We start from the raw sequence: 280,289 nt of genomic DNA, 5'->3' as shown, positions 1-280,289 counted from the left end.
CAGAGGAGCAGAGAGACCTGGAAGGAATCCCTGGGCTTGTCCTGGCGAGGCCGGCAGGAGGTACAGGGATGGAGAAGGTGCCCCGCCACCCGGGGGGCCCAGCAATGCTATTGCCAACCCCAACGGGCTGTCGGTCAGGGCAGCGGGCGGCGGGGCTGCCCAACAGGCTGATGGAGACGGATCGGCGCTGGAGAGACACGTGCGCCCGCGTGCATGTGCACGGGGGGGCCCGGCTGCGCGTATTAGCAGGCCCTTAAATCAACACAGCACTTCAGACAGGAAGGAAATAGGCTTTGCCGACGGCAGGAGCGGCACTTGCTTTGTGCACATTACAGAACATCAGGAAAATGTCAAATTTACATAAAAATGATACAAACTCATTGGAAGAAACATGCATCCAATTATCGGCCCCAGCGTTGGCACGGCTCTGCAGCCAGAGGCTGGCCGGCCGGCTGGCTGCGAGGGACCCAGCCCCGGGGCACACATTTCATCTCTGGGTGTTTAACATCAAAGCAGCAAACAGCCGCGGCTCTGCGGGTTCCTGGCTGAGCGGGGCTGGCCTTTGGTCCTGCTGCTCTCAGGGCGCGTTGGGGCTGGGAGGTGGCCGACACGCAGGGCTGTCCCCAGCGGTGCCCCCAGCCCTGCCCGCTCCGTGCCGGTGCCAGCGTGCCACCCCGCCACCCAGGACTGATGGCCCGTCCCGATGCTACGTTTTTATCCGAGCCGCCCGGCAGGATTGATGTCTCACTGCACGCAGGCAGAGGCCATAACTCACACCCGGGAGCCGGGCTCCCAGCTCGTTACTCACCGGGCACCGACACCCCGTGAGTTACGGCGGGCGCTGGCGGGGACACGTCACCCGCAGGGGGTCAGGGCGAGGGGACGCGGCGCTGGGACGGGGACAAACCCATCCCTGCGGGCATCACAGGCAACCCCAGTGGCCCGACACCTCCGTCCCTGGCAGCGCGGTGGGCACAGGTGGCACCCAAGGGTGACGCTGCCCCCGGGGGTGTCACCGCAGCCGGGATTCCCCACGCTGCGCCCGCCGGAGGGTGCCCGGGCTGCGTGCGCGGGGGAGGCTGACGAGCTGTTAATTACAGGTGTTGCTTGGCTGCTGCAGCGCGTCTCTGCTGCTCGGCTGGCAGAGCCGTACGGCGGGTGACACACTCCATGATAAATTGATATCCCGTTTAGCATCAATTTTCCCTTCTCTGGTGGCAGACAGCTGTGCTAATGGGATGGGACAAGTGAAAATGAAATAACAGGCCCTGAGCACACCGGCACGCGCCGCAGCAGCAGCCATGCTGCACGGCTCTCACTCCCGCAGAGACAGGCAGGGCCGCGAGCACCCATGGGTGGGGGAGCCATGGGGCTGCCCCCCGAGCCCCGGCTGCAGCTCGGGTCACTGTTGGACGCCTGTGGTGTGTTTGCTGCACGCAGCGTGCCCAGCGCCCGGGGTTTGAGGTTTGCAGAGCACGCGGTGCCTGCAGCGGGCATCGAGGTGGGTGTCAGAAGAGGGCTGGTATTGCAGCGTGCACAGCTCTGGGTGGTCAGCGTGGGGGCTCTGCGCCTCTTTGGTGTCTGCGACACACTCGGAGGTCGGTGCCCTGCTGTGGGTCCTGTTCACAGCATAGCACATAGCGAGGAGCGAGGGTTTGTTTGGTATTCACAGCGCCCGTGCCGCACTGGGGCTTTGGAGCACACACATACACACAGTGCCTGAGCTGGGTTTGATGTATGCAGCATCCCCAGAGCCCACGCCACGTTTGGTGTTTGCAGTAGCCCATGGCACTCGGTACCCACACCCGTACGGCTATTTTCAGTGCGCTCGGCGCTCAGCACCAGCAGCACACTTGTTATCGGGCGTGTATTTGTCAAATTGGTGCCTGCAGCGTGTTTGCACTCATGGTGTGCGCAGTGCTTGATGCCCAGGGTTTGCTTGGTAATTGCAGAGTGCTCAGCACTTAATACCTGTGGCATGTTTGTTATTTGCACAGCGCTCACCCTGTGTCTAAAGTGCTCGGCGCATGCAGTGTGCTCAGAGAGCGGGACCCGCGGTGTCTGATGCTTCAGCGCCTTCAGCGCTCGGTGTCAGCTGTGGTTTCCTATTTGCCAAGCGCTCGGTGATCTCCGCAGGCAGGGTTTTGTATTCCAGGTGTGCCCAGCGCCTGTTATATTTGGCATTTGCAGCGCAGCCGGTGCTCGCACTGGCCTGCTGTCTGTGCCGTGCTCGGTGCCTGGTGTTTTGCTCCCCGTGGTGTGATCAGTGCTCGCAGCAGGCTGCTGGCGCCGTGTCCGGCTCTCAGTGCCAAGGCCACCGCTGATGTTTGCAGCGGGCCCAGCCTGTGGAGCCCTCGGTGTGATCCCGCTGACCGTGCACTCCCCGCTCGCTCCCCGGGGCGTGCTGGCTGCTTGCTGTGCCCTCAGCCCTCAGGACCTGTGGTGCATGCTCCTCTCGCTGTGTGCTTCGCGACTGCTGCCCACAGTGAGGTTTTTCCCAGCTTCCTGATGTTTTGCGATTTACAAAGCTTGCCGCACACCATTTCTGGTGCATCCTGCACTCACAGCTCAGTTCTCAGTGCCCGCGGCACGGACAGCGCCCTCAGTGCTCAGCATCAGCCGTGTGCTTGCAGGGAGCTGGTGCTCGGTGCCTGAAGCTATATATTTGTGATATCCCAGTGCACATTTGTGGTTCCCCTTCCAGGATGCTGGACACCCAGACACTTTCTGCACCCACAGCATGATCAGGACAAAGCCCAGCAAGGTGTCTGCACTGTGCTCGGCGCTCGGAGCCAAAGCTCAGGCTTTGCAGCACGGGGTCCCCAAGGGTGCCCGTCTCCGCAGCACCCAGCCTGGCACGCGCGGTGTTTGCTGCGTGCCACGTGCTCAGCAGCAGGCAGGATCCGTGCCGGCAGCGCTCGCAGCCCATGCTGGGGCTGATTGATGCCGCGTGCTCAGTGCCCAGCTGGGCGCCGTGCCGGCAGCGTGCGCAGCCCCGGGACGTGCTGGGGGCTCCTCCGAATTCCCACCCCCACCCCTGCACACCCTGCCCAGGCACCGGCAGCCTCCGTGGGGACGTGCAGCCCTACAGCTTCCCCACAGCACGTGGCCCCAGCCCTGGGACCCTGCCGTGGGGGTGGGACAGAGGGACAGGGAGAGGGCTGTGCATCCCCAGGGCGCTGCTCCCGCGGGCACTGCTCCGGGCGAGGAGAGATAAGGGCACTCTGCTCCCGGCCGCTTTGCCCAGCAGCCCAGAGGGCAGACGGGGTGCTCTTGCCGTTGGTGGGGACGTGGCATGAAGGTTGAGGTTTTAATCACACAGATGTCAGGAAATCGGGAGCGATGGTTCCCATGGCAACGCTAACTCTGCCCCTTGCCCGTGGCGCGGCGGCTGTGCGCGCGCGGGGCCGTAATGGGCACCATGTGGCTGAGCTACGGCTGCTCGGGGACCCATAACTTTGAATTTCCTGACTTGGGTGCATTTAAAACCTCAGCCTTAATGCCGCGCCGAGGCAGCTCCGCTGGCAGTTTACAGCTCTGTTGTTTTAGGGAAGGCAAACGGGAGGCAGGAGCCGCCCGGGCTGAGCCCTGCTGATGAGGCAGGAGGAGCGGTCCGGGCAGGAGGGCTTGGGGTCAGCATCCCGGGACCGAGGGCAGGAGGAGCAGGCAGGCACTGCCCCGTGCGCCATCCCAACGGCAATGGCACGGTCCTGGTGGCTGCGGGGGACAGGACGGGGCCCGCGGGTGCAGCCGAGCGCGAGGGAGCAACTGAGCAACGTCTCGCGGAGCATGAAGAGCCGATCCTCACGCTCTGCTGGCTGGGCACGCTCCCTCCCAGCTCCTCACGTCCCCAGGGCAGGGGGTCAGTCCGAGGAGACGCATCCTGCGGGTACCTGCCCTGCTGGGGAGCACCCAGTGCTGCGGGTGCCTCCCAGTGCTGGGAGCGTGCTGGTCCCCCTGCAGAGCACCCCCTGCCCGTGGGTCAGAGCCCCAGCAGGCTGCGTTAGGGGCTCACGCTCCCCCCAGCTCCTTTTGCCCCGGGGGCCTCCTGCCCTGGCTCACCATCAGGCAGGGCTTTGGGCCAAGTGGGCTGCCCGCTGGTTGCCTTTGCTCGCTTGTCACCCGCGAGGGAGCCAAGCGAGGGGACATCCTGCTGGGGGAAGGATGGCATCGCTGTGCTGCGTGGCAGAGCAGCGTGGCTGGAGCATCTCCCGGCCCCGGTGCTGCCCTCCCCGCGCAACCGCTGCAGCTCCCGTAATGTATTCATCCCAGGGTGCCCCGGTGCAGCTGCAATATCATTATTGGCATTTATTACACCATTAGCTTTAAAGTTTTATAAACCACCAGGCAGGTGACAAGTGGCGAGGGGGGGGCCCAAGCTGCGGGCAGGGGGCTGCGCGGGGATGGTGCTGGGGGCTGCCCCAGCGGGGTGCAGGGCCTGGTTTGCCCCTGTGCTGGTGCTTTCACGGGCACTACAAACCAGTGGCACCCCGGAGCAGGCACGCACATCGCCACGGAGCCGCTTGGCACAGCGTGGCCACGTGCCCGGCCGCCCTCCTCAAGATGGCAGAGACCACGGAGGATCAGCCAGCTGCAGCAATGAAAGGCTATAAAAGCAAACGAGCCTCTCTGCAGGCTGCAGCGATGCTTCCCCAGATGCCCTCCCCTTCCTAAGAGCACCGGGACAGGAGGGACCCCGCACTCACCCCGTGCAGGGGGCCGGGGCTCCTGCTGCTACGCAGCCACCAGGCAGTCACCAGCCCGCCCCGTGGTGGGAGTCAGGGCAGCCAGCAAGGTCCCAGCTGCGATCTGGGATCAAGTACTGGGGAATCAGTCTGGCCCAGCACAGACCCTTCTCTCCCAAGAACAGGGCTGGGATTTGATCTGTTATCCCATTCAGAGCCCATAGGATCTGACCTGGCTGCGATGAGGGCTGACATCTTCCTCCCAGCCATGACGGGCGGCCTGACACCCGGACCCTACTGAAAGCCACCCCCTAAATTCCTGCAGGAACAGCCCCAAAGCCACAGAAACCCAGCGATATTTTTCAGGCAACAGCAAAAGGTGTCCAGGGCACCTTGCGAGAGCTCGTGCACATAGCTCACAATAGGGACTTCGTAATTGAGGTTTTGCGCTTAATGAAGGAATAAATTGAATGGGAGTGTTGTCCTTAATTGGGGTGTTGCATTAATTAAGGTATTGCACTCCATTGGGGTAAAGCATTTAATAAGGTACTACATTTAATCGGGTGTTTTATGTGGGCGGGGTCCGTGCTTTAATGGGGGTGTTGCATCGCAGGTGCGTCTGCTGGCCCTGGCAGATCTCACCTGTGGCCGTGGTGCCAACCAGGGAACGGGTCCCCACACACCTGGGGGGTCTGGCACAGCCCCGCCACCTCCCAAGGGAGAAGAATGGGGCAGGTCTGCGGAGGAAGAGCTGCTGCCCTCCCCATCCTAGCATCCGTGGCTGCTAATGCTGCTTGTAACCACCGCTGTGCTCCCGCCCGTGGTGCCGCACGGCTCCCCAGCCACCTTCCCCAGCCCTGCCAGCACCACTGCTCCCCTGGGTGCCCCCCCGGGTGCTCCCCCGGGTGCCCCCTGTTGCGAGCAGGATGCGCGCAGCACCGCTGCCCCCGTGCCCGCCCCTCGGCTGGCTCCTGTGGTGCAGCCAGCAGCCGTGCCTGGCACGCTCCCCGCACCAGCCCCGCTCTCCCGTAATGGGAGCGGACACCTTGTCATCCCGCATCTCCCCGAAGCCGAGGCGCGTGCACGACCCGCGAGACGGGCACAGGGGCACGCCGCCCAGCTCGTCAAAGCCGCCGCCTTCGCAGGGGTCTGGGAGCTTCCGAGGCAAAGACGAGCGCTGCAGCCAGCTGGGCTCCGCAGCCACGTTTCCTCCAATTAGATCAAAATTAATGATCGCCCCAGATCCGCTCCCCTGCGGGCACGGGGCTGCATCCGGCGCCGGCTCCGGAGCACGTGGAGCTGGTGAAGGAGGTGCAGCGGCCGGGTCCCTCTGCACAGCCCAGCTCTGTGGGCTTGGGATGGTGACGCCGACACCGAGCGGGCAGGTCGGGGCCCAGGCCAGCTGGGACCAGCGGGGTGATGGGGGCTGCTGCTGGGGCTCGTCCCTCCGACAGGTCCCCCTGTCCCCCCAGCCTGCTGCCTCCTGCGCCCAGAGCTGGTGCTGGTGGCTGGGGAGGGGACAGCGGGACCCTCACTGGGGTCTTCGTGTGCGTGGCCCCTCCAGGGGAGGGCGCACAGCAAATAATCGATCTCTCGTCTCGGTGGCAAGGCAAGAAAACCACAAACAAATCCTCTTCCAGACTGGCCTGAGAATAGACGAGGGCAGTGGCTGTGTCTCGGAGGGGATGAATCATCGCGAGCGTGCTGCAGGGCACCAGGGCAGGATGAGTCCCACGTAAACACCCCTCCAGACGGGGGGCAGCTTCCCCTGTGTGGGGACTCCACCTAACCCCTTCTGCCTCTTACAGTGTAGAGGGGCCACGAAACTCCAGAACTCCCCCCTTCTTCTGTGCTCACAGCATTTATTTTGTCTAAGGTTGCAGCCTCTGCTCTCGCCCAAACCCCCAGTGCCTCCAGCCGGTCTCTGTCACTGCTATCTGTTATTGCCATCCTCTGCACTCTTTCCAATTAGTCTGGATTTTTCTTGACGTCTGGTCCTGGACCAGGCACAGGGCGCCTGCCGAGGCCTCGCCAGCAGCGAGAGCTTCAGCTGCCTCGCGAATGCTGCCCCTCCTCACGCAGCCCTCGGCACCGTCCTCCTTTCCACAGCGCTCGGCGCAGCTGCAGGGCAGCCACTCATCCCCTGTGACAGGGGCACATCCCCCCAAAAAAGCAAGGCTTCTTCTCTTCTCCCCTAGCTCCTGGCTGCTTCTCCAAACAGCTGGGCATCTGGGAACCTGGCTTCTGCGTGCACAGACACCCGCACCTGCACGGTGCCTCCTGCCTGGGGGTTCAGCCCCCCGCACGCGATGCGCACCCGGCTGGAGCCACCCTGGGTGTTAAATTCGGAGAAGCTGACACCACTGCTGCCCACCGCCGGGGCTCTTTTCTACTCCCCGACCCAGCCCAGATCTTTGCGCTTGTCCTTTCGAATCGGATCTGATTGTTTTCAGGCCATTTCTCCGATTTGTCAACATCATTTCAGATTCCAGTCCTGTTTTCTCCAGCCCTCGCAGCTCCCCCCCTGCCATCCAAGCACGGCACGCCAGGACCTCGCTGCTCACCCACCCAAGCCTGGGGGTGGGGGGCAAGCCAGGGGGACCCCAATTCCCCAACCTGCCAGCGAGCCCTCGACCGTCTCTCCCCCGCTGCCTGCTCACTTGCACGGTGGCAGCGCTGCAGCGTCCCCCCGCCTCGCCGCCTCTCGCCCCCCGTGCACGCGTGCCGCGCTCGGCCGCAGGTGGGAGGCTCCGGTGCAGAACGGCGAGACGCGAGACACGCTGCCAAGTCGCAGCGAGGGCTGTTCCCAGCTGGTGCTTTTCTCGCTGCCTTGTCTGGTCCCAAGGAAAAGCAGCCCCTGAGCCTTGCTGCCACCCCTCTCCCTGGCCCTCCCACCCCAGTGTTAGCTGCCTGTGCCGCACTGGGAGTTGGGTTCCCCAGCTGGGTTCGGCCCCATTCGGGCAGCAGGCATCTCCACCAGCTCTCAGCCTCCTTGCCAGTTCCATCCATGGTGCACAGCCCATGGTCCTGCTCATTGCTTTGCCCTGCAGGGCGCTGCCCACAGCCACGGGATGGGGCTTGTGTCCTGGGTGCTGCTCATTTGGACACAGCTCGATCCCAATCCCAGCCCGGCCACGCTTCAGCCCGTTCCCAGGGTCCAGAGGGCCTGGTGGCCAGGCAGGAGCAGGGCACAGCAGGGTAGGAGACAGAGGAGAGGAGGGAGGAGGGGACACGTCTCTTTGAGCACGGTGGAGGGGGCCATGCAGACGTCCTGTGGTCACACAGTGTGGTCTGCCCTAAGGATCTGGGGCACGGATCCTGCCCCTACACCACGGACACAGCAGGGACCGGCTGACGGCATGGACCTGCCCGGCAGACCCTCGGTGTCCTCACACCCCTTCCACCATGGCCCCGGGAGACACAGGCAGGGGTCTCCACACCAGACTCAGCAGATCAAAGACCCAACCCCAGTGCCGCACCACAGCGCCTCCTCCCCGCAGGATCAGGCCCTTGCTGCCTGTGATCCTTGCAGGACCAAGCCTCCCCCCAGCCCTGCGGAAGCAGCCTGGGGCTTGTCACTGCGTGGCCGGGGCCGCTCATGGTGGCGGTGCTCCCTGCCACGCTTCGGTGGGCCGGGGGCACGGGGTTGGCACGTGCACGCCGCATCCCATGGGCAGGGGGAAGCAGGCGGCCGGGGCCGTGCGTGCTCCCCGCCGGAGGCAGCCTATCATGCTGTATTGACCCGCACTGGAGGCAGGAACATGTGTGCCATGCACGGATCGATGGGAAGATTGAAGATGCGTGTGCGCTTGCCGGACGACTGGGGAAAGCTTTGCCGTTGGCACCGGCAGCGCAGTGAAGGTCACGCTGACCTGCGGCGCAGTCCCCGGGGAGAGGCGAGGCCGCTGCCGAGCTGCTGGGGGGGGGTCTCACTGCCCGTGCTCCCGGACCCCGGCCTCCCCATCGGGCACGCGCCTCCCCGGCAAGAGCCGCATCTCCTGGGGGGCTGCCTGGTGGAGACAGGGAACCGGTGGGGAAACTGAGGCAGGGCCACCACGGTGCCGCGCGGGGGAGCGGCCGGACCCAGGTGCCGGTGCCCCCCAACCTCACCCCGGCCCCCAGCCCACCGAGAAGCACAGGCAGAGCCCCTCCAGCTGCGGGCAGGACGGGGCAGGAGGAGGGGGTGCCGGGGGTGCTGCGGGGGAGCCCCGCGGCTCCCCGTCCCGGGGCTCGGCGCCTGCCGAGTCGGGGCGCAGCGGGCCGTGGCAGGGAGGCGGTTAACGGCCAGGGAGCCGCCGAGGCAGGAGGAGTCCGCGGGCGGGCGAGCAGGAGGGGGCCGCCGGGCGAGCTGCCCGCAGGCTGCCCGCCCCCGCCGAGCCGCGCCGAGCCGAGCCGAGCCGCGCCGAGCCGCGCTGCCCCGGGGCGCACGGGCCGGGGCGAGGCGCACAGCGCGGCGGCGGCGGCGGCGGCGGCTGCGGCGGCGGGGGGCAGGCACCGTGCCCCGCCCGCCTCGGCACGGCACGGCGCGGCACGGCGCGGCACGGCGCGGCACGGCCACGGCATCGCACGGCGCGGCACGGAGCGGCACGGCGCGGCATCGCACGGCTTGGCTTGGCGCGGCACGGCTCGGCACCGCTCGGCGCGGCTCGGTTCCGCTCGGCTCGGCGCGGCTCGGCACGGCACGGCTCGGCTCCGGCAGGTCCCGAGCCATTCAAACAAGTGGCTCCGGCAGCACTTGGGAGCCGGGGCTGGAGAGAGGGCGCAGAGCGGCTCCCCCTGCCCCGGAGGCGCCGGGCCCTTCACACTGCCTCTTTCTCTGGCGCTCGCTCTTTATTTGACGATGAAATAATGTTGACATGTCTTGAATTATTAAGTATTCCCTGGATTTTATTAGCACATGATGCCTAAATGCTGCCTGTATCTGCCGGGGTCTTAACCAGAGAGGAGCGAAGGAGAGAGGCAGAGACACAGAGCGAGGGAGAGGAGAGAGAGGGGTTTTTGACAGCTGTATTTGTGCTGATAAGCGAAGGCACAAGGAGACGATCGACTAGTGAGACAAGAGGGAAGCGGCGGCTCGGAGCTGCTGAGAGGGGCTGCGCTTCCCTCCCGAGACGGCTCGGCCCTCCCGGCGCCGTGCTGGGGCTTGGGGGGGACCCGAGCCCCCTCCCAGCACCTGGCCGGGCTCTCGGCCGGTGCCCGTGCCAGGGGTCAGCCCGCTGGCTGGGCACGCCGGCCGCGCGGGGCAGATGCCGATTGAGATCGTGTGTAAAATCAAATTTGCCGAGGAGGATGAGAAGCAGAAGGAGAAAGAAGAAGGGGACAAGGAGAGCCTGATCGAGGAGCCCGCACGGCCCCGCTCCCGGGACCTGGCCGCCTTTGCCAGCGCCAGCACGCTGCACGGCCTGGGGCACATCTGCCGCTCGGGGCGGCTGGGCGTGCGCCAGACCCTCTGGGCGCTCGCCTTCCTGGCCTCGCTCGCCTTCTTCCTCTACCAGGCGGCCAAGTCGGCGCTGCTCTACCTGGAGCACCCCCACGTCATGGCCTTGGACGAGGAGGCCATCCGCGAGATGGTCTTCCCCGCCATCACCATCTGCAACATCAACCGCTACCGCCACTCGGCGCTCACCGACGCCGACATCTTCCACCTGGCCAACATGACCGGGCTGCCCCCCAAGGACCGCGACGGCCACAAGGCCACGGACCTGCTCTACCCCGACCCCGACATGGCCGACATCGTCAACCGCACCGGCCACCAGCTCGACGACATGCTCAAGAGCTGCAACTTCAGCGGCGAGAACTGCTCCTCCCGGGATTTCACTGTGGTGAGTGCGCAGCCGGCCCGGCTCCCCCGGGGACCCCGCCGGCGCGGGGGTCTCTGACCCCGCCGTGCCTCGCCGGCTCGCTCCGGCTGCTGAAGTTTTGCATCTCTCCGTGTTTGAGTTTCTCGCCAAGTTTCGCATGGAGAGAGAGAGAGGATCCTCCGTGGGAGCTCTCGGCTGCAGGACCGTGCTGCCGGCAGCTCCGGGGCTGCAGGAGGGGGTCGTGGGCAGGAGCGGGAGCGGATGGGGGAGCGGGGCGCAGCAGTCCCTGGGGTGGGCGAGCAGCGGGAAGGGGAAAAGCAGTGGCACGGAGCCCTGCTCCAGCCTCTCTTCACCGCGGGCTGAGCTGCTCCGTCGCAGGGCGTTTTGCACAGCGAGAGCGGAATGGGGGGGCCGGGACCCCTTTGCACGTAGGAGAGCCCTCCTGCCTTCGGGGGTGGGCACTGGGATGTGTGTGAATGCGGGAGGCTGTCAGCATTGCTCACTTGTGTGTGTGTGCAAATGCACGTGCCCAGCACCCCCAGAGGGTCTGCTCTGGGGCACGGCCGTGTCCAGGTGCCCTGGGGGCCACCCCCCACAGCTGGGGGTCCCCAGCCCCCCAACAGCACCGTGCCCACCCAGGCAGCGAGCTCCCAGCCGGGCAGCTCGACTGTGCGGCTCTGGCTAACGTTGAGCCTGGAATCACAAATCCCCGCTGTGGTTTGGGGAAATAAATGTGCTGAACGGGCGGAATACCTGATGGGACCCCTTTCAGCCCGTAATGACTCTGGAAATGAGCCGCCTCTCTCCTCCGGCTGCCAGGGGCTGCTGCTCTGCTTGCTCGCTGCGCTCCCCGGAGCAGCGCTGCCAGCCGGAGCCCGCTCCGTGCTGTGGAGGGGGATGCGATACGGGGGGCTGCGCAGGCTGCTGAGGGGAGAGGAGGCTCCGTGGGGCTGGAAATGGCTGATGCAGCACGTCCTGCTTCGCTTCGTGCCCATCGCTGCGAAGCCTGCTCTCGTGCAGGGTGCTGTTTCGGGGGGGTGCTGCAGGGGGGCTGCCCTGTGCGGAGGAGCCGTGGGGAGCGCTTGCCTGCGGTGGGGTGGGGAGGAGCGGGGGGCAGCAGGGGGGACCCCCCTCCTCCTGGGGTTTTTCTGGGCTCTGTGCCTGCTGTAGCCGAGCTGCCCGAGTTTGGGTGCCGGGGGGAAGTGCGATCCAGCGGGGAGAGCGCAGGGAGCCCCGGTGCTGGACAATCCCGCACGTGGCATGTGGGGCTCAGCCACGCTGGCCGGTGGGAAGGTGGTGAGCCCAGCATCGTGCCGGGTAGCAGCATGGCATGGCAGTGGGATTTGGGCTGGGTACAAGCTTGCCAGAGCATGGACATGCATGGGGACAGTCACCGGGACTGTCCGGTGTGCCGTCTCCATGTGCTGGAGCAGGCTTCAGGCAGCGGGTGTCAGGACGGGAAGCCCAGAGCTTGAGGCACCCAGAGCGGTCAGCAGGCAGGGCTGTCCCTGCCACCTCTCGCTGGCCACTTTCCTGATGCGCCTGGAGCAAAGGGGCGATCTTGGGGCAGAAGAAGGTGCAAGGCGTGGGCTTGGGAAGGGGAGGGGAAGGCAGGAGCAGAGGGGAGGGATTCGGCAGCCTCTCTGTGCCGCACAGCATGTCCTAAAGCCGTGCCAGGCAGCGGCGGGACCTGCCGAGGCAGCACACCATTTGCATCTGGAGCCTGCTGCTCCCGTTCCCCGAGCTGGATCTGTCCCCTGTGCCTCCTCCTGGGGATGACCCAAACACGGCGCGAGCAGCTTGGCAGGCACGGGTGAGTCCCAGCCGCCACGTGTGGGCTTGGGTGCGCTGTGCCTGCCAGCTGTGGCCCCGGTGCAGGAGCACCCGGTGCTGCGCCGCACCCCGCCGTCACACCGAGCTCCTGGCCCTGGGTGCCCCGCGTGCCTTTCTGCTCGCAAGGCTCCTGTAAGCCCGCCGCAGCGGGTGCCTCTGGGAGTGTCCCAGCAGGGATGGAGGGCTCGCAGGGCTCGCAGCGCCGGGAGCAGAGGTTGTGTCCCCAGGGAAGGCGAGGAAGGGAAGTTTTCCCTTGCAGCTCCCCGGAGCTGTGCTTACAGGGGTGCTGGCGTCGATCCTCTGCTCTGTGCGCACGGTGGGCTTCACCCAGAGGCCACAAGCGTGACGGCCCGTGGGTGGCCGTGGGCAGCCTGCCCGCCGGGGCCAGCAGCGCTGCCGAGCTGGAGCGTGGAGCTCGCAGCCGGTGAGCACAGGATAAATAGCTCGCGCGGGTCCTTTAAGTAAGCGCCGCGAGTGGTAAACGATCTTCCCCTATTTAACGTCACAAATCCTCATTCTTTATGGGATAGCAAATTAAGAAACTATGGGGAGAAAAATCCCCGGCGTAAGCATCTTCCGTGTAATAAAGCCCGGCTGGGCTGTAAATCTCCCCAGGCGGCAGGGACAGCACCGAGCCGCAGCGAGGCTCCCCTGCAGCCTGCTGACAAATGTGCCCCGTGCGCAGGCTGCCGGGAACCCCGGGCAGAGCCCTTTCCTACCCCTCTGCATCCCTCATTGGGGGGCAGCCCCATTCCCTGGGGGGCACAGCCCCGTGCCCACGGGCACGCTGCCCGCTGCCTGGGGCAGGGCGCTGGGGGCCGAGCCCGGCCGGGCGGGCGCAGCTGCAGCACCGAGGGTGCGAGGCGTGCGGAGATGGTGCAGGGAATCAATAGCTCGCTTTCCACGCCATTAAGCGGGAGGCGTCCCCGCGGGGCCGGGGCTCAGCTGCGGCAGGTGGCCCGTGGCCGCCCGGTAGCCCGCTGGCACCCAGCCCCGGGGCGGTGCTGGCCACCCCTGGGTGCACCGCGGCGGAGGGGACAGCGGGGAGGTGGCTTTTTGGCAGGTCAGGGCAGGTGGTGGCCAGGCCAGCCAGGCAGGCAGGGGGCTGCAGGAGGGGCTGCGGGAGGTGGTCCCCCCCCCCCCTGGACAGCATCGTCACCCCACCTCCTCGCTGGCTCTGCTGGTGGTTGTGCTGGAGCCTCTCTCAAAACCACGTTCCCCCATCAAAAGCCTTTTGTTTGGGAGCCGCTGCTGCCGAGGCTGCTCCTGCGAGGGCTGGAGCTGGGGGGAGCGCAGAGGTTGCCCAGAGCTGGCAGCAGCCTCGGAGCTGGCACCGGCCCTGGCTCTCCCGGCAGGGCCCCCCCGGGACGTGGGCTGTGCGGGGCTCTCTGCGCCCTGTGCTGACCCCCAGAAGAAAACCCTACACCGGGTGGGCAGCGTCGGCTGCGTGCTGCTGGCGGTGGGGGGCCACAAAGCACTGCATGGGGCCGAGCCCTGCAGCCCCCCGGCGGGGAGGGCACTTCCCCAGCTGCCTCCTTCCCCCCTGCAATCAGCACCGCTCCCGACGCGGGGACTCTCTCTGACCTTTCCATCAGAACCATGTTTAATAAATGTCGCATTTTCAGCCTGTTTTTACACCTGGGAAAAGCTGGGCTCGTTCCTCTCCGCCTGCCCCTGCCCCGCCTGGTGCTGCTGCTCACCCAACGAGGCGTTCGGCCGCCCCATTTTGCCTCTTTGTGGTCTGTTCACCACGGGGAGCAGGGGGCTGGGGGCACGCATTTCCCTTCCGCGCTGGCCCTGCAAGAGCCTCCTGCTCGCTGCAGCCCCCGAGCAGAGCTCAGGACCGGGCAGGATTTGTCACCGTGCCGTGCCGTGCCGTGCCGGCGCGTCCCCAGGTCCGTGTCTCTGGTGGCACAGATGGGCTCTGGTTCCTCGTGCTCCCGTCCGGAGCGGCGGCGGTGGCTGTGGCGCGGTTACACATGAGCCGCCCGGGCACGGCTCGAGGCGCTGCTTGTGCCAGAAACCGGGGGACTTTAATGCAATTCGTTGCCATTTAATTTTACACAATTCCTGCTGCTTAATCCGCTGAGAAATGCTAATTTATACAATTCACGTCTAAAAATAAATGTCAGTCCAGCAGCTCCCAGCAGTGGGTAGCTGCTCCCCCAAACCCCCGCCGGAGCCTCGTGCGGGGGACCCCAGCCCGGGGCACACCCCCGAGGTGCCCAGACCTTGGGGTGCAGCCACGGGGCTGGTGGATGTGGGGTGATCGGGGCTATGGGGTGCCACGGCAGGACAGGGAGGGGCTGGCTGGTCCCACGGGTGTCGCCACAGAGCCCCTCATCGCAGTGGGTCTCGGGGCTCCGTGGCAAGGAGATGCCGGGTGTCGCGGTGGTTTGGCTTGCTTTTGGGATGGACTGGGAGGTGGGAGGTGTCTTCGGGGCCCGATTCCCGGGGCTTTCCCCAGGGAGGGCAGCCTGGCCCGGCGTGCAGCTGCAGCTGACAGCGCTCAAGGCGAGAGCCCTAGTGCCAAAGAGGCGCCCGGTGCCAGGGGCTGGCATGGGGACAACAGAGCTGTGTGTGCTGGGTCCGGCCGCGGGTCAGGACAGCCCCCGCGTAGCTGGTAGACATTAATATGTTGTAAGGCACCTTTAATTTATGTGGGAGCATAGAGAAACTCATACTCCATCTGCCTGGGCTGCCTGGATGCATCCTTACCTCCCTAAGGACGCAGGGGATGGGGAGAGGGTGGGATGCTGCCGGGAAGCGGACCCGGGGTGGGGAAAATCCCGTTGTGATGCCCATCCACACGGGGTGGCACCAGCCCTGGTGGCAACGTGGGGACCGGGTCCCCGGGGCAGCGGGTGGGCTGCGAGGGCTGCGGGAGCCCACGGGTGGGGGAGCAGGGGCGCGGGGGCGGCGCGGCGGGGGAGCGGAGATGCTGGAGGAGCCGGCGGCTTTCCCACCGTCTCCCTGATTGAGATCGGATCACCGCGAGCATAAAAAAGCTCTCTTCATAATTATATTTAATGAATTGACTTTAAAAGCTCTTACACTCTTATCTGGGTAATTTAATATCACACACTTAATAAGCCTGTCTCCGATACGGGGGGGAGCCAGCGGCCACGACGCCCGCGCCTGGTGTGGCTCCCCGGGGACGCGGGACGTGCCGCGCGGCCGGCCCCACGTGCGGGGCTGGGCAGATCGGGGGACACCGCTGTCCCCTGGGGCCAGGGCACCCCTGGGGGCTTGGTGCAGGGGCTGCGGGGCCATGGGGCTGGGGGGCACGGGGCCATGGGGCTGCCTAGGGGCGAGGCGACTGCCTGTGGGGCTGGGGGGGCTCACGGGGTGCTGGAGGCTGGCTGTGGGGGACTCGGGGCATGGGGCAGGGCTGGCTGGGGTGCCAGCACTGGGGTTGGACACCGTGTGGCTGGCAGGGCTGTGCTGTGACCCTGTCCCCAGCGCCACTGTCACCCGTGGCAGGAGTCCCATGGCCAGGAGGCGCTGGGGGCAGCCGCAGGGCAGAGCGCACACTGTGGGCCCCCAGCACCGTGACGCTGTTGGCTCCCCGTGTCCGTCCTACTCTGGCGCACCCAGGGCTCACTGAAACAAGGCAATGGATCCCAGTGGCACAGCTGCTGTGGGGACAGTGGGGCAGGCATGGGGGCAGAGCCAGCTGGGGGGGCAGGGAGGCAGACAGAGGGCTGCCGCTGACCCCGGTGTGCATGCACTTGTGCGGCACATGGCCCCCCCCAGCACCGCGAGCAGGAGGAGCAAATCCCCCGTTTGTTCCCAGGGACGTGGCAGCCTCTGCAGCTCTGCCCCTTGGCCCTGTGCTACGGGCTGGGAACTGGGGGCTCCCCTGGGTGTGGGCATCGCTGCAGCCCCCAGCAGCCGTCCCCAGCCCCCCTGGGGCCATGGGGGCTGCAGGTGCTTGTGGTGAGCCCAAGAGGAAACCTCTGCCACGTGGAGCCGGGCGCCCCGGGGACGCGGGAGCCCCCAGCATCCCACAGCCACAGCGGGGGTGACAAAGCCACCAGCCGGGCTCGCGTCCCCGCTCATCAGCACAGAGCTGCAGGGAGGCAGCAGATCCCTCCAGCCCAGCACCCTGTCCCAATACCTGCGCCCTCCGCTCCCCAACTCCCAGGTGACAAAGAACAGGGGGGCACCTCCCAGCACCCCCCCAGCCCTGCCCCATAGGGGGTCCCCACAGCCGGGACGGGGACCGCCAGGGTGAGGAGGGCGAGGGCGCAGCGCTGGCACGCAGCTGGCCGTCCCCGTGCTGCCTGGCGGTGCCGGCTGCCGTGCCAGCGCGCGGTGCCAAGGCCCGGGCAGGCTGCGGGGAGCCGCGTGCCAAGGCGGTGACGTGGGGGGGACGCAGCTGCCACCTGGCCCTGCCTGGGGTGGCAGTCCCAAGGAGAGGGGTTCCCGGGCACCCCGCGGGCAGCCCGGGCCGCGGGGCCGGGTCTCCCCGCGCTGGAACAGGAGGTTTACAGAGCTGCACTAAGTGACGCAAATGGTTTGAAGCCCATAAAGAGAGACGGTTTTATGTAAGACGACTATATAAAGCTCTGCTGTTCTGCCATTGATGAGATATAGGCCTTTATTTATAGAAGGCAATGTTTGCGGTGCGAGGGCTGAACGCCAGCCAGGGACCCGCAGCTAGGACGTCGAGTCATTTCACATGCAGCTGCCGTCGACACTGTTCACACATTAAAGAAAAAAATTAAGTTTGCAGCCAGTCAGGTGGAAAAAACAATAATTGTCGAAAACCGTATTTCCCCCTTTTTCCAACAACAAATAGCTGAAGCGCTGCTGGGGAGGCTTGGGCTCACTCAGCGCCTGCAAAGAGCCGGCTGAGGCTGCGGCACGGCCAGGAGGGGGGCGGTGGAGAAGGGGGGCGCACGCTGGGACCGTGGGGCTCCGGCTGGGCATCGCCCCCAGGGCACCGTGTCCCCTCCCTGCCCCGTGCTCGCTGTCCCCAGGGGCACAGGCGGGCACGGCGTGGGGCTGAGGATGCTCTCTGCGCGGCGGCTGCAGACAAAGCCCTGCTCGCTGGGTTTCCCTGCCAGCATCTCCCCGCCTGCGCGCAGGGGGATGTGCTGAGCTTATTTCTTGGCCAGATGTGGCCGGGTTCTTGCTGGCGAGCAAGCAGCACGTCCCTGTGGTCAGAGCGCCCTGCCAAATTTCGTTTCATGCACGAAAGGAGGAAAAACTTCTCATGATTAATTGCGCAACAGGGGAGAACACGCAGCTCTCTAACCTGCTCCTTGCTGATCGCTGCCCTTTTCTTCCTCGCTGCAAGCGCAGCTGGGGAGAAGGGGGCGAGCTCTTCCCCAGGGCACGCTGTGCTGCACGACCCCGGGGCTGCACGGGCAGCGAGCGGCGAGCTTGGCAGTGCGCAGCGAGGGCAGGAGGACCTGAAACATCCCTCGCTGCCCTCCTAACCCCGCAAGGGGAGGGAAGCCAGGCAGGGCTTCACAGCAGGAGAGCAGTCAGGCTGGTGCTCGAGCTGCTTTCTTGCAGCTCCCTGCACATTGCTGCGGGCTGATGTCCGAGGCTGTCCCTTGCTTACGCTGCAAAACCTTCCCTCTGTGCACTGATCCGTGCCCTCGGTGTGCTGCGCCAGCGCGGCTGCGGGCAGGGCATTGCCTGCCCCCCCTGTGTGCTGCCGGCTTGCAGCAGGGAGAAGAGGAGCGGGGCCACGGGGCCAAGCTGGGGCACATCTGGGCTCTGTGCCTGCATGGCCGGTCCCCCACGGGCAGCACACACGGGTGGGGAGGGTCCTGGGCACCCCGAGCTCTCCGTTCCCTCCCTGGGAGCAGATGCTCGCTGGGTGCTGAACGGCCATTAAGCGCCGGCTGAGCTTTGATGGAGTCAACAGGTTTTCTTCCAGCAGAACAAAAGGTTACCTTCTTGACTGCAGAGCCGGGAACACAAGCAGAGGTGAAAAGCGAGGGCAGGAAAGCCAGAGGCCGGGAGAGCTGCGGGTGCCCTGTCCGCGTCGGGGAGCTCAGAGACGCCGCCGGCCGCGAGCCCATGGGGTGTGTGGGGCCGGGGCCCCAGGGTGGGAGGGTGAGCTGGCACCAGCCTCATCAGCCAGAGCCCCTGATTAATCGCTAGCTGCCAGCCCTCCAGCCAGCAGCTCATTAGCAGTTTAATTCCTGGTGCCCATCGCGCTGGAGGGCCGCACGGCTCTGGCTGAGCTGCTGGGACAGGCTGGGGATGCCCACCAGGGCCAGCAGAGCAGGCAGGGGCAGGCAGGAGCTGGGTGCCCCAGCAGAGCAGTGGGGCGTGCAGAAAGCTGGCCCGTCCTGGGCGCACAGGGGTGGGCACGGCCACGCGTCCCGGCTGCCAGGAGGGGGTTTCGATGGGAGCAGCTCGGCTGCCGGCCCCCAAACCCTGCCCTCGCTCAGGAGCTGCAATCCGTGCTATTTCTTCCCAGCCGGAGGAGGGAGGGGGCCGCGCAGAGCCAGGGTCCCGGCGGGAGCAGGGCAGCGTCTCCATCTGTCTGCAGCGCTCAGCGGCTGGAGAGGCCAAGGTGGCCCCCGAGCGGGGCTGTCCCCAGGCCACCTCCGCGCAGGAGGCAGGGCTGGCACGGCATCTGCAGCTGCCCCGGGCAGGGCAGGGAGCAGCCGCCTCCCTGGGGACCGAGGACACTATGCAAATCCGAGATGGATGCAAGCATTAATTATGTCCTGGCTGCTCGGCCACCGCTGTGGCTGCTCGTGCAGAGAAAAGGGGTTACACCAGTGGCATGTACTCTGCGCCTGGCCCCTCTGTCCCCAGCCGGCTCTGTCACCCCGCTGTGCCCCGCGCTGCGCCGTGCCGGCCAGCCCTGCTCTGCCTGGCCCCAGGGAGGTGAATAGCAGGGGGAGCAGGAGGCAGGAGCGGTGCGAGCGCTGTCGAGCAGCCCGGCTCCGAGGTCCTGCTCATCAGAGAGTGTCTGCACATATATGTGCTAATTACGGGCAGAGGTTCGCAGGCTGTTCCTGCCCTGCCAGCACAGTGCTGCTGTGCGAGGACAGGGCCGGATAAACCAAGGCTGCTTGGGCAGCTCTCCCTGCCCTGCCTCTCCACGGCCACCTGCCCATCCCCATCCCATCCCATCCCATCCCATCCCATCCCAGGCTGTCAGTGTGTGTGGTGCCATCCCTGGAGCCCCGGAATGTGCAGCAGTGACAGCCGCTCCATCCCCAGGTGCCTGCCTGATCTTATCGTGGTGGAGCTGCCTTGCAGAGGGAGTTTTTCAGGCTCTGACCCCCCCGGCGCTGCTGCTGCTCCGACATCCTCTTTCCTTATCACCTGACATGACCTTAATTTACTCCCCAGGCTGATAGCACTCCGGGCTTCTCCTCCAGGAGCTGGATCTCAGCACCGTGCCCTGCCTCACCTGCTGCAGGACCTCTGCACAGGCGGCACAGGCGGCACCGAGCAGGGCACAGAGGGCTGCGCAGGGCAGGCAGCGCGGGGACACTGCTGCCAGCCCGGGCGGATTGAAATGCTGGCACCGACGACTTCTGTAGCCACGTTATCTCCCAAGCTTGGCAAATATTGGCGGAGGGGAGATTATTCAATAGCAAAGTTTGCAGATGGGAATCACGGCGTGTGATCCCGCGGGCTCCGTGCCGCAGCCCGCCTGCTCCGGAGCAGCCTCTGCTCTGTGGTGCTGAGCCTCGCGGGGGCAAGGCGTGGGGACAGGACGGGGCTGCTCTGAGCAGCATCCTGGGGGCTTTTCCCCTGTGCTGGTACCCAGCAAGGCACTGGTCCCAGCTTCCCTGCAGCTCCTATCCCACCCTGCAGCACCGGCGTACACGTGTGCACCGTGCCGGGGACCCTGCGCAGCCCCACGCAGCCTCCAGCATGGCGGGGCTGAGCTTCCCCGGGCGTGGGCACCACCTGGAGCATCTCTTCCCATGCTGGAGCCTGCACCCAGGTCCCCTCCCCGGGCAGCTTCTCCGTGTGGGCCTTGGTTGCCACCTGGGCTCCTCAGGGGCACCCTGCAGCCCCAAGAGGGGCGTCCCCCCCCAGCACCCAGCCAGGAGGCTCCATCCATCGGCCCCCGCACCCAGGAGCACGCGGGCTGGGGAAAGCCAGCCCCTATCATGTTTGTTCCATTGATTTAGTGCCGTGGAGAGGGTTTAATCAGCCTTTAGCCTGCACGCTCCAGCATTAAGAACAAATCCATTAGCCACGAGATAACCACAAAGGGTTGCGCTGAGGCTGGATGAGGTCCCAGCGCCTTCAAGATGCAAATTGGCAATCAAAGATCAAAGCCGTGCAGCTCCCTAATCTCTACTAAAAGGGCTCAGCTATTAACGAGCCCTTTCCCGCTGGGCTGTGATCACCCCACTTCACTCCTGTCCCGATGCGCGGCGCGTTGCGCCGTGCCCCTGGCCCCCGCGCTGACCCTGGGGACGAGGGCGCAGAGGGGACCCGGGCTGTTTGTTTGCGCCTTGCTGCCTGCGGCTCTGACGTGCTGCTGTCAGATCTGTGCTGGCGCAGAGAGCGAAGCCCCGGGGAGCCGCTGGTCAGCGGGCAGAGGGGGCAAGAAGGGAAAGGGGCGGGGGCTGGGGTGGTGAGGGCTGTGCAGGGCTCGCGCAGAGACTTTGGGAGCAGGGGGGGTGCTGCCAGGTGGCTTCCTTCCCTCTGCTCATGGATTTAGCCCCGGTGTGGCTGCACCAGGTGGCTCAGGTCAATCCCTGCCGGCCCCAGGGAAATCAGGGCTGGGGACGTGGCGGGGGGGCGGGCGGCAGGGCTTGGGCAGGGCGCCCTGGGGCCACGTTCCCCTTTCTGGGGTATTCCTGCCCGTGCACGAGGCCCCGGCTCCCGCGCAGTGCCGAGGCCAGCTGCAGGGTGGGGGCTCCCATCACCGCCCCAGCACGCTGGAAGCCGTGAAGCCGTCGAGCTGTGACAGGAGCTGAGCTGCCAGCACCGTCAGCAGATCTCGGGCAGCACAGATGGGCTGCCAGCGCCGGGGCACGGCTCACCCGGGACCCTGGCGGAGAGGCACGCACCACTGCCCGGGTGCCAGCACAGCACTTCCAGCCCCGCGCAGGCCCCGATGTGCCTGGTCCGGCTCGGGGAGCAGCATCCACCCCGCAGCATCCCTCTGCACGGCGGGACGCTCGGGAGGACCAGCACAGGGAGAGGTTTGGGCTGGGGCTCGGTGCTGCCGCTGGCTCTGACAGCACCCCCGGGCGGTGGCACAGCCTTGCCGTCGCTCAGCTGGGGGAGCAGGCAGCGAGGTGCTGGCAGCCTCTCAGCCGGGGTGACAATAAATCTTATCAGCGTAAACCCATCCGCAGGCAGCAGGATAACCCCTGTGACAACCCGGCTTCATCCGCACAGAGTCGGCGCTGCGGATTTACAGATAAATAACAATAAGGCTGGAGGGACCGTGCCTGCGCCGGCACCTGCGGGGTCCCGGGGGCACCCCGCGGCCACCCCTGCTCGGAGCCTCTCTGCCACCAGAGCGTGTGTGCAGGGACAAAGACACGCGTGACGCCGGCAGCGCATCCCCCGTGCCCTCACCCCGCTTTGGCCAGGCAGGGGGACGGTGCCAGCCGCGGGTGCCGTGCCAGCAGCGCGGCGGTGCCAGCCGGCGCGGATGCTGCCGCCGGGGGGGCGGCGAGGTGTGCTGGCAGGAGCTGCTGCCCCGGGCTGGCCGCCCCAGCTCGGCTCCTGCGTTCGCTGGCGGTGCGGCCGCGCAGCCGTGGGAGCCGTAATGAGATGGAGCAGCAGAAGGACGGCGAGATAAGGCTGCCTGCGCTGCCCCAGCAGATTAAACGCTGGGATTAAGCAGGCGGTGCCAGCTCTGCTGCCTTTTTATCTCGCTGCTTCTCCCCTCTTATTCTCCCGCAGTCGATAGTGAACGGTCTCGGAGCTGTCAGCAGAGGAAATTGCTTGTTAACCCTTTGGGGACGGGCGCGGGGCTGCCTGCACGGCTGCTTTCAAAGAGGAGCGTTCCCCGGGGACGGCGCTGCCTGCAGAGCGGGGCAGGCAGAGCAGTGGGGACCGCGGTGCCTCCCCCCTGCGTCCCCAGCCCAGCGTCCCTGCTGCCCCGTGGTGGCCCCATGGTCCCCATGGGGCTGCACGCAAAGGGGCTGGCGGTATTTAGGATCTGGTGCTGCCTCTCAGCCAAAAGCCACCAGCATCCAGTGGCAGGGGGGAGCAACGTCGTGGGGCACGCGGGGTGACAGCAGCCAGAGAGCGAGGCTTGCCCGCGTCTGGCCCCGTGGACCCCAGTGCCCCACTGGGCATCCTCGATGTTCCCTCCGGGCGCCACTGGGAGCCCAGTACCCAAACCCCAGTTATTGCTCTGTGCGTGTGCATGTTTTTGTGTGGTGTGCAGCAGTGAGGCCGGGCTGCAGCCCGTCACGGCGATTTTCCACGGCACGACGTGTGCTGTGTGCCCGGGGGCTGCGTGCGGGGGTGTCTGAGGATGCAAAACGGGCTGGGGAGCGCGGGAGGGGTGGGCGGAGCGCTGCTTGGCACAGGCCAAACCCGTGCCAGGGGCTGTATGAGCAGCAAAATCTCGCTCTCACCTGCTGTCGGTGCGCCTCTCCCAGCCCCTCGGTGCCTCTGCCCCCACAGCTGCCCCCGTCATGGGGCAGAACCCCCCAGTGGCCAGCGCCCAGCCACATGCTCAGCACCCCAGGGGGCTTGCAGGCTGCTGCCAGCAGCGGTCCGGCCCCGGGTGGGATGCTGCCCCCCCCCCCCCACGGCTGCTGTGGGATGGAAAGGTGCCCTGGGCAGCCGGGGCTGAGCGCGGCACGGCGCTGGAGCAGCTGCTGCGCGGGGCAGGCGGGCTGTGCCGGCGAGCAGAGCCTGAATTAGGAGAGGGAATGGGAGCGATTGGCACGTGCGGGCTGGCAGGAGGAACGCTGCGAGAGGATGGGATTGCTGTTTATAAATACATCAAGGGAGTAAACACAACGGAGGGAAGAGAGCTATTTCAGCTCGGGGACAATGCTGGCGCGAGAACAAATGGTACAAACCGGCCGTGAATAAATTGAGGTTGGAAAGCAGGAGATCAGCGAGGTCCTGGGCCGGACTCCCCCCCAGGAGGGGAAAGCACAGCGCTGAGCTCGCCGAGCTGGCAGGGGCGGCCGTGTGCTGGCCCCGTGGGTCCACGCAGGTCCGGGTGCCCCAGCTCTGCCCCGCTGACAGCACAGCCTGCAGCACAGCTGAGCACTTGGTATTCCAGCCGCGAGCCCGCTTGGCACCGCCGGGGCTCCCACGTCTCCCTGCTGGCTCCGGGGACACGTCCGCGGGGCTCAGCTGGCACGGGCTGGCCCAGCACATCTGTGCGAGGAGGTGGCAGGAGGGGTGCAGCCCCCCCGGGGCGTGCCCGTGGGTCGGGGATATGGGAGGTGGGTTGGGATGCTGGGGGGCATGCGGAACATCCCATGGCGGAGCCCAGCTCAGTGCTGGAGGGCCCTGCTTGGGGACAAAGGTGTCCTGGGGACCCCGTGGGGGTGGCAGCCCCGGTGCAGGGCTGTGTCCTGCAGGAGCCGTCCCCGCTACAAGCAGCAGCCCTGCGTGGGGCAAGGACACGGTGCAGGGGGGCTGCGGGTATTGGGGGGCGATGGCACCGGTGCTCGAGCTGGGATGAAGCCAAACTGGCTCCAGCCCTCGCCCCTCCGGGGAGTGGGGAAGGGAAATGGTGCGACCGTGCAGGAGAGGGACGTTTGCAGAGGCGAAAACATCCCACTGGCTCAGAAAATTGCTGCAGAATCGGGCTTGAAATGAGTTGAAATTGCTGAATCCAAGCGGATCTCATATCCCGGGCAGTTGCAATGCTGGCGTCAGCGCTGCGGCTTCCCTCCGTGGGCACCCAGGCGGGGGCTGTCAGCACCGCGTGGGGGGAGCGGGGCACCGGGGACACGGCCGGGGACTGGGGGGGGCTCCAGCAGGGCCTGGCCAGGGCTGGTTGCAGCGGGGGGCAACAGCAGAGTGGGGGCAGTGTCTGTGGGCACGGCATTACCCAGCCCTGCCCGTATCACCCCAGGACAAGCAGCACCCTGTGCCTCCAGCTCCGTGTGCTCACTCAGGGAGCATCGTTTGCAATTTGGGGGCTGCAGCCCATGCCCCAGCTGCTGCTGGGTTGCTGTACCCAAGGACACCCCCGGGTCCCCCTGGATGGGCATCATACAGGGGTCTCCCCACCCCTGTCCCCATCATGCCCAGTGACATTTGGCACCGGGGGGTGCCCGCTCCTGCGTGGCGTGCCCGTGCCCTGCCGGCTGCGTGTCCCAGCGGGGACATGGGACAGGAGCGCGTGTCCCAGGCGTGCCGGAGCCCCACGCGTGCTGCAGCTCGTCTCCTTTGCATGCAAACACGCGGCTGGCAGCTTAGCGCGGCCTCTTGTCTCTGCAGAGCAATCAGGATTTGTCGCTGCTTGCAATGTTTAACGTCGTCTTCCAGAGGCTAAATACCGTGGGGAGCCGTGTAAGCCGCGGAAATACCTGCGTGAGCCGGGATCAGCCGGAGGCAGGCACAATGGTCTTGTAGCGGCAGGCATGGGGGGGCTCGGGCATGTGTGGGGCCGGCCCTGGTGCCCCCTGCCATGGGAAACCCCAGTGCTGGTGGGTGGGCTGCGGTCAGGATGCTGGGAACCAGCACCCATGGGGTGCCCACACACAGGGGGCAGAAGGGGGGGCCCCATGGGGTGGGGGCAGCGGGGTCCCAGGGCTGTATGGGGCAGGGAGGAGGATCCTTCAGCCCCCTGGCAGCGGCAATCCCCGGCTGGGATCTGCCTGCCGCGGCGCCGGCAGCTATTTCTGTCAAGGTCAAAGTGTCTCCACGGCACAGAGCAGGGAAATGAGGAATCGTGTCGAGAAATTACCTCCCTAATGGGGTCTCCCCTGCGCGGGGATGCCGGTGTGTGGCAGCTGAGCGGGGAGGCCTGGAGGCGGTGCGGGAGCCCTGCCTCCCAGCCCCAAGGCCCACAGCACCCTTGGGTGCCCCGCGAGAGGAGCAGGGTGCCCAGGGGGCCATGCCCCCAGCCGCCGTGCCCGGCAGGACACGTGTGCTCCATTCCACCCCGCGAGGCGCTTTTCTGGGTCAGCAGCGGGGAGAAAAACATCTTCCAGAGCAGGCAGCCTCTCCTCTGCCCTTCCTCCTCCTCCTCCTCCTCCTTTTCCTCCCGCGCTCCCTGTTCCCTAATTGGGTTTGTCATGCTGGAAAGCCAAAGCCCTTCAGGACTGTGCTGTGCTCTCGCCGGCGAGATTTCACAGCTGTCCTCGGCACCCCGGCAGCCGACAAGTGAGTAACTCGGCCGGGCGCCGCGGGCACCCACCCCTGCCCTCCCCGCGCACCCCTGCACTGTGCCGCCTGCCCGTGGCTGCGGGGGATGGAGATGGGGACGGGGACGAGGCCACCGCCGCCACCGCCACCACCACCACAGGGCCTCTCCCTCTCTGCCGGCCCCGGGCCCGTGTCCCCAGGCGCCCTCGCCTCTGCGTCCTGTCCCCATCCCTCGCCCCACCCCCCCCCCCCCACGGCGACCGCGATGCTGCCCGGCGACGTCTGAGCCGCCACGAGCTGGCAGCGAGCAGAGAAATGCCATTTCCTGCAGCCGGGGAAGCTCGTCCTCCCTTTGCACAAAACTAATATCGAAGCTGCCCCGGCGCGCCAGGCGCTGATGCTATCAGGCCGGCGGGCTCGGGCTCTCCCAGCCGCAATAAAACCCCGGCCAGCGGCTCCAGCAGCCCCCCCGCAGCCCTCCCGCACCCCGGGGAGCTCGGGCTGCGCACCCCCGCGAGGGGACCGGGCACCGGGAGCCCGGCGGGGGGCTCGGACGCAGCCGGGGCTGGAGGGAGCGCGGCGGGGCCGGCTGCCCAAAAGCGGGGCCCTGCTGCCCCCTGCTGGATCCCGGCCCTCCGGGGCCCCCCCCCGCTCCCCTCCCGGCGCTTTGAAGCGCCCCTGACGGGCAGCCGGGCCCCCGCCGCCAGCCCCGAGCCTTTGAGGAGCCGCTGGGGGTGCGCAGATGTCGCCGTCGTCGCCGTCCCCCCCCCCCGCCGCCACCGCTGTGATCAGAGCCGCAGCCGTCACTTCAAAGCGCCCGCCGGGCTCCCACGCAGCAGCAGCCCCGCGGGGACGGGGTGGGGGCCCCCACGCTGCGGGGTGTTGGGGTACGGCACCGGGGAGCGGGGTACGCAGGAGGCGACCGCCCCCCCCCCCCCCCCTCCAGGCCTGGCACCGTCCTGCCCGCGTGGGGCAGGGCCCCCAGCCCCACAGCCGCTTTGCACCGCGTTGGGTGGGAGGTTTTGGGGGGCAGGCAGGGCTCTGGGGGGGCTGCGTGGCCCCGCAGCAATGGGCAGGGATGCTCCAGGGTGCAGCACCCCCGGGCAAGGGGCTGACATGGCACTGCTGGGTCAGGGCATCCCTGTGCTGGGGCTGCGGGGACCCCCTGCCTGGGGTAGCACAACACCCCCCCGCCCCCCCCCCCCCACCGCCCCCGGCCTGGCTCGGGGAGGAATTTTCCACTCCCGAATCGAGGCTGGGGGAAGGCGCGCGTTTGCACCAGCCCCCTCCTCTCCCTCCCCTCGCCCGTCACAGCTCGGGAAGGCGCCTGCCACATTCAGCTCCGGGAAGGTGCGGAGCAAAAAAAGCCTCCCGGGAGGGAGACGGGGAGCGGGGAGCGGGCAGGAGCCCCCCCAGCGCAGCGATGCCACTGCCGCTCTCCTGCTGCCCCGACGGAGAAGCCCTGGCACCGGCGCAGGGCGGCTTCCTGCGCGCCACCCGCATCCCCGGGCTGCACTACATGGGCACCCGGCCCCAGTCCCGCCTGCGCCGCCTCCTCTGGAGCCTGGCCTTCCTGGCCTCCGCCGGGCTGCTGGCCACCGGGGCCACCGACCGCCTGCGCCACCTGCTCTCGCGCCCCGTGCACACGCGGGCACGCCTGGCCCGGGCCCCCCAGCTCCGCTTCCCGGCCGTCACCCTCTGCAACCCCAACCGGGCGCGCTTCCTGCAGCTCACCAAGCCCGACCTCTACTCGGTGGGGCAGTGGCTGGGGCTCTCGCGGGAGGACCGCTCGCTGGTGCCCGAGCTGCTGGCCGTGCTGGGGGACGAGCGGCGCCGCTGGCTCACGCGCCTGGCCAACTACTCGCGCTTCCTGCCGCCCCGCCGCTCCGAGCGCACCATGCAGAGCTTCTTCCACCGCCTGGGCCACCAGATCGAGGACATGCTGGTGGAGTGCCGCTTCCAGGGAGAGCGCTGCGGCCCCCAGCACTTCGTCCCCGTGAGTCCCCGCCTCGGGTGCCCGGCACCAGCCTGCGCCCCAGGAGCCCTGCGGGACTGTAAAGGGGGGCCTGGACCTTATCCTGCTTGCAGAGCGCCCTGCCTGAGCTCTTCCCCATCCCTCACCCTCCCTCTCTCCATCCCCAGGTCTATACACGCTACGGCAAATGCTACACCTTCAACGGGGACCGGAGGAACCCGCGGGTCACCCGCCAGGGCGGCATGGGCAACGGGCTGGAGATCATGCTGGACATCCAGCAGGAGGAATACCTGCCCATCTGGAGGGAGACCAGTGAGTGGGGCTGCGGGCAGGGCGGGGGGTGCCGGGGTGCAGGGGCTGAGGGCTGTCCCCTGGGACCGGCTGCCCACGCCCCCCTTCCATCCCCCGCAGACGAGACATCATTCGAAGCTGGCATCCGAGTCCAGATCCACAGCCAGGACGAGCCGCCCTACATCCATCAGCTGGGCTTCGGCGTTTCGCCTGGCTTCCAGACCTTCGTGTCCTGCCAGGAGCAGCGGGTAAGGCCAGCTCAGGGGGCTGGCCGTATGGGGCCAAGCGGGGGGGACAGCGGGGCGGTGCCATTCCTGGGGATGCCGCTTCACCCCCACGCAGCCCCAACCTCTGCCGGGCAGTGCGCGATGTCCCACAGCCCTGGGGATGCACCGGGGCACCCAGCCCCATGCGTCCCTACAGCGATGCCCTCTCGCCCCGGCAGCTCACCTACCTGCCGCAGCCGTGGGGGAACTGCCGGGCCAGCGTGCAGGGGGAGCAGACGCTGCCCGGCTACGACACCTACAGCATCGCCGCCTGCCGCCTGCAGTGCGAGAAGGAGGCCGTGGTGCGGAGCTGCCACTGCCGCATGGTCCACATGCCAGGTGAGGGTCCTACCTACCCCTGCACCTTCCGGCCTGCACCCGAGGGTCACCCCCACCCCATCGCTCAGCCCCTGCCCAATCTGCCCCCCGTGCCCTACCCCTATAGGGGAGCGAGCCCGGGATGGGGCGGCTCAGACTCCCACCCCCTGACCTGCAGCTTCCCCGCAGGCAACGAGTCCATCTGCTCTCCCAACGTGTACATCGAGTGTGCTGACCACACGCTGGGTAGGTGCGGGGCCGGGAGGGAGGTTGGGTGGCTCGGGAGGGACTTTTGCTGGGGGGGTGCAGCCGTGCCCAGCGGTGCGTGCCCCCAGACGCGGCGGTGGAGGACAGCCAGGAGCGCTGCAGCTGCCCCACGCCGTGCAACCTGACCCGCTACGGCAAGGAGATCTCCATGGTGCGCATCCCCAACAAGGGCTCGGCGCGCTACCTGGCCCGCAAGTACAACAAGAACGAGACCTACATTCGGTGAGCCCCCGGGGCTGGGGCTGGGCAGGGGGCTGGGGGGGCTCCAGGAGGTGTGCGGGGGTGGGGGACACTGGAAATCTGGGGGACCCCCACTCTGCTCCTAGTAGTTTGTGGTGCAGGTCCTGGCACACACAGTCCCTAAAGCATCCTCTCCCCCAGGGGGTTGTGGTTAGAGGGGGGACACCATCTCCTTGGTGTCCTCCCAGCCTGTACGTCCCCACCCCGCAGTCCCACCCAGACCAGGACATGTCCCTTCTGTGTCCCCTCCACACCCAGGGCCCTGCGAACCCAGCCTACGTAACTCACAAGGGCCCTGGGAGCACCCTGGGACGGGGTTGGGGGGAGGCTGGGGGAGGCTGGGGACAACGTGGGTGGTGACCGGCCCCACGGTGTCCCCACAGGGAGAACTTCCTGGTGCTGGACATCTTCTTCGAGGCGCTCAACTACGAGGCCATTGAGCAGAAGAAAGCCTACGACCTTGCCGGGCTTCTCGGTGACTCCCCAGCCTTCCCGCGGGACCCCCGCACAGCTGCCCGTCCCTTCCCCTGCGCACCCCTGCTCCCCCCGTCCTGCAGCCCCAGACCCCATCTGTCCCCCTCTGTCCTGCTGCCCTGTCACCGTGCCGTCCCCCTCTGCCCTGCTGCCCTGGCACTGCCCTCCCTCCCCAGCCCAAGCGGGCTGTGCAGCAGCTGCCGGTGACCCTCTCTCCCCCCTCCTCCCCAGGGGACATCGGGGGGCAGATGGGCCTGTTCATCGGCGCCAGCATCCTCACCATCCTGGAGATCCTGGACTACATCTACGAGGTGCGCTGAGCCCCCGGGGGCATGGCAAGGTGCCGAGCAGGGGCCAGGCTCCCCGGGGAGCCGCGTGCGGGTTCGTGCAGAGCGGGGTGCGCCCACGGGGTGCCGGGTGCGCGTGGCTCTGGGGCTGACCCCCTCTGCCCCCAGGTGATCCGTGACAGGGTGAGCCGCCTCCTGCGCCGCTCCAAGCCGCCCCTGAAGAAGCCCTCGGGCAGCATCGCCACGCTGGGGCTGGAGGAGCTCAAGGACCAGGTATGCCGCCGGGGTGGGATGGGCGGGCAGGGACCTGGGCACGGTCACCCCAGCCCCATGGGGACGGGACGTTGCTCCCTGGAGCCAGGGGGCTTGGTGGCCTCAGGCTGCCGAGCTCTGGGACGGATGGGGAGAAGGGACGGGGGGCAGGAAGGACGCCCCCCTGATGCTGCCGTCCCCGCAGAGCCCCTGCGAGACGCTGGGCCGGCACGTGGAGGGCGCCTACAACGCGGGCATCCTGCCCAACCACCACCACCGCCACCACTACCCGCACCAGGGCGTCTTCGAGGACTTCGCCTGCTAGGCCAGCTGGGGACGGGGGGCAGCCAGCCCCCACCCCCTGCCATCCCCTCCCCGCTGTCCTCACGGAGAGGGACTGCGGCACCGGGAACAGCCGCACCGCTCGCCCCCGGCCGTGCCACCGGAGCCACCTGGGCACCGGCACCGCCACGGCCCCCCAGCCCCTCCGTCCAGCCCCTCCACTTGCCCCCGGCGTGTGGGGTCAGCCCTGTCTCAAGCACACGGTATGGGGGGGCCGCCCCCCCATCCAGCAGCAAGAGCAGCCCCGGGCCCCCAGCTGCATGCCAGGGAGCAGAGGGGCCCCCGCGATGCAGAGCATGCGAGGGGGGAGCTGGGTTTCCCGCGAGCCCCTCCAGGCCCTTCCCTGCTGACCCCTCCTTGGGGGGAGGTCTCTGCCCTGCCCCGTCCCCCCAGGGGAGGGCCATGCCCGGACCACCGGTCCCCTCCCAGGGAATGCCGCAGGGTCAGGGGCTCCCACCTGCAGTCACACCTGCATGGCACCACCACCACTGTGACACCCCCACCAACATCTCCCCTCCTTCCCCAGCCCCACGCAGCCCCCCAGGGCTGCAGCCCCCCACCCCGTAGCCGCCCCCAGCCAGACCCCTGCACTGTGACCCCCCCACACACACTCCAGTGTTAGCCCCCAGCCCCGCAGACCTCTCTCCCCGCTCTCCTGCCCCAAACCCTCTCCTCCCAGTGCCCCACAGCCCCCTCCAGCCTCTCCGCACCCGTGCATCGCCCAAAGCAGACTGTCCTCAGGCACAGCCACCCGGCACGGCCCAGGCGGCACGGGGGCACCCGTCCTCGCTCCCCTGGCTGTCACAGCTCTTTTGCACCGTGCACGTACCCACCCCTGCCACGTTCCTCCCCCCCTGGGTGCTGAGCACCCGCTGTGCCTCCCCCAGCCCAGACACGGTCAGGAGGGTGCTCCGTGCCCAGCACAGCCCGGGGAGTGGCAGGACCCCGTCAGGTCCCTTCCTCCCCCCCCCCCCCCCCCCCGGTGACCCCTTCCTGTAGGACATCTCCTCCTCCCCCTCCACTGTAGCAGACACCAGCGCAGGGCAAACAGCCCCAAAATATCTCAGGAGGGGGGGGGCAGCTGGCAAAGCCCCCCTTGACACGCACACACGGCAAAGAGGGGGACCCGCGGCAGGAATTGGTGACATCGGGGGGAGATGGGGCGTAGCCAGGCTGGGTCCCATCCCTAGTGCCCCAAAACCCGAGAGGGCACAGCCGTGCCGTGGCCAAAGCCATAGATGCAGGAGGAGCCCCTCCACCACAGCGGTGTGCCCTGGAGGGCGTCCTGGTCCCCATGGGGTGGCAACACACGTGGCGTGGGACCCCCAGCCCCAGGGAACAGCCACCCCATGCCCACCACGTGCTCCTGCACCATCACCCGGGTGCAAGCGGAAGCATCCCTGCAGCAATGCCAGGCGTCAGCCAGGGCCGTGCCAGGCCCCTCACCCAGCCCCACGCGGGCAGGAGGGCGTCTGGGTGCCGGGTGCAGGATGTGGCCCCCTCCCTGCCAGCGGGAGCGAGCCCCGGGCAGGGCGGGCACGGGCACGGCGGCGGGAGGTGACCGTCGGTGATGTGCGTCACTGTTTTATAGATGTACAAAAGCTCCCTAATAAAGAGGCACAAGTAGGTCTAGAGCTGCCTGCGTGGCTGGGGTGGGGGGCACGGAGGTGTGGGGATCCTCGTGCATTCCCCAAAAGAGCTGTGCCTGCTGGCTGCACACCAGCACCAGAAGCCCTCACGTCGTCTCCGTGGGCTGAAGCACAACGGGTGTGCCGTGGCAGGGCGGGCGCCCCGGCAGCACCCGGCCGGGCTCTATCAGCCCCATGCAGGCGGTGCCGGGGTGGGGGGGAGGTCGGGCTCTGCCCACCCCAGGGGCTGCCAAAAGCTCACTGGGAGCCGGGGGGGCAGAGGGGCTGTGGTGGGTGCTCCCCATGCCGGGGCTGCAGCCCGCAGCCCTGCCCGTGGCCAGGGCTCTGCTGGAAGGTGCTGGGCATTGGGGTGCCCCCAGCAGCGGTGCTGGCAGCCCCTCGGCTCCCGGGCGTGTTATCAGCTCCAGGCACGGCCCCTATCGATGAGAGGCCGCTGCTTGCTTTCCCCGGCACTGCACTCTCACGGGGCCACCAGCCGTCTGCTCCTCCATCACCCGTTCCCCGGCCAGGGGCACAGCGCAGGTGAGGTCGGGGACACCACGGTGGGGCCCTCGGGGTGCTGGTGGAGCCCAGAGGTGGGAGGTGGAGGATGGGGTCTGGGCTGGAAGGGGGGGCAAAGCAGGAATATCCCTGGTGCTGCAGGGAACGGGGCTCTCCTGCCTCCTCCTGGCCCTGCTCTGTCCCCCTGGGCAATCCTGCGGCACAGGGAGGGGACAGGGGGAGGCCGGAGGCGGCCCTGTGGCGGAGGCTGCCAGCACCGGTAGAGGTCCCCTAGGGGTCTTTGGGTCCCCCGCCACCATGTCCTGACCCAGCTGCCCCTCCAGGATGTCCCCCCAGAAGGCCACCCTCATCCACACCAAGGCGGCGACGGGCAGCTCGTGCTGCGCCCTGCCCTGCAGCGAGGACGTGTCGGAGGAGCTGAGCGAGGAGGAGAGCGGGATCGCGCGGCGAGCCCAGCGCGCGGCGCTGGAGGTGCTGGAGGACGCGCTGAGGAAGGACCGGGTGCTGATGAAGAACCTGAAGGACGTGGTGGTGCTGGCCGGGGAGGGCCAGGGGGGCGAGGGCTGGGTGGAGCGCTACGCCATGCTCACCAAGAAGCTGCTGCGCAGCCTCGTCTCGCAGCTCCAGCAGGCGGCTTTCCGCAAAAACCCCCGCAGGGCCAGGTCCTACGCCTACGTCAAGAAGAACGGCCGGGACCGCACCATCTACCTGTGCCCCCTCTTCTGGCAGGCCCCCGGCGAGCTGGAGAAGGACTCGCAGCCCGGGACGCTCATCCACGAGGCATCGCACTTCCTGGGCTTGCACGACATCACCTACGCCACGGCCAGCTTTCGGGCCGGAGGCGGCGGCGCGGCGATATGGACCGACCGCCGCGTGCCCCTCTTCGAGTCCCTGCGGAAGGCGCTGCTCAACGCCAACAGCATCGAGTACGAGTTCGAGATCGTGCTGAGGCACCGGCAGCCCTACCGGGGCGGACGCTACGCCTGCTGCGGGGAGACGGCCAGGAACTCCGTCTGCGAGAACGCCCTGCCCCACGGGGGGCTCTCCTGCGGGACCCCCGAGAGGTGAGCGCGGCCCCGGGGTGGGCACTGCCAGCAGCGGGGTGACGTGGTGGCGGGGGACACAGGGGGGTGGCGGGCTGGGAAACGCTTCCTGGGCTCCCCCAGCCCCACATCCCACCCCAGCCAGGGGCCAGGTCCCTATATCCCGCGGGTTTTGCTCCCCAGGCACCTTACGCCCTGGGTGGGCCCGGCTGAAGCTGCCCCCAGGCTGACAGCCCCGCTGTCTCGCCCCAGCCCAGCACCCAGCCGGAGCACCATCGGGGACACGGTGCGGCTGTCCCTGCTGCCCGCCCGGGACGCCATGCGGAGCTGCCTGCGGGACATGCGGCGAGCGGCGGAGGCCACGGAGCGGTGCCACCGGGCGGCGGCGGTGGCCAACGTCACCGGCGGGGCGCTGGGGGCGGCGGGGGGGGCCACGGCCATGGCGGGGCTGCTGCTGGCCCCCACGGCGCTGGGCACCGCGCTGCTGCTGTCGGCCGTGGGCTTCGGCGTCTCGCTGGTCGGGAGCCTCGTCGGTGCCACCGCCACCGTCAGCGACAGCCTCGGGTGCCTGGCGAGGAAGGACGGGGTGGAGGCGCTGCTGGAGGAGTTCGGGGCGCAGGCGGAGGTGTTCACGGGCAGCCGGGAGCACGTGGAGAGGGCGCGGAGGCTGCTGGAGGTGCTGGGGAAGGACGAGAGCCTGGACGTCATCCTGGGGGTGTTCAGGGTGGTGACAGGGCTGGGGCGCAGCGTCCTCAACGGCAGCAGCGTGGCCAAGGCCAGCGCGGCGCTGGCTGGGGCCAGCCGTGCCGTGAGCCTCGCCGGGACGGCCACACAGCTCCTCCTCGGCCTCTCCTTGGCCCTGGACATCTTTTTTGTCACCAAGGACTCGGCTCACCTGTCCCGCGGCGCGCGGGCAGGGCTGGCGGGGAGCATCCGCGCGGCGGCAGGCGTGCTGGAGAGGGAGTTCGGCGTCATCGACGAGTTCTGCCAGAAAATAAACCTCATCTTGGAGGAGCAGGAGTGAGGCCGGGCGGAAGGAAAGGCCGAGCCTCACGCGTGGCCGCCCCTGGACGGCTGCCAGCGAGGCGATGGGATGCGCCCCGGGAGCCCTCTGACGGCTTCGTGTGTGACCCAGCACGGAGCCCAGGGCGAGCTGCTTTCCCCTGCCCCTATCCTGCTCCCACGGCCGGCCCCAAACCCGGTGCCCTGGCCCCAGGGGCCCCACCCACGGGCCAGGCTGCCAATAAACTCTTCCAGAAGTGCCACAAGAAGCGTAATCTGTTCTTGCTTTCGCTCGAGCAGGGGGTGGTTCGTTGGTTTGGGTAGTGCAAAGCTTTAAGTACGCAAACAGCTCTAACTCAGTCTGGGTAAGCAGCAAGGAGACGAGAGCAGCTCTATCTAGACCGCCTTGCCACGACGAAACGACAATCCACGATTTCTTTTCGCAGCCAACTTCATTTGACGCTAGTTTGCTTTACATTAGCATCGGATACTCTTCCAGGGCGTGATCAAACGAGGCTCCTGGGTCTGCTCTCGGGAGAATAAATGTATCTGTAACGCACCTGCACCCGCCTCGCTCCCTTCTGTCCCAGATTCGCATTTAAAGGGAATTAAGGATGTGCTCGGGGAAGATCAGAAATAGAAATATTTGGGGCGAGCTAATGGTTAGCATCCGAGCTGTAACACCCGTGCATTTAAACACATGCGTTCCTACGCCTGGTTACAAGGAAGGAGCAGGGACACGTGTATAGCCGAGGTATCTTTCTTCGGGCAAGGACTGCCATACAGCCCTGGGGATTTCCAGGGGTTTTGCTGAGCACTTGTTAACTAAAAGTAAGCACTTTTAGTTAATTTTCTGGGGGATTTCTCTCTGATATGGGAATTTCGTGACCAAGTGCTGAAAGCAGCTGCCCCATAAAGTGTGCTTGCTGCAGCGAGCGCGCCCACGCCGAGGACCATGAGCAGCCCCACTCCCCACCCCACGCGATGTTGGGAAGCAGACTGGGGAGCAAAAAGGGGCGGAGAGGGCAGGCCAAGCAGTGCTGATTCACCATGGCTCTTAGATGGGGTTTCTGGCCTGGGAGCTCCCTTGGAGCTGGTCCTGGGAGGGCAGAGCAGGGCTGGACCGCGCTGCGCACCCCCTGCACATCTCCGTGCTGTGCACGCCTGGCCGCTGCCACAAGGTGGGCTCCTGGTCCTGTGCTACTCACACAGCCCTCCTGTGGGAACAGAGCACATGGGAGCGATCGAAATCCTTTTTAACGCTGTTTCAGCGAAGGCCTGAAAGCCAGCCCCGCGGGAATTTAGGGCACCAGGGACGCCACAGCACAGCCCGAGCTCTGCACCCCTGGGTCCAACACCAGCCCCGTGCCCCCAGCGCTGCCCCCCAGGCACTGCCAGCAGCTGGTGACAGCAGGGCAGCCCCGGGGACCGCGGGCAGCACAGGGGGTGCCGGGCTCCTGCTGCTCACGTGGGTGTTTCCGAGGGGTTGCTTGGCCTCACGCAAAAGCAAAGCCAGAGCTGGCACATCCCAGCTCAGGTGCTGCATGCAGCCTCAGAACGAAATAAATAACCCCTCACCCTGCACAGCGTGCCCGAGCCCCTCACACACGCAGTAGCAGTGCCCCAGGGAAGAACCAGCCGGAGGCACGTGTTCATCTCTCCATTTTATTAGTGTAAACACCCCCCACCCCCTCTCCCCACTATTAAATACAAACCAGGAGCACAGAGCAGCTCCTCAGTCGCTTTCTCCTTAGGAGATGCGCAGCCGAACCGCCCCTGGAGCCCCTCAGCCCGGGGAGCAGAGTGGGGGCCCAGGGGGCGGCAGGGGGGCAGCACGGCCTGCGGGCACGTCCCCGAGGGCAGGGACGGCTCCTGTCGGAGGGCTGCGACCTCCGTTGTCCTATGGATACTGCGAAGGCCGAGGCGGCCCGGGTCAGGGTTCCCATGGGGAGCAGCTCACGGTACACGAACACGGCAGGAGCACTCCCTGCGCCCCCGGGGGCCACAGCTCCCCCCAGCCCCAGCAGCCAGGGGTGCTCAGGCAGCTGTCTCCCTGTCAAGTGGCATACGCTAAAACCAACCTCGTTATTGCTTTTTTTTGGGGGCCAGTCCCACCGTTCAGGGCTGCACGGGCACAGGGAGGCAGCCCTCCCCGCTGCACAGGGCCGACGCTCCAGTCCCTTCTGCTGTAGGGTGCCAGGAGAGCCAAATGAGCACCGGGAACAGCCCTGCATTCTGGGGGGGGAAAGGGGAGACGTGTGTGGGATCTGCCCCAGCCCCGGCTGGTCCCCCACGGCAGCCACAGCCCCACTGTGGGGTCTCAGTGTCCTCCAGCAGCCGGAGGTGGAGCAGTTCACAGGACAAAGCAAGGGGCAGCACAGCTCCGCTCCTCCCCGCCGGACCGGCGGCGAGCGAGGCAGCGGCCGGCACCGCTTGGGGTGAGGACGCGGGGGTCCCAGAGCTCAGCTCGGCTCACCCCATGCTGGCAGACCCCAGCCCCGCCCGGGCAGCATCGAGGCCGATCTCCACAGCCGCAGTGGAAGGAGGAAGACAGATTTTGGGCAGCAGGTCAGGCGGGGCGGGCAGGCAGGCTGGGCAGGGCCAGCCCCTCCGCGCCCCGGGCTCAGGTGCTGTTCCCCTGCTCCTGCTCGAAGAGCACCATGGCGAGCTGGGAGCGGGACCCGACGCCCTCCAGGCTGCTCTGCACGCAGCGGTGGTAGATCTCCTCGCTGAGCCGCGGGTTGCAGGCCTGGTGCCGGTAGCGCTGCAGCAGGGCAGGCTCCACGGCCCGGAAGACGTGCAGGTTGGAGTACTTGATGAACATGTCGTAGATGTCCAGGGTCTCCAGGATGTCTTCGTTCTCCTGCACGTCGCCGGCCATGCGGGTGCGCGCCGCCATGTAGTCGGCGTTGTAGAAGCAGGCCTCGTGGAAGACGTCGCGGTCGAAGCGCCCCGCGTCCCGCAGCAGGTCCAGCGTGGGGGGCGGCACCTGGTTGTGGTAGGCGATGGCGGGGTTGTAGCCCTGGAAGTGGATGGGGAAGAAGACCTGCCAGTTGTTGATGGTGTTCATCCGGCAGCGGTTCAGGAAGTCGATGGTGACCTCCGTGCCCACGCCCGCCACGAAGAACAGCGTGTCCACGGGGTGCTTCTTGGAGATGATGTCCATGACCTTGATCTGGGAGGGGGCGTCCGTCTTCACGCTGATCCAGGGGATCTTCACCTCGGCATACTTGCGCTCGTACTCGGTGATCTGCGCCTTCACGGGGGCAAAGATGTCGTTCTGGGTCACCTGCTGGGCCTCGAAGGGGTCGTAGATGAAGAGGAAGGTGAGCACGGCGTTCTCGCTGCTCTCAAAAGCGGCTGCGGCGTAAGCCTCCAGGAAGCGCGCGGCGTGGTCGCGGTCGTGGGCCGTGAGCGGCAGGATGACGTTGATGCGGCTGGCCTCCGTCACGTAGGGCATGGGGATGATCTCCACCTCGCTGAGGGGCCGCACCAGGTGCACGCGCTTGGTGACGGAGCGGCTGTGCCCCTTCTGCGTGACCACCTCCACCTGCAGGTCCAGCGTGTACTCCATGCCGCGCGTGGGGTCGAAGCGCCGGTACCCGTTCACCAGCTGCTGCTTGCGGACGTGCAGCACCGGCTGGTACTTGCGGTTCAGCTCCTCCATGGCCGTGGCCACCACGTCGGCCACGTCGGCCAGGTCCGCGCCCTGCAGCTCGCACTTGGGGGAGCCGTCCACGCAGGCGTAGACCTGATCCTCCGTGAAGTAGTCCCAGCGCAGAACCTCGAAGCGGGTTTTGGGCTGGAACGGGGGAGGGATGCCAACGGGCCACGTGGCGCCGTGGTCCCCGTCTGCGGACAGGCTGCTGGCGTTCTGGATTTCCAGCTGCAAGGAGAGACGCGGAGGAGTTAGAGCAAAGCATGCATAGAGCTAGCGCGCAGCACGCCACCTTCAGCAGCAGGATCTGCACCTTGTCCCACCCCGCGCTGCCTTTGCTGGCAGACCTCAGCACCCTGCCGGCTCTAGCACCCTGAATCGCCCCAGCCCCAGGACCCATCCGGACCCAAAGCTGCTCTCCTGACAGTCACAAAAGCTGAGGTGATCGCACCCCAGAGTGACTGCAGGTCAGAAAGCCCTCACATTAGGGCAGAAAGATGGGTGATGCCAGAAAGCGACGCCAAGAGGAGCCCAGATCCTCCCAGCCAAGCCACGTCTCACCTGGAGCTGCTCAATCTCCAGGTACGTCCTCTCCAGCTCCACCTGGGCAAAGTACTTGTGCAGCCGGTACATCTGGACAGGATCCAGCACAGGGTGGACAGTGAACGCGCTCTGGAAACGGAGGTCGGTCTCCTGCTCAGGGTCCACGTTCTTCCCCAGCTCAAAGTATTGGTAAAGCAGGCCCTGCGTCAGCGAGGGGAGAGAGGTTACGGCCGATCCAGACCCACAACCCCACCCCACCACATACAAGCACGGCAAGCTCCAAGGAAAGCAGCACACAAGGGCTGGTCCCACGGCCCTGGGAGCCCATGGGGAGCGGGCAGCACCGGCGAGACGCTGCCAGGGGGCTCTGCTCCGTGACAGCAAGGAAAGGGAGAGCAGCAGCCCGTGCCAGGCTGAGGAGGCAGGGATCAGGCTCTCGGAGCCCAGCTCCGTTGCAGGACCTACCTCGTGCTCCTCGGTGCAGCTGACAGCCGTGTGGTCGATGATGCAGCGCCCCAGCCACTCGTCGGGCCGGGAGCTGAGGATGTCGTTGCGGCAGGACTCCAGGTGCGGCTGCAGGCGCAGGAGGAGGCTGCGGGACAGCAGGTACCCGAAGCCCCCGTAGCAGTAGCGCCCGTCGGTGTCCCCGCCGATGAACTCCTCGGGGCGGCCCAGGTAGAGGAGGGTGTCGATGCTGAGGTGTGCGACCAGGCGGTTGATGCGGTGCGCCTCCGTGTAGGTGTCGTCCTGCACCAGGAAGAACCAGTCGAAGTCGTTGACGTGGTGCTCCAGCAGGTACCTGACGGTCTGGTACATGTTCCAGATGGGCCGCTCGTCGCTGTGGGTCACCACCGTCATGCCGTGGGGCACCTTGCGGCCCCGCGTGCCCGTGAAGTACACCAGGCGCTCCAGGCGGTGGGCCAGCGTGCGGTTCACGGCCACCGCCAGCGTGCTCAGCGTGCTCTTGGAGGTCAGCACGCCCACGAAGAGCCGCTGCCGCATCCCCAGCTCCGTGCTGATGTACCGGGTCCTGCGGGAGGGACACCACCCCTGAGCCGACGGCGCCGGCACCCTGCAGCGCCGGGCAGGCGGCTGCAACGTGGGAGCGGGGCCGGAGCCCAGCTGCTGGCACGGGGAGGGCGCAGCCGCCTCCAGCTGCCGCGCTCACAATGACTTCCAGGTTTAATTCTTCCAGCCGGCCCCGAGGCAGGAAGCGACCCCCCCCCCCGGCTCCCACGCTGCCTCCGCTCACACACTGGCCCCATTCAGCCCCACGGCTCCCCCCCCTCCCCGTCCGCCCACCCCCTGGCGGGGACAAGGAGGCCCTTTCACGGCCCGCTCCGTGCCATCGGCGGGGTGAGGGCTGGGGACACGCCACCGCAAGGACGCGGCCCTGCTAGGGCTGGGCGTCGTGCAGAGCGTGCTGCGCCCGGCCCCGCAACCTTTGCACCGTGGGGACGAGGTTCCCCAGCGGTGGCGGGCAGGTGGGGGCAGTGGGGGACGGTCACGGGGAAGGGTTATGGGGAGGGGGACACGGGGCAGGGTCACGGGGAAGGGGACACGGGGAGAGGTCATGGGAAGGGGTCACGGGGAAGGGGTCACGGGGAGAGGTCATGGGAAGGGGACACGGGGAAGGGGACACGGGGAAGGGTCATGGGGAAGGGGACACGGGGAGAGGTCATGGGGAAGGGTCATGGGGAAGGGATCACAGGGAAGGGGACACGGGGAAGGGGACACGGGGAAGGGGACACGGGGAAGGGGACACGGGGAAGGGGACACGGGGAAGGGTCATGGGAAGGGATCACGGGGAAGGGGTCATGGGAAGGGATCACGGGGAAGGGGACACGGGGAAAAGGCTAAGGGGTCGGGTTATGGGGAAGGGGCCACAAGGAAAGGTTATGGGGAAGGAGCTCCTGGGAAGGGTCATGGAGAAGGCTCCCAGGGAAGGTTTATGGGGAGGGGCCACGGGGAAGGGTTACGGGGGCGCCGCCGGAGCTCAGGTCCCACGAGGCAGCCCCGCAGCAGCCCACGGGGAGGTGGCCGAGGGGCAGCAGGCCCCCCGCAGGAGGCAGCTCCCCCCCCAGCACCCCCCGGCGCCGCCCCGCACCTGACGGCCTTCTTGGCGGCCCTGCCGGGGCTGGGCGGGCGGTAGGGCACGACGCGCGGCTCCCAGCTCTCGGCTCCCAGCCCGGCGGGCACGGCGTTGGGCCTGCGGGCCGCGTTGCCGTTGTGCCGCCCGCCGTCGCGCGGGCCGCCCGCGGGGCCCACGGGGGAACCGGCGGCGGCGGCGGCGGCGGCGTCGGTGCGCGGGCGGGCGTCGGTGCGCGGCGGCGTCCCGCAGGGCTCCTCCACCCAGGTGACGCTGAGCAGGCTGAGCGTGAAGCCCAGCGACACGCCGATGGCCACCGGGCCGGCGGGGCGCAGCACCGACAGCAGCAGCGACAGCCGCATGGCGGGGCCGGGACCGCGCCGCGACCGCGCCGGGACGGGACCGGAGGGGCGGGGGCGGCTCCCGCGGCCCGCTGGCGGCGCCGCCGTCCGACGTGTCACCCCCGCGCCCCGCCCCGCGCGTCACCGCCGCCCGCCGCCAATGGGAGGCGCCCGCGGGGAGCGCGTCACGGAGGGGAGGGAGGGGGGAGAGGGGCGGGGGGGGTTGCTAGGAGACCGCGCTGCCGCGGGGCACGGCCCGGGGGGGACGGGCCTGAGGGGGGCCGCGGCCGCCGCACGGGGTGGCAGAGCCGCGCAGTCACAGGGTCACCGGCACAGGGTCACCGTCACAGAGCCACACAGTCACAGGGTCACCGTCACAGGGTCACCGTCACAGGGTCACCTAGGTTGGAGGAGACCTCCAACATCCCCCGGCCCAACCTCTGACCCAACACTAACAGGTCCCCCGCTAAACCGTGTCACTAAGCTCCACATCGAAACGTCTCCTAAAGACCTCCAGGGATGGCGACTCAGCCACTTCCCTGGGCAGCCCATCCCAATGCCTAACAACCCTTTGGGTAAAGAAGTTCTTCCTAATGTCCCGCCTCAGTACCTAATGTCCCACCTCACCACCTAATGTCCCGCCTCACCACCTAATGTCCCACCTCAGTACCTAATGTCCCGCCTCAGTACCTAATGTCCCACCTCACCACCTAATGTCCCGCCTCACCACCTACTGTCCCGCCTCACCACCTAATGTCCCACCTCAGTACCTAATGTCCCGCCTCAGTACCTAATGTCCCACCTCACCACCTAATGTCCCGCCTCACCACCTAATGTCCCACCTCACCACCTAATGTCCCGCCTCACCACCTAATGTCCCGCCTCACCACCTAATGTCCCACCTCACCACCTAATGTCCCGCCTCACCACCTAATGTCCCACCTCACCACCTAATGTCCCACCTCACCACCTAATGTCCCACCTCAGTACCTAATGTCCCGCCTCACCACCTAATGTCCCGCCTCACCACCTAATGTCCCGCCTCAGTACCTAATGTCCCGCCTCACCACCTAATGTCCCGCCTCACCACCTAATGTCCCACCTCAGTACCTAATGTCCCGCCTCACCACCTAATGTCCCACCTCAGTACCTAATGTCCCACCTCAGTACCTAATGTCCCACCTCAGTACCTAATGTCCCGCCTCACCACCTAATGTCCCGCCTCAGTACCTAATGTCCCGCCTCACCACCTAATGTCCCACCTCACCACCTAATGTCCCGCCTCACCACCTAATGTCCCGCCTCAGTACCTAATGTCCCGCCTCACCACCTAATGTCCCACCTCAGTACCTAATGTCCCACCTCACCACCTAATGTCCCGCCTCACCACCTAATGTCCCACCTCAGTACCTAATGTCCCGCCTCACCACCTAATGTCCCACCTCAGTACCTAATGTCCCACCTCACCACCTAATGTCCCACCTCACCACCTAATGTCCCGCCTCACCACCTAATGTCCCGCCTCACCACCTAATGTCCCGCCTCACCACCTAATGTCCCACCTCACCACCTAATGTCCCACCTCAGTACCTAATGTCCCACCTCAGTACCTAATGTCCCGCCTCACCACCTAATGTCCTGCCTCACCACCTAATGTCCCGCCTCAGTACCTAATGTCCCGCCTCATTACCTAATGTCCCGCCTCACCACCTAATGTCCCGCCTCACCACCTAATGTCCCACCTCAGTACCTAATGTCCCACCTCAGTACCTAATGTCCCACCTCACCACCTAATGTCCCACCTCAGTACCTAATGTCCCGCCTCACCACCTAATGTCCCACCTCACCACCTAATGTCCCACCTCACCACCTAATGTCCCGCCTCAGTACCTAATGTCCCGCCTCACCACCTAATGTCCCACCTCAGTACCTAATGTCCCACCTCACCACCTAATGTCCCGCCTCACCACCTAATGTCCCACCTCACCACCTAATGTCCCGCCTCACCACCTAATGTCCCACCTCAGTACCTAATGTCCCACCTCAGTACCTAATGTCCCGCCTCACCACCTAATGTCCCGCCTCAGTACCTAATGTCCCGCCTCACCACCTAATGTCCCACCTCACCACCTAATGTCCCACCTCAGTACCTAATGTCCCGCCTCAGTACCTAATGTCCCACCTCACCACCTAATGTCCCGCCTCACCACCTAATGTCCCGCCTCACCACCTAATGTCCCACCTCAGTACCTAATGTCCCGCCTCAGTACCTAATGTCCCACCTCACCACCTAATGTCCCGCCTCACCACCTAATGTCCCACCTCACCACCTAATGTCCCGCCTCACCACCTAATGTCCCGCCTCACCACCTAATGTCCCACCTCACCACCTAATGTCCCGCCTCACCACCTAATGTCCCACCTCACCACCTAATGTCCCACCTCACCACCTAATGTCCCACCTCAGTACCTAATGTCCCACCTCAGTACCTAATGTCCCGCCTCACCACCTAATGTCCCGCCTCACCACCTAATGTCCCGCCTCACCACCTAATGTCCCGCCTCACCACCTAATGTCCCGCCTCACCACCTAATGTCCCACCTCAGTACCTAATGTCCCACCTCAGTACCTAATGTCCCACCTCAGTACCTAATGTCCCACCTCAGTACCTAATGTCCCGCCTCACCACCTAATGTCCCACCTCAGTACCTAATGTCCCGCCTCACCACCTAATGTCCCACCTCACCACCTAATGTCCCGCCTCACCACCTAATGTCCCGCCTCAGTACCTAATGTCCCGCCTCACCACCTAATGTCCCACCTCAGTACCTAATGTCCCACCTCACCACCTAATGTCCCGCCTCACCACCTAATGTCCCACCTCAGTACCTAATGTCCCGCCTCACCACCTAATGTCCCACCTCACCACCTAATGTCCCACCTCACCACCTAATGTCCCACCTCACCACCTAATGTCCCGCCTCACCACCTAATGTCCCGCCTCACCACCTAATGTCCCGCCTCAGTACCTAATGTCCCGCCTCACCACCTAATGTCCCACCTCACCACCTAATGTCCCACCTCACCACCTAATGTCCCACCTCAGTACCTAATGTCCCACCTCAGTACCTAATGTCCCGCCTCACCACCTAATGTCCTGCCTCACCACCTAATGTCCCGCCTCAGTACCTAATGTCCCGCCTCATTACCTAATGTCCCGCCTCACCACCTAATGTCCCGCCTCACCACCTAATGTCCCGCCTCACCACCTAATGTCCCACCTCAGTACCTAATGTCCCGCCTCACCACCTAATGTCCCACCTCAGTACCTAATGTCCCACCTCAGTACCTAATGTCCCACCTCAGTACCTAATGTCCCGCCTCACCACCTAATGTCCCACCTCAGTACCTAATGTCCCGCCTCACCACCTAATGTCCCACCTCACCACCTAATGTCCCACCTCACCACCTAATGTCCCGCCTCAGTACCTAATGTCCCGCCTCACCACCTAATGTCCCACCTCAGTACCTAATGTCCCACCTCACCACCTAATGTCCCGCCTCACCACCTAATGTCCCACCTCAGTACCTAATGTCCCGCCTCACCACCTAATGTCCCACCTCAGTACCTAATGTCCCACCTCAGTACCTAATGTCCCGCCTCACCACCTAATGTCCTGCCTCACCACCTAATGTCCCGCCTCACCACCTAATGTCCCACCTCAGTACCTAATGTCCCACCTCACCACCTAATGTCCCGCCTCACCACCTAATGTCCCGCCTCACCACCTAATGTCCCGCCTCAGTACCTAATGTCCCACCTCACCACCTAATGTCCCACCTCACCACCTAATGTCCCGCCTCACCACCTAATGTCCCACCTCAGTACCTAATGTCCCACCTCAGTACCTAATGTCCCGCCTCACCACCTAATGTCCCGCCTCACCACCTAATGTCCCACCTCAGTACCTAATGTCCCACCTCACCACCTAATGTCCCGCCTCACCACCTAATGTCCCACCTCAGTACCTAATGTCCCGCCTCACCACCTAATGTCCCACCTCAGTACCTAATGTCCCACCTCAGTACCTAATGTCCCGCCTCACCACCTAATGTCCTGCCTCACCACCTAATGTCCCGCCTCACCACCTAATGTCCCACCTCAGTACCTAATGTCCCACCTCACCACCTAATGTCCCGCCTCACCACCTAATGTCCCGCCTCACCACCTAATGTCCCGCCTCAGTACCTAATGTCCCACCTCACCACCTAATGTCCCACCTCACCACCTAATGTCCCGCCTCACCACCTAATGTCCCACCTCAGTACCTAATGTCCCACCTCAGTACCTAATGTCCCACCTCAGTACCTAATGTCCCGCCTCACCACCTAATGTCCCGCCTCACCACCTAATGTCCCGCCTCAGTACCTAATGTCCCACCTCACCACCTAATGTCCCGCCTCAGTACCTAATGTCCCGCCTCAGTACCTAATGTCCCACCTCACCACCTAATGTCCCGCCTCACCACCTAATGTCCCACCTCAGTACCTAATGTCCCGCCTCACCACCTAATGTCCCGCCTCACCACCTAATGTCCCACCTCAGTACCTAATGTCCCACCTCACCACCTAATGTCCCGCCTCACCACCTAATGTCCCGCCTCAGTACCTAATGTCCCGCCTCAGTACCTAATGTCCTACCTCACCACCTAATGTCCCACCTCACCACCTAATGTCCCGCCTCACCACCTAATGTCCCACCTCACCACCTAATGTCCCGCCTCACCACCTAATGTCCCGCCTCACCACCTAATGTCCCGCCTCACCACCTAATGTCCCGCCTCAGTACCTAATGTCCCACCTCAGTACCTAATGTCCCGCCTCACCACCTAATGTCCCGCCTCACCACCTAATGTCCCGCCTCACCACCTAATGTCCCGCCTCAGTACCTAATGTCCCGCCTCAGTACCTAATGTCCCGCCTCAGTACCTAATGTCCCGCCTCACCACCTAATGTCCCACCTCACCACCTAATGTCCCGCCTCACCACCTAATGTCCCGCCTCACCACCTAATGTCCCACCTCAGTACCTAATGTCCCACCTCACCACCTAATGTCCCACCTCAGTACCTAATGTCCCACCTCACCACCTAATGTCCCACCTCACCACCTAATGTCCCGCCTCACCACCTAATGTCCCGCCTCACCACCTAATGTCCCACCTCACCACCTAATGTCCCGCCTCACCACCTAATGTCCCGCCTCACCACCTAATGTCCCACCTCAGTACCTAATGTCCCACCTCAGTACCTAATGTCCCGCCTCACCACCTAATGTCCCGCCTCACCACCTAATGTCCCGCCTCACCACCTAATGTCCCGCCTCAGTACCTAATGTCCCGCCTCACCACCTAATGTCCCGCCTCAGTACCTAATGTCCCGCCTCACCACCTAATGTCCCACCTCACCACCTAATGTCCCACCTCACCACCTAATGTCCCACCTCACCACCTAATGTCCCACCTCAGTACCTAATGTCCCGCCTCACCACCTAATGTCCCGCCTCAGTACCTAATGTCCCGCCTCAGTACCTAATGTCCCGCCTCACCACCTAATGTCCCACCTCAGTACCTAATGTCCCGCCTCACCACCTAATGTCCCGCCTCACCACCTAATGTCCCGCCTCACCACCTAATGTCCCGCCTCACCACCTAATGTCCCGCCTCAGTACCTAATGTCCCACCTCACCACCTAATGTCCCGCCTCAGTACCTAATGTCCCGCCTCACCACCTAATGTCCCACCTCACCACCTAATGTCCCGCCTCACCACCTAATGTCCCACCTCAGTACCTAATGTCCCGCCTCACCACCTAATGTCCCGCCTCACCACCTAATGTCCCGCCTCACCACCTAATGTCCCGCCTCACCACCTAATGTCCCGCCTCAGTACCTAATGTCCCGCCTCTGTACCTAATGTCCCACCTCACCACCTAATGTCCCACCTCACCACCTAATGTCCCACCTCACCACCTAATGTCCCGCCTCACCACCTAATGTCCCGCCTCACCACCTAATGTCCCACCTCAGTACCTAATGTCCCACCTCACCACCTAATGTCCCGCCTCACCACCTAATGTCCCGCCTCACCACCTAATGTCCCACCTCAGTACCTAATGTCCCGCCTCACCACCTAATGTCCCACCTCACCACCTAATGTCCCACCTCAGTACCTAATGTCCCACCTCACCACCTAATGTCCCGCCTCACCACCTAATGTCCCACCTCACCACCTAATGTCCCGCCTCACCACCTAATGTCCCGCCTCACCACCTAATGTCCCGCCTCACCACCTAATGTCCCACCTCAGTACCTAATGTCCCACCTCACCACCTAATGTCCCACCTCACCACCTAATGTCCCGCCTCACCACCTAATGTCCCGCCTCACCACCTAATGTCCCACCTCACCACCTAATGTCCCGCCTCAGTACCTAATGTCCCACCTCACCACCTAATGTCCCGCCTCAGTACCTAATGTCCCACCTCACCACCTAATGTCCCACCTCACCACCTAATGTCCCACCTCACCACCTAATGTCCCGCCTCACCACCTAATGTCCCACTTCAGTACCTAATGTCCCACCTCACCACCTAATGTCCCACCTCACCACCTAATGTCCCGCCTTACCACCTAATGTCCCACCTCACCACCTAATGTCCCGCCTCACCACCTAATGTCCCGCCTCACCACCTAATGTCCCGCCTCACCACCTAATGTCCCGCCTCAGTACCTAATGTCCCACCTCACCACCTAATGTCCCGCCTCAGTACCTAATGTCCCGCCTCACCACCTAATGTCCCACCTCACCACCTAATGTCCCGCCTCACCACCTAATGTCCCGCCTCACCACCTAATGTCCCGCCTCACCACCTAATGTCCCGCCTCACCAGGCACATGGGAGAACAGACCAACCCCCACCTCGCTACAGCCTCCTTTAAGGTTACCTGTAGAGAGCGATGAGGTCGCCCCTGAGCCTCCTCTTCTCCAGGCTGAACAACCCCATCGCCCAAGTTCAGCTCGTTTTCACGGGCCTTGTTCTCGTGAATAGCTAGCACGAGGCAGAGGCAGTCACACGGAGAGCAGCTTAACAAAGAGCACATCAAAAATACAAACAGCGGGAGCACGATGGGACTGGGAGATGCCAAGAGGGAAGAGATGCAGAAATGAGCAGAGATTTTCCATGGAAAAAGGCCAGAAAGCAAGTGTGGTCGTAAGCAGCCGGAGTCGCCTTTGTCTTCTATACACAAGGAAACGCAATAGAAATAGATATATTTGATTTCCCTCCCAGATTAAAATAGTTAATATCAGTTGCCTTACACGAACCCAGATAATTTTACACTTGTGATGGGAAGACGGGGCGGGGGGGTTCATTCTGAAAGTGCTGCTGCTGATCGGGGCTTGCAGTCAGACACAGGTAGGGACCGGGAGCACGAAGCCTTCTACAAATAGGACTGAGTTAGGAAAGCTGAACGGAGACAAAGCCACGGGCAAAGCAAGGCTCGTGCCTGCTGACAAGTCTTGGGGCAGCCTCCCCTGCCCTCGCAGCCCTTCCAGCCGTGCTCTCCCTGCAGCTCCAGGCTCTGTCTCTCCCCACGCACCAGGCAGTGGCCGAGGCAAAGGCCCCAAGCATGGCCCCGAGGAGCTCCCGGGGGGAAGCAGCCCCCAGGCAGCTTTGCCGTTCCTCTGGCAGCCCCTCCGCAGCCCCCGCCAGCTGCAGCTCCGCGCTTTGTCTCGGGCTGGCGCGGGGCTGCAGGGGGCTGCCAGGGAACGGCTGTCGCTGCCAAGAGCCTGCTCCCTGCCAGGAGGGGCCGTGCCCGGGGGTCTCAGAGCCACAGCCGGGAGATGCAAGCCCAGGGGGGTTCCGTCCCTGCAGAGCCCCGTGCCCTCCCATTTATCCGCTGTGCCTGCCTCCTCCGGGCTCTTGCAGGGGTGAGCAGCCTCCGGATGTGCACCTAACCCGCTTTGTTAAACTCCCCGTGTGCCAAATTCCCCATGGCCCTGGGCCAGGCCGCCTCGTGCTGCAGGGCCATGTGTGCCCCGCACCTACCTTGCACGTCGACAGCGTGTCTTTCCCTGCATGCCTGAGGTACTGTACCCCTGTACTTTTCACACCTGACCCCAGCGCTGTGCCCCCTGTGCTCAGCACCGCTCTGTCCCCGTTGCATGGTGCCTAGGGCCCACAGCCCTTGCAGCCATCTCCCACCAGTCATAGAATCAGAGAATGGTTTGGGTTGGAAGGGACCTTAAAGACCACCCAGTTCCAACCCCCTGCCATGGGCATGGACACCACCACTGGATCGGGTTGCTCAGGGGCTCGTGTAACCTGGCCTTGAACACCTCTGGGGATGGGGCATCCACAGCTTCTCTGGGCAGCCCGTTCAGCGCCTCACCACCACCCTCTGAGCGAAGAACGTCCTCACAGCCTCTAACCTAAATCTCCTCGCTTTTAGTTTAAAACCCCAAGCGCACCCTGCACACGTCGCACAGAGCACGTCGCGCACCCAGCACGGTTCGCACTCCCCAGCACGTGTCCCGGCGCACGCCCCATCGCCCACCCCATCGCACGTCCCCATCGCTTCACACCCCGCGGGCGAAGCCCCGCCCCCTCCCCCGAAGCCCCGCCCCTCCCCCGAAGCCCCGCCCCTCCCCCGAAGCCCCGCCCCTCCCCGAGGCCCCGCCCCGCGTGACGTCAGGCGGAGCTGTCCGCTCAGCACCGCCGCCACCATGCGCGGGGCCGGGGCCCGGGGCCGGGAGCGCCGCGCGCCGCGGGGCCGCCGCCGCTGCGGGGCCGGGAGCGCAGGTGCGGGGCGGGGCGGGGCCGGCGGCGGGGAGCGGGGCCCGGCGGCAGCCCCCGGGACGGGGCCGGCCCCCGGGCAGCGGCGGGGCCGCGGGAGGGCGGCGCGGGGCCGGGGGGGGGCTCCGTGCCGGGCGTCCCCGGGCCGCCCCCGGCGGGGTGCCGCCGAGCGGGGCGGCGCCGCCCGGCCGGGGGGCTGCCGGCGGCCCCCGGGCCGAACAAAGAGCGGGGCGGAGCGGCCCTGCCGCCCGGCAGCCCTTGCGGCCGTCGCGGAGCAACGCCGCGCCCAGCCCGCCGGGGGGCCGGGGGGGCCCCGCCGGGGAACGGGGACCGGGGCCGGCAGCGGGGAGGGGGCGGCGGGTGGCCCGCCTGGGGACGGGCCCGCGGGGGCGCGGGGCGGGCAGCGCCGGGGACGCGGAGCTCAGCCCTCCCCCCCCCCCCCCCCCCGTGGCGGCCCGCTAATAGGCTTGGCTCGTTAGCGGCTTTGTGCGAGGCGCCGCCGTAATGCCGGCCCCCCCCCCCCCCCCCATGGGCACTGCCACGCGTGACCCCGCGTGGGCACCCGAGGCACCGGGGCTGGAGGGCAGCGCCCCGCCGGTGGTGCCCGCAGCAGCCGGAGCCCGGTGCCGGGCTGGAATGGGTTGGGGGCGCTTTTGGGGTGCCCACCCGCGGGGGTCCCACGCGTGGGTATTTGGGGCTGGATGTGGCTGTATGGGCCCCCAGTGGGGCGGGGGGCAGTGGCCTGTATGGCACGGCAAGGGGCACAGCGCGGTGCCAGGCGTGGGGCGCCGAGCCCTTAGCAAGGGGCTGGGGGCTGCGGGGTGCTAGGGGCTGCGCAGCGGGGTCACCGTGTTGCAGGGCCGGGGGCAGCGGGGGCAGCAGCACCGGGACCGGGGGCAGCGGCGGGGAGCCGGGGAGGGCGGCAGCAGGTGGGCGAGCGTTGCCGGCGCCAATGAGCAGGCGCTGGGCTCCCCTAGCAACACTGCCCGCGCCAATGGGCGCCCGCAGCTGCTGCAACGCTGCCTGCAACGCTGCCTGCGCCCGGACCCCCCGGGAGACCCGTCCCCGCCACGGGCAGCGTGCTCCGGCCACGCGCGGGGCGGGGGGCACAGGGCTGCCTGCCCTCCTTCTGCTCGGCCCGGCCGTCGGGGGAACCTTGCTCGCACCCCGCATGCTGCCATCGGTCGTCGCGCCCGGGCTCAGCGGTTAAAGTCCAATCCTGCTTAGCATCCTCCCCGGGGACGGACCGAGGGGCTTAGGCAGCCCCCCTGATCCCCCGGGATTAGGCGCCACGCTCAGCCCTCCCTCGCAGCCTGCTCCGGGCGGGTTTGCCCTGCCCGGCCCGGGCTGCCCGTGGTTTATCCCCAAATAAAGGGGCTGGCGGCAGGTGGGGTGCAGCGGTGCGAGGATGGGGCGAGAGGGCAGCAAGGAAAATGCGCCCGACTGCTGCCCTGGGGAGGGGGCAACGTGCACGGAGAGGAGCAAAGTGAGGCATCGGGGGGATTAAAGCCTGGCACGGTGCAGGGCGCGAGGCTGGTGGCAGCACTGGCAGCTGGGGCTGCTGGTGGAGAGCCTGAGCCCGCGCTGGCCCCGCAAAGACAGAGAGGCGTTGAAGTCACTGCAGGTCCTGCGTGGGAGGACGTCCTCGCCTTGTCATGAGCTGCCCGTGTCCAGGGCAGGGGGGAAAATGTGGCATAATTGCAGCCTGTGCCCTCTTTCCGGGCCCTCCCCAGTAACTTGGTGGGGTGTTTGCTTTTGTGGCCGGTCCCGAGCTGGCTGCTGTAAAGTGACACTCGGAAGGACGGAGCTGGCGCGGGGACAAGTGGTGACATTAAACCGATCCCAAACAAACCGAGCCTGGAAACGCGCCACGGGAACAAAGAGATGCTGGAGCGGCCTCCAGGTGGGAGCGGGCAGACAGCAGGCTTAATTGGGCTTAGGCTGGAGCTGGATCAGTCTTTGCGAGGGATTATGACCCCTCCGTCTGTGGAGGCACCGCAGGGGCCCCAGGGTCCTCCTGCTCCGCGTCCTGGCACAGCCGCGGGCAGCGTGGCCGTGGCGTGCCCATGCTGGGGGAAGCCCTGGGGCTACATGGGAGCGGTGCGTGGGGTCTTGGGGAAGGGGCAGCAGCTCCCCACCGGCCCCCGCAGGTCGGCGTGGGAGGGCTGGGTCTGGTGCGGGGACCTGCTGTTCTCTGGAGACGCTAGGAGCTGGAGCGGGGATGAGAAATAGCCAGAAATATGATTAGAGGATTGGTGAAAATGCCTTAGAGTACAAGCGTTAAGAGCTCAATCTGTTTGGCCTATAAAAATAGAAGATTGAGGGGTGACTTAATTACTGAGCATAATTACTTCACAGGCAGAAAATACCAGGTAGTAAAAGTCTCTCTAATCTAGCAGGGAAAGGACACGCGGGAGCCAGGGGCAGGAAATTGAAGCTGCAGGCAAATTACGAGGCGCAGCATCCCAGCCGCGAAGCCCCCTGGGGACGGGCACGGCCCCCTGGGGACGGAGCATCCTTGCAGCCACCTTCCTGATGGCCAGCTCCTGCTCGGCACCAGGACAGCAGCACGTCTCCGCTGCCGTTCCCCAGCTCCCTTTCTCCCCAGCCCAGCAGCAATGGGCTGGGGTGTTTTTCCGCGGCCGGGTGCCCATCGCCGGCGAGCGCTTGCCAGCGGTGCCCGCATCCCCTTTCTCCCACCCTCTCTCTCCAGCTGGAGCCGGCGCCAGGGCGCAGCTTTGCCCGCAAGCAATGGGGCAGGAGCGGAGGTTTTGACGCCGTCCCCAGGAGTTCCCAGAGCCATGACTGCAACGGTGCAGACGCTGCGCTTCAAGCTGCTGCCGCCGCACGACGCGGGCCAGGAGTGGGCGCACAGCTGCCAGCAGGAGATCGAGCGTCGCTACCAGGTGGTGCCCTCGGTGGTGTGCGCCATGTGCTGCCTCTTCGGCATCATCTACTGCTTCTTCGGTGAGCCGGTGGGGCGAGCGGAGAGCCGGGCGAGGGGCAGAAAGGCGGTATTTGCCCTCGTGGTCCCCGTGGAGGTGGTGGGGCACGGGGCTGGCCGTGCCCCCGCTGACGGCGGTGGTCTCTCCGCAGGCTACCGCTGCTTCAAGGCCGTCATGTTCCTGACGGGGCTGATGTTCGGCTCCATCATCATCTTCATGCTGTGCTACAAGGAGCGGGTGCTGGACACGCAGCTGAGCGTGGAGGCTTCGGTGGGCATCGGGCTGGGCATCGGGGTGCTGTGCGGGCTGGTCACCATGCTGGTGCGCAGCGTCGGCCTCTTCATGGTGGGGCTGCTGCTGGGGCTGCTGCTGGCGGTGGCCACGCTGGTGGTGATGGAGCAGTTCTACCACCCGCCCACGGTGTGGATCCCCATCGCGCTGCTCCTGGGCGTGGGGATGCTCTTCGCCGTGCTCACCCTGCAGTGGCAGCGCTTCTTCACCACCCTCTCCACCGCCGTCTTCGGCAGCGCCATCATGACCGTCACCGTCGACTACTTCATCGAGCTCTTCCTCCTGGTGCAGTACATCTACGAGCGCATCAAGGTGGCCCCCGCCCGCCCCGTGTGCTGGTACAGCTGGGTCATCCTGGGCGTCTGGCCGCTGCTCACCACGCTGGGCGTCCTGGTCCAGTGGAAGGTCACGGCCGAGGGTTACTCTCACACTGAAGGTGTGCAGGGGCTGGGGGGGGGGGGGGGGAAACGGGGACGGGGAGGGGGTGGACGTGGCGTTTCGGGGCGCGGCCGCGGCGCTCCCCAGCGCTGACCGCCCCCCTCGCCCCGCAGTGATCATCAGCCGGCAGCAGCGCCGCGTGCAGCTGATGCGCATCAAGCAGCGGGAGGACCGAAAGGAGAAGAAGAAGAAGCGGCGGCCCCACCACCCGCCGCCCCACCAGCACAAGGCCCACCCGCCCGAGCCCGCCTACCGCCGCAAGCCCAACCCCGTGCGCCGCTTCGATGGGGACGTGCTCTCCCCAGTGAGTCCTGCGCCCAGGGTAGAGATCTCCCCGGGCCTCGGCCGCCCCTTCCTTCTCCACGCGGGCGGGCTGGGGCGCAGGGGGAGAGGTGCTCGGGTGCCAGGTGGTGTCCGAGCTGCCGGTCATCCCCGAGGGCCAGGAGCGTGTGCTTGGCTGGAGACGCTGGGTTTGGGGGCTGGCGGAGCTCAGGGTGGGCTGGGGTGGCACGGGATGGAGTGGGCTGGGAGCAGAGCCCCCTGACTTTGACCCCCTCTCTCAAGCAGAGCTACATCCAGAGTTTCCGGGAGCGGCAGACGGGCCCGTCCCTCAACAGCCTGATGGCCAGCTCCCACGCCGTGGTGGACCTGGACTATGACTGCAGCTCCACCGTGCCCCTCACCACGGGCTCCGGCCCCGCTGTGCGGGTATAAGCCAACCCGGTGACCTCGAGCGACACCAGCACCCCAGCCTGCTCCCGCAGACCCCCTGGGACACGCGGGGCTGCTCCTTTGGCCTCGGGTGGCCATGTGCGGCCCCAGGGTTGTGGAGGCTGCGGATGGAGACCCTTCTCGGGGCAGCGTGGGACTTGGCTCGGCAAGCCCAGGATGCCCGTGGGTCCGGCGGTGCTGGGGACACCCTTGGGCAGGGACTGAGCCCGAGGACTGGGGACACGAGCACCCGCGGACTCGTGGAGCGCGGTGTGGGCGGCTCTGCTGCGCCTTTCTCCATGGCCCAGGCTCGTCCTGCATCCCCACACCTCCCTCCCCCTACTCCAGCCCCCCGTCCCCCAGAGCAGCTCCCCGTGCCCGTTCCCTCCCCGTCGTGCCCCCACAGCAACTCCCCAAGTGCCTGTGCCCCGCGTCTCTGTCTCAGAGAGCACCTCTCCGAGCCCTTGCCCCGAGTGACTCCCCGAGCATGTGTGCCCCATCCCACCCCAGCCCCAAGAGCAGCCCCCGGGGCAGCGCTCCCCAAAACCTGCCTCCTCAAGGGACCCCCCTGCCCTAGGCACCCTCCTTGCCCCCAGAGCAGCTTTGCCTGCCCCACCTCGCTTTTCCTGGGCTGGACCGGGGCAGTCCTGGGGCAGAGGCTGCCCAGGCCCGGCGGTCCCCGTGGGGATGCTGCCGTGGGGTGGAGGCACCGGGGAGCAGGCGGCACCCATCCAGCACGAGCTGCACTGGCGGGGCACCGCGTACATCTCCCTCAAAGGTTTTGACGGGAGACAGGACGAGGGATCCAGCTTTTGGGTGAGGCCGGGCTGCCTCAGGGACCCCTGCAGCACCAGAGGCCATCGCGGTGTTGCTGGCGACGGGATTTTGTAGCGGCTGGGGGGGCCTGGGGGCAGCACCTCTGCGGGGCAGGGCAGGAGCCCCTGCCCAGAGCGCTGCTGCAGACAGAGGCTCCCGCCCTGTACATACTTCTCTTGCTGTGATTTGTATTAATTTATTACGGAGTGAGCCAGGACTTCCCCGCAGCCGGGCAGGCGGGACGGCGCTGGGACCAGACCGGGGTGCCCCCCCCCCGGGGTGCCGTCTCGTCCCCGGCTGCTGCCCCAGGAACTGCATGTTTCTGCCACGCCGTGTCCGCAGCGCCGCGCCGCCGTCCCCCTTCCCAGCCTCTTTTGTAAATGTGCCAAACGCTGCTGAGGCCACGGCCGCGCAGTAAAGAGCCTTTCGGAGCCGGCGTGCCAAGGTGGGGGCTGCGCCGGGGGGGCAGGGGGGAGCGGGACCCCGAGGTCTGTGCCCCGTGGGGACCCGCTGCCCTGCCGTGCTGGGCAGGGACCCAGCGCTGGGGAGGAAGAAGCCACGTCGGAAAAAAAAGGCTGTTTAATGCAGAGCCATGAGGCCGGGGCAGGACGGAGATGGTCTCCCTCTGCCTGTGCGTCCCGGGGGAAATGCGACCCCGTCTCCCAGCACCGCCGTCTGTCCTTCCATCTGCACACAGCCCCCGTGCTGCATCCTGGCGCCTAGCTTCCTGCAGGGACAGAGCGTGTCAGCATCCTTGGGGGTAGTGGGCGCACTCGGGGTGTCCCAACAGGGCACCACCCCAGGCATCAGCCCCTCCAAGTGATGGCGGGTGAGGGCAGGGTGCCAGGGATGAGCGCAGGGGCGAGGGAGGCTGTGGGGTCACTGCTGGGGGCTCCCGGCGTGACCCCGTCCCCGTGGGGTCCCCTCCCCGCTCACCCTCCACGAGGAGCCGCGCGGTGGAGCGGTCATCGAAGGCGTCGCAGGTGTACGAGTCCTCATCCTCGGGGCCCACGCGGTGGATGATGAGCGTGCGGTAGCAGTCCAGGTTGCAGATCTCGTACTTGTCCCCGGCGAAGATCTCGGTGTCCCCGCGCAGCCAGCGCACGCGGCCCCGGGCGTGCGACACCGTGCACTCCAGCGTCGCCTTGTGCCGCGCCAGCACCGTCTTGTCCCGCAGCGGCTTCACGATCCTGATGGGCAGCGCTGGCGTGCGGGGCAGGGACATCAGCATCGGGACGCCACGGGCCGACCGTGTCACCGTCACGGCGCTAGAGCCCGGCCACCCCGCGCACGAGCTACCTTCCACCTGCAGGCTGGCCTCCGAGGCGGCTGTCCTGGCCGCAAAACGGATGCGTCCCGCGTCCTCGGGGCGCACGGCGCAGAGCAGCAAGAAGTGCCGGGTCCCTGCGGGGGGTGGAGATGGGCACCCCAGTAAGCGGGGTGCTGGGACCCTGCCCGGCCCTACAATCCACGCCAAATGGAGCTCTCCCTTTCCCAGCCCCAAAACGGGTATGCAGGCTGCCCGGTGCGCGATGCAGGCGGCACCTTCTTGCCGTATCTTCACCGTGCTGGACACCTTGATCTTCTCCCCGTCGCGGAACCACTCGCCCGCCACGTCCCCGTGGGACACCTCGCACGTGAAGACGGCGTTGTCACCCTCTCGCGCGCGGGCGTCCTGCAGCTCCTGCACCACGCGGACCTGGTGCTCTGCGGGACAGGGGCAGGGTGCTGGGACCGGGCGGGCGCCAGCACCTCCGCAGGGGGAGGGTGTCCAGGGGCCGTACCGTGGACGTGCAGCGTGGCGGAGGCCTGGCAGTCGCCCGCATCGCAGGTGTAGACCCCGGCGTCGGGCAGCTCGCAGTGGCCAAGCTGCAGGAGGCGGCGCCGACCCACGGAGTAGATGCGGCAGTGGGGCCCTGGCCGCAGCTCCCTGCCGTCCTGTGCGGGCAGCGGGGTCAGGGGGTGCCGGGGGGGCTGCGTGTCCCCCGCCTGCCCTGCCCGCAGCCCCGGCCGGGGGATGAGGGTGCTGCTGTCAGCCTGGGTGGGGTGGCTGTGAGGCCTCACCTTGAGCCACTTCACCTCGGCGGTGGGGCGAGACAGCTCGCACTCGAAGGTGGCGACCCCCGACTCCGGGACCCCCAGATCCCGCGGGAGCTTCAGCATGGTGATGGGAGGCTCTGAGGGGAGAGGACACAGGGTGGAGGGAGGTTTCAGGGGAGAAAGGCTTCGGCTCGGGGGTGCAGGGATGGGAGCGGTGCCTGGGGGAGCTCATCGCAGGGCTTCCAGGCACCGCTATGGGCAAGCTCCGCACGTGCCAGCACGTGCCCAGAGTGGCCCTGCTCAGCCCTGCCACCTCCCCGGCTGGAGGACAAGCAGCGCTGGGTCCCCATGCCCCCCCAGTGCCGTACCCCGCACGAGCAGGCGGGCGCTGCAGCGCAGGGTGTCGGTGGTGAAGGTGACGGTGCCCGAGTCCTGCAGCGTGAGCCCCTCCAGCGTCAGGCTGTGCGCGCAGCCCGTGGCGCTGATCCGGCACGTGCCGCTGGGCTTCACCCGCACGCCGCCCCGTGCCCACACCCCGGGCACGCCGGCGTGGGACAGCTCCAGGAGGAAGGTGGCTGTCTCCTTCTCGAAGGTCTCCACGTCTGCCAGCGGCCTCCGGATCGACACCTTGCGGGCTGCGAGGGACCACGTTGATGAGCGGTGCTCACCCACGCCCCAGAGCCTCCACCTACCCAGTCCTTGCTGGAGCGAGCCCCGAATTCAGCCCTGTTTACCAGGCTCCCACTGCTGCCTTCCCACTGCCCATCCCCAGCCCCGCTGCCCACCTCCCTGTCCGAGCACAGCCCTTCCCTGCAGCAGGAGGAGCCCACACCCCCATCCCCGTCCGTCCCCGCGGGGCCAGGCGGTACTCACGCTCCACGCTGAGCTTGGCCTGCGTGCGGTCATGCAGGCTCTCGCAGCGGTAGGTGCCGCGGTCGGAGGGGCTGACGCTGCGGATGGTGAGGGTGCGCCGGCGCCCCGACTCCTGCAGCTGGTGCTTGCCGCTGGGCTGGAGGAGGACGCCCTGCTTCAGCCACTGCACCTCGGCCGCCTCGTGGCTCACCTCCACCTCCAGGCACGCATCCTGCTCCTCCTCCACCACCACGTCCCGCAGCTTCTGCACGAACAGCACCTGCGCCTCTGCAGGGCCAAGGTGTGGGCACGGGGTCGACGTGCGGCCCCGGGGCTGCCCGTGCGGGTCCGTCCCTTCGTCCCCTTCACACTCACCTTGCACACTCAGCCGGGCCGTGCTCAGCAGCCCCTCGGCGTTGGCCGTCACGGTGGCCGCGTCGGCCGGCTGGCACCGCCGGACGGTGAGGCTGTGGCACAGCCCGCTCCTGGCCACCAGCAGCCGCTCGCTGGGGACCACGGGCTGCCCGTTCAGCTGCCACGCCACGGCCACATCCTCGGGGGACACCATGCACTTGAAGGTGGCGTCGTCCCCCTCCAGCACCGTCAGGCTGTGCAGCTCCGCGATGATCTCCACCACCCTGGGCACTGCAGCGGGGGCGTCAGGGCGAGTGCCCCCCGGCACGGGGCGGGTGCTGGAGTTTTGGGGGCCCCCAGCGCAGGGGGCTTGTGCTCACCCTGCACCGTCAGCGTGGCCAGCGTCCGGTCGTCGTTGGACTCGCAGCAGTACTCGCCGGCGTCCTCGGGCCCCACGCGGCTCAGCACCAGCGAGCGCTCTCGCCCCTGCACCCGGACCTCCCGGCGGGCGCTGGGCGCCAGCGGCCGCCCGTCCTTCAGCCACACCACGTCGCCCCTGGCCTTGCACAGCTCACACCACAGCACCACCGTCTCGCCCTGCCGCGCGCGCACGTCCGAGAGGCCGCGCAGGAACTTCACCTGCAGCTCTGCACAGCCGAGCCCCGTGCATCAGCAGGAGGGTCCCCCCCAGTGCGCCGCGGCGTGTCCCCCCCCAGCGATGCTCACCCCGGACGCTGACGTCGAACTGCATCTGGTCGTGGGGGGACAGGCAGGTGTAGACACCGGCGTCCTCCTTGGCCACGTTGCAGAGGACCAGGCTGTGCACGCGGCCGTCCTGCCGCAGCTGGCAGCGCTCGCCGGCCACCACGTGCCGCTGGGGACCCAGCCAGGTGATGTCGGCTCGCTCCTTGGACACGACGGCGGAGAGCACGGCGCTGCCACCCTCCAGCACCAGCAGCTTCTCCCGCTCCTCCTGCTTGTTCACGAACAGCACGGGCGCCTCTGTGATGGGGAGCGGGGGCTCAGCCCGGTGTTGGGACGAGGGACACCGGTCCTGGCCCCTCGGGGGACATCTCGGCAGGCTTACCCTTGACGTGCAGCGTGAAGTTCACCTCGTCGTCGCCGGCATCGCAGAGGAAGACGCCGGCGTCGCCCAGCTCCGCTTGCTTGATGGTGAGGCTGCGCGCGGGGCCCTCGCTGCACACCAGCAGCCGCCCGCCCGAGCGCAGCGTCTGCCCGTCCTTCTGCCACTGCGCCGCCGCCGCCTCCGGGGACAGCCGGGCCACCAGCGTGACGCTGTCCCCCTCCAGCACCTCCAGCGGGCTCTGCGCCTCCTCCTTGTTCACGATGCGCACGGGCTGCGCTGCGGTGCGCGGGGGGACATGGCACGGGTCAGGGGTGACCGCCGCAGGGACAGGGTGATGCTGCTGATGGTGGGGACTGCTGCGGTGCCACAGCACCTCGCCACAGAGCAGGGGCAGTGGGGTGACAGTGCAACCAGCTGAGGGGTGCCCGAGTCACTGGGGGTTGCTGTGGGTCACAGCGGGGCTGACTGGGGGTCTCTATGAGGCAGGCTGGTCACATCTGGCAGCTAAGCTCCCCCCGAGGACAGGGCCCCAGGCAGGAATGCTGAGAGAGCCTGCTCCTGCACCCCCCCTGCAGAAGCAGCCCAGCAGCTGGGTTGGAGCCATTAATTTCCACCCCCCTCCCCAACCCAAGCGCCTTGCTGGGATCGGGGATACCTGCCTGCACCACCCCTCTCCCACCCCGCGCGGCCCGCTATCCCCAGCTGATAAAGTCTGGGGCTGAGCTCAGCCCTTGGCAGCCAGAGCAGGAGGAGAGGCGCCTGGGAGCCGGCCAAGGATAAATTTAACCAGCCCCTGCCTGGGGAGGCAGGAGGTATGCGTCTGACGGCCCTGACATGCCCCTTCTTGGCTGACAACTCCAGCAGGACTTGGGGACAGGACTCCCCCCCTCCCCTGGTGCTGCTACCCTGTCCCCTGCCACCAGCAGGTCACAGAGCTGTCCCCTCCCCTCGCCAGCACTGGGTTAGCCTCAGGACACGCAGGAGAGGAGGACGCCACGTGGGGCTGTGGCACCAGGGGAGCGAGGGACATCCGCCCTCTCACCTGCCACCTCCACGCTCGTCACCATGCGGTCGCTGGCAGCGTCGCAGACGTAGCACCCCGAGTCCCCGGGCTGTGCCGCCCGCACGGTGAGCTCCCGCAGCGCCCCGCGGGACACCGCCTGCACCCGCTCCCCCAGCTGCACCTCGCGGCCGTCCCGCAGCCAGCGCACGGCAGCATCGGGACGGGACAGCTCGCAGGCCAGCACCAGGTCCTCCCCGGCCAGCAGGCAGCGGTGCTCCGTGGTGCCCGTGTTCCCCACGATGGTCACCGGTGGTTCTGGAGCTGGAGAGAGACACGGTGTGACACCGGGAGCCACAGCCGGTGGCTCTGGCTGCAGGGTGACGTTGTGGGGTGGGGGGAGAGGAAGGCTCCCTGCGTCCTGTCCTGAGCATTCAGCCTCTGTCAGCACCAAGTGCACCCTTGGGAGGATCCGCTGCACCCTTGGGTGGTGCCGTCCCGCGAGGGAGCTCCCCCTTACCTTCCACGGCGACGCAGAAGATGATGCTGTCGTCACGGGTGTCGCAGAGGTACTCCCCTGCATCCCCGCCCGTGGCACCCAGGACGACGAGCGAGCGGCGCGCCCCGTCCTCCTCCAGCCGCACGTGCCCCGTGTCCTGCAGCTTCTCCCCGTCCTTGTACCACTTCACCTCCCCGTGGGCGTGCGAGAGGAGCACCTCCAGCACCAGGTCCTCCATGGCCCGGCAGCGCCGGCGGGTCAGCAGCGCGTCCCTCTCCAGAATCCTGACGGGGGGGTCTGCGGCACCGCTCAGCACCACAGCTACCATTAACCACGGCCGGGAGCCCCTCGTGCGAGGTCTGGCCCGTGGGGAGCCGTGCCAGGGGGCTGCCCACAGCACGGGTGCTGAGGGGAGGACCCCCACCACCAGCTTTGACCACAGCCCCCCAAATCCATGGGTGCACAGTGCCCCGTGTCCACGCGCCCAGCACCCAGCGCCCCAGCCCCTCGCTCACCGGACACTTGGACGGTGAAGGTCACCATGTCATCGCCAGCATCGCAGGCATATTTTCCAGAGTGCTCGGCTCGAGCAGCAGGGATGAGCAGGCGCCGGTGGGCACCCTCCTCCTCCAGCACCAGGCTGCCCCCAGCCTCCAGCCTGACGCCCTCCTTGGCCCAGCGCACAGGGCGCATCCGCGCGGGACAGCTCGCAGGCCAGCGTCACCGTGTCCCCCGGGGATGCCTTCACAACCGGGGGAGGTCTCCGTGGCTGCAGGATCATCACCGGGGGCTCTGCAAGGACAGCAGTACCCACAGCTCCAAGCAGGAGCCAGTCACCCTCACCCGGGCTGGGAAAGGCTCCCCACTAACCTGACACCTTGACGTCGAAGGAGACGGCCTCGTCCTTGCTCTCGCAGATGTACTCGCCCGTGTCCTCCGCGCTGCTCCTGGGGATGAGGAGGCAGCGCCGGGCGCCCTCCACCAGCAGCCGCAGGTTGTCGGACTCGTCCACCTCCAGCCCGTCCTTGAACCAGCGCACGGGGGCGTCGGGCACGGACAGCTCGCACCGCAGCTCCACGCGCCCCGGAGCCAGCACCAGCAGCTCCAGCGAGCGCTGCGCGGGGTGCAGGATCCTGACTCGCGGCTCTGGCGGGGCACAGAGGAAGGGTGAGAGCTGCTCGCCACGCCGCTCCTCCCGCTGCTTACCCTCACCTGCGTCCCCGTCCCCGGGGCTGTGCAGGTGCCGGGTCACAGCCTCTCCCCCCAGCACACGGCGGCAGAGCTGCTGCAGGGCAGGAGCAAAGGGCGCACATCGCAGCCCAGCTTCCCTTTCCCTATGGCATCCCAGTTGTACCACCAACCTGCCACCACGACGTGGTAGGACACAGAAGTGTCCCCAGCATCGCAGACGAACTCTCCCGCGTCCTGCGGCCGGGCGCAGGGCAGCACCAGCCGGCACCGCGGCCCCTCGCGCTCCAGCACCAGGCTCTCGCCCGCCTCCACCTCCTCCCCGTCCTTGTACCAGCACACCGGGGCCTCGGCGCGGGACAGCTGGCACCACAGCTCCACGCGCTGCCCGGCCGTGTAGGCGTGGGGGGCCCCCTCGTTGGAGCTGACGATCCTCACCGGCGCCTCTGCCCGGGGACAGGGGGCTCAGCGCGGTGACAAGGCGGTGCATGAGCCCCAGGCGAGGATGTCACCCCCGGCAGCTCACCGATCACAGTCAGCCTGAAGCTGGCGGCATCGTCCCCGGCATCGCAGGTGTACGTCCCAGAGTCCGACAGTGCGGCTGCGGGGACGTGCAGCCTCCGCAAGCATCTCTCCGATTGGATGGCCAGGGTCTCGGAGGGCACCACGGCCTCGCCGTCCTTCAGCCAGCGGACGGGGGCTCCCTCCGGGGACACCTCGCACTCCAGCAGCACCGGCAGCCCCGCCAGCACCTCCTGGAGCTGCCGGACTTTGGGCACCGGGGTGATGCGGGCCGGCGGGGCTGGGAGGACCAAGAGGACCAGGGATTGGGCTGTATCCCCCGTGCCTGGCCCACACACAGGGTGGGCTGTGGGGGCCCTGGGCTGCCCCGGCAGGAGATGGAGCAGCCGGCCCTGCCGAGGAGCTGCAGCTGCTGCATCCCGCGGTGGGACAGCAGGGAGCCAGCGCAGGCAGCAAGGGGGAGGCGAGGGCAGGAGAAGGGGCAGGGGGCTGCCGCTGTGCCACACACCCACCTGCCACGGTGATGTTGTAGAAGACGGAGTCGCCGCCCACGTCGCAGACGAACTCTCCCGCGTCCTGCGGCCGGGCGCAGGGCAGCACCAGCCGGCACCGCGGCCCCTCGCGCTCCAGCACCAGGCTCTCGCCCGCCTCCACCTCCTCCCCGTCCTTGTACCAGCACACCGGGGCCTCGGCGCGGGACAGCTGGCACCACAGCTCCACGCGCTGCCCGGCCGTGTAGGCGTGGGGGGCCCCCTCGTTGGAGCTGACGATCCTCACCGGCGCCTCTGCCCAGGGACAGGGGGCTCAGCGCGGGTGGGTCGACCCGAGCTGACAGTGGGGCAATGCAAAGCCCTGTGTGGGGCAACAGGCTTCGCCTGCTCACTGGTATTTAAAGCTGGAAGCCAACACCTGATCCATGTCCTGCATGGCACAAGCGGTTGGGCTGCCCTGCTCCGGGGCTCCCTCTGCTCTCTCCCCTCCGGTGCCCCAACTTCCAGCCTGGCTGTAAATCCCCGCATGGTGCCAGTCCCCATCCTTCCTGCTCACCCCCCGGGACACCCTGTTGAGAAGCCCTCAAGAGGTCAGGATGCGGCCCCTGTGTGGCTGTGGGTGCTCCCACCACCACGTCCCGCATTGCAGCGGGCTGTAGCTGGCCGGGTCCGTGCCGCGGGTGCTCAGCCCGGCCGCGGGTGGCACGGGGCACGGCTGGCACTAAAGCACCCTGCCGGCACGCGACTGCAGTGACCTGCCCTTGTCCCGGCCCCGTGCTGGGTCTGCTCTGCCACCATCCGAGGGGTTTTCAGGCCCCGTCAGGGCTCGGTGCCGGCACTCGGCAGCGCACCGCAGGGCAGCAGTGGCAGCCGGCCAGCTCGCAGGGACTGACCTGCACCGTGCCGAGCCTGCATCCGCCCCGCGCCCTGATCAAACGCCCCGCGGCTCCCTGCCCAGAGGGGCCTGCTAAAAGCAATCACGTCGCTGGGGACACTGAACCTGAAACCCCCGACCTCCTGCTTGGGTCCGCTATTTCCCCATGCCCCCAGAGCCCCCTTCAGAGCAGCGGGCGGTGTTAATCCCTTGGGAAGCGGGCAGCGAGCCCACGGCAGGGCCAGACAGAGTGAGACGGGCCGAGAGCTCCAGCACGGAGATGCGGAGGTGGAAATGGGCCCCACAAACAGAAAACCTCTGAAGCTGAGGAAGCACAGCCACGGTGCAAATCCACCCGCAGCCACCACCTGGAGGGCTCTGCATGCAGGAAGCCCTACACGGAGGAGGGGGCGATGCTCCAGCCCCACCGATGGCCCCAGGGACCCCCAGCGCCCGGCAGCTGCCAGAAAACCCGGAGGCATCTGGGGATGTCGGGGCTGTGGGCAGCTGGGCTCATGCACTGCAGCAGCCTGGGGGATAGCTGGGATGCCTGGGGGAATCCAAGCGTGCCGCAGCGGCAGCGCCGCTGCCCCCAGCCAAACCTGCCTCCTTGCCAGAGCGGGCACAGCCCCAGGCTGCGGCACCCCCTCGCGCCCCGCTGACACCGGTACCCGTTACCCAGTGACCCAGCACTGAGCTAACCGAGCCGGGCTCCCTAAGACCCTTGAGCCTGTGGTATGCCAAGCTGCCGGGCTGAAAGGCCGAGCTCCAGCAGCTGGTGCTTCCCCTCCCTGGCGTTACAGGAGCTGAACTTCCCATGCACCAAACTGCCACGGGACAGATGATGCCTCCTGCATCCAAAGCACTCCAGCCACTGCCTGTCCTTTCCGTGGGTGATTTTGACTCCATCACGCTAAAATCCCTTCTTTCTTCCCCCTCCCAGCAGCTACCATTTTGCTGTTTCTCCCAGCCTCTCTTATCACCCATCACACCGTGCACCTGCATGCCCTGCCATTAAACTTCCCCCCTTGGCCACCTCCTGCTGCTGCGGAGAGCTTTTATCGCTGCACTCAAACTGACCTGTCACCAGGCTTTCCCTCTGCCCCCGTGGCCTTCCTGTGTTTGTGGGATTGTGTGTTTTGGGGCCAGCAACAGGAAGCCTTTCACTCCTTTTCAGGTTTCATTATCTTTTGCCATCTGAGCCGCCACCCACCCGTGCCAACAACCGCCCTGCGACCGGGGGAGCCGCTGCGCGGTGCCGGCCCCGCGTGCAGGCAGCAAACCGGGCTGGATCACCAGTATCCAAGCAACCACTAATTTTCAGGTCAGCAATTAAAGCTGTCCGTCAGCTCAGCCTCCAGCTGCGAGTCACCCCACGCCAGGTGCCGGTGCTCCTACCCACTATTTTTAGACCCTTGAGGGAGGTTTTGTTTACCGAGCAGCAAACACCCCAGTGCAGGGATGCTGGGTGCCAGCCCGCAGGGCTGCAGGGTGACCGAGGAAGCTGCCCGGTCTGCCAGCCAGTCCCGGTGGTCTTACGCACCAAAACTGCCACAGAGATCCCTGCCTGACGGGTATGCTGCTGAGCAGGCACCAAGAGCATCTCTGATGTGCCACCAACACCTTTCCCCTTTGGTTCTGGCCATGCACCGCCCCGGGACGTGTCCCCACACACCCACCTGCCACGGTGATGTTGTAGAAGACGGAGTCGCCGCCCACGTCGCAGACGAACTCTCCCGCGTCCTGCGGCCGGGCGCAGGGCAGCACCAGCCGGCACCGCGGCCCCTCGCGCTCCAGCACCAGGCTCTCGCCCGCCTCCACCTCCTCCCCGTCCTTGTACCAGCACACCGGGGCCTCGGCGCGGGACAGCTGGCACCACAGCTCCACGCGCTGCCCGGCCGTGTAGGCGTGGGGGGCCCCCTCGTTGGAGCTGACGATCCTCACCGGCGCCTCTGCCCGGGGACAGGGGGCTCAGCGCAGGCACCCACGTGGTGGCAGCTCCCAGCCCCGGGGATAAGGAGAGGGGCAAGGGCACATGAAGTCACATCCAAGCTCGTGCCCGCGGTGCCCAGCTCACCCGTCACGGTCACCACGAAGCTCACGGCGTCGTCCCCGGTGTCGCAGGTGTAGGTACCGGCGTCCGCGGGGGTGGCCTGAGCGGATGAGCAGCCTCCGCACGCAGCCCTCCGCCTGCATGGCGATAACGCCGTCCAGGGGCACGGCCTCGCCGTCCTTCAGCCAGCAGACGGGGGCTCCCTCCGGGGACACCTCGCACTCCAGCAGCACCGGCAGCCCCGACGGCAGCTCCCGGAGCCGCTGGGCTTCGGGCACCGGGGCGATGCGGGCCGGCGGGGCTGGGAACCAGCGCAGAGGATAAAAACATTAGAGGCAGCTCCCCACCTGCCGCTCTTTCACTTGCAGGACCCCAGGGCGAGCGCCCGCTCACCTTGCACGTGCAGCGTGGCCGAGTCTCGCACACCGCCAGCCATGAAGGTGACCGTGGCACCGCTCTCGGCCAGCTGCGCTCCCCGGATCAGCAGCGAGTGCTCCGTCCTGCAGTGCTGCACGCCGTACCGGCCACCCTCCTCATCCCCCAGCCTCGCACCGTTCAGGAACCAGGTGCCCTGCACCGAGGCCGACAGCTCCAGGGAGAAGCGCGCGTCCTCGCCGTCCCGCACCCACGCGTCCTGCAAGCCCCTCTCCAGGCGAGCCGCGGGGGCTGCAGCACAGCGGGAGCTCAGCTCCGGCAGCCTGCCAGCAGCCATCACCCACACGCAGCTCCCACGCTGTGCGGGGCACCCCACATCCCCAAAGGGGTCCCCAAGGGGCTTTGCACCCTCACCGAGATGCACGGATCCGGGGAACTCCACGGGGCCGCTGCGGCCGTGCTTGTTGACGGCGCAGACGCGGAAGCAGTAGTCGGCCTCGCGGGGCACGCTGTCGCCCAGCACCTGCACCCGGCCGGCCAGGTCGGTGGTGAGGCACTGCACCCACTCGCCGCCCGCCGCCTCCCGACGCTCCAGGACGTAGGTGCTGGGCGGGCGGTGGTGCACGTCGGGCGCGGGGCACCACGTCAGCAGGGCCGCGTTGCTCTGCTCCGTGCTCATCTGGGCCGCCACCGGCGCGCTGGGGGGGTCCCGCTTCACACCTGCAACACACAGCCTGCGTTGGCTGCAGCGAGGCTCCCAGCAGGGTGGCTGGGGGGGGGATAATGGGGGGCAGGCAGCCTTTTTCACTGGGATGTGCTCCAGGTGCAGCGCAGTGCCTGTGACGAGGCTCTGCAGTCTGCCAGTGAGACTGGAGCCCTGCTCAAAACCTTGTCCCCAAAGTGCCATTGCAGCCAGCCCACCTCTCCCCCGTGTCAGCGCCCGGTGAATGGGGAGGATGGAGGGTGTGGGGCAGCTCCACGCAGCCTGGCCCTTACACTTGACCCGGAGCTGGGAGGACGTCTGCGACTCCCCGATGGTGAAGGAGATGACGCCCGCGTCCTCGCGGGTGACGTGCACCAGCACCAGGAGGTGCGTCCTGCCAAAGCTCTTCAGCACGATGCGGGGCGACTCGTGCAGCTGCAGCCCGTTGTGGCTCCAGCAGATCCCCTCCACGGCCTCCCGCGTCTCCACGCAGAAAGCCGCGTTCTCCCCCTCCATCACGTCCAGCTTCCGCGGCAGCCTCTTCACAATCACCCCTAGGAGAAGAGACGTGTGAGGACGCTGGGGAGTGGGCTGGGCTGGCCGGAAAGTGAGGAGCAGGGCTGGGACAGAGGTGGTTGAAAAAGGTCACCTCGGACGGAGACCTCTGCGATGCTGCGCCCCTTGTCCTTCATCTGGCAGAGGTAGACGCCGTCGTCGTCGGTGCGGGCGTCGCGGATGGTCAGGCGCCGCACCACGCCGTGGTCCTCCATCACGTACTTGTGGCTGGGCTGCAGCTCCCGGTCCTCCAGGAACCAGGCGGTGGGGATGGTCTCCAGCGGCACGTGGCACTCCAGCACCGCGTCCTCCCGCTCCGCCACCTCCACGTCCTCCAGCTGCACCTGGAACCTCACCCGGTGCTCTGCAGCCAGGAGAGACGGGCGCTGAGGGTGCACAGCACCCTCCTGTACAGCACCCTCCTGCCCACCTCCTCGGGCACCAGGGACCACCACCACCAGCCTGCCCACCCCCGGGAGGCTGCACCCACGTCCTGCTCACCGAGCATGAGCACCCACGTGTGCAGGGCCCCCGCATTCCTCCCATGTCAGGAGCACAGCCACGGGGGTGGCAGACAGCAGACCCCTGCTCCCGACAGCTATTTTGGGTCGCAGCAGCTGGGAAGGAGGAATTTGGTATGGGGAGCACCCAGAGCCTCAGGAAGCAATGCCTCCCTGTGCTGAAGCACAGCATGGACTGGAGAAACAAAAGGATGCCACCACCAGCACCTCAGCAGCGAGTTGTTGGGGCTGCAGGAGCGGGCACCTTGCAGCAGGGGCTGTGGGGAGCAGGGCAGCACCGGGCACAAGGGAGGTGAGGCGTGGGGATGGTCCCACAGCCTTGATCCCACAGCCCCATCTGGGAGGGACCCCAAAGTGCTGCATGCACCCCAGGTGCCCCAGCATGCACAGATGCCTGCCAGGCAAAAAAACCCCTGACCCCACAAACCCATCCCCGGGCATGCACCTACCCTTCACCTGGAGCTGCACGGCGCTGAGGGTCTGCCCGGCCGTGTTGGAGGCGGTGCAGACGTACAGCCCCTGGTCCTGGGGCTTGCAGTACAGCACCTTCAGGATGAAGTAGCCCTCCCGGTCCTCGTAGATGAGGTGCCGGCGGCTCGGCGCCAGGGGCTTGCCGTCCTTCTGCCAGACGATCTCCGGCTTGGGCTTGCCGGTGACATAGCAGCGAAACTTGGCGTGCTTCCCCGCGCTCACGGCGAACGCCTTGGCCCCCGGCACCCCGTTGGGCACCGGTGCCCAGGTGTCCTGTCCCCGCGTGCCGGTGCCGCCGCGGCTGCCGCTCGGCCAGCAGCTGGGGGCCATTGGAGGGGGAGCTGCCGGGGGTCCCATCCATCGCCCGCGGCTCCACCAGGAGCACGGCCGCGGCCAGGGCCTCCCGGGAGCCGCTGCGTGCCCGGCACACATAGACCCCCGCGTCCGGGGGCCGGGCGCCGAACAGCTTGAGGAAGTGCCAGTCCTCCGGCGCCTGCCCCACCGCGAAGTGGCTGCTCTCGAAGAGGTCGCCGAGCTTGTGCCCGTCCTTCTCCCACTCCAGCAGCGGGCAGGGCTGCCCGGATACCCGGCAGGAGAAGGTCACGTCCTCCCCCCGGCACACCCGCAGGGACGAGGGCCCGACCAGGAAGGTGGGTGCCTGGCTGCCCGGGCATCCTTCCTCCTCCTCCTCCTCCTCCTGCCATGACTCCCCCGCCTCCACTTTGAGCGTGGCCGCGGCGTAGGTCTCACCAACGCTGTTCTTGGCCTTGCAGACGTAGAGGCCGCTGTCCTGGGGGGTGACCCGGGACACCAGCAGGCTGTACACGTTCCCCTCGGCCTCCACTTGGAAGCGGCCCGAGGGCTCGATGGGGGTCTTGTCCTTCTCCCAGAGGATGCTCGGACGGGGCTCGCCCGTGATCTGGCACTTCAGGACGGCGTCGGCGCCGCTTTGCACCGTGAAGGCGCGAGGGTAGGCCAGGAACCTGGGGGCTCCCCCAAGCCCCTCCATCACTGGCTCAAGGCAGGCAGGCCAGCGGGCAGCATCAGCCTGGGGGCGCAGAGAGCAGGGAGGGGGCTCAGGCTGCGGCAGAGGGACCTGTGTGGAGCATCATGCCCGGAGCAAAGCCACCGAGCCCAGGGTCAGAGAGGGGGCCCTGCCCAGATGGGCACAGGCAGCCGCTCGCTGGGCCCCAGGGTGCTGGGGATGGGGACGGCCAAGGAAGGACTGGCCCCGGCATGGGCCCGTCCCCACCCGCTGGGGCATTCCTGCAGTATCGGGTGGTGGCAGGGCTGCATTCCTGCAGCATCTGGGCTGGCTCAGCGCACAGGTGCTGATAAGGGGCTGTCATGGGGCTGGAGGCATCCGGGCGCTTCCCACCGGGCTCAGCGGGGCAGGGGAGCTGGGGTTCCCCGGGAAGAGGTGGTCCCATGGGCAGGATCCCCACCGGGGGTGGCCAAGGCCAGGACTGGACATAATCCGTCGCTCAAGCCCCTGCGGGACAGGGGGATGGCCGGAGAGACGGGTCCTACTTTCAGAGGCAGTGCCTCTGTCCGCAGCACTGCAGGTAACCACGTCCACCAGCACAGCGCAGCGTGCTCGGTACCCCCCGGGGCGAGCATGCACTTTGGCCTCTGCCTACACCACGGCCAAGCCGGGCAGAAGCCTTTGTGCCTCCCTCGGGGAGAGCAGGAGCAAAGAGAAACCCAAATATTCCCTGGCTGGGCCAAAGGTGAAGGTAGGACAGAGCCCGTCCCCGAGGGCCAGCTTCTGCCCCAAACCTTACCCCAGTCGGTGCACCCACACAGACACATCCCTGCCACCTTCCCCAGACCCACGGGCCACCCCCTGGCAGCCCCGCCAGAAAGACACAGGCAGCCCCGATGGCTCGGCTGCTCCTCTCCCCCCTCGGCCACCCCCTTCCCCAGTCACCCCGCCGTCCCCTGCCCCACACACACCTCGCTCCAACGCCTCTTCCCCGCGGCTCCCGCACCGGCACCTTGCTCCTGCCGCTTCCCCAGCTCCGCTCCCCAGCGTCAACACGCAGGGACCGAGCGTTACAAACGCCTGCAGCTGCTGTCCCCAAAAATACCCTCTGATGACACGCTGGGTTGATAAGGCCGAGCCTGCTCCATTCAGCGCCTCGGCGGGGCAGGGCTGGCCTATGTATAGCACCCGGCGGCAGGGCGCCGCAGCCCGGAGGCTCTGGGGTGCAGCAGCCCCGGTCTGGGTGCGGGCTCAGCCAGGGGCAGCAGGCAGCATGTTGGATGGGGTGCACACCGTGGGGGCGGGATGTGCCACACAGGGTGTGGGACGCACGGCTGGCGGGCTGCAGCCGGGGTGGGTGCAGGCCCGGGGCTCTCCCTGCTGTCCCCGTGCCCTGGCGACGGGCAGCCCCCAACCCTGCGGCCTCGGGGTGTCTCAGCCATCTGCAGCACCGGGTCAGCCTGCTCAGCCTGCCTCCCCCATGTGCTTCCCCGTGCTGGGACCTCACAGGGCTCTGCACACCATCACCCTGCCCAAACCGCACTCTCAGCCTCCTGCTGTCCCCCCGCTCCAAAAAAAAAAAAAAAAATCTGCATTTCCACCAGCCCCGGGACACCCAGCACCAGGAGCTGCAGAGCTGTCCCAGAGCACCCCATCCATCCCAGCAGTGCCTTCCCACCCGCAGCCTGCTCCCCCAGCCCCACGCACCCACCGCAGCATCCCCCCTGCGCCCCCCTGCCCGGGCGCCGTGCCCCCCCCCCCCCCCCGACCACACTGTCCTTGCAGTCCTCACATTCCAGACGTCTCAGCGCTCTCGCTGCCCAGAGATAATATTCAGGGCGAGCAGACGTTTGCGTCAGTGTCAGATACGTCTCAATGCCACCCTGCCCCGGGCGGAGCGCCGCGGGCAGACGGGCTGGGCTGGCAGGCAGCGCCCCACGGCAGAGCCCCCCGAGCCCCCCGGCCATGCTGCTCCTCCTGCACCTGCTGCCCGCCGTGCTGCCCCCCGCCGCCCTGGCCAGCTGCAGCGGGGCTGGTGCCGAGCGGCAGCTCGTCCTGGCCAAGGTGCGGGCACGGGTGCTGGAGCACCTGAGCCCCCCCGTCCTGCAGGAGGAGCCCCAGAAGGAGGCGAGGAGGGTGCACCGCAGAGACGTCCTGGAAAGCGCCGACGTGCAGCCCGAGGAGCCGGAGGACACGTCGCAGGTGATCCTCTTCCCTTCCACAGGTGAGAGAGCCCTGCTGGGATGGAGAGGGTGGAGGCGTGCTGGGCTGGGGCATGGGGTGCTTGGGAATGGGGCAGGATGTAGGGGGATAGGATGCTAAGGGATGGGGCGTGATGCTGAAGGATGGAGCAAGATGCTGAAGGATGGAGCAAGATGCTGAAGGATGGAGCGAGGTGCCCAGGGACGGGGCAGGACACTGGCAGAGGGGGCAGGATGCTCGGGGTTGGGGCAGGGTGCTGGGGTGTAGGACAGGATGCTATGGGAAGGGGACACATTAACAGCATCCGATGGCACAGGGGGGCTCGGTGACCTCCCTCTGCAGCACAGCCAACCCCAGCCCCGTGGAGCACTGCCTGGTGCACAGCCCCAGCTGCTCCGGAGGACTGAATCCCCCGCCCCTAGGCCATGGGGAGCTCGGTGCGAGGTGCCACAGCCGTGCCAGGCTGGCATCAGGCAGGGCTGAGCAGAGCCAGGCAGAGCCATGCCACAGAGCTGGAGCTGCAGCGGGGCTCGGGCGCAGCGCAGGGGCTGCCGGGTGGCACTAGGTGTCAGCTGCACAGTGCCAGCAGCAGGGCACCCCCCCCGCAACACCCACAGGTCCCTCCATGCCCCGTCCCCTGCTTCAGGCACGGCACCCTGAGCTGTTTTCTCTCCCCGCAGACGTGCCGTGCGAGCCCACGCAGCCGGACAAGCTGCTGGAAGAAGAAGGGATCTTCACCTACCTTTTCCAGCCCTCGGCACACGCCCTGAGCCGCACGGTGACGTCCGCCCAGCTCTGGTTTTACACCGGCCCCTCGGCCGCCCCCAACCACTCTGCCCCCGACGTGCTGACCCTCTCCCCGCAGGGCCGGGTGCCGGTGGCGGCCACGGTGTCCCGGACGCCCGAGCACTGGACGGTGTTTGACTTCGCCCCCGCCGCGCTGCCCCACCTGGTGCAGCCGCTCTTCGTGATCCTGGTGCGCTGCCCCGGCTGCCCCTGCCTGGCCGACGGGGACAAGATGCCCTTCCTGGTGGCCACCACGCGTGCCAAGGGCGGCGAGAGGGCTCGCCGCTCCGCCGTGCCCTGGTCCCCGGCCGCCCTCAGCCTGCTGCAGCGCCCGTCCGAGGACGTGGCCGCCCACACCAACTGCCGCCGGGCGTCCCTCAACATCTCCTTTGAGGAGCTGGGCTGGGACAAGTGGATCGTGCACCCCAGCAGCTTCGTTTTCCACTACTGCCACGGGAGCTGCGCCGAGGGCCACGGGCTGAGCCACCGGCTGGGCGTGCAGCTCTGCTGCGCCGCGCTGCCCGGCACCATGCGCTCGCTGCGCGTCCGCACCACCTCCGACGGCGGCTACTCCTTCAAGTACGAGACGGTGCCCAACATCCTGGCCCAGGACTGCACCTGCGTCTAGCGCCTGGCACGGCACGGCCGGACCTACGCGGGGCTCCCCCCTGACCCCCAGGGCCCCCGCAGCCCTGCCCCAGCCCCAGATGATGATCCCATCCCAGGGGATGGAAGAGTCACTTGCTTGGGAGCTGCACGGCCCGGGGCAGGGATGAGAAGGACCCGGAGGGGAGGTTTCGGTGGTGCCACCCTCCTCTGTGCCAGCCAGGTTTCGTGGCCCCAGGCTGTCCTGGGTGTGTTGGTGCTGCCAGCCCTGCCCCCGGGCTGTGCCCAGCCCGCAGCAAGCCAGGGCACGGGGCTCAGGACCGGCAGTGCCCTCCGCAGAGCTGCCGGCACGATGCGTGCCCCACAGAGGCAGCCTTGTTTCTCCCCCCACCCCAAAATAAAAGACTGGGGCTGCAGAAGCAGGTCCCTGCTCCTGCAGCAGAGCACAGCCACCTGCTGGGGCAGGGATGGGGCCAGGGCTGGGATGGGATGGGTGTGCCAGGGGCTCACACAGGTGCCAAGGCTGGCGGCACGTGGCGCTGCGAGCGAGCCCGCTGCCAGCAGCACAACCTGCTTGTGAGATTAGTGGGATGAGTGAAATAAACCTGTTTTTACAAAAACAGCCTCAAAGTGCCAGCTTCCACAAGAAACGGCCGCAGAGGCAGCGTGTGGTTATGCAGCGGGACGCAAACTCCCCGGAGGCTTTAGGCTGCAGGAGGGAGGGGACAGGCGAGCTGCACACATCCAGCATGCGGCAGCAGGGAACGGTCTGCTGAGAGGGGTCTGGCTCCAACCCTCTGTCCCGGGGAGGGAATGGGGTGTGCTGGCCAAAAACGGGGCACAGGGTGGCTGGTGGAAACCCGGGGCTGATCCAGCCGTGGGGCAGGGGAGAGCCAGAGCCAGAGGGCAGGATCCCATCCAGCTGCGGCAGACTGGGGTGTGTGCCAGGAAACCCCTGCTCCAGCTGTGCAGGAACGGGCTGCTGGAGCAATCCCGCACGCCAGCAGAGGCTGCCCCAGCCGAAGCCGCCCCTGCACAGCTGGAGCAACTGAGTCAGCCCAGGCCAAGTGGGGACGGCCGGGTCCCACCACGGCCCCCAGCGCCCCTTCCCTCCCCTCGGCAGCGTCAGCCGGCCCGCCCCAGCCCATCTGCGTAGGATCCCCTTCCCACCCCTTCCTCCCAGAGGACCGGATGCAGAAGTTCAGTACAAAACGTCTCCAGCCTTTACTGAATATAGATATTAAAAAAAAAAAAAAAGTCACAATCATCCAAGTACAAAACAACGCTACAAAATCACTGCGCGACCCGTGCTGAGATGATCAGAAATGCCCAACTGGCTCCCTGCCGACCCCGGCTCGGGCGCTGCACAGCCCCACCGTGGGACGGGGATCCAGCCCCACAGAGGGGCCCCAGCCCCATAGCAGGAGGGGATCGGCTTTGGTCCAAAGCCCGGCTGCCCCCACAGTGAGCAGGGCCGCTGGCAGGGAAGCGGAGGAGACGGGAAGGCCGGCCCCTGCCCTCTGCGCACACATTCCCGGCAGGACAGCCCCAGCCACTCGTACGTACCCATGTGTGAGGGTGTCCCACGGCTCTGCCCCCGCTGCCACAGCCCCTCGGGGACAGCGTGGGCCCCCACAGAGGGAACCCCTGCACCCAGAAACCTCTTCGTCCCCTGGAAAGAGCAGCCGGGAAGGGGAAAGGCAAGGAAGAGGCAAAGAGGGACCTGTGTGTCCCCACCACACCTTCCAGCAGCAGTGCCACCAGGACGTGTCCCTCCTATCAGGAAAGGTCCCTGCTGCCACCTCTGCTTCTAGCTCCGTGCCCTGCCCCGTGGGATGGCCCGGCCAGCCGGAGCCCGGGTGCAGCCCCCACGCCGCAGGTATCAGTACTGCTGCCGTGACCTGCACGTGCTCAGCAGCAGATGACGGCGAGCACCGGGGGCACAGGGGAGGCACAAGTGGGAGATGCTGCGGGAATGGGGTGTGGGAGAGGGAAAAGGGGGTGAAATGGGAGACAGGGAGGGGAGGTGCAGGCCTAGAGTGGGTTTCACTAAGGGAGTATAAAAATGCCAGGGTGCACGCTGCTGAGCTTATAAAAATGTACAAAAATAAGATATTCCCTTTGTTAAAAAAAATTAAGAACAGTGAAGGAAGGTTCCCCAAGCCCCAGTCCCCATAGCTGCCCACTGGGACAGGGATGCCCTGGCCAGTCCCAAGGGACAGACGCACGTCACTGTCCCGAGCTGGCAGCCGCATCCGACCGGCCGATCCCGCCGTCCTCCGCGCTCACAGCCCTGCAGGAACAAGAGGAGGGTTAGCAGCCATGCCTGGGGGTGCCCCGCCACCCCACACCGCCCAGCTGGATCCGTCCCGTCCCATCCCCTCCAGCTCACCCGTGGTCCTCTCGCAGACGCTGCCACCCTTCTCATGCGCCAGGTTGAGGCGGTTCTGCTCGGCGGCGATGCCGTTGGCCTCGGGGCTGCTGCTGCGAGAGGGGCTGGGGGGCTGCGGGGGCGGCTGGAGGTGGAAAGCCATCTCCAGGTGCTCCTGCGCCATGCGCAGGTGCTTGCGCAGCCGCTCCAGCTCGTGCTCGGGGGGAGCGCCGGCCAGGGCGAAGCGCTCCGCCGCCGAGTTGGCCAGGTTCTCCCTGTAGTCCAGCTTGCCGTTGGGCAGGGGAGCTTTCAGCGTCTCCTTCTTCAGCGAGTGGTAGGTGGGGGGCGCGCTGGGGGCTTTCTTCGCGTACTGTGGCGTGGGGCTGCCGCCGGGCGGGTGCGGGGGGCTGGTGGTCTGGCTGAGCGCGTCGCGGATGCGCCCCACGCCGAGGTGCAGGAGCTCGCAGAGGTTGAGGAAGAGGCAGAGCCCGCTGACCGCGTACATGATGAGCAGGAAGATGGTCTTCTCGGTGGGGCGGGAGACGAAGCAGTCGACGGTGTGCGGGCAGGGGCTGCGGCTGCAGACATAGGACGGGCTCACCTCGAAGCGGTACAGCAGGTACTGCCCGAAGAGGAAAGCCGTCTCCAGCAGCGAGCGGCACAGCAGGTGCAGCACGTAGGCGCGCATCAGCCCGTCCTGCTTGATGCGACGCCGGCCATCGTGCTTCTCCCCGCCCTCCGTGCTCTTCTCCTTCTCCACCTCGATCTCCTCAAAGATCATGGGGTCCTCTTCGTTATCATCCTCCGCCTCCTCGTAGTCCCGCCCGGCCCCCCGCCGCACCACCGGCATGCGTCCCCGTGAGGCCACTGGCGCCCGGCGCCGCGAGGACTCGGGCATGCGGGCGATGCGGTGCATGGCAAAGCCCAGGTAGAGCACCGAGGGGGTGGCCACCATGATGATCTGGAAGATCCAGAAGCGAACATGGGAGAGCGGGGCGAAGGCGTCGTAGCACACGTTCTCGCAGCCAGGCTGCTGCGTGTTGCAGACAAACTTGCTCTGCTCGTCGTAGTAGATGGACTCGCCCCCCACGGCCGTCAGCACGATCCGGAAGACGATGAGGACGCTGAGCCAGATCTTACCCACGAAGGTCGAGTGGTTGTTGATCTCCTCCAGGAGCCGCGTCAGGAAGCTCCAGCTCATCCTGACCAGGCAGTTGGCTCAAACCCTGCGGGGAAGGGCAGGCAATAAGGCACGGAACAAACTACAGTGCACCTCGCCTGGCTCCCCCAAAGCAGCGTCCTTCACCCCAGCGCTGACATCCCTTCCCCTACCCACCAGCAGCATCCGGGCAGCATTGAGCGGGGAGCACCCGGCAGCTCCCAGCACCTCCTCCCCATGCTGCTGCCAGCCAGGGGAGTAGGGGAAAAGCCAGGACACTTACCGTCCCTTACAAGACACATCTGGGGGAAGAGTCAGCAAGGCCTGGGTAAACAAGGGAGCATGGCAGCGCCAGGAGGGCGGGCGAGGCGACAGCTCCCTCCACCCCAGCGCCGGCACCCGCCTGCCACCTGCTCCCGGGCAGGTCCCCGAGCCATGCTGCACCCTGTGCCGCGGGCACGGCGGGGGGAGCAGAGCACGGGGAAGGAGGGCGATGGCAAAGGGCAGCATGGGGCGGCCGGGGAATTGCAAAAAGTCCCAGAGAAGCCACTGGCACTGGAGGTCGGGGAGGAAATTTGGAGGAAAGCAACCCAGCTTCTGGCCAAAGGCGCAAGAGGAGCCACGCCACCGCCACCCGGCAGCACGCGTTGGGCTGATGCAAGGGAGGCAGGTGGCGGGGCTGCCGGCGGGCCCGGGGGCAGCAGCAGAAGGGATGTGTCCCCAGCCTCGGGCAAGCCCTTCTCCCTCCAGCCAGGTCTCTCCAGGAGACCACCGGTGCCTCTATTGTTCTGCTCCCAGCCCTCCGCCAGAGCCGGGGGCTGCGTGGCTGGGCTCAGCGCCCTCCCCACAAAGACCCCAGCACAAGCACCAGGCGGGACACCACGCGTGGCACCGGGCACCCCAACCCCGCCCACCAGGGCCACCACGCTCCCTGGGGCCACCCACCCTCGATGTCCCCGCGGCACCAGTCCCCCGGGAGGCCCCCCGGAGCCCCCCCACGGGCAGGAGGATGCTTCGCGCCCGCACCACAACGCCCCGACCCCAGGGCCGGAGCGGGGGTCCCCCGGTGGCCGAGGGGAGCCCACCCGCGGCCGGCGCAGCGCGGAGCCCCCCGGGGCAGCGCGGAGCCCCGAGCCCCCCGCTCCCCGAGCCCCCCGCCCCACCTCAGCCCCCCGCCGCCCCACTCACGGCGCTCCGGGACGAGCGGCGCACAAAGCGGCGGCGCGGCGCTGCCGCCTCCCGCCGAACAAAGGGGCCCGGGGCCGCCCCGCCCCGCGCCCGCCCGCCGCCGGTACGCGGCCCCCCCCCCGCCCCCGCCCCGCCGCCACCCGGTTCTCACCTCCCGGCCCGCCGCGGCCGCGCAACTTCCCGGCGGGCAGGGCGCTCCGCCCGGCCGTGACTCAGGGCCGGGAGGGCCCCCGGGAGCCGCTGAAGCACCCCCCCGGGGGGCCAGTTCAGCCCCCCTGGGCGCACGGTGGTCGGGGCTGTTCCCGCTGGGGCACCCCGGGTTGTGGGCTTTGGGGACGTGGGGGGAGTTCCCCAGGAGCCTGGTCTGAGAGGGGAGGGAGGCGGCGCTCTGGGCGTGCGAGCCCCACGGAGTAACGTGCTGCCACGTTTGGTGCCAGGTCTCCCTCGCCGGACCTCCCCGTGAGGAGCGGGAGGACGTGGAGCAGGCAGGACCTCTCCTGTGGAGCACAACCTGCCGGGGGCTCCTGGTGGCCCCCATCTCTTCAGAGCGAGGGGTGCTTTCTCCCCCCCCCCCCCCCCCCCCAGCCAGCTCCCTGGCTTTGAGGTGCCCCCAGCTGCACCCCACACACAGCACCCCGGCCACGTGCTTTGTCTCCGCTGCTAAAATTGTCCCCGGAGGTTTTTGTCAGGCTGGGGATCCCCACGCTGGGTCAGCCAGGCCCACCACGTCCAGGGCAGAGCAGCCCACTCCTTGTGCAACCCGGAGAGCCAGGGAAAAGCCGCTTTGCCCTGCTGAAGCACGCTTTTTGGTTATTTTGGGCCCGCTGAGTAACAGTGGCCTTGTCACTTCCGTGCCCTAAGTCAGCAAGAGCCACGGCAGCGCAGCCCCAGCCATGGGGAGAAGGGTGGAGAGCAGAAGCTGGGGACGCGGGGAAACACCGCAGGTTGAGAAGGGACCCGCATGCAGGGCCCGCCCCCATGGCGGGTGGCCTCGATGGTGCCACATGCACGTGCTGACGAGGCTCCCCAAGCCGAGGTCACTGCGCCAAAGGGAGCCGCTGGCTGGGCCAGGGCAGCGCTCACCTGAGGCAGGCTGGGGAGGCCAGGCCCCAAGGCCAGCGCCAGCCACCCCTGCCTCATGACAGGCATCACGGTGCTTTGCCACCACAGAGCCATCGGCTTCGGAGCCCTCTCGTTTCCCCCTGTGGTGGTGTCACCGGGCTTCAGCCTCAGTGTGTGCTTACAGCATCGGAGCCAGCGGCATCGCCTATTCTCCCCAGGGCAGAGGGCAAAACCACAAGCACGCAGAGCCGGGAAGGCAGTGGGTGAAGGGTGCTGCCCCACCCGCATCCCTCCCCACATCAGCTGAGGCTGACAGGGCCGGGCCCCCCCTCGGGCAGGAAGGATGTACGAGAGCAGCAGCCTTGCGGGGTCCCGCTCACGAGGAAGCAGGAGCACAGTCACCGACCGCAAAACCAGGATCAGCCCCAAGCCGCCACATCCGTGGGGCAAAGCCTGCCGTTGGAGCAAGTGCACGGCGTGCAGAGCACTGCCGGTCACTGGGGTGATAGTGGCTGAGGGGGGAGTGGAGAGGAGGCTGTGAGCACAGGGATAAGGAGAGCTCCGGCCATGGGGAGAGCGCCTGCTTCTGCGAGAAGCCCCACAGCTCATGGAAATAGCTCCTGCAGGCAGTCCATGCTGAGTGTTCAGCCAGACGGAGGCATCCTCTGAGACTCTGCCACCAACAGACTGTGCCTCAGGGTGCCCAGCATCGCCAGCAGCCTCGTTTCTCCATCTTGGCTCTGCTGTGACAGCTTTTTTTTTTTTTCCGCTGGTGGGGCAGCTACCCGTGGTGTTTGCTCCAGGTGGGAGAGGAGCCTGCCTGTCTGGCGTTGGCGCAGGGTGAGCCAGCTCCGCCTGCTTGGCACAGGGCTGCAGCACGCATCCTGTCCCAGCGGCAAACACGCTCTTCCCAGATTAAACAGCCCTGGCACTGGGACAGGGAGCAGACGGCTCCATTAGGGACTGTTTGTCCTGATACGGGACAGCCCCACAACCCCTTTAATATCCTTTTGATAACGGGCGGAGGCACGCTCCATCAGAGGAGCGCAAAGGGCATTGAACAGTTTCCACGCCACAAGCTGGAGCTGAGGGAAGGCTGAGACCTTTTGAAATAAAGTCCCCTTCCCTTTCTTCTGGCTTGATTATGAAGCACGGCAGCGGGTACACGGCACCGTGCTCACCTGCCAGGCTCTCCTCCCTGGTTCCTGGGCACTGCCAGCACCCCACGGCACTCACGCCAAGCTCGAATCACAGAATATCCTGAGCTGGAAGGGACCCACAAGGATAATCAGTCCAGCTCCTGGACTTACGCTTGCTGCTGTCCCCCTCCCCTACAAGCTGTAGGGCAGCCCCACGGGAAGGGGCCTGCCAGCAGCGGGGCGCTTGTTGCCTTTTGCTGTTACATCTCCACGTCCCGCAGGGGCTGGAGCTGAGGCCGGCAGGGAGGGCCTGCTGGAAGCAAACAACCGGTCCCTCCAGTCACGCAGCTTGATAAGAAACAAGGTTACTTGAGTTAGATACAGCGTGAGGGAGCTGACAGGCAACCCACAGGCTACGTATGCTCATGGCACAGCTGCTTTAGAGGGCAGAGAGCAGGAAGTAATTCTGTGATTCTCTAAGTGCCTAAAGACTCAAACACACGTCTGAGGCATCATCCTTATCAAGGTAAGGCAGGACCAGTTTTTAACCCCAGGGAAGCAGGTTGGTAGCTTCAGGCTAGCGGTGATGGCCAGCCTAAAGCCTGAGTCTCACGATTCGCTGGGGCCTGTTTCCACAAAGCCCTGGAGTCCGGCAGCAAGGAACAAAGGCCACCCCTGGTCCTTGGCACCCCTCCAGAGCAGCCTGCTCCAGGTGGGGAAAAGCAGAGATTCAGGCAGTGCTAGCGGCTGAGTATTGGAGCCAAGTACACCCAGAAAAGGAGAGAGGAAGGAGGGGAAGAAATCTAGTGTGTCTAAGATGAGGGACTGCGTGCCCAGAGCTGTGACAAGCAGCAGATGTCTGCAACTGGTTCAACAGATGTCACACCTTTTGCAAACCTTGGCTCACCGGCACAGCCCCTCTTCTCACACACAAGGCTGGAGCACAGGAAGATGTGGGGCGAGCCCCTGCACACACCCCATGGGTGCAACGAGACCGGCTAATCCCACCACTAGTTATAGCCTGAGCAGCTCTACAGCAGTGTTCACAATCACGGAGCAAACACAAAGGGGTTAGGGTTTATGTCCTGGTGGGTCCCAGATTAAGGGAAAGCAAAGCAAGCACTCCAGGAAGCAACAGCAGAAGCAGACTGCATGTGAGCTTCTCCCGTCAGTGGTCAGGGAGCTGTTAAGGGGTCCAAAGTGTTGGTGCTGAGCCAAGGGCACAGACTTGCAGAGACAAGGCAAGGAGCAGAAGCAAAATGAATAGTTACCTCGATGGTAAAACAAAGAAATAGCTTGAGAACAGCTATGGGCAGGCGAAAACAGATGAAACCTTTGGTTCTGGCAGTCCACACTTTGTCAGGCCCCTCAACATGTACCCAGGTGCAGCTCTGAGGATGGAAAAAGCAAGCTGGGGGTGAGCTGCGTCAGGAGATCAGCTGGCACAGAGGAGACATCAACAAGCTGGTCCAGTAACTCCAATTTTGACTCTTGCCCTTTACGAAAAACACAGTTATGGAAGGGGAAGACTGTACTTACACAAGCTCCTTAAATGGCAAGATGAAGGCAGAAAAATCTTACTGGTCTTTACTGGCTCAGCTCTGAGACTCCTTGCCCCAGACAAAGCGCTAGGTGCTGGCAGTGCTTTCACTGAGCTCACTCTGCTTCCCAGCTTGAGATCACTCCAAAGGAACGGAGAGCAGCAGCCACATGCCCATTTAGGAAGCGGGGACAAAGTGGAATGCGTTGTGACATCTGCCTCAAGACAGTATAGATCTTGTCAACCCAGTCTATAGAAGGCTAGATAAAAATATTGGCGACTGTGGGCCTTCAGCAACTAAACTGCTTCTCGAAGTGACAGGAGAAGCCTAATAATAAGGAGATTCCAAGAAAGCGCCCAACAGTGCGCTGTGAGGTAGCCCTTAGGCCACGACAAAGTACAGAAACTAAACTTCCCCCTCCCCTAAGGCTCTGAGGATGGCATAGCTGGGTTGGTTGCAGCCTTGCCCCTCGCCAGCCCCAGAACTGACTCCTGGAAGTAGATGATGATGCACGACCAGAGGACTTAGAGCGCTGCAGGGGCAGGTATTCACACCTCCACAGCCACGGCAGCAACAGCTCCTGCAAGAGGCATGCCTTTGAGATTTGGTACAGCCAGTAAACAACTTGGTGGGGCTGGGAGCCCAAAGATAATAACCACCCTAAAGAGGATGGGGGAAATGGCTCACAGTCTGTGGGATCTTGGGGACTGCTTGAGGCTACTGTGAAGCTAGCATGCAAGACCTTACAAGGACATTATAGTGAGACAAGGTAGTGAGACAAGAAAAAACATGCTGATTCAATAAATATAAGCTTTTATTGCAATAGAAAAAAGTAAAACTCATGTTAAAATAGACTCTTGCTTTTGGACTGCTCAGAAAAGCCTAAGCCTCACTTTTACCTGCCAGTGCCCACGAGGGTCCTGACCCCTAAGCGATGAGCAACACGACTCTGTGCTAAGAGCTGCACGGCTCCTCCCTCCCCCGTGACAGTGAAGGACTACAGCAGCAGACTGAGCCATGCCCTGCCACGCAGGTATGGGCTCTCTGTGAGGTTATCAGTACAATATGCCTTATCCCTTTGTGCAACTAGGCTCCTGATTGAAGCAGGCAGCTTTAGGGAATCTGTGGATAAGAGGGAAGAGGGAAAGAAAAAGACAAAAATATTAGCAGCAGATAACGGCAGCTGTTCCGAGACAGCTAGGAAGGCAGCAATACACCTGCTGGAGAGACCGCAGTGTCCAACTGCCTCTGGCCTGCTGGTTGCCTGAGTACCACCGAACATGCTCTGGCTCGGCTCCCTTCTTCCTTCAGTCACATTTCGTACTATCCTGAAGGAAACTAGCAGACACCACCAAGTTAAAACCCTGTAGCTTATGCAGTGTTACAAGGAACACCCTCCACCGCCTCCTTTCACGGCCAGCCCAGTGCCAGTGAGTGACTGTACAAAGTCTGGACCATCATGTGCTCACCTCCTCCTCACCAGAAAGGGCCAGGGGCAAGAGTATGTTAGAAGGCAGAGGCCACAGGACAGCAAGGTCAGATGGGAGGGGAGACATTTGTGCACCACTGCCAGCACAGCAGCACTTCTGACTCCAAGTCCCGCCTGCCTACAGCGGGCAGGCTCACTCCAGGCCCTCATACACAGCCCTCCGTAGCTCGATAGAGAACATCTCCTCCCAGGGCCCCCGGATCCACTCCACAGCTCTACCAGGAGCTCAGGGCACTCTGTGCGGATGTGCCACGTGCTCTCCACCTTCAGCACCTGGAAAGGAGGAAAGAGACAGAGGTGGGTGAGCAGGGCCCAGACTCAAAGGCACTGATCAGCCCCAAGCTGCCACTCCCCAGTGCCACAGCCAGCTCTTCCCATTTTTTTCTGTTTCTGATATCCTCCTCTCCCTCTGCTGCCAGCCGTGAAAGCGTCCCTGCATGACCTTTGCACAGCAGCAATTCTCTGTGCTCCCCTGCCTCCGTGGTGCAAGGCCCTGGGTTAGGATGGGAGATGACGGCCCCAACATGCTCTTGGCAGGAACAGGATCTGAGCACAACCCAGCCCCCAACATCTCGTGTGCCCCACGACCTCCTTTTGGTTACCTCATCATAAAGCATCAGCTTGATGTCGCAAGGACACAGGCGATAGGTTATGACATTGCTGATACTGCTGATCGGCTGCTTCTCCTTCAAGTGGATATTGCTCCTGGAAGGCATTTCTGCCTCACGAGCTGCATCCAAAGGAGGCTGCACCTGCCACTGGTGATTCTCCTCCAGCAGAAACAACATGCTTCGGGTGCTCAGCAGGGTCACAGGGAAAGCAGATGCCCCTAAAAGGATACAAGGGAATATGAGAGGCTTTGCTCGGAGCCTGAGTCACCATAGAAACAAGCTTTTGCTTTCCATTCCTTCCCTGGGGAAACCCTTTTCAGCAAAGTAACTGGGTGAACAGCTTAACACAGCTTCTGGACTAAAGGCAGAGAGCAGGGTAGTAAATAGATGTACCTGGGCTTGATCAAGCTCATTCCTGGAGCATGCATATGAAAGACCATCACCCAGCCAGCTTTTTCTAGGCAATACCCTCATGTGAGGCAGGAAAAGGAACTCAAGTCCTTTGACCTCATAAACACCACCACTATTCCTTAGTTAAGTCAGCAGCTCCAGCTAAAAGGCCACCCTTTTTGGCCTTGATTTGCCTGGCTGCAGATCTGATGGATGGAACACAGCATAAATGAAGTTTAAGATGTGTTCCATCTCGGTGGTAAGTACAGCAGAAAGCAGAAGAGTTTTGATAAACTAGAGGGAGCATAAATATCATCCAGCTGACTTCAGTGGATGCAATTAAAATGCACTAGAATTTGAGAATAAGTCAGAAGTAGGGAACCACTAGCTGAGGTCACAGGGATCACAAGCTGCTACAGCAACATGTTGTTTTTCTTGTCACATCTCACTCTTGGGAATTAGCAGGAATATCAGAGATGGCATGTTTAATTAGTCCTGTCTACTTGGCAGCGAGGCCTCAGCTGGAACTGTGTCCGGTTCTGGGTACTGTACTCTAAAAAGGAGAAAAACGTACTTTAAGTTCTCCCTCCCACCCTCAGATACCACATTTGGACCTCAGCAAAACCTGGCACAGAACTTAGAGGACTCCAGCAGGCTCTTCTTGTCCTGCTGTCTAGGGGTTCAGACACCTGCTTCTGTTCTCCTAAAACATGGACCCTTTCAGCTCCCACACACTAACCAGCTGTGTGTGTGACCCCTCAAGCTTGTGGCAATAATACAGCCCTTGGATCACTTCCAGCTTCTCAGAAGTCGTTCTGAGTTTTCACCAAACCTGGTGTTCAAGACCAAATGCTCCCTACAGTTTGGATTTCCACGTAGAAAAGGACTGTGAGACTTTCTTGTATGTCTCAATGCTAAAAAAGCCCTTACCCATGCCCCTGCCCCATCTCGCTGATGGAGCCATGGCCCAGCCACATTCCCACACACTCTACACTGTGAACACAAGCATGTAAGCAGAGAGCACAGCGTGTGGGATATCTGCCACGGAGATCTCCTGTACCTTGGATCAGGTAGGCCAGCAGGTAGAAGAAACAAGTGCCATCTGCAGCTGCAGAACCTGTGGTCTTGGAGTCCAGCAGAGGCCTGGAGGAGATACAACAGAGGGCCACTCAAGGAAGCGTGCTGTTCCCAGTCTAGGCGTGCTGTGAGCTAGTTACTTTTTGCTGTCCACTTGAGGAATGGAGGGACCCATCTCTTACAGTTTTTTCCAAAATACTTCTCTCTCCTGCTATTTTCTCTGTCCACCACCTTGCTAATTCGGAACCAAATGTTCCCCACAAAGGGGGAGGCAGCCCTGTGGCTCCCCCTTTTCCACCTTCCGTTGTGTTCTGCTCAGGTTCCTCCATGAGAGCTGGAGTTTGCACCCCCTGTGCCGCAGGCACCTGAGCCAGCTGCCATTAACCTAACCCACAGGCCTGGCTGCCACTCAAGCGGTGCCTCCTGCTGCCCTGTTCTGAGCACTGCACTTCCCTGCTACGGCTGGACAAGCACCCTTTTCTATCCAAACCCCCACCTCATATGCTGCTCTTACCATAGCCAATGTTGTGGATTCATTTCCACAGTGGGGATTTCCTTCACCTTATTGCCGTGCTTGGCAGGCAGCTCTTGTATGAGATCTAAAGAGGGGCAGAAGGTAGATGACTTATTGCAAGCCCACAGGCAGTACATAACAGCTCAGGATAGTTCTCCAAGTCTATAAGAGAGATATTGGAAGATATGATGCCAGCGGGGTTCTCCCCCAACTATTTTCTGAGCTGGCATGAAATGAATTTGCCATACACACCCAGCTACAGATCTCCTGGTAGCTCTCCTACAGAAAAATCCTCCAAATGCTCACCCTCCCCTCTGCTACAGCTCTACTCTTACATGTCAGGGTCTGCAGAAACTGGTCACAGCAGCTTTGGTTCCGGATCAGCAGGTTGTAGGAGGCTTTGGGGTTCTCAAACTCCATTCGAAGGCTCTGGTGGCAGAGTCCCACTTCCAGATGGGAAACATCGGACAGGTAGTGAGAGTCATTCTTCTTCAGCCACTCTGCAGGTTGTCCCCTAATCGCAGAGCACAGCCCTCAGCTGCAGCAGGCTGCCCCATCTCCTCTCCCGCTTTGGATTGCGGCAGGGGGGTTTTAACCAGCAGAGCCTTTGCACGTCACCACACCTCCAGGGTAAGGCTAGCAAAGGCTGGTACTACCCAGTGCTCACAGCCTTGCTGCAGGGTCTCATTGCCACCCCTCTCCTCACCTGATAACCCCAGTGACTTCCAGCACATAGATCCTGAGGTCAGAGGCAACCAGGATCGAGAGGAACTCTCCTTGCCGGCCGAACTTCACCACGGCCACCTAGCGCACAGAGAAGGCAAGTCACAGCGCTGGCCTGCTCCTCGCCTGCCCACCCGCGGACAAGACTGACCCAGGCACACTGCAGCTCCCTTCAGACTCCAGCCTCCAGACGCCACCCCAGAGCAGAACTTGCAGGGTGGCGAGGACAGCCAAGGAGCAGGGCTGTAGGAGCGGCGCTGCAGGAGCTCACCTTGAGGAAGCACTGGAACTCCTCGTCATTCTCCTCAAAAACCTCCATGTCCAGGTAGAGCTTCAGGCGGTGATCCACGGAACGGAAGTCCCTTGTGTTCAGGGCGCCGTTTGCAGCTGAGGAGAGCAAAGGGTGGGATCAGCACTCTTCCCACTGATCAGAAGCTGCCCAAAGCATACGGACTGGCACTAGGGCGGCAGCATCACCCCCTCCTGCCTCCATCGCACACACACCTGCCTCCATCAAGCCTCTCCTCAATACAAGGGGCCAGAACTAGCGCTTCCCAGGCCACAAGTCTCAATACTGAAACACGAGGGGATCCCAACACTGACGTTTGCCCTTTCAGATGTACAAGGCTTTTCATACTAATACCCAAGCAAAAGCAGTCTCTGCCACACCAGAAATCCAAGGCCTTTCATATAAAGCGTGCACGGACCTCCTGTTAACTGCTATCTTGCAGGATAGGCCTCACACAGCCAGCACGCAGTCTCTTCTTTTGGACAAGCTTTGTCATCTGAGCTCACAAAACCCACTGGGAAGAACACAAGTGTCTGTAAAACCACTAACCATGGCCTCCTATAAACATGCTAGCCTCACACCACACTTAGGCCAGAACCTACAATCAGAAACTGACTACTGTTCTCCAAAGCTGATGCTCCAGCTGGCAGCTTACTAGTGCCACAGGAACCCAAGTGCACTGGTAACTGAGCGGTGCAGCTCCCGCAGCAAGATCCAATTACTCAAAGTCTGAGCAATACTCGGGATTAGGAGCTGACTCGGTTTTCCCTACCTTCAGGCATGAGAGTTGAACAGAGAGGGGCATGAAGCACCCTGCTCACAAGAACCAGTCACTGCTGCTCATGTTTGATGATCTCCTTCCACGTGAAGCAGGAGGCAGTGCAGCCTGCAAGCGCCAGCAATAGCACTCAACACCCCTAAACCCCACACAGCTCTGACATACTCACGGGGACTGAGGTTCCACGTTTCCTCTGACTCGGAGTTCAGAGAGAGCTGGGAAGGAGTGGGCCCGTGAGAAACGCTGTAATGATAGCTCCCCATCATGCTGCCCCCGCTGGTGTCCGTGCGGCTGAGGGACAAGTGCTGGCTCTTTGTTCCCAGCTCCTTATTCCCACAGACCCCGTCCAAACTGCGGGAACTGGAATGGAGAGCGCCGTCGTGCTCGCCACTCAGCTCCGGGGTCCTGGTGCTGTTGCTGGTATCCACCTCCGAGCTGTCCTCCCCACCGATGTAGAACTTCCCACTCTCACTGGCCCGAGCAGGTGCTTCCTCTGGGCCCTCCTGCTGGCTGCCTCCTTCCAGGAGGGAGTTTGACAGGTCCTCGCTTGTGCCATCACGGCTAGGCGGCAGGGGCGTGCAGGAGCATACCTCTGAAGGCAGGATGACCACATGGTCACTGGAACAACAGGGACAGGCGATGGGCTCACCAGCTGCTGCAGCATCTGTGGCAGATTTCATAAGGGATACAGAAAAAAACAGAATAGCTGTCACGCAACAAGATTTCACTTTCCCCTTAACGTCTGCAAACCACAAGCAATCCCTTTCAGAGCAGATGCTAGGTAGGTATAGCGTGACCTGAGAGGCTCGTTGAGCAGCTCTATTCAGAACCATATCCGACACACCTCCCCTTGGCAAATCAATGAGAAATTCTAGATCAGTGTCAACATCCACCCAAAACAGCCATGTTCGGAACTAGGGTGACCAGGACGTACTGTAGCTGCAACTGAAACTACATCAGTTCTTTGACTCATCTCTTTCTTCCACTTCACGTCCACAAATGCTCACATTGCCTTTGAAGCCCCAACTCACACTCAGTTAATCCAACCATTCTTAGTCACCTCCATCCCAAACTGGTTTATCCTCAGCCAGCCAACCTACAAGCCCACTGCGTCTGTTCTCCAGCTGTCCTTATCCCTCCTGACCCCAGTTCCTGAAGTTCACTTCACCCACACCACACACTGAGCTGGATCCTGGAACTCCCAGTAGCTCAGGGGGAAGAAGAAAGTGTCTCAGGATGAAGGAAAGTGCTGCAGCCAGGACCGCACCTCTGCCCTCATTGCAGAGTTCTCCAGTCCCAGGATACTTCCACATACCAGAAGCATCTTCCGAGCTAACACTCCCCTGACACTTCAAATAAAACCTGAGCTTTGAAAAACTCAGCCACCAGAAGATGCTTATTCAGCACTAGCAATGCCTCAGCCAAAATACCACATCTAATTTCAGACACCCAAAGAAAAATGTGGACAAGTGGGGAAGAGTACAGAGGAGACCAGCAAGAATAACTGGATTGTATGAGATATGAGTGACAAGCAAATTATCTAGGGAGTTGAGCTTATTTAGTCTAGTGGACAGAACACAGGACTAGCTGTGGGGGGAGAACAACAGCCCTCCAGTACAAAAAAGAAATAAATCACTCCCCGTAAGGGAAGCAAGAGAGAGCTCAAGATTGTAGCTAGGAAGACTTAGGTTGGGGTTGTTTTTCTGATACCTAACAGCCAAAGTTTTATCTGAAATACTGGAGCAGATTCCCCAAAAGCTTCCATTAGCAAAGGCGTTTTAGAACAAATCAGTCTCTGTGCCAGAACTGGCCACGGATTCAATAGGATGAGACATGACATGACCTTTAAGCCCTCTTCCAGACTTCTGCAGACCAATTGGCAGTTTCCAGCACCCCTAACGTTCTCCTAGGCTCAAAGCAGCCCACAACAGGGGTGGCACTTGCTTAACAGTAAAACAGTGACTTATTCCTGCTGGTGAAGAAGGCAGGCTCTTCTCTAGCCCAGTCCAAGTGGGCCGACAGAGTAGACTCCACACAGGTTGTAATTGCAGTACAACCAAAGCATCACCTTCTCCTGTACGTTCTATGCTTTGCAGCACAGCTGCCATTCTCGTAGTCTGCTCGGGCACTAGGGAGTATCCTTTCTCCAGGGACTACAACCTACCTTGATTTGAGGCAACTAGGGTCTCTAGGCTTTCGGTGTCTCCAGCTCGTGCAGGATATGGACCTTGCTCCCAGGGAGCCAGGGACTGCAAAAACTCGTGCTTGCATTTCAGGCACTGGAGCCTCATGGATCCTTTCTCCTGGTCCTGGTTTTGCCGATTCTCTTCCACGGCTGGGGACAACACTTCAAGCACACACTAGAAGTCGCAAGACAGGGAAAGAGTGTTAGCAGGCATATACAACTGTCCTTCCTTGTTGTGGACACGCAACATAACTTGACTACTAGAATTCAGCGTGCCTTTTCCCAATGGGAGAAAACTGCAAGGTTTATGCACCCTTTATGCTCCAGGAGATCTACTGCTCATGGCCATGCTCATAAGGCCCCCCACAGGTCATTTGTGGGGAAAGAAACCCTGAGCTTACAAGCAAGACAAGGGCTACCTAGATAGTTACAGGACAGTAGATGTGCACGTGCTCTAAGAACGGAGGCTCTGTGCTGGCTGGCAGAATCCAGCATCTTCCAAGAAAATTGTCCCCATGCTTCCTCCCAGCCCCTCCAACCTGCAGACACTGCTCCGGGCAGTCATCCAGCACCACGTATTTGCGCTTCTGCCGGTCCTTGCGAATGTAGCTAAAGTGCAACGTGAGGACAGGGAAAACTCGCTCCAGGTCCTGCAGGAGACAGAAAACACCCCTTCCAGAAAGATGGCGCAGCATCCAGACTATGTTTGTTTGCAAGTGTTGGAAACATGGACATACAAGTACTTAACTTAGTGAGCCTGTTCTCCCAGGAAAGCCCTGATAGCATTTGGTAAAATGCACAAAAAAAAAAAGTTCATGTGCTAGGTACAACAGTAAATTACAAGGCCCAGAATGAATGAAGCATCTCAAATCAAGCCACAAACATTCAAGAGGTACAAAGGTAGGAAGAAAAAGTTTGAGCTTTTGGGGAACAGTATTAGAGAAGCCTGTGATCAAGTTCATGCACATATTTAATATTCTTAAAACCCTACTGTGAGAAAGAGAGGTTACTACACTCCCTTTCTAAAAGGCCACAAAAGCAAAATAGGGCTGCGAGCAATAAAACACACATCTAGCATGGATAGAGAGCTGCCCACTGAGCTGCCAGTAGCTTTCCAAATGTCACATTAGACTCAGTGCTGTGCTGTCCAAGAAAAAGTGCAATCCACAAATAGCTCTGCAAGGACAGGACGATATCCCAGTAAGGAATGGACAGGAAAGAGTTCTCCTTCATTTGATTCAGGCTCCCCTTGAGAAGTCTCTTATTCCTGTCACTGGGACAAGTCTTTTAACCCCAGCTTTAGAAGAGAATTGGTGCTGACTTCTGCTGCATTATCACAGATACTCTAAGCAATACTGATGCTGTTAAATACTTATGCATAGGGTGGAATAGATGATCAATCAGGTTTTGCAGGCATTAGGAAAACACCTGCAGGGTCCTCTAACAGAAGTAAAAATCCAAAATGTTGACCCATACAGGGAATAAGAAGCCAAAGGCATGAGACATGACTCACCATCCTCTTCCAATTCATCTCAGAGGTCTCTATCTTCTGCAGACATTTCAGCTCCAGCTTGTGGAGGACTCTGGCAGCCTTCAGTTCCACCTCAATCACATGCCTAGCTGTGACCCGCAGGAAGATCCAGTCTAACTCTGGGTCCCCTTCACCTTCTATTTGGCTCACCAGCACTGGCTGGCAAAGGTCCACTGCCAAACAAGACACAGCACAAGTCAATACACACAGCAGGCTTTCAGGCCTGCTTGAACAAAACCTTTACAAGTCCCACATTGCTGGGCAGTATGATAAAGCTTCAAGAATACCACATTCAACCCACCTAGTCTACCACCACCCAAGCCCTCACACAAGGCGGTGAAGACCCATTTACCTTCTGGCTTCTCATCTTCTTCTTCCCCCAGCATTAGCTCATCTGCCTCCTCTTTTCCTCTCAGCTCTCCTCCCACATGCTCATCCACTTCAAGGTCTTCCTCCTTCTGAGTATCATCCACAGCAGGAGAGAATTCTTTTGGGGATACTTGGGGTTTTACTTGCTCTGGTTCAAAGTTCTCACTCTGCAAGTCTGTTGCTGCAGGTCTGCCTGAGATCTCATCCGCAGAGCGGCTCCGGCAGATGACAGGTAGTTGGTCATGCTCCTCCAGTCTCTTGTACTGCAGCCAGTCAACACCAAAGCGATCTCTGAAGCTGTCCATGCGTTCCATCTCCTTCTGATGCTGTAAAACCAGGCCTGCAGAGAGAAAACTTGGGAAGTGTGAAAATAATCACCATGCCAGACCACTCCTCTGACAGGAGGCAGTTCAGCTGCCTCCTCTGAACTGCAGGCAGTTCAGCTGCTGCGTTAGTGAGAAAGAAGACAAGCCTCACCAGCAGAGAGAGGTAAAGTCTGGGACTCATGTTCCGTGTCACTGGGCTCTGAAATGCTCGCTCTGCGCACTTTGACTTTTCCCTGGAACAAACAGGATAAGAACAGTTGGGAGGCAACAGAACAACCAACACAGCATCTGATCACAGCCTCCTCTGACAAGCCAAAGGATTCATGGCTGTTGGAGTGCAGAAGCACACCATGAAACATTTGTTACAGTATATCAAGACTGACTTTAAACTGAGCCCCTTCCTAACACAGAGCAGTGTAGAGACTCAGTACAAAACCACATCCCCCAGCACGGGGCTTTCACGCTGCTGCAGCCCCTTCACCCAACATGCCAGCAACATGGTTAAGAAGCTGTCTCAGTCCCAGACCTTGCACTTCTTCCGAGGGAGCCTGACAGCCACATTCTCTGCTGGGGACTGGCTGTCACTGAAGTCTGCAGCACAGGAACTGTCCAGAGCACTGCGGTCCAGCGCGGTCCTCTCTGAGGTAGATGTGTGGATGGACTGTGACACACTTTGCACAAGTTTTGGGAGGTGCTGAATCCAAAAGAAGAGAAAGCTGTCTACTGAGTGTGAAGGGGAGACAAAGTAACCAGGCCACAATTCAGGCTAACAATTTCCCTGCCCCTCACCCCAAACTTCCACCATCTCAGTAGGAGCAGTGACAACAGATCCTACCCGGTTGATTAGACTGTTTATCATGGCTGCTCCAATTTAACTCACCCTCTGTGTCCCTTAAAAACAGCAGATGGGATGTTGAAAAACATTTGTTTTGACACTTGAATTACATTTTAGCAAGTGCCAGATAGTACCTGAAAGGGAAACCGGCAAGGCTCCAAGTTCGACAAGGGTACTTAGGACAGAATAAGTTACACCGACCAGTCCCAGCAATTACTAGGAATCTGCACGGACTGAGCCAAAACGAACTGCTCCACAGGGAAGAGGCAGCCAATACAGATTTTATGGGACACATGAGGATGCAAAAACCTGTCAGACTTCCCAGTCCCAAAGGCAGTAGGATCAGTTTACAGCGATTGTACTTACCATTAGGTCCGAGGAAGAGAGCGGTTCTCCATCCAAGAGGAACTGTAATTAGAGACCCATTTGCAGTCAGATTCCACTTGACTGGCACATATTCAGGACAACACCTACTGACTCTATTTCCCTTCAGGTCATCGTAGGGTTGGCACAAAATTGCAAAGACTTCCAGAAACAGCGCTGTTCCTGCCTATCCATCAGGCCTTTACCTGTAGCTACCTAAGAGCATATAAGGCCAGAAGGGACTACTGTGGTTTTCCTGTTTACAGACCTTTTAACTCCCAGAAATGCATCCAAGAAGGTTTGCAGAAGAGATCTGATAGATTCTTCTGCAAGAACTCAAACTGTTTTGGCAGCTACTCACTTCTTCCTCAAAGTTGGTACCCTACTTCTAATTTGAGTCTACCTAGCTTCCAGTAACTGGAGCTCAGTGAAAGCTTGTTCCAATTTGCAGTTTGATGACAACGAGTCTAGCAATTTGCTGCTAACATAAATGGCAAACCAGCTCTGGAACACCTCTGACCCCTTAGCAAGACAATTTACTTTGCTAAATTGCCAGAACACTGTCTTTGCTGGCTTCATTATTTAAAATCAGATTACCAAGAATTGACTTAAGCACCAGAGCACAAAGGAAACAGTGATGACACCTAACTGAGAGCAGAGGAATGTGGGGAAAGAAAGGAGGTGGTCATTGTTGTCAACAGAGCATGTAATTAGGCAAGGTAGGTTGAGACAGTGAGTTTCTTTTTGCAAAGTCCAGCTACGTAGTTACTGTCTGGCAGAATGGAGGAATGTTTGGGGAACTTCAGTGAGCAAAACTGATGAAGTAGACAAGGAAGAAATATTAAGATCTGAGGTCTTGCAAATCTGAGATCAATATTCAACTGTGCCTGCCTTGGCCACCACACCTTACAAAAATTTAAGGTTATTAAAATTGCCCTACCTAAAAAACCAACCAACCAAACAAACAAACAAAAAAACCCCACACACCACAGAACCACTGAAATTGGTCTTCAGGTTTACAAGATTCTTTCCACTCATTTGCCCATGAACACCAGAATACCCTACACCTTCAGCAAGCATTGGCAGAAGGCGTGTGGCTGATACTCACATTGGAGGAAGCTGCTCTGGGAGACAAATGTACAAGGGTTGCAGACCGGTGGTTTTGATGGAACCATAATGGGTTTCCCTCTAGGTGCAGCTGGGTGGAGGAAATAGAGAAATAGTTATGAGAAAGAAACACTCTATACCTTGATTTAATCTCCCTGGAGGCTCCAGGATTTCTCTCTGCCTCAGGAAATATCTTAGTAGTGGAATGCTGATCAACCCAGAAGAGGACTAAATTTTCACAACGCTTCCTGAAATTAATTTCATTCTGCATTGCTGAACAAAAGTATTTTCTGCTCAAGCCCCTAAATCATCAGGAGCCTCTTCAATACTGACTCTGAGAAGTCTTGGGAGAACAATCCTTTGTAGGCTATTTTCCTTCACAGACACTACAGTGACTGTAGTTATCCTCCTTCAGACTTCTCCAAATTCTACAAATCCACAAAAGCATTAGGAGAGGATCCTTACTGAACTTGATGGTGTTAAAATTGGAAAGGGGGAAAAAAAGGATGTGGGAATAAGCATACAGAAAAATGAGCAGGTGTCAGAGAAAACAAAGACTAAAATGCACGTGTCTTTCCAAGGTTTCCCCATCAGCTTTCCTCGTTAAAATTAAATGCTCAGGAGTTGAATTTATCTTCCAAAACTCTCATCTTACCACACAGTCTCTACTTTGCACCCTTCCAGACCACAACATCTCCAATCTACCAACTCACCAGCTTTCATGCTTACTTTTTTTAAACAGTGCAGAGTGGACAATGGTGCCAACTGGGCATGTTCCAGCAGCAGGTTATAGGCCACATCCAGGTGCTGCAGATTCACCAGCTGTTCAACCCCTGCAAACAAAGCAAGAAGCCATCAGCTTAATAGAAGATACAACTTAGGAAGCTTCCCCCTGCCCCTCTCCCCCAACATTGAACCCTTGTAAAAATAGCTGTGCCCAAGATTTCAAGTTCTGCTCCTCCTTGAAGAAGAGATAAATACGTCAGACTCAAGTGTTCCTCCACTGCAGGCTCACCATTAATGCTGTCAAGTTCATTGTTGCGCAAGATCAGAGTCACCAGCTTGGATCGGCTGAAGATGCCGAGGTTTGGCACTTTGGACAGGAAGTTATAAGCCAGATTGAGGTACTCAAGTTCTGTAAGGGTCTGTTTAGAGAGAAAAGCAGCACTGGATCAATTGAGACCTTCGGTCAAAGCCTGATCCTGAACTCAAGACAGAGCACTAGTCCCTGCCATTCTCTCCATCCCACCAAGGCCACTTAAAAATTGATTTTCTTAAGACTACTTCTGCATCAAGACTTCAAAGTTCACATTTGGAGTGGTATGTCTAGAGGTGCTCAGCACAATCTAAGTGCTTTACAAAATTTGCTAGGAGCAGCTTTTCCCTTCCCCAACATTTTAATGGAGCATAGATAGGGACTGGACTCCCTGCCTCAGGCAAAGAGCTGAACTTGCTACCAAAAGAAGCCCTTTCCTACTTTCGGAAAGACAATGGTGAATGACATATCGTGAGCCTTACCAACTCTGTGAAAAGCTGTTTCACAGCTTCTCTTAAAAGAAACATATCCAGCCCAGCAGAGTCTAGATTTCAGTGCCTTTCCCCAGAGACCCACATGTCACTGTGATGGATTACCATCTCTCTAAATTAACTGACAGGAGATTTCTAAGAGCAAGAAAAAAACGCTAGTGGCTGCCTAGATAAACCAAACAACAAATCTCAACAGCCCTACGCCTGGCTACCTAATTCTCACCTGCTGCACAGACTACAACAAAGCGTCAGCCACGCTGAATTGCAGCCAAGTGATACGCACAGCGATGCACACAGCAAAGGTGCCTGTCTCAGAGCGATGAGGTACACTGCCTTCCCTGCCCCGCCGGGACAGGGGCTGCACGTACAGGGAAACGGTTTCAAGGCTGCAAGCACTGGCTCTAAACCACACGCCTGCCGGACCATGTCTCCAATCTCCTGCGTTATACTTCGCTTAGCAGGCTCACACTGACCTAGCAGGTCAATGGTTGCAGCACTTCAGTGGTGTCCTCTCCCTGCAAGGAAACTGGTGCTCAGCCCCAGATACTCACCGTTAAATAGTGCTCACAATCCTGGACCTTGTTATGACTCAAATCCAAGACTCTCAGAGCATTTAGTAATTGCTGAAGGATGAAAAGACACAAGATCAGATCCTACAAATGTCTTCACTGCAGCATGGAAACCCTGTCCTGCTGGGAGAGGCCAGCAGAATTAACATTGCTCACTCCCTCCCACCCAGACCCAGCAGCATCAGTCAAGCAGTGGCCAATTTCTGGCCGTGATCATCTGCTCACTTCCACCCAGTCACGCAGGAAGGATGCCCCACTCACCAGTGAATCATCCAAGGCAGTGATCGAGTTGTAGCTGAAGTTGACAGTATGCAACTCCAACCAGGGGAGAGCACAGCTCAGATCTCCACCACACGCTGAAATGATTTCCTAGGAAGAAGCGAGGAGCCGTTCCCTGGTTTGTACTGGCTGTTACCGTAACAGCAGATGAACAAAGGAGAACAGCTAGTCTAGAACAAGGATGGCATACTGTGCCTCACAGACCCTGGAATGGATCAGTGACTTAGAAGTCATTGCCAAGTATTTGGAGGCGGTGGAAATTCCATGACTAGATATGCAGAAAGAAGAGGAGATGCTCTTGCTTCCTACACGCAAGTGGCAGTAGTTAACCTAATGGTTACAAGTTGGAGACTCTCAAAACTAAGCACAGAGACTCATCCGCACAGAGACTCATCCTAATGAAAACTTTTCCAGACCTTCATCAGAGCACCCAGCAACAAGACACACGTGCTCTGGTCAAACAACTCATGCTCTGGCAGGCAGAAGAATCTCTCAAGGCACTCTGTGTCAGCAGCCATTGTTCCCCAGCAGGCAGCTGCTTCCATGCCAGACAGAAGCCCAGAGCCCCACTGCTAACACAACCCACACTATTAGTTCTTCATGGTTGGAGCTTTATGTCTCAGATCTGCTGGGCACAAATGCTAGTTAAGACACTGGGACACAGCATTTCTCCCTTACAATCAGCTCTGATTTACGATTGCTAAGGTGCAACCAAATAAACCTTGATCAGCTGCAGGACTTTGAATGGAGAAATGGGTAAACACAGAGAACAGTGAGACTTAGCAGATATGAATATTGGCTGGAGCCAGAAATCCTCAAGCAGCTAAAGAGGAGACTACTGAGCACATAATTAACCAGGGAATACTTCAACTTTATTTCAGTCAGGGGTAGGATCCCAGAATGGGGAAGGGAGAAAAAGCCATACAGAATGCAGACTGAGAAGGCGGTTCACATGGCCTGTCTCAGTCGTACGACCCTTCAGGTAGGGAAGATACGGGAGGCATTCTCCTGCGTAGCTCCCCACGGGCTGCAGAGACACTCACCTCCAGCGTACTGATACATTTGCAACAGGTTAAAGACTCCAGCTGAGAATAGACAAATCGCAGACCCGGAGGCAGTGTGGAGGGACAGACCTCAACTGCAGCAGTGATGAGAAAGTAAGGACAACATACATCAAAACATCACAGCGCAAGAGCGGCTGCCATCCCAGACCCATTTTTGTAAGAGATCTCCCACTTCCCTGCTGGAGCCTCCCTCCCCAGCACTCTAGCCATCGTTCATACCCAGCTTTACCCCAAGCAGGTGTTGCAGGAGTTTAAACTACGCCTTGTAGGAAGGCCACAAAAGCCTACCCAGTTTTTAGGAGCAGAGGCATTCTGCAACCGCAAAAATAAGTAAAGAACAGCCAAACGGCAAGGCTCGGAGCCCATTCAGCCTCCTGTACTTACTTCCAAATGCCGGAGGGACTTGAAAGGGAAGATCTTCACAGTAGATTGCAAAACACAGTTTGGAACATGAATGAGCTAGAAAAATCAGAAAAGAAGGCTCTTATTAATCTCAGTTTGTGAAGCAACAGCACTGCCCTGACGCGCCAACTGCAGTACCACGAACAGGCTCCTTCTCCAGCTCAGGTGTTAACTAACAGCCTGATATTTAACATTACCTAATGCTCTCCGTGCTGGCATCTGCACTCTCACAGTCCCACAGTTCAAGAAAGGTCAAACAGAAAAGCATGCTAGCTAGCACAAGACTGCCAGACCATTTATCTCCATTTCTTCTCCTTTGCTCATGTGGCATCACCACTGTCAGAGTCACAGGGAGATCTGACAGCCGGGTTCCTCATCAGCCACCACTAACTAAATAAAGACAAATCTAGCCGCTGGAGCTATGTTTATCAAGCAGCTGAGCTGAACTAGCACACTGGTGGGAGGTGTGCACGTGTGTTTCACTAGAACAAGCCAAATAAGGCAAATCACAAGCAGATACAATGGAAAATAGAGCTGGTCTCCAAGACACAGTTATCATTAGGCTGAGGTAGCTGCAAACCTCCTCTTTGCATTTTGCAGGGCAGCCACAGGCTCTTTCACCACAGGGTACGTAAGACTGTGTTCATACACCACAGAGCTTATTAAACCCAGCTCCTTATGCCTTCTGTGGACACTGCATAAGCAGGATTTCAGACAAAGCGAGTAACGAAGTAGGTAACGCTCCCACTGCAGAGTACAACCGGAGAGACCATCTCTGCCAGCTACATTCGCGCAGAAGTGACTCATCAGGTGCAGAACAGACGTCCCAAGGCCTCCTCACCGCTTCCACAGCTCCAGCCACGGCAGTGATGAATCACTGCCCCGCTTCTGCCAGCACTAATGCAGCATGTTGAGCAGGGCCATTTGCAGGGGAAGCTTGTTCTGGGAAGCTCTGATGGTCAGTTTTAACAACGTTTATGTCAGACGCCAGCCTTGCTCTGTGTCTTGACAACTTAATTGTCTCCTTCTCTCCTCTCTTTCCACTGGCTTAAGAACCTGAGCAGGCTGCTACAAATTACTAGTTTCCCCAAGCAAATCGGTTCCTGCACCGCAACGCGCAGCTTCCCCTCTGCTCTGGGCCTGTTACAGAAATAGCCCGTTATGTGGTTAACACGAGCACTCACCACAACAGTCTCCTGACTGCAACATCCTTCCCCTCCTTGTCCTGTCAGAGGGCCTGTATTTCTGCACAGCTCTGGGCCCCCACTCTGATCTCCAGCCTCCGGGTATTGCTGTAAAACTCTCCCAACAACACTCAGATAGTTGTCTCTAGCGGGAAACTCTTTTAAAGACACTGCAGGCTGTAGTACCAGACTTGAAGGCCCAGCCACAACACCTCCTGAGCACCACTGTGGGACACGGGGGCAGGTAATTCCCCTTCTCCTTTCAGGTCCATTTCACCTCTAGTGAATACCTCTAGTCTCTACTCTTCTCGCGGTGCCTCGGTGCCAAGTATAATCGCGTGCAGCCTCATGACACGCGCCACCTTTCAGAAAGCTCTCTGAAGGACCCCTCGCTCCACGCTTCTATTTCTATCACAGCCTCCCTAAAACGAGCAAGGACACCTTACGAGCAACCTACCATGCTGTGAAACAGCTCAGCCAGGACCTCTGCCCGGGCAAGAGCACGTAAAACCCAGAAACACGAAGCGTCAGTTAGCGGGAGGATAGGACGGCTAAGCCGTTCCGCTCAAATACCCCCGCCGGGAGCCTCGCGGGGATCAGTCATCGCTCGGGGAGCGCTCAGCCGCCTGACGCTGAGCTGCTCAAGCGTTTCAGGAGACACCCGGTGCCTCTTCCCAGCACCGCCTCGCCAAGGTCAGGCCGCCGCTAACCCCTGCTGCTCCCCCCGAGCCCAGGCGAGGCAGCCGGGCGTCGGGGCGCCGGGGGCGGCCGTCCCCGTCCGCACGGACCTTGAGGGAGCGGGTCTTCTGCAGGACGTCGAAGAGGAACTGCGCCTGGAGCACGGCGGCCGTCTCGGCGGGGTGCGAGGGCAGGGCCACGAAGCCGCGGTTCTGGTCGCGGGGGCCCAGGAGCTGCTCGAAGAGCCGCGTGAGGTGCTGCAGGGTGCCGGCGAGCAGCGTCAGCGTGCTGGAGCCGTCCAGGACCAGGTCCCCTGCGGGCGACAACGGGACGGGGACGGGGACGGGGACGGGGACGGGGACGGGGACGGGAAGAGAGCGGGGGGGGGGGGGGGGGGGGGGGAAGCCGGGCCGTGAGCGCCGCCGCCTGCCCAGGGGGTGCCCGCAGCCCAGCGGCAGCCGCTCACCCACCGGCGTCGCGCAGCAGCCGCGCCAGGCCGCGCACCGCCGCCTCCGCCATCAGCACCGCGGGGGGGAGCGGGGGGGGCAGGCCGCGGCCCGCTGCCGGTACAGCGCCGCGACGGCCCCGCCGCGCTTCCGCGTTACCACCGAGACGCGCCCTTCCGCCGCGCCTAGAGCGCCGCCGCTTACATCCGGTTGCCATGGAGCCCGCCCCGGCGTCCCCCTCCCGCCCGCCGCCCCGCCGCCGGCAGCGGAGGGAGGGAGGGAGGGAGGGGAGGGGGGGGCACCGCCGCCCGCAGCCGCCACCGGCCGGGGGGGGGGGGGCGGCCGCGCCGCCGCAGCCCTACCTGCGGGCGGGGGCGGCACAAAGGGGGCGGCGGGCAGCAGCGCCGCCTGCCCGGTACCGGCACGGCACGGCGCGGCGCGGGCGGAGCGCGGCTCTCCTCCTCCTCCTCCTCCGGCGGTGCGAGGTAGGGGCCCCGCGGGGCCGTCCGTCCGTCCGTCCGTGCGTGTCCGTGTGTCCGCGTGTCCGCCCTGCGGCACCCGTTACCGTTACCCCTCCGGTAAGGCAGCGGGGCGCGGGGCTGGGTGTGCCGGCTTGCCCCGGCTGCCCCCCAGGCTGGGTCCCTCAAACCCCGCTCTGTGCGGGGCGTCGGTGTGTCCAGGCGGCCAGACCCGCGGGTTCAGTCACGCCCGGAAAGTTTCCGCGCCCGCTGCCCCGCGCGCCGCCGTCTCGCCCCGCAGCGCGGTCCCGTTCGGCTTTCGTGGGCCCGTCCCGGCAGCTCCCCTCCTGCCACCCCCCGGGCGCTGCGCCCCGCGCAGCCCTGCTCCCTTCGGAGCTCCCTGTCCGTGCCCGCCAGCCCTCCCGCGTCCCGCCGCCGGCTTTACTCCCCTCCCAGCGTCGGCTCCCCGGCTAAAGGATTCCCCGCCTGGCTGCCGGCAGATTAGGGAAGAGCTGGGGTGTTCCTCCGCTCACCCGCGTTTGTGGGGTGGCCGGCTGTAGCTCTCCCGCCCGGACTCGACCTGCCAAGGGGCACCGTGGGCTGCTCGCCTCGCCCCTGCCCCTCGGAGCCGCGCTAGGTCAGCAGGATGGCAAAGCTCCATCAGCGCGCTGCTGTGAAGTGGCCTTTGGGGACCGGGGGGAGCCCTGCTGGAGGCTGTCAGCAACATGTGGCCCTCGGGAGATCCCTTCGCTGCCGGCGTCGCGGGACGTGCCTGCCCGGTTTCCTCCAGCCTTCGTTTAGCCTAGGTGGTGGGTGTGAGACACGGAGATTCGGGTGAGCGCTGTTGTGTTTACTGGTGCCGAAGGCTGCGTTCGGAGGGGAGAGCCCCTGCAGGAATTGGCGCAAGCGAGGGTAATGCACTTGTGGAGAGAGAAGGAAGGTGTGAGTGCGCACGAGTCAGCAGTCTGTGGATTTTTCTGGCCTCCCTTCGAATCTGGCCTGCTGGCGTTATGCTTCTGTTGCTGAAAATTACTTCTAGCGGGAATGCTGAATCACGTACTCCTGACACGCGTGAGATAGAGTAGGATGAAGGTATCATTCATTCAGTTTTCTTTCGGCGTATTGTTTTTTATCCCCCTTTTGTCTTGTGTTCTTCTCATGACAGCCCAGGCAGCGATCCCAGCAGGCTGGGTGGTTCAGCGTGATGCTTATTAGCAGAATTCTCCCTGATGTTCTTTTTAAATTTCTCTTTTAAATTTTAACCCATTTCTGAGTCTCTTTGTGTGGGTCTGCCTGAAAAAAAAATATCTTCGTTTGCGTTTTACACCCTTGAGATCTTTCCAGACTGCTGGCACGTCCCCTCCCCATCTTAGTCATCCCATCTTGCGCTAGACAAATTTAGCTCCTAACCTTTCCTCATAAATCAATCCCCCTGGCCTACTGGCAATTTTTGTTGCTCTTCCCTGAACTCCTTCTGTTGCAGGTAATAGAAAATGCCGGGCTGGATCCGAGGCAATGTCTCTCCAGCCTTTCTATGACAGGTTGCACCAGGCGCTGCAGAGTAAGGGGCAAGTGGCCTCTAGTGGCCAGCCACCAAGGAACGCACCGAAGCGGCGCTACGAACCGCAGCGCTCGGCTTTTGGCATCCCTCAAAATCCCCTCAGTGCTGGCAGTGATTTGTAGCGTTACCAATTGTTAAACCGATTTCCTGACAGCGCGGCGTGTGCTGCAGCTCTCGGGAGCCGTTCAGCACCTTCGGGACGCCGCGTGCCCCGTGGGCAGCACGTCCGCCCTGGGAAGGGATTGCTGCCTTTGGGGGAGCATCTGTCCAGCTTTTGCACGCAGGCTTGGTTTTTCCTTTGGGGGGGGGGGGGGGGGGGGTTAAATAGGGAACAAAAAAAGCTCGTGTAGTCTCAGTGTGCCCATTAAATGTGTTATTACGTTGTTGGGATGGAAAGAGGACAGAGGAGACCTTGTATGGTTCAGATCCCAACACATGCTGGGGGCTGCCATGCCTCACCTCCCGCTTCCACAGGGTGAGCGGGGACGGGGGGAAACCCCCGCACACCGCATAGTCCCCCTGAAATCTCAAAACGGGTCCCAGGGGCTCCCTTGCTTTACTGCTAGTACAGCTGTCTTGCTTTTAGCTGCTCAGCGGAGTCATTAGAGTGACGTATTTTCAGCATGTTTGAGAATACGCCGCTTGGTTGGGTAAAGAGAGATTAAGCGTTGAGTTTTCCAACCCTTTTAACTTCATTTAGGCAGTCAGACTGTAGTTGTAAACTCAGCTTAATGTTTCGCAAAGATCACGCCAGAAGAGCTCATCGCATCCAGCAGGTCTCCTGTCTGCAGGTTTCCTCCCACCCCGATCCTGAACACCCCCGTGAGCCTTTGCATAGCTTCAGACCAACCTGCAGCCGACCTGAAACAAAGCACATTGTTTTTCAACATTGCTGATAGTTTGCAGTTTCCTTTTGAGGTCCCATAAGATACATTAGTGGCGCAGAGGTGGAGCTGAGTATTAGCATTTTTTTTGTTAAATTACCGTTAGCATTTTGCTAGTTTTTAGGGATTCTGCCACTACCAGAACTACCTTCCAAAGCCGTGAAGTAGTAGTACTTGTAGCACGTTTTTGCCGGCAGTCCTCTCTGCTGCAGCTGTGGATGTGGATGTTATGTGCCTCACAAATACCCAGCCCTTTTTTTTTTAATGCACACGCTGCTGTGGCCCTGAGGGACTGCAGAGCCAGGGTCCACCTGCCAGCTCTTCTCGCTGTAATAAAGTGTTCCCTTCCTTCAGTTTCAAATTTGCTGCTGTTTGATTTCATGGAATGATACCCTTTTTCTGAGTTAAAAGCGAAAGGAAATAAAAGACATGTATTACCCTTCTCTCTATCTTGTCTCCTACTAAAAAAGCAGCTCAGTCTCCTCTTACAGCTCATTTCCAGACCTTTCTCCTTTTTCTGTTTTTTTCTCTCTGAACCCTTTTGCTTCATCTGTCTTGGAAAACAGAGTGGAAACCTGAAGATTACACCTTAAAGTAGGAGCCTTAACAGATCTACAGAGTGAATTGGCTATTTTCATTGTTTCATTCTGTTCCTTGTGGTTGGGACTCTCCATTTGCTTTTTAGACTTCTGTCTTGGCAGCGTATTTCTCTTGAGCTGCTCAGGTCTCACAGAAGGGTTCAGTTACTGTAGATTTCAGTGAGGTGTGTTTGAGGAATTTCATCCACTACGTTTTGCCTTTTTCACTGATAATTAAGATGGTGACATTCAAAGGGAGGAAAAGAATAACAAAAATCTCAGGTTATTCACCATAAATTTTAATTGTCCTCCTATCCCCATCCACGTAGCTGTGTTAGTGCCTCCAGTATTCCTCACGTTTAATAAAATTTGGTCCTTTCATGCTTGTTCTCCCTGTCCAGTACTGAGCAAACATTGCATGTGGAGTCCTCTTGATACCACAGGAAGGAACTGTTGTCATTCATGCCTGCAAGGCCTGGGTGTGCAGCCCCAAAATCGTGCTCTAGCTGTTTGCAGCCCTATCCTATTGCAGCATGTAACTTGTAGCTGTACCGCTTCTGGCACTGCTCAATAGTTTGTTCATTTGCATGAGTGCATCCTGAGATAGCTGCTAAATTTATAAAAATGGTTTGAGAGAAGACGGCTTGGAACAAGAGAACATGCTTCATCAGTGATGACATTAGCTCCTCAAGAAGTTGCCTTAGAGATGGCCCCAGAATTTTTTGGCTTCATAAATGTGTGCCTTTGGGTAGGCAGGATAAGCAGAGACTGTGGTAGCACCTTCTGAAGATCTTCAAAGATAGGAGGAGGGATGATGAAGTGGCCTTACTGGTGTCACCTTTAGACCACCTGTTTTAGTGTCTTGTCCTGAACAGGGCCCATGCCAGGTACTTCAGATGAGATGGTAAGAAATGCCTTAGCAGATCTCCAGGCTGTAGCCTGCACTCCTCTGCTACTTCTTCCAAAGCTTCATAGCTACAGAATAGCTTGTTCTGAAAGATGAGTTTTGTAATAAATATGACTTGTTACCCGGAGAGATGGCCAAGCTGTCCTCTAATTTTGCAGTATTTTTCCCCTAATGACATCAATGAAAAAATCTTCTCTTTTGCCAATTTTCTATTAATTTGTATTCTTCTCTTGCAGTTTTAACGAATGTCCCTTTTCTTGCTCCATGAAATGAGAACACTTTGCTTAGCCATCCCTCTGCCCAAACTACTGTGGATGTGCATGCATCTTCTGTCTGTCTTCATGAGTTCAGATGAGTTTTCAGAGGCCCAAATCTTCCCAGTGCCAGTCTCTGAACCATCTCCAGCTCTCCCTGATGTGACAGCAGACGGTGCAGCCCATGCTGAGTTCAGCCTGCCCTGCTGCTGTAGATATGACATGACTATAGCTGTTTCTGTGTTACTCTCAGTCCCATTCCTTATGACCTGTGGAACCTCGTTGCCTTCTTGCCTTGCAATTGAACATTGAGCTGAGCACTCCCTCGGGCTGCCCACAGGGTTATCGGTCCCTTAACCAAGCTGGTGCAGACAGTGCACATCTCTGCAGTCCGTGTGGGCCTCTTCCCCCATAACATGTATTGCTTTGTGTCTGTTGTATGAATGCAGAACTGTTTGTCCTTGTGCCATCCCTCTGGCCTGCATGGATTTTTCTGAGGTTCCTCGTGGCTGTTTTGGGGTCTGCCCATTTTTAAGGCTACGTGGCACAGGACCGCTCCGCTGCCTGCTGCTGGCATACCCTCTCATTTTGCCTTTCCCATTTTACCCTTGCCCGCTGCTCAGCCATGCTCCAGCTTTGCCCAGATGTGCTGGTGGAGAGGTGACTGAGCAGGAAACCTTCCCTTCCCTTGTACAGCACGGCTCGGAGCAGCAGCTCGCTTGGAGGAGGACAGGGAGGTGTCAGGGCCTCACATGGCCTTGAAATGGCAGAGCTGGCACCAAAGCAGCGTGGTCCGTGCCATTCCCACCCCCTTACCGCACCGTGCTGAGGGACAGCCCTGTCCTGGTGGTGCTGGGGAGGTTTCCCAAGGTGGCCTCTCTGGGTTAGGGGCCACAGGGGCTGAGGGCAGTGGGTGGCAGTCTCCCACGACATTCCCTTGTCCTGCCCTCTCTCCACAGGTTATGCCACTCTCCAGGTTTGCTGGGTGCCTGCCGGTGAAAGAGAAGGGTTGATATTTTGCCCAGGCCCTTAGGTCCTGAACCAAAATGGCAGCTGGAGAGTCCCCTCCCGTAGGAGAAGTCTTCATCGACCTGCATCAGGTGAGGTGGGAATCCAGCGGCAGTGGTGCCGTGTCTGCCCCGGGAACCGCGCTCCTGTCAGGCTGTGTGTGGGACCTGCGTCCTGGCAGCCTGCTGCAGCAGCACAAAGCCTCTGCTCACTGGGGCTGTGTCGGCACCAAGGGTGCCCCGAGGCTGCCCACAAGGCCAGATCTGCTCTCCTGTGGTCAGGAAGGCCAGAGGTTGCCTTCGGATGCTGTTGGGTGGAGTAGGCGAGTGGCAGGAGCCTCTGGGAGCGCATGGTGCCTGCAGCTCCAGAGATGGTCTCCATGAGGCCCTGCTTGCACAGGAGGAGCTGGGCAGCTTGCAGTTAGACTCTCCCCATTTTGACCACGCTTGGGACACCCGTGCTGAAGTGGACAGAGAAGCAGCCTCATCCCCACGTACACAGATATGTCTGAGGTACAGACCTGAGAGCGCTGTAGCTGGCACCACTCACCCATGGGCCCTGCCTCCATCCCACTCCCCAGCTCTTTTTTATTCTTGCCTCTCCCCCTCACACCTCCTTCATTACCCAGGCCCCACCACAGCCACTGCGGAGTGCCTGGTGCTCCCTTCCCACCCGCCAGCCTGCAGAGATGCTCGGTGCCCCCGCAGCACCCAGCCTGGCCGCGGTGGGGTGGGAGCCGAGGGGGCTGGTGGTGCTGGGGCACAGCTGGGGACAGCTGGGGGGTGTGGGGGGAGGCAGAACGTGGCCCAGGCCGCTTTGCTCCCTCTTTCCGCCCAGCACAGACAGATTTGTCACAGTTGGGCCTCCTCCTGTTTCCATGGAAACACGGGAGTCCACAACAGCTCAGCACTGGCATTTCGGCTCTATTGACGGAAAATTTTACCAGCTGCAGCTGCTCAGGAGGCAGAAAGGACAGGAGTCACCTGGCGGTGCTCTTCTCAGAGCATCTCTACCAGCAAAAGGCAGAGGAGTGCCCACAGCTTGAAATGTGAGGCTTTTCAGGCAGAAAAGCCTGAAGAAGGCATGCTAAAGGAAACACGGGAGCCCTGGGATTGCAGGAGGGGTGGGGGATGTACAGGGTGGTCAGTGCCCCAAGGGCAGCTCACCAGAACAGTAAGAGCAGCTTTAAAAGCTGCCTCACCAGAGCAGGGATGCTGTTTCCCAGAGAGAAATCTCAAGAGGGAGGGCTGTCAGACTGAGCAAAGGGAAGGCCGGAGGGTAGCAGTAAGGTGCGAGGAAAGAGAAATTCCAGCTGAAAGAAAGCTACGCATCTCGGCTGGTAGCTCAGAGGCTTGCTGATCTGTTCTGACTCTTGACTCTCAGTGGAGCTGTGCCCATAAATGAGTAACTGTACCCCAGCCCTGTGGTGTGACGCCCACTGCTCTTCAGCAAGCTCAACCCCATTTGCAGGACATGAGGACCCAGAGGACTGTAGAAGTCTGCAGTGTTTGATTGTTATCTGGTGATTTCTGTGCAGGGCAGAGATCACGCAGAGAAAGCCTCTCCTGGTGCCGAGGACGATGAGGACTTGGATAAGACTTTGTCAGTCGAGAGATTTGGGGACCTGATAAGCAAGTCAGCATCAAGCGATCTGGAGAAGCAGAGACGCAGCTACAGTGAGAGAGATTTTGAATGTACGTAGGTCTGAACCGTTGTACCCACTTCCACCCTCACTGCTAACCCTTGCTCAGCCCCACATGCTCTGCAGCCTTGTGCTGGGGTCCCTGCAGACCCTTCCTCCCTTCAGAGCAATCCCTGAGTGCTACACCCAGTGCCCACTGCCTCATCCCAGTCTGCTCCCGACCAGTGTCCCCTGTCCCTGGAGGCATAGCTACTGCCCAGCCCAGGTGACAGCATAGCCCAGGCCTGGGTGCTCGCTCACCTCCCCACCCAGTCTCAGGGACCTCTGCAGCCACTTCCGCCAAACTCAAGTTTCCAGTCTGAAACTATTTTTCTTCCATATGGCTGCAAAGAAACATCCAAACATGGCTAGAAGCCAGGCTGTCCTGCCCAATCTGAAAGCAGATGGCTCCAGTCAGACATGCCTGTGTATTTCTAAATAGCAACCATGAAACCATCAGGTTTATCTGCTCAAAGAAAGGACTGAAAAATAAAAACGGAGTGTTTAAAATGTTGTAGCCGTCTCCCCTGAAATCCTCTGATCAGCACATTTATTCCACTAATCACCCTTCCATGAAGATGGCAACAGTCAAAGTCACTTTGGCTGTAAAATGAGAGTGTGCCCACAAGAGCAGCCATAAGCTATTGCCTGGCGTAGACTGGTTGCATTAGCTAGTAGTAACAGTAATGGGCAGGAAGAGGAGTACCCCAGTCAGCAGGCTGTTTGTGTGGAAGATGAGTAGCAATGGTTGGGTCATTTTCCCAGACTCTGGCTCTCCACAATCAGATGCTGCTTATTTTACAACTCAGCTGTGATAGGATGCAACCTCAGGAACATTTTGTCCTTGGTACATCACCAGGCTGGTTTCTGCTTGGCCGCTCCTTTCCAATTGGTGCTGTAGAAGTTTGCTAGTGGAAGTCTACTACTATAATGCACCCCAGCTGCTACTTTCTGCTTGTGCCATTTCTCTACAGAGGCTCCATTAAAACAGCACTTTCCACCTAAGCACACAGTCACTCGCACACATGGCTGCAAGGTGCTGATAGCTTTGCTGCGGGTTGAATACCTGTACTGTGCTGGTGGGACTTACCTGCCTGGAGCTCTGCCTGTGTGCACAGCTGTGCGAATTGGCTCGGAGTACACAGATGATCTGCTTGAGCATGCATGGCAGAAGCTTCTTGGAAAATTTGCCTACAGGCTTGTACTGTTTTGCTTTGGTTTTGTTTTTTTCTCAACAGAAGTATCCTCTCTTTGTCAGAATCAAGCTTGTTTTCCTTTGAGATCCTGATGTATCCCGGTTATTTAGAACTTTGTCAAACCTGGCTATTGGAAATTTTATGCAATTTGTATTCATGAAATGGGAAGATCTGGTTAGGTCATTAGACATCGGAAGGTGTTCTGTGAGCCCATAGAAGTGGTTCTCTGGGTTTAGAAATGTTTCCTGCCACATTCAAAGCCCGAAATTACTAACATGATCCAAAACGCAGGCATTTCTGTCTTGGGCTTATACAATCAATCCAGGAGTGAATGGGCTGTGTATTCAGCAGCAGCTTCGTGCTGTAGGAGCAACACATGCACAGTTGGGGCCTTCCTTGCTTCTTGTTACATTAGAAATTAATGCCTGCCCTACCCGTGGCAGGCAGAGCAGTGCTAAGGGAGGGCAGTAGCAGGACAGGAGCGCCTTTATGCCAAAACCTACCAGTGAAAAGGGTACATCTAAAGGGTACATTTAAGTCAAAGAACTAAAGAACACTTTGGAAGAAAAAGAGTTTGTAAAGAGACCAAACTCTTCCCATTTTGCATGTATGGCCATTCCCAATCTCTTCTAATCTTGCCACGAGGCTCTCCTGCTGAACCAAGGGGGTGTGTGAAATATTCCGTCTGTTCCCAAGGGGGGAAACAAGGGAGAAAAGACTTGAGAAACCAAAGGAAAGGAAACATGACACCAGAACAATGAACCTGCCTGGCTCTCCCAGGGAGAAGGTTACAGCTTCCATTGAAAACGTCCTTTGAAGGTAGTTTTCACTATAAACAGATTTTGCTGCCATGTCACAGGAAAGCTGGGAAGGAACCAAATCAAAACAGACTGGAAACAATTCCTCAGGAAGAGCTGCTGAGCAAAGCCCCCTTGCAAAGCGACTGGTGCCCCCGTGATTTCAGCTGCTCCGGGTGCAGCCCCAGGGTCTGTGCATCCTGCAGGCTGTCTATGGGAGGCTTTGTGCCTGCAGATAGACCAGGCAGAAATGGCTTTCTATCTCTTGCAGGGAGGTGCTGAGCTTACCCTGCTCCCTGCATGGTGCATTATCATTGTTTTTGAGTGATGGCTCAGAAATGCCATTAATTTCTTCTCGCTGTGTAATTCCCACGACACCCAGGTCAACCCTGTATGAATTTCTCTTTGTAGATTAGTTTGACGAAAAGTCCTTCTGCCCTGTTTTTTACCCTGGTTTATAAAGAGAACCTCCTAACTGAACCTGCATTTCAGGGGCTGGTAGGCACAAGGCCCCCCCGAACCTGGGACACGGATTTATGTTGCATCTGCACTAAAAGACTTGGTCTGTAATTCCTGTCAAACCCTGCGAGTAAAATAAGGCACATCTATTTAAACTGAACTAAAGAACACTATGCAGGAAAGAAATGTTTGTAAATGGCCCAAACTCTGCTTATTTGATAACGTGAGAAGTGTTTCCCCATGTTTAGGAAGGGGGTAGTGTCTCTGGCAGGTCACTGCAGCTCTGCCTAGCCATGCAAATGGCTTTCAGCAGCCCTGGGGGAGTCCTGCCTTGTCCAGGGTGGTGAAGCTGGGTTGGGGTGGTTTGGCACTGCATGAGGGCTGCCTCTGTGGCCACCCCGGGCTGGATGCATCAGCCTGCCACATCACTGAAAGAGCTTTGCTATGTCCCTGCGGGCTGGTGGCTCTCCTTGCCCTTCCTGGCCCTTGATCTCCAGACCATGCTGTTTCCTGGAGGGGCGTCTGGCAGGTTCCTCCCAGCCTCTTCCTGCCCCTGACTCTCTTTTTCTCTCTCAGTCCACCGCCAAACCTCGCACCACATCCATCATCTCCTTTCCACTCACCTCCCTTCTGCCCTCAAGTACCAAAAGAGGCCCCCCCGTGCCAGCAGGAGGAAGAAAAGGAGAAAGAAAAAGAAGAAAACCTCAGTACCCCCCTCAGAGGTCACCCCCACCATCCAGGAAGTGGACGAGGAAGGGGGAGAAGAGGAGGAAGAAGAGGAGGAAGAAGAGGAAGAAGGAGAGTCTGAGGCAGAGGAGGCCCAAGAGAAAGAGGTCTCTGCAGAGTCTGAGGGCGAAGCTCGTGGGAAGGACACGTCCCCTAAGCTGGAGCCCCCAAGCAAACCAAAGGCAAGGCTAGGGCATCCCTGCCTGGGTGGGTGTGGGAGGCTGGGGGATGTGGAGGGCAGGTCAATAAAGGGTGTGTGGTCAAGGGAGTGAGCTGTTTGAGTGGAAGAGTTTGTAGAGGAGAGCCTCAAAGCTGTGGAATATTGTGGGAAGAGTGGTGCTGTCCCTGCCTAGCAGAGATGGGCACCAGGGGACAATGACAGGTAAGCCGTTGCCCAGGGTGGGTGATGGGGAGGGTGTGCATGACCATTTTGGGGGTGTAAGACGTGGGGGAAGATCAGTGTGTCTGTTCCCGGGGTGTATCAGATGGGGGGGCTTCATATGGCCAGTCCCAGGGTGTGTGGGGCACATGGGGGACGTTGGAGTGGCCTTTACTAGTCTGTGGGGACACGGGGAGGATCTGTGTGCCAAGGACTGTGCCAAGGGCTGCCTGGCCTGGCTCGTGCTCTCAGGGCTGTCGTCTCTGCAGTTCACCATCGGCAGCGATGAGGATGAGTCTGGCAGCGCTCTGGCCCCAGCGCAGTTCCACGTGGAGGAGGAGTGTGGCGTCCTGTCCCCCGTGCCATGCTTCACTGACCTGCAGCCGGACAAGAGCTCTGCTTCCCTCCCCAGGTAGGAGAGCGGGTGCTGAGCTGCTGCCACCCTCCAGTCTGGGGGGTCACTGCCCTGCCCTGCCCCTGGGGTAGCACGGGGAGGTGTGTGGCTGTGCCCAGCCTCCGCTCTCCTGCTGAACCAGAGGGGCCCCATGGCTCAGTGGCTGCAGCAACAGTGCTGCTCCCCAGCAGGATGGTCGCTTTCTGGGACCCCCTTGGGCCCGTGGGATCCCCAGGATGTGGGTTTAGGGGCACTGGGCTGTGCACGTGGAGTATTCTTCCTCCCAGTTAGCTCATGCTGACCTGCAAGCTGGGAAACTGAGCTGAGGACTATGAGGTCCTCATCCCCTGCGAAGGGGCAGAGCCTGTCGCCACCCCCCTATTTGCTACCATCAGTCTCTGTGCTCCCTACAGCCTCCCTGGGCCTCGGGAACGTCTGTCCCGAGGGTGGGAGAAGCGCAAGCCCTGGGGCCAGGTGGCGAGTGGACAACGAGTTACCTACGACTTGAAGGAGAGAATGTGCATCGGCAGCATGACCACGCTGGAGAGCGCAGCGTACCAGCGTGTCCCCACAGATGAGGCTGAGGCCCAGATGCTGGCATCTGCTGACTTGGACGGCATGAAAAGTGAGGCTCTGTAGTACTATAGTGCACGTGTTCCTTGCATCTCTCTGCTTTGCCCTCTTCCCTAACAGCTCCAGGCATGGTCATCAGCCTTCCCCGAGGACCTGGTCCTCATCTCCCTGTTCCTCGGCCCCTGCTTTTCTGGCTCTGACTCCTCTCTATCAGTTTCGGGAGCACCCTGAGCACCAGTCCCCATGTTTCCATGTGAGCCCAGCGCCTCTCCTCCCACCCAAGCCACAGGTGCCGGCCCTCCTCCACCCACCCCGCTGCCCTCTCCGTTTCAGGGCTCCCTGTGCTTCCCTGAGACCCAGCTCTCTCCTTCCCTGACACACTTTCCCAGTTACCAGCCCTCCGTGTGCCACGCCAGCTCTCACACGGCAGACACCCGATGTGAGGAGCCTCCCCTCTCCTCCGCGCTGCTCGCCGAGAGGCAGCTGCCCCTTCCGAAGTGCCTCCGAGGGGACTGCCCCCCGTGCGCGAGTGAGGGCAGACAGCAGAGACGTCATGGAAATGCACGCTCCAGGCCTGAGGACATGGAGAATTCAATAGGTTGCTCTGCAGGCTGGAGAGGGAGGGAGACACCAGAGGGGAGTGAGGGAGAGAAGCGGAGCTGCATGCGGAGCCGGGCTGTCCCTGGGCCACGGGCAGTGCGTCCCTGGGCATCCAGCGAGAGACCCCGCGGCAGAGCGAGGATCCCGCTCCCGAGGAGCCAGTGGGGCAGCCCCCACAGGAACATCCCTGGGTGGAACCGTCCTTTCCAGGACCTCCTCGGTCGCCAGGGGCTGCTGCAGCCAGCACCTTCATGCCCTGTGCCCAGGCGAGCGAGGCACCGGGGCTGGCCCCAGGGCTCCGGTGAAGCCCTCCCGGGGCAGCTTGCTTTCTGCACTTCAGCCTGGCTACCCCGGCCCCTCCTCTGAAGGTGAGTGGCTCATGGCGCCTGACCCCTGACCTTCGCAAGGACAAAATGACAACCCTTCAGGAGGGAGAGGAGGCAGCGAGGGAATCGGAAGGGGGCAGCAGCCCTGAGGTAGCAATGAGTACCTGCATTCGCAACTCGCTCGGCTATGAAGACTTTGATGAATTTGCCTTCAATTTTGAAGACTATGATTTATGGGAGGCCATCAGAAACCATCTGGGCTACCCAGGCGGGGAGCCCACCTGTAAGTACCAGAGCAGTGACCCCCGGTTGCAGCTGTAGATCAGAGCCCCAATCTAAATATCCCCCACCCTGTGTTTGCTGTCTGCTGCCCCCTCTGTGTCAGGTTTGTCTCCTAGTTTAGAGAAGGGATTGTCTGCCCCGCTGCATGCAACCCTGTGCCTGGGGATGCTGGAGGAGCTGTCTGTGTGTCTGTCTGAGGTCCGTACAGATCCATTTCGTAGTGTTGAGGTGCTTCCCTGTGTGTGTCTTGCTCAAGTAGTTCTGGAGGCAGCTGCATCTTTAGTTTGTGCTTATCGGGATGTAGCCCATGCTGTGGCCAGAGGAAAAGCTGCTGCTCCAAGGCATGTATAAGAACAGAGAAATTTTCCTTCCATCTGTGGCACAGAGTGACAATGAGCTGTTGCTCTTTGCTGGAATTTGAGCTGGGCCACAGATCCAACAGAAGCAGTAGATATCAGGTTCTCAGCTCTGCACTGAGGAGGACATAACTAGTCCCCGTGTCTGCAGGCTTGAGTGTTGTTTGTGAAATCAGCTAGTGGCAGGCTGGCTGGGGTGCCTGGAAAGGGGAAAAGAGGAAGGAAGCGAGAGCGAGAAAAGCAGGGAAGGAGAGAATAGGAATCCCTAGAGCAAAGAGCACCTTTCTATTCTCTGCATCTGTTTCCTTACCCGTGCAGCCCTTGTGAAAAACTGGCTCTCTGAGCCATCCCAGGGACTGCACAGGAACCAGAGCCTCACTCCCACCTTTCTTCTCCTTTCTCTTCTCAGCAGGCGGTGGTCACTCACAGTTAAAAGGTGGCTTTGCGTGTCGCTTTGGGAGTGACACTATTCATAGTCGTAGCTCTGTGGCAGCTGCCCAAATGTCCTCATCTAGATAGTGTTCTGATTTTTCAAGGCATTGTACAAGCACGCAAGGGAAGGTGACGTGGCCCCAGAACTAGCTCGCTTGCAGGCTTTGCAAGCAGGAGTGGGGAGGCAGAGTGCAACACAGACTCAGGAGGCTTGGTTCAGTTTCTGGCTCTGCCACAGCATGCCATTATGATCTTAGGCAAAACATTTAACTCGCCATTCCTCCCAGTCCCAGCATCATTTTCTCTGTTTCAGCTAGTCCGTCCTTATAAACCATGCAGCCTCTGGGGAGGAAACGTCTGGCTGTGTGCTTGTACAGGGACCAGCAAGTGAGGATTTGCTTCTGGCTAGGTCTGATACTTGTTACTGTAAAGTCACAGACAATTTAATAGGAGCAAAGTTCAAAACAAACCTGGAGCAAATTGTCACTGTCAGCTGTCCCAGGCTGAGCAACCTATGCATTAAAAGTGTGAGAAATTGCCCCAATTTCACCCAAGAAGCAATGGCAGCTCTTGGGAAGTTGGAAGGGGCAGATTGCTTCTAGAAGGTGTGATATGCATCACTTATGAAGGGGGGATATTTGGCTTGCTAGCAGTTAACACATTCATTGATTGCTACAGCTAATGCTGCAGGTGCTTGAAATAGGATGTACTGTCCAGTCAACTCTTAATTATTTCTGCACAATAAATCCACACTGTGAATTAATCCCGCAGAGATACGGCAGAGACAGAGATGGCAGAGACAACAGTGTCAGGTCTGTACAGAGGCAGCTCATGTCCAGCTAGTGCCGCGTGCTCAGCTACTTGCTACATGGCAGTAGCTCTTGCAGGATCATCTTCGATCGAGGAGGAATAGATTCTGCAGAGCAGAGTCCTTGTTGGACCTGAGCCGGTCTCTTTATACTCCTTTTAGTGACTGGAGCATGGGGACACTATGCAGGGACACCTGGGTGGTAACAAGGATTAGCTGGGGTCCAGCTGGCTCTGTTATCTTGAACTCAGCACCATCCAGGACAGACTAGCGTTCTGTGCCAAGCCATCCAGGGATTCTGTATTGCATTTCCCTAGTATCTGCTTTATTCATGTTTTTCCACTATGCAGTGCGTGCTGACATCTGAATGATGGAGAAGTGACAGGCCTTCGGTCTGCTATTTCTGCCTTGGTTGGTCTGTGTGAGGTAAAAAAGTACATCCTGTCTTGGCTGAGTATGTGTGCAAACAGCAGCCAGGAAAGTTGTCTTGCTCCTGCTCTCTATGTTGTAGTTGCGGGTCCACAGAGCTCATTCTTAGTCCCAGGCCCCCATTCAGGACTGCTGGTACGCCTCTTGTCACAGCCTCCAGAGATGCATGGCAGGTTGCGGGTTTGTTCTTTCTCTGATGCTAGCTGGTAACTGAAGCACAGAGAGCTTGCATCTTCTTAGCTCCTCTCGTGTCTTACTTACCTTCCTTTTCACAGTGACACAGGTATTCTGTAGACACAACAGGCGTGGCCCAGTCTCATCCTCACATACTTGTGTGTGTCTGCACAGGTATGTCCTGTCTCTGCCTTCACCTTCCCACTTACACATGCTCTGCTACATGTCTGCGCACACTTGGCCGTATAGTTGTAATACACATCCCACATGCATGTACATACTTTGGGGCTGGTGGTGTTTGTGTGTCTCTGTATATTCATATTTACTCACAAACGTACTGTCCCACTCCAGCTAAAACTGGGAAAGCTGTGGCAAGGGCAACAGCTGTTTCCAGAAGCCAGCACAGGGGTTTTTATGTGTTGATATATGTGACTTTTTATACGTTGAGTAGCATTTTGTTTAGTCTAACTTTAAATATTCCAAGAGATTGGGTTTCAATCTCTTCTTCCTAGAGGTGATGCTATAGCTTGCCATTGAGGCAAATAGGAAATGTTCACCCTTGCTGTGATGCTGGGTTAGCAAGTTGCTCTCTAGTACTGATACAACAATTCTGATGCCTCGTTCTGGTCTTTCTGCTTGTGGATGGAGGGTAAAGAAAGGAGGAAAGTGGGAGCTAACACATGGGTTGACGGCATTCTGCTGAGATGGACTGGCTAGGACTGATTCTGGAGGAAGACTTTAACCAGTGGAAAGTAACATTTGTCATCTTCAGATTTATCTGGAGGAAAAGATACTTGGTCAGCCCGAGAAATCTGACTGATGGAAGCCAACGTGGCAAGATGATCTTCTGGAAGAGACTGTGGGAGAAGCTGTGTGGGAGGGTGACACACCAGGCTGTTGTAGTGGAGCCACCGTAGGAATCATGCTCCATAAACTGTCCTCAGACACTGTCACTGTCTCGTGCTCTGCTCATGGGGAGCTAGTGGAGCTAGCTATGGCAAGAGCTGTACTTGGTGAGATAAAGCTGCCCTGGGGAATCTGGCTTCAAGCAAAGAGGCAAGAGGTATTCTCTGGGAACATCGCCCTTGGATGTCAGTCCAAGACTGTATCCTGAGTAAGGACCCCAGGCTTCAGGCTCTCACTTGAACTTGACATTCATTTGGGAGAAGTGGCTGCGGAGCATGCAGGAACTGTGAAATCTATGCAAAAGTCTGAGGAAGCCCCCCACACACAGCTCCCACAAACGTTTGTATCAGCGGGTGGTTACTGGCTCCTATTGACATTGCAGTGCAGTAAGTGGAGCAGGGAGGAGTCCAGCTGACAGCAGGACTTGCATCAGCAGGGCAGCCAGTGGGTGAAAATCCCCTGAGGCTCACTATTGATTCATTTTATATTTAATTTAGCAACCCAGATTTCCAAGAAGCAAAGCCATGTTAAGCCTGGCCTGGTGCTGGGCTGTTTCTTTCCATGCCATAGATGCACAGATATCTTCCTGCAACGTCAAGGAGAGCATGTGGCCTTCAAGCCCAATGCTTTTCACTACCTCTCATGCCCAGAGAGCTCGCGGTCTGTATGTGCTGAGGAAGATACACTTGCTCTCTCTTGCCCAGGTGCTGTTTCTCTGGCATTGCAAATGGGGCTGGCGAGGTCTTGGTGAGCGCTGGCTAGCTAATAGCACTGGTGTTCTTTGGTGGTGGGGCTGTAAATGAAGCCTCTCTGGAGGCTTCAGGAGGCTGTGATTCAGCCAGCCGAGCCCTGTAACACAGACCTTTCAAGGGGCACTGCAGCACCACCATGGATCGTCTAGAAACGGTGATAGCTGGAGTTAGTTGCACAGCCTACATGCCAGTCCCAGGTCTGCTCTGTTACACTTGAGTCTTACCACACAATTAAATAAAACGGCCATTGATATTTCCATGCGTCTCCCAGACCAGCAGCTAAAGATCCTTCCCTTTCACTGCTTGCTGAGCTTCCCTTTATGCTTGCTGAGCACCAAGCCTTTCTCCAGAGGGAGAAATGAGCCCCAGCCAGCTGCCTGCCTGTGCTGTCGGGGTGCAGAGCTGTGCGGGCAAGGCTTCAGACTGCTTTTTGTTGGGGCGGTATGGGGAGGGTTCACCCACCACTCATTCAGGTACTGTGAATAAGCTTTTGCAGTGAAGCTTCAGCATACGCGCAGCCTGGGAGGAAACCTTCTTCTGAAGGCATTAGCTCTTAGACATCAGGAACAGCTAGAAGTAGGCAGGTGAGACAGGAAAGATCTTCAAAGGGCTGGAGGGTGATGGTGAGTGCTCCAGCTGCCAGGGCTTTGCTAGTGTAATCTAATGGGAGAAGGGCGGGCTGGGATGTGGTTCTGTGCCAAACAGTGCGTTTCCACTAGACACACCGGTGGTCTTTTCTCCTTTCCCTTGCATTCAGGCCACCGTTTTGAAGATAACCCTGGTGTGAGGAGGCATCTGATGAAGAAACCGTCTCGGAGCCAGATCACCAGGACAAGCAAAAAATTAGCATCAACCCCATCTGTCAAGAAAAAGAAGAAGAAGAAGAAGTTGGATAGAAAGCCTCATGAGGTATCCATGTGCTGTCCTCCCACACTTGTTCAGAAGCCATAAATCAGGATGAGAAACAGGCATTTTATAAAGTGATAAATGTGGTTTCAATATAATTAATTTTTTACATGGCCTTGGGAGTGACATTTCAAGCTCTTATCCATTGTCATGAGGGCTGAACAAGTACTTTTTCAATAGAAGTTGAGATTTCTCTGAAATCACAGAGCGTCAACTTTAGGAAAGACATATTAAAAAAGCCAGAGAAATGATAGTGCTGTTTTGGAAGTCGGCAGCACAGTGATTTCACCACCTCTGATAAGAAAGTTAGTGTAGGAAACCTTGGGGGGAAACTTATTCTAGCCAAGAAGCAGGCAAAGGAAAAAGATGTTTGTTTCGGTAGAGAGGGATCCAGGTTTGCCTCTTTCTCTCTTCTCTGCCTGTGTCATCTAAATTGAAGCTTTCTGCTGCTCCATGTGCTGATGGAAGCTCCTGCCCTGCTGCCAGTGATATTTGTCCTGTCTGTTTCTGTTCACCAGCCCTCTGGTTAACTAAGGCAGGTTTACCCAGGCATTGCTATAGACCAAGTAGCGCACTGAGGACAAAGCTGAGGCTTTCCACATACGGCTCATAGAACTCTCTGCATCAGGGGAAGTCTCACATCCTTGCTGTAATTCCTGCTAGGTTTTTGTGGAGCTGAACGAGCTGGTGGTGGATAAGAACCAGGAGATGCACTGGAGGGAGACAGCCCGCTGGATCAAGTTTGAGGAGGATGTGGAGGAGGATACAGCAAGGTGGGGGAAACCCCATGTGGCTTCACTGTCCTTCCGCAGCCTGCTGGAGCTCAGGAAGACAATTGCCCATGGTGAGTCAGGAACTGCTTTGTGCCACCAGCCAGGGTTTGTGTATTGCTCAGGGACAGGCTGTGCTGGGCAGCTTCTGTTGCTGTTTGGCCACTTACTGAAGACATGCCAGCAGTGTCTCTGTCCATGCTCCTTGTAGGGTGTGGGGAGACAGACAGCCCTGCACCCCATTTTCCAGGGTAGCCCGAGGATGTCCATGTTGGTTCCTTGCTCTGCTTTGCTGCTCTCAGGCACGTGGCAGCTGCGACACCCAGCTGTGTCTGGGCTGGAGATCTTTTGCGTGAGAAGGCAAGGCCTGTCAGGGTGGATGAGAGGGAGCTACAGAGCTTCCAGTCCTTCTGGGCCTGGGTAATTCACTGAAGGGAGACACTTTCTCCCTGGAGAGCAGAGACAGATCCCCTTGGGATGAGAGTCTGGAGTCAGAGCCCATGCAGTCTGCTGCACGCATACATCCCACTGAGTGGGATGTCTTGCTGTTTGTATATTGACATGGTGTTTGTGCTATTTTAGTGAGAAGTGCTCACATCCCACAGGTGATGGGGAGGCAAGTTTTTCTGAAAGCTCTCAGCATGCCAAGACAGAAGCTTGTGGTTTCTGTTGGGACAAAGGTTTACATGGAGGACATGGGACACTTAGGCTTGGGGCATTTTTCAGCTGGGAGCATTAAAATCTGTACCCCAAACAAAGCCTGGCTCCTGGTGTCCCCACAAACACACGTTTCTCAAGAGCACAGACCAAAATTGCCCTGGAGAAAGGCTTCCCAGCAGTTGGCTGGTCTGAGGCCCCTGCCCTGTGTGCGGGCACCGAGACTGGCTGCAGAGAGGAAGCAAGAAGGGCTGAGAGGTGCCTCCAGTGGGAGGAGGGCTTGGTGCTGGTGGGGCTGTTGTGGGATTGCTGTGTCCCCAGAGCACGTGTGCAGCAGGGAGTGCTGCACACTAGGAGCAGGGCTCTTCCCCTCCTGCTGGCAGGCGCCGTCCTTCTCGACCTGGAGCAGACCACACTGCCTGGCATCGCTCACCTCATGGTGGAGACCATGATCATTTCTGACCAGATCAGAGCGGAGGACCGAGCCAACGTGCTGCGTGCCCTGCTGCTCAAGCACAGGTGGGTGAGACACAGACAGGGGCTGCGGGAGGCTCAAGGCTTATCTGCAAGCCCCAGGCAGCAAGGGAGGCTGGCAAGGATCTGGCTGTACCTCAGATAACTGCATCACTGCCATGGTGGGGCAGGTGGTGGGATAGGGCAGGGAGACTATCTAGAGCAAGAAAATGAGGCTGTGCCACTCCATCTCCCAGCCATCCAAATGATGAGAAAGAGGGCTTCTTTCCAAGGAACCACTCCAGCTCCAGCATGAACTCCATTGTGGGGAACCACCACCACAACCACACCACGGACACCTGCGTGCCCCTCATGGGGGAGGAGCGCATAGAGATGGCTGACCCCAAGGCCCACGAGACCGAGTGCAAAGAGGTAAGAGCGATGTGAGGGGTTACCAGTCTTTTCCAAACACACCCTAAGGTCACCCTTTGGCCTGTGATGGCACACAGCAACTCTTGATGCCCACTTCTGGGCTCCGTCACGGGATGCCTCATCATTGCAAGGGCTGAGCTCCCCTAGATCACCTGGAGTGCTGGAAATCAGGTCACTGCGTTATGATTTTGGGACCTAATTATAGCCTCACGCTGCATGTGAATGTCTGCTGGAGCTTGCGATGGCAGCAACAGCCCTGGTGTTTGCAGGATGACCTTTCACTGCAAGGATGCCTTACTAGTGTAGGGAAACCAAGGCACAAGGGCACAGTACTTACTTGTTTGTGTTCTCCCCTGGCAGAAAAACCTACATCTCCATAACTCTGAGGGGCACCGTAAATACCTGAAGCTGATGGAGAAGATTCCTGAAGATGCAGAGGCCACAGTGGTCCTCGTGGGTAAGAGGCAACAAGTGGACTCCCCTGACACCAAAAGAGACCAGTTCAGATCCTGATGTGGGCCCAGCTGTGGGTGTTCTCCCTCCTGAGGTGTATTTAGACATCTAGTACATGTTCCCAAAGTTTAAGTGAGAAGGGAGCCTTGTATGCTCTCTTCTGTAGAGATAATGCACATTTTGTTTGTCAGTAGTAAATGTAAAGGGTGACTGGGTAGTTTTTTTCTAAAATTAAGAAGTACTGAACGTGAAGAGGTTGATAGACTCTGCTGTCGGGGACTGGTGCCCAGCTTAGAGGAGAAAGTTTAGCCACCTCACCAAAACATCCCATTTTGCAGCTCAGAAGTGGATAAACGGTGCCCAAGGGACTGATTGCCAGCACTGCTGTAGGGTCTTGTGTTGTTCTCTGACCATTGCTGCCCCCAGCCTGGCTAGCCCATTACACCTTGCCAGCACCTAGGTCCTGCCCCCGGCTAGTTTTGGTTGTTGGCTGTGTGTGCCAAGGAGCTTGGAGTTTTTGGGAGCAGGGCCCAGCAGCTGGCAAGGCCTCTGGTATCTGCCATGTCACTGCCTAGAGATATTTCTCTATACAATTGAGGGCTGTGGGCAGGCAGCCTCGAGCATCAGTGCGTTTAGTGCCTTCTGACCACAAGAGAAGTCCTCTTCAGCACTTTGCTGGCATTAACATCTGAGCAAACAGAACTATGCTACGAGCAAAGTAAATGTCATTGCCTGTCTAGGAGATAGAAAACTTGGGCAAAGAGATTTGGCTGCTTAACCAAGCTGATGCTAAACCATGATGAGGCCAGATCCATTTGATAAATGCACTTTGAATACTCAGATAACTACACACTGGTCATTTCTGTATCTTGGGATTCTCACGGCTGTTGAGATGGCCCAGATTTGCAAGTCTAACACAGAACACAGCTCTTTGCTGGACGCAGATGGCAGAAAGATCAGTAATAATGCCAGAGAAATAAAAGTACTCAATAAACATTTGTGTTCAGTATCAGAAGGAAGCGGCTGGTATGCTGGAGGATGCGGGACTGCTTCCCAATCTGTTAGGTACTGAGAAGGCTGCCAAACACATTCATGAGATGCGGACATCGTCAAACAAACTGTAATTTGTACCTATGAGTCTTTAGAGAACTGGCTCATTTTTCATCCGAAAAAGGTCTAGGAATGCAGGGAACACATGAGAAAAACAGAATAAAGCTAACGGTGTCAGTGCTCAAGAAACAAAGTACAGTGATCCAGTACCTATAGGTTGTTTAACCTGACGTCCCTCTCGGCCAAAATAATGGCAGAACTAATATGGGATTCAATTAATAAAGAGCTAAAGGATAAGAATGTAATTATTGCCAAGCAGTGAGGTTTATGGGAAATAGGTCATGTCAAGCAAACCTGATTTCATTCTTTGATGAAATTAGAAGTTTGTGTGATAAAACTAACTGGCAACATGTAAGAGGCTTCCTTCCATAAGGCAGCGGCTTAGTGGAAAACAACCTTCTGATTTAAAATCAGCCCCTTATAATGTAAGTAGAGCCCATGTGTAAGAGATTGAGTATGTGCTAACTGGGAGAGCTAAAAAGAGTAAGTAGCATTGCTGGGGAACGGTCAGTGAACAAGGGACTTTGAGCAGTCCTCAGCATGAAGCTTGGTGTCCTTTCAGTGGTCTGGAAACAAGTACGGGGCTACAGGACTCGTGGGAACCTCCTACATTGCTGTTTCCACTGTTCAAGGCAGCCCAGTACAGCTCACCCCAATGATTAACTGTGCTCAAAACATTGCCTCCTGGTAGGTTGTGTGCAGTTCCTGGAGCAGCCAACTATGGCCTTTGTCCGACTAAATGAGGCCGTCTTCCTGGAATCTGTCTTGGAGGTCCCAATCCCTGTCAGATTCATCTTTGTGCTGCTGGGACCGAGCCAGGCCAACATGGATTACCATGAAATTGGCCGGTCGATCTCCACCCTCATGTCTGACAAGGTGAGGAGCTGACCAGCGGCAACGCTGACACAATGCAAGGGAGCTTCAGTAGTTCCTCAGAAGTCAGTCCTGGGACAGGAGTGCTGCTGAGATGCTGTGCAAAGGCCCGGGTGGGAAAGACAGGCCTGAGCAGCTAGCATTTTTAAGAGCAGCCTGGCTAAACCAAGGTAGGATGCTCCAGTACAGAGGGAAGAGTAGGGTAGATGTTTGGCTGGGACAGAGCGTGCGAGGCTGGGAGGTGAAGAAAGGGGGGTATACATAAAAGCAGGAGCAAAGGGCTGCCCAAGGTTAGAAGAGTTGTGTTCAGTTCACGTTTCACAAACAGAGGAGGGGAGGCTGAGTGGTGTATGTGACCATGACATCTGGCCCAGGCGACACTGAAAAGAAGGCCTAGCAGTGCCTGGGAACTATTCATCAAGAGTTTTGCCAAAGCTTTCTAAGTCCCATGGCTGCGGCGTCCGTGCAGAGGAGCACATCAATGCAGGAGAGATGAGGAGGCGGAAAGGTTTTTCTGCCAGGCACAGACACGGCTAGAAGTTCCCCATCTGGCTAGATGGCAGGAAACTGAAATTTATTATCCTGGTAAGGAATTAAAGACAAAGAAAAGATAATCTGAGCACCTGCTGCATACATCCAAGACAGGAGAATCAGAGGTTCACAGGGTCTTTCTGGCTGGTGCCATGCAACTTTAACCAAATAACAAACTGCCATTCCTGGCATCAGTGCAGACCTCTCCCTGAAATGGGGACTGAAAGGTCCACTCAGAGCAGGTGGGTTGTGGGCAACAAGGGCCCCCAGCTGAAAAATCCCTCCCCAGGAGTCAGCTGAGACCACGCTTAGAGCCAGAAGAGGTGAGCTGCCATATTCCAGCTTCAATGCTGTGTTTGTAGGCTGATCTCCTCATCTGAGCCCTGCTGCTCTGTTGCTGGAGCAGGGGAGTCAGCTGCTGCAGCTGAGGCTGTAGCAAGGTTTCTTGGTGGCTGGCGCCGTGAAGAGAGAACGGTATCATTTACAGCTGGAAGCTGTGGCTCCAGGGAGTCTGTGTACTGCAGAGACCTTAGCTGTCGCCTACCTGCTTTACAGACAGGCTGCTCACTTGTTCATCTTCTTCTAGCCCTTTCACTGCAGCGATATTCAGGAGGCAATGCAGCACTTCTGCCCAGTTGCCAGCCAGCTCCCCTACTACCTGTAGTAGTGCTGTCCCCTCATGGTCTCCTCAGAGACCTTCCTTGTCATCTCGTCCTTGCTGTCAGGAGCATCTCCATTTTTTTCTCTCTGGTTTCACCTGCACAGCTTCCCTCATGCTGTAGACTCCCATTTTGCCTTCCTCTCCCATATTTTATATCTTTATGTCAAAGTCTCCCAAGGGTCTCTTATGCTTGCTCCTCACTTACATGTCTCACACTCTGCTTCTTGGTTCATACTTTATCTGCAGTATGTTAGGACTCCACCAGATTGTCCCTCAAAACTAGGTTCAGACTGAAAGGACATTATCTGTTGCGTAGTCCTAATTTTGAGCTGCAGGGACAGGGGACACCTGACGTCTTTCATCTCTGTGGTGTGGGGCTTCTGAAATATTACTGAGCTGGGCTCTGCACTGGAGCCCTGCAGGACTAAGAGATGGCACACAGAGCTTGTAAGGAGGAGGATTTGGCTCAATACAGCAAGTGGTCTGGAGTAAACACTGTCACAGGCTGGCAAAGTAAAGCAGCTAAGCTAGGGAAAGAGGCACCATGATAGCTGGGAAGTGCAGATCTGATGTTGTTTGATGGAGAGGTCACAGGAGGGGAGCCCTGTGGTCTGGTGGAACACGTAGCTACCAGGGATGGGCTACAGCCGTGGGGCCTGGGCGGGGGGGGGAAAGCAAGGAGGTCACTGAGACAGTTTTATAGGGAAGGGGGGATATATAGGGAAGTGGCATTAGGTGAAGGAGCAGTGGGAAAACGTATTCAGCAGTGTGGGTCACAGAGTGGCAGTAGTGAAACAATAGTGGGTGGAGGGACTGGGATGTTACTGAAGGGTCACAGCAAGCATTGTGATTCCAGTCTGTAGATAGCTGAGTGCAGTCTTGGTCAAAGCCTTCTCCCTTTCTTCTTTTCTCTGCCCCCTCAGCACTTCCATGAGGCTGCATACATGGCAGATGACCGTCAAGACCTCCTCAACGCAATCAATGAGTTCTTGGACTGCAGCATTGTCATCCCCCCGTCAGAGGTGGAGGGGAAAGACTTGCTCAAATCCATTGCCACCTTCCAGAAGTTGCTGCTAAGGAAGAGGAAGGAGAGGGAGCAGAAGTCCATGAAAGAGGGGGATGTCCAGGAAGCCAAAGGTCTCTCCACTCAAATTTGGGCAAAAGAGTTTGTGCCTAGTGCCCTCCGTGCCCCAGTGGGCCCTCCCCTCACAGAGCCTGGCAGAGGGGTGAGCGGGGCCTGGCTCCAGCAGTGGGCAGCATTGGTGGGGGGCAGCAGAGAGGGGGGCCAAGGGGAGGCAGGATAGTGGCTGGGGCAGCTGGAGGCGGTGGGATGTGCAGTCCTGGGGGGCCCACCAGGTTAGCACTGCAGGAGAAAGGTCTCCATGGGGCAGCCCAAGGGTGGCCCTGAATTCCCTCGCTCAAGCCCTGCCCTCCATGCACCTCCAGAGCTGTGTGAAGTGAAAGCTGAGGAAGAGGAGGAGGAAGCTGAGGACGACCCTTTGAAGCGGACTGGAATATTTTTTGGAGGTCTGGTTCGGGACATAAAGCGCAGGTACCCCAAATACCTCAGTGACATCAGAGACGCCTTGCACAGCCAGTGTCTCGCGGCCGTTCTCTTCATCTACTTTGCTGCTCTCTCTCCTGCCATCACCTTCGGGGGACTCCTAGGTAATGGGCCTGCTTTCTGGTCTGCTCTTTGCACGCTGGAACACTGGCTGTGTCTGTGTGATGCTGTGCTGGGGTGGGCTTCGGTGCCGCTTGCTGAGGGAGCGCAGCGGTGCTGCGCTGTGGCCGCTGCCTTGTCCCCTTGCTGCTGCTCGGCCTCTCCAGCCTCGGCTCACTGCCCCTCTCTGAGCGCTCTCCAGGCAGGCTGTGCTGTTCCAGCCAGAGGAGCCCAGGGCTGGAGGCAGGCAATGGGAGCCATCACCCAAGGCTCCCTGGTCTCCATCTGCACTCCCTGCCCAGCGCAGGGGACCTCTGACTGGTGGGACAGGGACCTGCCTCCTCTGCGTGGAGTCTACAGACTACCTGTCTATGGAGACAGCGCCTGTGTCTGTCTGTAACACTTACATGCTGTTCTCTTTCCCAGGAGAGAAAACTGAGGGTCTTATGGGGGTCTCCGAGCTGATAATCTCCACCTCGGTTTTAGGGATCCTCTTCTCCCTGCTTGGAGCCCAGCCACTCCTGGTCATTGGCTTCTCAGGGCCTCTGCTGGTGTTTGAAGAAGCTTTTTACAAGGTACTTGTGAAGCAGTGTCCATGCTTGGCACCCATTCGCTCTGCCCATGCACTACAGAGGGCAGCCAGCATTTCTCAGCTCTCCCAAGGGACTGTGTTACTGTGGACACCCTGCTTCCTACCAGGCTGTCCTCGGTTCAGCTGGGGCTGGCCTTATCTATGCTGACCCTTTCCAGGTCACACTGCTGGGATTTCTGTCTCCTGTTGCTGTGTCCCATGGGCTGACCCTGTTGAGGTGTGACAATGGTGACAGCACTCCTTTACCTGCTGACTGGAAGGGAGGCTTTGTCCCCCAGCCCTGTGCTGCAGCCCAGTGGGCACTTGTAGCTGCTTCCTAAAATACTGCTCCACAGTACTTCCTTGTTCTTGAGGCTTCCTTTGAAGACAGTTTCACAACTGTTATCCGTACCCAGATTTCCTTGTATAGGAACCCAAAAACATTCAGTCTGTCACCCATTTTGGAAGTCCCATGCATGTTACTCGTGCCTCTGAGGATGAGCCCAAGGGTACATGCAGTGATACCTTGGCCAGACAGGATGGACATGTTTTTTTTTTCTCAAGTAGCTTGATCTCTTCACTGTTAAAGCATCCTTGTGTCACCTTACCTCCAAACAGTGGGTTTAATCCTTCTTTTTTTCTGGCTGCTGACATGTCAGGGTGTATAAAGCATGTTTTTTCCTACAGCTAGGTTTTCATCTTGGGGTGTCAAGAGTTTGGAGCTGGTGATGCCCTTGCGCAGTGGGGATTTCTCTTCTGTTCTGTAACCTCACTTTCCATTGACTGGTTTTGCTTTGCCCAGTCATGGTGTACAAAGGTGTACCTCTGTACACCTGCTTGGGGTGACCTGGCTGGTGTTAATGAAAGGTCTGCAGCTTTACCTGTGATTCCAGCCTTGAATTCGCGGTCTCTGTGTTGGTTGCCTGTGGAGATGAGGATGCCTTTTTCCAGGAGAGTCTGTGATCTTAATGGGGAGGAGATGAGGGAGACAGCCTGAGGAGGTGTGAGTAACTCGTTGCCCTTTCCATTTCAGTTCTGCCAGACACAAGGCATTGAGTATCTGACAGGCAGAGTCTGGATTGGTTTGTGGCTCATCGTCTTCATCTTCATTATCGTGGCAGCTGAGGGAAGCTTCTTGGTGCGCTACATCTCACCCTTCACCCAGGAAATCTTTGCTTTCCTCATCTCCCTCATCTTCATCTACGAGACCTTCTACAAACTGTACAAGGTGAACCTTCCCCGGGGAGATGGGCTGCCATGTCTCTCAGGCCCCCATTCGAGCACCTTCTACATGCCTGTCCCCAACAGCGACAGTGTCTCCTGCCCCTTCTTGTTGTGACAGTGCCTGCTGCTTCTCTCACCTGCCCAGGTGTTTGCAGAACATCCTCTGCTGAAGTTTTACCCACCGAACGTGCAGAGCAGCCTGAATGCCAGCATGCTTTCTGCGGATGCGATGTCACTGGGAATCAGGATGCAGCCCAACACTGCTCTCCTCTCCCTCATCCTCATGCTGGGCACCTTCTTCATTGCCTTCTTCATGCGCAAGTTCAAGAACAGCCGTTTCTTAGGAGGAAAGGTGAGAGGTTTGTGGGACCCAGACGTTAGGGATAAGGGACGTGCCAAACAAATAATGCTTCTTGCTGCAGCCTTCAGAGTGTTTGCTTGTTGAAAGTTTGAATGAACATGACCACAGTACTCTGTCCCCTTTGTGTCTTATCCAGCCCTATATGATCACAACTGCACCCTGGAGTGTTGCTTTACTCCATGTGATGCTGGTGCTATTAGGGGCTATCCGACAAAGAAACACCAACAGTCCTTTAAATACCATGCAGAAGGGATGGTAGCCTGACCTAGGCTGTGGGTGAGAGTTGGCTGTTGATGGTATCTGCACTGTCCTGCTCCAGTGAGCTTTTCTGAAAAGTCCCCTGGGCCTAGGGAAAGCTCCTTTGGCTGGATACAAGTCTGTTAAACTAGAATGTAAGAGAAAACTTACAATTTTTTCCCTTTTCACATCTGTACACACAAGGCATCTGTGTAATACCTGGAGCACCATCAAAATAGGCCACTTGGAGCAATTAGCTGAGTGAATCACTTCAGAATGGCTGGATGACTGGGTGTTATATGGGCAGTGGGATGCACAGCCCAATGGGCCAGGGCTGGGCTCCTTATCCTGCTCGTTAGCAGTGCTCAGGTTTGCAGTAGCGCTTGGCCCCATCAGGCCCTTGGCTTTGCCCTGAGTACCCCCTAGCAAGGTGGGTATAAGGAGCCGGCCTGTGCTCTTTGCCACTGAGAGTGTTTGTTCTGCAGGCTCGGCGGATCATCGGAGACTTTGGGATCCCCATCTCAATCCTGGTCATGGTGCTGGTGGATTACACCATCACAGACACGTACACGCAGGTAGGTGCCAGCGTTGCCCTCGGAGCCCCTCCTTCAGCACAGCCAGCGATCCGTGCCACACCGTAGCATGCTCTTGTGCAACTGGGGATTTATATTTCCTGCCTTGTTAGTCATAACAGCGCAAAGCAAACAGAGACGCTCCCCTTGTCCTTACTCCCACGCTGAAAGGAAGCTCCAAGGGTCTTGCTGAGACAGAGACCAGAGCTACAGGGACCGGAGTGCCCCTGATACCCCTCTGATATTCCTGCGGTTAGTAGGGGAGGTTTTAGAAGATCGGAGGGAACCAGTGCAGTTAATCCCATGTTTGTAACTCTAAAAACTTATTTTCGCTCAACAAGACATAAACAATTTATTCACACTAAAAGGGGTGGCATATAGAGTGTTTTCAGTGGTATACTCCATCAAGTTTTTAGTACTTCCATGTGTATGCTCTCCTTGACTATAGGCTACTAAGTGTTTTGATCATTTTATCTCAAACACAGGGGTCTCTTTCCTAGTTTATGCACAAACTTAAGTATTATCAAACATACCCATCTCTCTGGTTTCCTTTTTTTCTCCCTTTTTAATAGATGCATAGTTTTATCCTTTTGTTTTGGTATTTCTGTCAACTAATGCTAGGGAGAGGGTGAAAGGTAATTCCTGTTCAGCATGCAAGCTCTCTATCAAGACAGCCCAAGGCTTAATGGATTCCAAATGCATTCTTTTTCATTTAAATCTCAATGTAAAATCTGGTTTTATCAGATGTTAGTAAAATCATACACTTTGTTACATCCCTTTCATACCGTTCTACACTTCTACAATTAATATCAGAAGCGTTATCATTTCACTATCAACTCAGCATATGTACATGGCTTTCTGAGAAAACAGTACTTAGTTGCACAGCTTAGCTCAAGTACAAGCATTCCAGAAATATTATTCATACTTATGCTGATTAACATAAATGCAAATCATAAACTCTCACTGCAGTGTTCATGCTGACAGATAGCAAGAACTGCTGTAAAGCAGGGCAGAGCCAAGACTTCGAATGCTAGTGAACGCAGGGCTGGGGCCATGTACAAATAGGAGTCTGTGTGGTCTCTGATGAGAGCACAAACATGATATTCCCACTGAACATGATAAGAGTGAGGACATTTCCAGAGAATGTGTCTAGTTCTGGGGTCCACAGTGCAAAAACAATATTGAAAAATGTCTCAGAAAAGGCTTAGTGTCTGGAAAACCGCCTCAGAGAAGAGTGACCAGTTCAGGGCACTTGGTTGCTCCAAGCAGAGGTCAAGGAGCATTTTAAACATGGTCTGCAAGCCCTGACATGGGGGCGAGGTTCTTGAGGGAAGATGTTGATCTTTTGGACAAAAACCAAGTGAATTCTTGTAGCTGAAAGAGGAAATGAGGCCCTTGTTAGAAACAGGGGACATGGGATATTTTACACTGAAGGGGATTATCCATGAGAAAGTCCAGCTTGGGTCAGGGTTGCTGTTTTATAATCTGAAGCTTCAGACCAGGGAGTCCGGGAGGATCAAGGCTAGACCAGTGTGAGGCTGTGGGCATGTGTGTATTGATGAATAACTGCTCGGTTTTGCGCCTACACCACCAGAAGCTGAATGTCCCGTCTGGCCTGTCAGTCACATCTCCTCACAAGCGTGGTTGGTTCATTCACCCCATGGGCAGCAGTGGGACCTTTCCGTTGTGGATGATGTTTGCCTCTGCCATCCCTGCCCTCCTGGTCTTCATCCTTATCTTCATGGAGACACAGATCACTACGTGAGTACTTCCCCTGCCAACACCAACCATCGCTCACCTCCAGGCAGGCAGGGCTGGGATGGGTGCTGGTGCCATTGGTGTGGGGGTGTACCTCGCATCCCGGTGGGATAGCAAGGGCAGGACCCTGCCCGTTTCAGACCACACCTTCTTGGGTTCTTCCATTGTCTCGTGGCTCTCCTCCTGGGATACAGTGTGGTGGAGACCTGCCTCAGACAAGCACAGGACAAAACCTCTAATCTGAGGTTGGCATCTGCCATCTCCTGGCCATCTCCTTGTTGTCCCCACGTGTGCCCTGTTCAGGGAATGATCGTTGTCCCCAGCTGTGATGCTGTCCATGGGCACTGGACACTTCCTGTGATGTACGTAAGTTGTGCCTGGCTGACACAAACTCTCTTTCCTCCCAGGCTGATTGTGAGCAAAAAGGAGAGGAAGCTGCTGAAAGGCTCTGGCTTCCACCTGGACCTGTTGCTCATTGGCACTATGGGGGGGCTCTGTGCCCTCTTTGGGCTGCCCTGGCTGACTGCAGCAACGGTGCGCTCCGTCACCCATGTCAATGCCCTGACGGTCATGAGCAAGGCCATTGCACCAGGGGAGAAGCCCAAGATTGAGGAGGTGAAGGAGCAGCGTGTGACAGGAGTGCTTATTGCTGCCCTCGTCGGTGAGCCTCTGCTTGGGGGAAGGAGTGAGGGCGGGTCAGGGCTGGCCACTCAGATCTCACCCTGGCTGTGTCCCTGCCCCACAGACCAGCTTGCACTTTTGCCCACTTGCTGCAGGACTGCCCCTGCCTACCGTCACACCAGCTCCCCTCTGGAAACCTTGGGTAACCCCCCATGATCAGCCCTTCTTCACAACCCCTCCAGCCAGACCCCTCTGAACCCTTGCACCCCAGGACAGATAGAGAGGAGGTGGGAGAGGGCTGGGTGTGCAGGGGCTGGCCTGAGATGAGCCATGCCCTGAGCTCTGTCTCTGCAGGCCTGTCCATTGTGATGGGGAACATGCTGCGGCAGATCCCGCTGGCTGTGCTCTTCGGCATCTTCCTCTACATGGGGGTTACGTCCCTCACCGGCATCCAGCTCTACGAGCGACTGCTCCTGATCTTCATGCCATCCAAGCACCACCCTGACCACATCTATGTTGTTAAGGTGAGCGAAGGCAGGCCACAGGAGAGCAGAGAAAGAAGAGGCAGGTGAGAGAGGATGCTAGTGATGCTTAGTTTGGTGACCCCCGAGGGGTGGTGTGCTGCAAAGTTGTGTCCAGAGGTAGTGCAGGATGCACATGGAGGTGATACAATGCTAGGATAGTGTGCTGACAGACTGCACACAGAAGTGTGTTGCCAGGATATTGGATGGACAGAGTGTTCACAGGGGTAAGGCATTGCTTGAATGGCTGTAGAGGCACTACACTGACGGATATGCTGCTAGGCTGCATGGATGCTGACGTGCTACAGGGTTCTGCCTTGCTGTAGTGTACAAGCAGGTAGAATGCACAGCACAGCGTTGCATTACTGTACTGTGCTATGCAAAAGGGTTATGTTTGGCCAGTTGGGCCTTTGTTAACCTGTGCGGGAGGATAATGTGTTCTCAGACTGGATTTACCTCCCTAGGTAAAGACCTGGAGAATGAATCTCTTCACCTGCATCCAACTGGCCTGCATTGTGCTGCTTTGGGTGGTGAAATCGACAGTGGCGTCCCTGGCCTTCCCCTTCGTCCTGATCATGACAGTGCCGTTGCGACGCTTCGTGCTGCCCCGCTTCTTCCATGACAGGGAGCTCAAAGCCGTAAGCAGATAACTGTCCTTGCACTCTTGCTTGCAACACTGTTGTGGGGTTGAGGAGATCCTTGGCTAGCTTGGAGATCCTTGGCCAGCAAAGCTTTGCCTTTCCCTGCTGTTGTCTGGTGGTCTTTGTTCAACAGCAGTTAGGTGGCTTCCTCAGAGCTTGTAGCCCTGGGAATGGAACATGGGATGGATGGGCAGCCTAGGGTAAGGAAACAGAGGATCCTGCCACACAGTAAGGGCTTTCTTTTCCATTCTCCTCCTCATTTGTGGCTACTTCATCAAGGAGAGACCCTATTTCCCCACTGAGGCAGCAGCAGGGACAGCCCAGCAACACACCAGAGCCTGCAGCTGCTTGGCAGAGGAGCACTTTACCACAGAGCCAGCACCTTAGGTGCTGGCAGCTCCTTGAGTGCTGTCAGACTCCTGAGTTCCCTTTGGTGAGAGGCCTGGAGCAGCACCCAGAAGTGCTGCATGCCTGGGTGTTGCTGGCAGGGCAGGAGGCAGGAGCTTCTGTGCTGGACCAAAGCCCCAGTGATCGGGCACTGTCAGAATAAAATGCTTATAGCATTGGGCTGGGGAAGCATGGGTGGGCATGAAGGTTAGAAAAGACAGGCCTTTTGGGAGGGAAAGAAGCGAGAGCTTTGCTCTTCCCAGAGAAGAGAACTGCCTGGCTCGCTGCACGCTGTTCCCTCAGCACCAGGTGTGCCCCGTGCTGGGGGCTGCTGTGGCCCTCAAAGCCCTGTCTCTGTCTCTCCCCAGTTGGACTCAGAGGATGCGGAACCAAACTTTGACGAGGACGGCCGGGATGAGTACAACGAGCTGCACATGCCTGTGTGAGCTGGGGCCTGCCGTCCCCACTCACGGGACAGCTGCTCACGCCTGCTTGTCGCTCCCGAGGACTAACTGGAGACTTGCCGTGAGCCATGCAGTCTTGCCTGGACCAACGAATGGCTGTTCCATAGCCCCGCAGGAGGCAGCCCTGGCTCCTGCTGCCCCATCACTCGCTCAGCAGAAGCTGTGAGTCTCTCTCTTTTTGGACCTGGTGGGCCGAGAGATGCCTCTCACATCCTGAAGCAGTGTGGTTCCAGAGTGCCTGTGGGTCAGGGGGCTGCCCTGTCCCTGCTGGAGGCAGCCTGTGTTCAGTCTGCAGGCGGTGAAGGGGAGCCATGCCAGCTGGTACCACTGTGTCCCACTCCACTACCACGAAGCTTGGGTGTCACAGCACCACGCACCATCGAGTAGTCACAGGGACAGGCCGGCGGATGGCCAGCGGGCTCCTCGCAGGCTGGGCAATGAGAGCAGCCTCCATGCTCAGCGGGGCAGATGCCTTCCTCCTGCTCCCTCTGCCTTCACAGCCAAACTGCCATCCCACGCACCCTCCTGAGCCTGGGGTTCCCTGGGAGGCTCTGCCACCAACCCCTCAGTGTGTGCCCCAGTACACAGGTGAGGAGAGACCAGTGCTCTTCTCCGGCCAGCACAGCTCCCCCCGCACCAATGGGACAGGCACTTTCTGGGCCCTGACGTCTTGCAGATGAGGGGTGCTCTGCAGGCCCTGTCCTCTAGGCCTTCATCTGCCCGGTCACCCTCCCACAGGACTCGTTTCCACTCATGTTTGGCATGCGGGAGGCTGATCACTTCCTCCTAACTTTCCCAACACTCTTCCCAAAAGGAAAACAGCACTGGGAGGAGATGAGCAGGTACCCTTCAGGCTGCCTTGGGTGTGTGCCCTGTTGCAGGGACTAAGGAGTCCTGTGCCATTCTGTACATTTAAAAGGGTTACAGGGGTCTGAGTAAAAATTCCTCACAGGGTTATGTTCCAGTTCCAGATCCCCAGCTCCCTGTCCTTGAGCACAAACCACATTTAAGAAGCTATACAAGAGATTTAGTGCTGGAGCATAAAACAGTCGTGTGGTTCCCCTGTTTTTCCCTGCGCAGTGATCCACAAGGGCTGGCTCCCTGCAGCCCTGCAGTGAAGTCACTGAACCCCACGGCCCCATTTCTGCTCACATACTGGGGTGACTTGTCATCTCCAGGGGTCCCCGCTGACCGGGAAGGAGCAGCATTCAGTACGCCCAGCACTCGCCCCCCTGGTCACCTCCGGGCAGCTCTGACCACCTTTCCTCTTGGCAGGGAAGTCTCCTGGGGTCTCCTGGACCACCAGCCTCCATTCAGAGCTGCCTTAGACACCACTGACAGTGCCCTTGCTGCCTGGGGCCAAGGCAGACGTAGCGGCCACCTTGGCTGCAGCTAGCAGCTCTGGAACGTGGGCAGCTCTGAGGGTAGCGCCCAAGGAGATGGGCAGCCCAGCCTCTCCCTCCAACATTGACTGGCCATCAAATTTGGGATAAGCCACTGCCCTGGTTCCTGTTTATCAGCATGGCTCCTGCAGGAGAAGGTGGGTGTGTCGCTGCCGGGAGGGTCCCACATCTCCCCAGGAGGCTGCAGAAATACCTGCCAGAGAGGGAAACCCTTCCAGCAGCAGGCTCCTGCCCCGCAGCCTGGCCCACCGCAGAGCCCGGGGCGGAGAGACGAGCGTCTCCGTGTGTCTGTGGCCGTGTGTGTCCTGTCCTCCCTGTGTAGTGTAGGAGGCCTGTTGTCGCTGCGTGTTGTGACTCCTCTGACTGTAGTGGAAACAGCTACACCAATAAACTCTTCACAGGAACCACGTCTGGCTCTGTTCCCAAATGAACTGGGCAGCTCTGCAGGGTGTAATGGCAGGGGTGGGTTGGGACCGAGCAAAGAGGGGCAAGGGGCTGGAGAGCAGGAAGCAGGGGCATCTTTTCCCTAACCATTTGTTTATTTGTCATTTTTCTTTACCACCAGAATCAGTAACTAAAAGTTTGGTAACTGGGGATAGATAAAATTGATCGAAATTCCCCAACAAAAAAATTGTTTCTTGCCTGCAACAGCAGGCAGTGAGGGAACAAGCCTGGCTGGAGCAGGGGGTATCAAACCACCACCCGCACAGGGGTAGGCTCTCCACCGTCACCAAGTGGGCTGGTTACTGCAGGAAACCACGCTGGCGGAGTTGGAGACCTCATGCTGGCCGCTGGAAACAGCGGTCAAGAGCCCTGTATTTAACCAGGAATGTGCACTCGTGCCTGTGTGTATCTGTACATGCGTGTGCCTGCACGCTCAGCCGCACACGTGCCTGTTTCTTTACCCAGCCTGTAGGCACATGCTGAACGGTGGGGTCACGGGTTGAGTTCAGAGGAAACATCTCAATAAATACACGTTCCCTCCACGTTTTCTTCTCAGACGGGAGCCAAACCAGGCAGACAGACAGGCCTGACCCAGCACTATTCCGCATCTCCCCGAGCTGCTGGCTGCTTCTGCCACAGGGAAGCCACGGCCCGTGCAGCACTGGGTCAGACGTCCTCCAGCCACGCTCAGCCTGGGGCAGGTGCTGGTGCTGCTCTGGGGGGCAGGAGGTGGCCCCCACTTCCCGCAGTCAGGGTCGCTGGTTCTTGCTGGGGCTGGGTTTGGCCGCTGGCGTGGGGCTCATGGCAGAGGGCTGAGCTTGCCCAGGCGCAGGGGTGGTGGCTGTCCTGCTCCTGGGCGGGCCCCGCAGCGGGACAGCCAGCGCCTGGCCCCGCAGCACCCTCTCCAGGTCCCAGCAGCGCTGCTGAACCTGCAGAAGAGGAGGGAGGCAGTATGAGTGCCCAGCTACAGCATGTGCAGCGTGGTCAGATGCAGCCTGGACAGGAGCGTTCATGAGCTCTGCCTGCAGGCTGCTCCACCTGCATGCTCCCCGCCGCCTTCCTCAGCTCTGCAGAGGGCCTTCCTCAGCTCTGCAGAGGTCCTTCCTCCCCCCAGATGGATGTCCAGCCCTTTCTGTGCATCTCCCCAAGCCCCTGCATGTGGCAGTGCCCCTGCTGTCACCCTGGGACAAGGAGTGCCTGCAGAGACAGCCCGCACCGCTTACCGCATCGATCCTGCGGACGAGGATGGGCCTGACCTCCAGCTCCAGCAGCCAGTCGGCCTCCAGGATGCTGCGGTGGTACTCCTCCAGCTCCAGGCGCTTCTGCAGCTCCTCCAGCAGGGCAGCATGGCGCGGGCAGCCCCCGGGTCCCACATCCTGGGGCTCCATCGCCATCCCCATCCCCTCGCACTGCTGCTGCAGGCGCAGGGCGCGGATGCGCCGGGTGACACTGCGGATCTGGGCACGCAGGGCGGCCGCCCGCTGCGCGCGGGGCAGCAGGGCCAGCAGCTCCTCCTGGCTCTCCTGCAGCTGGGCTCGCAGCACCCCGGCACTGCTCCCCGCTCCCCAAAATTGTGTCAAGCCAGCAGGGCTGGGTGGCTGGGGGGTCCTGCTGCAAGTCGGGGGCTGCACAGAGCCTGGAGCCAGTGGCGGGGAGAGGCTGTACCGGCTCTGGTGGACACAGACCCAGCGCCGGGCGAGCTCTGCTGTGGCCAAGCTCTGGTGAAAAATGTCAGGCACCAGCCTCAAGACCTGCAAGACAGGCCCTGTGTTGGTGAAGCCGTGCAGGTCGTGCAGGCTGCGGGGGCTGAAGGTCTGTTCATGGACAGGTCCCCCCCGCAGCAGCAGTGCCCAGCTCCGGCGGCGGGCGAAGAGGTGCGTGGCCAGGCGCGGGATGGAGGCCGAGGGGCGCGAGTCCTCGTGCACGTACAAGTTCTCGCACAGCGGGAACACCACCCTGGCGTCAAACCTCTCCTTCAGCGCCCGCAGGTGCTGCAGGTAGGAGGCCAGCCAGCCCACGTATCCAGCTACGTCAGGGCTCGGCGAGCCGGGCTGGCGCTCGGCGAGCCTCTCCAGGTGCTCCCAGCTCTCCACCTGCCCCGAGGGGCTCCGCGGCAGCACCAGCAGCAGCACATCGTACAGGGTGCGCAGGTCGAAGTCCTGCCGGCACTGCTGCACGTGGCCCATGAAGGTGTCAATCTCGCCTTCCAGGGCAGCGTAGAGGGCCTCCATGGGCAGAGGGGAGGCAGCTGGGATCGGAGCTCACCTGCGTGGTCCTGAGCCCCGCGGATTGCTCTGCTGGGGAAGAGACAGCAGGTGGGTGGGGAGGAGGCTCATGGGGATGGGGTGGGGTGGAAGGACACGCAGGAGCTGCAAGGGGTGAGCTCAGGGGGTACCCCCACTTCGCAGGACCAGCGCAGGAGGCTGCTGGGTGCTGCCATAACCAGTAGGGTTATTTTGCCACACCACCGAATGCCCGTGTAGTGCAGGAGAGGAGCCAAGGGACTGCCCCGGCCCAGCCCTGGGGGATGCGCTGGGATGTGCAAGTGTCCTGCTCCCTGGCAGGGGCTTGGTGCTGCCGGACCAGGGCCGCACTCTGACTGCCAGCTTCTCCCACCTCTGCTGTCTGAGAGGTTTATCTTTACAGAAGCTAGCACCCACCCTTGTCTGTCTGGAGAAATCCTAAAAATAGGAAGTCCACTCCCAAAATTATCACCTGAATTATTTTAAACCCTTGTGTGTTTAGGCAAACTATTTGGGTTTCTGTTTCTGCCAGCTGGGTTCAATACGCTTGAGCTCTCTTCTCCAGCTATTTTTACTCTCCACAGCCAGGAGGGGCTGACACATCTCTGTTAGGAGATAACATTGGCACCATCACACAGCCGTGCTGTTGGGAAATTGCTGGTCAAGACCAGCCCCATGGCAAAGCCGGGAGCCAATGCCACTGGCAAAGTTTCCCCTTCCCCCTGTATCTCTGTAGGTCCTTGCCTGGGCTGTTGTGTCTGCTTCTCAGTCCCTCAAACTTCATAAATGTAAATTGAAAAAAACACAAAAAGCATATCACAGTTCACCTGGACCCCACACATCCCTGTCACAGTGCCAGCCCCCCGCTCTGCCCCCTTTCTGCCCTCCATCCACCAAAAAAATGGACTCACCAGCCCCAGGACAGGCTCCGAGGAGAGGAGAAAGGGCTGAGCCGGGAGGCACCTGCCCTCGTGGGCACGGCCACAAACCTGCCTCCCCATGGGAACGGCAGGCTCGGACCTGTCCCTGGCCTTCCCCAGAGCTGGCTGCTGTCCCCGCGGGCATTGCCCCATGGCTGCAGGGGAGGGATGCTGCTGCCTCCAGCCCCTCTCCCTCACATGGTCTTGGCCGAGGGGGGACCTGCGGCAGGCTCTCGTCCCAGCCTGGGAGGAGGAGGATGGAGCCGGCATGCCAGGGAGCACGCAGGGAGGGGAACCAGGACTGATTTTGCAGGCTGAGGCCGCACAGGAGAGATCAGGAAGAGGAAATGTCCTGAGCGCAGGCTACCAGCAGACCTCAGCGGCTGCCAGGGGTGATGACATGACACCACGTAACCTCCCTGCTTGCCTGCCTGGGTTCATCGCGCAGCCGGAGACAAAGACAGAGCTGCTCGTGCCTGGTAGAATGGCCTCGCCTGTGAAACTGCTGCACGGCAGCTGGCTGACACACTTTCTGAAGCACGAACCCCGCAGTAATGGTATCTGCGAGCAGAGCCCTGCTCGCACGCGCAGTTAAGCAGAGTCTGCAAGGCTGTTACAGAGCCAGCTGTGACCTCCGCAGCAACACGCCATTAGCAGCAAGGCTGGGCCTGGGTCAAACAAAAGCAGGGCAGGCTTAATAGGAGAGGAAATTAGGTGGATGTGCTTGGCTGGCCTCATCCCCGCATGTTCCGACTGTAATTACAGCCTTGTGCAGCGCAGCTCCTTTATTCCATGATCTCGCCGCCAGGGCTGCATTTCTCATGACCCAGCTGTAGAAGCCACAAGTGAGTATGCTTTGGCCCCAGGCAGACCTGCACCAGCACAACGAGAGGTGTGGTAGGGACCCTCAGACAGGGCAAGCACGGGAAGGGCAGGACCCCTGTCTGCGGGGGAAGCTGGAGATTCCTGCTTACGGATTTGGTCTGTCCAGCACAACACAGCACACGTGGGGCCAGGAGAGTCACAGCTAATGCTGGCCCCAGGAAGCTGCTCAGAGATGCCCCCAGGGAAGATGCCCCAGGGGCCAAGGCACCAGTAACAGTGGGGTGGCCATTCCCAATATCTGCCCTCTGCTCCAGCTCTCTGTTCCTGCACCCAGACCGACAATGCAGAAGGCGTCCTGCGTTTCTCACCTGTGGAGAAGGGGCAGCACTGCAGGGCTCTTTCCTCCGCAGTCAAACAAACAAGGGTGCAGCCACACTGGTCCTGAGCTCTGCGGTACACAAAGGCAGAGATGGGTGTGCTGCCATCAGCGGCTGCAGTGAGATGGGTGCCCAGGATGGACAAAGGATGCCTGCCCTGAGCTGCCCCCCCTTGCAGGGGGGCACATCTCCTGCTGTCCTGCTCACACGTGCTCTCAGGGGAAGCAGGTGCCGCAGTGCTGGATGTCGCCCTGTGAGAGCCTCTCCAGGTGGCCTTAATCACATTCCTCTGGAGCAGGGACACATCTGGCACGAACATGATCCTGTCCCCAGGGAGCCCGGGCTAATTCCTGCTGCACAGCCCCAGCGCAGCCCCGGGCAGCAAGAGCTTTGGTGCAGCCTTGATTGCCACCAGCCTCACCTTGCTGGGGACAGGGCTGGCTTGTGAGCAGGGGTAGAGGGAGGAGGGGGAAGTGCCATTTGCAGGAGTCATCTTTTAAGTCATTTTTCAAATGACTGTGAAAGCAGAGCTGGGAGGAGGCCAGGGCTGCAGGGACAGCGTGCGCGCTGCTCTGTGTCACCTTCTTGCAAGGGGATGAGGTTGATTTTTGGCTGCTGCTTCTCAGTAGTCCCCCCCCACTTCGGAGAAGCCTCTCCTGGGTTTTTGGCAAGGGGGGGGATGCCCTGACAAAGCAGCAGGGCTGCAACAGCGATGATGCACCTCTGTGCCAGCACAACTCCAAGGAGCCACCGGGGAGGTGGCACCCACGACCACAGTGTCACAGCTGTCCCCTGGCAGGATGCGGGACAGCGAGCCCAGCAGATGCTCACTGCCCACGGCGGGGCCACGCCGGCCTGCCTGCCCCCAGCCGTGTGCCAGACCCGTGGCAGAGGAAACTGGGAAATTGTCTGGTGTCCAGGAGGAATTCCTGCCTCCGCTTGTTCCTGCCAGCCTCCCGCCAGCTCCCCTCGGTGCGGAGCCCAGCAGGAAGCTGACTCACGGGCTGCTGCCTCCGCGGCTGGGTGCGGGGCTCTGCCGCTGCAGCTCCCCAGCCCCGCGCTGTGCACCAGGCCGTGGTGGCTGCAGGGAGCCTGCCATCGCCCCATCACCCCACGCTGCCCCTGCATGTGGCCAGGGGTCGGCGATGAGTTGGCGTGTGGGTGCCCATCGAAGCGCTGCAGGTGGTCGCATCCACCCCTCCCTGGCGAGCAGCACCTAGGGAGAGTTAGGAGGCTGTGCAGATGTCCCAGGTGAGCCGTAGGGATGTAGGGCTACCGATTTAATCCTGTAACTGAAAGGAGCAGATATCAGGCATGAGTTTCTCATCAAGATTCTTGAAACCTTTCCCACCAGGCAGATGAAACACCGGGTTCACAGCACCAGTTACTGCTGCTGCCTTCGGAGAACCTGACATTTATGGCCTGGGCAGTTTGGAAAGCGATTTTGTTCTGAGGACCAGGCTGAGCCACCATTTTTATCCTTCTTCACATGTCACTCAGACAGTGGTTAATACCAAAAAATCTTCTCTTTTAAAAGGTGGGTTCCTTGCCCACCTCACTGTCCTTCATTGCCCATCTCCCTTGGCACGGGCTGTGAGGGTCACACCTTGATGGCCTCAGGGACAGGAACCATAGCCAAAGCTTCCCCACTGAAGAAGTCCGAGAGGGGACTTCTGGAGACACAGGCGGAAACCCTTGACAGGTAGGCAGAAGAGGTAAAGGCCATGTGTGTGCTCCCCAGTTTGGCCATGGCTGTGAGGAGCCCACCAGCTCCCCGCTGAGCACCCGGAGGAGAAGCTGGTCAGCCAGCATCGCCTGCGGAAGCAGCGGCACCGGAGGAGGAGCTGCCTCCCGCTGGGGAAGGCTGGCTGAGGCACAAACAGCCCGATGACAAGTGCCTGGCCGCAGAGGGGACTGTCAAGGACAAGTCAGCGTGCAGTCGATCCAATCCCCTCTGCTAACGGGGTAATTGGCCTTGAGGATAGGAGTATTAGATGTGAGATAAGGACCGGGGTTGGGCTTCTGGCACTGTCTTGCATAAGACGGGGAAAGTGGTGTAGCTTCAGCTAATCCCGCAAGAGTGCAATAGAGGTTGGATGGTCATGCCTGGCGATCTGGTATCAAAGTGGAAGGACGCACTGCCAGTGACTCACACCACAGGAAACCTCACCAAAGAGTCCGGATAGCGAAGGCAGAGCGGAGTGGTGAGGGCTGTCTGCGCAGGTTGTAGTGGCCTGGTGTGACTGTCTTGTGGCAGAGGCTGGCCAAGATACCGCCACCTCCCTCAGAGCCTTTGCTGTCTTTTAAGTAGTTTTAAAAGCACATTATTCACCGGGGAAAAAAAAAAAAAAAAAAAAAAGGAAAAAAAAGGAAAAAAAAAAGGGGGGAAAAAAATAAAGAAAAAAAGCCCTGTTCCCCTCCTCAGTTAGATCTCCTTCCTTCTTCCAGAAAAACGAACTAACTTCTTCCCACTGCAAGGAACACGTCCACACCACCCCTTCCCCAGCATGCAGACTGTGACCCGGCTGCACTTTTGGGACACGTCACCCAGCCCCTGGCCGTTCCAGCACCCTAACCCCAAAGCACCCTCGGCACAGCCGCAGAGGACCCCTCCCGACCCTATTCCCACCGCCCCACGCGCCCCCGGCCCCCTGCCCCTCTCCGCGCCGCCCTCCCGGGGCGTGCTGCCCCCGGAGCAGCCCCTCGCTTGCTCGGCCCCCCCCGGCCCGGTGTCCCCGTCCCCCCGCCGGTGCCCGCTGCCCGGGGCGGGGCGGAGGGGGCGGCCCCGGCCTCCCCCCGCTCCCCGCAAGGCGGAGCCAGCGTGGCGCGGGGCCGGCGAGCGGCGGCGGGACGCGGCCAGCCCAGCCCAGCCCAGCCCGGCACGGCTCGGCACGGCTCGGCACGGCTCGGCTCGGCTCGGCTCGGCTCGGCTCGGCGATGCGGCGCTGAGATGGACGCCTCTCTCCGCCAGGTGGGCGCGGGGGGGACACCGGTGGGATGCTCACGCCGCAGGGAGCGGCTCGGCCGGGGGCTCGGGGGGGATGCTGCCCGCAGCAGCGGAGCCCAAGTTTCACTTTTTTTTTTTTTAAATTTTAATCAGCGCTCGGAGGCGGCGTGCGGGGCTCCCGAGCACCGCCCGGGCCCTGCGTGGTGTCCGGGAGCCCACGCGTGGGCTGGGGGAGCCGGAGCCCAAGGGATGCGTGGCTCCAGCCGCTCGTGCTGCGGGCTCGGTGCGTGTGCCGTACCATAGTCATGGCTGCCCGCAGACGCTCGCATGCTGCTTTAATCCCCCGGAGCGACTTAAAGGTCCGGAGCCTGCTCCTGCCTGCGTGTGCATGTCACGGCTCAGCTCGCCGCGCGTGGCACCGGGCCAGAGCCGAAGCCGGCGAGGAACCGGGGAGCGTGCGGCGTGAGGGTGCGCCCGCCTCCGGCCTCTGCCTCGCCAGGGCCGCTGCCCAGTCACCTTCACACCGGCGGGCTCCTCAGAGCCAGGCTGGTCCCCGTCAGACGTGGGCTGTGGTCCTACGAGCACCCACAGCGCTCCTACCTCGGGCGCTCTGCAGCAGCACGCGGGGCATCCATTGCACCTTCGGGAGACAGAGGTGCGCAGCCCTAATGCACGTGCCTGGTGCCATGTGCGCCCCAGCCCTCCTGAAATGCTCTCTGCCTGTTTCCTTGACATGCTGCCAGCCTGGCCTGGTGCTGCCTTTGGTTGTGAGGGTCTCTCCTGCGAGGCTGGGGGCAGCCTGTGCTGGCCCCATGGGCGACAGCGCCTGTGGCTCTGTGGGGCCATGGGACCATCCTGAGGTCTGCGGCTGAGCTCTGAAAGCCTCGTGTTTGGGGCCTTGCGGCTGGGGCCATCAGGCACCCCCGCTCCTGTCCCCATTGGTTTCCAGGCCATTAAACCCAGTGTCTGGCCTCTGCCTTGCCCTGGGTGCGCCGGGGAAACTCCAGCCCCTGCGGAGCAGCTAATGGGCCGGGGCCTGACCCTCCCCCAGGAAGCGCTGGCCTTATCGGAGCAGATGTTTTCCCAGATCTGGGAAGGAAGGAGCCGCTGCCCCTGGGCTGCACGGCAGGGGCTGCCCCGAGGCCAGCACAGCGCATAGCTCAGGATCGTTTTAGCCATTAACTGATTAACCTGCTGCTCCTGGCAGCCTGGATCTAATCAGATGGAGGCCAGGGTTTCCCAAAGGGCCGTTTCACCAGAGCCTTTGTGGCCACCCCTCTGTCACAGGGAACCAGGAATAGCCACTGAGGAGCCTGAAGTGCCTGATGGAAAAAGGCAGTGGCAGAGAGGGTGCCCAGAGGTGCGTGTCTGCGGCAGCACCCAGCAGGGTGCTCTGAGCTTTGTCCAGCTGCGCACATCAAGGCGTGATTCTGCCGTTACCTGGTGAAACAGGGATTTCCAGGATAGGTCTGGGGGCAGTCCTGAAGCCCGGACTCTCTAGGACTCTTATTACATCTTCTGTAAGTCACGGGCTCAAACCCTGGTGCAGCAAGGTGGCCAGGGCTGGAGAACCAGGGCAAGCACGCATGGGAAAGCCTCAAGCCTTGCAGGAAAGGCGGTGGGGGCGAGAGCAGGGATCGTGGCTTCTGTGGAGCGGGAATGTTTGGCATCTGCTGCACCCCGGTCACTCTTCCTCCTTGGCCATGGGGGTGCTTGGTGGGAGGGCAGCGCCTGAGCAGAAGGGAGTTGCTCCACCTCTTTCTGCTGCAGCAGACGCCAAGATTGTCCCGGGGGATGCATGTCATCCCTCACAATGGATAGCTTAACCCCCAGCACATTGCTGGTCTGGCTTTAGCAGGCTCCCACCCTGTGCTGCCAGCGTTCAGACAGCATGCGGGGCCACACGGCCGGTGTCTGGGGTTAGGTGCGGATGCTGTGTGTCTTCCCAGCTTCCCTGGTTCCCCTCTCGGCTTGGCAGAGACCATAGGAGTTCTTATTCTTTGAAGTCCACCTATGATAATTGGCTTGATGATGAGTTCAGCCTATGTGTCCTGTCTGTGGAGGTGCTTTGGACAGGTTGTGCCAGCGTGGCACCGCTGCAGGACTTCCCACAGGCTGTGCCCTCCCCTGGCTGCGACCCACTGACAGCGAGCTGGCGGGGTGCGTGCTGCCACAGCTTGTCCCCTGCTGTGCCCCGGACTGGAAACCCTTCATCCTCGGCACGCGGCAGAGCACAGAGCTGTGGACGCACGCCTGCCATCAGATGCCTGGCACTCAGGGAGGAGGGGCCCCGGAGGGAAGGGCTGCAGCCAGCGGTGCCGGGTGGTGGTTTCCCTGTGTGTCTGGAGCGTGGGCAGGATGTGGGGTGACACAGAGGATGTGACTCGCTCTCCGATTCTCCCCAAGGAGCAGGAGTGCCATGACCAGGGTTAAAGGAGACGCTGCTCCCATCCCGTCCCTCTCTGAGGCTCTTTCTGCTCTCCAGTGACCAGCAATGTGGCCCCACGTCAGGCTGAACCGGGCAGCAGCATCTGGTGGAGTCACAGACATCGTTGTCCTGCTCGTGTGCCACCGGCCTAGACATGCTGGTATTTTTAAGGGTTAAACGTGTTTCCTCATGGCTCTCGTGGTGAAATGCAACACATTTAATCCATGTTGTAGAATAAATCTGCCAAAGTCCTTAAGCTTTCTAAGGTGGGGGCAGAAAGGCAGGGGGATCCTGTGCTCAAGTCCCGCATGGCTGTGGTGGTCTCTGCTCTCCTCCCAATAGCTGGCATGGTCCTCGCTCACTGACCCTGTCCTCCCCCAGGGGTATATGTGGACCAGCCCCAGGTCCAAACCCATGGAGGAGCAGCTTGTCTGGAGCACAAGGGCTGCCCGATTTGCAACCATGTATGCATCTGAGCTACCTCCACAGCCCCAAACTGCTTGAGGCGTCTGGCCAGGTGGCCTGGAGAATCCTCCCGCAGCTCCTTGTCTGCAGCACAGGGAAATAAATGCTCCAACTGACTTTGATGACGCTGACCATGAGTGATGTGCTGTCTTTCCAGATAATGGTGAGATGAGGGCCTGTGTGTTAACAACTGTTGGCTTAGGGAAATGCCAGCTTGGGAAGGAATGATAGGCAGAACGTCATCTCCTGCAGCAGTGGGGCTGCTCTGCGGGGGAGAAATCCCACCAAGCCTCTCCTTCCCTGAGGACCACACGCCTCACCACGCTCCCTGATAGCTTAGCAAGAATACTGTGACCTCCCAGAAAAGAGGATCTCAAGAGACTGGGAAGAGGAGAAATGCTGACCATTACATATGTAATGCTCGAGGGTCACCAAGTAAATATGACACAGAGCAACCCCTCTCTATTCAGTCTGTGCGGTTCAGCAAAAGAGAAGTATCGCTGTCCTTGAAGATACCCATGGGACTGCTTCAGCACGGATGTCCTACATGCAGAATCCCCCAACCCAGCTGCGCCTCCCCCAAACCTCCCAGCGCTGTAAGGAGGTAGAGGTGGGACAAAAGGAGCCCCTGCCCTGTTCAGGAGCAGCGATTGCAGTTTGGGTGCAGGGGGGCCCACACGAAGTGTAGCTGCATCTCCGCAGGCCGGCCTGTGGCAGCCTGCCGCTGCCTGCCGACCCTCCTCGTGCCACACCGCTTTCGCTTCTCGCCTCCCGTGGCTGTATCACCGTAACTGTGAACGTTTCGCAACGTCTCGTTTCCCATTTTACTTTAGGGAAAATGGGCAAGCTATTTAAATGGGATCATTAAGATTGAAACTTCTGCCCCGCGGGTCTGGGTGAAGTGAACCAGCAGCGAGGCCTCTCACAGATGCGGGTGTTGGTGTCTTTGAGGAGGAGGTGGAAATTCAGGCCCTGGCGTTAGGACCAGGGCTGTGTCTTAGTCCTGCTCATTCCCCTTACTTGCATATTGAACCAATGATTAAGATTTGGCTGAATCACGCTTTCTGGAAAGTCTTATTTCTGGAGGATCCCCCGCTTTTTGCAGTTTCTTCAAGCGGTTACACAACCTTGGTTTAAAATAAATCCCGTTTCATTTCTGAAGTGTCTGGCAGCCACATCCATTTTTGGGTCCTGCTTCTGCTTCGTGAGAGCTGTTTCATCCCAAATATCTCTTCAGCCTGCAAGAAATCATTCCCGGGCCCCCGTCTGTCTGCGTGCTGGCGCTGCAGGGGCAGCAGGAGCGCCGCAGTGCCGCAGGGGTCAGCAAGCAGGAGGGGGCTGAGCGTGCAGGGACCGAGGCGAGGGCTGCAGCCCGTGCTGGACCACATGCTGCTCTCATCCCTGCGCTATCAGCGTCTGGGCTAGATAGGGCAGCCCTGGCTCTGGCTAATCTACATAATGACGTTAACATTTTCACAAGTGCTTTTGCATTACAAGGGATCTGTCTGAAGAGCAAAAATGACTGAATTTTTTAGATGCTCTCTGAAAGGGTTCTTTCTCACACCTCAAAGCCTAAGTAAGCAGTAAACTTCCTTGCTCCTGTTTATCCACCCAAGACACGCATCAGCTCTTGTTGCAACCAAATGTCCTGGGAGTTTCTGTGTAGCAATTCACAATCCTCTTTGGGTCTGTGACTTTCCAGTAGACATTCCTCTCTTTGAAGTGTTCTTGCATTCCTTCTCCCCTGAATCTGACCTTTCCGTTTGGCTGTATTTTAATCCCATTTTGTCCAAACAAGCGTGGAATCCACACTGCTCTGATGGTCTCATCCTTGTGGACACTTACTGATCTACCAGATGTTGGCATCTGCCAGCATTAGCAGCACTGCTTTTGGTTTTACATCCTTGATGAGAATACAGAATAGTATTGGCCCTGTCCCTGCAGAGTTTTGTTAGGAACTCCCTTGCTTAGTAATGATTTTCGCCATTCATAACTACTGCTTTGAGATCCATTTGCTGCATTTTTACCTGTTGGCTCTTCAGGGTCTGGCACCTATCAGAACACTGCTTTCTATGTGAACAGTGCTGTGAGAGTCTATTACTGTCCAGTTTATCTCTTATGCTTGTATGCTAATAAAAGAATGAAGAGATCTGTTTGACTAGCCATCTTTCTGCATGCTGACTGGTGCTGGAAAATGAGTGACGCTACAGTACCATTAAATTGAAAATGCTGGGGGCAAAAAAACTCTTTATCTTCCCTGGGGTTGTCAGATTAAGCAACCCATGGCTACTTGGGATAATCGTGCCAGAGCCCTCATTTAGGCTCTGACCCTTCCGGTCTCATGGAATTTCCTCTTCATTTCCAGGCTTATCAAAAATGAATATCAGCTGGTGAGAAACTTTATTACTCAGATCTCTGGGAATGCTTGGACCTGTTGATTTTTAAAATGTTTTGTGTCCTTTCCGTTTACAAAAATATGGGAAAGTTCATCAGCATCTCAATGTGATGCAGGAGGGGTGCTTTCCAGGGCTGCCTATTAAAAATTTGTGCATGCCTCCATTGTTATTCACAATGCTCTCATCCCCATCTAGTAACTGGATACTGCCACCAGCGCATGCTGTTGTCCCCAGTGATTTTAGAAGAGAAATTAGTGAAGCTTGGACTCTACTGTCTTTTCTGTTTCCCAACATCTTACTTATGTGGGCTGTTTCCCTTTTTTTTTAAATTTTTTTTCCACTTCTACCCTTATTTCAGATTGACTGAAAGTGCATCCCAGTTCAGAGGCACTCCACTTGCTTTTTTCATGGTGTTTGAGGCAAGGACACCGAGGACAATCAAACACCAGGAAAATGTCTCACGTGAAGAGTTTGAAACACCCGAGAATACTTTATTAGTGAGATGACAAATAGGGAGAGACATGGCAAAAGAGCAGAAAATAATGGATGAGACAGAGAAGGTGGATTGGAATCCTCTGTTCTTCCACCTCTAACCACAAGAAAAGGGGATTTTCTGGTTCATGGGAATGAGACTGATTTAAAAACTGTGCTTTTACATATAATGTGTGACTAGATGGTACAACTCCACATGGCAGGGAATTACTGGAGTCAAGGATGTGGCAAGATGCAGAAAGGTATTGGACATAATCCCGATTTATGCTTAACAGAAACTGCTGAAGAAATAGTTTCAGGGCTCTCATCTGAGACTTCTACAAAATGCATTGCATGGATGCTGGGGCTGGCTTCTCTTTGACAGGCTGCTGTGGCCTCGTGAGGCACTGAGCTCTCCTCTGTGGACCTTAAATGCCATGAGAGTGCTGTGAGAGTGCTTCGGCTTTGAGTGGGTTTTGGAGAGGTGACGCTGCCACCATCTCCAGCTTCACAAGGCAGCTGTGCTGTCATCCGCAGCAGGATGGGCAGAAACCACCTCTCCTGACCTTCCTCTGGTTTCGATAATGACTGCCTTCCTGCTCAAGTGTCACATCTGGGCGTTGGCACTGCCACCCCTCAGACGAATGGTCACTCCACAGCCCCTTTGCCTTCAGCACCCACAGACTCACTGATCTGCAGCAGGTGCCGCGGCATTGGGGTGATTACAGGGACTGCAAGACCCTGGTGGGCCTTGGGCACAGCTGTGCTGGGGACGAGTGGGAAACCTCAGTCCAGCTGCAGCTCTGAAGCTGTTGGTCAAATTCTCTCGTGGCGAGGAGACGGTGTGCTTGCTGCAGTTGGTAGCTTCTCCCCTTGCCTTCAAGGAGCAGGCGCATCCTGGGGGATATCTGAGGCGGGGAGATGTGCAGGAGGAGAGAGGCAGTGCAGCAGCCAAACTGGGGGAGGAGAGAGGCGCAGAGCAGATGGGAGGGGGTGGCGAGAGGGGTGGGAATCGGTGCACATATATAAGTGACCAGAAGTGACAAACTGCTCTGAGAGGATTTAAGATGCGTAACCTTTTCCTGATAACACAGAGCTGTTATTCTGCAAATCAGCTGGTACGCTGAGGACTTTTCCCCTTAATTAGGAAGGAACAGGGCTGATAACTGAACTTGCCTGAGACAGGGTCTTGGCCCCAAGAGCTGTGCTCGGCTCCACAAGCTGTGCTGGCCGTGGAGCTCCCTGAGCCCCACAGGTACAGTCTGTGGGGCTGCAACCACAGCACATTCCCGGGTGAGATTCAGTTCCTCCTAGCTTCACAGCAGGTCATCCTTGTGCCTTACAAGAAGTAAATTATTTTTTGTTGTTGTTATTTTTGCTCTTCCCAGCTGCTCCATGTTGGCTGCTGCCGGCTCGGTTGTTCCTGCTTCTGCCTCTCTCCACCTGTGGTCTCCTGGGTTTCCCCAGGCCCCCAGAGGTACCGCTCCTGCTGGTCGGACCTAGCCTGGGGACTGGCCGGGTGACTTCATGTCAGACTGACACAAGAAACGCAGCAGGGTTTCTGCATCCCTTCCCATATGGATCTAGGGTGTCACAGACTCCCCCTCCCCACCAGTCTTGTGTCCATTAGCTAAGTCTCTTTACTTCTGTCCTATCACTTATTCATGATCGTCTAGATCAATCTGTTGAAAAGTGCATTTATTGAAACCTGAGCCTGGCTTTGTCTGCATGGCACGGGCCTTTCTAGCCCAAGTGCTGCTGCCTGGCTTTCAACCACAAAGCCCACTGAGGCCAGGAAGACAGCTGACTTTGCACGATGCTGCTTCCACGCCTCGGAGCATATGGATCCATCGGCAGGGAAAACACAAGGCTTGGATACCTAATACCTACTGAACAGCCTCAGGACAAAGGTATGCATATACAGAACAGTATGTATAGCTGAAAAACTTGTAGCACCCACAGTGATGTTTAACTTGGACTCACAGTGCAGGAGAGTCCTTTTCTGAGACATCCCTGCCCCTTGCAGAATGGCTGATGGAGGAGTTGGCCCAAACCAAGGTCCTGCAAGGGCCTCTCATAGTATGTATCTGCAGATAGGTCTGAAAGCTGAGTCTTGTTCATTCACAAAGAAAACATCACAAAAACATGCCATAATGGAAACAAGCTAGGCAGTTGTGTGCATGGTTCGTTCTCTGGAAAGTATCTTTCAATCAAAAGCATTTTTCCTCTTTGAGTATCTCCTGGAACATTGATAAACCCACCTGATGCACCCCTGCCAAGCACATTGCTCCTGGGAGCTGCGCAGATTTGTGCACAAGGAGGGAGGATCGTGCACAAGGATTTCCAAGTCAAGGACCCCAAAGTGCCAGGTGCTCTGTGAACAGAAAAATTATGTCCTGGAGTTCAGTGTCCTCAGTGAAAGACAATGCTGTGAGCGTGAGACAGGGCTGATGAAACAGTGCTCTTGGTATGCAAGCAACTTTATTTTCTAAATTATAACTCCCTGTTATGGGATCAGTTTTCAGGATTGTGCTTTGCTATGCAGTTTGTGGTAAGGCCAGATTGTGGACAGATTGTCACTGAGACTGTAGGAATGAGGATGCTGGTCTCTGAGTTTGTTTAATATCCAAGTGACCTCTTGGTACAGGAACTCTGGTACATTACTAGTTTATTCTTTCTTTCAGTAGCTGCTGTTGTTGCTCTGTTTGAGGGTGTTGGGGTAATTTGACAAAATCCTACTTATAAGAGGAATCAGGAGGGGAAGAGCTATTCTCATTACAAAAGGAACTCAAGTTAAATATCTTTAGTATTTTACCAGTTTTATTCATTTGAAAACAATTACACAAAATCATCACTCTATTCCTTAGCTGTCCATTAATATATTCTTTTCAAAACAGTGATTGCTTGTTGCTTCATTTTTTGTGATATTTTTTTGTTTCTGGATGCAGGTAAGAATTTCTCTATCCCAGTCAAAAAACTGAGGTTTTTCCACCTTGTGCTAGGAGAGGAGGGTTTTCCCATCATCTGTATTGCCTGTGGGAGCTGGGACCCGCCCGACCCCAGCAGATTGCTGTTCTGCTTTGCTTCTCTTGCTTCTCCCATGGAAGCTTAGTCTTGCTGCCTGGCAGTTCTTAAGTTTTCTGCTCAATTTAATCCTTTCAACTGATCAATGAAATGCATGGTACTGGGGGAGAGGGGAACGATGTGAGGGCAGTTTCTTTGGTGTCGCCATCTGTTTCTGTATTTAGTCAAGGCTCCTTGGGGAATTTCATGTTTAGAAAAAAAGGGCTGATGGAAGGAGATGCACTAAAACAAACTCAGTCTTTCAGGAAATAGGTGTTATGCCGGGCAGAAGTTAGAATAATTTGCTCTGTGGTTCCTATTCTGGCTGTCTCAGCATGATGCTCCTTCTGGAAACAAAATAAATGGGTGCAGTGCACTTCTACTGGGCAGAGGCAATTGCTGTTGCGAAAACTACTGCAACATCAAAGTGGACTGAAGTAAGTCCTGGGCAGCTGAAATGCCCTAGTGCCTGGGAGTTTCATCGCATTGCCCTCTGCTCTTGGGCAGCATGCAGGAGAAGGATCTCCCGTTAAGTGTGTAGAAAATGGTGCAATACTGTACAAGGGAAGTAGGTCTTCTGCTTTTGGGAGTATTTCTTACTATATTTGTACATGGACTTCTGCTGGGAAAGGGAACTGGGTCAGTCTGGACTTTCTGATAATTCCTAGGAGTCAAAGATAGAGGGGTCACCCCGTCCATCTCCCTCCTTCTCACCTCTAAATGATATCTAATAAAAAATCAGAGTTGGTGCCTATGGAGCATCTCTTGTGTGGCTGATCATCAGCTGCCTATTCCTCCAAACTCATTTCTGAGCTTAGTGAGTGGGAAGTGTGTGTAACCCGGGTTCTCTTTGTCTGCAGGTGTGCACGAGGTCTTGCGAGGAAGGCATGCTGCTAATGCTGTGCGTGTGTGCAGGGGAGGGTGTGGGTCCAGCTCTTGACTAATGGAGCTCCCACCTATGATCTTGTGGGTTAGCGGCGTCTGCAGGCTGTTGAGAGTGCACTGCTGAGAATGTGCTAAGTGTATTAGAAGAGGTTTTCTTTCATCTTGCTATTTGTTGGGAGCTCCAGGAACATATTTTCAGTTTTCTGATGATGACTCTTTGCTCTTGATATTGTGATGGTAGCTAGGGGCCTTCAGTGAAAAAGATGTGAACAGCAACATGTGTTAGTGGAAGATGTTTGTGCAGTCTGAATACGATTTGGGATATGGATGATTTCTAACTACCAATGTCTTGCCCGGGTACCTCAAGACACTGTCTAAAGCATCAGAAAAATCAGAAAATGTTAGGAGGATGTCATGAAGATCTCTAACAGTCCCTCAAATTCTCTATTCAATGCATTGCTTACTATCTCTCTGGGATCTTGAAACTTGAATCTGTAAAATTAAGAAAACATTTCTCTGTTGCAATTGCTCACTGGTTGTGAGGGCTGAGCTTCACACACAATCCTTGCATTGGCATACATCCTTGCACTGGTGTTTTTCATTCATCTAGTGATGTGAAATCAGTCTGCCTGCTGTGGGACATCTAAAGAAGAACATTGCAGTGAAGCTAGAATTATGCCGGCTTTCTTAATGTCATTAAAACCGGTTCCTTAACTAGGAGGGCTGGAGGTTGTTCAATAGGTATATCTTCTACAGAAAGGAAAATGCAGGGTTTTAAAGTATTTAAAGTGACCAAAGTAGTTAAAAATAGTAAAATAAACCAGTAAGAATAAACTATTGTTCCACATTCTGTCTAATGTAATATGGAAATCCTATCATATCTCTTCAAATATAATAAGCCTATAAACAAGGAGGTAATGGTGCTGACATGTTTAAGAGGGCTTTCATAATCAATATCTTAGGGTTATAAAACAAATTAGGAAGAAAGTAGGTTTATGAATCGATTGAAAAAAGTGGGATGTTCTTAATATTCCTGAACAGTTCAGCACTTTGGCTTTTTCTGAATACCTAGCTAAGCAGAGTTTGATTTCTGTGGGAAGACAGAACATATTGGTTTGCGATAACTGAAGAGCAGTTTGATGTTGTGCCTAATTCTGCATAATGCAGACTGTGTCTGGTGGGGCAGCTTGTTCTTCTTGCATTTTATCTCTTTTTTCTAGATGCTGACTGGCTGCATACTTGCACAACACATCTTGGGCATGATTCTGGTGAAAGCTCCATCAAAAAAGCTAAAGTAATTTTGGTCTCCGTGACCTTTTTATTACCTAGCCCAAATAAACATGTAAAGTTTAAGATCATCTGCACGGTGACAGAGGTGTCTTGGTGTGGCCACAGGGCAATGATGACTACTAGGAGGCCACGGATCAGCTGCCTTGGCTGTGTTTCTACGTAACTAGAAAGTTTTCAAACGAAACTCACACACTGCTTCCTAATTGTCAGTTGGCACCCATTAAAGTTGCATTTTGGGCCCCTTCTTTCCATTGTACTATCTAAGGACTTCTTATCCACAAGCCTAGTTTCTAATACTTTTTTTAGCAGTAATTCTTAAATCTATTTCATGACTTAAGATCCATGCAGTTCATACAGCTTTGCCTTTGCAACAGCCGCTGCAGACGGAATTTACATTTGGTATGGTGAGCCCCAGACTTTGATCTCTGCTCACATCCTGACACCTTCCCCTGAACCTTTCCCTCTGCCCAGGTTTTCGCAGCAAAGCCATTCACCCATCCTTTCCTGTGACACAGCCTGGCTTTGTGTATTGAGGTCTTGAAACACAAGGCTGAGAATCAACTTCGACTGGACATAAATGCGTGTTACCAGAAGTCTGCCTTCGTGCTCAGGGTTGTCTGGGGGGAGACTGAGCAATTTAAGATATTGTAGTGCGTGTGTGAGACTATATACATCGCATGTACATCAGTGTATATATACATCAGAAAAACACTCAAATCGTGTCACTTAACCAAGGAAACTCTTGCAAGAGACGAAAGCAGAAAGCTCTGTGAAATCTGCTTAGTTTTGGCTGATGGTTTCTGAGAGCATTTCGACCTACAGTGACGTGTGGGTGTATGAAATCGTAAACAGGCTTTATTTACATTTTCTATTATTATTATAGCATGACTTTTGATGACTTGCTATTCTAAGTTGAAAAATGTTTAGACAGTCTAACCCACTATTCTGTGTTTTTATCTTTCCATTACTTTCTATAAAAACTGATGTTTTCTTATGTTGGTTTCTTCACGAAGCTCATTAAAGCTGATTTTTTTCCTCTCATGTTATATTGAAGAAGTTCAAACTAGTTTCCCTGAAAACTTAAGTAGAACTCACTTAAAAATTGTAAGCAGCTGCAGTTAGGAAGTAGCTTTAGAACACTGCATCTTCCTCCAGCTTTCCTTGAGTGTTCACACCCCACGTGCAGACCTCTCAGGCTCCGTTCTTTCTAATGGGAGTTTTTTTGATTTTTGCAGGGTGCCAGGGTATGGCTGCGGGAGCAGGACCAGCTGCAGCCATGCACTGTCGGCTCATGTGCCGATGGAAACGTGCTCTTCACCTCAGATTATGGCATGGTAAGTGGAGGTTTGCATGAGGCTGTAGCCTACGCCAAGTTGCAAGATGGAGTTCATGATCTTGCATATTTATGTTAAAAGGAAATGTATCAGTTCAAGTGCTGCCACTGTCTGAAAAGTATCCCAACTCTATTATAAACCATGCCAAAGGTCTAACTAAGGTTAGAAAGAAGATTGGTCTCCCTTTCTTCTCTTCATTTGTCCGCTCACCTCACTTTGCATGGCTGTTCTTGTGCAGTCTCTGATGAAGCTGCATGAACGGTACCACCATATTGGCAAAAGGCTCCTAGGAAGGATGGAGTCCCACCAGGTAATCAGCCCTTCCTGCCAGGATGCAATTCTTCCAAGCCACGTGGCCATAAGGGCTGTTCTGTTCAGCTCTGCCTGCTCTCCGCCAGTAATGGGGAACAAACCTCTTCCCTGCCCTATTTCCAGCCCTGTGCTCCTTGCAATTCCCTGGTGTGCCTGCTGCAGTGCTCGTGGAGTTATGTTGGTAGGAAGTGACCTCTGGGGACTGTCCAAATCCTTAGTGAGTCAGCTCGGCTTGCTAACCCTGGGAAAACTATTAGCTGCCATCACTGAGGGTTTTTTCTGAGTCAAATTTGGCTGTGCGCTTTATGGCTTATGCAGGAAAAAGCACATGGTGGTGGCTCTAGGGCTTTCTCTAGTCAGTGCCCTCCACAACAGCTGTCCTGTATGCTTCCCTTGCCTTTCTTCTTCATTGCTTATTGCTTGGCAACTGTAGGAGGCATCATCTGTTTTATCCCTGGTGAAAACTCAGATGAAAACATCTTCATTTGGGTTTGGACTGGATGAGCCAGCTGATCTCTAAATCTAGTGTCCTTGTGTTTGCTCTGGCCCAGCTTCACTGCGGCTCTGAGGTAAGATGTCCAGTTTTACACTTCAGGGCTTTTGCCATTTGTTTTTATTTCTTTAAAAACTTCTCAAGCAACAAATCCATCAGAAATGTGACTTCCTGGAAGGAAAGGAGGAGCTGACGCTTTATGAAACACAAGAGATTGGAAACCGCATTCGGGACAGACCAGCCCAAAGCTTTATGAATAAACATAACAGATGCTGGGTGGGAGCTTTGCTTGTGTGCTCAGGGTCACACTAATGGGTGAACTTGGGGTTGAGGAGGAAAACTTCATTACTGGGGAGAAAGCAGAAATCTTTGGCTGTGTTGTGAAGTACCTGTGTGGTATTTGATGGCTTGTTTGCACTTAGAAGACTAAAAGATATTTTTCTTCCCAAATTTAAAAAAACCCTGCTTGCTGATGCCTATAATTTTCCCTTTAAACATTATCTGTTCTTGGAAAAGGGAGATTCCAGAGGCAGCTCTGCTGAGAGATCGGTTTGTCTGTGCTTTCTCACTTGCTTCAGGGAAAATCAGCCAGGGGAATCAGCTCAGTAATGCAAACCACTGAAGCCAGACCTGGCTTACCATACCTGAGGCAGGATAGTGCCGAGCCCTCTGAACTGTGCTCCAGGCTGATGGAGGGGTCCAGAACTGAGTGGGAGAGTAGCGAAGGCCTCTTTCCTGGCGTGGCTGGAGGTGGGAAAGGGCCTGGCTGGCCAGAGTCAGTGCAGCACCCTGCAAGCTCTAAGGGTGGAGAGTCATCGTGTCTGGGTCACGTTTGTGCCTTTGAAACGTCAGAGCTCCTCTCAGGGAAAACCCCTTTGGCACGACAGTGGGCAGAACAAAAAAACACGTCTCCTGTCTCCAGGACCCTGGATGATCCCTGGTGATATGGAGACAGGAAAAGTGTCCACCCTGGAAGCCAGAGGACAGGCTAAAAGTCAGCCCTCTCCCAGTGCTAGGGAAGACCTGAAAGCTCTTCCCCGTGCCCCATGCCTCTGACAGGCATGGAGAACAACCCCCCCCCCCCCCGCCCCATATCCCAATGGGGCTGGAGGACCCAGTTTCCACCTGAGGAAGGGTGAGCTGCTAGTACTGCAGTGATGGGCAAGGGTATCGGTGAACTTCCCCAGCCTTGGGGAGAGACAGGTGACATCTTGGACTCAGTTAGGGTGTCAATGTAGCATCAGCCTGCTCCTCCAGGGAATAATTTCACCTATGCAGTGTTTCTGTCCAGAGGGTACCGGAGCTAATGAACACTCCTCTCGCTGTGGCTTTGCTACAGTCCTGCCAGAGTACCTGTGTAACTGTGGATCTTGGACCAGATTCTTCTTTAGGGAGGGATGATGTATAATCACAATCAAGAGTCTCAAGACAGGGTTAATAGATGATGATCTAGTCCTGACTAATCATTTAGCCTTGTATTCAGGGCCGTGTTACTCTTCAGGGTCCCATTTTCTCCTTTTTTTCTACAGGAGGAAGTAAACAAGCTCTGACCCATCACACAATTATTGTTCAGGCATAGCAGCCTCTTGGCACAGGTGCTGCCAAACGTCTGCTATCTTTTGAGACACTTGTGCACTCAGCTTTTTCCCTAGACATTTTTTTATTGTTTCTTGTCTGGCCCAAATGGCCACAAGTGCTGACAGTGTGGTGGTAAATGAGTAATTGCCAGGCAGATCATATCATACTGTTTTGGACTTGTCCCCTTCCAAAATCAGTCCGAGTCAGCAGAGAGAAGAGAGGTGGGCAGGTTTGCTGCCTCATGGTCTGACAGTGCTGTAGTGGTTTTGATCAAGACGCACCTTTGTAGCTTGTACTGTCCCCCAGATTTCTCTGTCCGACTCTCCCAACCTGCTCCCCTTTTTCTCCCGTGGAAATGTATGCAGTGTCTGCTCCAAAGACAAAGATCCTGCAGCAGGTTATCCCCCTTCTGCTCCATCAGCGGTGTGGGTAGGGGCTGAAAGGGGCACTGGCTGGCGCCTGCATGGTGCTGCTGCCATGAGCTCCCTGCCGCAGCTCCAGCTCTGGCGAGGTGGCTGGGAGGGGGCAGGGTGACCTGATTCTGTCTGCAGCTTCCAGCTGCCGGGCTGGCCTCTTCTTAGCAGCTACAGCAGCCTGAGGACTGCAAGGGAGCAGGCAGGAGAAAGCACTGAGATCCATGCTGTACACTGTGGGCTCGCTCTCTGTGGGGTCCTTCAGGTCCGTTGGTGGCACCTGGTGAGCTGGCAAGGAGGGATGAAGATGAAATAGAGACTGGTGCCTCGGAAGGGAAAGAAAAGCCCAAGTTACTTTGGAAAGGCTACTGCAGGCTGGTTTGCTTCTCCTCCAGGCTGCCCGTGTGAAGTGTCCCATCTGCACAGCTTGGGTCTGGCTATCTAGCGCAGCCTGGGAGGATGGGTGGGAGATGGCACATGGTTGAATCCAAGAGTGGGAAGCAACTGAAATAGCATTGTGAAATGCCAGCATCGTGCCTGAGGAGGAGGAAAGGAGGGCTGGGATGTGGCTATGGTGGAGGGGAATGGCAATTTAATCTCAGCTGTGTGAACGGGGGTGAAGATGACCCGATAGCTGAAGAGTGGGTTATTGAGGAGGAGGAAGCTCTAGCAGAAAGAAGGTTGCAGCAATGAGGCAGGAAGATTGCAACTGTGTTGACAGAGGAGAAGGCACTTCCCAGAGCAGTGACAGAAGTTAATAGATGTCATTGTACAAACACTTTGAAAGCCACATCACATATATCCATGCCAGCATGCACACAGGATGTCACTCCTTTGGCTTCTCAGCTGCTTTGCCTGCTTTCCTTTGCCCTCAACACAAAAACCTCTCCCTCTCTCAGACACTGTTTGCTCCAAGGCCAAACCTGGAATGTGAATGAGCTTTGCCTAGACCATGCTACAGACAGAGACGTGATCCCCCTGTGCTTCTTTGAAAGACCATTCTTGGTCTCCTGGGAGCAGCTGCCACCATTGCTCACAGGCATGAGCACAGTGTGTGCTATGTGCCTAGCCTGGTGCACCTGGTGGTGCCCTGCTACTGCTAAGTGGGCTTCAGGAGAAATCAGGTAGCCCTGTATTGGTCTGTTCCTGGCAGTACTGAAGGTGAGAGAACAACTCTGTAGCAAAGGAAGGGTGTGTGCTTTATGGGTTCTGGCCAAGGAGCTCAAATAGGTAGGAACAGGAATAGAGGAACTACTATACAAATAGGGAACGGATCCGTGCCTTATTCATTTCCTTTTCCAGTGCTGAAGGATAAAGCTGTGGAAAAGCACTTGTTTCTGATAGGAAATCAGACTGTATGGCCAGGTGGCATGCTCTTATTTGTCCTTCTCCCCATTCCTCCAGGTGTTCCAGTGCCCCAAGGCCTCCCTTTCCAGAGAAAAGGTCTTGCCAATGCACCAGACCAGCATCGATGGGGTAGAAGACATGTCCATGCTGGGAGATCTGCACGAAGCTGCCATCCTGCTTAACCTTCACCAGCGCTACCAGCAGGGTAACATCTATGTAAGTGCTCGACTGGGCCACATCCCTTAAGGCTGACGATTTTTGTTTACCTTTGGGGCTGGCACTTTTCATGGGAAATACTGATTTTAGCATTGTTTCCTGAGCATTGTTTCGTGTGGTTAAAAGGGGAGATTTTTTCTGCTTTGTGCCTTGCTAGCTCCATCAGCCCTGTGAGATTCTACCCCTACCAGAGAGGCCTCTTTGCATATCTAGAAGAACTTCCCAAACATGAACACAAATCCTAGAACCTCTAGGATCTGTAGTAGTTGTGCAGCTCTGTATCCTCCATGAACATCCATGTTTTACCAGCTGCTGTTCATGTTCCCCGGATTCCCCGTTGTTGCAGTTTAGAGGTTATAGATGGCCAAGTAGACTGGAAAGTGCAGTGCACACAGGTTGTTGTTGAGATACCCTCCTGATTTGGACAAAGAGCTCAACTAAACTAGGAAAGCAAACCTGTTGCCTACTTCTGCTTGTACAAGCAGTTATGTCTTTTTTAGTTGTTCTGCTCTCCTTGCACAGCTGAATACCCAAAGCATGTCCTGATTCCCTCTTGGGCCCTCAGGAAGGAGATAAGTGGCAGGAGAGGGATGTGTGAGGGAAAGCACACTGGGCGTGAGGCTGCTGGGATGGCAGTGTGCTCTGGCGAGGCTTGGAGAGGACAAGGAGGAACTATTGTGAAGACTGCCTTGGCCTTCTTTACCCTTATCTTGCCTGTCCATCTTGTATGTGTACCCAGAGTTTTTCAGATTATGACAGGAAAAATGTAAATCTGTGTTGCGTAGCAACTGTTACTAGGGCAACCGAACCCTATGCACCTGTATTCCAGGAAATGATCAATAAAGTGACCCGGTTTCTGAAACATCTCCCGCAGTGGGATGTGGAGGATGCTGTGCATCCTTTCTGGTTTCTGCAGACCCCTGCCTGCTGTCTTTCAGCACAGCCCCCATGTGCACACACTGTTTGGGCAGCCCTTGGCCTTGCTGCCCTGCCTGACCAGTGCTTGACACCCGCAGTGTGTCTGTGCAGCTCTTTGCCAGTGAACAGTTCCCCTTTTGGGTGTCCATCTCCCGTTTGTTCTCCCTCACGCTTTGCAACGTGAGGCAGGGCTGTCTCCTCAGTCAGTGCCCTGCACCAGAAATGCCACACCACGTGCTCTGTGACCGTGTCACAGGACCCTCTCTCCGTAAGCCTCTAGCGCTGGTCTGTCACTCCTGCTCCTCTTCCAGCTCCGTGCCTCCACCAGCTGTGTGTAAAGGTGTTAATGTTCAGGTGTCATGTCATTTTTCACCTGCACCTAGTGTATGCATCTCAGCTGCATGCCTCAGATCTGAGTGTCCGGGAGGTTTACGAAGGGCCCTGACTTCTGGAACACCTCAGTGAAGGACTGCAAGCCCCTCCTATAGTGGGACTGTATCTGGTGTATGGTTGTGCACTGCCTGACCTGGCGGGCACCAAACCTGACACGCGTGATGCATTTCTGCAGTGCAGACATTAACGCTACAGTTACCCCATCACTAGGTGTTAGTTTTGCCATAGCGCTGCTGCGTGCGGTTTTCAGCTAAGCAAAAGTTGAGAATGTCAGCTGTAGTGCCACCTAATGATTTGCAGTGATCTGTCAATACCAGAAATGAATGTCTGAATTTATTTAATACCTTCCTTAACAGTCTCAACAGATTGAATGTAGTAGGCTAAGGCCGCAGGTAAAGCTGTACTGAGTGGAGTTATGCCTATCAGTCAGGGCCAAAATATCTCGAAGGAAATCACAGAGATCAGAAAAAGCTGAGAAATATCATCATTTTCTGGAAAACAAAAGCACTGAATGAATGGGTAACCTGGAAACACCAGTATTAAAATAATAATAATAAATTATTAATAATAATAGTAATTAGGGCAATGATAATATTAATTAATTAGGGTAATAATAATTATCAGAGGATGTCAAATTGATATCTTTTGTTTTCCAAAGATATTTTTTTTCAGGCTCTACCAAGCTGTTTCAGAAAATTATGTGAGCACAGCAACAGCCTGCAGCATTTAGCAATTCCTGCATTTCCCAAATCCTTTAATAAAAGTATACCCAACATAATGTGAGTGATGTATAAATGAGCCAGGAGCTGGACCATCACATTTTTTGCTGTTTCTAGCTCTGCCATGTCTACCCACCCTCGTAGGATCTGAGAAGTAGACATGCCAAACATGGCATGTCCTGGTCTGCAGAGTTGTCTTGGGAAGATCACTCCTTGCTAATACAGTGGCCAGTATGTGCCTGGTTGATGCACAAATGCTACTGCTGTTATAAATTGTGAACAGAAGTAATCTATAAGGGGCTTCAGGTGATGAAGAGTGCAACTGGGAAATGGAAAAGTTTCCTAGAAACACCTTTGAGAGATGGCTGCAGTGGAAGTTCTGGGAAGGGCTGCGGCAGGAGCTCTGTTCCATGGGAGAGATGAAAATAGAGTGGAAGTGCAGAATAAAACATATGAGAGGAAAAAGCTCTGTGAAGATTTGGGAGAAGAGTTAGGATGGATTTCTGGACATCTCTGTTATCCAGTCTCCACACAGTATCTGTTGCTCAGCTGGTTGTACAGTGCGCTTTCCTAATCCGTTTTCTCTTTCTCAGTACTTTCCCATTTCCTCCCACTTTTCTTGCAAAGATCATCTGCTTGCTTACTGCTTCTATTGCCAATTAATTTTATTTCTGCCTACAAAGTTCCATATAAGATGATCTTCAAGACTTGTTCCATGCTAGTCTGCTCATACGGGTACTGCTGATAACGCAGTTAGGTCTAGGTGATGTTTTTTCCCTGATGATCTGTGATTGCTGCTTTAATAAATGACTCATATAGTTTGGTGACTACAGCATCTTATCAGTCTGGCTTCTGGCTTCGGAGCGTAGCATTGCAGTATGTCCCCAGATTTCATTTGGCAGGGAGAATGCATGTGTCTTTCTCAACACCAAGTGTTTCATTTACAGCTTATCCAGTGGATGCATGCAAATCCTTATATCCATATGTGGTGACTGATAGTTCATGTTTTGGACACAACACTAGATCTTGCCCCTGTCCACAAGGCTTTTTACCTAATGCAGCTCTCTAAGGGTTTCTTCTGACACCTCTGCTGAGGATGGGTGTTCCTGGAGCAGAGCAGCCCAAGGTGTGGGAGCCCTGTGAAGGATGCCACCACACCAGCATCAGCATTTAAGCTGGACTTTAACCATATTACAAATTCGTTGTTAAGGAGAGAGGTGGCACCATTGCTCTGAACTGCAGCTCTGAGAATAACTGGATTTGAGCTGGTTGGCTGCACTGAAAAAAACATGCCCTAAAAAGCTGAATGAATTTCCTTCTGACTTCACAAAAGAAAATGTTTGAAATTAGATATTAGGCTTCGGGTATTTCATTTTAAACCTTGTAAACTCTTCTTAAACTGGGAGATTTTCAAAAGAAATATTTTCAAAATAAAGTGTTTAGAAAATGAAACAGTGTTTTTGTCCTGAAATCCTTGAGCTTCAGCTGTCAATTTTGATTTGGCTTTACCACTTGATTTAAGCTGCTCCAAACAGTACCTTTCAGCAGATGAATGATACGCTTAAGTGGCTCTTTGCATGTGTGTGTCTCCGTGTCCCATCCTTGTCCAGGAGCTGCTTGAACCCAGCCAAGCCCCCTCCACTTAGAATCCTGGAGAGGGGCCTTGAAGGTGTCTTCTGACCCTGCTTCAGTCCCGGCTGTGCTTTTCAGCTTCAAGCATCATGCAAGGTAGCTGGGTATGAAGATGGCTTCATGTTTTTGAATTGTTTAAGCATAATTTAGCAAAGACAACAGACTAAGAACATTTTATTGTCAAAGCGTGAAACTCAAACCGCCCCATCCATACCCAGTCCCAGTGATCCAGTGATGCAGCCCCTGCGCTGGGGTTTGACATTTTTTGCCAAACTGGGGAGCTTTCTGCTGAAGCCCAATTTCCTCATTTTCTCCCTTCACCTTGAGTTGTTTCAGGACCAGGTTTGTTGTCTTTTTTTTTCTGGAGCTTTATTTCTTTGCTGTGTTTTGTTTTCTCCCCTTAGACAAACATTGGCTCCATCCTGGCATCAGTAAATCCTTACAAGCCCATCCCTGGTCTGTACAGTGTGGATGCCATAGACCTGTACAGACAGCACCGCCTGGGTGAGCTGCCTCCCCATATCTTCGCCACCGCTAACGAGTGCTACTGTTGCTTGTGGAAGCGCCATGACAGCCAGTGTGTTCTGATAAGGTCAGAAATGGGAGAACCAGCTACCCCCTGACTGCATGACATGCCTTGCTCCCGCTACTCCATTTGCTATGACTTTTGCCTAAATACCTGCACCATCCTACTCTTTGCCTCTCCCCTACCTGCTGCAGAGGCCATGCTGTATGTTTATTCCTGGAGATCACCTCTCTGCCGTGGGTGGGATGGCTGTTAGCTCAGTCTGCCCTGGAGCTGTGAGTGGAACGTATGTCTTTTCCTCAACAGCGGAGAAAGTGGAGCCGGAAAGACTGAGAGCACCAAGCTGCTGCTGAAGTTCCTGTCAGCCATGAGCCAGACCTCCCTTGGGGCCCCAGCCTCTGAGAAGAGCACACACGTGGAAGAAGCCATCCTGGAGAGCAGGTGTGCTTCACCTCCATACCGTGGGTCTCCACAGCTGCCTGTGTGCAGGGCACTGCCTTCTGGATGTGTTTGCATTTGGGCTGCTTGAGCCTGAGAACGGGTTGGGTCAAATGTGGGCTGGGATGCTCGTGCAGCTAAATGGAGGTGTGTCAGGGAGGTGTGGAGGTTGTGGTCTCACTGGGATGTCACCAACTGGTTGCTATCTCAGGTATCCTTGAATTAGGCTTCTTCCAATAACAGTGTGGGGTGTGTGTGGCAGCTGGAGAATTAATACTCCAGCCAAAGCTAAGATTTCTTCATCCTTCAGTAGTAACTCCCCTGCCATGCCCACCCTCAAGCTTGCTGTCGAGTCACGGCGCTGCCCTCAACCCAGGTCTCAGGCCCACGTCTCTGTGGCACATCGCCCCGCTATGTGGGTAGCCTCCCTCCCTGCTGCATGGCAGCGTGGTGAATAAAGCTGGAAACCTTTGAACCGTGTGTGTAAAAAAAAGAAAGGTAGAAAAAAAGCTCTTAAGTGCTATACAGTCACGAGTCAAGACCTGCAAAATCTGCTTTGGGGAAAGTGGCTTAGAAGGCTGAAGCCTGCTTAGCAGTTAAGTGGTAACTTGACTGTAATCCAGAAAGCCTACCTCGGGAGGTGGTTCCCCAGCCTGCAAGACCCCACCGCTGCGAGGTGAATTAGTGCAGGAACTCACGGCCTGTTTTGTATATGCCTCGTGAGCCATTCCAACACGAGTGTGGAGGACTGATTTGTCACCTTCTCCCTGAGGACGAGAAGGCAGAGGCCCGTCCCAGGTCTGCTGCCACTCCTCACAACCCCACCTAGTCCCGTGGTGGTTCAGCTCCTCCTTGCAGCTGCCACCGGCCTCCAACATTCACCTGCCTCCTTCCTCCCCATGCCCCAAAAGACTTCTGCATCCATGCACTGAGCCCACGGCCAAACTAAACTATAAAGATACTTCCTTGTGTTTTGCTTGTCTAATTTAGCATGATTTAGAGCTGTAAAGATTGGCTGGCTGGTTACTGCACTCTCACTGCAACTGTGGGGTTCGTATAACCCTGTCCTCTTTCTTCTGGTTGTCCCCATTAGTTTCTGTTGATTTGTGGTGTTGGTGAGCACAGCGGGATGTTCCTGTGCAATACCATTATTTACATACTTGTTCCAGAGGCACGGGTCTTGGATTTCAAATTCTCCAGGGCAAGGAACTTGCCTCCTCCTGATCCATGCCTACAGATTTCTGTGATTGGATTTTCTATGGTTGCAATATATCATAAGAAAGAAATTTCATTTCTATGTTTTTGTTTGTTTAAAGTGTTTGGGAGAAATTATGAAAATACTGCCTGAAGTTTCTTAAAGGTTGTTGGTCCTTTCCCATAACCACATTTCTCATGCAGCTAACGCTTGCAAAGCATGAAACTTTCAGCATTTTTTTGTGGTACCTATGGTTGTAATTACTTGTTGTGTTATAATCTGTTATAATTATTACATTTTGAACAATCCTGTATCTATCCCTCTCTTCAAGTGGACCCACACAGTAGATAGATGGAGACATTTAAAAAGCCAGTCTTTCTCAGGGTAACAACTGTGGTCATTTTTGTTAAAAATTGTGTATGTTTTAGAATTTAGCATGACCACATACAGGCCGTGCTTGTAGCATCTCCCAGACTCCTTACTTGTCAGGCCTTCAGGTTATTTTAGAATTGGCTAAATTTCAAACATGAATATTTTAATCCTGCATTTGATGTGTCAGTTTGAATGGTATTAGGCTTTTTCCCTGGTGCTGCTCTGTGGAATAAGAACCAAACTGCATTTTAACTCACCATTTTCCATTTGTATGCTACCTACTGAAGACTGGAAGGTGACCAAGAGACAAAGTTTTTCAGCTCATCACCATTTTTTTTCCTCTGCAACTTCTTTTTTTCCTCTCTTAGAATGAAGTTTTCAAATATATGATGTGTGTATATTCCCTCTGCTTGGAAATCACGTGGCTTGTAACAACCTAACCAAGTTTTTAAGTAACAAGAAAGAAGTTTGTGTTCCAGTACCAGACAAATCAGTTTAGTACTATGTTTGTTTGGTAGTTTGAAAATGTTTATTTGTGATTTTAAGAGATGGCTTATATTGTCTTCTCTTACAAAGAAGGAAGCAGAAACAAAAAAAGTATGTACTTGAAAGCTACAGAGTACTTGCCTTAAATGATGTTTCTGAAAATCCTGAAAAAAATACAAGCCTATTTCATGGGATGCTGCTGTGTTAAGCACATAACCTAACAGGGTTTTGCCACCTTTCATTTTCGAATCTGCTTTTGTGGGGAATGCCCTAGACAGCATGAACACCAGCTGCCCACACTGACCAGGGACTGATTTAATTAGCTCCAATCCCAAAGGTTTAAAATTTGTCTAGCAGTGTGTTAAATTGCTTTTGCCATCCTTCCTTGCCCTTGAGCTCTTCCTGCTTGTCCAGTCTGATGCTGCAGCAAATTAATCTCACGTGGCAGTGCATGCTGTGCAAATGGCAAAAGGCCGGGCACGGGCTTTGTTGTAATGGTATCACGTCACCAGTCATGTCTTCATTGCCTTGTTCCTTGTAGCCCTATTCTGGAGGCCTTTGGAAATGCCAAGACAGTTTATAACAACAACTCCAGCCGCTTTGGCAAGTTCATCCAGCTGCACTTCTCTCAACACGGACACATCCAGGGAGGACGAGTAACTGACTGTATCCTTTTCTTCAGTGGACCACACAGTTGGAGTGAGTGAACATGAGGGGAGGAACTCAGGGTGGGTCAGGAAATCCCTCAGCACCATTACTCAAAGCCAGTTTATGAATGTGGGTAAATCTGCAACCTAGAGGGGAAAGAAGTGTTTGTTTTGTGGCTGTGTGGCTCCGAACTCTGGAAAATCCGTGTTTATGCAATAGGTGGGAACATAGTTTTCCTTTTAACTTACACAGTCACAACACTTGATACTTAAATCCATACAATTTGCTGCCTAGGAAGATCCTTCATGTATACTGCACCCTGTTTTTCCCAGAAGATCATTCCCTATGTTAGATCTGCCAATGAATTCATGATTTAGGAAAGTGAAACCGAAGCCAAGAGCCAGTATATCCTGCACAATATTTGGATGCAAAGGACAACAGGAATTCAGAGGGCCATTTACAACTCCTTGTTTTGGGCCACCCATCTCCAGTGGACCTTGAAACCCTAATCAAGGACAAGAAAGAGTCAAATTATGTTGTGCTATGACCACTTTCTTCCTTGTTTGCCCATCTACCCCTCTCCCAAAGGCTGTGACACATCTGTTGTCTACATGAGGCAGCTAAATCTGCACTGGCTACATTTATTGATGTTGATGTTCAAAGCTACCGATCACTGCAAACCACACCAATTTCCACTGGAGTAGCAGCCAGATGAATTTACTACTGCTGTAAACAACAGGCTGGGATTGTTTGGTCTCTGCTCTTTGTGTTGTCGGTAGATGAAAGATAGCTGTCTCTTGCAGAAGCAATGAGAACTGATGCAAGACTTTCTGTATGAAATACAGACTTTCAGATTAGAGTGCTCTCTAATCTCTCTAGGCAGCCCTGATGTGGCTCATCCTTTGTTAGGTTATCCCACCATTGTGCAGGTCCTATGCTCTATCTGACCCTGCCCTTTTAAATGTCTCTTTGCTACATAATACCTTTGTGGACAAGGAATAGGGAGGAGTATTTATATACCATTTGAATGTTTTCTCCTTAACATGTTGTTCAGATTTACTGGAAAAGGTAGGTGTCACCTCTACTGGCTGCTGGATGAGCCCTCTCCTAATAGCCCCAGTGGAGCAGTGCCAGCTCTCCTGCTGGATGCTGCTGCCTCCATCCCAGCGATGGAGCACAGACCTTAGCTCTTCAGGTTTTACTACCACAGCTGTCCCAAGTGAGGAAGAGGGTGGTGAAGGAATAGGAGGTTCTGTATCTATTGGAGCCTGTTCTCCAGCCTTTGATAAACACCGGACACTACAGAGAAAATCCAAAAAAAAAAAAAAGAAAAGTGTTTACTGAGGGGAGAGAGAGCGAGTACCTGGAAACTCAATTCTGTAGAGAGGTTTATGGGATTACAACTCCAAATGCCATCAACTCTGCTCTGATTTAGTTTACTTTGGACTCAGGAACTCACTGAGGAGCAGGGCCAGAGCTGGCCAGGTGACCATCCATGAGCAGTTTCACCATGAGCACACTCTCTCAGTGAGTTACATGCTTAGATGCACAGCTGCGCCAGACAAGATCTTGATGTACAACTTATTTAGACAGCACCATCACTAAGCTGGAAGAAGCCTCTCTTGTGCATTGGCCATAGAGAATTACCTGCGTCTCAGTCCTCTCTCTGCCTTTGTGACCACAAGTGCAATCTCTTTCCACTGGCTATGCCTGTGTTCTTTTTTTCAGAACAGAGTGGTACACCAGAACCCTGGAGAGAGGAATTACCACATCTTTTATGCTCTGCTGGCTGGCGTAAGCGGGGAGATGAAAGGTAACTTAATTTTCTGGGATAGTGCTCTTTCCTCTCTCCAGTCCAGCGTGTGAAGCCTTGGCAGGTATAAGTCAATTAGAGCATGGATATTTCGGGTACTTGATACATAACTTTTTCCTGAAGTCTGTATGGTGATTTCATGGAAAACACAGAAAGGGGAGTTGAGAGGAAGAGGCTGAGGATGACAGAAACACTATATGAGAAAAGATGCCTCAGGCACTCTGAAATGGAGGGCAAAGTCTGTGCAAAGTGAAGAGGGGGTATAGAGAGATGAGATAATAAAACTGGCTACAGGCAAAGGAAAGGTGAAGAGTCTTGATTCAGATGCTGAATGGAGCTGTTTGATGAGTTCAGGGGTTGGTCTGACAGGCATGTTTTTGCAACAAACCGTCAGCATAGGTAGTAAGAGAGAGAAGAGACCAGGGGTGCAGTGGCATCACTAGAGTCAAAACACATCTAGTGTCTGAACAAAGGGTCTATAGTTCTGTACGTGGAGAAGGGAGAGAAGGGTCTGGAGGAGGGCATGTGGGGAAAGCAGCAGGTGTAAGCTGTGGAAGAATCCTTTTTCTAGTGCAGCATCCCCTTACAAGCACTTTCAAGAACCTGCCCCTGGCACCGCTGAGCACTGATGGTCTGCTGAGGAGATCAAATAGGCAGGAACATGTTACATCTGCACTCAAGTTTGGGGGGGACAGGGGAATTTCTCAATGCCTTTATTCTATGTATGCCAGAATAATCAGATGGAAGAATTGGGCCTGACATGGAGTAGAAGGGAATATGGCTTCAGTCCTAGGAAGTTCATGCAGGAATGGTTATGTAGCTCAATTCATACATCCATCTACAGCAAAGGGAAATAGCGGGGCTGTGGTTAGTACCAGATACTCAGGAAAAGCATGCAAAAAAAAGTTCTGTTCTTCAGCAGATCTCTGCAGGCCTCTGCTATTCTTCCCCATCTCCGTTTCTAAGCTGGTGTCCCAGACTGCTCCTCTTCCCCCATCTGTAATGCATTCCTACTTCTTGATCACCCTTTTCTCCTTTCTCCATAGATCTTCTAGTTCTCCTCTGTTCTTTCTGAATTGGGAGATCAAACTTGCAGATAGTGTTCAAGACATGGTTGTGCCAAAGATACATGCAGAGACCTAAATCAGTTTTTATGTTTTGCGCTGTGTTCCTTCTGTGTAGTTTTTAGTAATCAGTTTTTGATTGCTGCTCAGCACTGAGATGTTTTCAGAAATCTTACTGTGACTCTCTGAACTGTTTCAAGTGGTAATACCTAATTTAGAGCTCCTTGTATGTGTATATAGTTAAGACTACTTTTCTGTACACTTAACAAGATTGAATTTCATCTTCCCTTTTTTTTGCGGAGTCAGTTCAGGATTGAAAGATTTTTCTGCGACTCTGCAGTCAGCTTGGGATTTGATTGTTCTAAATCATTTTGTATAAACAACTGCAAGCTTTGTTACTGCACACCTTCCTCTTCCCCTTCCCAAGTGCATTCACTGTCTAGGTGTGCCTTCTGAGGCATGTGAAGTCTGTTCAGATGAACTCCCCCTGTGGTGAATATACCTATTGTTTTCGCGGACTAAGATCATAGAAGGAAAGCGATGAATGCTAAATAAAGTGTTGTCTTTCTCTTTCCCTGCATCCTTCTCCTCTGTTGCAGAGAGCCTCTCCCTCTCTGAGCCAGAGACTTACCGTTACTTGAACCAGTCTGGCTGTGTGAGTGATGAGAACCTGAATGACATAGAGATGTTCAGTAAGGTCATGGTGAGTCCTGTTCTAACACCTCTTGAGCTCCTTAGACACAATCTCATGGACTAAGTGTGCTGCGGGGTCTAGATTTCACAGGCAGAATTTATTTGCCCTAAGCCAAAATTTGATGTTCAACAAGTTTAAAACTCAGCTGTACCCATTTATGGTAAAAACAAGACTAGACAAATGTTTCTAGTGTACAGAAATGGGAGAGTTTGGGGAGCAGTCAAGGTTGAATAATAATTTAGAATGACAGAGCCTTTGGGGAGCATGAACCTCACCCCCACCCCATAATGGTTCTCGAGAGCCCTCTAGGTGGCCTGAACCAGGAAACCTCACAATGACCATTAGAAGGGGAACACTTTGCCCTAAAGGTAGTGTTCTCCAGAAATGTTCTGGTTATATCAGCAGTATAAATGGCATATTCTGCCATTTCACACAGATTTCAAACAGCATCCGTAACTTTATGAGAGGTTATGTGTTTAGCAGGATGAATATGCAATTCGTGTTTTGTTTGATAAGTGGTGTGTTATCAGCCTGAGGGTTCTAATAATGTAGGTGAAACAAGATACACAAGGTGAGAAGAGGCAGCTTAAGATTTCAATAGCTCCTGCTTAGATGTGATTTAAAGGAAAGCAATATCTCCTATTCAGCAGCTGTTCCAATTTTAACATGGCATTTATACCTCAGATGAGGAGAGGGCTCGGGGCATGCATGTGGTTGTTGCATTGTACTGTGGCTGTACCTACAGCCAACACTGGGTGTATGGTTTTGCATAGACTGCCATGACGGTGGTGGACTTCAGCACAGAAGAGATCCGAGACATCTTCAAACTTCTTTCTGGCACACTTCATCTGGGAAACGTTGAGTTCATGACAGCTGGCGGGGCCCAGATTACAACAAAAGCAGGTAAATGAGACCCTCGCAACTTGGTCAACCCCACAAAGCCCTGTAAGGCCTACACCAAAGTTCACTCCACAGTCCTCTCCCTCTATCCTGGTCAGCAGTGCCTTTGCTAGCAGATTCCCTGTAGTTTAACCCCACAAAAATATTGCCACAGAATGGCATGGCTCTAAAGCACCGGAATGTTTTACCTGGGCTATGATCCATTTTTTCTCCTGGATACTCAGGCTAAGTCCACAGTCTCACAGTTTCTCTTTTGCATTGAAAGAGCAGGAAGAGAAAGGAACAGGGAGGAGTTTTAGATAAGGCTGTTAAAAACCCTCCTCTGAAGCATCACTAGTGTGCACTCTGTTACAGAGGACCAATCTGAGCTGGTCTGGTAAAGTCTGTCTAGACAGACAGAAGTAACAGAAGTAATAACTATATATCACAAATGCTTTAAGTCTCAAGTTAATTTCCTCTCTTCTGGACACCAAGTTTAGCAATCCCAAACTCAGGCAGCACTATTGTGCCTTTAGGAAAATATACCTTCCTATTCAATAAATAATTTGCTGGTGCTGAGCTTTACGCCGTGTTTTGTTCTTCCTGTTGTCAGCATAAAGGCTGACCTATACAAGAGTCTGTCTGTGGCCCCTAATGGATGCTGATCCTACCTTAGACTGGGTATGTAGGCTTACAGCATCAGGTATGCCAAAGGGAATTAAGTAAGCAGGATCTTCCTGCTGGAATTTAGTTGCTTGACTTAGAGGAGTCCCTGGGATTTCCACAGTGAACTGCAGAACATGCATCCCTCACAAGTGGTGGGGACCCATACAGGAGAATGTCCGTTTTTCTTACTAGTGCTGAACATTGCCAGTGACCTCCTGGGCTTAGATGCCTTCCAGCTTTCCGAAGTACTGACTCAGAGGTCCATGATTCTGCGTGGGGAAGAGATCAGCTCCCCTCTAACTGTGGAACAGGTGAGTGTCCTACTATATGCTTCTGTCACTTCTACATTTCCAGGCCTTTACCATCCACTCAAGTTTAAGGATCCCTGTTATGCTCCTGCTAAGTGCTCAGCTGTGTCCTCCAGTCTTTTGCCCTTAACAGTAGTTCAGGTCCCAGCATTGCCTCTTCTGCTTTTTAGGCTTCACAGGGCAGGAGGAGTTCATTTGTAAAAGGCAATGCACAATATTGGTTTTAGGTCACCTTCAGTCACCAGGAATTGGCCATGCTCATATTGTGTAGAGGATGCATCAGGTGCTTTGTGGTGATTGCATGCGCGCATGCTTTTACCTTGCAGAACTCCCAGGTTATGCTGCATTTACTGTAAAAAGCTTAAACACAGTTACCACAAAACATCTGGCAGATGTTAGGTTGTTACCCCACAGCAGCTTGTTTGTGTATCCACAGGAGCAGAAGAGGACTAAACAGGCTTGTATGTATGCTCATCTCTGAACCTGTACAGCCTGCGGGGGCCAGTCCTACTCATCTGTTGCATTTCTCTGTGGTTCATTACACTGTTGTCCCTACTAATTGTAACTTGTGATTATGCTGATCACTTGAGGGCACTCTTGGTGTTTTAGGTCCATGCATAGATAACTGTGGAAAATCATCCTATGTCATTAATAAGATGCAAGACACTGGGAAGCAAGGGATAATATAGCTAGGATGGAGTAAACATCATGTTATAGGAAAATAAACATCTGTAATGGAAAGCTTGGGCTGGCATGGACAGCAGAGAGTTATCATGCCAACCCTTACACTAACAGAAGAACCAGTGTTTCCAGGCTCCCTCTGACAGATTCCAACCATTCTTAAGGTCTCCTATTGAAGGAGTTTCATGGCCTCTTTAAGTATGCTTGCTCAAGCTACAGTGGAGACTGTAGCTGAAAAGTTATCCTCGGATTTAGATTACCTTTGGCATCCCAGCTATCCACTTTATAAGCTTCAGTTTATGTAAAGTTTTTCACTTGGTATTCTCTTTTCTAAGCTAAACAATCCAATTCCCTCTGTTTCCTCATAAGTAATTTTCTAAACCTCTTTTTCCACTGTCCCTGTTTCCACACATCTTTCAAGAAGTGGCATGCACTTCTTGGACATCATATTCAAGCTGAAGTCTCAGCAGTGCCCATTTCAGCAGAGCAGTCACTTCTTTTCTTGTTTTGGACACAACTGCTAATATATCACAATCTGAGCTTTGTCTTTAAGAAGTGCTATCTTTTTGTCATAGTCCATGCAATGCTGTTGTGTGACAATTATGTTTTTGCCTAGAGTCTGGGGTAGGTACCCTCAGTATCTAGTACCATGGTTCCTCTTCTCCACTGCCTGTCCTAGATAAACCACACCTTTCCGTAGCAGCATGCAGGGATGGATAACAAATAATGCCAGAGACGTTCCATGCAGTCCAGAGCAAGAGCGTGCAGTTGTAGGTTTTACTGGAGTCTCCTTGAGCAGAGCTTTCCCTGAAAGCAGGGCCATTCCCGACATTCTTGCATGTTGGACCCCTGCAGCCCAGTGAAGCCCGGTACTAAGACTGGAAGAAAGCTATTACAGCAAGTGGATGCTACTGCCTAGGTGTCATCTCTAGGTGTCATTTCCTGTTGCACCAAACAGCAGCTGTGTAGGGTTGTACAGGCCTGTAGCCCTCAAGTACTGTGCCCACTTCTTCCCACTTGCTGTTGCTGGAACGCGGCGATAGAGCTGCCAAGGATTTCTCCTTCTGTAACGGGCTGGTTGCCCATCCGAGCTTTGACATTTCAGTGGGTTGAATGGATGAACTGGCCTGAGGGCGGGCAGGGCTGGGAGGATGAAAGGAGCCTTTGAAAATCTCATCTGAGCCATCCTGTGGGGGAAGAGGCTTTGCTTACAGCTGGATGGGGAGGTCCAATTCCTGGGACATGAGCCCAACTTACTGTGCAGCCAGAGGCATGGCCCTGAGGGCTTTCTTCCTCCTGACTAGTAAGGCAGACCAACTGATGGAGAGAAGAAATACCCAGAAAAGGCATGCATGACTGTGCTTTGAAATGTGCTGTGGAGAAGGGAGGTTGCTAGGCCTAGGGTTGCTGGAGGAAAGTACCGGTGAGACTGGGTAAAAAGGAGGATCTTGCTGGCTGAGCCTCAGGAGCAAGCTGAGCAGGGCTGGGATGATTTGGAGGTGGCTGGCCTGTGCCTTTAGTGAAGCAGAACAGGAGAGGTGGCGTTATTCAGGCTTGTGAAGCTGGAGAGGACGAGGGTATGTTTAGAAGACCTCTAACATTGCTGCCCAGGGCTACTGAAGGAATTACCTTGGTGTCGTGGCTGAGAGTAAACAGGTAATAACTGATCTAGATACCAGCATTTATTTAAGAAATTATGAGATTAGAGCTTTTACCCTACTTGGTTACTTGGTTATTTCACTCACCACCACCCCCAGCATTATGTTCATCAAATGTCTTTCCCAGTAGGGAGATTACTGCTTGTCCAGGAGGGTCAGGCAGGCAGCTGTGCTGGTCCATGCTGTGCAGCTCCTCATGTTACCTGTCTCAGAAACTACAAGTCCAGGTCCCTGGGCATACTCTGGCTTTTGTCTCCAGGCATCTCTGATCTCCAGGATCTTTCACCCCATCCAGAATCTTTCTTCTAGTCAAGATCTTTGTCTTTGTCTTTCCTGGTCCCCTTCTTCTTTTTAGGAACACTTATTTTTGGCCTCCTCTTCTTTCCAGAACCATAAACCCCGGTTTCCCAGCCTCAGTAGTCTGTGGGCAGAAGCGGAGCATATGATCAGCCTCTTAATTTGTGGTTCTGTCTCATGTCTCTCTGTTAATTGGAGGATTTGGGGCATGACACTTTTGTTTAGTCCAAGTGTTATCAAAATGTACAACCAGCCCATTCCAGTTACTTCTGCTTGAAAGTTCAAAAGTTCAATTCTGGACATTCACTGCAACACTTTCATAGGAATAATTATCTGCTGCCAGTTAGTGTTCACAATTTAAGCCTTTTTTTCAACCTATGACTCTTGGTAATGATCACTGCATGAGATGTAGGGCCAGCTCTTCCTTCAGCCTCTCAAGTTCAGTTACCTAAAGGTCAATGACAATGGTATATCTGTGCGTGGCTGGGCTATTTGCAAATTTGAATGTTGACTGTACATATAAATATTGCACTGTGCATAACGCATAAGAGATGCTGAGGCATCTAAAAGGAGTGGAGGGACCTGAAGTCCCATAGAGATTCCTGGTGCACCTTATGCTTTCTGTTCTCCCTGTGACTCATTTTTTCCTCTCTGCATTTACAGGCAGCAGACTCCAGGGACTCCCTCTCTATGGCACTGTATTCTCAGTGTTTCTCATGGCTCATTAGCAAGATTAATACGAAGATCAAAGGCAAGGAAAACTTTAAGTCTGTGGGCATCCTGGATATCTTTGGCTTCGAGAACTTTCAGGTCAGGATTTTATCTTTTGCAGGGCGTGTTGGGTTTGGAGAGGTCAGTGGATGTAGGGAGGAAGTTTTTAGGTTTGTATCTTGTGTAGGATAGCATAGCACATTCTGGGACTTCTCCACTGCTCCCTACCCCTGAGAGTGGCAAAATCTACTTAGCTGCCCATTTCTGGTAGCTTTAATTGTGTAGAGTGATGTTCAAGGTCTGATTTGTGACACAGACCTGAAGCAGACGTGGTGTGGTAGGTAATATTGATATTTATGGAACTATGTTTCTTTCTTCCTAAGAAGAAGAGAAATGTGATTTTTCTTATCATCATTTACTACCATATAGACCTCCTGCATTAGGCTAGCATGAGCTACAAAAGCTGTTCTCCTGATGGGCCTCCCCATACTGTCCTCCTCATGTCCAACTCACAACCCTTGCCTATGTGCTCTGTGGCTTTATTCCAGGCCTGGCACCTTCCCTGTAGCTGTGGCAGGAGATCATTGTGGCAGGGAAAATAATGTTAAGTTTTATATTTTTGTTTCTTCTCACAGGTGAATCGTTTTGAGCAGTTTAACATTAACTATGCAAACGAGAAGCTGCAGGAATATTTCAACAAGCACATCTTCTCGTTGGAGCAGCTGGAGTACAACAGGTGAGGGGGCCTCCCAAACTCATCTACCTATTGCATGAGGAGCAACCTTCTTTTGTTTGTTTGTTTTGATCATGGCTGTTAGCTTCATGTAATGACTCCTAGTTCTTGAGTTAAAAGAGAGCAAACTGTTAGCCTCTATCCATTCTGTTTGTATCACAACTTATGTTATCAAACTCTATTATGCCATACCCCCACAATGTGTAGTTTTGCAAAATAACAACAAAACAGACCTTCACAATTTTGAAATTTCAAAAATCTTAGTCTAGATTTTCTTCTTTTTCTAAGCTGAACAGGAAGATCTTGGGCTCTAACACATTAGAACACTTGCCTGATTACTAACTTTTGATGTAAGGTGAAGGTATTGTTGTGCAGATGCATTCTCGGTGTGCAGAAAGTAAAGTCCCTAATAGTAGATAGGTATCTGGCAGCTCTTTCTGTTCTAGAGAGTCCTATGCTATGAAAATGGCTCTTTTACTCAGCAAGGAGATTTAAATCACTGTTTCGTGAGCTTAAAGAGCTTGGGGCTTTCTGCACAGCTGATTTTCTTTGCGGACTTCGTATTAGATTGTATTTTTTAAAGTACCTGGGATGCTCTAGATTATCTCAGCTTCTAGACAAGCCTGCTAGAGAAGTACTTCAGTTCTTGTTCTGAAACAGAAGCCTTTATGTTTGTGAATGAAGCAATTGAGTCAGGTCAGTGAGGGCAAATGAGAGCAGCTTTGTAAAGGGAGTAACTGAATAGGCAATTCATGAAATTCTAAAGATTACAAAACTGCAAGACTATTTATGTACTCACTTCTCAGGCCAATTCCACCATTGCAGGAAGCTTGTGTTAAGAATGGTATCATTGCAGCAAAAGACTTTTTCCTGATGATTACATAGGAGTTTAAATTCTGTGTCTGAACTTTGGAAAGGATGAGAGAATTTTATTATTAACTTCTTTTCAATTATTGTAGAGTAATGTGATTAAAGCTCACATTTCACAGTAGTAGCTTCATGTCCTCAGGTTTAATAAATAGCTCCGTGTATTTTGTCACTCAATTAGATAAGGGGTCTGTGGCACTAGAGACAACTTGACTCGTGTGATTTCATTTGTTTTAGATAACTCTGCTTCCTTCAGTTCTGGAAGGACTTCTTGCTCTCAGAAGTGATCCGAGAGGCCTTTTTGTAAAAATATACGGCCTCTAGTACTGGGTCTGGCTGGGATGTTAACTTTCCCTGCATCAGCCCATACAGTGCTGTGCTCTGCACTTGTAGCTAAAACAGCAGTGGTATCACACAGTGTTGTGTCTGCTGCTGAGCAGTGCTGGCACAGCATCAGGACTCCCTCTAACCCTACCAGGGGGTGGGCAAAAAAAAATGTGAGAAAAGAAACATCACCAGGGCAGCTGACCTAAACCAACCAAAGGGATATTCCATACCATATGATGTCACACTCAGCAATAAAAGGTGGAAAAAGGAAGAAGAGGGGAGGGGTGGGCTCTCGTGAAAACGTCTGTCCTCCTCCCGAACACCGGCTACGTGCGTTGAAGCCCTGTTTCAAGGACGTGGTCAAGCATCGCTCATTTGTGGGAAGTAGAGAGTAATTTCTTTCCTCTGCACTTCCACATAGCCTTTACTTGTTTTGTTTAGTTTTCCCTTTCCTCCTCCCTTTTCCCCTTTCCTTTTTTTCCCCTTTAGTTAAATTGTTAATTGTTTAGTTAAATTGTTTAGCTAAATTGTTTAATTAATAATAATCTTTCCTTAATAATTATTTCTTTTGTCCTTTAATTAAATCATCCTTATCTCAACCCATGAGTTGTTCTTTCCTTTACTTCTTCCCCTCCTCATCTAAGAAGGGTGAGTGAGAGAGCGGTTGTGGTGTTCAGCTGCCTAGCACGGTAAAACCACCACACCTCTCTGACACCCATTGTTGCAAAGATTTAAAACACTGTGAACTGGTATTTTTTGTCATTAAGGGGGTAAGATATTCTGTTCCCTTTGGAGGGAACTTCTTTCCATTCTTTAGAAATGATTCTAGTTTGCTGCTCCCAGCTGTTGGCCACAGGTTTCCGAATGCTTTGAACCTGAACATACAACGTCTAGGCTAAAGGGTTTGTAGGGAACAGCTTCACTGTCTTCAGAACATTAGCCTTTACCTGAAAGGAGTCTGTATCAGTGTCAGTAAGCAGCTTCACACATAGCTGTAGTTTTCCTTGGATTCCTGAGCACGAGTTACTCACAGGCTTTCTGGATTCGTGGGTCATCGGTTGACTCTTGAAGCTGTGTAGCAAACTGTCCAACATCACCACCAATTGGGCTGATGTTCATCTCTCCTGAACTAGCAGGAAATGCATTCCATCACCTGGAAAAATGGAAGCACCAGAAACTGAGAGCAACTACAGTTCGTCAGTGCTTGATGTGGAATTTGCTCAATGACTGTAAGATGAGCATCAGTCTAAATCACCTGGATGCATAAGAAAGGCTGTCTCCTACTTACATCTCCTTGTGTTAGCAGCGCCTTGTATATACTATTTTATTTCCTCAGGCATGGCAGAGCCCAATTCCTGCAAACCCTCTTCAGTCCTGGGAAAGCCATTCTCAGCCTATTCTGTTCTCAGTGCTCATGGGGGCATTGGATCTTGCTTTTCATGTTTGATCTGTTTGTTCCTGACTTTCAGGGAAGGGATAAACTGGGAAGCCATTGACTGGATGGATAATGCAGAGTGCCTGGACCTTATTGAGAAGGTGAGCAATTATCTGGGACAGTTTCCAGGGACCACAATGGTGACTGCTGATTGTCTTGGGGCCTTCCCTGGGGTCTCCTGGTTTTAAAAACAGGCGGTTGCTTAGATCCTCTTTCCCTCATGACCTGGCAAAAGTATGAGCTGTTCTACCCGTAGTCTCAGCTCAAGAAAGCATATCTGTGCTTGTGAGTGAAAGCAAGCTTAGGGAGGGTGTCATAATTTAAGATAGGGAGCATGGTTTAAGTAAAACCTTAATGTGATTTTCTAATAAATTCTTCACTTCTGTTCTGCTTGCTGAATGTGTTGACTAGCCAGAGTTCCGCTTTCAACTCAAGCTTTGCTGGTTTATAACCACGGGTTATTGCTCAATGTGCTGTCCAAATCTCCAGTTTTTGGCTTGGTGATGCGTAGTTAGAGCTTTTGCTGTCTGTAAAAGCTTGTCTCTTGTTTGGCTGTAGAAACTGGGTCTATTGGCTTTGGTGAATGAGGAGAGTCGATTCCCAAAAGGCACAGACAACACCCTTCTGGAAAAACTTCACAGCCAGCATATGGTAAGTAAGAAAATAACCCGGCAGGCAAATGATCAGTATGTTAGCCCCATCAGCATTTCAAAGCTGAAAGTGAAGTTTTTGTTGATGTAAAATATGTTCTTTGTGCAGGAAATTTGAAATGCCCTAGGCTCGAGTCTGCAAGTATTTAATAAGGCTACATTGAACAAAAGTAGTATGTGAAGAAACTTGTAGATGGTCTCTTGCACAGAGAGAGAGGGAGCATGCATACTGCAGGCTGCAGGTAGAGGAGATTTGAATTTGTGGCTTGGGATGAAGGTCAGGTTCTGCTGGTCTGTGATGGGACATGAGGCAGCACCCCAGGTACAGGATGTGGCTGCACAGTGTGGTTGGGTTTCTTCTGCCAGCTGACTCACAGGAGCCAGCTCCAGAGCACATCAAATCTGTCTCCTGGGGCTGGGGACAGATTTGGCTTCATGTTTTTTAATGGGAACTCTCTTATTGTTCCTAATTAATTATATTCTTTCCTCCTCTTTCTTGTATTCTGGGCATGGGAGTAGAAGGGCTTTTTCATACAGGTCTGAAAGTTACCCTGGGGACACAAAAACCACAGTGAGATCACTATAGCAGTCCCTTACCCTGTCTCCAGTACAGGCAGCATTCTGATCCTCACAGTAAATAGACTGAAAACAAAGCAAGTTAAACCCCGTAGCAGGCACTTAAGGAACAAGTTACTACTTTAGCAAGAACAGAGTCAGCTAATACATTACCTAGTCTGCTAATTAAGGCTTCATCGAAGCCTGAAAACATACAAATTTGTAGCCTTTATTAGACATTTTTTTTAAAAATTGGAATAGATGCAGATACTCTCATTTTTCAAATGTACATCTAACTCTGCTAGTAATACTCATGGCTGCAAATTGGATATAATGACAACTTCTATTTATTCAAAGTTTTGCAGAAATATTTCCTTTCTTTAGGCTTAAGTGGATGCCTTCAATTTAGTCCATTGTGGTTTTCCCTTGTATTAAAGGTCAAGGTATATAAGAATGCCTGATTTACCTTTTTTATTGTTGTTGGTGTTTTATATATTTTAATGTCACATTAATATTTTTAATACATCCCTTATTTTGTATTTTCTTTGTGAAATGTCCCAGCCTCTTCAGTTTGTCTCCAGATGGAGAAATTTCAAAGCTCCTCTTTCTTTCTGCTGTTTGTCTCTGAACTCCTCTAGGTGTTTTCTCTATTCTTTTCTGAGATAAATATTCAAACCAGAAAGCAGTTCCCTTGGCAAGAAGGTACCTGTGGTTTATTGTACAGCAGCATGAGACTGTCAGTATTATTTTGCATTCCTTTATGCCCCACAACATTTCGATTGCTGTTTTTGGTGATTTTTGTTCATTGACTAGCCTTCTCATTAAGCTGTTCATAGTGTCACTTCTGTCTGCTTTGAGGAGATAGCAGTTAACGTGGAACCCCAGGGAGCATAGGAGAGATAGAAGATGCTGAGGAGTTGGAGTGCAGGGAGGAAAGGTGAAGTAGACAGTAGTCTAGTGTTTGCGGTTTTTGAAGACAAAGTGTTCTTTATACCACTAAAGTCTCTAGTGCAGGCTGGAGGAGCACTGGAAGGCATCCACTCACTGTTGCTGGAGAGCCTGATGAACCTTAAAGGAAACCAAGCTGTCTTCTCTGTGTTTTTTTGTGGATCACAAAAGGCTTAAGAAAGAAAACCATGAGAGCTGGGATTTAGGAGAATATGACCTCTGGGTCATATTGATGAAGAGCAACAGGGGATCCGGGAGAAGGAACTAGGAGTGTTGTAGGCATGGGTAAAACATATGGGCTTGGTAGGTGGGAACCGGGCAAGTATTTGGAAGTGAAGTCCACTTTGGGTTACTAATTAGATAGACCTTATGAAAATAATCAGAGTTGTAAATAGCAAGAGAATAAACTTATCATGCATTTGCCTTTTTCTTACTCTACCTTACATAGTCACTGCTGGAGGCAGGATACTCAGCTGGATCGTTCATTGATCTCAAGTAGCATGGCTGTTCTTGCATGTTTAAGGATTCTTATTTTAAAAAAAAGAAGGAAAAATAAAGGGAGAGACTAGAACAGCTAGTAAGGGAAAGTAAAAATTAATATGGAAAAAGAGAAAGAGAGGTGCAAAGAAAGATGGAAAACAGGAGATTGGTATGGTACCTCCTTTGACAAAGAAAAAGCGTGTAGGTGTTCTGCAAAGCTGCCATCTTCCCTGCATCCTGATCCCGTGTACCGCCCCACGTGGTTTGTGTGGAGCCCAGTCTTCATGGGTGTCAGACATGCAAGAATTAACATTTCATCCATGGCATGCCTGCCCAACCTTGATTCTGCAAACCCTTGCTCACATGAGGAATGCCTTGAAGGACTGGATTTTTCCATCTTATTGGAATAACATATTTGCAATGTAGCTGCAGATAACTGTTGCACATGTGGTCAGGCTCTGCAACAACTAAGGTCCTTGCCATCCCAGCATTGCCATAGTCATGGCTGAGTTTCTGACTGAGCCTATGTATTCTTACGGTGCCATTATAAGAAGCCTTTTTTTCCCTTTTATTTCAGAGCAACCATTACTATGTGAAGCCTCGGGTGACAGACCATCAGTTTGGCATAAGGCATTATGCGGGAGAGGTAGGTGTTCGTGGTAGTTCATGGTGTATCTGTGAGATGCTTGCACTTGGGCTTGAGGTCATGGAGCATTTAGATTCCCAAAGTCAAGAATCTCTCTGAGCTGTGTGTATGCTCTGATCTTAGTGCCCCATACCTGAGCACAGGAGGTGCAATGGGCTCAAAGTAGCATATCATTCTCCAGCAGTATATTCGCCAACTTGGACATTTGTTTTTCTCAGGTAACTTTTGCCTTGGGAGATAATAAACTCCTCCTTACTTCTGATATTCATGTTTTCTTTTCTTGGACATTCACAAACAAACAAAACCCAAAATAAAAATCACAAGGACACTTTCATTGTTGGGGAAGAGGAGAAAAGGTTACATGCCTACTGCAGAAAGGAAAAGGCCTCCAAGGTTAAACGCTGCTCTTTGTTATGGAGGGGATGGAACAGATGGAGGTGTGTCAAGGGAAGTCACCTGCACACTAAAGAAGGACTAATCTTCTCCTAGACTCATCTGCTGAGCAGCGGTGGTTGGGAACTCAGGGCACTACATGGCACAGTTAGTATTTCCTGCTCATACCTCACAGAGGATTTCCCCACACTGTGACTGCAGGCATATTTCTGCAGCTCTTTCACTTAGCTCCTGGCTTTGAGTATTTATTTTTTTTAATTGATGGCTAAAAGCCACTTTCTTGTTAGTAACTGCTGAGCGCTGGAACTCTTTGACCCCCAAAATTAGGATCCTGGCACATGCCCGCAGTGTTACTGTGAAGCACTGCTGGAGGCTTTGTATATTGGCATGTTAATGTAGAAGTGCTTAATGATTTGTACTGCTCTGTTCCAGCGGCTCTGTCTGTATTGCAGGTGCTCTATGATGTGAGAGGGTTTCTGGAGAAAAACAGAGACACCTTTCGAGATGACATTTTAAACATGCTGAAAGACAGCAGGTATGTATGTCTCCCTTATGCTTGTGAAGAGGCCACGACTGCTGGGCTGGACTAAGCCACATTCATGTAATAACCAGGCCAAGGAAAACAGTTGTTTTGTCTGAACATCAGGCATCGTTCTTCACTATTCTTCTCCTTGTGCTTAAGTGCCCTGACAAAAGAAAGGAGAGCTGGAGAAGACAGATGAGGCACAGATGAATGATTTATCAGTACCCTTGTCCCAGTTTTGAAAAGAGCAATGAAAGTAAGACAGAAATTCCCACAGGCAATTCTGGTTGTCTCCCTCTTTTCTTCCCCCTTTCCTCTTTTTCCTTCTGCTTCCCTGTCCCAGCAATGGCAAATTTGCACCTGAACAAGTCAAGGCTCTTTGCCACATTGTGAAATGCTTGCCTTTGCACAGAGACTGCTTGGTTTCCATCCTGCTTGTTAGTGGAGAGCTTCCATGGTGTGCTTCATCCTTATCCTGATCCAAACTGAGCCATCACTGTGGGGCCAGCTGTGGTCCCAGTTTTATACCCCAGTGACCCTGCAATGTGACCTAGAGAAATGAGCTGACTTTCACCTTGATCAAGGTCTACAAGGCAGAGATGGCACGTAGTAGAAAGAGAGAGGTGTTAAATGACATGGTGGACCCCAGATGTTTTTGTGTTGCAGCTCCACCACATGCTTTGTACCACAGTTCATATATTTACTGCCTTTGGGCTCCAGCCTGATGGGGCTGTTACAGAATTGCATTTGCCCAGAAGGCAGCTGCAGAGTTTGCACTTGACACAACCTGAGAGAGCTGAGAGGACGAGCTGCTCTTAGCTGCCTTACTCAGACAGTGGCATCTGGGTAATATTTTACACAGGGCTTGAAGCCAGAATTGTGGTTGTCATTGTCCAGCATTACCAGAAGGGCTCAGGCTATTTCAACAAGCCAGAAAAGGAAATTCTGCTACAAATAGTCATAACAATAAATCGTTGTGTAGATTTTGTACGAACCAGCACCACTGTCTAAGGAGAGGCAAAATGGCGCAAAAAAAGATCCCACAGAGGTAAAAAAAGATCCCACAGAGATGACCTACACAGTGGGTAGCTCCAGAAGTCTTCTGGCCGTGGAAGGGCTGTGCTTGCAGGTGCAGGGGCATGGCTTGGGCACCATGGCTGATAAGGTACAAGAGCTAGCTCTGGATGGGGGTTATAGCACACAGTTTAGCTGGAATGCCTTCAAGGCAGTTTTGCTTGGGGGCATATAGCTAGAGGGAGACGTGCTGGCCAGTGCAGAATGGAGACCTTCCTTTGTTTAATATCCTATTCTACAGCCTGAGATGGGTCTCTGGCTTTGCAGCCAAGTGTGGCACACAAGGCAGCCCATGTGGTCTGAGCAGACAGATGGAAAGTATTAATTTCCTCACTGAATCACCCAGCTGAACTGCTTCCCGCAGACACTCTGTGGTGGCAGGAATAAAAATGAGGTGTTTCTTACTGGGATGGGGGCAATACCTAAGAATAAGAGCCATCTTCTCACAGGTGGTTGGTGTCTTGCATCTTCTTTAATTCTTTTATTTACCCTTAGGCTGGACTTCATCTATGACCTTTTTGAAAGAGTCTGCAGCCGTAGCAGTGAAGAGACACTGAAGATGGGCACCCAGAGGCGCAGACCGACTGTCAGTTCCCAGTTCAGGGTAGGATGTTTTCCAAGAGAGCAGCAGGCTGCTGGGGAAGAGCAGATGGGTAAAGCAAAGCCTGCGGCCAAGAGGAGTCATTCATCCTCATTTTGTGTCCAGCACTGTAAATGTGCAGGAATGTGGTACAGCTAAAAAAAGACAGTGCCGCTGCCTGAAGGATTTCTCTGTATGGTGTAAGATGTGAGATGTTAAGACTGGGCATAGTGGCAGAGGAAAAGAATATCAATAATATTTTGTTAAATATCTGAAGCTTTTTATGTTCTTTGATCATTTATGTTGGTCTGGTGTTTCAGTTAGGTGTATGTGTTCAATTCAGGCCACATCTTTTACAAGCATAGTGGCAATTACAATACAACCTCGTTGGGGGGTTTCATAGCCCCAGGTTCATACCTGCACGTATGAATTTTCTCCATTAAGATTGTCTGCAAACTTATGTTAATGTCACAGTTTTAGATTCCTATATAAAAAAGCTTGAAAGACATGTAAAAATAATTCAAATTGGCTATAAAGCTTAGAAAGCAGGGATGGCTATGTACACAGTGTTGCAGTAAACAAACTCTGGATATGTTGTGGACAGGAAGAAATCTCCTGGGTTACTGAGAGCAGGCTCACTGTGTTGCAGCGTTAAGACCTATAGTATAATAATAGGTTATAATGCAATATGTGAGTTATAAAACCCATAAGAAAAAAAATCTTATGAATGAATCTATCTGCATTTTTAAAACAAGTTAAATAGTTGGAAAGAATCATGATCAGATATTCCTTGTTCCAGCTCTGAAAAACATTTTTCAGACAGAGATACGATTTATCGTTTTATTACTTTTAATTTAGAACAGCTTTACTTTTTTACTTGATGAAAACGATATAAGAAAAAACAGGTTTTGGTAGGCAGAGTCAATGGAACACATCAGGAGTGGGAGGGCTGCATGAAAACTGTGTTGCATCAAGAGTAGCACTTTTCTCTCCTGTAGTGACTCAGCCCTTGGGTTTTGTCTTACTGCTTTTTAGGATTCTCTTCATTCACTGATGGCAACGCTGAGCACTTCCAACCCATTCTTCATCCGCTGCATCAAACCAAATACAGAAAAGGCAAGTCTTTCTTCCAGCAAAATGTATACGTGCAATACAGGTGCCCATGAGTGCTCGCACAAATGCCTGCCTGACAGGTGCCTCTGTGCAGATCCGAAACTGGGGATAAAAGCAGTTCGCCCTTCTCATCTGTTTTTCCTTCTAGTTGTTTTATTGTTTAGGAAAAATATGCTCTTCTGTTAGTAACCAGAAAAAAAAAAAAGCTGAATATGATACAGCCTTTCCCACCTCCTTCTGTGCTTACAAAACCTGGAAGATGAACCAGGCTTGTGTAGAGCCCAAAGCTGTGGTAGAAGAAGCAATCACTCCTGTTTGTGTTGCCTGCACACGATTTGTTCTGGAATGCAAGGTTTGTGCAGTAGAAAGTGTCTCCTGCAGCTCCCTGGCTCTGAGGCAGAGGAGATGGATGCTTCATGAGCAAGTCACAGTGCGTAGAGACAGGCTGGCTCCCGCTTGTGCTGTGAACCGTGGCAGGAAGATATGCTGCTGACTAGACTGGGTGGAGAGCCCTCAGCTGATCATTTTCTTTGTGTGTTTTGAAACTCTATGCTATGGCAGAGAAAAGCCTGCTGGGGCTTTGTGTCAGAAAAAAAAAATCTGCAGTTTGTCTTCATTTTTGGCAGTAGAAGGCTGGTAGGGTCTTGCAGGCTACACGACTGCAAAGATAACTGAGTCAGGGTTCTGCATTTTGTATGTGTTAATATCATTGCTCTACTGCCATGATCTGACAATGACAGCACTCTGCAGACTGCTTTTTTCTGGGATCTGCCCAACTCCCTTTTGTCATCTCTTTTGCTGTACCATGCAGTGTCATGAGGTTGCTTTCCCCTTAAGCCAAACTTTTCCCTCTTCACATGGCACGCCCAAGGGTCGGCTTCCTACAGAGAAATGGACGTACAACCTGTGGTTGTCTGTGCTCAGAGAAACCATTCAAGTCAGCAAAGAAGTAATACCAAGATGAACACTTTGGCTCTCTTCTGATGTGTTTTTGAATCTGGATCATAATGCAGGCACCAAACCTCTTCAATCCAGATGTGGTTCTGAACCAGCTGCGGTACTCAGGGATGCTGGAGACAGTCAAGGTCCGGAGAGCAGGTTTCCCTATACGGCGCCTTTTCCAGGACTTCCTCAGCAGGTAATTGCTAGTATTGTGCCAAAAGCTGTAACGGTGCCAAGGTATACGATTTTATATGTTTGTTCCCTCTATAACTGCCGTTACTGATATGGATCATTTGTGTGATGTTTTTCTAACCGTGTCCTTATTGACTGTATCACAGACTGACTTGGATGTTCTTTTGGAGACTGCTTGCCTTTAGGGTAAAAGTAAGAATGGAAAAATAGCCAGACAGCCCACATTGTTTGTAGTTTTGCTGTAGATTTGCTTGTGTGATGCTGTGAAATCCACATGGTCATAGCATGTAAAGGGACAGTATCATGCCCTTTAATCTGGAAGGCTGAAGGAAATGTTAATGGGCAATATAATTGATTATTAATATTGGAAAGAGTAATTATTTCTGTTAATTATCTGCACCAAAAGGATTTCTTGAAGTTTAAGGCTAGAAGAAAGTATCTTGGAGCATTACATTCCACCCCTATTCTGAACAAAGTAACTTGTGATCAGTGAAAGCATAAGTTTCAGAAAGACAGTTGTTCTTTATTGAAAAATGAAGTTGAGTTTATCTTTTATTACTGGGATCGCAACAATAATAGCCAATGTGATAACAGATAAAAGTTATGGAATGGAGGTTCCCAAATTGTGAAGGAGGGAGGTCCCAGCTGGGATTTCTCTCCCAGAGGGAGAAGGACTAATGAGAAAAGGATTACTGGAACCGTGTGATGCGGTGGAGGTGTGCGGGCTACTGTCACACATAATCTCATGAGATTCTGTTTGGTTCTTAGGTACAAGATGCTTGTGAAGGTACCACATTTCTCAGACAACAGCAAGGCTGTATGTGCAGACTTCCTTCAGATCTATGACAGCAGCAAGAAAGAATGGCAGTTGGGTAAAACCAAGGTACTTCATCAGTGTGGCTTTGTATGAGAAATACCAGGGTATGGCTTTGTTCCAGCTGCAAGGGGATGCAGTTGTATCTGGTGAGACTCGGATCAGTAGAAGGACGGAGTAGTGATGACCCTGTTAGATCCATAGGCATTGATCTGTGCCACTGACCTGTAACATCTCAAATGTTTCCCATGTTATGTACCTAGAGATGTAGAAGGCTTTCTGGTTTTGTCTAAACTCTTTCACTGATCCAACCAGATTGATTTGGTTGTGTCTGATCCAATTTAAGGATCCCAGGCAAGATGTCATTGTATGCAACTGCAATGTGTGCCATTAACTCTTGCCTCTTTTGCCTGATATTTCGGTCTGCTTGGCTAACTGAAGTTCTTGCAGGAGGCAGTGAGCTGCTGCCTGGTTTATATCTAAGCTAGGAAGAGGTAGCTAGACCACCAGATGTGTGACAGCTTTCCGCTGTGGAAGCTTAGCTGATGGTTGTGCAGTTAGCACAGATACTAGCATACGTTTTCTGGGAAAAGGTATCCAAACGCTTCTTCCTACTTGCATAACTCAGATTTTCCTTCTGTTTTCATGAATGCTTAACGCTTCTCTCTTTTCTGGTGCAGCCTGCAAGTTGTTATTTTTTTTCTCCAGACATCTAGCTGGAAATATACCATTATCTTTCATGTGATAGGGAGGGAGCTGATTCAGTCTGTTTTTTTTTTCAAGCTTTGAGACAGCTTCATAAAGAAAGGGGTGTGAGCTTTGTGAGGTACATTGCTCTAGAAATCTAGGAGTGGGGAATTGTATCTATCACAACTTTACACATACTCCAATAAATTCTTTGAAGAATATGCCAAGATAGATGGTGTCCAGAGCAGACAGCATTTCTAAGCACTGGGTATGCAGTCCATATCCAAAGCAGGTGGTGGTCTGGTTTCTAAGGCCTTCCTTTGTATGACTGCACTGATGTTCAAGAGAGAAGTTTTTATCAAGTAGCAGTATTTCCAGCCTGTGATTCAAGTGTTCCCCCATCTTTGATCTGGGAATCTGTTCTCTCCACACTGATCCCTGCAAACCGGGAACCATTTCTGTCATTCCTGTCCCGAGATAACCCACATTGCTTGGGTGGCTGCCAGTCTCCCAGAATTTTAGTGTTAAGGCCTGTGTGGCATGTGTGTGTGTTGCAGAGCTCTAGAAGAGGGGTGGTTAGAGCTAGTAAACAGGGAACTGGAAGTTTCTTTGTCAAGAAATGGAATGTATATTGCTGGGCTACAGCAAGGGCAGCAGCGAAATGCATGTGAGGACCGATGTTTAGAGCATAAAAGGTTGTAAGTGTAGCTGGAGTCCATGGATGGTGACAACCAGGAAATCCAGGCTGCTTTGAGCCCCTGGCAGCAACAGGGTCTGTTTTCTCCTCAGTTCCCATTGTGCATCCTGAACGGCTGAGTCCATCTGACTCTTTCCACCTTGACCTGCACAGATAAATTCTTTTGGAAAAGCAGTATAGGTGGTAAATTATGGCAAACAAAATGTGATTGTATTTTGCCAAAACACCAGACATACTGTAATGTAACTTTTTTGAATGATTCTGTTCTATAAAATAAAAACTGGCTGTAGGGGGCATGTTAGCAAACAGCAGTCTCTCTGCTAGAGCTCAGGTTGCTGTTGTGTCTGAATGCTGCGGGAAGAAAGAAATGATTAAGAATGACAATCTTTGCATCTCTTTATTTCTTTATGGCTGAGAAGGAAAACTGAAAGGAGTCGGGAAGCAGTTGAGCTATCTCATTTGGTTGTTGAAGTTACTTTATATGTGGCATGATTTGGATTAGAGGTGTGTATCCTGGTAGAGGAGAGCAGTTTTATTTATTCTAAAGTATACATCACTCGAAGGCTGTCCTGGCCTGTTCCACCCTTGCTGCCACCTCTCAGCATCCTGACAGTCTGGGCAGCCCACAGCTGCTCAAGGTGCTGTTGCCTTTGCCCTGCCATTTCATTCTTCAGGTGAGTTGCTTAATGTGCTTTGTGAAGTACTTGATGAAGTACTTGATGAAGAAAAGAGACCTGATTTTTCCAGAGGCTTTCAGGTAAGGGTGAAGTGAAGCTACCAGCTAAGGGGCACATAGTGTAGGTGCCCTGGAGGTGCTCCTGTTCTGGAGAGGAACTCTTGTTCTGGAGAGGAAGTTCCTGAATGTCCTTGCTACCACTTTTGCTGCTACAGGTGCAGCTCTGGTACCAGGTAGCCATTCCCAGCACCAGGTAAGAATAAACCTGGGGTACAGAGTCAGGAATAGCTACTGCAGAAAGATGTGACGGGTCAATGGGGATGTAACCTAGGAAGAAGTACAAGGGGTGGGTGAAGAGCAAGGCTTATAGAAAGGGGAATACTTCCTGCAAAATGAATGGAAGGATAATTATATCCCTAGCAATTGTTTGTAGGAGGAAGGAAAAGACTCTGTGAATTAGTGCTGGGGATTGTGAAGCTTGGGAAAGGAAATGGGGGAGGAAGGGCAGGATGATCTTTGTGTTTTTCATTAAGAATAGAACAGCTGCTGTGCTGGCAATTGTCAAATTAGTGTTTATGAAAAGTATTAATGTATAGAAGGCAGGTTTTATCCGGTGGCATGGCAGAGGTGAGGGCTTGCATGCAGACAGGCAGTGTGATGATGGGTTGTACCAAGGTGCCCTCATCTTCACTAGGGATGTGCTGGGGTGGAGCACATCAACTCCTTCCACGTCAGCAGCTTCTGTGTCCCTTTCCTCTGTGCACTTGGACCTTCTGCCGTATTTGCCTATACCCTCAACACAAATTTCCTAAGGCTGTTTCATGCAGTAATCCTTGCTGTTTGAATGCATTCATTTTCACATTTCAACCTGCTGTTTTGCAGGGCCTGCTTGAAGGAGGAGGATTTTGTAGACTAATTGGCACCCAGGTCACAGTGACCCACTTCCTGCTTTCCCAGTGTTTTCCCCTAAGAATCATATGATCCCACTTATGTACACATGGGTGCACGCGTGGCTACATTTGTGCCTGCTGATCTACACCCAGCCTCAACGTATGTTTGCTGTTGCACTGACAGTGCATGCAGGCATTGAGGTTGTGTGAGGAGCACTGGGGCTGCACTGTGGTGCTAAACTTAGCCAGTGTATAATATGAGCAGATATCATAGAAATAGCCTGTAGGTTTTGTCTAATCGTTCCTTCCTCAGATGAAAGTGATCTCATGTTTTCAGAAAGTAACTATGAATTGTGACATAGAAATAGCGACGTTTACAGTTATTTCCACAAAGCATAAAAATATTTTTGGATTCAAATTCATTTCACTTTTCCTTGCTATCTACAAGGAGGATAAAAAAACACCTTCAGGATGCCATTAGCTTATAGACAGCTATTGTATTTGAGTTGTATGCTATTTGAGATTAACATCTCAATCTATAAACATATACAGAAAACCCTACATGGTTAGGGTAAGGTCTTGAACTCTGCATACTTCAAAGTTGTTTTCCCCCCCTCCTTGCTGGCACAATAAAGTCTATGTTTGCTAGCAAAATACTGCTAGATTGAGTATTTTTGCAATTTGATGAAGATAATGGACTGAGACAATGTTTTGCTAGCTGCCTTCTTGAAATGGGTGACTGCTGCTTGGTTCTGGAATGTAATGGAAAAAGCAATCCCTGCCTCAAAAAAGCCTTTAAAAGATTGTTGAGTTGACAGAGGGAGTGGATGTACAACTTGCAGGGAAGGATGCCAACTTCATGGTTGGCAGTACCTTGATAATGAACTTCTTTTAAGGCTACCCACAGTTACTTAGTCATTACAAAACAGCTCATTTCTTTGGGCCATCTTAACAGAAATTGCTCTCCAGGAAAAATGGGAGTGCAGGGAAGTCAGTGGCAATGGGTGCTAATGTGTGGAGAGATTTCAGTACGTGGTGGTCATTGTTGGGGGGAAAAAAGAGCCTAAATAGGTGATGAGGCCAAAAGCAGTGATGGAGAGGAAAGTGCTCAGAGATATAAGAGGAGGTAAGTGGAGAAAGGGAGACTTTATGCAGAACACTGGAGTAAATGTTCAAACCTCTGGACATCTCTGGCCCCTCAGCATAGCCTTGCAGAACCAATAAATCCATAAGGAGTTTTCACCCAGTAATGCAGTCCTACAGACTGACGAGTGTCAGCTCGCAGCCCGGGTTTGTGACCGTGCTTTGGTAAGTGGGGCAGCACTCCTTTAGTGGAGCCCGCTCCTCTGCTGGCCTTGGCAGTGGCTTAGCCAGCAGCATGCAGCCGGTCACACAGGCACGGGCACACGGCAGTAGCTGTTGTGCCTGCAGCCTGTGTGGACAGACCGTAGCCAACTTTAATCTAGGCTAACGCTGCTAACAGCACACCCACCGTGCAGGCTGCAGACCTTCTCAAAAGGCAAAGCATGTATTTCAGCAACTTGTGCTGAATTCCGTGCTAACATAATGCGAGCCGGCTGATTTAAATTAGCTCGGATATGTCAGCACAATTCCTGTAAACATGCCCTTATCTTGCTTGTATCTCAGTCCTTTTGTCTCCGAGATAGCACTGCCATCCCTCACGCAAGCATTTAGCACAGAGCAGAGGTTTGGAATACAGGCGGTGGAAGATGCTGGAGAATTAAAATACAGGACACTGAAGTGCAACTTCCCATACTTGGAGACTTCTCCCGTGGGGGCTCGGTTCTCTCTAATGCACGCTGCAGCGCTGAGCTGCTTCAGCAAGGAGAATCTCCACTGGCTTTTTGGAGGTCGCTGGAGGGCTTCAGCTTGCACCCAGAGCCGGGGGGTGCAGGGTACATTCAGCTTTGCCCCTCGACAGGGCTTTTAGCTTTCCTACTGTCTTACACTGTTAGGACTGCTGCTAAGATTGCTCCCTGGAGTCTGGAAAGCTCAGTGTTCCTCCCTTTCCTCGACATGTGGAGGAGTTTCTTTGCAAAGAACTTAACCGGGGAAGCAGGTATCCATGCCTGCTGTGGGGCGGTACCAGGGCGTGCAGGGAAGGAGTTAATACCAGGCGCAGGCACGGGCTCTCCTCCTCCTCCTCTCTCCCTCCTTCCTCCGCTCCCTCCCTCGCTCTCTTTTAAGTCTTGACCACGGAGGGAGGGCGGGAGGGAGGCGGGGGCCAGGGCTGGGTGCTGGGTGCGGGGCTCCCACCGCTGAACTTTTCCCGCAGCAGCCAGGGTGCAGCAGCGGCTGCGGGCACCCGGAGAGGAGCGCAGCCGGGGATGCAACCTCCAGGCTCTCCCGGGACTGACTTCTTTCCTCTCTTTGTGTTTATTGAAACTCCTCCCCGCGGCGTCAGGTTTTCCTGAAGGAAGCTCTCGAGCAGAAGCTGGAGAAGGATCGGGAAGAGGAGTTGAGGAAAGCTGCTGTAGTCATCCGGGCCCACGTCTTGGGCTACATGGCAAGGTCAGTGCTGGGGGCTGCCCCACCGTCCCTCTGCTTGCCTGCCTGGGTCGCCCCGAGCCCCTCTCCAGTCCCCTCTCATCGCTCCCTTCTCTCTGCCTTCAGCTGCCCTCCCTGCCTGCACCGCTTCTGCGGAGACCCCTACACCTTTGCCAGCTCTTCTTGAAGCCTTGCACCCTCCCTCCCCACTGCTGCTGCTTTGGGGACCTCTGCATTTGCTGCTCAGCTCCGATGCCACCTTTCCCTTGCCTTCAGGGCTCTCCTGGCTGGGCCCCACCTATGCTTTGGGTCCCCTCTTTTTCATTATGCCTGTCAACTCTTGTTTCTGCTCCTGCAAATCGCTTGCCCTCGCTCACAGCTCTGCCTTTGCTCGAAGTCTTTCCTAGCCCTGCCTGCTCACCTCGTGATCTCCCTCTCCTTTTAATTAACTCTTCAGAATTGGTTTTTGGCCAGCTTTGCACCAGTAATCTCGTCTCGCCGCTCCCTTTTGCACCTGACTGGGGAGGGCTGGGAGAACCAACTGCAGACAAAACACCCCTCCTCTGCCCCTCCAGTCGGGGCAACAGCTGACTCCTTAATGGCTGTGGCATGCACACTTAATCCCAGTAAGATGCTCTTTCCTGGCTGGTCTCTGCTCCAGACACCTGTCAGTCAGGGGTGCGAGGAGGTGAAATCCTGGCCAGTTCAACTCTCCCAGCAAGCACTCTTATTAGAGTCCCAGTTATACCAGGTAGCTCACTTTTTCTTTTTTTTTGTCTTTTTTTTTCTTTTTTCACTGGGAAATGCATGCAGGGGTTGTGCCCTGCCTTGCCAATGTGGAATATCAGCAAAACACATGCTTGGTCTCGGGGGCTTCTACTCATTTATTTATTTCCCCTTAGGAAGACAAATGAGCTAGCTCTGTTCTTTGTACATGAGATTGCAAGTTCTTTGTGTCAGGGCCTCTGCTCTATATTACTTTATGTCTAGCATTTGGAGAGAGGGGTAGGGATTAGCACAGAAAAATTGATTTTTCTGGGAAACATCACTGCAAGCAAACTGGATTATTGCTTTGCTGAGTTCCTGGGAAGGTAGCTGCTGCCCTGCAGGGCTGTGACGGAGGCAGAGGTGCAGCAGTGCTCCTCTTGGCTAGAGATCTTGTGGTCCTCCAGCCTGCTCAGATCTGGATTCCTTGTCCCACACATTGCTCTTCCACGTCTCCTCTCTAGAACAAGCTGTGCTTGTGCAGCCCGAGTGGAAATCCTCTCAAGCAGCTGGATGCAACTGGGCTCTGCAGGGGAGGATAGCAGGGAGTGAAGAAAGAGCTAGGGAGGGAGACTGGAAAACATCCCTGTGAAGAATTTCCAGTTGCATTGCACCTGTATTGGAGGAGGTCCAGCAAGAGGGAGTTCATCTGGGCCAGTGATGTATGGTCTGTGCAGAGCTAGACACAGGTCAAAAGTCACCAGCATTCCCTGCCTTGGGCTTGGTACCATTTCTTTTAGTTTTGCAAGGACAAGTGTGTTTAAATTTGCTAAATCTCATGCCAAGTGTTTGGCAAAGAAGGGTATATATGCCACAGGAAATATTTTACTAGTTTTTCCCCCTTTGTAAACTTTTTCTGTGAACCTGGAGGACCAGTCCTGAGGGGCATAAGGCTTGCTTTGCTCTCATTCCCCGTAGCCATCTCTGAATGGTCACTAAAAAGTAAGAAGAGAGAAACAAGCCCATTCGAATGACCTCATTTTTGTTGTAGCTCTGAGCTGCAGGTAACAGCCTCACCAGCTAAACACACACAACCATTCCCAGGCTTGCAGGATCCGTGAGGAATAGCTGGTATAAATTTGGCTGTGCCCCTGGATCCTGCAGGACCTTATTGCTTGGGGGAAGAAGATGGTAGGAAATGACTCCGTATTCGTTGTGGTCTCTAGCCCTTGGAGGCATAACTGCTAACTGCAGCTCAACAGAATAAATTAATTCCAAATGCAGCATTGCAGCCACCGTGCTTGCCCTTGTGATACATGGTCAGGATGTCTCCAGCTCCGCAGCACGGGCTGGAGACTGAACTTCTGTGGGCAGTGGAAGAAAGTAAGTGGAGGGCTGAACAAGGGGAATAAAATTCATGGCTTGCGTGCAGCAGCTCCAGCTGAAGGGCGTCTGCGAGCTTTGCTGTGGTCATGAGGAACGAGGGGGCACTTCAGCCTGGCAGATAAGCAGGCCGAGCTGGCCTGTAGCTGGGCAGGGCTTGGCACACGTTGCACTGGAGAGAGTTTCTGGCAGATGCATTTTGTAGAAGTCAGTGTGCCCTTTTTGATGCACTTGTATCTGCCTTGGCAGAGAGGGCCTGTGCAGCTGTTCACACCCCATGTGCAGGGCACAGGGAGGACAGAGGGAGCAGGGGTGAGGGGACTGCAGCCAAGGAGCAATTCTTGTAAAACCTCCCAGTTCTTATCACCTCTTCCCTTTCCTCCTCTTTTCTGTGTGTTTCCTCCCTTTGACTTAATACTTATGGAAAAAAAATGTATGACCTCTGTGTACTATTGCTGTTAGCATCTCTCTCCTGATTTTCTTGACTAGGCTGTTATATCTGATGTGCAGGGAGGTGGCAAGCTGTCAGCATGGGTCCCTGTTGCCATCTAAAGAGGGTATGTTTGCTAGGAAGGGGATTTTGAGGTGTGCCTTTCCCTCAGGGGGCTGCAGAAGGCCTATGGGAAGGATATGTGAGAATACTCTGTTATCTCCAGCATGCTTTCTAGAATTACTAAGACCATATAGGACTACTGTAGCCTGATGTCCAGAGCTCCTGCATAGCACAGGCCCATAGATTTTCCCTCTGCAGATTCTGCTTTGGAGTAAAGAAAATTTTGATTTAAATAGTACCAATGATCATTTCCTTCCAGCAAGATATTAAGGTATCTGAATATCCTCAATTGTTTAAAAAAATGGAGGCTTATTTCCAGCCTGAATAGACTTCAGTTTCATGTCAACTAAATCACGTTACGTCCCCTGCCAGATAAATGGAAACGCCACCCAAAAATGGTTCTCATGTGAGTACTTTGCTGGGATTAAGCCATTCCTTAGCCTTCTGTTTCCTAAAGTAATGGAACAAGTGCCTTAAATCTCACTTTCAGCAAACCAGGATTTCTGGTTTCAGTCCTGCTTTGTCAGAAATCACTGGAGGGTCCAACATAGGTGCTAACACTGAACACAAGGTAAAAGTACAGCACAGTCTCCTTCAACACAGTATTTCTGCTTGCAAGTGTGACAGTCCCAGTCTCATTTTTCTATAGCATTGTGCTGGGAGTTTGCGTTCAGCTGATGATCCCTGTGAACCATAAATCTCTCTTCGACTTGCTGTTTCCTAACATAGTCTCACATCAGGTGTGCTTGGCCTTTGGTTCCTTGATACAAGACCTTACATTTGGCTCTTTTGGATTGTTTAATGTTTGCTTGAATCTAGCTTACAAATTGATTCAGATTACTGTGTAATAGTAACTCTTTTGTTATTTGCCTGCTTTGCTATCATGTACAAACTTCTACCAGTGGCTTTTTTTTTTCAGATCTTTGATAAAAGCATTTAGCAATGCAGAGGCAAGAAGTGACTTTTCTAGTACTTCACTAGAGTACAAAAATACTGAGTGATGATTCTTTCATTTTGGGTCCTACCATTTTTCTGTTGTTTTGTTTTAAAAGTGCTGCCAAGTTGATTTTTATATCATTACTGTTCAAGGAAAATGCTGTGCAATTTAAGTACGTACTTTATGGGAGCGTCTTACAGTGTTAAATTCAGCAATACAGTGTTTTCCCCTAGACAATACCAGATTAATGTGACCAGATCTTTCTGCCTCATTTTCACATTTTTTTCTGGAGTTTTTCTGGTTTTGGCTACTTAAAAGATGAGGCAAAATGTGACTTTGTTCTCATAGTCAGGCTTTTTGTATGTTTTTTATATCATAAATCCACACTGAGTGATTATATTAATTGAACAGTGAATGTGTATACATGCGGTGTGAGTAGACTTTTGGCCAGTGGGCATTCTCTTTCTGTGTTGTGAAATATCTGTTCCCCAGAAAGTCTTCACAAAAGTAGGTGCCCAGGGAAACAAACCAGTAGGCGTGGGACTGAGAACATCAAGGAGAGTACAGTTCATACATAGTAGCAGTGGAGGAAGAGAAGTTGTCATTCCTGAGCAATATTGTTCCAGGTTCCTTTTTCTGTGGATGTGATAGGATCGGTCAGCACGCTAGGGCACAAGAAATGCAAAGCATGTGTTGCTTCATGTTACATTAAATGTCTGGTTCTCTTTCTAGGAAGAAGTACCAAAAGGTGCTAGCCAGTGTTGTTATAATCCAAAAGAACTACCGAGCGTACTTCTGGAAGCAGAGCCTGCTGCGACTGAAGGTGTCTGCAGTCGTCCTGCAGAAGCACTGGCGTGGCCACCAGGCTCGCAGCCTCTACCGGCACCTGCGGCAGCAGGAACTCAGGCGGCAGCAGGAAGCGGAGGAGAGAAGGCGGCGAGAGGAGGAAGAACAGATCAGAAGAGAGGAAGAGGAAAGACAATGGCAAGAAGAGGAGGAGCGTAGGAGGAAGCAGGAGGAGGAAGAGGTGAAGGAAAGGTACAAGATGGTCTCTCACACTCATCGTTCCCTAACACTAAAGCTGCTGAGGTGTAGTAGCAGGTCTGGGGCCTTGGCAGGACAGTAATGTGGGATAATAATTGCCTGTGACAGAGTCAAAGTGCCAGGGGAAGAGTTGAGGTGGGCTGCACATAGCTTGGAATAGGAAAGCAGGTTGGAAAAAGAGCATCCCACTTCCGTAGGAAAGCTAATTCCGGTGTATTTTTACCTCTGTTTAGTGATTTTCTGCTTTGAAATGTATTTTAGAAAGGCAGGTCTTCCAAAACCTGGAGGGATTAGCCCTGTGAGAAGGTACCAGAATTCCTGGGTCTTGGTGTGTTCAGTAGGCTGGGTCAGAGTGGAAGATGAGCAGTGCACCTGTGCTGCCATTGCAGCTCTTACACTCGTGAGAACACACCTGCACCCCCTGTCCTGCTGCTCTGCTCCTCTCTTCAGGGATACAGATGTGTCGGGAGGTCAGGAGGAGAAAGGAAAAGCTGACTTGACAAAAAGAGGCAATCTGTGAGCAGTGACAGCACACCCATTGAGAATCTTGCACCTCATACATTACTTACCGTTCACTCCCTGGTTACCTGCATCCTATCCAAACTGGCTGGCTCCTGATAATCTTTTGTTTTAAGCATAAAACTTCAACTATGGGATAATTATATACATTTTAACAAATAAATCCTGTGTCATTTGAAGCATTTCATAAATAATTAATTCTGTTTCTTATGATGGACTGTAGTCGCATACTTGTTCTGAGGTTGGATCTTGGCAGACTGAGATTTGTGACAACAATCAGAAAACTCTGTTAGGAGTATGTCAGAAGGAAAAAAGATTGCCTACAGTTTCACAGGAGACAGTAGGGTAAAGTACGTGCTGGGAAAAGACATGGAGTCAGTGACCCCAGTGATGAATGGTTTGGTCAAAGAATCTGTTGAACATCAGTAAAGGCTCCATTTTATCAATTGTCAATTTTCAACAGCAGCCTCATCATCAATGCAAAACTACAAGTTCAGAATGGCATTACCTAGCTTACAGGGATCAAATGCCACAGATGCTCTCTTGGGTCTGAAGTCCTCTTCCTACTACGTAGAGCTGTTCTCTATCTAGTTTTAGATAAAAGGATTTATTTAGTTTATTATTATTATTTCTCCCCCTGCCCTCTAGTTCCCTGTCCACGAAAGAAGTGTTTGAGCCAGCATCATTATAAAGAAATGTCAGTGTTTCTAGGAATCAGGAGAGCTGCTCATTTTGCTTTCACTTTCTACTTGGTCTCAGATGACTTGCTGCAGAGTGAGTACCTGAAAGAGGTACTAGGGGACCAACTTGTCTAAATCCTGAACTTCCACTGGACCTCAAAAACAAGGTAGAAGTCCATAAAAATTGCAAATTGGCTACTCTACTGAGAACAAGCAAAAATAAAAATAAAAAACACACATGCAGAGACAAAATCAGAAAGACCGGGATGCAAACTAAAAGTTGACATGCAGTTATTGCGCATACAGTGTTAGTAAAAGGGAGACAAGGAGCAGTTTGGTCTACTCTTCAACAGGAAGAACAAATTATGATGTTGAGAAAGCTGAAGTATTTGATGCTATTTTTATTTGTTTTCCCAAAAGGCTTAGCTGCTGGACAGTAAACACAATTAGCACAGATGTGCAAGAATTCAGCACCTAGCAGGGATCGAAGCAGTTAGTGAATGCTCATATAAATCAGATAACAAAGAAGTCATCCAGACTTGTTGAAATTAATATTTGCGTACTTTGAGAAGTACTGGCTGAAGCAGTTTGAATCAGTAGCTACTCTGTTTCTCCTGTTTTGTGGATAGCAATGGAGTTTCCATAAAACTGGAAAAGTCTAAACATAATGACCTCTTTTTAAAATGGGGAAGTGAAAGAAACGGAATTTTGGACCAGTCAGCCTAACCTCATTTTGAGGGAGATACTGAAACAAATAATGAAACAAACCATTGTAAGTGCTTGATAAAGGAGGTAAGAGCCAACGTAGGTTTGTGAAGAACAAACAGCATTAAAGTTATCTGTTTCCTTCTGTGATAGCTTATGACATATCTTGTAGATAGAGAAAAGCCACAGAGGGTAGGTATCTTGACTTCAGTAAACGCTTTGACGTTGTGACAATACTCTTAAGACACTATAAGGAAGGTGGTTTAGATAAAAGTAGGTGAAACAAGACGAGAATTTTTTAACTTCATTGTATTATTGCATTTTAATTAGTAAACAGTAGTGGTTACTTGTTAAATAGGAGAGCACTCTTGAATGGGGTTCTTCCAGGGTCTGTGCTGGATATGGTTCTAGTGCAATGCTTTCATAATGAGTCGAATGAGGAAATACGAGTATCTTTATTAAATTTGCAGATAAAACCATCTGGTGAGGGTCTGCAAATGTATAGCTAAACAGGATTACCATTCAAATAATTTTGGCAAATTAAAGAAGTGGTCTGGAAAACATAGGATAACGTTCAGTACTGGCACATGCAGATCTACAGCTAGGAATAATCAAATGCACAGAGAGAGGAGTAGGAACGACTAGTTCAACAGCAGGAAGAAGGTCTGAAGGTTAATTTGAGTTTTAGTCACTGGTGTCATGCTGTAGTGAGAGGAGAAAGCAAATGCCATAGATAAACAAGATTGTTTCTGTAAGATATGGGGTGATTCTTCTGTTCCTCTTGGCACTGGTAAGGCTTCAGCTGGAATACTGTTCCTTGTTTTGGGTATCAGATTTCAGGAGGACTGTGGATCACTTGCAGATGGATGGAAAGCAGCAAGAAATATCAGAAGTCTAAAATATGTGAGGAACAGTTGAAGGAACTAGTGTGTAGATTGTAGTTAGTATTTCTGATTTCTTTTAAAATGGCTCTGCTTCTTGCACCCACAAATGATTTAAGGCAGTTTTTCAGCTCATGACTACTCTTAGAGATCTTTCAGTAAAGTTGGAGCCATCTGGATCCCACTTATGTCAGCTTTCATTTATAAATATTTTGTAGATTTATTTGTGTGTGTGAGAGAGAGTGCAAGAGCGAGAGCTTTAAGGACTTTGTGACTTGCAGCTGCAATTTAGAATTTGGCTGGAAAAAGCTGTAGGGCCTGGGAAATAAATACTCTTGCCTCCTGTTCTGCATGAGACTGAATTGTAGATTTGCAAGTTACCACTGCCAGTCTGAATTTAGCTACGCAGTGGTTGCTACAGGCAGAGTCTTCCATCCAGCCACATCCCATCCCCACTCCATTTGCATGACCTTGGCATTTGTCTGTCTGCTACATTTGTCTGTTCAGTTGCTTGTAGTGTGCTTGCTATGGAGAACCTCGTCCTGGTGAAAGCTTCCCCTTGGAGTACAACCTTTTTGATCTGGGTGGAGATGCAGCACCGTGGGATAGTTTTTTCCTCTACTCGTGTTTACTAACAAACTCTGACTCTAACGGCCTTTATAGTAAGTTAGGTTTTTGCATACCACTGAGAAGTTAGGCAAGCTGGAGCACCCAGGTCTTCAGAATAGAAAGTCTTCAGCTTAGCCATTTAACAAATTACTAAAATCTGATTTTTTTTTTCCTAGGTTTAATATAGTAAATGCAAAACAAAACACAAATTCACTGCTGGCATTGCAATAATTCTGCTTTGTTTAAAAACAGTTTCCTGAAATCTGTCAATTATACATGTAAAACCTCATTTAATATCTGTAGACGTATAGTGCTTCCCACTGTGTTAAGAGGATTAAGTTTACATTTAACATGAATCTAAACGATCTGACTTTCTGTCACTATTTCCAATGCCCTTCTTCCTGTGTTCCAACTAATCCAATTTCCTGATTGATCCAAAAGTTAAGTGCGTAGGGAAAATCTGTTGTATCCACAAAGGTCATGCAAACCACAGAGAAATGGATTTTTACTAAACTGTAAAAGCTTTTAAATCAGTCTTAGACCAGGTAGTTTTTTAACCTTATCCATGGAGGGGTGGTGTGTCCATGTAATTCTAAAAGCCTTACCTAGGAAAACCAGGTCTGTCTCTGACTATCATGTCTTGTTTGTTTGTTTTTCAGAGAAAAGGAACAACTGAATGCTTTACTCCAGGTGTCTCAGGTAAGTTTAGGAGTTATTCCTTCCATATGGCTTCTCTGAGTATATGAAGGGTCCTTCATTGCCCACTCTTCGCCTGAAGCTAATATCTATATTATGGCAACACTACTTATAAAATGGCCTTGTTCACTCAAAACCTGCAGGTGTTTGGCTTTGACAGAGGTGCCTAGAGCTAACAAGGTTGTTTGGTAGGGTTTTTGTTTGTTGTTTGTTTGTTTGTTTTCTTTTTTCCCAAGGTTCATGTACCAGCTTGCATGGTTCCTATTTGAAAGTTTCAGTGTTGAACATGCAGCATCATTTTTTATCTCTACTGCTTGGGCTTATTGCATGACCTTGTGATGTGCTACACGGTGACACAATCTGTTTTGTTGGATTGTTGCCTATAACAGCCCAAATAAGAGTGCAGATGATAGCTACCATGGCTAAAATAACCCCCTGGTAACTGATCTAATTGTTAGTACTTGATATATCAAAGAGCAGACCACCTACCCTGAGGTGTGTGAAAACAGCTGGGTGTCATCTTATTCCTTTGCCCAGACCATTTGTTCCCTAGTTTCAGTCCAGCTCTGTTCAGGATAGATGACAGATTAGTATATGAAAATTTATTTCTCCACAAGTCAGAGCTGAGTGGAGAACAAGCAATAGAGCAATCCTGAAGAAAATACAAATTGTGACGTGATGGGGCCAATTCATTGTCTACATTGTCATATTCCTATTGGGGAGTATATTAAATCCTTTTAGAATGTATTTATTTATTTATTTATTTATTCTGTGTGTGTCTGTTTTCAACATCCTCAGTGGAAGGGAGGATGTCTACATCTTATAGCTAAACCTCAATGCAAGCCACCAGTGTCTCCCATCTTCCAATTATTGCGTACTTGCTAGAAGTTTCCTCAGTTATTTCAGTGTGCAGAATAGAAGAAGAAAGAGACTTCAGCACCCAGCTAGCTATTATCCATCCAGTGATGCTTAAGAATGCCAAGAAATTCAGAATAGAGTTTGGGTGGGGTTGGAGAGGGCATAGCCCTGCTTCATTGCAAATATCCTTTCCAGAGCCAAATTTTGGTGGTTCTTTAGCAGGTTATGCATATACATATTCATACATAGTTGCTTTCTCCTATATATGTGTGTGTGTGAGAGGGTGATAGTTCAAAAGGAAAGGAAGCTTCTGTTAAAATTCTAGTGTACAGAGAGCTGTAACATGAGCAGCCGACAGAGGGGCTCTTCTAAAAATTCAGTGATCCCAGTGAGCTACTTTGCACAATTCAGAAACAAGGTAGGCTGCTGGAAGAATTGAGGTACCTGAAGATCAGTTGTTCTACCTTTAGCTTTTACACTGTGGGTGATTGCAGATGCCAGACAGAAAAGGAAAGGATGCTTAGGGTCATATTTTGTAGATGGGAAGTACAAGGCAAGCACAAAAGATAGGAAAAAATGAAAGGTCCAAGGAAGGGACACACATAGGTTAAAGAAACTGCTTTAATACTATTACAAATTCTTTAAGGTGGAGACAGTAAAGACTGAGGAAGTAGATATTCCCCTGCAAGAAGAAGAAAGACGTCAGATGGAGGAGATCTTAAGGCTGGAGAAGGAGATTGAGAAGTTGCAGCAACAGAAAGAGGATCACATGTCTATCATCTGTGAAAACACCAGGAATGAAATCAATCGGCAGCGGGAAGAAGAGATCCAAAGGCTAGAAAAGGAGGCATCTAGGGTTGCCCAGGAGTTTCTGGAGCTGCTGGATTTTGGCAATCTGGATGAAAGTGTGCAGAACTTAGAGCGCTCGCTTTCTAGTGAGGGAACACTCAACGTTGACTGCAGCATGGTAGCACCACTGGCTGAGGAAGAGGTGGATGAGGGGTTTCATGCTGATGATGAAGGACGACCAACTTCCAGTTTGGTGGTCATGACTCAACATGACATGAAAAACAGTGATAACTACTTGGAGAAAGATGTGGACACAAGAGTTTCGCTTCTCCAAAGGGAAGTGGGAGAGGTTGTCCCTGCTCCAGGACAACCTGTGGAAAGAACCACTAGCCCCAAGGAGCAGAGTGCCCTACGTGACCCAGCAGAAAGCAGTTACAGCACTGTCTCAGATACACTGAGGAGTAACAGCGGAGAGGTGGGAGAGCTGATTTACAATTCCCCCCAAGATGTGGAGTCTGACTATGACCACGAGGAGTTTGATGGCTGTGGAGACACAGGCAGTGCCTCAGCCGAGCCTCTGAATGGTGAGGAGAGTCTGAGAAACTCCCATGGCACCAGTCTGGACTCCAACCGTGGCAGCCTGGACTCGGTAAGAATCTGCCTCCATTCATTTTTCTGGACATTAGTATGACTTTGTTGATATTTATAACATCCTTGCCTTCTTACTGCATGCCTGCTTGCTCTATGTATAGTTACTGATATATAACGCTCTCTTACATCAATAAACAGCATGAAAAAAGGTAAGAGTGATAGGCTGAAGGCCAGCAGGCTTGTGACTGTCCAGTGTCACTTGTACACAATCTAGTACATAGATACCTAGGCTATTTTGGATTGTTTCCATCACCAGATATAAGAGTAACATCATCTAGGAAGACTGAAAGCAGGCAACTAACATCTTGTAGGTATGTATCCTACGTCAGAGAGATTTCACTGAAAGCTTGGGCTACTTCTGTGGACAATCACAAGAGGAAATGGGAAAGGCTGGGGTTTAATTTGTTCCCATCACTAAAACTTCTCTTGTCCTAGTCCTAGTGTTCAAAGTCAAGCGTTTATTTTCAGCTGGTGTATACAAAGTAAGCTATTCTAAGGCTAGAAGAAATAACTGTGCTGATCCTGGTGGGTCCTGGTGGACACAAAGACCACTTTGCTTTCCTTTCCTGCAGCAGGTGCGATGGCAGGTAGTAAAACTGGGCTATTAGCCTTGTACTTGAAGCATCCTGGCTCAGCTTCCACACAGGGCCCTGAGCTTCATGAGTGCCCTCAGGCTAGCTGTTTAATAATGCCACAGTAAATCCCCCAGTAGACCAGCATGTCAGATGAGCCCACAAATGATTGAAGGGAGTTCAGGTGTGAAGCCAATGATAGCCATAAAAATACCTCAGATAAATGATGTCTCTGTGAGTAGGAGCTCAAACTACAAAATACCTTTTAGAAAATTATTGATTTTTTTTTTAAGGAATTCAATTTATTTCCTTTGCTTTTCTTCTCCAGTGGCAGATTTTGACTCTTGAAAAGTTGTATGTTTTTTCCTGTTTGCATTTCCCTAATGTCAGCTGCCAGCCATCAGAATTTTTTATGATGTGATCTGCTTGAATAAAGGTATCTTCTCTGTGGGCAGATACTCACAGATCACTGTCAAGTAATCTTTCAAGTCATGAATCGCCCTGTCACAGTGCTTATCACAGTCTCAGACAGTTTCTACTATTCTTAAAATTTAAATGGAAGTGGAGGATTTTATTGGGCTCCTCAGTGAGTAAGACTCAAAAAATGGAGGTGCTTCTATGTCATGGCATGAGCCACAGGAAGAGATACCTGCAGCTGGCTCGGGATTGCATCAGGAGCTGCTGATCCAGGACTACCTGCTTTTTCAAACTTAATGTCAAGAGAGGGAAAACAAATAAGTGAAAGAGGAGTAGGACAAAAGAGGAGGACAAATGGATCACAAAGAGACAGGTCAGAAAGGGAAAAATGAAAAGAAGCAACATGCGTTTGGAGAAGGAAAAGGACTAAGGAACTGCCTTCCTATTAAATTAATGAAGCTGATCATAGCAAAGTGTATTTAAGGCAAAGGAAAAGATAGCATAATTTGGGATTTCATGTTTGACATACGTATGGCTAAGTGCAATTATTTAGTTGGAGAACAAGGATGAGTAAACATTGTATTGTTGTTTCAGCTATTTAGATCTTTGTTTTTAGGGTTCAGTTATTCTGGAATGTGCTTTTTTTTCCAGTAAACCCAAAGCAAGGCATTTCCTTGCGAGGGTTAGATCAGTGTTCCATCTTGTCCAGCATGCTGGCCTGTCTGCCAGAAAAATCCTCCAGAAAGAAAAATTGTCTCTTAACCCCATTAAATTAGATTTTGGGCTGTATGCTCTGCCCTGAAATAGGAAGGTTTGCTTCTGCAGGTAAGTGGAATTTTCTAGCCATGTCCACTGCTGAATGTCACTCTCCTTTCTGGTATGAAAATTCCATGCTCTCTGGAGACTCTTGCTTTAGGCATTAATGAGTAATCTGTCAAGCCTTTAATTTTACTCTACTGCTTTTTTTTTTTTTTTTTATAAAGGGAGTATGTGTAGTTTTTCACCTTCTGCTCATATGACTTCTGCAGTCTTGTTACTTTGCTCCAGTTGTCCTGTGGGACCCAAGTAGCCAGGATTTCTTCTTTTCCTTTTAGTTTCTGGACAGCGAAGAGGAAGTGGATGTTTACATAGATACAGATGAAGAGTTTTGTAACGGACGAGTCACCATCTTCAATGGCTCAGGACCACCCTATTTTCACAGCTATCTCTACATGAAGGGTAAGCAGCTTTAGCCAAAACTGTTGTAGGATGGGATCCAGAAAACCTGCTTTCCTCTTCTGTTTCTTCAGAGTCACTGTTTTCCTCTGCTCTTACTTCTCTGTTCACTCTTTTTTCCCCCTCTTATTTCCAGCAAATAAAACAAAGAGCTAGGAGGTGGATGTCAGGGAATTAGACTGAATATCTTTGGCTCTGAGATATGCCCACTTGGTATGGGCTTAAATGACTCATTTTGAACTACAAGACTGAAAACAGTACAAAAATATTTGGGTAATGCATATATTTCTATATTCTGTGTTTGTTTCACTGGTTCTATTTTTCCTCTTTCCAAACTTTAGTACAGTGTTGTTTCTCTCCCTCAGCTCCCTCATTGCACATAGGAACTGCAGGGGCAACTGAGTGCCCAAGAAGCAGGATCAGAATGGAGAAATGGTCATTGCTGCACGTCTGATGAGATCTTGCTCCCTTGCTTTGCAGGAGGCCTCATGAACCCATGGAGGCGGCGCTGGTGTGTCCTGAAGAACGAGGCCTTCATGTGGTTCCGCACCAAGCAGGAGGCACTGAAGTCAGGCTGGCTCTACAAAAAAGGCGGAGGCATGTCGACACTTTCACGCCGCAACTGGAAACGCCGTTGGTTTGTGCTTCGAGAATCCAAGCTGATGTACTTTGAGAATGATAGCGAGGAAAAGCTGAAGGGGACAATTGATCTCAGAAGGGCAAAGTGAGTGAGGAATTAATCATTTTGATCCCTAATATTTGCTCTAAATTGATAATTAAGTGTCCGGTGCAGCCAGTTCATCCCTCTACAGGTCTCCTGTAGGGCGAGAAGAATCAGAAACATAAGGGAAGGAAAAGATGATTAGAGCTGCTAGTTTTACTCTGGAGGGAGTCTGGAATTATTTGGTAGCCCTTCTTCCAGTCTTGCATTTCATAGTCTGGCAGAAGCTCTTTCAAAGCCATGGATGGAGCCAGACCAGGAGGAGCTAATTAAGTACATATCCCATGCATCCTTCCCTACCCTGGTTCCATCTGTTTCTTGGACTCCCCAGGCATTTCACTGTGATGGTATGAAGCACGCAGCAGGATTTGAATTTGGCAGCATGTGCTGTGCCTTTTCCTGAGCCTTGAATGTTCTTTTTGCCACCGTAGCCAATTCCTCAGCTCCTGCTGAAGGAAAGGAGAGACTAGTCACCTCTTGGCATTCTGTGGCCCTGTAAAGTGCCAAAAAAAAGTGGCACACCCCACTTTGTAAACAGCCCTCTATATCAACCTCCCAGTTCTCTCTTCTATCCAGTCTGCTGGTGGCTTGAAGAAAATCCATTTAATTCCTTAAGTTCTGGTTTTATAGTAGGTTAACTGTACAGATCTATATGAGGGGACCCTAAAAGTTGTAATGTGTGTTAAAGGAATTTTGTATTTCTGTCAAAGTTACAATCTATCTGAAACAATTTATTCCTGTAAAAGGTTTTCGGCATCTGTCTTGTAATTTGCTGTATTCCAGGGAGATTGTGGACATTCATGAGAAGGAGAATGCCTTGGACATTGTGACAGAAGACAGAGTTTATCACATTGTGGCAGAGTCACCAGAAGATGCCAGGTATAAGAGCAAGTTTTGTTAAGTTTGTTCATTCAGTCTAGATCTGACCCAGCTGCTCATGGGGGAGCTTGGGGAACACAACCACTTCCCTTTTGCTGGAGAAAAGTGGGGATTCATTCCTGAGTGTCACCTGCTGGAAGGTACGCTCCTGCTTCGGGGACTCCTTGTTGCAGCTACTGAGATGGTAGTTCAGCCTAACAGTCACAGGACTGCCACCTTCTGCACGTGGCTGTGAGCATGCTGAATTCAAGGGTTACTTCAGGAGACACACAAAACCTTAACATAAACTGGAACTTCTAATAGCTGATTTATTTATTAAATGGAATCTTGAATCAAACAAAAAGTCTATTCATGTTGCCTGTAAATGATTGCAAGAGCAGCTGGGTTTTATCCAGGAGACAGAGAAAAGGCTGCGGCTTATCAGAGTCTGTAATGTCATCCGATAAAATCTTCCCAGTGCAAAGCAAACAAATGACTCATGTCCTTCCTTCTTGGCGTCCTGGCCAGGCAGTGGGAATCAGTTGTTTAAGGGCAGGTTGGACAACCTGTTTGGGCTATAGAAAGCCAAGTTAAGAGGTTACTAACCCTGTCTGCTTATGTCTTCCGCACCATTCTCCCACTCTTACCAAAGCTCTTGCTAGTGTAACTGTTTCCCTTATCTAGTTTAATCTGATTCAGTGAAGTTATTGTGGGTCTGTTATTTCATTTGGTGTAGGGGGAGGAAGGGATAAAGTGTTTGGACACAAATAAATTAACAGAAGTAGACTACAGAGCAACCACATAAATGAGAAACAGACAAATTCAAGGGGTAGTAGCCGAAAAGAGAGTATCTTCTTAACTCAGAACCTCCACAATTGGAATAGTCATGCCCAATAGTCATACCATTACAGAATTGCTAGGACAAGCGTAACCCAAATGTGGGCTCTGTGCCACAGCAGTCTCTGTTCTGGGGGAGAAGAAAGCACCAACGCTTGCACTAGCAAAGGACAGATGTTGTACAGTCTCCAGTTTGAGAACCCTCCACAAAGTCTAGATGTTTGCTGATCTCACTGGAAGCTGCAGATAAGAATCTGCTTGTTCTGCAACAGAGATTCAGCCTCCAGATATGCCTGTAATGAGAAGCCCTTTCACAGACAAATAACTTCACTCCAAATGAACTTATAAAAACCCCATGATTAATAGAGAGCCATATGACTCGAGTTTATGAGTGGATCAGACAGAGCCTAGTCAGGAAGGCTCCCAGGAGTCTCTAGGACTAAGAGTCCCCAAAGATTCCAACTGACCCCGTCTTTGCAACTGCTGTATACTCTTATTCTGCTGACACGTGCTCCCCAGTGAGTCCACCGCCTGCCTGCAGTTTCTTGAATAGCAAGTAGAAAACTGGATTTTGTGGGAGCAGCTGTCAGTGTGTTGGAGAACATGCACAGAATTTTCATGGATAAATAGGGAGGAAGGAAGATATTAGGGTATGGCATGATCAGCCCAAAAGATGTTTTGCAGCATAGTCTGCAGGAAATTGTGAATGAAGAAATTTTCCCACTGGCAGCTTTCCAGGTTCCTTGATGATATTCCAGAGCTAGTTTCAGTACCCAAATCTTAACTTTGAGTCTGTTTTGATTGCCAGCGGTTGGTTTAATGTCCTGAGCCGAGTACACAGCGCTACGGCACAGCAGCTGAGGGAAATGCAAGATGAACAGGCCAATCCAAAGAATGCTGTGGTGAGTTACTGTGCAACCAGTCCGTGGGCATGTTCAGAGCCATCTGTGTTTAACTATTTTGTGCATGTTTTTCAAGGACATGCAGTGCTGTAGTTCATGAGCACTAGAAGAAAGTTACACATTTTTTTAAAAAGAAACAGCGAAGCTGATAGAAAAGAGGGTAAGAAGTGAAGATCATGGTGGCTGTGGTGGGTGTCAACATGATCAACATTGGCTATCTTCTTTGCTTTGCCTCTTGCAGATAAAATGTTTTTGGATGGGATTATGGGACTAGTCTGTCAGTTTTCCAGACAGAAGATAAACAGTAGAGAAGAACAATGTATTTATGTATTTTAGGAGTATTGAAATGTGGAGGCAGACCTTAATAATGCTCTCTGAAAATGCGTAGCTCTCTTTCTTGCAGTTCTCTGGAGTCCTTGCACACCTTTTCATGTTGTTTAGGGAGCAAAGGTGACTCACTCATGCCTTTCTCATATGCTCATTGCTACTTAAGCTATGGGAATTCAGAAGAATGCTTTCAGGTTCAATACTATTCACTAAGGAGAATGTCCGTAATTTAAGATGCAAGCAATTCCTGTTACCTGTCTCTTTCACTGTACAGGGAACCCTGGATGTTGGGCTTATTGACTCTGTCTGTGCCTCAGACAACCCTGACAGGTATGTATAGCAATATAGCCATCTCTTAGATTGGAAACTCCCTGACTTATTTTTGTGGGTAGGTCCAGGTTTTGTTTGAAGTTTACATTTGTTTAAACTCCTAAGAATTTATCTCACAAAGAAACTCAGCTAAAAGTCCTTAGTTTCTTCCAAGCTATGCTACTTTCCAGACACAAAGTTCACAAGTGTATTGTCTTTGAGTGAAAGTTTCAGTACACATTTCCATCTGAAGAGTGAGAACAGTGTAATCTAAATGTCAAGAAATTATAGTCTTATCTACTATTAACACTAAATAAAAAAGTCCAACAAAAGCAGTACTTCCAGTTTTTCAACAGAGCAATTTCAAGCTAATCTTGGAAATTTAAGGAAAAAAATAAAACAACACATAAAAAAATAAAACAAACACAAAACAACACACACAACAACACAGCACAAAGCAACATGGGATGAATTTAAAAATCTGTACTCCACTTGAAATCTTTGTGATGCAACAAAGCATAGGCTTTTAGTTCACAGATAAGTTAGCTTCAGAGAAGAGATTATGGAGCATTTCATATCATTTTACATTAACATTTAATTATTTCCTACACTGTTAACAGGTTCAGCCAGGGCCAAGCTTCTCACTGCAGTACTGAAGTAAAATGTTAGCTATTAAGCTATTTACTTCTATGCTGTTTGTTGTTGTTGTTGTTGTTGTTGTTGTGCTTTTTTTTCTCTCACAGATTGCAGGGACTTTGTGGTTACTAGTTTAGAAAATGCATACCTTGGTAGCAAACTAAGATTTCTTTGAAGCAAAAGTGTTTTGCCCAGCCTGGACTCCTCAGAGTTAATCTGTGTCCCAGTAAAAAAATAAAAATAAAAGGGCACAAATAGTAAGCTGAACAGGCAGAATTTCTTCATGAATCTGCTGAGGTACACTCTTCTGGAATGTCAGTGTTTGAATTATGATAAACAAGTTCTGAGGAGAATGCTTATTTTTCAACCATGTTTTTATGCATCTTATTTTTATTTTGCATAGCTTTTTTGTCAGGATCAGCTCATCCTTCCTAAAACCAATCGCAGACCCATTTTAGCTGTCACTACTGGGAACTACATTTGCTACTGCATTACTGGTTTTAATAAGTATGAGCAGAACAGCTGTACTAGCCTAGCCCAGTGGTACTAGCACTAGCTCAACCCAGTCGGAGGGTAGAGCAAAGTCCTGTGCTTACAAACCCAGGACATTTTACAACTGGGCATTAACTAATGAATGTTTTGTAGTCTTTGAAAATAGCTTTGGAAAGTGTTTAATTCTATCTGTCTGGACTCTGCATTCATCAGTTTGCAGAACAACTGCACAGGGGATGCTCTTAAGAGTTTCTTCACTTCTCTGTAGTTTGTATTCCAAGAATTTTTCTGCAGTGCCTGTGCAAAGGTAAAGGACATGGCTTTGGGTGTGCTGTGATTTCAGATATTTGTATGACTTCGACTGATTTCTAATGCTTTTATTTTCTGGCAGACCGAACTCTTTTGTGATCATCACAGCAAATCGAGTGATTCACTGCAACAGTGACACCCCTGAGGAGATGCATCATTGGATCTCCCTTCTGCAGAAACCAAAAGGCGAATCTAAGGTTGATGGCCAGGAATTCCTTGTGAGAGGTAAAAGGAAATGCACGCAGTTATGACATGTGAAACTCATCTTCTGTTTGGGATTTGAGTGGGAGGTTTGACTGTAGCTAATCCAAGCTAGTGTTTAGCTGCTCCCAAAACACAACCATTGCCTGCCCCCTCCATTTTCCTGCCTGCTGTTGGCTGCCTCCTATGCTCTGCTGGCACTGACTCTTGTCTGACTCCACATAGGTGGGTTCAGAAAGCTAAAACTGAAAAAATAAGTATTTCTTTATACGTTTATTTTTCTGGTGTTAGTTCCATAGCCTGTTTCAACATGTTGTCGAGCAAATGTCAGCAGGGAATAGGAGGGAGCATGGCTGCTGCTTGGGAGCAGCTGGCTTAGACCGACTATGACATGACACTGCAGCTTTTGTTTTCAGAAAGCTCTGTTCCTTCTGACACCTGTCGTGCTGAGAGGGAGGGAGAGAGATCTTTGTAGGATTGCTGCTGTCCTCAGCTGAACAAACTAACCTGATTCTGATAGACATAGTGAAGTGAGAATAATTCTCTAAGGTTGAGCAAAAGATTTATATTCTGTCTCTAGTTAGAGCTCAGCTGGACATAGAGGCACTGATGCATGAGTAATGTTCGTGCATATCATACAAAATATTCTCCATTTTTTCTCAAATATTTTTAAATTTCCTCAGTACTTTTAGCTCATTACATGTTCTTTAATATACAAAGACACTTGGGTCTCAATCTGTGGAAAGCAAGCATTTGAGCAAATTGCCCTACATCTTCCAGAAAGTATCTATGATGGAATAAAGGTCTGAGAGTGGTCATGGCAAAGCAGGAGTAGAGGAAGAAGAGAGTCACCAAAAAGAGGCAAAGCTTTCTATAATCCTGGTCTTAAACATTTCAAGGAGATTGTCTGATAACCTGTGTTAACATTATCAGCTGGAGTCCCTTAAATTCAAAATACTTAATTGCAAGGCAACAGCTCCTTTTATTTCATTTTGTTCATTAAAGAAAAAAGTCTAAATATTCTTTTGCAAAGTCAGTATATGTGTTGCACTTCACAGTAAAACATATGGCTATTTGAGAGGCTATTTGAGAACCACAAAGTCTGTCTCTTTGTTTTTTCTTTATATGCAACCTCTAGGATCAGTCCCACGTTCTTTGAACTTTTTTGCCTTGTGGGTGGACATTGCTTTTTACAGCTTTGAATAGAAAACTATCTTTTCAACAGGTTTAGTAACACCGACTGTAATTTTTTCTTTTATAGCACTGAATTGTTTTTTCTTCTTTTTTTTTTCTTTTTTTTCCTCTGTGAGGAATCTAAAATGAGAGAGAGTATCTTTCCTGATCATAGGAAGAAGAGATGCATGTAATGCTTACAGATCATTCTACTAGAAGAAATGTACCACCAAACCTCTTCCACCCAGGTTTGGATAGGCGTTTGGCATCTCTTTGGAAGAAATGAATTGTAAATGATTTATTCAGATGGCTGTGACTTGTGAGAGAAGCATCCTGGACAGAGAATGCCCTAATGGTGATGTCAAACTAAACCACAGCTCAATGAGAAAACCATACATAGGGCTGAAAAATAGAACAGTTCCATGAAAAAATTGTCTGATTTCTTAGAGTGACTGTGCAGGATACTGCTACAGCCGGTAAAGCAGAACTGGCAGGTCCCAGTATGAAGTTTTTGCAGAGAGTTTGAGTTCTGCTCCCAGAGGTAGAGAGCTACCAGGAAGTGACAAGGTTGCTGTTGTGGTGAACAACAACCACTGACGTGCCTGTGTTCCTCTGCTAGGCTGGCTCCATAAAGAGGTTCAGAGCAGCAACAAGATGTCCTCTCTGAAGATGAAGAAACGCTGGTTTGTGCTGACAAACACTGCACTTGATTACTACAAGTCATCCGAGCGCACAGCTGCCAAGCTTGGCACACTTGTGCTCAACAGCCTCTGCTCCGTTTTGCAGCCCGATGAGAGGGTCTTTAAAGACACAGGTAAGAAGAGGAGCAAACAGTAATCAGCAGGTGTTGCATGGGTGGAGTTGCCTGAAGAGGGGAGGGTGCAGGAATGTAATGGTGTGTCTTGCTGAGATACAGTCTTGGTGATTGTGGTTGCAAACTTCTTCCCCACACAAACCATGTGAGACTTGCAAAGGACTAGGGAACAGTGTGCAAGTGATGGTAGTTCCCTCACACCTGATGGAGATGTACAGTGCTTATATTTTTTCACTGAGTAGTGTCACTATTTATCTAAATGTTTTCCAAATAGGTCTGAGTTCTTAATGCTCACATGTAAATACCATCAGCACTAAGTAACTGTCGTGATACAGCATGAGCTGTGTTCGTCTCTCGGATCAATGTTATTCCCTTAAATAACAGTAATGTCATATACCTCACTCTTTTTTGTAGCACTCAGCCTGCTAGAACCAAAAGATGACAGGGGCCTATGTTTGCTTTCTGTGCAGTGTGACGCTGTCCTGGTAGGGCAGGCTCTGCCACGATTCTCCACTGCTTGCACCTTGAGTTTGGGATGGAAATGAGCTTATGAGGCAAGGGGTAAACCCCCCCTGACAAAGAAGGTGAAGCTTAGAACAAAACTTGAAATACTGGATTTTTGAGTACTGGAGTTACCTGGGATATTTTTTTAAAGGTCTGGAAGCAAACTGCTAGCAGTGGGATACTGTGGTGTGTTTAGTAAAGTGAGATGAGGAAGTTTCTTCTGCTCACTTGCAATGAATCTTCCACATTTGTGATCTCAGCAGACACATAGGGCTGCCTGTAGTGGAGTGAACTGTCATCATCCTGACCTTTTCTCTCAGTTTGTCAACTACATGATTTTTAAAATTTACGAGAATTGATTTGGCAATGGGACTGGGTGCTGTGTGTAGGCTGGTCATTTTCTGAGCGATTAATAGCACAGTGTAGCTGAAACCCTGACTGTGGAAGTGAGTTGCCTGGTTGGCAGGGAAGTATTTATGTTACAGTGTGAGCTACTTGTGTCTTGGAAAGCTGTGTTTGTGCCAAAACCTGGATTGGGACTTTCCTACTGTTAAGTCCATTTTGGGAACGGGGAATGTTACTGTTTACCCAGTCCATCCTAACCACACACACCACATGTAACTAACAAAGCAGCAAGGGTTTTTCTCAGACAGGTGTTACAGACAAAAAGAGAAGGTAAAATGGAAGCAACTTTAACCTTCTAGATTCTTTGTGTCTCTACAGGCTACTGGAACATAATTGTCCATGGGCGAAAGCACTCCTACAGACTGTACACAAAGCTGCTGAATGAAGCCATGCGCTGGGCCTCTGCCATCCAAGGTGTCATTGACAGCAAAGTTCCCATAGAAACACCTACGCAGCAACTCATTCGTGACATCAGGGTAGGTAGCATCATGCTGATTCCCTTGTGGCAACAAACGAGGTTGCTCTCATGGGGTAACCAAAAAGTAAAAGAAACCTAAATGATTGTATAACTAAATAATCGAATCTTATGTGAATTTTATCTTGAATCAGCTTGCTAACTGATCTGCTTGAGTCTAGGCTATAACTGCTGTGCAATTACAAATTGCATGCAGGATTTATACCTCAAGTATGTGCAAATCTCTGCTTCATCCGTTCCTTTCCCTAAGCATCTTCTGGACACATAAATAGAAACTCTAGCAAATTAAATGTATAATCAGAAGACAGACCAAGAAAGGTATCTAAGACAAGGGGCTTGCCAGTAAATTGATAGGACCAGTTGGTGGAGGCGAAAAAGAAGTGTGTAATAATGGTAACGCATCTGAAAACCTGAATTAATTCTCTGCATAACTGATGACTACAGAGGAGTGCAGGGAAATTCCAGTATTGCAGCCTGTCTCTAAAAGGGATGAATTTGAGAAACTTGCCAGCTGAGGTGTCAGTTAGAGGGGTTGTGGAACACATCAATAAAACAGAGTGTGAAATATAGCCAAGATCAGTTGGCAATAACTCTACAGCTCTAAAGGAACTGAAATGTGAAGTTACTGAATTACTACTGGCTGTAGAATGTAACCCTAGGCTATGTGGTCCTAATGTTGAAGAAATGGGAGGCAGCTAATGTGACTAAGCTATAAGAAAAGATTCAGAGGGGATCTGGGGAAATACAAAACAGCCATACTTGGCATATATCCTAAAGGTCTTTGAGGGGATCAGCAAGCATGTGGATGATGGTGATCCTGGTCATAAAGTTTATTTTAATTTCCAAAAAGCTTTGTCAACTTTTTAGCAAAGAAGGAAGGAGGAGGAATCATGCCATATGTGCTTGTTACATGCCTGCAGTAGGCATGAGTCACAAGCTGCATTTGGAATCAAGACCCTGTGCTTGGTGACCCAGTATGGCTATTCTTACATTTTATTTTCAGAAATAATGTACAGAGTAATTTTTATATGTAAATTATTCTTTAGTCACCTCATCCCTCTATGGACCTTCCAGAATATCAATAAAGGTGGTTGATTTGACTTTAAATGTATAAGGACATCTTAGGAATGACTATCCTCATTTGAGGATTTTATTTTTTTTTCCAGGAAAACAGCACAAACTTTGAAGTAGTGGAACAGACATACAGGAGGAACCCAATCTTGCGGTACACCCAGCACCCTTTGCATTCTCCCTTGCTCCCATTACCATATGGAGATGTTAGTGTCAACTGTAAGTATTTTACCCATATGACAAAATCCACTCTCATTTTAAGGATCAGTGAGGAGCCTGAGCACCACAAAAGTGGTATATAAGCTCTCTTTATGCAGGTGAAGTTCATTTTGGAGCAGTGTATCCCACAGTGTTCAGAGAGAGGGATTAGTCCCTTTCTCTTCTCAGAATGTATGCTTCATCTGCAGCCTTGTGTCTTAAGCACACTGTATCTTATAGTAAAGGGGAGAAGATAGCTTATCATCCGTCTGGGGGATGTGCAGCCTGTCTTTATGAGTTGCAGCTGGGTCGTAAATGGGGTGTGTGTGTGTGTGTGTATCAACACAGAGACACCTTATGTTGGGAAATGTTATTTCTGGTAGGAAACTCTTCCTCTGAGAGATGCATCAAAGGATGCCAGTTGAAGTGTCAGTAGCAGAGGTTATGTAGCAAGTCAATAGATAAGTAGAACAAGCTGCCAGGACCAACTGGTCACCTACGCAAAGGAGCTTAGGAGAGCAGCAGTAGCTGAATTATTAATAACAACAAGCAATATCTCTCTTTTTAATAATAACAAATTCTTTTGTACAACACGTTCAGTATTGTAAGGTTCCCAAAGTGTCTTAGGAGCACAAACATACCAGACAAGAAAGACTAAATGATATACAATGTGCACATTTGTGGTAAAGGCAGACAGCAGGGAAGCAGGAAGGTCAATGCCTGACTCTTCAAGAGGTCTATAATAGCTTCCATGACCTCCCAGAGATGCCAGATGGTTTGTTTTTGACCATATGGGATGAAGCAATATTGGAGTTGCTCTGCTTTGGACTAGCAGGTAGAGGAAGCTGCCTGTAATTTGCCATGTTCTGAGCGTGGTTTCAGGAAGTCATCAAACTTACCTTGGGGTTGGAGAGGGAAGGACTGAACATAAAAGAATGGTGCCCAGAAAAACAGGCAAGAGTCTTTCCTGTTCTGTGTATGCTAAATTTTCCCTGTTGTTCAAAAACTTTTTTTGGGGGGGGAAGTAAAATGGATAAGAATAGGTTGGCACTTGGGATCAGTTTGTCACTATTGTTTTTTTCCTTTAACTGAATTAGATTTCAACACTGATTTCCTTTAAAAACATTATTCTCCTTTTCTGTACAGGATATCCAAAAATGGATTTGCAATGGTGACAAGTTAGATGTTGGTAAATACTAATTAAAACTACATTTACACATGTAAAGGGGAAGCATTAATGAATTTTGAGTAGAAATTCAGGTTCAAGAGATGAGCTAATGCAGATTCTCAGGTTGCTCTTCTTCCATCACAGACTATACTATAGTTGTTCGTCCTACTGCTGGGCCAGTAGGAAATGGGGGAGATTCTTACCTGATGTCACCTTTATGATCATTCCTCAGTGCAACAAGAGAAGGGTTACAGCAGCTTACAGGATGAAGCAGTGAAGATCTTTAACTCCCTTCAGGAGATCGAGACAGTGTCTGACCCCATACCAATTATCCAAGGCATTCTGCAGACCTGCCATGATCTAAAGCCCCTTCGTGATGAAGTGTATTGTCAGCTCATCAAACAAACTAATCACATGCCACATCCCAACAGTACTGGGAACCTGCACCACTGGCAGCTGATGTCATGTATGAGCTGCACTTTTCTGCCAAGTAGAGGAATCCTTCGTTACCTCAAGTTCCACCTGAGAAGGTAAAAGCCCTTTTAATTTGCATTGTTTCCTTTGTCCCTACTTATCTTCCACTGCCTGGTGTAGTTGTGTGTCTCACCCTCCTCCTGTGCACATATCTTCCAGTAGTGTTGCAACCTCCCACCCTTGTGCACAAATCTTGCTACCAGCTGTTGTGGTGTATTCAAACCCTGTCCCCCTTGCTACCCATCTGTTGTGTCAAAAGGATGTGGAAAGTAAGGCTACCTACACAGAATACCATGAAACTGTTAACGTGGATTTACAGCTGATCACCTACTGCTTACTAATGTCCCTATAAACATTCTCAGCCTGCAGGAAAGGTGAGAAACACACTTCATATTCACTGAAGTAGGTACTGCCTTGCAGCAACCACAGGCAAAATGTGTGTACTGTGGAGTAGCAGATATACCCTAAATCCAATTTACTGTTTTTCAGTGTTTGTTTGCTTAACGAAGCATGTAAGGCTTACAATTTGTATTTCTAATCTGCTTTAACCTCCAATTTTCATGAACTAAATTGTTTACATTCTTCCCAATTTATGTTCAGCATCTAAAGCAACTTTCTAAAGAGGTCTGCATTGGAACTAAGCTGCAGTTATGTAGCCTCACTCCATTCATTAATGATAAAAAAAGGCATATAAAGTCTATTTGATTCCTTCCAAGTGAGGAGAGAGTGAGTTGAAATTCATGCAAATACACAAAATAGCTGAATCTTTCAGACATCCAAGGCTTTGTTCTAAAAGATGCTGAGCAATACTCCATGATGCCTTTGCATGTTTTTATCACTGGAGTTGCATGTACTGTTATACTTAAAAACTTCTGGCCTTGGAGAGAAGAGAACATGTATGAGCATCTACTCTCTACCTTCTTGAAAATGTTTCTGAAAAACACTATAAAAATTCCTCAAGCACATCCAGCAAGTAAAAAGAGGTAATTGAGAATAAATTTAAAAAGCTTATATTTGATTCCATACTTTCTAATCTCAATTTTGTGAATTCAGATAGTTAATCCTCCTATCTTCAGCCAGTACTAAACTCTTGGAAGTTTGAACTGCTGATTTCATATGGTGCTGACAAATGGCACTGAAGTGACTTTGGAGTGACTAGTGAAAGCAGGTTCTGTGGTTTGGGAAATAACTGGGATCATTCTTCTGGTGATTGCGTTTGACATCTCTACTGAATTCCCTGCCTACAATATTCCAAGTTACATGGCAATAAGCTTGTTTTCTGTTTCACTGTGTAATGGCTTTTTTGCTTCTCTTTACAATTAGGGTAAAAGATCTCTTTCCAGGCTCAGAAATAGACAGATATGCACAATTCATCAGTGATTCTCTGAAGAGGACAAAGACAAGGGAGTTTGTACCCTCCCAGGAGGAAATACAGGCTCTTCTCACCCGTGAAGAAATGACCACAACAGTATATTGCCATGGCGGTGGCTCCTGTAAAATCACCATCAATTCCCACACGAGCGCTGGGGAGGTAATGCATTTACTAATTAACTAGATCTAAGCACACCTCTGCGTCAAGGTACTGAGCCTGCTGAAGGGACACCTTTTCCCCATTCATCTCCAATTTTTCAGGGTTTAGGGAATGTATTCCTCTATATTCTTTCCTGGGAACATGATTTGACCACTGTCAGAGGTGGGCTTAGCAGACCGTGGTCTGATGTAGATTGGTAGTTCCTATGACCTAAGCCAAGCCACACTGGCTTCCATCACCCCATCCAGCTCTCAGCAGTTTATCTCCATTCTGTTCTTTTCTGCTGGTGGTAGCATTTGTCCATCTGCACAGCCAGTGATTCCACTAGCTCAGAAACACAAAATATTGGTTTATTTTCCTTTCTTTTTTCCAAGAAGCTAACTTAAGAAAGTGTGTTAACACCAACCCTGTATTCTGTCTCTGATGTTTGCAGGTGGTTGAAAAGTTGATCCGAGGCTTAGCAATGGAGGACAGCCGCAACATGTTTGCTCTCTTTGAGCATAATCAGCAGGTGGACCGTGCTGTTGAGAGTCGAGTGATTGTGGCTGATATCTTGGCCAAGTTCGAAAGGTAGAAGAATGTTTTATGGAACCGTTGCTTTAACTCCTAGTTGGTTAAGTGAGAGTACCATCAGGTAGTTTTATCCAAAGTAGCTGTTGTGTTTCAAGAGTTCACTGTGGTGTGAACTTCTCTTTGGTAAGGTTCAAGTGCTCTTTTTTACTATGTGGAAAACTATGTTCACATCTGTTTTGGTGACAAAGAAGCATTACTTATCAGGCTTGTCAGGACAAAATTAGTAGTGCCTTTATCAAATAGTAATGGTTTCCTACCAGAGCTCAGAGAATAGTTAAGTCACGTAGTTGTCTTGATCATTCTCTTTCTCTGAAAGGGGAATACTGTCTCATGGCTTGTTTGTGGTAGGACAAGTGAATTATCACATAATGTCAATGTATTTAGAAGTACCAACAACTATCTGCAGATTGGAACAGCTTATAAAATGAAGCACCATCAAACCAAGGTATTTTCTTGCATAGTAACTTGTGCCATTGTGATGAATGGGGCGGGTTAATATGGGCTACACAAGCAAACACCATCTGTAAGCTCCTTGACCAAGGAAGTGATATAACATGAAAGCCTTAAGAAATGATATGGGTGCTGCTTTTCACATTTTTGGACCTGTAATTTTGTAGCCACCAGTGTTTGCTTTGATGTTTGTCTAGACATTTCTGAGCTGCAAACAGTGACTGTTCCTTGCACAGTTTATGAATGTGAACCCTACTTAGGGACCATCTCGAACCCTACTTAGGGACCATCTCAGCAATATAAGTTTCAATGCCTCTTCCTTTGAAGTAGTTGGCTTCATCACCACTAGTCACACATGAAAATTAATCTATTTGGATAAATGATTCAGGGTACTCAGCTCAGTGCCCTCTACAAAAATGTCTTTATATCAACTAGCTTTGATAACATCTTGTCAATTTACCTCATAATAACTTCATCAGAAGAGAGAGCAAAGATTTAAGTGGGCATAGAAAAGCAGCTCTAATTTCTTACTCTGGACTGTGATTTTGTGGCTAGGCATATAAAGAAAGCAGTAATTTGTAGAGAAAGCTGCCATTGCCATTGTCTATTTTATATTGGTTCTGAAGACAAAAATAAAATTGTTATAAATGGTGGCAAGATTGATGCTTTTCACAATCTACACGGACTACACGGAAACAATATATTAAAAATGGGAAGCACTTTGTGTCCTCACCATAACTCTTGCATTTATATAGAACTATTGATCCAATTTTTTTTTTATCTGATAAGAACTTTGGGTCCTGCTGAATCAAAGCGTGAGGTGACTCAGAGAAAAAAAATTGAATCCACCAGAAAAGTCTGCTGCACAAAGATTGCCCTGGTAAACAGGGTAGTTCTGTATGCTTTCTGTTTCAGAAATCCAGAGGAACTTTTATATCACGAGTTGCACTGTGGACATCCCAGTACCATGGTGCTTCTAGTTACCGTTTTTTTTTTTCCTCTCTTATTCTCTTTCCTATCTTACAGACTTGCTGGCTCTGAGGAAGAAGAGGAAGAAGGACAATGGCAGCTATATTTTAAACTTTACTGCTTCTTGGATATTGAGAATGTTCCCAAAGATGGAGTGGAGTTTGCTTTCATGTTTGAGCAGGTAAGCTGGCAGTGGGAGAATGATTTAGTTTCCAGGGTAGCAGAAGTACAGCAGAGTAAACAGAAAACTGGTTTTTACTAGAAGTGTGAATGCTGGTCTGGACAGAAGAACTTATTGTCTCAGACTTTTGCCTGGAATCTAACAAACAGATACACAGAGAAATTCTTGAAGGAATAGGAGTATTAGAACAAAAGCAAGAAAAATTAACAGAGGCTTCCAAAAACTGAAGCACCAATTATAATAAAATTCTTTTAGAATTCATCTTTAATTTTGAAAGATACGGAAATTTAGATAATAGTTTAAGATGATCCTGTAAAGTAGTTGCTTGCAGAATGAAGGTGTAAAGAAAATTGAAAAATCTAGCTGTATGCTGGATCCAGCTTACAAGAATAGTCAAACCTTGGGGTGTTATGGGGATTGACAAAGAAAATTATCTTTCAGGCAACTTCTCCTGATTAACAGGCACCGGAATACAGTACTATAACAAAAAGAAAAGAGAATGTTGTTGACAATAGTTTGCTGACTAATTTTTTTTTAAGTCACTATAGTTTGTAGCAACATGATGCTTGTTAGGCCAGAGATCACACTGGTATGAAATAACCCCGCAATTAGGGATGCAAAAGTAAACTGAGTGGAGTAGCCAGCTGTGTGATTCAACCCATCTTTGTTACTTCTAATGAACACTATGATCTTGCCTCAGAATATGATATCTGTTGAAATTTAATTAATATGTGTTCAAGGGGTCAGTGTCATGAAGATTAAAACTGGCTGTTGATCAAGTTGTTGGCACGTACATCACACAATTGTTCCCCAAGAGGACTTTCTTGAAATGAAGATTAAGTATTGTTAACTAAATGTCTAAGAAACAGTCAGGAACAGGACACAGTACTCTGTGGAAACTCAGTTGTACCAAAATCCCAACTGACAAGGCTTTCAGTCTAGACAGCTTTCACTAGCAAAGGTTGGTAGAAAAGAAGTAACAGGAGGAGAGCAGGAGTTATTGAGATATTCATTTCACATTTTTTGATGTGTGATGGACGCAGTAAAAAAAAAAAATTATAATTATATATATAATAATAATACATTTCACAGAAAAGCAAGCAAAGGAAGCAAGAAGACTGGGGGAGGCACCAGATGAAAGAGGAGGAGGTGAAAGGTGCTGGTGTGCAATGAGGCTGAGGTTGAATGTCTTGAGTTTATTGCATCCAACTTTATCTGTAATTGAATATAATCTCCACACAGGAGCTGCAGCTGGTAGAGCACTAAACAAATTGTCTCAGTTTCTGGCTCTCCTATATGTTACAGATCTAAAGAATCTGTTAAAGGCCTAAAGGTCCTTTAGAGTTCTCCTTTCTGTCCAAGCTTGCAGAAAGACGCATTCCCCCCCCCCAGTCTGCTCATCCACCAGTTACAGACTTTGAATTCTTTATTATAATGTGTGCTTTGACCTCCTGAATTAGGTCTTTCCTGCAGGGATTGGCTTTCTATTATGGCAAATACCATAAGAATCCCTACATGGACCCAGATATGAATAAAGTGTGTTTCTGCATTCTAATGATTTGTGGGTGTGTTTGTTTTTTTTGTAGGCTCATGAAAGCCTCATAGATGGTCATTTTCCTGCACCAGAGGACACCCTGCAGCGCCTAGCAGCACTACGGCTGCAGTACCTTCATGGGGATTATTCTAAAATAAGTTGGACCCTTGATGGGATCTACCCAGTTAACAGACTAAAATCCAAAATACTGCACTCAACAAAGAGCAGTGGCACCACCAGTCACACTCTGGAGAGGAGGCGGACCAGCTTTCTTGAAGGGACATTGAAACGTAGCTTCAAGACAGGCTCTGTAAAGAAGCAGAAGGTAGAAGAGGAGCAAATGATGGAGATGTGGGTGAAGGAAGAGCTGTCAGCTGCTCGTGCAAGCATAGCACAGAAATGGACCAAGCTGCAGGGACTCTCTCAGCATCAGGCCATGGTGAAATACATGTCCATCGTAAAGGAGTGGCCAGGTTATGGGTCAACCCTCTTTGATGTTGAGGTGAGAGATACATAATCTCATTTAACTACTGCCAAGGAGAGGCATCAGCCTGTAGAATAGATACAGCTATATATATATTATATTGCTCAGCAGCAGAAGGGAATTTCAGGAATTGGCTGCGTTTTGTCGTAATAAGCTGAGAGTAAGCCTGTAGTAACACATATACAAGAAGTTGTGAGGCAGAAAGCAGTAGATTTGGGGAAACTTTTCTGGGCTTAAGAAGATGGTAGCTAGTAGAAGTGGAAGTAAAATGAAGCCATATTGTCCTTCACGGCAAAAAGCACAACCCTGTTCTGTAGCAATGTGACAGAAACCACTCAAACTGGGTCTCTTAGACTGCTGGGATTAGCCTGCTACTGCAGGAATCCACAGCTCCAGTTTTTTTCATTTCTGTTGCTGCCTAGATGGATTACCATGGGACGTTGCTTGCCCTTACTCTATGATCTGTAAAATAATGAGGAGAATCTTAACTTCCTAAATCTCTTTAAAATTTGATAAGTGTTAAGTACTATAATTATTTATTACTCAAATGGTATTTACGCACAGCCATGTCACTTCTAAATCTTTGCAGAGGAGTGCCTACAAGATTCCTTCTGTAGACATATTATTTTTATATTGGGCTGTAGAAATTAAATGTCCTACAGGAGCCAGAAAAGGAGGGCTTTTCCTTGAATCAAAGATGATTTGATACTCCACTGCATTTAAGCAAAATTTCGTGTTTCTGTTTTCTGCAGTGCAAGGAGGGTGGATTTCCAAATGATCTTTGGCTTGGAGTCAGCACAGAGAATGTGTCTGTCTACAAGCGTGGGGACCCTAAACCACTAGAAACTTTCCAGTACGAGCACATTGTTTTCTTTGGAGCTCCACAACCTAACACCTTCAAAATTACAGTGGATGAGAGAGAAATGTTCTTTGAAACGTCCCAGGTATGTGAAAGCATGAGACTTGTTATATGTGCAGTTTTACTAGTGCTCCAGTAAAGCTCTAATTTCTAAGGACAAGACAAGGTTATAGGCAAGAACTTCTGCTGAAGGGACAGGACAGCCAAAGAAAAAGATGAAGGGACCTTAAACCTAAAGGGTTGAGGTGTCTGTCTTGAATACAGAGATATACATAAAAAAGAATGATGCTGTTTAAAAAGTGAAGGAGGTTGAGTGTCTCCCATGGCACTCGGAATTTCAAATTTTGGGTGCTCATGAGTGTGCATCCTGTCAGTTACTTCATTCCCTTCCAGTTTATGAATGTGGAGTTCACAAAATCAGAAAATAAAAATTTTTAGTAGCGTTAAAGGTGCTTTTCTTTGAGCTACAAGCCAGAACACACACTTGTCAAGTACTAAAAGGTGCTGCTGTAAGATCACAGCTCTCTCCCACCAGAATCACAGTCCTAACTGCTGTTAACTCTATCCTGAATGTACCTCAGAGGAAACTTAGGTCTTTTTATGCACAGTGTGCACAATAAAGAACATGCTAGAGTAATCTAGAGAGGCATATATATGTTTCAAAAATGCTTGCAAATATGACAATGAATTCTGCTGTTTATGAGTAAAAAAATACTCTCCTCAGTTAGTCTACCACTGTATTTCATTTGATATCGTCCCTTTCTTGTGTTGGGAAAGACTGGAACCAGTCATTCTCAATTTGTCTTTCCCAGGCAGCCCAGGCTTTTGTGGAGTTCCGCCATATCCTTCTGTCAGCTTTTTTCCATATTGAAAAATCACATTCTTTTTAATGTTTATTTGTAAAGAAGCCATTGCATACCTGTTACTGACTTTGTTTTCATTTCCCATATCTTTCCTGTGTATAGTGGTAATGACTCCAGCTCTTTCATGCTTATCCTTACTGTCATGTTCACATCAACATTGCATGCAAAATTTACAGTTCCGTGAGTTTGGACAAGGGGAAACTTTTTCTGCAAAATGTCTGGTATACATCAATGGAAGAAGGTTTTTGATGTGCTTATCCCAATATTATGTTCTTTCTCTAGGTGGGTGAGATAATAAAGATCATGAAAGCATACATCAACATGATAGTGAAGAAACGCTGCAGCGTCAAATCAGCCACCAGTGTGGACAGTCACGCTAGCGTCTGGACTAGGTGATATGAACGAACTGCCATGAGAGAGAGGCAGTTGTTTAATGATTGGTATTTGCAACTTGCCAGCACAAGTGTAGCAAAGATGTTTATAAGAACTCCACTTGACTGACTACTGTATTTAAGACCTGAAGTGGCATCTGCAGTACCATAGGATTTGCACCTCTGCCCAAAGACATTGAACAGTAACAACTGTTGTTGTTGTTATATATTAACAGCCCAAAACTTGTTTTCCCTTGCTTGTCTGATGAACAATGTACCTTAAAGAAGCAAAGTCAGAAGCATCCTCCTTCTGCCTGTCCCCTCTGCTGCTTTCACAATTACCTGTCATACTGGCAGAAAATATCACAAGAATCTGCACTACAGGAGGCAGAGTTAAACTTCCTTATGAATTTCCAACATGCAAACATCTGGGATCAGGGGATCACAGCACAGTCTGCTAAGAGAATATTTGTTTTTTATTTATTTTGTAGGCAGCTCCAAAATAAGTCACTCTGGAGTTTTCTCTTCAGGATATACTAATGATCTCATCTGGTCTTAAAACAAAATGTCTTTTTGTAATTCAAGCCAAACAGTCCAATTAAGAGGTCAAACCCTACATGAGAGACCATTAAACAAACAAAGACACTTGAGGGGAATTGTTACCTTCTAACAGAAGTTCACAGGTACATGACTGTAAAAAAATGGCACTTTAAGTAAAAATTTCTAAATACTCAAACATAGAAGAAAATCGTGCAGAATAGTACCACTGAAATATATCATCAGGTACCATTTTGGTAATTCCGTGTAGCACCTGTTACCTAAAAATTAATGATTGCCTTTTCCCCGGTACAGCCCAGAAGACAAGATTGATTTAGTTGCATTACCAGAGAAGCTGTTCCTCACAAAGTCCAGGTTTCAGATGGAGGTCAGAGGTTTTTATGGCCAGCAGCCTACCTGCATTGAGTTCCTTATTTCTCTAGATGGGATTTTAGAATGACTGGAACCCCTGAACGTTAGCTTTAAATGAACAGTTTCATACTGAGTGAAGAGATGCCTAGATAAATTCTTATAGGCAATAATTCAATTCCTTTGTACTACCGTAAGCAGATGCCAAGTCCTTCATTCTCTGCTGACTTCTAATTGGAACTGCTCCCATCACTGAATCTCCATATCCCCTTCCAGTCTCTCTTAGGTCCCTAGACATCAGCAAATATATATATATATCAAAGAAACAATGCCTCGTGGAGGTTTTTATAGTCATCTGCAATTTGAAGAAGCTATTTTTTTTTCCTTGTCAGTGAAAGATGACAGTCATCTTCAGTCTCCTGAATTCATTGTTTAAAACAATATTTGGTATCGTTAGTCGCATCACAAATTGGTTGCATTGGCAATCAAGAAACCTTGTGGCTAGGCCGTCATTTTCTACAACCCCTGTCAAGTTTTGGGGTCCTGAAATGCAAAGGCCCTTTCAGTTTCCTAATGAAACTGTAGAGTTGTGTGTGTGATGTGGACCTTGTTGCAGGTTTGTTTAAAATCAGATGTTTGTATTTCTGAAGAAGTGGCAGCTTAAGGCCTGTTAGCTATAAAATAGAAATTTCATAGACAAGAAAACTAGGAGTCAGTATGCAACAGGTTCAGTTTAAATTAAACTTCAAGTTGTGCCATTTCATTAATACTGTCATGTAACACTACAGATTTGAGGCTGACAATGCAAGAAAAAACACAGTGCCTAATCTGTGCTTTTCTCTCACAATACACTGCAGCATGTGCAAGCACCCTGTCCACCTTCCACACATCCAGCCTAAGAGGATAGCCACTACTGTATATCGTACTTTCAACTGGAGTTTTGCCTTAAATAGCTTTACTGAAGGATCGTACAAACATCCACTTTTTATCACAAAGAATAAAAAGATGGCCAGGTCACAAGTGAGAGAGAACAGGAATGCAGAGGCAACCTGAAAAGTAACACTTTGTGTTGGTCCATACACTGACTAGATCTCTTTATGTATCAGAATAGCCTTGATTATCCCTGTCCTAACTCTGCACTATTTCTGTTTCTGGCTCTTGGGTTGCTGCAGGCAGCTTGAACCCACTTGGGAATGTAACTCCCGTTAGTATTTGTTGTAATTTTGCTCATTTCTATTACAGAATTCCTTCCGCTGTCTTTTTTAATTTGTAACTGGCTTTACAAGATGAAAGTTTAATAAATTATTGGATTGCACAGGCTGTATTCACTCTCAGACATTGCATGCTCACGTTAAGGTGTTTACTCAGCGATCTAATACTCAGAACTTGTAAGTAAAAAGGAGGCATCAACGGCATGAGTGGACAACAGCCCTTCTCTCGGAAGGGAAATTTGCCTCTGTGGCAAATAACAGAAAGCAATTTGCCACTACAAGGTGTGAGGTTTGTTTCCAGGTTCTGCTGCTCACTCAGGGGCTGGTGTTCACCCAAGGGCGCATCACTGAAGCAGTAAATCTGCATAGGAACAGCTGATCATCAGCAATACAGACAGACTATCCTCTAGCAGACAACAGTTCCTTCGATACGTCCACAGGTATGGAAACAATACAGTGATGCACAGTCCCCATCAATGTGTCATTATACATCCCTTAGTCGGATGCTCTGAGAGCCCTCTGGGACCCTGGAGATCACTCAATGCAAGGGGAGGTTTAGGTTGGAAATTAGGAGACATTTCTTCTCAGAAAGAGCAGTCAGGTATTGGAATGGGTTGTCCAGGGAGGTGGTGGAGTCACCGTCCCTGGGGGTGTTTAAGGAAAGGCTGGACCTGGTGCTTAGGGACATGGTGTAGCGGGTGGCATTGGTGGTAGGGGGATGGTTGGACCAGATGATCTTGGAGGTCTTTTCCAACCTTAATGATTCTATGATTCTATGAATTTCACCACCACCTGTTCACAGATTTTCAGTTTCTTCATCTGTAGCACGTTGTGTAGTCTACAGTTCCTTTAGGTGGTGACTGCCTCTGTTTACTTCAGCAGTTGCTTTTCTTTCCACAGCTGTTGTGCATTCCTGCCTGTAATTGCACAACCACTTGGTCTCTCCTTCCTTTCTGCTTAGGAAGCCCCAAATGCAGGCAGCTCCCCCTTATCTGGGTGGGTTTGGGGGCAGTGCCAGAACCGAACACGGACCTCATCCCGCAGCCCTCCCCTGAACACCCCATACACGCCCAAACCCCTTCCAGCAGCCCCAAGCCGCCATGTCGCCCCTCAGCCAGCCAGGCACTGGGCACTCACTGCGCCTGCGCGGCGCTCCGCCGCCATTTTGGGCGCTTCCGCAGCGGCCCGCCCAGGGGCCGCCCCTCGGCCGAGGCGGCTGCTGGAGGAGTCCCGCAGCTGCCGGGCATTCGTCGGGCTCCGTGTCCCGGCACGCCGCGATGGGGTTGCGGGGCTGCTGGGGGTGCTCGTCCTGCGCCTCTCAGGCTGGTGGCTGCAGGTGGTGCTTGCTGGTCTCCTTCCCCGGCAGCTGGTGCGCGCTGGCAGGCTTCCGTGTGTGGTGGTGAGTTTATCTGGTGGTGCATTCGCCAGTGGTGCCCTAATAGTGCTCGTCGAATAAGTCTGAGGTTTTCTGTCTGCCAGTGCTGATGTTTACACGTGATCCCCACACCACAGCTTAAGTAGAACTATGCGTCCTCTTTTAAGTACTTGCATTTAGGGTGCCTGCAGGTGGTAAGTCACAAATCTGGAGGATCCAGGCACGACAATGCCCGCGTTAAGCCTGTAACGTGCCCGAGCAGGGCAGAACAACAGGTGCCGGTGGGAGGAGGGGTACATGAAAGGGTGGCAGGGCAGGGTGAGGCAGAGGCCCTAGAGGCCTGTGCGAGGTGGATGGGCAAAACCTGTGAGGGACAGGGCGACGGGTACAGAACAGAACAGGTATGAAGCACAACAGCAGCCGCAGGAGGTAAGACGCAGCAGAAACTTTAGGAGCCCAGCCCTTTTCCTCAAAGTCCTGGGTAAATGTGCCCACATGTTACCTGTGTACATGTAATTTACACTCTCCCTTGCAACAAAGTGCCCCAGTACCCATACCATGCTTAGGAAAATAAAGGCCAATGAAGCAGCAGGCAGTACAGTTGCTAATGGGGATGCCATTCAGTCATGCACAGTCATGCAGGCATATTTGTGGCTTCCTCTGAATCAATGACTTTGTTAGGTTAATCTGAATAGGCATACAATGCTTGCTGGGTTTTACAGAGTGTAAGAAGTGTTGCATTTTTGCTTAAATGTTTATTCTATATCGTCAGTTAAAGGGTAACAATAACACAGGGCATACAAAAAGAGAAGCTAAGAGAAAGCAGGAGTAGAAAGAACTCTCTTAGAATTAATGCAAGTGCCCTGAGATACAGCATGTAGGAAAAGATCTTTGTTCTCCCTTGCTCTCACAAAAAATGTGCACGTTAAGGGGCCAACATAATGAAGAAAGCACATTTTGGAATAATTATTTTCTATCACTGAAATGCTACTTTCTTAAAAGTTACCATAGAGAAAATTGTTATATTTATGCTGAAAAGGAGCAAAGCTACCAACCAGCCATTGTTTTGACTGTATTCCTTTCTGCACTGCAAATAGAAATCCAGCACTTGCAGTCTGTGTTGCATTACCATGTAATCACAACAAATGCCTCATCTGGTATTTCCCTATTCCCTAACCCTGCCCCCCCAAGTTCTGTAAAAAAGCTTAGTTACTGGCAGGTATTACAATAGTGGGCATAGGCATTTTCAATGTGAAAATACGATAAAGGGATAAAAACAAGATAATGGCATGAATGCTATGGGGCATTTGCAAGTTAATTTCATATCAATAGTGAAATTACGTTTTGTAGTGCTTTGTCAATTGCTAATTTCAAAACTCTTAAGAACTAAATGGGAAAAGTCCATTACAGTGACAACCGAATTCTTCTGTCGTATTCCCCTGATGGCCTGCGTTTCCTAAGCTTAGTTCTTTAATTTTGCTCATAGTTCTCTATCAAAGTCCGTTAAATAATTTGGTCAATAAGAACTTTACGTTTTTTTGACAACAGAATGAATTGTGGTTTTTCAGTACTTTAAAGGGGACTTGTAAAAAAGATGGAGAGCAACTTTTTGCTCAGTCAGATAATGACAGGACAAGGGGGAATGGTTTTAACCTAAGAGGGGAGATCTAGATTAGAGATTAGGAGGAAATTCTTCACTCAGACGGTGGGGAGGCACTGGCACAGGTTGCCCAGAGAAGCTGTGGATGCCCCATCCCTGGAGGTGTTCAAGGCCAGGTTGGATGGGGCCCTGAGCAACCTGATCCAGTGGTGGTGTCCCTGCCCATGGCAGGGGGTTGGAACTGGATGATCTTTAAGGTCCCTTCCAACCCAAGCCAGTCTATGAGTCTGTGAATTAGACGAACTTTTATGAACGTGAGGGTTACACTGTGCTCCATACATGGAGCAATAACACGTGCATAAAGTGTCCAAACTGTAATTCTGACTTTGAGCAATACAAATTGTAACTGTGGTCTTTATTTGCAACCACCAAATATATATATGTGTGTGTATATATATCACTGACAAGCCTTGCAATTTATTTCCGCCATTCAAAAATGTTTGGATGTGTAACATATGTCCAGAGCAATGAGCAGATGGTATGTTTGGTTTAAAAAAATAAAAAGGAAAAAAAATGATAGAAAATGCAATAAATGCATCAGACCCACTGTTCGTGCATAAGCACTTGTGGTTGATATCTGTATGAGTTAAGTTACTGATACAGAAACAGTGTTAAAATGAAAATGATGGATGGTCTAGTATCAGATGTAGTTTAACCTTTCTATGACAGAGGATTTGGTGAGATGCTTCAGAGACTGGGCAAAAATCAGGAAGAGTAACCAAAGGGTGCTGCTCCATTTGCTATGGGTCTTTCCACAGGAGTAAGGTCTTCTGTTGTAACGGGACTGTGATGCGCACGTCAGGTCGTAGGTGTGCAAAAACCTTTGTGCATTTAGCTGAAGCTGTACAGTTTTTGTGTTGAGCTACTGCAGTCCAGCAGACAGTCTGTGCTTTAAGATGAAGGAGTTTTAAGATGTCTTCCCACTTCCACTGCTGTGTGACCTGGGGAACGTACTTTGTTTTCGTGTTTCTGTTTCCGTGCTCGTCCTTTGTCTTCAGCTTTTACATTAATTCTTTTGATGCAGATGACCATGTTCATAGTCTTGTATCATAGGATGTTTCTCCCAGCAAGGCACTACCTGTAGCTAGTAACACTGCCCTCTGACCAGGTGTTATGGATTTTAGGAGTCTGGAATTGAGAGTTTCAGGTGATACTTAAAATGAACACAGCTCATGCTTAAATTGCAAATGTCACAAGGCTGGAAGTATTTTAACTTTGCCTCTGTTTTACGAGGAATTATGTTAGGAGCCCTTATAAACTGCATTAGAGCTAAGCTTTTCAAAGAAAGCTAAGCTGTCTCATCTACTGAATCTACTGAGCTATACCTTGATTTAAAAACAAAGGCACAGAGGAATGTTCCCTTTCTGGGCAAACCTTATCTGTGTAAAACTTATCTGTTTTAATTGTGATCACAGCCCCTGTGCTATGTGCTTTTTTATGCAGTGATTAATAAGCTGTACGTTAGCTCTGATAACTGCTTCCATGGAAATAAAACCAGTGTAAGCAGTTTAGTGTTTTATTTAACTTTATTCTTTCAGTAACAATACTGCTAAATAATTTTCCTATATATTTCAAATAAAGTGGGTTATTCATCTGCACTAAGACAGTTGTGCTTGTTCAAATAAGAATCACCAGTGATTAGACAACTTGGGTATGATAAAACAAACATGAGAAAAGGGGCCTTGCAAAATTATTTACATCATTCATAAGAATAAAATATACAAATATTTGGTTTTATTATAAAAAGGATATAGTCATTTGTTGGGTAATTAGGATTTTATCACTAATTTCAAATTTTAATTTCAGACTTGCACCTAAAAAATTTCAAAGTATAAACACCTATAAAACTAGTAAATCTAAAAACATGAATTTGTAAATATTTTTTCACCAATTATTATTGTTGTTAGAAAAGGACAATAAAACACCACTTTTAAAGTTTGTTAACTTAGAAATTGTTTGGCAAAGCATTTATGCTTATAAGCTAAACCAGATGACAGGCACCAGGGTTTGTTATGTTTCACGCTTCTGGAACCAAGGAGGCTTAAGAAGGGAGGTGGGGATTATTTTCATTATGTAGTAACTAGCATCAAGAAAGAAGAAAGAAAACGTTCACAATTGTGCCTAAGTACCAAATAAACAATGAAAGTGCTTATTTCTTCATCAGCAAACTAAAACAATGTTTCCTTTACTATGCCCCTTCACTCTGCTATTTTAACAGGCTCTAAAGTGGTATCTACAGAAAGTTCTCTATTTCTCAGTACAGATGATAAACACCTGCTTATCAAAATAGTGCAAACAGGAACAAAGAAAAGTGCTGTCAACGTAAGTAAACGGCAGGGAAAAAACGCAGCTGAATGTTATGACCTTGCAATGTTGCTTTAGAGAAATCAGTAGTACGCTTTTTCAGCATGTCAGACCAAATGTATTCCTATTTACCATATCACACCATCGTTAGATGGGGAATGGATTTGGTCTTTCGCATATACTCCTTCATAAAAGTAATCGTGTCTGTTCTGACTTTCGTACTGCACATTTAAGAAGTCTAATGACTTTTGAAAAAGTCAAATCATTAGAATAACATTTACAATGCTGTTTTCCCTTTTTCCCTTTATAACTTTCTTCGGAGTGCATAGAAAAGGCCACAGTGACACATTCCATACAAAAATCAAGTTTAAGTTTTATGTAAAATACTCAAGTATTTTTAGCATTTACATACGCAACTTAATTTACCATACATTCTTTCACACTCCTTCCTTATATCTTTATCTTATTTCTTGGACAGACAACAGATATTTCACCTTATATAGTTAAGCATTTAACCCTAGTATAAACAAGAGCATTACTGGAGGTACAATGTCAGGAGCATCTCGTTACAGAACATGGAACACCATCACTGCAAACTCCTGTCCTCAGGTGTCACAGTGCAACAGATCATAAAATGGAGGTCTTTTCCCTGTTTTATCCACAGGAAAATCACTCAGGTCTAATTTCAGAGTAGTTTGAAGACAAGCTAGAGTGTGATAAATCTTCTTCTAAATACTACTCTAGGTGCAGTTTTCTTAATGTTTGTCTTAATTAATGCTTAGGTCTAGATACGGATTTTCACTGTAAACATTTCTGCGATTTGTGCTTTTAAAACTTTGTGAAAGGAGTTGTGAAAAGAAACTGAATAATTTACTTAACAGTTACGTCACAGGATAAAACACAACATTCATGCCTTTGCTTTTAGAAGGCTAAGGCTTTTAGTATGTCTTGAGTTGTGCTTGTGCTTGCAGTTAGCCCTTAGTGGGTAGTTTTGCTAGTCCTGCTACCTTTGGGGGATAAGATTAGTTATTTGTCAGCTTGCCAGTCTCAGACTTAAAATATTCTACATTTATTTAGTTTACTCCTAGATAGCATGGCTTTAGTGCAGGGTATTCCTTATAATTCTTTGCTCAAAATGTGCATTCTAAGATTCTTATCTCACCATTATAACATGGTTTTTTTTCGTGACTTTGAGGGGAAAAAGTAACAGTATGATCTTCCTCCACTACAACAAGAAAATTTAAAGTCTAGTTGGATGGGAAAGAATGCTTAGTTGTCTTATAACTCCTTTCTCCCCTACTGTATCAAAATTTGTAATAGCTTTCTAGAAAAGTTGCTACACCAAAATGGCTTGTCTCCTATTTATAGTCTTTGTGCTAGCTGCTACAGGGTAAATCCAGTGCTAGCTATCAAAATGTTACATCATTTGGCCTGAAGTTATTGAGTGAAAATTGTACAAAAGTGACAGAATTCATGTAGCAATTTTACATATATTCAATACGGTGATGTTGCATAAGTACTATTGGCACAAATTATTTCATTAAAAACGTTTTCCAGTAAAGAGAAGGAAAATAATACTCTAAATTAAAATATATTACAGAACTCCAGAAACCTTGTACCTTAAACAACTGAGGCCAAATGTAAATGGGCTTGGAAAAAAATTGCACGCTTTTATAAAAGAATGGAATTTAGCCCCCATTAATAGCCTTATTACTTTTTCAAAAAGAAGTAACAAAACGTCAAGTAGTTCATTCCTTGTGGCTTCACACAGTGAAGTTCATGCTAAATTGCCGAGAAGGAACAGGTTCTCAATAGCTATCTTTTGTGAACACATCATCAGTTTCATCATCATTCATCCCTCTTTGGTAACGTACTGAAGAGAAGGCACTCCAGTGAAGACGTTTCTTTTTATAGAGAAACCACACTAATCCGACAGCGAAGACTAGGATAATTAACAGGGCAAATGCTACAGCCACCCCAGTATGATTAGAACCTGTAACAGAACAAAACAAAAATTGTTGTTATTTAAAGAGTTTTGGTAAGAATATTGCTTTCATGGGGTTGGTGCTTAGGTAGCTATACACTAATACTGTATGCATTTATGTAGGAGTCATTTAGCTGGAGTAAAGGCAAACTGTTCCAACATATTAATAGACTTCACCTTATCAACTGGAAGTTAGGTTCTCATATGAATCAGTATTTAATTGTTTATTTTGATTAATCTGCTTAATGCTCAACTGACTGCTTCCTTTTCTGGACAGAGCAGAATATGAGGAATTAACGTGAGGCCTGAGTTTGTTTTTTTTTTTTTTTTTCTGGAGCTGTGCGACCATTTTCAGAAGCTTCCTCCAGACTGAAAACAATCTGAGTACCTGTTTACTCAGCTTCTCTTACAAGCAGAAGTCTTTCTGTACCTACCTGTATGGACTCACCCATGAAAGACACCCTCTGGTAAGAACTAAAAACACAGCAACTACTCTATGCTGTCTTTTAAGTGTGAATTTCAATTCTCTCCCTTACCCTGTTATAAGCGGACAGTGGGAGCTGGCAGAAGTAAATTTCTAAAGAATTTGTCCTTTGTTTCTCATCAGTATACTGTCTTAGCTGAATGTAATTTTATGGCAGAACAGTCACTGAAGGCTCCTGCTTAAGGCAGAGCTACTTGATAGGTTCTTTTGAGGATTGCACTATTTTTTATTTTTTACTTTAAGAGACTTTCCCCACCACAAAAAGAAAATCCTGAATATAGTCACTACAATGTTAAGTCTCTGCTAAAAATCAATTTTTCCATACCTAAAGGAGCTTTGCAAACCACTCTGCTTTGACTACGACTGCAGTCAACTTTGGACCATGTGCCAGTTGTGGACAGGATAACACTGCATTTTTCATTGAGTTCTGTGCTTTTGTTTTCCCAGTTGGCGTAACTAACTGATGAGCCATCGAGCCAGTACAGGGACTGATCTGTTGAGAAAAATTTGCTTAGTTAGGTCACCAAAATATTCTCTAGTACTACAATGAATGTAGCTCACGAGCTATCGAACTATTACTTTACACTGCTAAAAGAATCAGAGCTGAGAACATCTATTCTGTATATTTAAAGCAATAAATATGACCACATCACTTTTAGCCACACCTCTTCTCCAGACCTGATGCGTTTGGATGGAAGTGACAGCACCATCAAGCATCAGTGAGAGTGTCGGAGAAAATGAACTTCGCTGATTCCTGATTATCTCAGGTGAGCAACAGGAAGAGACTTAACACATAATGAAGTCCAAAGGGCTAAGTGAGGGATGCCAGCCTCAGACAGGAGTTATTGTAGGCAACCACTACTACAAAACTGTATTCTTATTTGAGGATTTATACATTTTTATTTACCACATGAAACACTCGTGTTCATACATGGTTGCTGCTTCTTACCCTTAGAGTTCTGAGTCAGTCCAAGCCATACTTTCTTGGTGATGAGATCATTCTCCTTTATGTGTGTGCTCACAAATGCATTTTCTTCAGCATCTCCTATGGTCAGAAGTGTTGCTGAAGGATCTAAGGGGAAGAGGAAAATGGTCAGAATTGTAACTTCAGAAATTTCCATTGTGCTCATACATTAAGCTTTCTGTGGGAACAATTACAACAAGAAAAAAATTGATGATATGGGCTTCTATGATTAGTCGAAGTAACCTGCAAAAGAAAGACAAACCCTCCACACCCTAAAATACAGTGTAATGTTATACTAGATAGTTTCAGATGACTGGTTATTCAAGCAGGTCATACGAAATAAAATGGAGTAAACTTACTGCAGCTGTGGACTACTTAAATGGAAGATATCAAAAGGTATGTCACTGATTCAGAATTTCTAGTCTTGTTCAAGTGATAATCCCTTTTGTAAAAGGCTCAGCATTTTGCTGAATCGAGTTCTTTTCTAAATCAATTGTACCTCATTTTTTTATATACAGTGTTAAATTAAGGAGTAAGAGGAAGGAAGGGGTACACTGGCATCAAGACTCAGTGTACCCATTCTTTACCACTATATGCAAATATAAGCCAGAAGTTTAATTTAGAGAGCGATAACTTTATCTTTCAGCCACCAGGGCAGGCTGAATAGAAAGGTGAATCCAGAACTGGGTCTATTTGCACCTTTTCTTCTTCCTCCTACATAGTAAGTTTATATCATATGATTACAAAAAATATGACAGTCACTATCTTCTAAACTAAGGTGATCAAAGATTCTGTACATGAGGCTGCTTAACATTATCTTTTGTGATACAATCCACACATAGCTTATGAAATAGGAGAGAGACTCCTTTAACTTGACAGAAAAAGTGTGTTTTCTAGTAATATCTATAAATGTATAATATCTATATATTATTATAATCTTTGGACTATCGGCAGGCAACTAATGAAAGCATATAATGTGTAAGAGAGCACTATTAAAAGCACTAACTTTATTTCTAAAAAAGTTATTTGTATAAAATGTTTTCTTCCAAATTGTAAACCTTAAGTGTCTGAATCCTCTATGAATGAATATCTGCATTTCCTTTGCAGATATCCACGTGCCAACCAAATTGGCAGCCTACTGCGGAGTTCTGTCAAGGACCTTAATCGGATGTTCAAAGGTAAAGCTACCTATTAGTTTTCCTAAATAAAAGATTAGCTGAAAAGCTGAAGCATAGCCAGTGTATGGCTTTCATTCTTGTTTTTAATTCTTTTGGTATAATAGACTAATTACAGATTGTAATGTGATAAGAGTCTAAACATACTCAGTTTCTGGCAGACTTTCTTAGCATCTTCCACATTATATACTGAAAAATTGTAGAACGCCATGTCAAATGCGTAACAGTGATCCTTATACTGTATCCACTGTAGTGTTCCACTAATTTGCGGGCATCCTGGGGCTTGGCTCACTTGCTTTTGCTGTAATTGTCTCTCTGGAAAGATAAAGATATCAATGTTATTTCTGCTGCAGGAGTTTGTGCAGTTTCTTTGTTGTAGTAACATGGAAGTATTAACAAGGACTACTTCTCCTACCAACATCCATTATTCAATTAGTATATATTCCTTCTTCATGTCTAGTAGAATTATTTTAAAATGGACATAAGACAAATCCCAAAGACTTGGGAACCTTTTTTTTTTCCCTTGCCTTTTAGGGTGTTTTGAAGTTTGGTTTATGTTTGATATAGATTTGATTAAGAAAAAGATCAACGCTTACGTATATGTCAGAGGTGACCAAGAGAAGACAAGGATTGTTTTAGATTTTCACCTCTAGAACAGAGAGGATGAGTCTCCAACATTTATTAAAAAGCATTCTATCATCCCTGCTAGACTCTTAAAAAAAAAAAACAAAAAAAAAAACACGTGGTCTTTCAGTCTTTGTTTCTAGTTCTAAATAAATCATGTAAATATAGAATACAGAAGACAACTACATAAAATGTTGAAAAGTAACACTTACTGTTTGGAGGGCTATAGCAAATGGCACCTTCAGCAACATTTGTACATTTTGTACGGTTCCAAGACCCTTTAGTATCCAACAGAACACAATTCTCAGTAGTATTTGAGTTTTCTAATTCCCATGGATAGTAGTCAAAGTCAGTTCCATCTGACCATTCAAAATTAGCTTTGCTTCCCTAATTAAAGAAAGAAAACTACAATTTTTAAGCTGCAGTACATGGTTGTGGTTTAAATCTTGTCAGTCATTAATAAGTCATGCAGCAATAGTTATCACTTGATGAGTGATAAATTAAAATTCAGGTACCTCATTTTCTCAATCCAAGCAATTCTTAACATAGGAATTCTACCTGTTTGTGCGAACTGAGAAACCACAGCGCCTTTCTAAGCTTAAACCTGCAGTGTGCCTTTTAATACTCTACGGGAAACCTTTTACTTAATGTAATCCTGCTGTTCCATTTAAGCAGTCTGTCTTCCTTTCTGTGGAGATTACTAGACGTGTTGCAAACTGCTGAGCCGCTGGGAGGGCTGCAGTGCATAAAACAGGCCAGGCTCAGCACTGTCAGCTCAAACTGCAGATACAGCGATGGAAACTCGACACTGAAGAGATGGTTGTGAGAAGTGGGGGCCCCATTCACAATCAAAGGAGGGGCACAGGTAGGAAAGGTAAGCATGGAAAACACACTTCTGCTCTCTCTTGCAAAACACACTTCTGCTCTCTCTTGCAGAGGACTATCCTGCCAACCAACTACCACTACCAGTTCTGGAGGCAGATTTGGGGAGTATTGTGGGAAACAGGGGTGGGACCATGTGCTTTTGCTCCCAGGACAAGCGGACAGCAAAGGAATATGATCTGTAGCTTGGCCTTCTGGAAGAAGGGATGCATAACTTGCTAGAGAGCTAATTCCTGAATGGCCTTGAAGAACCAGTCCTGACCTGCACTAAACATGCTCCATATAGCCTTGTCTGATTGTATTATTTTAAAGTTTCAAAGATTCAGAAAAAATAGTAGCAGTGTCTCTACATATACTGAAATTTAATATGCTTTAACATATGTTACATGGAAATGGAGCTGCTAAGGATCTGGAAGAAAAATATGGGAAAATATTTGATGTCATGTACAGAATATTATTTACAAACTCTTACTGAGGTTACCAACAGTACATACTTACATCATGAATTGACAACCCAAGCCACAGAGGATACCCATCCTGCTTGACAATATCTTCCAGAAATAACTGTTGTGATTCACTGTGTACACTTGCTAGATCACTCCTGTTTTGTTTGCATTCTCTCAGTGCCTCATACCACGTTATTTTTTTCTGAAGGATCCTGTATGTTCTGTTTCCATGTGGAATAGACTCAGGCAGTCGAGGTTTGTGCTGCTGGGGTCCTATTTCAAAGAAAAACAAGACAAACTGTACACTTCATTAATATTACTAGGAACATACAGAAAGTATTAAAATTAATCTGTAACACTGCAAGACAAGAGTTAATTTTTTTCAGTACAAGCCACTTAATATGTAAAATATCTTTTGCTATTTTGAACGTCACAAACAGCCAATGACGGAGTACAGCAAACACATTCGGTCTGCTCAGAATATTGCAGTAGTTATGCACAGACTGACCCTATACCAACAGGAGCCTGTGAGAGTTGTGCCACGTGTTTCAATGGGAGCAAAACCAAAGCCTTGTACAGAAGGTGCTGCAGGACCAGAACTTAAATTATGAGCCTCATCCAACACTCCATAAATTATACGTGAATCTTCTTTACAACTTACCCCTTTCAATTTTACAGGCAAGAATACTATACACATTATAGTGATGAGCATGCCAACTTTGAGAATAATTATAAATATCCCAGAAACCGTCAAGATTTACACCAGCAAAAAAATTGTTCTTCTTTATGGTAGGTCTTCCCAGCCTCCAGTTATTGTAAGCCAGATGAGTTTCATCATACCACTTCAGAACTTTATCTGTGGAAAATATTGCATATTTTGATAAATGTTGTCATTATGCATACAAATACCATTTAGCTTTTAATGACATTAACAGATATTCACTTTGGAAAAAAATCAGTGATGCTCTAAGTTACTCTAAATTAGTTCTGTGTACAATGCTAAATACGTTAGTATTACTCATCCAGGCCCTTTTATGTCCTGCTTTCCAGGGAAATCAAATCTAGATGAAACAGAACATACTGGATCTAATTATCACTCAAACAGAAACCATGTCCATAACTATTTTCTTCTAGAAGATAAATACAAATATAAATCATTATTATATGTTTGTATTTGGTTTGACTTTGGCTACATACTGAAACATGCAAGAAACATGTACCTAATGCTGCAAACCATCTTCAATCTAGTTATTACAAAAAAAGAAAAGACAACTTACCACTGTCATCATAAATTACACCCAGCCAGACCCACATAGCCAGACCACTGAATGAATGAAGCTGTTCAGTAACAAAGTTATTCTCTTCTTCATCTCGAACACTCAGAACAAATGCTTCTGGGTCTGTTGAAATTTTTTTTTAATTACTTTCTTACAGATTCACCTTTCAGTTACAACAAAGTATTTTTCACTACTATTACTAGCTACTACAGATAGGTTAAAAACACATAATAACAAGACAAAAGAACCAAATGAATAGTGGGAAAACAATTCTCAAATATGTTATCAACAGCGCTTCCCCTGGTTTTGTGGCTAAGACTCAGCTCCAGAGATTTTATGGGTTCTACCATCTGTAAAGTTTTATTTTCCCTTTACTATTCCTCCCTTTATTATTTTTACTAAAAATCGGGTGTATAGAACACAAAGCTATCAGCAATCTTTCACAATGTTCTTAATACTTTTTATCTAGTAGGCAGATTAAGAAAAAGACTGAATTGAAATCAATTAATGAAAAATCAGTTTATGGAAAGACGCATGTCTTTGAAATGCTAAAAGAATTACTTAATATAAGAGGGAAGCTGTTCCTAAGTGTACGCTTTGTTCAGGATGAACAGGAAAAGCCCATGTGCTTTTCTGAATTGGACTATTCTTTGCCTGTTTACTTTGTTCACTTCACTGTTCCACAGAACAAGGGAGAAAAAAAAAGTACTTGTGACTGTAAAGACAAAATGTTGCCAAGGGGATAACAATTACCCAAACCATTTAAAATTTGCATATTTTAAATAAAAAAAATTAATGTGTTTTCCATTTTTCAGAGATCTCAGAATTCAGAAGTTCCTAGTTATCTCCCTCTCAAACACATGGCCTTGCACTTTTAATCAGAGTAGCATGAGCACAAACAGCATCAGGCAGTGCAACACTAATACACATATCCAAATGCACAGCCTTCCTAAACCCTCACTTTGCTGTCTTTTTAAGACAGTGACTCAGATCTAAAACTAATCTCCCTCAGGCTGGTATGTCCTTAGATACCTGTAATATAAAGAAGTACTTACTCATTTTCTTGCATAAATGATGAGCTTCTTGAGACTTCAGTTCTTGCCATCTATTTTTTGTTATCATAAAAGTGTAACAATTGTTTCTAAATGATATCCAGGGTGTATTTTTAATCTTATGTGGGCACTTAACTTGTGTAACTTGTTCTTTTTCATTCTTCTCTGAATAAGGAAAGACGTGACATTATTAAAACAATTTTACACACCACAGTACATTTTCAGGTAGCATTTTAAAACAATCAAGACAAATAAAAGTTTTGCCCCTCTGGATGTGTGATGTGTTACTGTTTTCAATTTCTTCATGACAGTGAGGTTTGGGTTTTTTGTTGTTGTTTTGTTTTTAAGTAACTAAATAAGCAGTAAGCATTATAAAAGAATACAACCCCTTACAGCTTGCACAACTGTTAGGTTATATAGGTTTAAGAATACAATCACTACATAAAAATGCTAAGCATGAACGAGTAACTAAAAGCTCTTACTGCCTTTTGTATGAAGGTAGATCACCATAACAAATAAGCTGTTCCATAGCTGGCAATACATCCTAGTTCTATGACTTTGTTTAATACTTGGTAAGTGAGAAGAACTCTTCTTGTAGTTGATTAGAGTGGAAGCACCACTTAATTAAAGATGTCATAATCTCAAGTATATACTTTACTGTGACTCAGTGTGTACAACAATGGTTCAACTGTCTTCTCACCAAAATATTGTTATTATTATTATTATTTATGTTCTCCCAGGGAAGAAATCTGTGATAATCTGAGATGTTTTTCTCTTTGAGAAAGGAGTCACGCTTCATATGCATCCCCCTCAAAAGCTATCCTGCTATAATAGATGTATATTTAGAACAGTTTATGTGAACTGAAGATGACTTTAATTTGCACCTTTCAATTCAGTGTCTACCTGCTGTCTTTCTCCTCCATATAGTCAGGTATCTCTTACCCTTTTTAGACTTGAATGACTGAAGAGGTCTCAATATTAAGATGTTTATAGTACAGAGGTAGCTCAGTCATCTTCCGCATGCAAGTGGGAGAGATTAGTATGCAGTGGTATTAAAGTAACAGTACAAAGGTAGAATCAGTTGACAGTATAAAGGGTATAGTCTACCCCAAAGCACTCACGCTGAGTTCATTTCTATGTAGCCTGTGGATTAAGATCAACAGGTGCACACTACCCTATTTTAAACAAGCTAGTCTGAGGGAATGTAATTTAAAAAAAAAATTAATTTTGAAGTTACAAGCTGAAATTTTCAAATATGCTTCACCATAAAACAAAATGCAGCTTTTTGAAGTATTTTGCTCGCATACATACTTTCTGATGAGTAGCAAATAACACCTCGGTTTTCAGAGGAACAGTCAGAAGTTTTCCAGAAGCCATCAGTATCCAAAAACACACATTCTTCACTTGTTTCTTCATCATCTTCAGACCAGCGACTAAAACTAACATGTTTCCCATCCAACCAGCCGTAGTGTTTTCCACCCTAGCATTGTGCAAATAAATGGATCAGCTTACATAGTAAATAAATATATATATATATATGTATATAATGTGCATATATAAGGTACAGAAAACAAGATAACACATTTACATTGGCCAGAAAGTGCTAAACAGATGGCATTCACAGTGTCTCTCTCTCTCCCTGGTGTGAACTGTTAAATGTTCCGCTACTCTTTCATTTTGATCTGTTCACAATATTACAAGCTTTGTTATTTTAAGTTTTGCAGTTGCAAGAATATGAAACAGCTAAAGTGGATGACAAATTATCAATCAAATGTTGATGTTTGTTTAACTTTTATGCTTATGGAGGAAGGCCAGGCAACGAGATGTCCAAATTACATCATTTGCACTTGTAAATCAATGGCAGATCTAATTATCTGGTCTTGGAAAACTGATAATATCTGAAAACAGAGTTTCTTCACAGAGAGTTGAAAGTAATCTATCAAGTTTTTAACTAATTTAATAAATAAGATGTGTTTCTGCCCTGGAGGATGCAGGAGGAATAAGAAAAAGTCCACATGCAACAACCATGGTACCCTTTAAGAATCTTACTTTTTAAAGTTTTCCTCAGGAAATCTCCTTGACTCATTGTAATTTAACGTATTTTGTATCTTTCTTTTGTGTGTAGGATTCCAGCACTGGAATAACAAGTTTTGTTGATCGATTTCATTAGAATTTCCTTTCATGTGACTTTTTAATTGTGCCCGAACAACCAAGGGTTCCAATATTGAAAAGCTAGTGTATGTCTGAGCTGTATGCAGCAAAATGAATCATGTGATCTTCACATACAGATTAAGATTCAAAAGAAGAGGGAAAAAAGGTTGTTCTGGTCTCTTCATCTTCATTAAGATTAAATGCCTATTTCCTTTTAAAAAATATTCTCCATAAAGTATACAATGAAATTTCTATTTTGTTTCCTGCTTGCTTTGCCTTGAATACTCAGTAGCCAATTACTGACATAGGAAGATCGTAACACCGTAGATGCCAAGTGAGCACCAACCTTTGCAGGTAAGCCTTTTTTCAAACCAGTTTTAACTTTTTTCTTGCAATTATCAAGACTCATGTTCAGGAAGAAGATAAACCCTGCAAGCAAGCCCAGACCTGTTCATTAACATCTAAGAGTGCTTTCAATCCACACTGAAGATCACCAGGAGGTCCTCTGGCTAATAAAGGCAAAACAGTAAAGCAGTACCTCCTGCATTGACTTTTTCAGAGAATTTAAAAACAAACAAACAAACACAGCCAAAGAAGAGGAAAAAAAAAAAAAACACTAATGCATCTCAGGGATGTCTCCCTCAAATTCAAAACAGAAGTACAAATAACATGAAGTAACAGCAGAGTTTAAGTTAAACTTCACAAATGTATCTCCAGAAGTATTCAGTTATTCATTCTGGTTTTCATTTGTCACTTCTAGTTTCTCCCTTTTAAAACAGATTTGAATTAACTTTTTACAGTGGTACTGTAAACAGTGCTGATGATACTAAAAGCCAATTATTCGTTCATTAACAAAAGAGACAAAAGGTAACACAGTGACCTGTGTTGATGCTACCCTACAATACGTCCCTTCTTCCTATAATCTTTTAAAAACAGTTGTCTCCTCTTCATCAATCCATTCAGTGGAGTCCAACAACTGACTATGTAACTCAGAGAGCAGAAAGATTTAGAACATTAATCTTGAGACCCTCTGGATGATTATCACTAAATGAAAAATTACCCCAGGAAATTAATGTGTTACTGCATTTTTTAATCCCAGTTTCTATTTCATACAACTCTGAAGATTACTTTAAGCTACAGTCTGAATGGAAAATAAAACTTACATCTCTGCTGAAGAGCCCAATCCACAGGGGGTGATTATGAAGGGCAGCCTGAACAGCGAGAAAAGCCTGCTGGAACTGATCTGTGATGCTGACCAGCTGCATCTTGCGATTTATGCATGCAGCCATTGCATCATCCCAGGACAAATTCTTCAGAATTACTTCGTATTGAACATTTTGATAGCTGAACCTTTCATTAAGGACTTGCTCTGTCTGATTATCAGCAGCTCCTATGCCTAAATAAGAAGTCCAGTTATTAGATGGTTAAACAATGGAATACGTCCTAAACTCCCAATTTCTCTGTAATAAACAGAAAAAAACCTGTTTGTATTCCCCTGGAAAAAAATATCAGAAATACTTTCTTAGGAAGTAGATTATGCTAATGATTTTAGTTAGGAACAAATATCTTTTACACTTCAGACAGAGAATATATAAAAGCAAAAAATGCAGGAAGGGCTATTTTCAGCCACTCTATTTTTCTCTCTCTCTCTTAACTTGGTTTCACACATTTTTTGTGCCTGCTATTTTTATTTAACTGCTAAATAATGTTAAAAATTTCATTTATTGAAGAAAAAACATACTCCATAGCTTCAATTAGATACAGCAGTGGGAGAAAATGACTGCTCTCTGCTGCAAGATAGCAACTGCTATACTTGATTCATTTATCTCTGTGGAGCCTGTGGATTTACGCTTATGCAAATCCAATGGGCCATAAAACTTGTCTATACAGATCTCACAGTGTACAGCACAGTCCCAGAGTTCCTTACTGCCATCCACACATATATTGGGAATTGATTTTGTTTCCACATGCACTTAATTAATTACAGAAAATCCACGTTGAATAGGGAGGGGTGTAATTTACTGTTTATGTTCTTAGCACTGAGTCTTGCCACAGTTATCAGCACCATTCTGAAGGCAGATAGCTCAGTGATGCGTTGCAATTGCAGTTAATAAAATATGCAAACATTCCCATGGGTGGTAAATTAAAGCATGCAAAGCTAGTAACTCCCCAGAATTTATACATAATAAATAAATACATTTTTCCCCAAAAAAGGCAGAAGAAACTTGACATGGAAGCATAAAAGGGCTCACTGAGAGAGGAAAAAACACTATAAATAATAATGTAAAAATGGCTAATTGGTAGGCTGACAGAGCCATTTTTCATAACACAGGAACAGAGAAAAATAATATACAACTGGTATTTATGCACTATATTTCCAACTTTCAGTAGACCATAAAAGCGACCAGGCTGAAATGGACTGTTTGAATGAAGTTGCTTACGTCTGCTGCCAAGTGCTTTCACTTAATATACAGCTAGTAAAAAAGAACCATTGGACCAGAAGAGTCACCACATATCAAGGGGTACCAAACTGGAAACAAGTTAGTAAGGAAACTGTTCATTTCTGAGAGAGAAAAGAACAAATTGCTGATGATGAATGTCTCAAGAAGTTGTGCAAATCACAATCATATCAAGATTTCTTAGGAATCTGAGTTGTCTTTTTCCCTAGGATAAAGCTCAAGGCAACTTGGACAGGTCTCATAGCTATCCCTGCAACCTTCCGAGGTCCCTTTCCACACAAATCACCTTAAGACCCATATCACCAATGACCGGGACACATACTCTGACAGTCCCAAACCCTTTCTCATTACATCTTCTGCAGTTCTGGCTAGGAGGAAATGCTTACTATTTCAGTTAACCCAGACTGATAATACACCGATCTACGCAGATCAACTTTCTATTAATAAAAATCTAATTTAATTTTTTTTTAATGACTACATCTCTCCCAGCTAAACTTCAAATTTTGACACTTGGAATTTCCAAAATATTTGGCACTGGAATAAAGAATATTTTTATGTTAAATAAGGGGGATAAGCTTGCTTTGCCTATTTGAAAAAGACGAAAAAGAAGGTGAATATTTTTTTGTGTGTTTATTTTACACAGCTTTTTTTTTTCTAAGAAGATAGCAAGTTAGTTACTTAAGAGGATTAATTACATAGAAGTACATACTCAAAAGTGGGTATGCTGAATATTAGCCCATAGGAGTAATTAAATGCAAGAGTAGGTATATTTGTTTGATCTAGTTCCAGTAATTTGTGCCGAGCAACCTACATGGCTGTATCGGAGTATTATTTTTAGTTCAGATTAAGAAACCCTACTCATGCCAATAAATCTATGAAGCTAGGGAAAGCCACATCACTGCAAATTATCACTCTTCATGTATGCCCTCAAGGTTTGCTCTGGGGAGACCAATTTCAACTTCAAGAGCACATGATACCTCATATTCTGGTAGTGCTAAAAGCACAGGAGATGTTTAAGTATGGTGAAAATATTGTGAGATTCCTCCCCAGGACTTCCATCTTCTACAGTTCCAAGGGGGAAGAAGGAGTCACTTGTTCTAGCCCTTGATGTACGTGACATCTATATCCCCAGAATGTTAAAGCTCCTGTATGCCAAAGCATGGTTCCAGTAAAACCATGCAGTCAGAATCTCTCAGGAAAACAGATACCTTCTGAAGTGGTCTATGAAAAACAAAAGGGAAAATTCTGAATAGCTGATAAAATCTGTCCCACATCATTGCCCTTTCACACTATGCTTTTCCAAAATGTACCTGCTCAGTGTCTACAAGAATCTTGCTCTTCAAGTGCAATAATTTACATGTATTAAGAGGTCTACTGGCATACGCATCTTAACAGCAAACTGGCTCTAATTTATTTAAATTATTTTGACTCTTCAGACTTACCTGTAGGCCGCTGGCATATACCCAAGAAATGCCTGTCAGCGCAAGCAGTGAAATTCCATGTTCCAACATACTGAGACTTGGGATCATTGAGGATTACACCACATTGATTGTTAAATTCTTCATCGAAAAGCTGGAAATCATAGATACACTTATCAGACAAAAATAAGGTATAAACATACTTGTGTAGAGAAAGTGAAAGAACATGAGACTAGGAGAACTTGATCTGTCTGAACCTGTTTAAGAAGTTTCAAAGGAGTGGTGCAATACAGCTTGCCTATTTTACAAACACTACCAGGTGCTTAGACTCAAAAAGAATTCATAAGCTAAATATGGGGGAAGAACATTAAATGAAAAAAATTAACACTTAAAATAAATCTTGTTCGTGGGTGTGATTCCATTATATTTATTATGCTTCGCCGTGGTAGAGCAGCATGCTAAATACCGATGTCTGATGGTTTACAGATGCTAAGTATAACTGAACTAATAATTACTGATGGCATCTTTTTGATGACTGTTTTTATGTAGTCTTTTAATTGCAGATAGCAATTACAGAAGAGTCATTAAATAGTTGGGTTTTTTGTGTTTTTTTTTTTTCCTTCACCTTTCAGTGTTTCATATATCAGTTCAGAAGACATCATACAAATGAAGGTCCAAATAAACAGAATTCCATTACTGTCAGTCACCTTGTCTGCCAATTAAAATCACCACTTGAGGGATCTGGTCTGCTTTTTGTTTTTTTTTTTTTTTTTAATCTTTTTTTTCCTTTTTTCTTTTGATACAATCGGTATTCCAACTTTCATTTTTCAATAGTCAAGAGAAGTTTAATAGTCAAAAATCCGAACTTACATCCAGAGGAATTTTCCTTAGTCTTCCTGTCAGGAGTGGGTGAAAATTACTATACAACAGTTTACTCCCATCTATCCATTTGTTTTCTCTTGTGCTGAACAAAAACTGCAAGCCAATCCAAATATCTTTTGGCATTTCAGGAAGCAAGGATGTTATAAAATCTGTTGGACAAAACAGTAAACATGTACACATTGTGGTTCAGACAACAGCAAACACCTGAAAAAACACTTTGCATAAATAAGATAATGCAACCCCCATTTTTATCAGCTTCATTTTCCTAGTCCTTTAAGATTCACTAATGCTCATCATTGCCTTCTCTCATAATCAACCCAGAATGTGTTATCTTTTATCTGAACAGAGCAGTCTATTGGTATTTGTCCTCCAAATTTTCAGCTGAGGAGCAAGGAGTATATTTAACTTGTTTTTGCCTTCAGTGCTTTATACCCTTGCGCTTGCACAAATTTCAGAAGCTGCTTTTCCACAAGTCTGCATGATCTTCTATTGTCTCCCTGCAGAGAGAACGCAAGAGTTCTCCTTCCCTCTCCGAAGTGATGAAGGAAGTCATAGCTCCCATCTTTTTCTCCTACTGACATACCTCATAGGGCAGAACCATTTCTTAGATTCTAGCAGAGTTTGCCCACCCCATCATCAGAGGAAGTAAGACTGAACAAAGGAAGAGAGGATTAGATGGAAAAAAAAATCCAGCCAAGGAAATCTTAAACCAGAGCCCTCTTACCAAGCATTCTGGAATGAAACAATGGCCTTCAGTGAACCCCCCAGGCAACAAAGGCATTCACTCAGCTTATCTAGATCAGGAAGACAAACTGAAGCTATGTAATTAGCTACTGCTGACATGTCTTAACTACTGGCCACATGCGAGCCTCAGCCTATTTTCTAAGCTATACAAATCCATGGAAGATTTACATGTCAGAACTAGCCACTCTCCTAACACCAATGGGACCAGCCCACAGAAAGAGGCAAGCTCCTTTAAGATCGCACCTTTTTTTCCGTGTATGTGGACTTCACTACTTGGGGGAGGAATGGCAGGGGACAAATAAAAACTGCGGTCTTCACAGTACGAAGTCTACAGTCTCAGTTGTTTTTAACAGACAAAGCAAAAGATGGAAAATTTTCATTCAGCAGTGACCCTTCTCTCCTTGATCTTTATTTATTTATTTATTACTGACTGAATTTCCATGTTTCTAGCAGCACAAACAACAATAGACAACACATTTTTAACCAGTCTTGGATTTTTAGAATGCTCCTGGTACGCCTGTAGATAAGCAAGTGATTTTATGCTCTAATTCTTAGGCAGAACTATATTGAGTTTGGAAGAGAAGCTGCACACTAGAAGTGCCCCCAGTTCACCATACCTTGCTCAGCTTGATTTGAGATAGATGGAAGTGAACCTCCAAAAGTTATACACTTTTCATTAGCTGCATTAAATGTTAAATATTCAGATTTCATCTTTAGAAAACACTGCAAAATAAACATAAGAAAAGATTTTTTTCATACCTAAGAAGAAACTCATAAGAAAATGTTTCTAAATCAGCCTTAAAATCTCACTTCATTTCCTGTAATAAAATGTAATTATTTTTCTCAAAAAGTATGGGAACCATTACTAGCTAGTAGAATAGATAAATACAAAAATGATTAATAACCTCCCTGAGTAGCTCCTCATTCACAGCAGAGGATTAGAATTCAATAACTTTTAATCAGCTCTATCAGGATCATGTACTGTTTTAAGAATGAATTCATACGTGTTAACTAAAGTCAGACTGGAATGGGCCAAGAACCTTTTACTGTAACACATTATCTTTTGCAAGAAACTACACAGGAACTCAAAAGCTATATTCTGCAATGACTTGAAGTAAATTTGCAAGTCTTGGCACAATACAATGTGCAGATTTGATGCACGCTCCTTCTTATGTACAGGGAACAGCAACAGGTCACATAAGAGGAATCAGTCTAAGATTTCAAATGACTACCTTGAAACGTAGTACTGAAATTCACTATAGTATGGCTTTTGATTTCTGTTGGTTCATTCTTAAAAATTTCCTCTAATTCCTAAGCAAGTTAAATCCTTAAGGTGACTTGGGAAGCAGAAATCTCATCCTTCCCTTTCTAATACTTCTTTTTCTTCAAATGAGATTAGATAATAAAAACAAAGTTCTTGGACCTAAGTGTATGGTGAGGGGAAAATGAAAGTCCTGAAGATTACTGCTTGGAAATTTGAAAGCCATCAAAAAAGGACAGAGAAGTAGAGGAGATGATTTTAATCACTGCATGTAGTTTTCAAAAGCCACCTCCCAGTTCATTCCAGAACACACTGGATACTTCCTTGCCTCTTTCAGCAGGGCACTCCAGCTTACTAGACGATGAAGAATAAGTACTGATAATTGATCTGTGTTTTTTCTGTACCTTATTCCGAAACCGAAGCCAATCCTTAGGGCAACCTCCTGTGACTGGGCGGTAACTGGGATCATGTTTCTCCAGTAAGGAGGCATTATTTTTCTCACAAATGAAGGGCAGTTTCATGTTACAGTTAACTGGGTAGTCTGCAAAAATGTAAGTTTTAAAAAACAGTTACGATAATTTCTGTCATGCTCTAATTGCCACACATATTTTGACATGATGAAACGTGAAGCAAAGTCCTTTTCAGTGCAACTATAGGGAAGTATGATCCAACATAAAGCTTTAAATGTAACAGGAGAGCAAGAGACAAATGTAAATGATTTATATCAGAGAATAATATATCATTCCTAAAGATACAGATTCTGATCTCTTACTTCCAGTAGCAACACTTAACATAAGTAGAAGTAACTTCAACAGACAAAAGATGAAATTAAAAGATTTTGAATGAGGACATTTTCTAGCATAGAGGGTGTGTAACCTAAAGTCCACTAAAGCCAAAAGAAATTCTGAGTCTGCCCTGTACTGTTTTACATGATTCCAGTATTAACTGGACTGTCTTCCTAGTAAAGTTGAATTTTTGGCTAATAGGGATGAAAACAGGTCAGCAGCGTACAACAGAATAATGGGGGAAATGTGCTATAAAGTGGAAATGATAATAGACATATTTAGTCTCTAGAGGTTACAAAATTTTCCCAATGTAAAGCAATGTTGAAAAAAGAAAAAGAAGCCTCAAGTACCACCAGATAGCATTTACGTTACTTTGTGTACCTTTTCCAGTGTGACTCCACTACTTAATAAAATTTACATCTCCAGCTGCATATTCAGTTGCAGGTGTTAAGTCAAACTACTGTAACACCACTCTTAATTTCCTGAACTCAGAATATGTTGCATACACACAAAAAAGACCAGCGAAACAGATTTCACGTAAATTAATTTGTGTCACAGAAGGAGTGACAATCAATCATAAAAAAAAATGTCATATGAATTCAGGCTTGCCTCTGGACATCAAGAAATATTATAATGGCTTCTACTATAAAGAAACAAATTATTCGAAATTGAATCAGATAATCATCAAGAAGCCATTCACTTCTAACTCAGTATCAGTGTGCATTCAAGTATCAGAGTTTTGGCAGAACACTTGTTTTTTTAAACATAATAATGACAGAGAAGGGGGAAAAATTGAAAACAACCATACCTCTGTACCAGTTCTTTCTAGAAACATACCAGCAATCCCTCAGGAATCGATCATGGAAGCGTGGAAATAACTGTAAACTGGATACAAACATTTCAGAGTCAATCTCCAATCCAGTGTGATCTTCAGGTGGAAACTCTGATATCAACAGAGCCAGTACATACAAAAATTTGGGCTGGTAATTGTTTCTAGGAGATACCCTACAACACTGGAAAGGACAGAGGGGGAGAAACTAGACTAGGAACAAACATGTGGTACGTTCAAAAGTTATATACCATGCCCAAATCAACTGTGTTAAGGAGATGTGCACTACAAGGGTAGATTATTCATCACATGCTGCAATTGCTAGCACACTGTGAAGACAAGCGAGGATAATGGTCAACAGCCCACGTTTATCCTTTCTAAAATATTTTTGTAGTAGTATATCACTACAGTATTTTGGCAAATTAAGAGTTTTGCTTATAAGAAGCTCATGATCCTTTGCTGAAGCCACAGACAGCACAATGCAAGGTTTGCTGTGAAGCATTCCAGCTCTACAGGAGTACAGTAGTGGCTCTCCAAGTCTTTCACATTACCTAACTGGGAGAAAGATGTCAAACTGATTTCACATTTCCTGTTCTCAGATATTCTCACCTATCCTCAAAACCAACATAGAGGTTTTTTTTTTTCAGAATCTCTTTTTCAGTTCCCCAATTATTAACATGAAAAAACTGGGCCTAAAATCCAATAAAATTATTTTAAAGATCAATTGAATTCATTAGCTATTAGGGCCCTGTACATTAATGATTCACATGACAAGACTAAGATGTCAAAGCCCAACAACCTGAAATCTATAGGACTGGAGAGACTTAGAAGAATTGGATTAAGAATTAAGTTGTTCCTTTTCATCCAAGTCTGTACTATTAATTTACACACATACACATACAGTTATGTATAAATTGTTGATGCTTTGTAACGGGAACAGAACTCAGGCATTGGCAACTCATTAGAATATTTCAACAATATTTTGAAATATACTTACTTTTTAAGTATGTCTACACATACTGTGCTAACTATGACTTGCTTTGAGCACCACATAGTTCTCTTACTCTCTCTGCCCTAGGTACTCTGTTGTCTATGCTTAGCATTGCAAGAGTAGGTGCAGGTAGGTACATGTAAGCAGATGTGGAGAACAATGTTCACTGAACAGCGCTGTAGTGTTTCCTAGCTTAGTGCAAATTTATCTTACTTCTTCAGGATGATCCAGAAGAAGTGACCTTTTACAAATTTGGGAATAAAATATTTTTCTTTAGAAACTGTTCTACTTAACTATATGCCTAAAAATGGCATGAAAAAAGTTTACAATAATGAATTATTCTACATACGGTGAATGATAGCTGTAGCCATAATCAATAAACTTCAGCCACCACTTTTGTTCACTGTTTGATAACTGTGGGAAAAAAAAGAACAAAATGGTATTTTACAATCCATAGAGACAGATCTCCAGACTCCATCATTAATAAACCAATGACAAAATTAGTTTGATTTAAAATGATTTTTTTTAAATAGTGCAGATTTACAATTATTCAAGAACAGGAAAAGATACAGTTCAAGACGCGTATGCCAGATAAACAGACCCCTGCATCTAATATAAGAAAAGACACTTTCCACTCTGTTGGATAAAGCTATAAGAAATCTTGCATCAGTTTCATAAGTGCATGCTACATGCATTATTCCTGCAAAATTCAAAGCAGCAACACTACCAGACAACCAGAACATTGCTGCAAGTTGTCCAAAGCTGATGTGGTTCCACAGAATATCTAAGGACCTTCCTCAGAATAATCTCGTTCCTCCAGCAGACAGCTCAGCAATTAATAGTTTGTAAAAAGGCTAGAGATTTTGCAGGTTAGATTCTCAATTTCTCCTACTTTGTCATTTGTCCTTCCAGATAATTTCTCCTTCTCAGGAAAAATTTCATTAAGAGACTTTGCAAACTGCTAATTTCACATTTTTGTAAGATTCCTTAGAAGACTGCACTCACGTTATGAACACCACAAACCCCTTCCACAGTAAAAGCTATCAGGCTATCATGCATTTTTAATTTAATTCTCTCCTTAGGTAAAAATTGCATGCTACCCCATGCATAAAATTAATAGCCGGGGCAATTGTTAGTCAAGTATTTGCAGAAAATGTGGAGCTTACATGATGGTCCTGTTAAGGCATTTTCTATCCATTTGGAATTTTTTTTTCCAATTGTGGAGGCTATTTTTACATTTAAACATTCTTTTACAAGACTGATGTTGTATTCTCTTTCAACTCATATTTTGGTTTTAAAAACAATTAAAAACTATTAAGGCCAATGGGATAAAGACAGAAATTAAGGACTAACATTTTCTAATATTGGAAAAACTGGCAATGATATTTCCCTGTAGTGAAAAGTATCTGTTAGATAAACTTCCTTACCTTTTCTATTTGAGATAGTATTGTCCTGAGTTTTGGGTAAGACTCCACAGAGGCTAGATCGCTATCATTTTTTTGACAGTAGGAAATAGCTTCTTGGAAGCTCAGGTTTTTATCTGGTACAAACCATAGCTCCGCACCATCAACAACAAGTGGGGCTCCATGAATTCCAATTTCATCTACACAGAAGAAGTATCACACGCATAAGAAATCAATTCTGAAAAACTCTTTCTTTTTCTGAATGTAATGAGAAATTTCAATTTGACACTGGAAAAAAAACAACACTCATTTTTGCATTTGGATCTCTCTCAGAATCAAATCTTATCAGTTGTGACCTTTGCTGTCACCGAAAAGATATTACAGTAGTAATATTACAAAACTAATAAAAGATATATATATATATAGTTGTTACTACTGTATAAGTGTTAGAATACACAAAAAGTCCATTTACCTGGTACATACCACTCAGGTGTCTTTGGAGTGCTACCTGTTCAGAGGAAAAAAAGAACAGTCACTTCAAGTTCATCCTATAATAAGACTGTGGTCACAAATAATGGAAATGATAGGTTATACTCATGCTTTTGGGTATGCATGATGGGGGGCAGAGGAGGAAGGAGAAAAATCATACTTAGATAAAATAGTCTAAAACAAGCTGATTCAAAACTAATGGGTGTTTTCCATACCTCAGTGTTAAATACCTGTGCTTTTTATTTTTGTTTGTTTCCCTCTAAAAGAATACAAGCAAAGTAATATATTTTATCTACCCATTTCCCCCCAGGACAGGAAAGTCTCATGCCCTGAAAAGCCTTTCAATGAATAACTAAAACACAAAAGCCTACTTGATTAAGCATGTCTCATACTGCAGGAAAAAAGCTGGATCTGTGCAGAGATGCCATGCCATTCTTCTGCATTCCCACCTCTCTGTCTCACTACAATGAGGAGCTAGTACCCTAACTTTATAGTACACTAACTTTACCAGAAGAACAAGCAAGAGGCTCATTCACCTAAAGTAGAAGCAGACTGTATACCCAATATGCCTACAGTCATTTAGTTACAAATATTACTTGGTTTATATCACCTCACCTACTGAGAAACCACTTCTTACTTCACGGGAAAAGAAAGAATACGGAAGCAGTGATACTGCATCCTCCTCCTCATGGTCGTTTTTTGATAAATCTTTGAATACTCTGGGTGCATCTCAAGTACTGACTTCTAATGGTCCACAGAGAAAAAAATAAAACATTGGTTGCAAAGTTTCCGCTATTGGGCAATAATGACAGCTCAGTGGCAGATACCTTCTTTTCACTATTGAAACACAAAGAATACCAAGAAAAATGATGAATTTCTGAAGTTTATAACCCTAGTTCTTGGTCATATTTCTTTGCTGTCTATTTCATATCTTCCAATTTGATAATGAGCAATATTTCAAATATGCTTACCTCATCTCAGCTAGTTAGATGTATTTCACAAAAGCTGTTAACACAAAGGAACTAAAAACCCATCACTAAACTCTTTTATATGAAATGTGTGTAAATGCAGTTTACCTTTTGTGATCTGGCAAACCCATTCGAGTTTAGCTTCACAATCAAAAGGCTTGACATAAAATTCCAGGTCTCTGCCCTCATGGAAATAAAATCTCCAAAATGATCGCCGTGAAAATTGAAAGGTCTGTATAAAAGCAGGAACAGAGAAATCAGTTAAAAAGAGTATGGGCCTCTGTAAAGTGAAATGAAACTGTATTAAATATCTTTGACAAAGTCAGTATGTGTTATTGTGGCATCAGCCCCATACATCTTGAAAAAAATGAACAGATACCACTGTAACTCTTTAAACTATAATTCTCCATGCTAGCCAAGATTGTGAAGCAATTGTGTAAGGGGTTTAAGGTCATTCTAGGTATACAAGTCTATTCTTGCAATGTTGTTTCTTCACTATTTTGTAGCACACACAATCTCATCTATGCTTATTATTGAATTATCTGTTGGAACTTCTTTCCCTGAAATAAATTTTCATTTCTCCTCAAAAGAAACACTCATCTGAATCCAGCATAGGAATAATCTTTCTTATCTAAGATTATTTCTTACAATCAACTTTAAGATCTGCCTTCACTCTTGCTGATCTCTCCAATAAAGAGAATTTTGTATCATTTAGTGAAGGAACACATGCCTAGACCTAGCAGGTAGGGGAGGGAGGTTGCTATATTCACAATGCTCTTCAGAGTGCTTTCCTCTCATCTGATGCTTCTATCAGCCTAATGTTAAAGATGACAGCTTCTCAGCCTGGGGTCACAAACACAAGAGAAGATATTGAGGAGTAATGGCTGTGAACAGAAGCAAGGGGATACAACTATCCTTTCCTTCAATAAATCTGAAAAGCAGAATTGGTTCCATTTCGGTTAATAGAAAGGAGAGTATTAGAACTATCTTACAAAAATGCTCAGGTAATGCTTCAGAAAAGTTAAAGGCCATTTTACAACTCATGCCATCAAGACTGAAATAAGCAACGAAGAACATAATTCACTAGAGGCATGACATTTTGAATTAAAACCTGACACAGCAGTTACAGTCTATTTCACAAAGCAAACACAAGCATAAATACTCTATCCTGGCTACTGCATCCCTCTACGTTATGTTTCAACGATTTTCTTAATTTGCAGTTCAGAAAAACAAATCTAGATTTTAAAACTTACTTGTAGAGTTGTGGGTTTTTTTTGTTTTGTTTTAGACTCCATGTTATGTTCTTAAGTGTCACTTATAACATTCAACAGATATGTAGCATGCCATTATGTAATAGAGAACTGTATTATCACTAAAATATTTTGTAGACCAGAAGTCTTACGACAGGTCATCATTAGCATAGCACTCAGTTTGTTAAAACCACTTCAATAAGGGAAATGCAATACTAGCTGTACATTAATAAAGGGAACACTAGCAACTTTTTACTATACAAAGAAAACATCTCAGCAGTCAACTTAAATCCAATACAAAGCTGGCAGGAATATTTTTTCCAAGTACTTTCATGAATAAATAAGCATGCTGTTATTAAAAACCTTGAAACTAACCTTTAAAGCAGCACAATCTCTTGTGTTATATTCATCTTCCAGAAAATCACGTGGCATAATAATACTAGTTACCTATAGGACAGACAGGACGAAAGAACAATTACTTCATGACTATTTTTGCTACAATAGTCCCCAAAGGTAACCATTTAAACTTGTGATCCCATTAAGTTTATCACTATTAAAATATATATTAAAAGGCAGTAAGTAGATCAAAGAGTTTTGAGTCTGTGTACCTGTTATTATAGAGGGAAAAATAAATAAACTATCTCACAATTTCAGACAAATAAATCACTTACAGTTAAGAAGTTATTTTTGGAGAAGCCTGCTCTATCAAGAAGATGAGCTCATACCCCTCCCCCCCCTCTTGCCATGGCATGAACACATCTTGTTCTCTCCACCAGCTCTTAGATTTTTATTACTATATTTCCATTAAAGTATTTTAATGTGATAGAGACAGAGATCAGATTAACCTTATTAAAGTTATGCTTTTAATTGGAAATCTGCCTGGATGGTAGCTCTTAAGTGCACAATCTTCTGAATTACTCATCTGTTGAAGGATCTGCCATATCTTAATTAGAGGATTTATCAATTTATTTTCAATTCAGCCCAAGCTAAAACAAATGAGGACATGACATTTCTTGGTTAACTTACGGGTTTATCATCACTCCATTGCCAGGTTCCCAAAGAATCTGGACTCCTCTTATTCATTCCAATCCATACCCATCTGTCATTACTGTAAATAAACAAAGTAAAATCTTAAGCCAAATATATGGTTCAGCACATTTAATAGAAAAACTGACCTAAGTCATTGCATCACTTAGGTTTGAGCAGCAGAGCCAAAAGTTTACTCCTGCAAATGGTAGCAGGTCAAAGAGGAAAACAGGCCTAGAGTCAAGGTCCTCTTCCGCACTTGTAATAGGATTTGTAGGTTAGTTTTCTATGTGGTCAGGGACAGAAGACTAAATCATGTAATTCCTTCATTCACTGCATCAGTTGTCTCTCGATATACTCTTCTTCCAGAATCACAAACTGTATCTATTTGGCTTGCTTCTCCTTGTCCACCTCCAGCTCACCTCTCATCAGCTCAAATACAATCTTCCTCAAACTACATGAAAACTTCTGCTTACACAAAGTAACCGACTTTGCATTTCCCTTACGCTTATCAGTGATATAAACAAAGCACAGGTATGTATTTCAACTGTGCACCTTCATAAAAGAGGCCCGTAACATCACTGACCTCAACACTTTCTTTTAAGCAAGGTGATAGATATTTGCTCCACTGTACCAGATTACAGTCAGAACTGCATTTTTACTTTCACTTTTTCATTAGATTTTACTTTTGTTTTTCATAAGCAAGGGATCTATAAACTGAAAATTTCAGTTATGCTGCAAGACACAAATTGTTAAGAAAAAAAAAAGGTGTTTACAACAGAAATACTTAAATCTGCAGTAACAACTTTAACCATACTCTTTACCACTGCTTATGAATCCAGGATACCATGACAAAATGAAGCATGTGTCAAACTGCAAGTTTAGTTTTGTACTGCAGCCTCTACTTTTGGAAGTATCAATTTGGTTCTAGCTACTGAAGTTTATGACAATTCACTCCAACCCCCTACCCTGCCCAAGAAAAGTAATAGATGATATCACCTAACAGCAGCAGAGGAAAGACGCTAAGGTTTTTTTTGTTTTGTTTTTAGAAATGATATCACAGCTGATGTGAAATCCTACTGCAGTGCAGCAGTGAAGAAGGCCCACTCATTGACATGTTCTGACAGAGATAATGAAGCATCAATGCCACAGTACAGGGCTCCTGTAAAACTCTATCTGGAGCACTACTCCATCAATTCGTGTTGCACCAAATACATAGAAGGATATTTGAGGCCACGCAGAATATCTGAGGCAATGAAAGTTTAGTTTATTTAAAAGAATTAAGGGTTTTCTTTTCTAGCCTTGAAAAACAAAGGGAAGAGATGTAATTGTTCTTTACATTATATTAGGACACTAGGCCCATAGGAGGAAGAACCATCTGAGGAAAAAGGACATTGTGTCTGAAGGAACCACAGATCAGAAGTAAATTTAGACTCAACTGGAAACAGGTTTCTGACCAGAGGCCAGGGCTTGGAGAAGTCTCCCAAAAATGTAGCGATGACAAATTATCAGAGTGATTTTAAGATAGAACTTGGCAACTTTTTGAACATAATTTTATTACATGGAGGGACGGACTTAAATCCAGGCTTACCAGCACAAGAAATTTTAAGAAATCCCAGGACAACATGAAAAATTTCTTTGCTAAGATCGTGCCCCTGCCTTCCCACACACATCACCATAAAGATGCTAAACTGAGCATGAAATGGCTGACACAGCAGCACCAAGAAAATAACTGGAACAGCCTGGGAGATCTCAAGGATGTGTTTCCTAGACCGTTAGTATCAAAGGGTGAAAAAAATAAAAACAACAACATCACATTCCAACAGTGGGTTCATGAAAACAGATCTGGAAGCTTGCCCTTGGGACTCAGGCCCATGACAAACAACAGCACAGCCCAGACAGAGTACATAGGCAAAGCACGTGAGAACCAGGAAGGGCAACAGCATTTTACTTGGTAGGCCTCCCATTAGGGGGAGGCAAGAAAAAAAAAAAAAAAAAAAAAAAAAAAAAGCAGCCACCAGTAAATCTCACCCTTCCACACACCAGCATTAATTTCTGACATCAGTGTGATATTGTGATCACACTAGTGTGATCTTACCATACTGAACAGTCTTTAGTCTTTTAATATCACTAAAAAGCCTTTAAACAGCCTAAATGTCCTACATCACTCCAGAGGGAAAACTGTAAGCCATTCACCAGCTGTCAAGCAGCTAAGTGGCTTTTGGCAATCTGCCTTTACGATTTTGTTGTTCTGTGATTATTCTTTCCAGTTATGAATCAGACACTGCTTAACTCTCCCATCCTGGTCGTCACCTACAGGCCTCATGCAGTTTAAGTAATTGATCATCACAGAGGAATATCCACTAAAAAGAAAGTTTGAGACACTCATTTCAAAAGGATTTGCAGTAATAAACTGATGAGCTAGAGCAATTTTTTCTAAAGTCTTTTAACTTGTATAGGCTTTTATGTAATAAATAAAATAAATAAATATAAAAGGTGTGCTAGGTCAAGTCCAGCCTGTCTCCCAATTTCCAACTATTAATCTGCCAACAGCACAATGTTGCCCAGCTGATCAGGCATTTGCACATTAACATACATTTTTTCATCCTTTGGAATTGTTCAGACATGAAAATTAATAGTTCAGTAACTGCTACGCTATTCTTGATGACACTTAACCTTAAGTAATTACTTCTGAGAGCCCTCCAAAATAATACTATCACTGCATTGCCAAAAAGAGTTCTATTAACCATGTAAGACAAGTATAAATTAAGACTCTTGCAAGTGAGCTTGCAGCAAGGTATTTGCTTGTACTTCAGTTGTCTGTGTCCTCACTGGAAAACATTTAAAATCTGTCTTGTGGACTGCTAGCAAAATAGATGTATCACTGCCAAAGTATTCTTTGAGTTACCTTCCTGGAACTGCATCTAAAACCTAGGTTATCCTGAGTTGTAACCTAAAAAGTAAGTGCAATTAGTGCTTTATAACAGACTTCACATTGACTAACAATGAAAGACCCTAAACCCTGCAGTGTTTTTTCTCTCATACAGAAAAAAAATCATAAAAGGCAACGTTGTGCACAAGTCAATAATGCTGTTTAGATCAACGTGAATGTAATGTAAAACAGTACTTTTTCTACTGTCATATTCCAACTGCTGAAATAGAAGAAGGATTTTTTTTTGTCCCTTACGTCAGCTCCAACACAAGATTAAGAGCCTAAGTGAGGTTACAGCCTAACTCTAGATAAGAGGTGAAATATAACAAACACGCATATATCTGGGCCAATGCCAGAATGGCGCAATTTAAAAGGACTGCTGCTTCTGATGGCGGTACGCATGAAGCCCATTTGATCTCTGCTCCTCCCTCCGTAACAGGCTACTGCCACTGACCAAATCTCCATCCTGCTAATCAGCCACTCCCTAGCAGAAGAGCAGAGAAGCTGTATTAACCCAATTACTAGAGCTTGCATCTTATTTTTATTGTTGTTTTGGTCAGTGTGTTGAGAGTATGATCAGTCTTTTCTTGCAAATTCAAGTGTTCATGAGGATTTCTAGATGCAGTGCAATTATACAAGCAGCGCTGTGCATATAAAAGGCAACTGGTTTCTTTCCAGTAAGGTGTCCTCATTGAAATGTTATTTCTAACCAATCCAAGCTGTTACTCACTTTGCATCCAATGTCGCTGCCACGTATAAGCTGCAAAATGCTCAGAAAAACAATCTTAAAAGAATGAAAGTAAGTTACCAGGATCTGTTCTGCCTGTACCATGTCCCTTGAAGTTAAAATATGTTATCTCATATTTCTTTCAGACAGGAAGGCTGGCAGGCAAATTTTATTTTCCTTTCCAATGGCAATTGCCTGATTTGGCTGGAACAGTTCTAGTTCTTATTTGCCTCTAAGGTGGAATCTGAGTAAAGAACAAAATGGACTAGGCAAGCTGCCCTTTTCCTGGTGAACCAAACTGACTTATGCTAACGTTTAAAAACAAACAGTTCTCAATGAGTCACCGGAGAACTGTGCAAGGGAAAAAAAAAAAAAAAGCCAAGGTGTGGTCCTTCACTGAGCCAAAATAACTGCACTGAATGAATACTTCAGGTCAGACTTTGCACTGCGTAAATGCAGGACAAACTGCACGCCAGAAAACTCTGGCAGCTAATCTCTCCTAACATTACCTTAGGATGATTTCTCCCAGTTACCTGAACTGTCTGTTGTTCTTGGTGAAGTAATTCACTTGTTTTCCTCTCTCCTTTATCAAATGAGCTTATTTTCAGACAAGCTACCCATATCACTCTTGATCTCTAAAATGCTTCATATAATCACCACTTCTGAGTAATTAATTTGAAAGTATAACCAAATTAAACATCTCATTACATTGTCTAAACAAACATTATTTAAAATGCTTTATCAAGGCAATACCAAAACTATTGTATTTCTATTCAGGAAGTTCTGCAATGTTTCAAAAGAGGTTAATCCTGACAAAATACTGTGTTTTGGTTTATACTGGACACATGCAGTTACTGCAACTCTGACAAAGTCAACTTATTCTGCATTCGATATATTGCCCCATATTTATATAGTGGGCTCAATATATTGCCCCTTGTTTAAGCCCTGCTAAAATAATACTGAAGTACTGGGACCCTCCTTCTTTCAGGGAGTTTCTGAAATATGGGAACTGCATAAGCATCATGTCTCAGATGGCTTTCTGGAATGACAAGTTTTCAGCTTTAAACTCCTAACCAAAAAAAGGCCATTAACTACAATTAATACCAGAGAGAGACTTCAGGCTGAAATGTACTTCCAAATATTTGTAGGAATAGTAGGAAAATAAAAACTAGTTAATTCTCTATTCATATTTGATAGTAAATTAGGCACACTAAAACAAAATCTGTAATTGCAAAACAGTGTACTAAGATCTGTAGCTAAAAATAATCTCTGCACTGATTTTTATTTCAGGCACTTTAGTCACTTTAGCAAAGGAGTCACAAGTGGCTTTTAACAAACTAAGCCATCTATTTATAGAGCATATGAGTTTGGTTTTGTCTTTTAGTAACATAAACATTAAGTAATTTTCATGACTTGTGCACTTCTAAAAAAAGGTTCACTGGGTTTTCGAGAAGGCATCTCTTCAGTCATCAAATTTTAAAATTTAATCACAGCATTGTACACTGGCAGCTTCTAAAATAATCCTGATTTTGTTTGTTGGTGAAATAAATTAGGATCACATAACTGGCAGCATTTGAGTTTAAGCTGGCAAAAGTTCTGAAAAACCAGGCTGCCAATCAAAAAAGCATATTACACGAGGATCTGACATCACACCAGTGCCTAATAAAGCTTTGCAGTGACAGTTCCTTTGAATAAATAAAAAGCCTTAGATTCATAAATTATGTAGCATTTCATTTGTTGATACCAGAAAACTCAACACACCCATCTAATGCCCATATAGTGTTAGTGCCGTTATGCCAAATGGGATCTCTGCCAACCAGATTGCTGGACACTACATTATTCACATTTTCAAAAAAAAAATAGCACCCAATTTAGTCAAGAAGCATTTCATGAATAAAAATGAGACCTATTTGAAAAACTGAAGTAATAACTCATCTTTAAAGAATGTATCAGTAAAGAATAGGAGCAGCTACAATGCAGTTGTACCAAAATTCAGCATAAAGAAGGAAACAACACAGACTTAAATTTGAGCAATCGAAGATGCTCAAAGTAAATATCTCTTTTCTTGCATTCCCTCTAGCAATGTGAAACATTTGCCCAAGCTGTACTCCCATGACATTTTCCAGGAAGGCAGTGACATGCCAGCAGTTCAAATGCCACATCTAGCTGTTTACTGTGGGAAACAGTCAGTGTACACTGTCTCATACTTGCCATTTGGGGTCAGCAGCAGCATTTACGATCTACACCCGTGTGTGTGACTGAAATCAAAATTGTAGTCCATGGCTGTTTTGTTACCTGATTATTCTTCTCAGGATAGAATGAAGTGCCTTGATTTCTTCTGTATTAGTAAAGCTAGGAAGGTGGCCTCCTAGTGCTTCACAGAACCTTTCTGCCTCTTCCCAAGTCCTGGTTCGCAGTACTCTTTCACTGTGGAAGAACTTCGCAACAACCAGCCATCAGAGTAGAAAATGACACAAGTGACAACATTTTTAAAACTCTGTTGCACTACTCAGATATGGACACCTCTTGCTGGAATGAATAACGCGTATCTCCATAGGGAGAGATCTTGATTTTAAACCTGACTTCTTAATTATTTTATTTGTTCCAGTTTGTTCAACAACAGTGAGACTTTGAAGTTTAGCTGACAAAATTTGTTTCAAATGCAACATATTCCATATGGCAGAATTTCTCTGTTTTTCTTTACCAGAAAGATTTTTAGAAAACAACACCCAACTCATTCCAAAACTGCAAGCCAAATTATGTTTTAAGTGATGGTGTTCTTTAAAACGTACAGTGAACTTCAAAACCCAGTTTCCACTGACACCAAGCCCATTTGGGTGCTAAAGGTGAAAAAAGTTCTTCAGCACCTTCTTTGCTACCTGCGTGTGTCAGTTTTTGTACTTGGCTCATACACCTCAGCTAACATATTCACTTGATCCCCTTGACTTCAGTCCAAGCCAATTCCCGTCAGCAGGATCTCTCTGCACAGACATGCTGCACTTGGTCAACAAGAGTTTTGGAGAAACTGCCAGAGCCAGCTGTCACACCCCATCGGCTGAGCAGGGACAACTATGCTGCACATCAGCAAGACCCACACATTTGGGATCCTTGCCCACAGCCTTGTTATGCGAGTTGCGTTTCCCCACTTTGCTACATGAGCTGTGTACAGGACACAGTTCATTGCAGGCATTGGATCTAGAAATAATGAACACACAATCCAATAAACAGCCTCAGTTTTACCTTGATTAGATTCTTAATAGTAAGAAAAAAGGTGCACTTCTAAATGCGAATTTATTTAAGCCATTTCAGCTAACAGCATGACTATTTACTTCCACTGTTTATTTCAGAAACAGTAAAATGCAACCGAGGCAGTGTTTTTTGTTTTGTTTTGTTTTTTAAGAAGTTTGATATCCACATTCAAACCAGAAAAAATCTCATCTTCCCCATCTACACTCTTAAGAGTACAAGGGAAGGAGATTCAAAGCACCTTCCTTTCTTATTCAGGTGTCTGTGTACTGGATGATGGCAATCAGGCTAAGATACAGACATGGCACCCTCCATCCGTACTGGGCTCCTGAGATGGAAGCAGGAGGTGAATGCTGTCACCCCACTCAGCTCTAATGTGCAGAGCTGGCCACCGATCAAGAGGGAGAGGCACACTGCATCTTTTGAAAACCAGCACAGGATGAATGCCTCCAGATGTTCTTGTGCATCAATGTAAATCAGCAAGAATTTTTCCTCCCTGTGTAATACGTCCTTTGAAATATCCTTCAGAGCAGTCATAAGACATAAAATGGCTAATCACATACTTGCTGCAAGACAGTAACAAACAATTAACATCCAATAGGAAAAACTTCTTACCTTGTAGCAGGCAAGGCCTGATCCATTGTGCCACCCAGGAGGACAGGGATCAGATGGCTTCGGAAGCACTTCTGGTTCCTTGGGCAGCCCAATGTACTTTTTACAGACAGAAAATGCTTTTGTGGTTTTACAGTCCTTAGTTTCCCACTTTCCAACAGACCTCCCACTGGGCATGGCCACACATCCTCCTGAGAACTCTGAAATTTAAGCCACCAAAGAAATATTTAAAGCCATTGGTTGGTTTTCCAAAAATACAGAGATTTCTGAATGACTATTTTATTTCATCCTTGGAGTCCCCTAACATGGTGCTCCAATGCTTGCTGAATGTAAAATGATAGCATTTTTAAATTTTTTAAGAATTTGTTACGTTTACCTGGTTGCAAGGAATTCCAGTTAGTATATGTCACAGCTTCATTTTTTTCCCCATCCACTGCACCCCAGGAATATGTTCCTGTATGGCTAATATCTTGCAAACCAGTCCAGAAGTATTTTTCTTCAACTTTGGTGTACTTTCTAATCAGACTGTTTATAAATTCTTGCTCAAATCTGAAAATTCACAGATTAATCTCAGTCAATATTTGAAAGATAACTGAAACTACTGAGTCAATCTGAAAACCAGGCATATTATTACATGAGTTAGTTCAAATGCTTGTCCAGGCAGTCCTGTATTCAATAAGGCGTCAGCAGGCTGGGAATTCAAATACATCTGAGAAGCCTTTACACTGTAGGTTTGCCATGGTCACACCACGGAAAACATAGTTTGTCAGTTCTCTGCAGTAGCAATTCTACGTCTATTTTTTCTGTTTTAAACCATTGCTTAGAATATGGAGGTTTGATGACTGCATATCCAGGATCCTACTATAAAGCACACAAATAAATTACAGAAATTACTTTACCTGTTTGTTACTGTAAGATTGCACTGTGCTCCAAATGAAACTTCTGTTTTATAAATCCTGTAACAGTAGTTTCCATGCATCTCCCATCCCTGGTTAAAGAACAAAAAAACACATTTATACTTAACAACCTAATTTAGGCATTATCTGCAGGAGAACAGGAATCACTGCTAACATTGGTTGGCGTACACAAGCTGACAAGCATATACAAGAAAGAAATGCAGCACATCACACACAGGGTGCAGTATTATCAACTCTCGGATTCACAGTTCTAAGAAATAATGCAACCACAGAAATAAAATACACCACTGTTTTAGCTCAACTGTGCAAAGTCTTCTGACTGCTATGTGCATTTAGAGAGAGAAACACAAGGGTGACAGCCTAGTCCCATTCAAAACAATAGGAGTTCTGATGCTGTTCCACCAACGCCAGGATTCAAACAGAGGAATAATAAAAGGGCGTTATTAGCATTTCTTTACTTCCAAAAAAAAAATCCTTTATACAGAAAATGTTTGAACTTACAAAAATTCTCTTATTCAAATCTTTCCCCCATAGTTACATGGAAATTTCAAGGAATATTACTGTGCTCTTTGCTAGGCCTACCAATGCACTGGTGTCTGAACAGCACAGAAAGCTGTAACCACTGGCAGTCTCTGAAAAGACAGAGTAAGAATACCCCCAGGTTGTAAAGAAAGGAAGATATGGGGTAAATACGCTTTCTGTTGCAGGCAAGACACCACATAAAACTTAACAAAAGAATTCTGAGTAGCTAGTAACTCCATCCCAAGATTGTTCAAAACAGAAAAGACTTCCAGACCTATTTACACTATAACATGTTACAACTAAAAAAACAAAACAAAACAAAAAACTTCATTCAAGTCAACAAAGATGAGAGCCAAGTGAAACATAGCAGAAACCTAATCCTTCTCATTTATCTCTGCACATTTATCTCTGCACATCCTTATGTTGCAAAGTGCTTATCCTAAATTAAAAACGATGTTTAAAACAGAAACTACAGAACAAATGGCATTAGCGACAACATACCTAATAAAATCAGATTATTATTTTTTTCCAAACAAATGAATAAAACACACCTCCTGGGTCCAACCTCATAACACTTTCACCCATAAACAGAGTGGTAATACATCCAGACCCTTCATAGGAGAATCTGAAGACACACCAAATTTGGCTCATATTATAAAAATGTTCTTTTTCAGCCAAGATGTTCCACATGCTTTATTTTACAGGCATTAAGGAAATAGGAAGTAGAGAGAATAAGTAATTTAATACAGGCTTCTGAACTAAGTGAAGGTAAAAGATATGCAGACTTTCTATTACCTCATCATATGAGCAGCTTTTATCTGATTTCGTTTCATTCAAAATCTCTCCTCTTTTCTTACACACATATTTCAGTTTTTCTTCACAGGATTTGACTCTCCACTGTCCCAACTATTAGAAGGAAAGGAAAAAAGAGTATTTAAAATACTAAAATATTTCCATAGTGCAGGAGCAGAGTTTTTGGAAGTGGGAAAGCCGCAATGCCTCAGTTACTTGTACTTGCAAAAACATTGAGAGTGGGATACCCTGGATTACATGCATAGGGACACGTTTTGAAGGAAGAGAGAAAACTGACAATGTGGAGATGGGATAACTCTGGATCACCTCTGAAAAGGAAAGAAATAGGCCAGGGGAGCACCAGCATTCTCGTGGATCAGAGAAGGTGCAGGGCAGGTGGGCTCAGCTCACTGCAGAGAGCTGAGGGGCACGTGAGCTTCAGTGGACAGCACAGCAGGCAATTGCTCATCCCACTTTTCTACTGGAACTGGGAGGATGGAATACAGCCTGCTTCTCCCAACATTCATCTTTGAGACCTTCTTTCCCCTACCCACTCCTTGCTGCTTCTGTTCTCTCCCTCCCAGCTGTCCTTATCCACTTCCTCTTCTCTCACCAACATATCTCACTACCCATCCTTAAATGGGGAGGCCCAAATTGATTCCAGAAGTGACTGAAGACAGCTTCTCCTCTCAAAAGCTGGTCCCACCTCCTTCCCAGCTCTCTGCCATAGACAAGCAAAAATAGCATAATCCAAAATTCTGAGCAACAGGGACAACTAGTTGGTCAACAGCAGTGACAGTCTCAGAGCTGTAAGCAATTTCTGCTGTTCTTTGTGGCACATAACTAACAAGTGTTGGCTAAATAGTTTTAAGAAGCTCTCTTTTAATCAAATGGTTATCTGCATTTTAAAGATTATTCCAAAAATAAAATCGTTCTTCTGATTTACCCCTCTTGACTTTCACACACAATGTCACCACTACTATGATGGAAAAAAAAAAAAAAAAAAAAACCAACGCCATGTTCCTACCTTGCCTGAATATGACACACAGTTAGGAGTGATGTTAAAAGGAACTTTTGGTTCATTCTGATCCCAATACGTAAAATCCACAGCTGAGTGATCCGACCATTTGAACAAGGTTGGTACGTCTTTATTCCTGAGACCCATCCACACTTCTTCTTTAGCATCTGTAATTTAAAATTAGGGCAACACGGAGGTTTCAGAATAATCCTTAAACTAATTAGAAAGGAGTGATAAAAAATAGTTTTGCTGAGTTCACATTCTACTTAAAAGCATAATGCTTTTTTTATTATTATTACAATGAGAAAGGAAATTTGAGACAAGCCCAATTTATTTTTAAATCATACATTATATTCATGAATGTGAGTACACTTCACAGAGAAGGTAACAAACAGGAAAAAAAATACAGAAAATAATGAACGCACAAGAAAAGAAGCTCAAACAAAATCTTATTTTTACTGTGCAGACAAAAACATAAGACTACAAAGTACAGATCATTTTTGTTAGTTCAATGACCCAGCAGTCAAATATCCAACCCAACTATCTAAGACTCTGTTCGAATGAGAAAATTGAACAGGTATTAGGCATTAGGAATTAGGCAAGCTGGCCCATTCAATAAATAAATACATGAATAAAATAGATTAAATTAAAACAAGAGCTAATACAAAGGGACTGGACCTGAACTCAGCAACAGCCTGTGTACAAGCTCAGCATTAACACCTTCATTTAGAGCTACAAGTTCTCACAATCACATGCTGGACCATGAAAAGCAGTTTGTAATTTAAGATGCACAGCACTTGGTGCTTGACTTTTACAAGTATCCCAACTCACCATTATGAAGCTTTGTAACAACCAGTTCCACATCTGTCAAGGAGTGTATGCTGATGAGGTTACTCTTATTTGCTTTGCACAGTTGATCTGCTGAACTCCAAGGAACCTGGCTGTGTACCAGCAGGTAGCAAAAACCATTGTGGGGAAGCCAGCCCATATCACATTGAGTATCCAAGTGTCTCCAGAACTCTAATAATGAAGAGAAACTGAATTAGAAGGTTTTATTTTACATTGACTGGTGCATTGGGTTGGTATTTTGTTCATGTCTTAAATGTGCCAGCACCCTGAAAGCAGACAAAGCAGCAATCAGAATTTGTTCACAGATAAACAGCACAGCTCTTCAGGGCTGATGTTTTAAGGAAGGGTCACAATTTAGTCAAGCAAATAAAGCTGACTGAGCACCATTATGGGGATTAGTAGTATTCTGGGGCCACAAGGTGGGCAAGAGGAGAAAGTAGTTAGTGGAAGTGAGTAAAAAGCTGGAATTCTTACTAAGCTGGTCTTAGTGTAAGTGAAAGTTACTTCTGAAACTATAAGTAACATTACAAGAGCAATTAAAGGCAAAACAAGTTACTTCATTGCAGGACAGCAGCTTCAACAAAAAGTTGCTTGTTTTGCTCCAGCAGGGGTTTGTACTTTTATAGGGCATTATTATCCATGTTTAGAGCAGTACCATGAAAAAGAACAATTTTGAATGACTCAGAATGAAACAAATGTTTAGTTTTAAATAATTCTTATTCTGAAAACTAAGATATTCAAGAATTCAGACTGTTTTTATGCATGCTGAAAAAGGTGTATGTTAAAAGCTTTTCTGTTTCAAAATATAAAATAATATGCTCAAGTCACAAGAATTTTGGTTTATAATTATTAAAACAATGTATAAATATTAGTACCATCATCACATACCCCAGCGAGGAGCCAGAGAACTGATGTGGATTAGTGTTAAGATAAAAATCAGATTAGGTAACCAAAAATTAGTTTTTCGGGGATCGTTTATAATTTTGACCCAGTTTAAGTTAATTTATATGGCTTACTTTTTTTTTTTTTTTTTTCCTTAATGGCACATATCTTCCCTGGGGGAGCTGGAAAGAACATGCCATAGCCAGAGACACTATATGTCACTTGCCACCCGCAGGCCACTGTTTCATTCCCTTTATCCTCTATCTCTACCCCTCATTCAAGGACAATCATCTTCCAGTGAAAGTTTCCTCACGAGAGCACCGCACTTTTGAGCCCTGTGAACTGGGTATTGCCAAAGCACCAATGGAAGAACAGGCCGTGGACATGGGAAGGGTTGGACATCCAGGTGTAGGTAAACTGCCAAAAGCATGGCAGAAGTTATATGTCAGAGCTGAACACTGTAAGAACTAAAGCACTGTATGCGTATTTGTGTGGTGGGAAGAAAGAATGAAGCTTTAAACTGCTCCGTTTTTCCCCATTGTGTTATCATCTGCTCTAGCAAGATAAAAGTAACAGATCCAATAAAGATTACACACTGGGAGAATTACCAACTCTTGCACTCTTGATTTCCATTGCTGGGCTTGGTTTCAAAAGATGGTAAGGTCATTTAATTACTTTTATTTGAATTCAACAGAGTTTGAACCAGGTCCCAGGTAGGTCTCATTTTATGTTAATACACTCCAACAGTGAGAGAAATGGTCTTAATGCAGTGATGGAAAGCTTTGAGGTGCAATTGCCAGTTCCAGACTTCCAGCTGCACATGAAAAAAAGCACAAGCTATGGAGAAAAAAACATGATGAAAAGGGCAGGACTGTGCTGGGAAATGCTTTATGTGTGAATGAGAAAGCTGTGAAAAATGAAAGCTGTTTGTGATAGATCATCTTGAGACCGAAGATAGAGAGTTTGATTCTGCTCTGCTAAAATACCCAAAGCTGCCATGAAGTGTTTTGGCAGAGATGCCTATGAAGGCTTGGGAAGGAAGAAAAAGACTGCATAAGTGAACATTACTCACATACTAACACACAGAAACAAACATGCAAGCTGTCCTACCTGGGAGGTTTGATGCTTCATCGAATGACTTCTTGCAAACATACGGAAGTTGAGTCCCACAGTGATAACTCTGCCACTGACCCGAGGCAGCATTCATCGCCACACAGCTAGCTCCATCCAGAGGGGACAAACTCTGCATATCTATAGGCAGAAAAAAATAAAAGAGCACAAGTTATCAGTGAGCTTTTCAACGCAGTAATATATGCTGCATATTACAGCACCCTGTATTTGAAGAACATAACTTGCTTTGAATGAAGGCACCTGTCCTACCACAGGTCCCAGAGAAACGTTTTTGTGAGAGAGAAAGTTACAGAACCAAGGTATCAGGACTTCCATTCCAACATTTAATCATCTAACCAGGCAGAATGTTCTATTTACAATACAACAAACCTTTGGCCGAGCACTTTCCCAGACTAGAAATATCTCAGGGGAGAACCCTTCTTGCAGCTCTCAGTTTCCTTTGGCAGTCTCTTTCCAGACCAACTCCAAACACAGTTCTGCAGTTTCGCAAATATAACCATAATTCTTACCTTAACGGACGAGGCCCCTGTCCTGGTTTCAGTTAGGACAGTTTCCCCGTTTCTCTCCCCCATCCCAGAGAGGGAGGGGGGAGGGTGAGTGAACGGCTGTGTGGTGTTTAGCTGCCAGCCGGGCTAAACCACAACAGCCCCAAATCAAAAATTTTGCATAGGAGAACTCATTTTGTAGTCCCCAGCTTCCCCTGGAGCCCCCTTCCAACAGTACCTTTTGGCTCTCTTTCTTTGAAGCCTAATGCAAACCCCACCTGTGCCCCACACAAGGCACCTGTTTCCCCTGCACTGAGTTTGTTCAGCCTCACACAGAAAAGTGTCAGGGGGGAGCTTAGTTCTTCATGCAAGAGGAGACAGGACCAGGCTTTTTTCAGAGGTATACAGTGAAGTGACAAGAAGCAAAGCAGACAGCTTGCAGATAACAAATTCCAGGTAAATATTCATAAGTATTTTTCATAACAAGGGTATTCAATAACTGGAATAGGTGGCCTAGAGAGGCTGAAGTATCTCCATCTAAGGAAACACTAAAGTGTGGCTGGACAGGCCTAAGCAACCTGATGCACAGGGCTCAGGAGCTGGACTGGGAACCATCTGAGATCCCTTCTGCCCTGCAGCTCTAACTTGTTGATGACAAGACTAGTCCAGCAGCTGAAATAATACTGGTGACTTCAAAACATATTTGTTACAATTTCATACCTGTACATTTAAGCTAGAATTTCTCAGTAAAATTAGTAAGTGTGCCAGGACTGCAGACTGAACTATCCTACTGTATCTCAGCATAGTCTAGTCTCTAGCACTGCATTACAGTCCCACAGGGTCACTACAGTTGCAGAAGATGCAGCAAGGAGCAGAAAAGTCCTTAAGCTTTCCAAAAAAAAAAAAAAAAGAAGAAGAAGAGACTACATTTGGAAAATCTAACAGACATTTCTCAGCAAATCTTAAAAAAGTAACAGAAACCACTTCTCTTTTCACAGAATTAATGTCACAGCCTAATGGAATAAAACTATTCTAGAAACTGAAGGAAAAGAGAATTCCATTTTAAAAAGGTCACACTCAGCTTGAATGACAGAACAATGTTAGCTACAGAATTCCTGACTATTACTCCTCCAGGATTCTCATATATCAATATCCACATCATATTTCTGAGAATATTACAAATACATGCTGAAAATTACGATCAAACAAGACTCTCACTGATTCTATAGGAACTTGGAAGTAATTAGAAAAGGGTTTTCAAAGGTTTTACACTTCTTTCATCTTCACCTCAGAACAAATGTAAGCAACCTTGAAGATTTCTAAGTAATGTCATTTCTTGCACAAACATCAATCATTGTAATATTTGAGGGAAGTCAACTCCATCCTGTCAGTGAGAGGAGAAATTTAGCAGCTACGGCAGCGGTAGCCTCCTTTGCTAAAACGGACCTCAAAGATATCATTCAAGTTAGAGATTTCCCCTAATATACCATAAATAGAGAATTAGTGGAGAAAGATTCACTCTCTAGAAGGAAAGGATGCCTCCTGAACTTTTAACAGAAATAGAGCAATGATTGTTTTGATGAAGTCCAATGAAAAAGAGAAGAGGAGATAAATAAAAAGAAAAAAGGATAACGCTAGTTTCTGTTCTAAATATTGTTAATACCACCAGAAACACCATTACCTGGATGCCAGTTGACAAAATTCAAAGGCTTGTGATCTGACCACTGCCAACCTCCAGAAACGTCCAGTTGATTTAAGCCAATCCAAAAGATCTCAGCGATGTCATCTTTAGCTGGATATTTATTATTATTCAAGAAAACAATTAGTATAAAATACTCATCCCTTATTGGTCTCTTCCAAAATAAAAACGTTATCTAACAGGGCTTGCATTAGAAGGGGAAAAAAATTGCTGCTACAATCAGATGTGCAACTTTTCTTGAATCGAGGAGGAATTCAACCACGTCTCCCCTCCCAGCGCCTCCAGGTATTCAACATTTGATTTTGTATTCTCAAAAGCACACTGATAGTTCCTCCAGGCCAAGCCTGAACATCAGCGAGAATGATTACACAAGATGCTAACATGCTGCTAAAACACCAGTGTAATAAGTGTGCATACACCCCAATGAACTGCCACTCTGGCCCATATTTGAGATTTTGGGAACGTTACTTATACATAAGAACAAGAGCTAGCCACCGCAACAAAGTCACACAGATAAACTTAAAAGCAAACAAACAAACAAAAGAAACCCATTCTTCTAAAGTTAGATCAGCACCTCAGTTTTTGTTACACTAAGTAGAGCACCAAGTTTAATCACGATCAAGTTTTAACCCAGGATTTAAAGACAGAAACTAAAATGTTGTCTTCACTGATGTTACTTAACTACACTTCCTATTCATACGTGAATAAATACACCTACCTTGTACGTAACTCAGTTCAGATGCATCTTGGATGCTAAGTAAATCTCCCCCTTGCTTTTGACATGAAATATAAGCTTCCTTCCAAGAAAGAGCAGACTGTGTATTAAATTGGTAGCAACTTTCAGCCCCCGGATCATGTTCCCAGATATCCTGACAGCCATCCTCTGTTTAAAGGAAGCAGAAGGTACGTTTAACTATGGCTATAATGAAATATCAGGAACGTTTCAAAACAAAAACTGTAATATTGAAACTTTATGTATTTTTACATTGAAATCACATATACTGCAGAGTAAGTGTGTGCTGTCAAGGCTGCAGAAGAAATGTGACCTGTTTTTACCCAGCTTACCAGTGAGGTGTTACGCCAAGGTGGAGCTGTACGTACAGACATGAAGTGACAGAATGCTTGGATGACTATTTAAAAACCCAACACACCTGGCTGTAAGCAGATCCCCCATTTTCCATCATGAGTATAATCTTCAGATGTGGCGCACCATTTCCCACCCGTGTGTGTTTCATCCTGAATGCAGTCATGATGCCAGGTGTCATTATACAGAAAGGGGAACTCACAGGGTTTCCCATAGGAGTTCCCATCTTTGGTATAAATCTCTGTACCAGGGAAAAATAAAGTAAAAATTAATAAAGGATTAGATACAAGTTGTCTGGGCAAGCAAAGGACACCAAAATATATTGTTATTGGTTGTACAGACATGGTTAATTTAAAAGCACCCAAATCACGCTTGTGGACTTAAAACACAGTATCTTGTTCTAGATAATATGTAGCAATGCCAGAACTGAAAGAAATGAGAAGAAAATATTTTTCTGTACTTTTTCCTCTGTGTGATGCGTAACACATTGGAAATATCCTTCCCCCTTCCTGGTAAGTCAGGGACAAATACGTTGTCCTGTTGAAATCCAGATGGTTCACACAGAATACTACAGAACAAGGTTGTAGTAATCAACAGACTCAGAAGAGTGAAAACTTATTGCAAACTGGAGCCTACTGGGCTCTTCAGCCTGGCCACTTTGAAAAAAAAAATCAAATACAATGAAATTTCTCCTCTCAAATAGGATAAAGCAAGTTTCTACCGCTTCTTTCTGCACTCATTAAATTTTAGATGAAAGCTAAAAAAATGCCATGGCAAGTGAATAGACTACCAGACTAAAACAAACATGGTTCCAAACAGTCCAACAGGCTGCGAACTGACAGCACATGCTGAATTTGATTGTACAGTCTACCAGCTGTACAAATCCTACTTTTAAGGTAACAGAAAAATACACATCTCTGTGAAGAGGACAGTTTCAGTTCTGATACGATGCAGCTGATATTTCATAACAGGTTGTCACAAAAATATGGGGGTGGTTTTAAACATGCTGAGAAAGCTACTTGGTAACACAACTTCTCCAGCTGTGTAGATATATATTTTTTTCTTAAAATAGTTAAGATTCATACTTGAATATCAGTATCTCTCTACAGCAAAACATTCTATTGCTTTATTGATCAGTCTTTTCATATGATTAATTTTCTGAATTTATTGTCATAAATGTAGGGGGAAAAAAAAACTATTCTCCATCCAAACCCCAGTACAAACTTACCATGGTAAGGATACCGACATATATCATCAGAGGAATTGTTGCTTCTCCACTGGTCTGATGCATTTATGTTTGCAGTTACATAGGTAGTCTTCACAGTCACCTTGTACTGCGATGCACCAATGATAGAAGCGTCAGCACATCGCCACCACAGCATTAGTTCTGAGTTACAATCAACCATTTTCAGGCGAGATGGTAATTTGGTGAATATATCAAGTCCCAAGCACTGCCTGGATCCCAGATGAAAAAGGCGATTCTGGGATACCCACTTCCATAAAGCTTCACTTGTCTCTTTGCAGTCATCTATCACTATCCGTGAGTTTTTAACTTGTATGCACTTGTTCAGTGTGTCATGGCGAATGGTAAAGGCATTGTTGCCTGGGTAGGAACAAATCAATATCCACGTAAGAGTATGAATCAGTATCACTTTCAGAGGAAGTTCTTTTAAAAAGTTTAATCACATTCTGAGGCACACTAGCAGAAAAGTACAGTGACAGCTGTTTTTACATTATACTCGGTCTCTTACTGCAGCTTACCAGTAAGTACATATTCCTGCACTTTAGCGAGTATTCTTTCCTTCAGTAACAACAACAAAAAAGTCTCTTCCAAAGTTATTATAAAACGAGGGGATAAAATGAGGCTGTTTTCTAAGTCCAATTCTATCAAACAAAAATCATCTTTTAATTATAACACATACTGATTGGATCAATCCCTGATTAATTTGCAAGCTTAGTGAGTTAAGAATCTTGTCTTTGATGCAAATGCAGTAACACACCACAGGCAACATAAAATATAATTAATAATAATCCTCAGTTAGTAAGCACTTTTTTTTTTCTAAACTGTCTACCGTGTAAGACTGATAGCAGGATGGGCTCACGCTTGAACCAGCTCATGGGTGCAACTGCATCATTACTAAAAAAACTGGTACTGCTTTTTGAGGGAGAGATTTTTCGAATGAATATTCAGCTCACTGCAAAACTACACATGAACAAAATGCAGGGCCCCTAAGATCCCAGACAAAACATTAGGAGTATCATTTTCAAAATGACACAGGAACGCTAGTTCCACTTTCAGCTGTGACTTAGCTTGTCACTTAAAAGAAAAAAAAAAAAAGAGAGCTGGCAAAGCATAACATTTAATTTTAAAGAGATATGGATCACCTCACTGTTACAAGCTGATGCCTCTGACAGTGTAACACCTCTGTGACAAGTGGCAGTGGGTTTAAACTAGCCAGGAAAAAAAATGGCCTAGAACTATTTCTATGACACAGTAAAGATGGCCCCCCAGTATAAAATGTTCGCTAACCAGGCTGAAAAGGACCTCTGCTGTCCCAGACCCACAAGGCTATTACTCTGCTGCTTAAATAAGGAATCTGCTGAGTAGTGTTTTGTATTTAATAGTAATGCACTGTCAATCACATTCCTACTGCGTTTTTTTAATATGACTTAATAATAGGTTTGGCTGAACAGCAAGGAAAATATTCAGTGATGTTATTCAGTGAATTTTACCACTATTTCCCAGTATACTAGTGTATTTTCCACTGCATAAGTGCCAAATAGTCTAAATGGTACTGAGCTGGTCAAACTGTAAAGAAGAATCTCTAAGTCAGCCACCACGGAGGTGACTTTTTCTAAGTGCACGTTTTAACCAACCCTCTCTTTCATACTCTTTATTAACTAAATAATATATTTTAAGCAGCCAATCCTGCTTTTGTGGTATCTTTTTACCCTGTGCTTTTGCCACACTTTATCTTCCTTTTGCTTCTTATTGTCCCCTCCAGACTTTCATCTTTCAGTTTCTTGTAAGTTGCTCTATGCTTTTCCCCAGATCTCCCCTTTCCTCATTCTTCTTTCACTTCTTCCTGCATAACCTTCACTCTTACATCAAGAGCAAAACCACCGCTTTTTAAAATTTCCCCCCAAAAAATCCAGTTCTCATCGGACCTCTCTGTGCGGCACTTTTTGAAGAGCAGTGCTCGATTCCCCCCATTCGGCGCCCTTACCACGAAGCTTGACGGGGCACCTTTAGCTACAAACTCTTACCACGAAGCTTGACGGGGCACTTTTAGCTACAAACTCTTACCAGGTAGCTTCACGGGGCACCTTTAGCTGCAAACTCTTACCACAAAGCTTGACGGGGCACCTTTAGCTGCAAACCCCCTCCTGTCACTGCAGGGGCCGCAGAAAGGCGTGAGGTGGCAGGGCTCGGCGACGGGCTGGCGCTGTTCGCCACTAGCTCTCACCGCCCCAGCAGCTCCGAGACTTTCCTTGAGGTGAAAACTTCCGAGCTGCTTTGTGAAGAACAAGCCTTCCTCCTGCCCCTCTGCACACAACGCTGGACAAGCCAAAAAGCCGGTCAGCCCCCCCCTCAGCCACGGCGCGGCCGGGAGAGGCCGGGCAGCGTCACCCCCCGGGGCTGCCCGTGAGGAGGAAGGCCCCGTGCGGAGCAGGGCAGCCCGGCTTTTCTCTTCACCCCTTGCCCGCCCAGCAGCCGGCCCGCTCCGCACCGCAGGGCCTTCCGCACCGCTCCGCGCCCGCGCAGCGCCGGCTCCCCGCCTCACGCCCTCACCCCTCAGCCAGGTGGGCTCCCGGCTTACCTGCGGGGTCCCGCCGGGCCGCGCAGCAGACGAGGAGCCAGGCGAGCCCGCAGGCGGCCACGCCGGGTCCCGCCGGCCGCCCCATGCTCCCGCGGCGCGCAAGTTGCGCGGAGCGGCCGCGCTGAGGGGCTCGCCGTGCCCGAGCGTCGCGCCTGCCGCCGGCTGGCCCGAGCGGCGAGCGGCCGGCCGGATTGGTCCGCCCCCGTGGCGCGTCACTTGTTGCCAGGAGAAGAGAGGCTCCGGGTTTGAGGCGAGGGGCGGGGCGGGGCCGGGCGGCGGCCGCGGGGTCGGGGCCGCGGGGGCCGGGCCGGGCAGGGTCGGGGCGGCTGTCCCGGGCGGAGCGGAGTTAGCGCGGGGGCAAGGGAGACAAAGGAAAGGGGGCTCGCGAGCGGGGGAACGGGAGCGAAAGTGAGGAAAGGACGCGGAAAGCGAAGGAGAACGAGGAGGGAAAAAAGGGGAAAAGTGAAAGAAAAAAGAAGCGAGGGAAAAAAACGAGCAAAATCGAGAAGAAAGCAAGAAAAAATACAAAACCGGGCCTAGTTACCTCATAGTGTTCAAAACAAACTAACAAAAAAGTAATTAAAGTAAAAAGGAAATTAAGTGGAAGTTCTAAACAGACAAAAAAGTGAAGAAAAAGCAAAGAACCAGACCTAATTAACACATAGCAATTAAAGCTAAAACC

At 51.7% G+C, this 280,289-nt stretch overlaps 10 protein-coding genes and 1 long non-coding RNA gene across 18 annotated transcripts; 6 read left to right on the top strand and 5 right to left on the bottom strand.

The window, feature by feature from the left end:
- The first annotated feature begins 9,931 nt into the window (after positions 1–9,931).
- ASIC4 (acid sensing ion channel subunit family member 4) lies at positions 9,932–30,265 on the top strand. 2 transcript variants are annotated; one of them, XM_035572158.1, is made up of 10 exons: positions 9,932–10,507; positions 27,713–27,857; positions 27,957–28,084; positions 28,282–28,441; positions 28,610–28,689; positions 28,779–28,909; positions 29,311–29,402; positions 29,633–29,712; positions 29,857–29,961; positions 30,146–30,265. In XM_035572158.1, the coding sequence occupies exons 1-10, from the start codon at positions 9,932–9,934 to the stop codon at positions 30,263–30,265; spliced, it is 1,617 nt and encodes a 538-aa protein (XP_035428051.1). The 2 variants fall into 2 exon arrangements, with proteins under 2 accessions (XP_035428051.1, XP_035428060.1); XM_035572167.1 differs by lacking the exon at positions 28,610–28,689 and having other exon boundaries at positions 28,756–28,909.
- A 5,863-nt stretch (positions 30,266–36,128) lies between these two features.
- CHPF (chondroitin polymerizing factor) lies at positions 36,129–41,129 on the bottom strand. Its single transcript, XM_035536846.1, has 4 exons — positions 40,786–41,129; positions 39,144–39,708; positions 38,697–38,879; positions 36,129–38,363 (listed from the first exon to the last, which is right to left on the bottom strand). Exons 1-4 carry the CDS (start codon positions 41,127–41,129, stop codon positions 37,101–37,103), a joined length of 2,355 nt encoding a protein of 784 aa, XP_035392739.1. The 3' UTR covers positions 36,129–37,100.
- Positions 41,130–52,751: 11,622 nt separating this feature from the next.
- On the top strand, positions 52,752–54,350 carry TMEM198 (transmembrane protein 198). The gene is made up of 4 exons (XM_035536822.1): positions 52,752–52,929; positions 53,059–53,634; positions 53,750–53,958; positions 54,204–54,350. The coding sequence occupies exons 1-4, from the start codon at positions 52,764–52,766 to the stop codon at positions 54,348–54,350; spliced, it is 1,098 nt and encodes a 365-aa protein (XP_035392715.1). The 5' UTR covers positions 52,752–52,763.
- Positions 54,351–55,882: 1,532 nt separating this feature from the next.
- Positions 55,883–69,757, bottom strand: OBSL1 (obscurin like cytoskeletal adaptor 1). The gene is given in 22 exon segments (XM_050711661.1): positions 55,883–55,890; positions 56,100–56,567; positions 56,709–56,870; positions 56,948–57,340; positions 57,572–57,838; positions 58,077–58,343; positions 58,431–58,700; positions 61,017–61,292; positions 61,511–61,682; positions 61,684–61,787; positions 61,866–62,141; positions 62,357–62,629; positions 62,710–62,985; positions 63,218–63,490; positions 65,750–66,022; positions 66,173–66,424; positions 66,517–66,789; positions 66,913–67,218; positions 67,495–67,755; positions 67,851–68,120; positions 68,727–69,013; positions 69,084–69,757. Coding segments are annotated over 22 exon segments (6,081 nt in total).
- A 1,941-nt stretch (positions 69,758–71,698) lies between these two features.
- Positions 71,699–73,349, top strand: INHA (inhibin subunit alpha). The gene is made up of 2 exons (XM_035536821.1): positions 71,699–71,957; positions 72,616–73,349. Exons 1-2 carry the CDS (start codon positions 71,699–71,701, stop codon positions 73,347–73,349), a joined length of 993 nt encoding a protein of 330 aa, XP_035392714.1.
- A 1,180-nt stretch (positions 73,350–74,529) lies between these two features.
- LOC118259291 (gap junction gamma-1 protein-like) lies at positions 74,530–78,427 on the bottom strand. 3 transcript variants are annotated; one of them, XM_050711558.1, is made up of 4 exons: positions 78,046–78,093; positions 77,141–77,159; positions 75,720–76,924; positions 74,530–75,620 (listed from the first exon to the last, which is right to left on the bottom strand). In XM_050711558.1, the coding sequence occupies exons 3-4, from the start codon at positions 76,897–76,899 to the stop codon at positions 75,613–75,615; spliced, it is 1,188 nt and encodes a 395-aa protein (XP_050567515.1). In that variant the 5' UTR covers positions 76,900–76,924; positions 77,141–77,159; positions 78,046–78,093; the 3' UTR covers positions 74,530–75,612. The 3 variants fall into 3 exon arrangements, with proteins under 3 accessions (XP_050567515.1, XP_050567516.1, XP_035424600.1); XM_050711559.1 differs by lacking the exons at positions 77,141–77,159; positions 78,046–78,093 and adding an exon at positions 78,197–78,427; XM_035568707.2 differs by lacking the exon at positions 77,141–77,159 and having other exon boundaries at positions 78,046–78,152.
- Positions 78,428–83,275: 4,848 nt separating this feature from the next.
- On the bottom strand, positions 83,276–100,703 carry STK11IP (serine/threonine kinase 11 interacting protein). Its single transcript, XM_035568680.2, is given in 26 exon segments — positions 83,276–83,489; positions 83,492–83,549; positions 83,879–84,105; positions 85,338–85,420; positions 85,869–85,953; positions 86,204–86,382; positions 86,575–86,672; positions 86,863–86,978; positions 87,828–88,322; positions 89,823–90,018; positions 90,383–90,493; positions 91,357–91,547; positions 91,727–92,083; positions 92,221–92,302; positions 92,596–92,763; positions 93,271–93,312; positions 94,376–94,465; positions 95,104–95,207; positions 95,390–95,519; positions 96,453–96,524; positions 96,732–96,839; positions 97,793–97,860; positions 97,863–97,887; positions 98,198–98,272; positions 100,188–100,390; positions 100,548–100,703. Coding segments are annotated over 26 exon segments (3,492 nt in total). The 5' UTR covers positions 100,597–100,703; the 3' UTR covers positions 83,276–83,409.
- On the top strand, positions 100,237–135,093 carry SLC4A3 (solute carrier family 4 member 3). Its single transcript, XM_035568692.2, has 23 exons — positions 100,237–100,385; positions 106,125–106,265; positions 107,711–107,867; positions 110,883–111,214; positions 111,681–111,823; positions 112,219–112,430; positions 118,201–118,352; positions 119,013–119,193; positions 120,160–120,295; positions 120,487–120,661; positions 121,022–121,118; positions 122,916–123,100; positions 125,213–125,426; positions 125,736–125,957; positions 126,379–126,527; positions 127,557–127,751; positions 127,893–128,099; positions 128,831–128,920; positions 130,512–130,678; positions 131,083–131,336; positions 131,651–131,820; positions 132,282–132,455; positions 133,214–135,093. Exons 2-23 carry the CDS (start codon positions 106,212–106,214, stop codon positions 133,289–133,291), a joined length of 3,744 nt encoding a protein of 1,247 aa, XP_035424585.1. The 5' UTR covers positions 100,237–100,385; positions 106,125–106,211; the 3' UTR covers positions 133,292–135,093.
- A 7,252-nt stretch (positions 135,094–142,345) lies between these two features.
- Positions 142,346–228,111, top strand: LOC118260034 (unconventional myosin-X-like). The gene is made up of 41 exons (XM_035569942.2): positions 142,346–142,492; positions 154,702–154,800; positions 159,001–159,159; positions 163,226–163,413; positions 163,654–163,788; positions 166,380–166,504; positions 167,541–167,554; positions 168,215–168,299; positions 169,963–170,066; positions 170,831–170,960; positions 171,795–171,913; positions 175,210–175,356; positions 175,893–175,993; positions 178,654–178,720; positions 179,178–179,270; positions 181,830–181,898; positions 182,744–182,826; positions 184,384–184,492; positions 185,504–185,584; positions 186,595–186,719; positions 187,484–187,598; positions 192,905–193,011; positions 197,298–197,603; positions 201,663–201,702; positions 203,204–203,995; positions 206,081–206,204; positions 206,682–206,925; positions 207,706–207,801; positions 209,426–209,519; positions 210,121–210,176; positions 211,675–211,817; positions 213,586–213,780; positions 215,008–215,165; positions 216,331–216,454; positions 217,834–218,131; positions 219,399–219,606; positions 220,040–220,176; positions 221,656–221,779; positions 223,366–223,815; positions 224,550–224,741; positions 225,802–228,111. The coding sequence occupies exons 1-41, from the start codon at positions 142,472–142,474 to the stop codon at positions 225,913–225,915; spliced, it is 6,171 nt and encodes a 2,056-aa protein (XP_035425835.1). The 5' UTR covers positions 142,346–142,471; the 3' UTR covers positions 225,916–228,111.
- Positions 228,112–229,221: 1,110 nt separating this feature from the next.
- Positions 229,222–245,532, top strand: LOC118260021 (uncharacterized). Of its 5 annotated transcripts, none has more exons than XR_004782152.2 (6): positions 229,222–229,406; positions 235,668–235,797; positions 236,474–236,581; positions 237,886–237,956; positions 239,250–239,451; positions 244,789–245,532. It is a non-coding gene; the product is annotated as an uncharacterized LOC118260021 (long non-coding RNA). The 5 variants fall into 5 exon arrangements; XR_004782153.2 differs by lacking the exon at positions 229,222–229,406 and adding an exon at positions 233,262–233,364 and having other exon boundaries at positions 239,274–239,451; XR_004782149.2 differs by lacking the exon at positions 229,222–229,406 and adding an exon at positions 233,262–233,364 and having other exon boundaries at positions 239,253–239,451.
- On the bottom strand, positions 232,550–279,848 carry LY75 (lymphocyte antigen 75). Its single transcript, XM_035569917.1, has 35 exons — positions 279,608–279,848; positions 277,015–277,389; positions 275,854–276,027; positions 275,421–275,585; positions 274,685–274,795; positions 272,498–272,638; positions 270,488–270,676; positions 269,666–269,823; positions 268,642–268,752; positions 267,307–267,395; positions 266,784–266,956; positions 266,411–266,607; positions 264,845–264,987; positions 258,891–258,972; positions 258,240–258,311; positions 256,723–256,846; positions 255,630–255,665; positions 255,182–255,357; positions 254,104–254,168; positions 252,743–252,819; positions 251,554–251,690; positions 250,506–250,611; positions 249,133–249,293; positions 248,287–248,416; positions 245,549–245,781; positions 243,546–243,714; positions 242,238–242,399; positions 241,183–241,305; positions 240,567–240,761; positions 239,958–240,178; positions 238,790–238,964; positions 238,101–238,268; positions 236,764–236,886; positions 236,140–236,307; positions 232,550–235,339 (listed from the first exon to the last, which is right to left on the bottom strand). The coding sequence occupies exons 1-35, from the start codon at positions 279,690–279,692 to the stop codon at positions 235,155–235,157; spliced, it is 5,199 nt and encodes a 1,732-aa protein (XP_035425810.1). The 5' UTR covers positions 279,693–279,848; the 3' UTR covers positions 232,550–235,154.
- Between the last annotated feature and the right edge of the window lie 441 nt (positions 279,849–280,289).

The sequence above is a fragment of the Cygnus atratus genome, chromosome 6 (assembly GCF_013377495.2).
Source record: "Cygnus atratus isolate AKBS03 ecotype Queensland, Australia chromosome 6, CAtr_DNAZoo_HiC_assembly, whole genome shotgun sequence".
Classification (NCBI taxonomy): domain Eukaryota; kingdom Metazoa; phylum Chordata; class Aves; order Anseriformes; family Anatidae; genus Cygnus; species Cygnus atratus.
Note: the sequence above shows the minus strand (reverse complement) of the source record. Positions and strands in the feature narration are given on the sequence as shown.

Bases quoted from the DNA above. Each gene is read 5' to 3' on its own strand.
- ASIC4 (XM_035572158.1), top strand. From the start codon at position 9,932: ATGCCGATTGAGATCGTGTGTAAAATCAAATTTGCCGAGGAGGATGAG. The intron at 28,910-29,310 runs GTGAGCCCCCGG...GTGTCCCCACAG, and splicing joins AAGAACGAGACCTACATTCG to GGAGAACTTCCTGGTGCTGG. The intron at 29,403-29,632 runs GTGACTCCCCAG...CCTCCTCCCCAG, and splicing joins CGACCTTGCCGGGCTTCTCG to GGGACATCGGGGGGCAGATG.
- CHPF (XM_035536846.1), bottom strand. From the start codon at position 41,129: ATGCGGCTGTCGCTGCTGCTGTCGGTGCTGCGCCCCGCCGGCCCGGTG. The intron at 38,880-39,143 runs GTAGGTCCTGCA...TCGCTGACGCAG, and splicing joins GCTGCACCGAGGAGCACGAG to GGCCTGCTTTACCAATACTT. The intron at 38,364-38,696 runs GTGAGACGTGGC...CTCTCCTTGCAG, and splicing joins TGGAGATTGAGCAGCTCCAG to CTGGAAATCCAGAACGCCAG.
- TMEM198 (XM_035536822.1), top strand. From the start codon at position 52,764: ATGACTGCAACGGTGCAGACGCTGCGCTTCAAGCTGCTGCCGCCGCAC. The intron at 52,930-53,058 runs GTGAGCCGGTGG...GTCTCTCCGCAG, and splicing joins CATCATCTACTGCTTCTTCG to GCTACCGCTGCTTCAAGGCC. The intron at 53,635-53,749 runs GTGTGCAGGGGC...CTCGCCCCGCAG, and splicing joins GGGTTACTCTCACACTGAAG to TGATCATCAGCCGGCAGCAG.
- INHA (XM_035536821.1), top strand. From the start codon at position 71,699: ATGCTGCTCCTCCTGCACCTGCTGCCCGCCGTGCTGCCCCCCGCCGCC. The intron at 71,958-72,615 runs GTGAGAGAGCCC...CTCTCCCCGCAG, and splicing joins GATCCTCTTCCCTTCCACAG to ACGTGCCGTGCGAGCCCACG.
- LOC118259291 (XM_050711559.1), bottom strand. From the start codon at position 76,899: ATGAGCTGGAGCTTCCTGACGCGGCTCCTGGAGGAGATCAACAACCAC.
- SLC4A3 (XM_035568692.2), top strand. From the start codon at position 106,212: ATGGCAGCTGGAGAGTCCCCTCCCGTAGGAGAAGTCTTCATCGACCTG. The intron at 112,431-118,200 runs GTGAGGCTCTGT...CCTTGCATTCAG, and splicing joins TGACTTGGACGGCATGAAAA to GCCACCGTTTTGAAGATAAC. The intron at 125,427-125,735 runs GTCTCTCCACTC...ATGCACCTCCAG, and splicing joins GGATGTCCAGGAAGCCAAAG to AGCTGTGTGAAGTGAAAGCT.
- LOC118260034 (XM_035569942.2), top strand. From the start codon at position 142,472: ATGGACGCCTCTCTCCGCCAG. The intron at 163,414-163,653 runs GTCAGAAATGGG...TTTCCTCAACAG, and splicing joins AGCCAGTGTGTTCTGATAAG to CGGAGAAAGTGGAGCCGGAA. The intron at 178,721-179,177 runs GTGAGCAATTAT...GTTTGGCTGTAG, and splicing joins GCCTGGACCTTATTGAGAAG to AAACTGGGTCTATTGGCTTT.
- LY75 (XM_035569917.1), bottom strand. From the start codon at position 279,692: ATGGGGCGGCCGGCGGGACCCGGCGTGGCCGCCTGCGGGCTCGCCTGG. The intron at 255,358-255,629 runs GTAAATGGACTT...TCTTCTGTGTAG, and splicing joins ACCTGAGTGGTATGTACCAG to ATGAAATTGGAATTCATGGA. The intron at 248,417-249,132 runs GTAAGTTCGGAT...TATGATTTCCAG, and splicing joins TAAGGAAAATTCCTCTGGAT to CTTTTCGATGAAGAATTTAA.